We start from the raw sequence: 288,358 nt of genomic DNA, 5'->3' as shown, positions 1-288,358 counted from the left end.
CAAATAGTGGAATAACTCTTGTCAGACAGCCCCTGAAAAGATATTAAGGACTTCATGAAACTCATGGTGAAATTTCATTTACTTGAATCAGCATGGGATCACATAAAAGAAGTCAGGAGAGAAAAACCTCACCACTTCTCAGGCTGGAATGAAAACAATATTCAACTCAACAATAAGGATTTCTACCACAACACCTATCAAAAATCAATTGGTTAATGATCGTCAGATAGGAATACTTGATATTTGCCTGTCCACCTACGATGAAACAGATAAACACATGTGCATACCCACAAATGCAGACACGTATTTCATGTGCATTTGACAACATCCCTCTTTGATTGCTAGTTTTCATTTATCAATCATATCCTGAGCTTATAAATACTTTAACATTATGACCCTTAGGTGCTCAACACAGTTCTAATAGCAGGGGCTTGATTTCCTCATGTTGAGTTACATATGTGTTACTTAATGTGGTGACATAGTTTTGCCTGCAAGAGTGTTTTCAAACTATAAAAATGCCTGTTCTGTCAAAAATGCCTTGATTAGAATAGACAGAAGCTTGATTTTCACCTGCTTGCCTCTTCAGTCTGTATAGTGCAGGTGTAAAACACTCTTTAATTGAGCAAGTGGTTACATCTGCTCTCAGAGTCCCAAATGAAATTATTAAAAATTATTAGAGAATGAATTAACCAACGAAGACTGGAAATAGGGCCAAGTATTTTCTTTCCATGGAGGCTTGATTTTTTTTGATGCTGATGACACCAAGTTGGGGGGCAGCGTCGACCTGCTGGAAGGCAGGAGGGCTCTGCAAAGAGATCTGGATAGAGTGGAAAAATGGGCTGATTCCAATGGGATGAAGTTCAACAAGGCCAAGTGCCGGGTCCTGCACTTTGGTCACAACAACCCCCTGCAGCGCTACAGGCTGGGGACAGAGTGGCTGGAGAGCAGCCAGGCAGAAAGGGACTTGGGGGTACTGATTGACAGGAAGCTCAACATGAGCCAACAGTGTGCCCAGGTGGCCAAGAAGGCCAATGGTATCCTGGCCTGTATCAAAAAGAGTGCGGTCAGCAGGACGAGGGAAGTGATCCTTCCCCTGTACTCTGCATTGGTGAGGCCACACCTGGAGTATTGTGTTCAGTTCTGGGCCCCTCAGTTCAGGAAAGATATTGAGATGCTGGAGCGGGTCCAGAGAAGAGCAACAAGACTGGTGAAGGAACTTGAGCACATGACCTATGGGGAGAGGCTGAGGGAGCTGGGGTTGTTCCATCTGGAGAAGAGGAGGCTTAGAGGTGACCTCATTGCTCTCTATAACTACCTGAAGGGAAGTTATAGCCAGGTGGGAACTGGTCTCTTCTCCCAGGCAGTTAGCAATAGGACAAGGGGACATGGGTTTAAACTCTGCCAGGGGAAGTTTAGGCTGCATATTAGGAAGAAGTTCTTTACGGAGAGAGTGATCAGGCATTGGAATGGCCTGCCCAGGGAGGTGGTGGACTCACCGTCCCTGGAGGTTTTTAAACTGAGATTGGACATGGCTCTTAGTGCCATGATCTAGTAAATGGGCTGAAGTTGGACCAAGGGTTGGACTTGATGATCTCTGAGGTCTTTTCCAACCTAGCCAATTCTGTGATTCTGTGTGATTCTTAGATCAGTTAATGCTCTTCTGTTATTGCTCATGATCCTAGTCCATGAGTCCTTTTCAGACACAAACATTTCATTATTTTGTTCTGGAATCTCTACTGATTTTTGGTAAACAAATATCATTACAGATGCTGTTATTAGTGAATCACAGTAGATCTTCCTATGGAGTTCTTTCAGAGAGTATCACTGTATCGCCAGTGTTAGGCTGCAGCAGCTCTGCTGCTGCTGCGACAAATTTTAAATTAAACTTTTAAAAGCACAGGAAGATAATGATTTCCAATAAATATTGTGAATTCCACTTCCTATGGTAGTAAAAGACACAGAAGTTACAACACACTAAAATTTATACATTTGCTGCAATTCACCTTTAAGGAACGCAAGAGGAAAGTTAGTGATTTTGAATAGATGATGTGTTTTATTTTATCATTTGGAAGCATGCCCGTTTTTCGGGATCACAGAACTCGTGAATTGATGATCCAAAGGGAGGCTCTTATACTATTGCATCTCCTGTGTTGCCTCTATAAATATATATATTTTTTATTATTATTTTGCAGTTTTTATGGTAGTGGTTATTAATGTTGTACCTCTGACTGTTAAGAGAATTCATAGCTCTGTTAGAAGTCTGACATGTCTGGGAGATTTGCTTGTGTATGTAATTTTCTTGCAGTAAACCAATCTGCTGGACAGGGAGGGGAATATTCTGCTTTTGATAGCAGGTATATTTCTGATTACAGTTAGTGGGAATATGTGGCTTCAAACAAAACCTGAGCCCCAAAAGTTTAAATTACTGCAAATGCAGAGTATATAAGTTTTTTGTATATGATTTCATAGCCTAGACAAAGAACAAGGAAATAGCTACTGCTATTTATTCTGCCTGGGGAGTGAGGGTTTGGCATGAAAATCTCATGCTACCAATTAGTTTCTCTGGGGATTTAGAGGATGGTCCAGCCATAGGACAAACAGTGTCTTCGGTTCACCTGAAACTGCAGCTAAAGGAGATCAGTGTTACTAACAGCATCGATCTTTCTTTGTTTTTAAAACCTTCATATTTTCTCTCCTGAAAATGCTATCATGACAATATTTACATTTCCCTCCTCTTGTACATGGGAGATTTTAGAGCCAGGAAGATAGTAAAACCTTAGAAGATGTTATTTTGTATTTTACTTGCATCTTTGGGGTGTAGTGAAATGACAAAACACAGCGATGAAAAAGAGTCAGCAGAACTATGGCAACAAAGACTTTAATTTCTCCAGCAAGATGTACTAACTTGGAGTCTGTAACCTACTGCAAGTCATCTCTAGCACACCAAATGATTCACAGACATTTAGTGAGTAATTGGATAACTGCTGGTGCAGGAGCTCGACAATGAGGTCGATCAGGAGCTGGTTCATCTATGAAGGCTACAGTTAAAACAAAACAAAACAAAAAACAGAAAACAAAAAACCGACTTTTTTAAAAAAAAAAAATTACCCAGGAGGTTAGATAGCTCCTTCCTTCCAGGCGTCACTTACAAAACAGAGTTTCTGAGTTTGTTTAAGGTTATTTCCTCTCTGAAAAATACTCGCTGAAGAAAAGGCAGAGGGAGAAAATGTATACATTACTTCTTACAGAGCGTTTTGTCATTCTAGGGGTGATGAGGATACCTGGGGGAACTTTGCACCTGCAAGCTACATTTGTAACACACCTTTCAAAGAGCAAGAAAGACCATCTTTAAAAGCCCTAAAGTCACATTAAAGATCCTCTCCACACTAGGCTTGTTTTGCTTGTCTTCCAGCCCTTTCTCCTCTACAAGTAAGGAATATTTCTTTTGACAGAGAACCCCCCAGACAAACAGGCATGAGAAGGCTGGTTCTTGTGGAAAAAAGCGAACAGTATGGTCTGGACTCTGGCTCTCATGAGAGCTTTGCTATTGACTTTAGCTGGGCCAGGATTTCACCCGTTGCTTGTGTCAAGTTTGGCAAGGATTACTGGCATAAAACTGATCCTGAGGGAAGATATCAGACTGCTTTCTACACAAACGCCCAAATGTCCAATGTATACTAGGAAAACTGGAGGGATTGTAAAAAAGAGTAATATTTTAGACGTGCTTAGCAGGCCTGATGGTGCTCCCACTGAGGCTATGGGAGCTGACTTGAGGAGCAAGCACGGTGTGCCAATATGAGCACTTCACCTCCGTCCCTTGTCAGGTTTCCTTTACACAGGGCAGATATTTCTGTTCAGCTCCAAATGAAAGAAGCCAGAGTGGCAAAGGCGAGATTTAAGCTGGTCACTGTAAATTGATTCACGGAAGTGTCTCTGGTGTGAGGATGTGCTACTTCTTAAGCAGCAAGAGAAGGGGAAACGAAATGAAGGGGTTGTATGGCTGCTCTCAGGAGAATGGCAAGCTAACAAGAGCAGATTGGTGTTAATTTAACTGAGAAAAGAAGCTTCTCCTCTTTTAGTGCTTGAGGATTTGAGATTCCAGCCACAGGTTGGTGAGCTACGCAGGAGGAAAGAGTGGGAGGGAGAACGCTCTTTCTGAAGCTGTTGCAGAAGTGTGGAAGTAGGTTATGGCAGGTTGGGGAACAGGAAGAAAAACACATAAGTGAAAGGGAAACACAAGAAAAGGGGATAGCACAAATCTGGGAGAACAGACGGCTCTTTGCTGCTTTGAAAGCATCTCCGTTGAGGGAGCAGGGCAGGAAATTGCTGCTCTGCTCGACAAAACTAAAAAAAGAAAAAAATACTCAACAGAATAACTACTGCCACTCCATAGCAGGACAGATCCCAAATCCTGTCTTTCAACAGGGTAATGTTTTTGTGCAAGCACAGTAGAGCAGTGGAGCAGTGCTTATTCCTTATCAGCTAAGACCTGAGCATGGCAGGAGCAAGCTACAATTTTACCTTTATGTCAGCCCAAGAAAACATGTCCTGTAGCCATAATTCCATGTACAATCTGAACAGTTAGCACTGCTACTGAAAATCAGCACTTCCCTGTCATGTGCTCCCTAGTTCCCTTATCTAGTTCAGTGCAAAACCCCTGAACAGCCCTATCAACATAGGCTTGAAAGTGTAACAAGTGTAAATGAGTGACTGGGGGAAGTGGCAGAAGGTTAAACTGCTCTTTCAAAGTCTTAGACTGTGTGGGAAACTATGCCTCAAGAAAGGCCTTTTGTAAAGATAAGAGAATCTCCATGTAAGAGGTACTTCTTTCTGGACAGCCAGAAATTTCTGATTAAAAGACTCATTTAAGAGACACTAAACATAACCTTGAAGAGGAGTACTGCTTCATATCTGATAACACGATATAGCGTGGGTATTTTTCAATACAATATATCATGTATACGATGATAATAATAATAAAAGCATAGGTGATTTTGAGTCCTTCTGCATCCCAGGGTTATTCTTATTCTGGTTTGTACTGTCAAGATAAAGCAGAAACAAATGGTTACGCAAGTGCTGAGTATCCTTGAGAGAGCTAAAGAACAATTTTCTGAAGATGAAGAGAAGGATAGATTGGCATGAGGTAAAAGAGACACCTGCTTCAGTTCTTTTTGTTGATCCAAAGCTTCTGTTGATTCAGGGGATAAAAGAAATCCCCTGATGGGACGTGCCAAGAGACACTTTTAATCTCTTTTTGCTGGTGAGCGAGAGATTCTACTACCAGTGCTTGCAGTATGAACTTCATCCAGTGTTTATTGTGTGAAGAGAAGAGATGAAGGGCCAGCCTTCCTTGCACCCTTAGACTTAAAGAGAGATGAGCCCAAACTAGAACCTAAGACTCACACTCATTAATTTTTTAGGGAAAGGGTAGAGAAGAGATACAGGTCCAAATCCACAGGTTCAAATTAATGGCTACATCTTTGGAGCTCAGAAGTTCCCTATTTTTATTTTTAATATGTCTTATCTCCTGAAGAATGACTGATTTATTGCAAGTTTAACTCTGTGGTGAAAAAGCAACTTTCAAAACGTCAGCTGACGAAAGGCTGAGTGAAGCAGAGTCCTGGGGCAGCTTCATCTTAAATTCAGGGCAGAAAGAGGTCCAAATCACCATCTGGAAGTTTTCATATGACCTGCCATATCACATAAGGGAGATTAATGGCTTCTTATGGCTCACTTCTGTGGAGGACAGTTAGTTGCATTTCCTTCAGGTTCCAAAGAGGTTAACTTACATGCTGATCCATAGAGTTAACTGAAGTGCTGTCTGGTAGGAAGCAAAGTTCATACCCAAACTAGTTATCTGTTATGCATTCTAATCTACTTTCCCTGATTACAGTGGGAATCAAACAACGACTACAAAAAAAGGCACAGAGCAGTGAGCGAAGAATCTCTTTGAATTAGCACCCAGCCCAAAATCTCTCAGGGCTTTTTCTCTGAAGCTGTTCTGCCTGTCCTTCTGTACTTGATGGTTTCTTCTTGGTTACTCTGTCATTTGCTTCCTCCCTTTTTTTTCGGAGTCTCTGTCCTTGCAGCAGTTTCTCCTGTAGATACAGAACATTTCCAGCAGAAAAAGAAGGGGTGAGGCAGCTGTGCTGCTGGGTACCTGTGCTTCATCTTTGGCGTGTGGAGGTGAAGCTGCTGTGGTATCCACTCCCCCAGAAATCAAAGCCGCTCACTTGTTTTCTTGCAACTGTATTGAAGTGGAGAATTGTGATTAAACATTCCTCCACCTTCTGGTTTCAAAGAGGTTTAGCCAAGTGTATAATTGCATGGTTATTTCACCTTTACCACTTGGGGCTCAAAATGCCGACAATTTTAGAGTGCAACAACTGGCGAAGCCTTATTGCATTTTTGGCTTTGTCAAACCTCTGGAGTTTTTCTGTGGGATGCACTTAACCCTTTTGTATTTGGGAGACTGACCCAAACACTTTATACTAGGTAGAAGAAAACAAAAAGGAGCAGCAAGAAAAGACCCAAATACTTCAAGGCATTAAAGTCAATGCATTCTCCAGTAGTTTTGCCATTAGATGTGCGTTCCTGGTTAGTCAACTTAGTCACTTCTTGTGCAAGCAACCTACTGAGAGATTTGGACATATCCTTTCCTCCATGTGTTGTTTTGTTGTTTTGTTTTGTTCTTTTCCTATAGAAAATTTGCCCCCCCATTGTTGTATCAGACTCCAATGTAGACTTCTCCATGTTGTCAACTTAGAAGTGGGCCCTCAAAGTTGAAAAATTAAGCTCACTAAAATTTCTGTTATCTCAGTATGATCCGTATACTCCTGTTGGCAAGGTACTATCAGACCAGGGCTCTTGCAGTAATTTGAACATCCTGTTTTCTGAGCTAGTTTTCTACATCGTGCCTACATTGCACCCAGCAGAATTTTCTCTCCTCTTTGATACAGGCTTTGTGGCCCCAAAATGTCCAGGAGTTTTATAGTCATCTTAAAACTTATAACTTAATCTCCCCTGTTCCTCAATTAACTGCTCTCTTGAAGTATCATGTCTCAGCTTATATGTTTCCAACTTTGGATGAATGAACAACACTGAGCATCAGAGACAGGCAAACACTGTAATGCTTTTATGAATATTCATCTGTATTTTGAAAGGAACTGTACATTTCCTTGGTTTTAATTTTCACACCATAAATTTTCTGACAAGTAATATCTGTACATAAATATTTGCTAAAGCAGCATATACTATTATGGTAGCATCAAGTACTACTAGAATGTTAAAATTCGAATGAATAATTGATATTCACATCAAAAAACTGAATCAAAGAATTATCCAATTGAGGCAAGAAGACATGGCATGTGATCTCCGTATTAAATTGGATCAGACTGAATTTCTTTTTTTGAAAGCCTGCAATGATCTGCCTGTGAATGGGCCTAAGTTTGAGTTTCACTCAGAGTAAATCATTCTGAATGACAAACAGACTTGTAAAAACATGTTTATAGACAATTTTCAATTGGAATAAGAGGCAAAAGCATTTTAAAAAAAAAGTATTTACTCTGAAATATTCTCCCAGCTGAGCTCTGAGATAAGTTACTGCCAGGCAACCCAGAATGGTGCTTTCCCTTTGCATTCTCTCTCTGTTAAATTGTGCCAATTCAAGGAGCAAAAAATTGTGCTTTGACCCTGGCATATCAATCTTCTGCTTACCCATGCAGAAGGCTACCTTGGAGTCAATGGGCTCTCCTTATTGAAAGTACCCTTTCACTCAGTGGCCAAAGTGTGTCCATATAGGGAGTTAAATTATCCACGAGTGTTCTTGCTTCACCTACTGACCCATGTTACTATGACCATTACCCACAGCGATGCCTTATTGGTATTTCCGCTCCAGTAAAAGAGCCTTCCCAGGGCTAAAATACCCTTTATCAAAACATTACAAGGAAGCAGCAGTATGTACGAGAGTGGTCATCAGTAAGAAAAACTGGTGTTTTTCTACAGGTGATTTTACAAAATATTCCCATTCAGTGGGACAAAAGCTTGATCCCCAGGTGAGTCAGTGCTGCTTCGTTCCTCTCCTGGGAGAGAAAGGGAAAGGCCAGTACAAAAAAAGGGGCAAATTAAAGTTCCCATAGGCGATAGCACTCCTGGGGTTTGTTTGGCTGGTTTCTTCAGTCAGAGAAAGCAGAGGATGCCTTGAAGGTCTTTGAGCAGCTTGGTCATGCAGGTTAGGCCATCAATATGCAGTAATAGACAGTATATAATGAGGTAAACTCATGAGAGGATGCAGCAACGAAAGGAGGGCTGCACTGCTGGAGGTCCTGGGGAGCACCTGTCTGTCTGCCTGCTGCAATGCGAGGGCTGGAGTGGAGCCAGCTCATGCTCATCACCTCAGGGAATGCACAATCCAGCAAAGTCCTCCTGGAGAAAAGGAGGCGACGGCAGCAACACTGCAGACGTGTTAGCAAGACCAGGGAAGGGCTGCCAGGCTGCTGTGGGCGATCAGGAAAGCCATGTGCCTCCCCGGGTCGGCCACGCTGCCAAAGCAGGTGTAGCGGACAGGAAGCATAGTGAGGCCTGCGGGAAAGCTGCGTCTGAAAGAGGTCAGAATGCCAGCAGGCATGGGAAGAGGTGCGATGGCACACAGAGAAAGAGCCTACATGTACAAGGAACCATTCAGTGTAAGGGGAAATGCATCCATCTGACAACAAGCGGTTTAGAGACAGTTCAGATCATGTTTTTAAAAAAAGCCATCTAAGCAAAAATCCCCTGTTGTTGGACAGGAGTGTGACACTTTGGGAGACTGTGGTACACCACCTGGCATGGCTACATACAGCGCAAGCCAAGAGCCATCCTGCAGCAGTAGATAGGCTGGCTGATAGGCCCTGAGCTCCAAGAAAGGAGGGTGAGACCTGGCTTTGCTGGATCAGCTTTCCTACGATTTTTTCCCCAACGTGAGCCCTAAGTGGATTAAGGAGTTTCAGTATCCTTTGGCTCACCCCATATCCTTCTAGGAGCCATGTGCTATGCCTAAGTGTAGGAATGTCGTTATATTCATTGGCTTTTGCTACATTATCCACACCTTACGCGTAATAGTAGCCCTCTGTCGAAATTCAGATCCAGCGCTCATGTCTCCCTTGTCTTCGACTATATCCATGAGCTGCATGATATCAGAATTTTTCATGAATCAGTATCATAACACTTACAAAAATCTGTCTTTGATGTCATTTCTCTTGCTTTTTCTGCTAATATTTAAGCTAAGAGGAGAGCAACAAAGACAAACCAGACCAGCAACAAAATCCTACACTGAAAACATGTAGTAACCTATTATTTGGAGAGAGACCTTTCAAACAACAGTCTTTGCTTGCTGCATCTTTACATGTGTAGAATTGTGAACAACCCCGTTATTCCCAAATGAAACAATCCAAGAGACGGGTGGCGGTTTGCCACAAGCTTTTTAACACAATCTACTCACAAATATTCAATGCAGAAAGATGTTATTGGGCAGTGTACTCTGGGAACTATTTCATCTTCCTACACAAAGACAAAGCCAGTTATCAGCTCAGATCCATTCATTATCTTTTCCTATAAGACAATACCTTTCTACCTAGATATTGCCTTCCAAAACCCTGGCCATATTGTATGAAACAATAACCACTGGAGCTATCACTGAAAAGCATCTTTCCTGGCTTTACCAGCAAAGCTTTTCCTCTGGGGAAATGTGTGCAGACAGGATGCTCCTCCTTTTCCTTCCCAGTGACCTCCGAGCCAGCAGCTGTTTGAGGACACGGGGCCTCCCTGAGCATTGTGACTGATGTTCAGCTGGGCTTTACAGGCCATGATTAGTCCATCTAAGGGCAAGTAAGATATTTCATAGCCTTTTACTCTTCATGCAAATTCTGGATTATTTCTTCCTCTGCACAAATATTATTACAGTGAAAAAAAAAAAAAGGAGAAAAAAAAGAAAGAAGTCCACAAAACCAAACCCCCTTCTTGCTAATTTGTTTACTCATTGACTTTCATGTAATACGGGAGCTGGCAATGCAGTCCCTGAGCTAGCTCTTCCAGTATCAGCATATCAGTATTCAGGAGTCCAACTGCTGTTATTTGCAAATCCGTGTAGATGAATGCAGTCCAAAAAGTACAAGCTGGACTTAAACACTAAACTAAACTCTATTTACTGTAGAATTAAAGGTAAGTCTTCAACAAACAAAAAATGAAAAATATGGATCTGCAAATATGAGCAAATATAAACTTCTGATTTTAATATGCTGGGAAAAGGGATTTTAATACAGTTTCTATCTCTGACATTCCCCTGTTTTACATACATTTCCTATCCACAGATGTGCTTGGACTTTAAAAAGCAGATTTTGGAGTCTCGGCCTTAACTTGCAGCATGAACAGTTGCTCACTTGAGTAATTTTCTATAAAAGTTGTGGCCAAAATTCAACAGTGTTGATGCAGATCAAACAGCAAAGGCAAAGACTCTTCACCCTGCCTGGCAAGGCAGCTTAGCATTTGTTAGGCTTCATGCATGTGGGTACACACACCAGCGTCCAAAAGGGTACATATGATCCTGCTGTGAAAATGGCCTGCAATGGCTTGCGACATGAAGGTCTTCTGTAAAGTACTTATTTTTCAGACTTGCTGGGTATGCCTCTGTCAGTTTTGTATTACCTTTTTTTACACATAGGAAGCTTTCTTCACTTCAGGTGTATTTGGCTATATAGGTTGATTTAAATCTCTTCTAACTGAACCCAGTTTAGGATGCTGGTGTACAAATGACAGAGGAAGGCCATCTGTGGTATTTGTTTGTGCTTCTAAAGTGCTCCCTTGATCTGGATAGAGGAATCTTGAAAAGATGTGTTGTGCACCAGCATTATAAATTTCTCAACACCTGGAAGATTTGGAGGCCGGCCCAGGGTAAGAATGGGACCTTTAGGCACTTGAACTTCACACTGATGGAACTTGAGGAACATCTTGACAGTGATGAAAATGAACCCTAGATTAAGAACTGAAGTGGTGAGGAGCAGTTAAATTAATGCAGCGGCTATCCAAAGTATAGAGCATGGCTGGAGGCAGCTGCGTCACAACTCAGATTGCTTGTGAAGGGAACATGAGCCTCTGAAGGGGAAAACAGCAGTGCCACTTCCATTCTGGCACATAGATGCTTGGGAGAGAATCATGCACCCATGGAAACATGCGTCCATGGAGGTACTCTCTGTGTTTGAAAGCTGTCCTCTCTCCCTCAAATGCACTTCACAGGTCATGGTGCTACATGAAGCATGCAATAGGTCATGCGCAAGGAACCAACAAAAGTGTAGACAAGCTGATAAATGGAATCCCAGGAGGAGCTGTACACATGCATAGTTTTTTATTAAGCAGGGAAAAAGAGTAAATACTGATTGTCAGTGTAAGATTTTGATGATAATAAGAGTCCTTCTGTGAATAGCCACTGCAATACTTGAGCACAGGAAATTAAATCAGTCTGATCCCTGATTGACAGGAAGCCTAGATCTGAACTGATCAGCCTGTTAGGTGCCTGTAACACTGTCTAGGCATAACCCTACCAAGGTGGTTCTGCCCCAGATACCACACTGCAGCTGCCAGCCAGCTCCTCTGGGTGCAGGGTGCGCCTGGATCATTGCATTTCAGTGCTCAGCTAGTGAGTTCTTTCTTGCCCTAAATAGGAATACACAGTTTAGTTGCCTTAGAGCAATTCACAAGCATAACGATGTTTGTTAGTGTGTACCAGTCATTAACTGGAGTTTGCATGTTTTGCCTGGTTTCCACAGTCAAAGTACACACTCAGATTGGTGTGAGTCTATTTAAACTTTCTTCTTCCAGCAAATAAAGAGAGCAAAGGAAGTAATTTCTTCTCCGTTCACCCCAATTTGCCTGGCCAAATGCAACCCTTCAGGGGTGCCGGATCTACCATCCAGCACGCTCTTTCCACTGTTCCTCAGAGAAATGTTTCTGGTCTAAATGATTCTGGGCAAAGGTGATCCATCTCACCCATCTTTGTTCCTCTGTGGCATGAACACAGAGAAAGGGTAGAGGAAATTGGCCAGACTTATTTGTGAAGATGATAAAATTGAGAAACAGCCAGAGAAGCCAGTGAACTGCTAATTAAGTATGGCTGCAAGTAACCCTGTATGACCTACAGGCTCATCCTAGGTTGTTATAAAATTTTGGCATCCCGTCAGGAAGAATGGATGGATGTCTGGCTTTCCATAGATAGTAACAGCTACTTTGGGTGCCTTTGGCTGCAGTCTGGCTTGATGTTATGGAGTCTAGTTTTACAGATTTGGATATGTTTTGCATTTGTTTGGGTCAAGTGTGAATTTAAACTGCAATGAAAAAAAAAAAAAAAGAAGGACGCAGAAGCAGGACAATTATTTAGGAAACTGAAAATGCCAAGGGACCTCTTGGATGTTATGCTTCTCTTCCCCATCGTACCGCATGCAAATAACAGCTTTCCTTACAATTTCTGACAGAAAGTATTTGGAGCACTCATTTTGACTTCCTGATTTGAGTGTGTGCTTGACTCTGTGCAAGTGGCTACAGTTACCAAAAGCACTGAAACATAATGCTGTGCCTCAACATGAATATTCAAGTTCTTTCAGGAGGACACGGCTAAAATCATTACAATTGCTAATTATAAAAGTGGTAGCCAAAACTCCCGCTTCCTTCTATTATTCTTACATCCTGCAGATGTCCTGATTTATCCAGTTAATCATCAGATTCTCTTGGGAATCATCTGGTCGTTCAATTTTGTGAAGTTGCTTTGAATTTTTAGTGTGGTGTTTCTCATTTTCTCTAATGTTATGTTTAATTTCTTAAATATTGTATGTGATGTCGCATTTCTTAAATACTGTGCTTGGCATGTGTGCATGCACTTTAAGGTCCCTAAGCCACATTTTAGTTCCTAGAAAAACAGCAAAGCAGTCAAAAGCAGATTTTTCATTTTGACTTTGATCGTTATACCACCTGCTCATTTTCACCTACAGCAGGTCTTTCAATAGCTCTGTCATGTGGCTTTTGTAAGCTTTGGTGCTGTCTGAAAATATTGCTCCTGTGTGGCAGCACTTCTGGGAACCTTAGCAAAGGCTGGGGTGTGCGTGTGGGCTGGTGTGATGCCCTTCTCTGCAACAGCATCTTGTGAAATGATGTTTGGGGGAATGATAAGCAGAGTGAACGGTTGGGCAGAGTCCCCTGGCTGTTCCAGCACCTTTGTGCTACCTGTCAGCTGTGGATCTCTGGAATGCCTCCTCATCTTTTCATATGCTCTAATTTTCCCACAGCTAGTGAGACAGCACGGGACTGCCACACCGTAATCTGTGAGGAAAAGGATGTGAAGGGAGGAAAGGTCATCCATTAGGAAAGCATAACCCCGAGGCCTAGAAGCACATAACTGTTGCGTTTCACCTACTGTCGCAAGAGGCTATATTTGTAAAGCATTTATGCTGCATTCTGTTTGCAAAGCACTGATGCTGTGGTATTCGCTGCATGGCATAATCTGACACTGTGAAAACTCACATCCTCTGAAAAGGCCACTAATGGAGAATGGGAATAGAGATAATTACAACAGTTGGCAGAGCTAAACCATCAGATCACAATAGCAAATTTGGCCACCGAATTGATTAGCAGCATGAGAGACTTTTCTATACCACAACAAGTTCTATTTTTTCCTCCTCCTCTCTTTTCAATAAGCCAACAGAGCTCAGCTCCATGGTTGCAACAGAGTCCACAGATTATTCTCTGTGCCCAACTCATTTTTTTTTTTTTTTCCCCAGTAAATGGTGCGGAAGCTGTGTGTTTATTCCTTCTGTGTGGGTTAAAGTATCTGAAGATAAATTCTCTCCCCCTGCGCATGCACAAACCTCTGTGCTGCATTACCACCAAGGATTCAAGTCCCAAAATGTGTGTGTAGGGATGCAAAGCACAAATCTTACCATGTTTATGTTATTTACTGGTTTTTTCAATCAAGCCTAGAACTACTGGCAGGTCACCTTCCTGAAGCACTGGAGCTCTCTGCTCAAGAAGCTGGCCCCAGGGGCACACTCTGGGCTCTTCAGAAGTGACAGCCAAAGCCATGGGAAGAGGGGATGCATGAAAATGGAACAGGAATGTGAAAAGCGAGATACATGGGTAAAGTGGGTGACAAAAGGGATAGTAGGGGGGAGGGAAATAGAAGAGAGAATCAGCTCTAATGAACCTTGGGGAAAAAGCGAAACAAAAACAAAACAAAAAACAAAAACAAACACAAAGAGAGTTCTAGGGAATGAAAGGGTGTCATTCTTTTCCTTTGTTCTCTTTTCCATGGATGAGCCCAGAAAAAAAAAAAAAGTGGCTATGTTGAATGGATGGTGTTGTTGTGGAATTCATGTTATCCAGCTGTTAGGACATTGTTTCCTCATTGCACTCCTATGTCTGCGTGGTTTATAATGCCACTTTAGAAAGCAGATACTGAAGGCCCAGAGGAGCTTGGATTTCCCCTCACTGCTGTCTTGCACTGCATCTCCTCACCTGCACTGCTGTGAAACACTGTCTCAGGCATTCAGCCTCCACCCAGTCTCCCAAGACGCACTTAGGTGTCTGAACCTCAGAAGCAACCCCGCTCTCCCAGAGCTCTGTGATGCACCAAGTTGCCATGTCCCCACGTGAGCAAACGGTCTACAGGACCAGAGTGAGCTGCTGTGCAATGTCCTCCATGGGATTTTCCATCCAGAGTCTTTCCATCCAGAGTTGCTCTTATTCATGAGCACCGAGGGCTGAAAACATACGAATGGGCAAGCAATAGGTATTCATGATACCACATGAGCTCCAGCCTGCTGGTCAGTGTATCAACAGGTATTTGAGCTGCCCTTAGTTTTCCCGCTAGGAGCAAGAGGCTTGGCAGCCATCCAGCAACCACCCTTCCAGTTGAGCTGTGTCCTCCCACATTGACCATCCCATGCACTTCTTTTAACCTTGCCTTCATGCAGCACTTCACATCTGTGCTGTGTAAAATCAAACCCTTAGATAGATTTCTTAATTATGGTTGAATTAATTAGCCCAGATTACTTGGTTACTTGAGGCAAATCCAAATGTTCTCCCAGGTATAGGTGGGGGGAAAACATTGCTGATGAAATCTTTGAATCTCTTTCTTTGATATAAACACTGTCCTTGGAACAATTCTTCTCCGCTTTGTGAACTTATTTTTCCCCATTTGGAAATACTGAATAAACTGAACAACTTGGCGGCACATTAAAGCTTGTTTGAAACCACACACAAAAGATTTTGTGCAGCTCAAATGCCAGAGAAATGTGTTCACATGTGATTGAACATAATAGTCCAAGATTAGAAAAATCTAGCAAGAAACAGGGGGGATTAAGAGTATGCTCTTGTGAAAACCTTCATGACTTCGGATGAAAGTCAATGCAGTGAGGTACCCAGATGAGACTAATTTGCTGAATCGTATCACTCTACCTCAATACAAGCAGCATGAAAATGAAGATTTTACTCATTTCACCTCCACTGTTATCCTGCATCTAGTCATGAATATAAATTTTTAAAGTCTTTCAGTATCAAAGCTATATGTTTGTGTCACCAAATTGTACATAATCTGTTTTGTAAATATTAGGAGCTCTAAACCCTTGGGCCAAATTCTGCTATGAGATGCACACACGCAACTCTAGCAGTCTTCAACTAAAGCTATGAATGAAACAACAGAAAGCATAATTTGACTGAGCCAAATGCATTCCTTTCAGTGGCATGAAACACTGGAAAAGTAAGCTGGGCTGAATTCTGATCTCAAATGCATTATTATAATTGAGATAATAAGACAGTCAGCAAAGTTACTGATGACATTTGTAAATATGCTAGCAAAAAAAGAGTAAAATTATAGCCATTTGTTGTAGAGACTTAGAGAAAGATTCTCCTTGGTGAGATGCTGAGTCTTCAAAGAAACCATTAGAATCTATGTTAACAAAGTTAAATTCCTGCCTGTATCAAGAGTTTTGTGCATTTTGACAGAATAGAACTGCAAAACAGCAAATCATGAAACAAATCTTGTAAACTAGTTTTTCCCATTCACTCTACCAGAAGGATGAATCTGTGAGATCAGCTACATTGTAGTGTAACAGCTCAGTCCTGTTACGCCTCACTAGTGAGATTAATAAATGAGGTTAGAATTTCACCCATCATATCTCGAATAAGCTAAGAATGTATATTCCTTATCTGAAAACTTTTTATGTTTCAGTGCTGGCGTCCATCCCTCTGTAATGGAGCTTGCTGTTCTAGTGACACATCTCTATTCTCATGAACTTGTTATTTTAAAAAGTTTATTATTTTAGAATCATCCCATAGTTTTGTAATTCTCTAAGTCTCTGGAAAGGTACCAGTTGCATAAAGAGAATTAAAGAACTCAAGATTACATTTATCAAAATAGCAATCTTACGTAATCCTCTTCATTACAGTGTATCAAAGCCTTCTAGTTCCCATTTTCTTGAGCAATAAAACAAACTATGTAGTTTTATGTTAAGATGGCCCAGAACTGAACAATTTGGTCTTTGGCACAGATTTTAAGGTGTAATTATCTAGATTTTTTTTTTTTTCCAAGGACACATATTTCCTTCTTGATTTTATCTCATTTTATTGTTTGAAAAACTAGCACACGGATCTAGGACTGGATGTTAAAGAGTCTGGTTAGGAGCTGTCTCATCTAGGACTGGGAAATGGGTTCATCTCCTTTTATCTCTGTGATTTATAGCGTTTTCTTGCACGTACAATAAAGTGATATTACAATTCAATGTATGTTATTATTCTCTAAGGAAAGGGCAACCTATTAGGAAAAAGGCACAAAATCCAATGTAATTTGAAAATAACACAGCATAGCTGATATTTCTTTAGAACAGGCTTATATGGAAGGGAACCAGAGGTTAATTGTGCAAAATAATATTACTGCACATCCAAATGCCATTTCTAAATGTTATAGTACATTAAAGTATACTGCAGTGAATTAATAGTCCTAACAGTGATGATAAGCATGAGTGGACTTGAGGAAGTATCCTGCAGCTGCTTTCTGTCAAATATAAGTAATATTAAGGAAACAAGTATGTGATTGCTTTTGAACAGAGTTAATGAGACATTAACAGTGAATAAAGTGACTTTAAACGAAAACGTCCTTATTACATTTTAGCAAAATATTGCTAAACACTTCTTCTGTAGTGGCAGAGATGGAATGACCTTGTAGAGGAATTTGGCAATCCTACATAATGTATGGGTTGCTTCCCCATTTAAGGTGTCACCTCATGCCAAGCAAACAAGGGCTACTTCATGCCAAGCAAATTTCCATCCTGCCTTGGTTGGTGCAACCTAATGGTCTGTCCACCCTTTGACATGGCTGTCAATGGTGGGGATTGGTGTAGCATTCCCAGGATGTCTGGATCAGTATTCAGCAAAAGTCAAGTCAAAGCAACAGAGGTTGAACAAATAATTCTTGCCAATGGCCACATTCAACTAGCAGCTTTCAACTGCTGAGATATTATGAGAAACTGCATAGGAAATGGTGACTGTCTGCCCTGAGAGACCTGTAGCTTCTAGTGTCACCTGGCTTGTAGCAGTAGAGGTCATCTTTAAAGGAAGTTACTCACTGCTGTGGAAGGGTAAGTGGAATCCTTTTATGAGGATTTTTCTAAGGTAACCAGAGGGCTCAGATGCCTTCTATATATTTCTTTTTAGAAAATGTGAGGCACATGCTCTCCTTTTGAAAAGTCTCCCCCAGAAAGGTTCCAGAAATGTATCAGAAATTCTATCGCTCCACGGTCTTCCCATGGCCGCAAGGCTCATCACCACTGGGCAGATCAGAGGGAAAGACAAAAGCAAAACATTCTTAATGGACTGTGTAGTGTTTCAGAATGTGTGAGGCTGTATTTATAAATCACATCTGCAGAAACCCAGATTAGAGGAGTGCCAGTGAAGGCTGCAGTGCCCAGTCTCTGTAAAAGAGAGATGCAATACCTTGTGTGGCTTGGCGTGATTTGGAGCTTTGTGCTCCTAAACTTGGGTGGACATTCCAGAGGTTCTGAATAGAACTGGCACAGAACCACAGGAATAACATGTTTAGGCAAAGGAAGAACTTTTCTGAAGACTGGCATGCAAGTTACCATTGAACGATCGCAGGGAGAAACTTAAATTTCTTTGAGTTTCACTTGCATTTATCTTAAGGAAGGTTGCCTCGAATAATGAGGTACAACAATTTCCTTAGGCTTGTATTATACATACTGATCTATTATTGCCTTAAGCAAAAAGGTACAGCATAAATAACTGCATTACAATGCAATGCACACTCAAAGGCGTTGTAGTTGTAGACATAATTGTAACAGCAGGTCTATGTTGTCTGGCTAAATGGAGATCTGTAATTCAGACCATGCAGAATGGAGTGTGGTTTGTACCTCTCAGTATCATCAATCTAAGGTGGGAATTTTACTCTTACTGTGCTATATTGCAACTTTCTTCACTGCGCTGTATTGCCATCAACTGGAAGGATAAGGTCCTACATCAATTCAGCGCTAATAGGACTCCCCGGGTATCATCACCCAAGTGTCTCTGGCCAATTAATGTTTTTAACTTAGTCAACCCAGCATAAATATTCTTTAATACCAATTAACACAATCCATTCATCATTATGATAGTTTTATGATTGTGCAAGTTTTTGCAGACCTTGAAATACATACAGTACGGAAAAAAACCCATAGCCTGAATGAAACATCACCTTGTTATTGAAATAACATCCTGATATTTTTACGTGTAATGTGGTATCTGAGAATGAATGAATGCTCTAGGACAGATACTCAATTAAATCTCTTGTTTTCATTCCTGAAAGACCGCTGCCATACATTTTAGGTAGTTCTGCTGTACTATATTATTAGGAGCAAAATATATTATTAAAGTTATTTAAAGAAGATATGTCTTCCCTTTCAGCAAGTAGTGCTGGGAGGGTTTGGGGATATTTTTTCAGCCCCAGTTATATTACTTCCCCCAAACAAGACTGTAATTACAGTGTAAAGGGGAAAAAAAAAAAAAACACAACAACAAACAGATTTACAGTTTGATGATAGTGAAGGCAATAATCCTAACAAACAGAGAACATAGCCTAATAAAAACCAGTTATGATTTTTGCCTTGTCCCTGACTATGTAATTTCCTTGTTCTATCCGTGGGAGGACACACATTGCCTGAGCTACTCCTGAGGCTCTCCAAAGTCATCTTTCACTCTTACATTTCAGCAGCCAGCACTTAGAGCAAACTTTCATTCCATCTAACAGCCGTGTATTACCTAAGAAACCTCAGCTGCAGGATTGTTCAGTGTGATTCTTGGAACATAAAAATGATTGTTTTTCATTGAAATGTTCTGGTCCAATTTGACCCACTGAGACCAGCAAATAGTGAGTGCCTGAAATACAGCATTTCCAGATGACAGGAGAAAACGACTGGGAATTAGGAGACTGAAGGTATTAGTTCTTGCTCTGCCACTGGCTGCCTATACGACCTTGGCCAAACTGCTTTCATTCTCTTGTTTCCCTTCCCCTGTTCTTTCCACTTTAATTGCAAACTTTCCGTATTTGTTTGCACAGACGGTAGCACAGTGCAATTCCATCTAAAAAAGGGCACATTTACAAAAGTAGTCAGGCTTTCTCTCATTAGCTTCGTCAGTCTCACATTCTCATGGGGTTTGCTGGTTTTGGTTTTTTTTTTTTAGGGATGAGAATTTGGCACATCAGCTGCTGAAATTGTGTGGTTTTGCTTTGGGAGAGTAATTTTTTGGGTTTCAAGCTCACTCTCTCCTTCCCACTGAACCACCAGTGCAATGAGATGCGAGTGAAAGTGGCTCCTCCCCAAGCTGCCTCCCTGTCCAGGAGCCACTTCACCTCAAGTGAGAGGGGAGTTCCTTCACCTGGATTCAGGAAAACACTACTTACTTGGCTCAGACATAACTGAAACACGAATTTAGAAGAAGAGTTAGAAGGAAGGTAGAAAACAGCAAAGATGCAAAGGCCCCCTCACACCTAGGTGACACCTGGCTATGTATCTACATAGGTTTTTAGCTTTCTGCAGTCATTACCACACTTTGAGGCACTGGGTAATTTTCCTCCATCCCTGGATTGATTGAGACAGGGTGAAATTTCCTACCTTTCCCAAGAACCTGGGCTGGGTCACTGGAAAGTGTAAGTTCAGACTGGCCCATTTCAACAGGCAACAGAAAGCTACACTTACCTGATGAGGAATCTGATACCTTGCTTGATGATTGACCCAAATCAGATGAGAGCACAGCGAAACACAGAGCTCCTACTATGTCACTGGAAGGAAACAATGTCCCTTTCCTAGGCCTTTAGTCCTTGAATGATTGGAGAACCCCAACATTAGGCTGGGGAGCAGCCATGGAGAGAAGCCAAGGAGATCTCTATAGGGCAGGGAGATGGCGGGGAGTGGGGTGGCAGGGAAGGAAGAAAGAGGCTTCCAGCAGGTGAAAACAATTAGGGAAGAGACTGTGACCTATCCTGCACAAGTTATTAACCACTGTTCCCAGGTGATTTTTTATTAATAAAATTGTGGCCTAATTATGCCACCTCACTTGGATTTTGTTTTACTTTCTATGCTTCTGGGACAAGAAGCAAAATATATGCAGGAGAAAAGAGAAGACGGTCCTGGAAACAAAAATCCCTGACATTTTTAAAGATGTATTAACCAATATACTAGGAGTTTTGCTCATGGGAAAGCAGGCAAAATAGTGAAAAGGAGGAAACAGAGACTAGAAAAATAGAAGAAACGAAGTGAAAGGAAGAGCAGAGCAATGTGGAAGAAATGAAGGACACAGTGCAGCTTCTTAACTTGTAACGGAAAAACATCATTGTCAAATACCATGCATAACATGTACGAACAATGAATCCTTGCTAAATCCTGTACAGAAGCGTGAAGGGTATAGAAATGTCTGCCAATATATCCTTTCCTAAAAAGATCCAGTCAGCCAGGGCAAAATTATGCAGGCAGCCTCACAAAAGCATGCTCTGAGGAGGCCAGTTGTCTCCCCTCCTGTCCTCTGGTGTTACTAGAAGAAGACCTGGAAAAAAGAGGCTTTTTTGTTCTCAGCAATGCAGTACACAGGCCTTAATTTATAAAGACTCATTCCAAATAGTCCTACTGTAACCTCAAGGGACTCACTGAAGTTGAGTAAGTTCAAAAACGTTGTAGGCTGAAGATGCCCTCTTGTATTTTAATTTTATTTATTTTTAGTTTGCAGCTTGCTTTTTAAAACCTTGTGTTACTATGGTTATAACTGTGATGGTCAAAGGATACAGGCGAACTAAAATTTGCAGGTCTTTACTGGAAAAACTACTACAGTGGGAAAAAGGAGATAATCTTCCTGGCATACAAGCCCTTCCTGTCTACTTTTTCCAACTATACTGGTTGGTCTAATAAAAGATGATACTCCCAGCCACAAACCTTCTCTCACCTGTGAAAAGACTGTAATTCATTTACCTCTCTAAAGGCCTCGTAATACTATTTTTTTTAATGCTGAAACAGTCCTGAACAATGTGCCTGTGGGTTCGATAGTCTAGATTTGAAGCACTGATAGCAATTTGTGACAGGCTTTTTTTTTCTGGTCCCAAATGCATAGTTTAGCTCACATAATCAGAAAGTGGATTTACAGAAGCCATTGCAGCTTTAATAGCTGAAGAAGCATTAGCAATTTAAGGAAAGGTAGCAGATAAAAATACTGGAAATTTTAGAAAATGCTAATCCATTTCCTTACTGAAACACACTTGCCTTGCCTGAGGCATCATTGCCAGAGAGGAAAAAAAGAAAAGGAAAAAAAAAAAAGAGAAAAACAAGCTGCATTAAGATTTAACTGTGGGGTTGAATTTAATTCTGTTTTATCACGTTTCTCCACAGGAAAAGTATATGAATAACTAGTCCTTCCTGCAGAAGGTATCATCAGCACCTTGTGTGACATGTTTGTAATTGCTTATGCAAAGACTGGCGAATGTGATGGGGAATGTGATATCCTAGCAGTGGCAATCTGTGTTAAAATCCAGTATAAAAAAAACTATTGCTAAGTTAAAGTATTTGAGCAGATCAGCTTAAAGCATGTCCATTGCTACTTGTACAAGAACAGCTCCTCTGCGAACACAAATGAGGCATTTTGCTCAGCTGTAGTACATAGTTACAAATTATCTACCTTTGGGGGGGAATTACATCCTGTTTTGTTTTTGTGGCGTTATTAAGCATGTTTGTGATACTGAATAAGTACTGAAAACCAACAGTATTAAGGACATAACAGTACATCCTAGGTACCTATTGCTGCAGCAGACAAGCGCCTTGGCAGATATGGATAACGGAGACATCAGCGAGTCAGCTGTCATTTTCTTGTATCAGCTTACCTTCTAAACCTGCCTGGAAGAGAAAAGGAATAAACTGCTGTTTGACATGCATGCAAGAAAATTTGTTCTGCTGCTTACATGAACGTAAGATTGAAGGATTTCTTTTAGGCTCATTATTAGCATAATCAGAAACATTGCACTCCATCATTTTGTTATAGTAATCGTTGTTATAGGGACAGAACAGACAGCAGGATAAATCCTTTGTTCACTTACATTGGGATGAAGCCAATATAATCATGTTCATAACAGATTTACTCTGAGTTTACACTGGTGTAAATGAAATCAGAAAACATTGCAAACTTCTATGTATTATGGACCTTAATGGGTATCAAGTGTGGAAAATGCAGCATTACCACTTGAACTCAGTTTTACCTTTCACAGCATTGTTGGGCTGCTTTTTTCCTCATGTCAGCTGCTCAGGGGGCTAATATCTAGTAGGAAAAAAAAAAAAAACCCAAACAAACAACAAAGTGAATTTTATATAACAAATACCTTTTAAGTCTTTGGATTTCCAGATTTCATGCTTCAGCCAATGTGATTTCTTCTGAGATCCAAAATCCACTCCCTTTTAAATTGACAATATTAAAGCTGGAGCAAAAGTTAAATAGAACTCCTATGACTGGATTAGCATTTTTTCTGGCAAAGAGGTAAAATTGTGTTAACAAATTTTGCCAAGGCCTCTGCTACGTGTACTTAGGGAACAGGCAGTCTGCGAAGCAGTCAGTATCTCCAGAGAAGTGGTTCATCATCGGCTGGGTGGTTCTAAATGTACCAGCTTGTTTAAATAGCAAATGATTTTAAATATGAAAGGAGGCTTCTTCCAAGAATTGTTATATTGAGCATCACAAAATTGCTGTGGTTTTTCTTTTTTTTTTCTTTCTTTTTTTTTTTTTTTTCCAAGAGAGCAAACCTCCATCTGTTTCTGAAAGAGCTCAGCATTCATAAAGTAACAAATTATATTTCAGAGCATAGCTCTTTATCACTCACCAGTTAATGGGGCTAAGAAAAGATTTCAGAAGATTCTTCCGACTGCAGTTCAGGCTCAGAGGAAACAAAAGGAGCTGCCTGGAGATGTGAAGACGCAGTTATTTGGTTACAACTTAACCTCTTGCAATCAGAAAGCAACAAAAGGACACATGGCATTTAGGTCAGTACAGAAAACGCTGGCATTAAGCTGGTCATATTTAAACAGAGTTCTGAAGTCTGAAACACTACTAGGCAAGCAACAGACTGGAAGGAATATAAAGAAAGAAAGCACTGAAAAATGCAAGAGGCCAATAGTGAAGGACACTGTATTTTAGAGAATATACAATTTTCAATTCCTCCCTCTTGAAGTCGATGAGAACAAGGAAGTAGCAATAGTTTGGTACATAGATGGTGTGGTACCTTGTCAGTCGAGATATTTCAGGGACTCAGAATTCTTCTCTGTGTGTATCTGAAAGCATTGGAGAATTTAACTTTGTATTAACCACCCAACTCCATATTTTGCCTCTTTTTGGTTATAGCTGTGATGTTGATGGTTCATTACTGTATACTTGTGGCATATAGAAGGAAATGGGCCACCTTCTCCCTTACCTGATTGTCTCTGACCAAACCATTGCTTGGCAAAACTCTCCTCTTTCCTGCCAGGGTTGAGCTCACTAACAGAAATATTTGCTCCCACTTCGAAAATCAAGCTTTGGGCGTAAAAAAACACATGAAAGAATCAAAAAGTTAAAAGCAACTGGAAACCTGGATCTCGTAATAAACAATTTTCAGTGTAGCTGTCACTGCTGGTAATATGTTAATCCTTTTGTAAATACTCCCACACCTCTCCATAATGTACATAAATGAATACCACTTAAAGGAGATAATCACAGATGCTGTAACCATGAAAGTTTTATTAGTGCTAATGATACTATTTTATATACTCACAAAACATATGGCAAGCAAGTTAATACTTTTAAATTGGCTGAATCTCTCTAATTTGACAATGCTATACTTGCCCTGAATTTCCAGAAGGATTTATTGCAGTTTTGGTCTCCCACCTTCAGAGCAACCTCATAGAAGTGCCCTGGAGGGGCTCAGGATTTAGCAGCAGATCAGCATTTCTAAGGGCAGCTCCTCCAAGGTGGCTCACTTTGCAGAAGTCAATGCATAACACATATATAGCACTGCCAACAGCATAAGAACAGCTGTGGCACTACTATTCAGCTGAAACAGGGAGGAAGGATGCATTTAAGGAGACACAATACATTTCTCTGGTTGACTTGGCATAACCTGATGCGATTTTCCTTTCAATTTGCTGCAGTCCCACATGTAAGTCAAATGGAGCAGTAACGTGTATCTGCAGCAACTGTAACAGTAAACTTGCTTGGACATTGCTGGTTTGTTGGGCAGGGGTGTTTGGTTGGTTTTGTTTGGTTTTGCTTTGTTTGTTTGTTTTTGTTTTGTTTTGGTTTGTTTGTTTCTACGTGGAAATTTTGCTATGAATTCAGGGTAGTGACATAATTTATTTCATCTTTAATAGGGTATATTTTGACCTGATGATGTGTTGCCCTTATGGTTTGATGGATATGCGTTTGCTAGAAGAACAGTAATGTTTGCCAATTCTCAGTCAACTGAGGACAAATCAAAATAAGGTAGGATTTTTGAGGCTATAAAGTCTTGTTGTTGCATGTCATCTTTTTCCTGCTAGCATTCCTGATGGCTCTAAACCCTCTGGCTGCACTACCCACACTCAGTTTGAAGGTACAGTGGAAAGTCTCATCTTTCAGTCTAAAATAGCATCAGACTTTTCCATTGCAAAAGCAATCTGGAACACTAAACCTTTGCAAAAATCAGTTCACTACGGTTAAGTGAGTGCCACTCAGCTTTTAAATATCACGTTGTGAAATTCCCATGAACAAAAGGAGGGAAAGAGGGGGAAGTTTGTTTTTTTCGGTGTTGCAAAACCCACAGCTACGGAATGCTCTAGGAATGAGCAGTCCACTGGGAAGAGGCAGCTGCTGGGAGCTCCAAGATGGTCACCGTCAGCAACCAGTGCTCAAGAGCTATTGCTGGAAATCCTTGCCTAGAAATTCTGCTGTCTTTACTGGTTTGACAAGGATCTCTGACCTGCTCCTGAAAATAACACCCCTCCCCCTTAAATACTTTATGGCCACAGACTGGAAAAAAAGGGGGGAATAAAGCCTTGCCTACTGTCCTGGCACACTCAGTACAATTAGAGCACAAAGCACACTGTCTGCACTGAGCAATTCTGCTCTTCTTTTGGGTAGATACAGAAATGGCTGCAAGCATCCTCATCTCTTCCTCAGCGATCTCCCTCTTAAGTGTTCGGCAAACAAGAGTTTGCTTTGTTGCTAATGGTATATGATTTCTCACACCTTTTAAGTCTCCCACGGTGAGAATGGGGAAAATCCCTAGAGACAGCAGTAAGAGTTTCTGAAATGTGGGTGATAAAGATGCTAAAGTCTGCAGATGTAAATGGTTTTGAATGAGGGAAACTGAAAACAAAGCAATATCAGCTGAGGATACTTTTGGAGTTCTACAATTCTTATCCTTTGTGAGGGAGAAGAAAGCAGAAATTTCATTTTATGCAAAATCAGAAGAAAGCTTTAGGCTTTTGATTTTCAAAATGTAAACATTATTATTATATAGTTAAAAGCTACAAATAATAGCTTGCGAGAAATTTTTTTTCCCTCCTCCAGAACAATAAAAACCATAAAAAAACCAAGTAAGCTTAAAATCCCTCTCTATCCAAACCAACAAGGTTTGAATAGAGTAGTAAGACTAAATGGAAAGTAGTTTTGCACTAAACAGACAAAATGAATCATTTTACAATTCAGCATATATGAGGGCAACTGCAAGAAACAAAAAATACAGGGAGAGAGAGAACGAGAAAGGAGCACGAGAGTGTGAGCACATGTAGGGGTGCATATGTCTGTGTGTTTGGAGATGAATTAGAAATACGTAAAAAATGCAATATACAATTGACCCTACTGCTATCTTGATAGGTGGTTTGACAGGAGCTGTCAGATGTTATGGGAAAATGTTTCATCTGGAAACATTTTAGCTGCCTCTACTGAATCCCTTTCCTTCCACAAATACCTCATTTTTCATTTTAGTAAGGAGGGAAATTTTTTGCTTATTTTCTTGGAAAGCACTGAAATGTACTTAGGCATACACTGTTTATTTAAGACTCAGAGATTAAAGAAAATAATAACTACCTCATTCAGTAGCATTAACACTACTACTGTTACTACTATGTTTCTGCTAAACAGATGTTTTGGTTGAATGCAATGCAGAAGTAAGTTTGCTTTTTATGAAACGTAAAGGTGGTGGAAACACTTCCATGGATTTTCTGCTAGAACTGTAGAAATAAAACCACAACAACCGCAACTAAACTCAAGAAAAAAGAGCCCACTGAAATTCGGATTTTGCTGCATTGTGCTGGCATGTAAGAAAGTCTAACTGAAGTAAGCTGGAAATTCTAGGTTTGATACCATTTAACATGCCCTGACTGATGTCCATCTCTGTCCTGATTGATGATCACCGGCAGCAAGCTTGTGCCTAGACGTAAATTAGGCTGAGGCATCAGTGCACTGAAAGATACGGTTGCTACTCACATGAGGCTCCATGAGCAGGAGAAACGGACCAACAGGAGCCTCATGAAGTTCAAAGGCAAACACAAAGTCCTTCCCCCGAGATGGGGTGATCCTGTGCTGTTACACAGGCTAGGGACTGGTGGAGTGAGGTCTTGATGAACAACAAACTGCACGAGAGTCAGCAACGAACCCTTGCAGCAACAGAGGTGGACCTCGTGTTGGGCTGCTTCAGCGCCAGCACAGCCAACAGGCTGGAAAATGTGATTATTTCCCTCTACATGGTACTGGAGAGGCTGCACATGAAATACTAGACTCAGTCCAGGGCTGCTCAGTCCAAGAGAGACATGGACAAGGTGAACCAAGTTCAGTGAAGGGCCATCAAGGTAGCTGGCAGCTGGAGAACATGACATGTGTAAAGGGATCTTTGGTTGCTTTGACTGCAGAAGACAGGGTCAAAGAAAGAGCTGACCACCTTCTACTGCCTAAGGAGAACTTATAGAGAAGGAAAACCCAACCCTTTTCAGAGGCACAAAGTGAAATACAATAATAAGTGGCACCCAGAGAAATTTGGACTGGATATAAAAGTAGTTCTTCTTTACAGCAAACCTGCCTAAGTCCTGGAGCCAAGAAAGTTTGTGGAAACTCCACCACTGGGGATTTTTAAAACTTGACAGGTAAAGGCCCTGAGCAAGCCTGATCTGACTTTGAAATAATTTCTGCTTTGTAGCAGGAGGTTGGACTAGTTGACCCCCAAAAGTCCCTTCTGATATAACCTTTCTATGATACTACGCTTCTTTGAAATGATTTGTTCGCATGGGAAATTTAGCTGTCCAGGATGAAAGAAAAGCTAAAGTTTACAAAATCTTATAGAACTGGGCAGAACTAATTAGAATTGGAAAACTGTTTCTGTATCATTGCCCTGAACTCCTGATTCATATCCATATGGCTAATTTTGCTAATGCAAGCACTCCAAAGACTAGTAGAGCTGCTTGTAGGCTCTCAGTGGAATAAATGTGTGGATCTGGGCTCTGAGAAGAGGGCTTCCTATGCCAGAAAACAGAACAGACTTTTGTGAGCAGAGCTTTGCTTTAGGTCTGCAGTTCTTGAGACAGGAGAAGTGGATAGAGAGCACTCATAAGCCTCTCGTCTCCCAGGGTTTACAGCGTGCCGCCTTCTGACAGCAGGTACGGATGGTCTTTCTTTCAGAAAGAGGTAGGCAAGGCAGAGGACACTCATTGTCTCTTTGTATATTAGCATAGAGGTTGGTGAACTCTTTGTGGAAGCAGAAAATGCTTTCTAAAAAGCAATAACCTCCCTCCCACCCCAAAGCTTGAAGAGCATCTCATGTCTTAGGCCATGCCCTAATTATCAGTCTACAGCTTTGTGAGGGAGGAAGGAAGGGAAAAGAAGGCATTACCAACTCTGCTGTGAAAGCTCTTCTACTTCTGGGAGAACACTTTATATTTTTTTATCTTTTTGAAAGGGAGGGGGAGGGAGGAAATTTGGTTTGGTCACATCTCAGAGGCTTATGTTCTGCAAATAGCCACACGTGCTTGTAATACAGGCTGGGTCTGTGGTCCTTACCAATTGGTTACCGGGTAGTTACTTACTCAAGTACATATATATATATACACACACACATGTACAAAACAGAGAACATTAGAGATGTGTTTTAAGAAGCATGTTCACAGAAAACTGCACCTCCAAGCTCAAGAGAGCAGCGTGCAGATTCAGCAACTCCATCCTTGCATGATCCCGCAGCCCCCTCACCTTCTATATTTACACAACGAGTGAGAAGATACGGTCATCCGTTTCATGGGTACAGCCAAATTTTTTCTTCAGGGGTGCTCCTTCAGGTGTATTCCCCAGTGCAGGGCACAAGGAAAACTGCAGTGCAGGTTGAACATGTGAGTAGTGACTCTGCTACAGAAGAGCGGTGGGAGTAATAGCTCCCGATATTCTCTAGTAAATATGTGCCTGAGTGTTTTTGCCGGTAAACCGCTGCCTGTGCTAATGAGTAGTTCAGCATTGTGTGGTTGTCCTCTATTTTGGTGGTGGAGGCATAAACCAGAGATATTTTCTTCTCACGAAATGGGAGGTTTGGCTGTGGAAGTCTCTAGGTAACTAGCTCCACTGTGGTTTAGGTTTATTATGTTGGCTAAATTATACTCTGATTCCACTTTATCTACTAGACAGCATATTTACTTATGTAGCAAATCAAACAGAGAAATATTGTCTCTGTTACCAGACACTTGATCTACTAATGACCTATGACCTCAATAACAAATTATATCAGTTTGTGATGCCAAATACGTGCTTGCTCTGACTACACAAAAAATACTGTGTAAACTGATTTGCACCTTCAGAATGGCCTTGTGCAACATTACCTAATACTTTGCATGCTTGTTAGAAATTCAGAAGTATTTATTGAGTCAAGAAAATGCAGAATCCAAACAGAAAACTATGAACTTATCTGCAATTAATGTTTTTTCACAAAAGAAGATGGTCCAAGATGGTTGCTTAAGAGATGGGAGTGAAATCCATGCAGTCTTAAATCTGCATTTTCGTGAAAGTATGTCCTTACTTCCAGACTTCTATCAAATCTGCTTATGCTCTTCAAAACATGATGTACCACATCCTTTCCTTCACAGAGGTGAAACCCTGAGCCTATCCAATGAGGCAGAATGTGAGTTAAGATAAGCAAAGGATATATTTTTAAAACCTGCTTCGCCAATGGGCTTCAAACTCTAACTTGCCCTAGTTACTCTGACAGCTTCAATCAACCTGGAAGTTCATTATTTCTTTTCAATTTATAAAAGCTGCATTCACATTATAAAGCAGAAGATAATCCTTTTGAGTTAAGATAAATCCATAGACAGTACTCACTTTCGTTCTAATTCTAATTAGAATCTGCAGGTTTATTATAGCAAATGTAAGTTGTATGATTTAATCTTTCATATTGCCAACACTGACCATATTATTTCTGAATTATAAGTTTGCTTTTCACATATATAGCAATATAAAAAGGATTATTAACTTAAATCCTGTATTACAAACACTGATCCATACAGTGAAGCAATTACATTACTGCAGTTAAATATATAGGGACATAGAGCTCTTCGCACCACAGTCAATAGCAATTTAGCTATTAACTTAAATGAAAGTAAGATTAGGTCTGTATTCTAAAAGAGGTACAATGCATTTTTATAGCTACAGTTAATGGCAATGTCAAGGTAAAAATAATGAGTCAAATCATTCATTGTGTACAACTGCCACTGCTATCTAAAAAAAACACCCAACCAAACAAAAAATCCTTATTGCTAATGGCATTTATATAACCAGTTAGAATGTTTACAGCATCTGGAGAAGGTAATAATTGCTTCAGCTTGGATCTAAACTTCAGCTTGGATTTAAGTCCAAATAGCAATTAGCAGGGTCTCACCTTCAGGAGATGTCAGAGACATCGAAACTCTGCAAGCTGCTGGGACTTGTGCCTACCAGGTCCCCCCATGCAAGGAGCTTGATGCAGTAGATGGGCCCTGGAAGTACCAGTTGTCATCAGCCAGATCTGCCTGTCTACACAACCTCGAGTACTTGCCAGTTCTCCTTAAAAAGAGATTATGCTGCTTCCTTTCCATTCGTATACCTAAGGCTGATAGCTCTCACCTTGAAAATTAGAAACCAAGGTCCAATTCTCTTCTCCGCTGTGACCCTGGTAAAGGACTGATTGGCTAAACTGTCTCATAAACTAATTCAGGGTGGAAGGTCCCTTTCCCTTTGCTTTTGAAGGAATATCATAGCATGCAAAAATAAATGAAAATATACAAAGCGAGCACAAAAGACCCTATCTGTACATGCAGAAGCACCTATGTGGTCACCTACAAGTGAGGTGAAAAAAACCTACCTAAGAGGTAGCTTGTGTATTTTAGCTAATGGCTCTAAGAAGTGCACAAAACTCTTGTTCAAGATGAAATGGCTTCACCAACAAGTACTAAGGTTTTTCAGCTTTGTTTCTTCTTGGCTATACCATATGATCAGCTTAAATTAAGCATGCAGCAGGATGCTCTGTGAGATGAGAAATTAGAGTTTGCTTTTCACAGGCTACAACAGAGAAATGAACTTGTGTTTTCTACAGCCAGTACTCTGACTTTTGCTGGTGTTACGCTTTCTGATCACATCAGGGCTTTTGACAATTTGAATATGGATTTCTGGTTCCATCTCTATATGAAGTAAATCTGTGCAACTTCTCTCTTAAATTATTTGTAAAAGCAGGGACTAAAACCTGATAGCTTCCTAGAATGGTAGCTGTAGTCTAAAACAAAGGCTGGGAACTACTTGGAAACATAAACAAGACTTGGCAGAACTGGGAGTTAAATGTTGGCTTCCAGTTTTGTACAGATTCCCAGAGGCTGTTAGGCATTTTGTATTTTTGCAGAACATTGCCTGTCTTTGCAGTGTGAGAGATGAGGCAGTCTATTCAACCAATATGAAGAAAATCTGGCAAAATCCAGTATACCTGATAGGAATGAAAATATCAATGTTTTCTTCCCCAAGTAAAAGCTTGAGATTAAATAAGAACCAAACTGACCTTTTCCGGTCTTTGAAAACCAAACATTAGCAAGAGTTTTTCTGATGCTTGAAAATGCCTCTTTTATTCCCTTCTTATGGACATTGCTGAAGAAATGAGTGGGTGTTGATGTATTCAAAGCATGTCTTGTCATGTCTAATTTGCCATATAAAGAAACCAAATAGCCTCTTTCTTCAAAAATATATAGCACATTAATAAGAAATTATTATTTTAATGATAGTGGTGACTTTCTATTGGCTAGGAACAAAAAAAAAAAAAAATTCTCGAAGCTAATCAAGACCCAGATTTCCCAAAATATCACAGAGAACAATTGTCAGCCAGCTGTCTAAAGCATCCCTCAATTGACTGGTTTAATAGAAACAGTGTCATAATAAGAAAATATTGTCAAAGAATATGTCTCATAGTTTGAAAAAGCACATGTATAACTTTATAACTGTCTGTGATTTGTCTTGGACTTTTTAAATCTCACAAATAGAGACCATAAAGGTCTAGCCAATTGATATTATCTCTTAGTTATTTTTGTAATATATTCATTGCAGAATTTGTTCAAGTAAGAAGTTGTTGTTTAATTTCCATGATGGATGTGCTCATTTCATGAGTATTAGATTAGTGGAGAGTATACAATTTGTATTAACATGCATATGACATTAAAGAATACATTGTTTTCCAGCTGTCTTCAAACAAAAGCAATCCTCTGAGATACTGATTTGCTTTTGCAACATCTACACATGTGGATACTTCCAGTTAATATTCATGTGAGTAAGGATTACATAATTCAATCTACAGTTTTTGCATTTATTTTGCTTTGTTTTGCCTGATTTTTCTTTCATGTTCACTCTCCTAGAAAACATACACAAACAGATTTTCTTGAGATTGCTTTCCTAGTAACATTAATTTTGATGCTAAATGCAGCCAGAAACAAAGCAAAAGGGTAACACTTCTTGCACAAAGAAGGTGAACATTTCTGTGCTGTAAGGAACAATTGTGCACTTCCAGGAAAACTGAAGGGAGGACCTAAGGAGAGGTCTCTAAATCCCTTAATGTCAATTAACTCCAAAAACAAACAAAAGGACTGAACATTTACAGGGTGACAAAGGGGCAGCACAGACCTTCAGGATTTCATGCCAAATTAGTAGTTCCTATATGCTCCGTTGTCCTAGCAGCCAGGAAGCTCCTGAACCCAAAGTCATGGGTGTTCCTTATTCAGCCAGTCCATTGCTCCCATGTGCATCCCCAAAGATTACATTTTGTTATTCTTGCCTTAAGGTTCATTTAGATTTACAGTTGTGGAAGATATGTAGGCTTCAGGTGGGCACAAAAAATCTGTCTGTCTTAAATTGCTGGGGCTCAAATGTGCTTCTAGCTCAAAGGTACAAGGCAAAAGGAGATGAGGAAGGCAGCACTGTCAGTACATCTGGTGCCCTCAGATCTAGACTGGTATGTGCTGAATCACCCTGCAAGAAACTCAGGGCACAAAGGGACTCTGCAAAAGGGTGACAGACAACAAGCTTTTTCTCAAAATGGCAGCAGTATGTGATTACAGTTTTCTAACAACAGAAGGTGGGAAGGACTCCTGACTTCCACAGCACAGACATAACTGTAGTTACCATAACAAGATTTAGTACCTAATTTCAAAACTGTGACTGTGAGCTCAGCACTCAACAGTCACTTAATCCTGGTAGCACCTTTACCAACTACCTCCTTTTTGACCCAAAATGCTGGAAGTGAAGGTCCAAAGAAGAGCAACACCTCAACCACTTAAGGGGACCTAGCTTCCAGAATCTCTAGTCAGGCTTGTTTTGATATTGTATCTTCCATGAAAGTCACTTTTCTTTCTCTGCTATTCTACCACTTCCACAGGAAGAGGCAAAAATAGGTATGAGCAATCTCAGCTGGGGGGGAAGTTCCTACTTCTTGGACAAAGACTAAGTATTTGGAAGCATGAACATCCCATGTTCCTCCCATGTTCCAGAGAAAAACAGGGATCCATCTCCAGCTCAAGCAAAGAAGAAGTGTAGATCACCACCTTCAGATAAGAGTCCTACCTGTCAGATCCAGGGGCACAGCAGATGTTGCCTGAAACTTTGGTTGAGCTCGGGCATGTGATCCAGACACCTCCCTGTGCCTGAAATCTATTAACTGTTCTAAGCAGCTCACATTGCCCTTGTGGGACATTCACGTCCCTGATCTGAAACATCAAACTCTTTTTTTTTTTTTTTTTTTTTTCAGAAATGATCTCAAATGGTGTGGTTTAGTTTCCAAGCAGTTGCCCAGGAACCTTAGGGTTAAATATTTTGACATCAACCCTATGCTTTTTAGCAGGACAGAAGCCTGTTTGGGTAGTTGCCAGGACAGACATAAAGTGGTTGCAATTCCTCAGGCTGGTAGTTGTTGTTGTTGTTGTTTTAATGGCTAAATCTCTGATAAGTTTCCAGTTGCCTTGATGTTGGTTGATTTTAGTGGAAGATTGCAGCAGCTTTCAGGATAGGACTGCATTAAAAAGCCAGTTCATGCATATGCAGCTAGTGGTAAATAAACAAGTATCTCTCTAATTAAAGCACATCTAGGAAAGTTTAAACTAATTTAACATCTAAATGACTGACAATAAATGGCTAAGGGAAACCCAGAAATATTAGCCTTTTAAAAATTATTTGCCATAAGAATTATAAAATGAATGGAGATAAGCATCAAGGCATCTAGCATGAAAAATCAAATGAAAAAATCGCTGAGACGAAGTTGTGGAAAGAGATAAAAGTCCATGTGCATTGCAAGTGAAAAGACATGGCAGAAACGTGCTCAGGTTCCCCAACATGCTATTAACATCTGAGAAAAACATTACTGAAATGTTACAAACTAATTAAATTGGGCATAGAAGGGAACCAATGGGAATAAATTATTATGCAAATGCAAGGTTTTCCCTACATAAAGCAACTGCCAGGAGTCTATGTGGTGTTAAACAAGGAGGGGGGTGTATGCGGGGCTGCCCAGGAGGCGATGCTCGCACTGAGGGACCCTCACACTGCAGCACCGTGCTTGGGCATGGATGGAACTGATCACAGAAAATGGGGTAAAATCCCACAGAAGGAGGGAGGGCAAGGAGGAAAAATGTACCTGGGACTTTCTATAATACAAAGGGAAAAAGAGACTGATGCAGGACTGCTAAAGCAACAGTGCCATCTGCCGCATACTCCCCTAAGGAAGCAAGCTGATTTTCGCTGTCTCCTGCACGGCTGCACTGATGGCAGTGAATCTGAGAGCCCCCATGTAGCACTGGGCTGAGGAGGGGATCAAACCCAGCCTTTCCTCCAGCCCAGCTTTGTACCCAAATGTGAACACAGGCCTCCTGAAAACACATTTCCGGACTACCCTTATCAGAGACATTGACCATTTTAAAAAAAGAACAAAACAAAACACGTTTTTTCTCTCTTGGCATAGCAGGACGCTGTGTTCAGACATTCGGTGAAGGACCAGTCCATTATAAAGCAGTCCGTCAGCAAGACACATCATCAATGTGTAAGCAACCAAACAGCTGCTGTCCATTCTATTTTCTATGCTGTATTTATGTCACCTCGTAAAAGGGTTTTCTGCTACTCGTGCAAATCTGGTGTCGGTTTCAATCCGTATTTTTATGCACAGTCCTTTTCACAGTGTTCATTACATCTCTTTATACGTTACATTATCTGACGCAATTATAATAGAAAATTCTCATCAGTATTACGAATTTTTATAATGCCTTTCATCGGTAGCTCTCAAAACTAATTTCTAAAGATCGAACCTAATAGAACTCATAAAATACAGGTGTTGTCACTCTGCAAAAAAAATTTGGTGCATTTAAGTTTGTAATCCACATATCCATGTTTATGCATCTAATATTTTTAGTCCTTACTCAAACAACCTTATTTTTTTAAAGAGTTCCCCCAAAACACCTCCAGGACAGAGTAGGAATGGAGTTTTGACAAGGTGATTCACTGTCCTATGTACTCCATCTGGTTGCTCAACTTACTCCGTAAGGACATTTTGCAGGATGAGTAGTCTAACATCATTAGCTCAGTCAGTATTATATTTAATAGGTCCCATTGAAAAATATCTCCATACTAGGACATCCTTCTTTTCAGCTAAAAGGCTATTCTTGACATACTCAAGCATCTAATGATTTTACTCATTAGACCATTGCTTAGGTACCTATTCTTATTGCACATGTGTTACAGAATCCTTGTGATTTGTCTGCTGCAGGTGTTAAACTTTGGTTTTCTGTTAATTTGAAGACTTCCAAGTTGGCCTCTAAATCCTTTGCTACTGTTCCCAGACTCACTAACGATGAGCGGAGGCGAGGCTTTTGGAACTAGATGGTGTGGGATTCTGGGGCAACAGACGCTCTGTGGTAACTTTGAGATGTTTCATATTGCAGACCTGATCTTTGCAATCAAGGGTCTGAATTTGAATTTCAGAAAGGGATAAAACTTGTGATGAAGTGTTTGCTACGAAGAGACATGAATTCCAAGAATTGAAGACAGCTGCATGGGTTCAAAATATGAATTCTGGTGTCTACTGGTAATGAACACATGCATGCTCCGTCACTGAAGTATCTGAAACACACATAGGCTGCATCAAAGATACATTTCATGTGACTTTATTGCTGTCTCTTTTTTCAGCTTCTTGGAACTTTGCATGATTAGTTTAGATTGGAATAGCTATAAGATCTGGAGGCTTCACATTAATTATTAACCTCAGTATCTGACTCCTATATTTTAAGATCTACAGCTCTGAGAGAGGAGACTCTGCTGGCAGTAGCTACCTTGAGCAGTTGAAATTTATTATAAATCAAACTAATCTATACTGTCTCCTGCTCAGGAAATTGAATTCTGGGAGTTTGTGAAAGTCAACTCTGAATTGACCGAGACTCTTGAGTTAGAGAGATGAAGGACATTTGCATTGAGATAAGAAAAATCTGTTGATCTGATTCTCATTACAAATCAAATTTAGTCATTCTGGAATTCAATCTACCATATTTGAATGAGTTAGTGGGACCTTCAAAAATGGAGAGTGGAGTCTTTGTTCTTTAAAAATAGATGCAACAAGATTATGTTAAAAATAAGAGATACTCATTTTGTGCATATTTAGCCAACAGATACGTATAATCAAAGAGTGATAACAAGTTCCCATTATTTGGTTATGGGCTTCTGCTGGCTGAGGTCCCACAGTGGCAGTTTTTGAGAGAGTTCTTTGTACTCGTGACCTTAATCAAAAACAAGACTCAGCTCTGTATTTTCCTCCACAAAGTCAATGGCCTAAACTCATCAAAGTCACAGGGTTAAATTTAGCTCAATGTGTCTTTGTTAAAATGTTTATAATGCAAATGGTGGCTATTCACAAAGGAAGTAACAGGGAGTCTGTAGCTGGATTTATTTCTTTGTCACCTCACTAAGCAGCTGGAAGGTATCTCCAGAAATAAATATATGTTGTCTTGTGAGTCTGACAAAAAACCCCCACCCTCCTATTGCGTATACTCTTGGCCGCCCATATCGAAGAAGATGATGGGCATCTTTGTGCCATGCTTATTAGCTATGGTTAAGAATATTATCAAAAGTTCATAGATGCAAGCCATTCTAGCTAGCACAATAACAAAGTAAATAAATAAAGTGATGGACATTCCGTCTGAAGTCAGAAGATTCAGTGTTTGCTCTGCCTTACCCATGCTGAGGGAAAGTAGCTGAACTTCAGTGAGGCCTCTGCTGGAAGCAGCGACTGTGGGAACTGCCTGAGGGAAGTGAGGAATAGCTGTACCCCAGCCAGCTGTGGCCATGCCAGGTCTCAGGTGCCTTTCTCACAGCAAATGCCTGTGGGGATCCAGGTTGCCTAAAAGCAGCTTTCTTCTGCCAGCAGTCCTCTGCTTGGGATAAAGGCGTCTGATACTGACGCTAAGCGAACAAAGCCTTCAAAGCAACTGGATACTGGTGCCACAGGCATGCTCTGTGCTGGAAGCAAACAGTGGAAGAGCTCAGATGAGGGTTGGGGGTGATGTACTAAGCTGTTACCAGTATCTCCATGCTCTGGCTAAGCATGTGTGAGTGCTGTTCCAGCTGCTGATGTGTTTTGTCAGCAACGAGTTAAATTCTTAGCACAGATAAGGCTGAAAGAGGTGAACATTTCTTGATTTCCAGCTTTGCAAACACCTTTGACCAGCATCTCAAAGTATGACAGTCTGAGAGCATATTAATGAGCAGCTGCTTCCCAACGGGAACTGTTATACCAGCATTTCTTCTCCTGGTATTTTCTGCCGCTGTCTTGAGTGGTGACACAGAGTTGTATGAGCAGCTCAAAGATGACTGCAGCAGCATAGGTATCTGAATCAGCCAGGAGAGCTCAGGATACAGAAGTAAATATCCTAACCTTGGAATGACAACTCTCTTTCATCTGGAGATGGGGTTATGAATATAGCATTTACTTTTATAGCATCAAATAGAAATGATAACGTAATGGACCAGCAATTCTGCTGTTATTCTGCGGCTACGAAAACACATAAACTGAAAGACCAGGGAAATAATTCTCTGGCAGTTAGCCTTAATTCCTTTGCAGATACAGAAATATAATGGGAAGCCAGAAATGGACCTCTACAGTGTCCTATTTAACCTATGGGAATCTTTCACTAGAAGAAGGGGTGGGCACATTGTGTCAGAAATTATACACAGTGCTAATGATATATTAGACAGGAGATAATATGCCTTTCAGGGATTCCTAAATGTATTACTTGTTAAATTAGGAGGTACCCTGGGTACAACTTATGAGGTGGTACTAATTTAGAAGGTATCATGAGTAATTCTGCTTGCTGGAGGGCTGAAATGTAAATCCCATTGTTCAACAGGAAAAACAAAAATGCTCCTTCTATTAAGTCTGTGATCTGTCCTTCACTTGCCATGGGGAATAGCATAATTTAGAAAGCTGCCTTCTAGGATGTTGAACAATCACGCCTCATCAGTGAGATCTCTAGATTAAAAATGTGAACATTTTTACATTACTAGAGGGATTATTATATCTTGCTTAATATTTCATATATTTGACAGCAAACCTCCAAGTAATGAGTATAATGTATTAAAATACCCTTCTAGTCATATTATTTCCCTACTTTTATGTAATAAGACTCTAACTGCGTTTGCTCAGCAATACTGTACAGTGGTTTGATTTATGTTTTGTAGTGTCAGGCTGAGAAGGGACTTAAAAACCGATTGTCATAGTCAGTTCAGATCTATTTCTCAGTTTCAATGGATCCTGAAACAGGAGGTTCTCCTTGGAGGTGGAAGAGATTTTGTGTCCTTCCCTTAAAGGCAAAACTGATGCAACACCACCTTCCATGGAGCTGACTGCACCTCCAGGCACCCCACAGTGAGCAACAACATTATTTTCAGCTCTGATTGATACCTTCCAGAACTAGTGGATAAAATATATTATGTATAATCATATCATAATCATATGTCATCATTTCTTGCATCATAATGCTCTGTGTACACTGAGTCCAGCCCTCTTCACTTCTGCATGCCTGCAGTTCCCATTGTACTCAATGGGAGGTGAGACTTGTAGGAGCAGTTCCCTTGGTCCTGCTTTGCTGGGGTGAGTACCCCATGCAAGGAGAGGTGTTGTCCCCCCCAAATCACCAGACAGTCATGGCAGGGCAACGCTGAGTTTTGCACTACACATGCACATCAGCTAGGTCAGTTCAAACCAGGCAGGTAAATTTGTGCTTCTTTACCGCATCCCATTACCTTCCCTTTTTTTTTAATCCTACCTTTTTCCTCCTGTGACCAGGGTAATTGTTACCACTTGCTGCGATTGTGGCCATGCATCATTGCTCCAGCCTCAGAACTGCAGCTTCCCTCTCAAAGGGCTGACGCCAAAGAATAGGAGTGTATTACACACAGGTGTAAGGGAGTGAGGAGAGCATATTTTTACAGCAGAAATGGAAAACTAGGCACAAATGTAGCTGGCTACAGGACACAGCAAAATCTGAGGCTAGACAAGCTAATCTATTCCTTCCTTTATACATTTCTAAATCATTCCATAGCAACATGACAACCAGAGGGACCAAAATTCCTCATTTCCAAACTACAGGTAACAGAATTTATGTAGAGCTTCACTGGGAGCAGGAGAGGACCTCTGGAGAACGAGTCAGGCAAGGACATGACTTCATGTTTGTTCACAGTTGTGCATAGACTCTTTCCTATGTCTTTAACATTTGCAATAGTCCTTCAGCAGCTGGTTAACATAAACGTCCATCTAGAATCACATTGGAGACTGAGGATTTATCAGTTACAGGGGCACAGAAAAATGCCACTAAGAGTAAAGTATATTCTGCTCTTCTTCAGTCCAGTTCCTGCTTCCTGAGGCTTGTTCACCATTTTTCGTTTATTCATTTATTTTATCCCTCTGTATAGCTGATGAAGACAGGCCTCTGCTAATGATTAACTTGATTTGGAGGGCAAATTCAGAAAAGGAGGGTTGAACCAGCATCAGTCAAGCAGTCAAATTTAATTAAATATGTCGAAACTCATTAATAAGAAACAAAAAGGCAAAACAAAAAAAGGAAGGAGAGTGGGTAACAATAGAAAAGAGAGAACATAGTAAAACAAGGTGGAAGGACAAATGAAAAGTAAAAGGCAACAGAATTAATGGGCAAATGCAGATTGCTAGTATCAAACAAACTATACATCAGCTGTCCAGGCTTCTTATTGAAGTGCCTGGATGTCTAGCAGTAGCCTCTAAAGTGGCAATTCTTTCCCCCTCCCTACCCCTTATATTTATTATTTATCTGATATTTTAAAATTGCTAGTATGAACTGTGGCTAGGCAAATATAGGGCATTTCTGCTGTGTATTTGTTGTGGAATATGCAGACGAGCCCAGGTCCTACTCAGAATAGTCAACTGCTGGCTTGGGCAGTACGAGAGAGAATGGGGACTGTTGCAGAAATCCCAGTTTGGTGACTCATCACTCTGGCAACGCTGACAAGAGAAACACGATGCTTGCCTTTATTCAAATCTAGACTATGCTAAATTGATGTAAAATGTGAAAATGACTTACTTAGAAGAACTATTAGCTTCGCAAATAAGTCGTGAAATGTCACTGCTTTGCAACATATTAGCCTACCTAAAGAACACTAAATAGCCTCTCTAATGGTCACCTGATACACCAAAGAGAATTCTGAGGTCCTGACGAATTTCCACATCCTCCCCTACAGCTAGTCCTTATGAAGATTCGGACATGCTGGATGAATTTGCTCACCCGTGCACTCTAATATCTGCATGCGAGTCCAAGGAAGATGAAACATCTGAAGTGCTGTAAATTCATAACTTGGAGCCAAATGAGAAATATATCAAATCTATCCCTGATACAGGCTTTGCAAAACTGAAAACTTACAAAGGCTATCTAAAAGCATTAATTTGCTTTCTGTTCTACAAGTCCTGGGAGATCACTTAGACCAGAGCAACCTCCGGTGCTCCAGGCAGGGCTAGAAAATGTAGTACCTAACACCTGTGAGACACTGGTTTTATGTTCTCATGCAGTGTAAGAAGAGACTATCAAAACACTCATAGTAAGATTGCTACAGGGTGTTTCAAAAAGATGGACCCAAATTCAAAGATACAGTGTTTCAGACTGGGTCTATCTTTCTGAAACACCCTGTATATTTACTTATCCAAATAAAATGTGGAGATTGAAGAGAAAGGGTAAAACATATACATAATCTTTTGATAAGCAACCAAAAACTAAAGTTCTTCTGAACTTAAACTTCATTTTGAACCAGCTGTGTTTCACCCTATCTCTAGGAGCAGCCCAGACAATTGTGTGTGTGAAAATTCTCTAAACTTTTCCATTTAAGCCTTCTACAACATTTGGGCTAAAATGAACTCCAAAAGCATTCAGTCTGATATCAGAGCTGTAAATTTTCTGATCAGGTTGTATAGAATTTAACTTTTCTTTTTCAATGGGCTAAAGAATGTATGTCAAATAGTTCACTGCAAGAGCTACTAAACTTTTAGTGACTAACAGAAAATGAATTTATCTACTTCTATGATTATTGATCAATAAAACACCCACAAATCAGAATTCTTCCATATTTTAAAACCCTACATTGTTTAATAGAAGTTCACAATGAACTTTGCGATATCTGACACTAAAAAAACTACTAATGTAAAATAAATTCAAAAGCAATATAAATTATTGTTATGTGTTTTAAGTCCTTCTTTAATGTTAAATTGCTAGCATTTTATTTGCAGTGGAATATACTATTTTTTAGTCAGCTCACATGTATTCCTCAGATAGTACATCTCAAAGCATTGTAAAAACCTCCAAGATACCTTCAAACACATGCACACACAAATGCACACACACACATACATGTTCAGAGGGATTTTTTTTTTAATTAATTGAATTCAAGGTTAGCATCTTTGTAATTTCCCTTGTGTGTGGGCAGGACACAGAAACATCACATTACAATCAATTCTTTCAGTGTTATTTTCCAACTGAAAAGAGAAGGTAAGTGTGATGAAAGACATACAGGACTGTTGTGGACAGGAATGCCTATGGAAAGGCATTATCCTAACCAAGTCACATGTGATTGAATAAATTTCCCAAATTGAAGGTATTCTTCTGGATTCTTTAGCTCCCCCATCAGTGCCGTTTGCAAGGCACTATATTAGTCTATGCCGGTAAGGCTTGTCTGCTTACACAGGCAAACAAAATTAGGAACCACTAATAGTCTCTGTTTTCCTCTATAGGCAAAATATGTCTACATGCACAGATCAATACAAACATGATATATACATACACACACTTCCATTACATTTTTAAAAAGAAAAAGGATGAAGAACAAGCAAGGAAAATGTAACAACTGGGGAGAAAGGATTTTTTGCCAATGAAAGCATTTGACACAGGTTGCTGCAGGTGTGTTGATGTTTCTCCGACATATCTTCTAACCCTTCTTCAGCAAGTCTGAATGTTATATCAGATTGCAAGACAGTACCTCTTGTCCTGTGTGCACATGCTGCAGAGGCAAGGCCAGGCAAAGAAAGATATTTGCGCCATACGGCTTCACTGACCTTATTTCAGATGACTAAATTAGGCTGCAGATGTCCTGGGCCACTCTCTGGCCAGTGGGGCGAGACACTGGGAAAACACAGAATACTTCAACCAGGCTCCTTCATTGGCATTCTCCCAGGAGTGACATGTCCATCTCACTCTACCCATGGAAACAGCATCTGAGGGTTAATCGCTGCCTTAAACCTCTAAGGCAGGTCCATGAAGCTGGTGCTGTGAGCACGACACCTGTTTTGGATAGGTTACCCATCTTGTGATCAGTGGTTGTGGAGCCTGCCAGCCTCCCCCTTCCTGCCCTCCTTGCGTGGTGGGTGAGAGATCAGGCCCTCGGTACATTTTCGTGCCCACCCACACCTGGCAACCTTGGCTTTGCGGGAGAGGAGAAACAATTTGTTGCTGCTGTGAGTATGCCCATGGTGCAAAGGCTGGAGATAAGGAAGAAAACATATACTTCCCTCAAAGAGTTGTATGAAACAAAAAAAAAAAAAAAAAGAGAAATATTTGTTTTGTAATCTCTGGGAAGTGGAAATTAAAAACTGGCTATCCATCAATGAATTTATGGTGTCTGAAGCTCCTCTGAGCCCCAGGAAAACATAAAGCTGTGCCCTTTGGTCTTCTTTTCAGTCTGCCTGGGTAAGCTCACTTTATGAGGCAGGGTAATTTGCAGTGACCTTTTCTGGAGCTGTTGCTACACTGCCTGCTTCACTGGAAACCACCTTTTTAGCCGTGCATGACGTGATTCCACAGACATTGGAGTATAAATTTCAGGCTTTATCATGAAACCCTGCAAAGTAATCCGGGGCGGTTGGAGGCCCTAGGGGTGCAGGGTGCTGTCGGTACAGCTGGCCTGAAGAAGATGGCACTGAGGGATGGTTTTTGAAGGCTGATCGGCCCTTTTTGCACCACAGATAAATGGATGGAATCGGTGAGATAGGAAGGGAATGAAAAAATAATTTAAAACTAATAATGTCAGCAGTTTGCTTTTCTCTGAATTGCTGGGAGAAAAAAAACATTTCTTATGTAATTCCCATTTTTAAAAAATCTTTATATGAATTTGATTTCCCCTTGGGATGTTCAGGGTGCTCAGATAACCTAATACATTTCTAAGAAGAGCTGTTTCAGTGTCTCTTTTTTCATCTTTTACAATTATTCTGCCTCTTACATGTACAGAGGAAGGATTATGCAATTTTACAAAAGGATTTTCAGACTTACTACACATGTGGGTATTAAAGTGTATGTCTGTCCCAATATATCTAAAGCTTCATACCCATTTAAACATCAGCTGAGTCTTTAAGTCTTGTTTTCATCGTATACGAAATTGTAAATGTATATACTCTCTTATAAATACAGACCCTTCAATAGTCAGAAGAAGTCTTCCTTTGACTGTAACTGTTTCAGCATTTCAGCTCCCACGTTTGTGGACTGCAGAATAACACGTGACATAATAATATGCATATTTTCTTAATCTTTTAGAAATTATTAAATGTTGTTATTTTTATATAATTATTTTCATCCATAATAATTTTACTTACTAGAACCGTGCAAGGCAGTCTGAAATACTCCTGAATTGCTCAAGAACTGCCATCTGAAGGTTGTGCAGCAAATTTACTCTTAGAATTTGGTGAAACCATACTGACCAGATGATTAGTTCTTTTTCTTTCCCTTATTTATCTCTCTTTATTCACCTTTATTTATCTCTCATGTGGTGAAAGTCTTTGCGGTTTCTTTTTTCCTTCAGTTAAGGAAGTAAGCTGAAGTATCAATGATTTTTCTACTTGTGGAAATTATATGCTGTGACATGTTTTTTTCAAGTAATGTGTTGGCCTAGCAAAGTAAAGAAGGTGTTCAAATCTCTCCAGGGTCAGTGCAACACTTTTTAGACATCTCCTCCTTCACATAAATGATGACTGTAAAGTTCTTAAAAATATTAAGTAAAAGATATGATTTCCTGAAGCTATGGTGTAGGAACTGAATTCATTTATATTCATTTATATCCTAAAAAGCTTAAACTGCAGAATGTATATAGTAAAAATGCCTAGAAACTTTTATTGAGTTTGACAAAAAAATAGGAATTTTTATGGGAATGAAGAAGAGTATGGAGAAAATACTGGCAATTAAAAAAAATGTTGACATATTTTTCAACGCAAATTATAATCATAAAATCTTTAAACTGAATTTCAAGATCTTTCAACTGGAATCTGAAAAATAGCGTTTTGAAATGCCACCCCAGTGCATCTTGGAAAGTGGTCTTTGTAGGTTCTTGCTGCTTCACCCTTGTAATGGGCTGGTGTTCCTGGGCAGATTACATGGCTGTGGGGGACCCACAGGGCTGCTGGGACATTGCAATGGATTTTGTGAAGTCACAAATGGGGTGAGGAAGTTTACCCACGTAGTAGGTTTGGCTAATAACTCCAGAGCAGCTTTAATTTGCAGTGAAGTGTTGCAGCAACACATCAGATTAAAATGTTTTCCTTTCAGTCAAAGGTTGAAGTCACTAACTTCAGTTAGCTCAAGAGCCTGAAAACTTGCAGTTTTCAAAGGCTTTGCTTGTTGACTAGACTTTAAACTTTTCACAGAATGCAGCTTTCTTTTCATTTTAAAATAAAATAGATGGAATCTGTTCACGTCACCAAATGTACCACCAGTGTATTTCATGATAGCTGGGGAACAAATTGTATAGCCCTGTTGTGCGTTACATTTATCCCAACCGTCTGACCCCTGACTCTGTTCTTCCTACTTTGTTCTTGTGCTTTCCCTTTTGTTTCGTCCACATCAAGAATTTTTCTGAGTTTCAGCTTTTTGAGAGCCTCTCTAAGTGACAGCCATAGATAAGTCACCCTGCCAAGAGAGTATCGTTTTCCACAAGTGGATCCCACTTTTCCATTCCTTTGAAGGACACCACCACCAACACAAATAGTAGATACATTCAAAAGCTATGCTGCTGTGAGGCTTAGAATGAGAAAACTTCAGTACTAGAAACACGCGTAACACTGGGTATATAGTTCTCTAAAAAATTATAAGTCAAAATCATATAATTTAGTATACACATAGAAGTGGTACTGTTGTCATATATCATGAGATCTGACTACAGTCCCTGCAGCATTTCAGCTTCTTTTTTTCCTGTTGTCTGTACAGCTAATATTGGATGACAGTGCTGAGATCCACCAATTCTTTGCTAATGCCTTGCTCAAAACCAGGGCTAGCGTGTGACACCATGCTTTCCATCTCCCTCCTGTTCCTCTTGCTTGCTTTCTCTATCCTGCTCCCTCTCAGATACAAACACATATATCATTATTTGCATCTCATGTATGTTTCTATACATTAGCAGTGATATACAGTTTTTGGGTTTTTTTTACAGGAAGAATTCAAAATACTACCTTTAGTATGCGAGATCATTTTCTGTGTCTCTGAGAAAGCTATTTATAAGGGTCTTAATTGAGGAATGAAAGAAAGACTCAAGCAGTTCAGTAGAAATTATCTTCTTAATGGTAAAATCTGAATTATACATTAAAGTACCATTTATTCAATGAATTTTATTATTCTGTTTAAAAAGGCAGAGACTTTTTATGTGTTTCGTATGCTTACAAAGGTTTATTAGCTTGAGCAAAAGGTTATTATTCAATTGAATAATTGAATTTTAAATTATTGGTATTGCACTTCATATTATAACTACTTTTCCAGATGCATTTGATTATGTCAAATTTGCCTTTTAATCCCCTGTCTGGGGACCATTTTCTTGAATCATGCACTGTTTCTCACCCTACGTAGCGGTCTCCTAACAAACACACACAGTCTGGTCTCACATCTTCCATGTAAATTACTGTGCATACCTCTTCTAGTCAGATCACATCAGAGGCTATCTGGTGTCACATAATCCTGGATACTGATACATGGAAAATCTTTTCAGGTGATTAATGCCATTGGCATCTGATTTTCCTGCAAAGCACTATTACAGGACTGCAGAGTTAACGTGAATGCCAGACTTACAGATATGAAACAGACATTTAGAAAAGTTAATAATCTGTGTCTAATCCCCTCCAAGAATTATCTGTTGGTATTCCTATAAATAATTGCATCTTTATTCCTTGATGTTAATTGATTTATACATGAATTTATTATATGTATTGTTCATTAAAAAACCTGGAACTTTGTTATAAATCTCATTGCACGGGTGAAATAAATACATGTAAAGCTACATATAATTTTTTTTTTTTTTTACATTTAAAGCATATATTAAGTAAAAAAAGTCACAAAATAACTGTGCTTTGGTGTTTGTTCGCCCACTTTGTCTGTTTGCTTAATGCTCGAGAAAATGTGCCCTTGAAAAAAGTTTCTTGTGTACTAGAAACATAAGATTTGTCCTTGACTGAACACTTGGAAACTGAGATTCCTGGGTGTAACACTGAAATACTCAATTAAGATAACAAACGATACACAAAACAATCCAACATAATAAAGTATCAGGGTAGGTAGCCGCAGAGCAGAATATTCTGTGGGCACAGATTCTTCATTGCTACATTTAATATCGCACTGATAACATTAGCGTGGCCAAAAGTCCTGTGTTTGCTCGGAGGTACCTACGAAAAACATAATTGTCTGCTGCTTCTACCTCTGCTGAAGAGTTTTTCCCTCAGCCAGGGATTGTCCATTAACTTCACTAGATGCAGAATCAGCCTTCCACAGCCTTCCATAATTTTGAGCAAATGATGTTTTAGAAAGTAATCATTGATTCCTGAGATTGCACGTAGGATAGGAAGCACTTTAAAAGTGGCTTTGAATACTCTTAATTAGCTGAAGAATTACAAGCTCATTCCTCTTCTACGCTACCATTACAAGAATATATCTCAACTGATTTCGACAGAGTTGCTTCTGTTTTACGCTGGTGTGAGGGAACAAAAAAACAGGTTGCATAAATTGTTAACAGCTCTTTCATACTGCTTCTTTATTACCAGATAAAACTTTGATGAAGGACATTCACAGAAGATCAATATGAGAAACCACAGAAGACCTGACTTTTATGCTACTGGCTGATAATGAAAATAACAGAAATAAGTATTTGTTTTTGAAGCTCTTACTTAAGCCGATGACTGGTTTGATGCTGCTTTTCTTGAAATAAATATTAGGAGATGTACTGCTTCCTGAGTAAAGTTACTCCACCACTTCGATTGCAGGGACACAGAACAGGCCACGGAGTGCAGTTGTTCATCTAGTGATGTGCAACTCCATCTGACAGTCTCCATTGGAAGGAATAAGGACCCACCTTCATGTCTCTCCTGTGTGTGGATGCTGCTACCGGCTGATGTGACACACCGGTGTTGGCATCCTGGAAAGGCTGTGTGTCTCAGGAAGAAAACTAGTGGCTTTGAGGAAGTTTTGGGTCTTCTTCCAAACAAATGGGAAAGGCCTCATTGAAGGCAATCTTCACCTGTAATTTATAGAGGCCAGCACACAGCTGTGGGGTGAACAACAAATGGTATTGAACTGGCCATATACTGTCTGTGAGCTAATATAGCTCAGGATATATTCACTACTGAAAGTAAATTAAACATTTTCCTTGAGATTCACTTAGGTAGCACTGTTTGTTTATGTAGTGGTTTATTTGTGTATGAAGAAGTGAGCAGGAGTTAAAGTGCAATGGCAATCACATATAGTAAATCCAACTTATATTAATATTCCTCCAACCTAATAGCTGGCAAATACGTGTTTCTGCACTTCTAGCAGTCTGCCTTAATTTGTTTCTGTCAAATGAAGAGCAAATATTTTATCACAAGTTTGTTGTTTTGTTTTGTTTTGTTTTTTCCCCTAAAAGACACAAGCACACCAACGCTGAAGGTTACAGAGGTGGCTATTTTTAGAAAGTCTATTCTTTACACACTTAATCAAGACCATCATACTTTACTTGCTTTCCTCCAGCCATGGCTAAAGCCATCCACAGTCTTCGAAATCCGAGCGTTATGAAGTGGAAATGCCAGTGCAGGAAAGTGCTCTGAGTCTTGATGACAGGCTTAATCCCAAGCTCAGCGGAAACTCAGTTGTGCTCCTTCTTCTCCCTGAGGTAGTTGAAGAGGACATCCAGTCCTCCCTCGACGACTTCAGGCAGGGGCCGGGACAAGGGGTTGTGGGCGATGTGGAGGCCTTTGTCCATCGGGTTCCACGCGATGCGCGGCAGGCGACGCAGCAGGTACAGGTCATCTGGGAGAGTCTGGATGGCATTGTAATCCACATTTAGTAACTCCAGAGTGGTGATGAAGCAGAGGGACCGTGGCAGGGTGCGTATGTTGTTATTTTCTACAATAAAGATTTGTAGATTGACCAGATACTGGACACTCTCTGCAATGCTTTCAAGCCTGTTGGACCCTAGGTGCAGGAAGTCTAAACTCCTCAGTGCAAAAATGCAGAGGGGAATTTGCACAAAGCAGTTGTTACTGAGGTTCATTTTTCTCAAACTTGTCAGGTCAGTGAAGCTCAAGGGCAGTTGTGAGATGCAGTTGTGAGAGAGGCTCAAAACCTCCAGCTTCCTGCATAAGCTGAGCTCTGACGGTACTTCTTTCAGGCAATTCATGTTGGCAAACAAGACCTTCAGGTTCCTCAGCAGCCCAATCTCTTTAGGTAGACACTTGAGGCAGTTACCACCCAAGTTAAGCACTACCAGCCTGTCCAGTTTCCCTAGCGAAGGAGGAATCACCACCAGTTGGTTGCGTGAAAGGTTCAGTTTCTGCACCTCGGGCAGTCCCCACAAGAAGTCAGGCGTGCTGGTCATCCCTTTCATTATGAGGCTCAAGCTGACATAACGCAATCCCCGTTTCAGCAGTGACTTGGGCTCCTTCCCTGAGAGAAGAGCATCTTCCCATGCAGGCAACTTTGGACCTTTCCTCAAAAAAACCATGCTGCTTTGCCCCTCGTTCTTCGAGTGCTCAGTTCCCATAACACCCGTGTCCCTCCTGATAGATGAAGTGAGGTTTTCTTCCCTTGCAAGTGCTACGCCAACATGCGAATGCCAACACAGGATGACAGCTTGCAGGAGGCAGGAAAGTCAAAGCAAGGAGATAAGGAGGAGCCTGTGAAATGCATCTCAGTCCACCAGGGCAGTTTCCATAGCTGCTGAGGGAAAGTTTCACTTTTGGGGGCTTATGTTGGTCTTGGTGCACAGTCTGTAATGAAATACTTGCTCCTGACTTGTGTCAAACCTGTTCAATTCAAACTGAATGCCACCAGGCAGCTGTCACTGTCATTTGGCCTGGGCTTTATTGGACAGATATGTGTCTTCACTGCAAAAAGGTCACAAGGATGCTGTATATAACTTCACCATGTCAGCTTTCTTGGCTATCTGGTACATACCATGGCTGCAGGACAATTAACAGGATGACTTCAAAAACAAACAAGCAAGCTATAGAAGAAAACAAGCAAACAAGCCATCATTTCAATTCAATTTTAAAGGACATTTTCACAATTATTTTTATTTTGTTCTTCCTGATTTCACTAAAATAGTTACTGGTCCATCAGAAAACTTTGCACACTGCAAAATGCCAGTAAAGACTTTTCATGCAAGCACTTGTTTTCTGTTTATTAAAAAAAAAAAAACAACCAAAGAACAACCGAACACTTGTGCTTGTAAAAAGTGTTAGCTTTTATATGCCCTTTGTGGTAGGGTGGGTCTCTTTCTTTTCAGAAGTGGGTACCACCTTCACTGCAGCAGTGACATTTTACAGCAGTATCTGCGCCCACTTGGATGATTGCTTGCTACCCACGTTGCCAAGTGTGAGCAGTCATACCACGCAGTTCTGCCCAAATTACTCTGTCCTAAATGTCCTGTGCCACTTTCACATCTATCAGCAAGATTTTGGGGGTCTGCTTCTTTTGTGCTGCAGAAAATGCAGCTACTTAATTTCCCCTTCCCTGTAAATTTTCTTGTTTTTCTAGGCTATTCTGGGGTACAGGGGGACTAGCAGTCAAATAGCTTGAACTATAAATGACACTGAGCTCTGAGATAGAGGGACTGATGGGAGAGGAAGGAAGCAGTAAGGTATAATAATACCCGACAACAGCTGAAGCTGGCTCTGCTGATGAAAGGAAATTGTATTGCTACAAGAATAAGCAGTGTGTTTAAACTCAAACGGACCCTAAAAATGGTAAGCGAAAACATCAGGCACTGTTTAAACTAGGTGAAAATCGCAGCAAATACTACAAGAATTTCAGGGCTTTTCCTCTCCAGTGGATCCACGGTGATGAATCTGCTGTGTTGCTGCCTGAGAAATTTGTTGATGGATGTGCTCTCCCCACCACCTCATTTCAGAGAGCCTCACCTTTAAACCCTGTGTTAGCTCAGATGCTAAAGGACCATGACCGAAGCTGCAACTGCGAGTCAGGGCACTCCAGCAACCTCTTTGCAGTCAGTCCCCACAGTCCCTTCTTGCTGCCAAGCAATGCTTGGTCTCTTTTCAGTTTTGGATCTCTCATAGAGTTGCACCTGCTTGGCAGGAGAGGGGAGAGGGAGGGCATCCCTGTGGTTGTGTCTGGTGAGTGAGGTCCTCCAACAGGAGAGGAGCCAGGAGCACTGTGAGGCAAGGTGGCAGTGAGCTGAGCGAGCCACACGATTAAAACACGCACCTTAACAGAGTTGTGTGGCATAAAAACAACTGAGGCTGAAATATTGCATCCCCTGGCATGCCTGGACAAGCCTGGAAAGGGCTGAGGCCAGTTGTAGCTGTTTGGTTACAGTGGGTTGGCAGCGTGACTGAGAGTCACAGATACCTCCCTTGCAAGTGCTTTCTGCCAATATTTGTCAGCTTACAAACAAACATTACATTAAATCCCATCACAGCCATAAGCTCTGACTCAGTCGTCTTGTTAATCACCATCCAAATGCGCTACCCAGAATGGCAGAGATAACCCTGCTGCTGTAAGCAGAGGTGCTACTCAGTGGAGGAAACTCAATGGTTGGGCCAACCTCTGGCCAGATTTGGCCTTTCAGGGCAGAAGGATCTAAGGCTAAAATGTGGCCCTTCACTGCAAGCAGATGGAGAAGCAAAATGAAAGCCTCTCACAAATTGTGACTCCTCGTTGTCTGCCCCGCTGCTGTTAAAAATGCACCTATTATCAGACAGCCTGAACGGATATGAACAAGGCATTCTATTCTGCAGCGGCAGACACAAAGGGAAGAAAAAGGACTTTTAGAGAGCATTTAGAAAATTTGGCATTTCCCTTCTTTTAATCACACTGGTGGAACAAAGAACCTGCCACAGCTCTGCCCAGAGGTTGATGTGTCTCCCCGTGGCTGGGCTCTGACTTGTGCCCACCTCCTCATGGCTGCTCGGGAGCTCTTCCTTCTGGAGGTCACTTTTACAATAGTTAACAAACAAACAAACAAACAACAACAACAAAAAACACAAAGGAAGCACAGTCTCCCTGTAGTCACGATCTCCCCCCTGGCTGGTTAGATATTTTTGGATAAGAATGTTGTCCCCATCTCCAAAATGTGTTAGAGTTTACTGCCCGGAGACTTGGCAGGGCCCCATCCAACCTCTCGCCACAGAAATCCCCATTTCCTAACAGCGTGACTCAGCCAAAGTGCTCCTGGTTTTGCATCATGCTGCTGATTTGAAACTAAGTCTGTGGTATAGCCCAGTACGGTTTGAGCCAGACTTTGTTGGGAAGCTTCACCCCAGGGCTCTCCATCAAACAAAAATATTTGCACTGCTTCAGTCTCACAGCATCTCCTGCATGGCCATATCTCCACTGCCTGGCAGTCAGCAGCAGCAAAGGGGATTTAGAAAAGAAATTCCACATCTGCAGCTTCCATTGTCCCGTTCCTTTCCTGCCTCTGTGAGTACTGTAACCATTGCGCAAAGAAGAAAAAAATAACCACTTCCTTTTCTTTGTTCTCCAACAGGAAAACAGGCCACAGAGCACGCTTGCAGTTGTGGAGACGGGAAACTCTGAGGTAACCAAATTAAATTCCATTTTTGTAATCGGGATAATAAAACCACAGTGGCCTCATCTGGACATCCCAGGAACTAAATTTCTGAACAAAAGTAGTCCCTTATCTGTTGGTGTCCTGGATGCAAGAAGCAGAAACTAATTTCATGCATTCAGGTCTGGCAGCAGAAAAAAAAACCCAAACCAACCAAATATCAGTAGGATTTACATGATACAGTGTAGTTGAGAACTGCTTCATGGATTAATCACAAATGTTAGCGTGCAGGGGAAAAAAATGACTCAAAACTTGCCAAAGAACTTTGTTGTCTAACTAACATAACAAGAGAAACTGCACTATTAGCAATGATACAAAAAAACCCCAAACAAACAAAAAACCAAACCCACAAAAACAAACAAACAAACAAACCAACCAACCAAAACCAAACCAGTAAGCTGACAAAAATGACAAGCTGTATTTTTTTACATTCTTTGACAATGCAAATGCTTAGATTTGATTTTGAAGGAAACAGGATTCTCAGTCCTGAAAAAGACCTATAAGATGAGGTCACAAAGACCTGGAATTTTAAAGTCTATTATCTATGGGCTTTTTTATTTGCCTACAGATTTAGAGTCTCTAGAATACACTTGGTAAACATTTTCAAGTTTTTCTCTGCAACGAGGTGGAGAGGCTGGACAATTGCAATGTTTTTAAATAAAAGTTGAGATCATCACATAATTACTTTTCCATAAGATTTGAGCCTTCAATGAAATATCAGATAGCATCAGGCTTTTAATGAAACCATAGCCATCCTGACACATTCAATTTAAGTTTTGCTTTCCTGCAAAACCAAATTATGTCATTGTCTTTTAAATCAGTGAGCATATAATAGATACCTATAGTTTCATCAGCATGTACCTATAGGTTCATAGTTGATTTTGAAGCAAATGTCATGTTCTCTGTGGAGTCAAGATCTTACACAGTTCCTCTGGCTTATATATATTAAAACACTTATTAATGTAACAAGGAATAGTTTAAATGTTTAACAAGAGCCTTTTCTAAAGTGCTAGGAAGTTTGATCTGTATTCTTTTGGGAGAAATTTTCTTTTTCATTCATTATCTAGGTGCTATAATAAACACCTTGCTAAATGAGGATGCAGAAACTACCTAACCCTTCCTGTGACAGGAAGGATGCTTTGGCTAAAAAGGTTTTGCTTGTTTTAAGTTCAGGAGAACTCTACAATCTTGCTGGAGAAATATCCACTACAAATACAATTGCAGCTACTGAACCATCTTCTCTGATGCTGTTTCTTTCCTCTGAAGTAAATAAAGGGTCCTTAAAATGTCAGTGCCATGCAGACTGCCAAAGATATCTTCTGGTCTCAGCGTCAAGGAAGAAAATTTTGTAGGCTTTAACTACTTTGTAGTGATTTGTTGATCTTGCAGCTATTGTGAAATACTAAGTCAAATTTCAAAGGTAATCTGAGATTTATGAGATGTGACACAAGACAGGAACAATTCTTAAGGCATTTTCAGATTTCCTGTTAATTTGCTTTTAATTATGGTGTTGTTAACAGCCTTTAATGCCTGTGTGTCCCTGGAGCTTTCCTGGAATGTTTTATTAAGGTCCCATGTGGAGCTGCTGGATCGCCTGATCCATGAAAAATTGGACCTGAAGGTGAATGCCTGTGCAGGAGTTCATTTAAAAAAAGCTTTGGCAAAGTTTTTCTGCAGACCTCTTGACAGAAGATGAGCTCAAGCTATCATTAGTATGGAATAAAAAGAGACAGATTTGGTTCTGTGTGTACATGTACACTAGAAATGATAGGCTTGATTTCTCCTGGTAGTCAGCGGCCAGAAGCTAGTCTCTTGTTACACGGAACTACAGGAAGTTTTATTTCTTTTCTGCAAACTTGCAGTAGTATTTTGAAATTTCTCAAAATGCATAAATGACTGGTTGGTCAGCTCCTATTTCTGCCACAATTTCCCTGTGTGCACACAAGTCAAATAGCTGGTCTGTCTGGCTGTATTAAACAGAGGCAACCCATGATCCTGCACCGTGGTATCACTTGTGTCCTCCGGGGCATGGGTTCATCCCATGCCCACAATAGTTCTCCTGGTCACCACTGGAAACTGCTTGCCTTAAGTGCTTGTCCACTCCTCTGCAGGGAGTTTAGCACATGGACATGCCCCAGGGCACCGTCCCACGGGAATACACCTAGGACCCTGTCCTGCTTTATTTAGTCATCTGCACTCAGCCTGTGTGTCTCAACCTTCTCTTCCTTTTCAGGACAGTGTGGTGACAGATTTGACACCATTTATAAATGTATTTGTAGTCATCACGTGGAGAATCCCAATGCAGTATAGAAGGCATCCACTGTTCTATGTTATTCATCACTACATTTATGAACAGTCACATCTACATCCATAAACACCCATAAAATACCCTGTACCTGCCTGTTTGCATGTTTGCAAATGCTACTTGTGGTCTGTGCCTTCCAAATCAAACTGAATAGATTTTGCAAAGTAGATGACGTTTTAGTGTAACTGCTGCCACATCACATCTGCCACAGGTACTCTTTTTTTCACAGAGCTCTTGAAGGTCATTCTGTTACATTTTGCACGTGTCCTAAGAAAGAAAAGAGCAATTACTGGAAAGCAGAAGAGAGAGCCCAAATTCTCCTTGCCTAAATGCAATGTTGTCTAAAAAGAGCTGTTTCTTGGCCTGTCTCACAGAAGGAATCAGATCATCTAAATGTCCATTACATGCCTACTCTGTTGGCTTTCATGCAGAATGCATCAATACTTTCTTTTCCTTCCTTCCTTCCTTCCTTCCTTCCTTCCTTCCTTCCTTCCTTCCTTCCTTCCTTCCTTCCTTCCTTCCTTCCTTCCTTCCTTCCTTCCTTCCTTCCTTCCTTCCTTCCTTCCTTCCTTCCTTCCTTCCTTCCTTCCTTCCTTCCTTCCTTCCTTCCTTCCTTCCTTCCTTCCTTCCTTCCTTCCTTCCTTCCTTCCCTTTCTCTTTCTTTTGGACTACAACTTCTCACAGACTTACTTCAGTGCCTAGAGCAGATTCAGCTGAGCTGCCTGTGGTGTACAACCCCCAGCTCTCTGAAGGATCCTGTGACCAGAGACTATGCATCACTCCGGGATGAGGGAACATCCCCACCTCTCCTAAAGCTGTTGCTCAAATTACCAGTTGTTTTTTTTTTTTCTAAACATCTGTGGGTGCAGAGAGTCTAAAAATAAGCACGACTCTATGGTCTGCTGGCAGAACTCCCAGTCCCTCCTCCAAATACTGTTTAAGTATTTTACATTTAGTGGGTCACCGCAGTTACCTACTTTTCTGGAATCTGAAAATCCGTGCTCTATTCTGAAAACAAAAGGCAGAGATGGCCCTGAGGGTCCTGAGAAGAGGCGAGCATTTCCATGGGGATCCTAGGTGTAGTACCTGTAGTTAGAGACAGATGGGATTTAAGCTAGACTATTAAAACAGCATTATCTAATAAGAGTCTTACAGACTCTCCCTGCTCTATCTGCCAATACGCTGATTTTGATAGACTGTTTTTAGAATAAGTGATTCTCTCCAGGCATTGTTAATGTCAGTGTGTCTGTGTCCTGGCTCCATGGGGTTCTGCATGCCACAGTAAAGACCAGGCAACTGAATATTATATATCGCAAACTTTATTACTGCTGTGCCAATACTCCTCTTTTTTATTCTTATTATTTAAGTGTGCTGGAAAATGCTCTTTTGTCATAAAGTCTTAAAGGACAAAACCAGGGGGAAGTTGTAAACTTATCTCAGAAATAAAATCAAACACCAAATGATCCAGTTTTTCATGCCTGATTTTGTGTTTAAAATAAATGCATGCTTCTCCAATCGAAAGCACAAGCCCTTTTTATCTTAGTCCTCATGAAATCTGGCAAATCAGTACTGCAAATTAATGTGACCCAGTGTGAAGGCATTTAGGTGTTTCCATGCAGAGTCCATTACAATAATGATTGCAAAAAAAAGAACTTAGGAAATAATTCAATCAAAGCTACTGTGGAGCCTTAATCCCAGATTCATGACTCTTACACAAATTTTACTGATATAAGAAGAAACTCTGCGTTTACCTTCATATGCCTGATAAATGATAAGACAGAATCTAATTAAAACTCCCTAAAACACATACCAGTTTCTCAGTTGGGGATTTATCAGAGACATTATCAAACAAAAGGGCAGACATCCCTCTAGACATCTGAAAATTCAATGCTGACAATTAATAGCTTGACTTTTAAATTTCCAGGCTCTAACTTAGGGAAACATATTGAATGCTTAGCTTCAAAGGGCTTGAATGAACAAATAAAACTTCTCAAGCAATCAGCAAAGCAATGTAACTAGGTATTATTGGTATGACAATGATATTTGAAATTCTATGAAATAGTATGGGTCACTGTATGGTCAAGCAAAAGCTGGTGAGATCTGAGTCAAGTTGCAGTTAAGGGAAGGTAAGGGCATCAGAGAGCACAGCCCAGAGGCAGAAGGTATAGCCCAATAGGTGAAAAAAACATCTGAAAAACAACTTACATTAAAAAAAAAAAAAAAAAAAAAAAAAACAACCAACCTTAACAGTAATAAAATAGGGGAAATCAAAGGGAAAATAAAGACCTTAGAGCTCAAGTACAGAAACAGAAAAAAGAAAGGAGAAGACTCACCCATAATCATAATCTCTCTTATTTTAGAACCTCTAATGAGCAACTTCCCAATAGAGAGAATCAAACATTAACCTGTTCTGTACCTGAATAACACAAGAGATTAATTGTGGTGTATGACTGTGGGGTTTCAGCACTTACTGGACTGTGTGAAGAGAGGATATTGCAGTTAATGATTCCACCTGAGGTGGAATGATGGCACATTCGGCAGTGGAAGGTGAGCACTGATACTCTGATGTGTGGCCAGGGCAGCCAACATGGAAAGCTTTTTCAAAAAGGTGGAAAAAGATGTGAGGTTCAAAAGTAATGCAAATGGCAATACCGAAATTTAAAAATGAAATTTAAACAGGAGGTTAGATTGGGGCGAGCAGGGTGCGGGGTTGGAGTGTTTTATTTTTAATCTTATCTGTCTGGACTGAGGAAGATGACAAGGAGAATTTGCAGAGGATTTGAAACAACAGTGCCAGCCTGTGCATTTGTCATGAAAATTTATTACACACAGAGCTCAATAAACTGATGAAAAGCATTCTATGATGCAGTTGCCTGTGAGATCCAGAGACCAGACCTGGTGACCCATATTGTCTCTTCCCATGCTGTAGTCTTAAATCTGACCTCCTCTCCTGCTGTCTTTGACTCCCCTGCATGTGCAAAATTCAGGAGCCTCAGTTCACAGGCCAGTGCATTCATATTATCTTTGGTGCTGATCCACATGTTTTCTGCCTCACTGCATTTCACTTTTAGTTTATTGGATTTGAACAAATGTAAGCAATCAGAGGGAAATGCAATTAGAATGGAGTTACAGCCAGTTGTTTTCCAAGTGATAAGAAATCTTATCTGCAGCCAGGGATAGGTGCAGACATAACCTGGGCTGGTGGGCTCAGAGCAATGTGCTGGCAGATGTGCTTAGCAGAGGGTTATACTCTCTTTCCCTCCCTCATCCGTGGAAATGGATTCAAGTTTTCCAAGGTTAATGAACTTTGTTAAGCCATTTCATGAGTCCAGGCTGGATGCACAATGTCTTAATTGAATCAGTTTGGCAATCTAAAAATGAATATGCATGCACAATCTTCATTAGGTATATTTAACCAGCAGCCTGGAAACCACCAGTGCTCTATGGGTTTAGTCAGGTAACTTTTTAGGAATACAGATTCGGCAGCCTCACTTTAAAAGGCATTGGTGGAATGGAGCAGCAAGAAAAATATTTCTTAGTATGCTGCTTTTCCTTACCCCTCAAATGATGGTGTCATAATGGTGGAGTAATATTGGGTAATATATGATGACAAAGGAACAGTGATCTTCCCTCACTGATAAGGCACAGGGAATATTTGTTTGCAGCCATCTGCTCTTGAACTTCTCTAACTGCACTTTTTCACTGTATTAGTCTGGAGCAAACTATGTGCAATACAAGTGGAAAACAGCTAAGTGCTCTTCCTTGGGTGTAAACTGATATGGAAATACTGAATATGCTCTGCTACCTGACATAAATATTGATCTAAAAATACACCACTTTCCCCCCAAACCCTCACTTTACATCATAAATGAAGCATAAGCAGACCCTAGAAAGATTGAAGCAGAATGTCTACTGAATTTATGATTAATAAGCATGTCAAGTTTTATAACAGCATCCTTATGTGGACACAGCTAATGGCCTCAGCATCGCTTCTAGAATCAAAATTGAATGGTTGAGCAGACTTAGCCTCGGGAAGGCCCACAGTGATAAGGAAACCATCAGAGAAAATAGGTGTATGCATTTTTCAACCTGTCAAGTGAAAAAAATCACAGATGATGATAAGTCAAGGATATGCCCTCTCATATATGAGTTGTACGAATGTTTGTGCTGAACAAGGCTGCCTCCTAAACAAGAGGGAAAAGGTGAATGTAAGCAACAGAAAGCCGCATGATTTTCCCATAAATTACACTCACCCAAGAGCAATAATTATTCTGAATCAGCATTTAAACAGGGAACGAGTTATTTTGTGCTGCTCAGAGCTGTTGTAAATTGCTTACTCTGTTAAAAAGGCAGGGAAAAGGAAGCACACAGGTAAGTGCAGCAAAAAGGGGGCCAAAAATTTGGACAGAGAAACACATAGATCTAAGAATTATGTAGAATTTTGGGGAAGATTTCCTTGGGCTCTAGGAACTGAGCCAGGCTGTAGCTGCTGAGGATTAGGAAACTAAACTGGAGGACAGCCCAAGGACCTGCCAATCTGATGTTAGTTTGCCTTTCTCTGGGTCACCTGCTGCTGTCTTGCTGCTTAAGACAAAACTGGAAGGACTCTGCACCAGCCAGGTCTCATACAGAAAGACTCAGAAGCTAAACTTTTTTTTCTTTCTAATTAGCTAAACTATGTGTACAAGTATGGACATGGGTAAGATGGAAAGCACTAGATATGGCATGTTGTCTTTTAATACTGATAAATCACTGATGTACTCCTGGATCAGTCTTCTGGGAAGGACAATAATCGACCAGTTAAAGATGTTATTTGTGTCAGCCCAAACTCTCCCAGTAAATCTCATTAAAAAATCTTAGCTATTACTATAATGCTTACATGCTTTATTAGTTTTCAGATAAATGCTTTGAATAATAAACAAAAATGCTGGAAAGGTAGAAGTCATAAATTAAGGGGAATTCTCCATTAGCAGCAGTATACAACCATAACATGTCTTTGCAGCAGTGGTATCCAGATAACTTATTGAACTATGTAGGCAATCACTGAAAAGCATTGAAAGAGTGATTGTCATTTGCGTTGTCTATGTGCAGCACATAACATCTGCTGCAAAAATTATAACTGATTTTGTAAGAGATTCTGTTGCTATGTAATAAGCACAGCTCTGCACCACTGATTTGTGAGAGTACCAGCTATGATAGACTAACAGTTTTTCTTCACAGCCAGGGATTTTTTCCCACTTTATTCTTATTAGGAAAGCCTGACTGATTCCCTCTGTGTTTTTACCACAGGACAGAACTGGTGTCATCCGACAGTGCGACAGAGAGGAGGCAGTTTCTTCCTACCTACCTTCTGAAGGGCAGTTATACTTTCTGATTCAAGTAGCTCTATATTTCTTCCACTACCATACGTACAGATTGCAGGATTTTAAAAATTATTATTATAACTTTTTATTAAAAAAAAAAGAAGGAAATAGAATTAGGCAAGATACTGCAGCAATAACCTCTCAGCTCCTCCTGATGTGTTCCTTAGTGAGTCCTTCTCAGGCCACCCATGATCATAATTTCCATGGCACAGCTCAGCTGAGGCATAAGCTTTGGCAGTTCCACATTTGCGATGGCAGGGCTCCAGTTTCTGCTCTGGACTGACCTGAAGGCAAGAGTGGCCCCTGATGAAGACTTACTTCCTCAGGCATCTAGGCAATTTGGGGGCTTCCAAAGCAAATGCTTTGTTTCTGACATGAAGAATGCAGTGAAAAAAAACCCCAGAAAACAGTGTCATTTTGTTTTGTTTTGTTTTTTAAATAAACATAGTATTACCATGACCTCTGCTTATAACTCTTCATAGGTGGTCACTATCTTCATAAGGTATAGAGCAACTCTGTATATTTCCAGTACAATTATCAAAATTCTTATGTTCTACAATTAAATACGATTTTAATGCAAACTACCACATTTAGTTAATTTGACAACACCTGTGACTATGTGAAGGTATTTTATATTCTGGGGCCTTCATCAGCCAAAAATATTTTCTAAACAACAGGCCAAATTCAGAATCAATGTCAATCAACATTGTTTATTTTGGAAGTCACACCTGTTAATTCTCAGCTGGAATGTGACCCTCTGGCTTTGCATCTTAAACACTCACATGTATCTCAAAGTCAATAATGGGGGAGCTTTCTTACAGACTCTTGCATCCCTTCCATAATTCTAACCCTAGAAAGAGCTCTATCTACTGATTAATAGAAAACTATGCCTGAACAGCTAATTCCCTTTTGTCTAAACTGTCTGTTGGCCCTTTAGCAGTAAATAACTGCACAACATCCATTGAATTTGTTCAGTTGTTGTGGCAGTTAAGATAGAAACATGTGAGTCTCTGCATCTTCATTGAAGAGAGATTTGCACACACTGCTGAAGTTATTAAATGTGCATGAAATAATTTATTAACTGAAAGCCCATTAGTTCCTGACAGGGGTCACGGTATAAATATTTAAAGTATTAATTCAAATACTTTTAAGGAACATACAGATGACACGGGAGGATAAGAACCAGGCTTCATGTAAGGCTTGCCTTTGCAAGTCTTATTTGTGAGAGTTCTACTCTCTAAACCACTGAGCATCCTAGTAAAGCATAAAGAGGCCACTGAACTATTTCATCAGTTATATAAGAACAGGTACTCAAATGTACCAAAACATATGTACAGTTCAGCAGTTGTGATTTTATTGATTGCCTCAAATGGTGATGCAATTAAAATATGCCAATGATGTGTGTTTTCAGGAAATATTCAAACTTTGCTTGCAATCAGATTAGAAAAAGTAAGACTTGAAGCCAGTTATAATGCTGTAGCATGTCGCAAGAGCATCTTTTATTCAAAGAGATGCTGAATCTGGGATCTTTAGGATTCCTTGGTGGCTTTAGGCATTGCCCACCACTGGCTCTGACTGTGTGTCTTACTCTTCTAGCTGGACTGGGACTGTCTAGGCAGCACGGCCTTTTTTTGGAAAAGCTAGAAAGCCATAGCATGTGAGTGTTTTGCTGTTTGCAAAACAGATGATGATGCCATTTGGAAACATAGAAATGAAACATTCAGCTATCTGCAAATGAAAGGTGTTGAATGGGTGCACTCTGGCCAGAGAAGGGCATTCAGTTCCACGAGCAACATCTGACCTGGCTTTAAATCATGTCTCGGTTACAGCCACCTCTTCCTCCTCTGCCTCTGGAGATGAAGAAGGTAAAACCAGGGCAAAGAGAGGAGTAGGTAGCGCAGAGGTTCTTTCCCAGTGGCATGGATGTTGTTGGGATCATAGTAGCTGGGAGCAGAGCCCTTGGGCACTTGTGACCTGGAGCCTTTATTTTGGAGGCAGCACTCCTGGTTTAGCTGTGCAAATGCTGGTTTACAAGCCTTGTATCCATGACACACTGGTGGATCCCACTCTGGTTTTAATCTGAGTGCATATTTGCCTCTCCAGCATTTTTCCAAAGGAGTTTAGTTGGTATATGGCTACCGCTACCCTGTACACTAACCCTCTCATCAAGTCACATCTACCTCTGCCCTGTGAATTCCCATCCATAAAGTAGAAATTCAGGATGTTGGCTCTTCAGAGAACAGGGGGAATCATTAAAGCAGAAACGTAAGTGTTTCAAACCCATTTCCGCACAGTGCATCAGTTCTGATTCAGAAAGATCACTTTTAGAAATAAAAGGATAATTCAATCATCATTTAGTTTCTCTTCCTCTGAGACTCTCAGCCAGGAATGATTTATTGAAAATTGTCATGATAGCTATTATGTTTCAGACGTTCTTGGAAAGGCTCTTTCATAATGTGTAGCCAATTCACATGAGTATGAAAATGAACTTTATTTTAAATACAAGTGTTTTAAAATATGTATTAGAGAAAAAAAATTAAAAATTTGAATTTAAACTGAACAGCCATTAGCTTCCCTCGATAGTATTTTCTAGTAACAATTGCTCATTAATTATTTGCTGCCAGCAAAAGTTTTGATCTCAAGCAAAATTCCTTGGCTTTTGCTGGCTTCACTGCAGCTGCTGCTGCAAAGTCTGGCACGGGGTAATCCCAAATTCCAGGCTCAGTTATTTGCTCTTTTTTCTTTTTTCCTGTGGTAAAGTTCAAACTGACTTTAATGAGAGATTTGCTTCAGGAAGGGATGTGGAATTTATTATTTTGTCAGTATTACACAAAATATATAAAAGTAAAACCCGTTATCTTGGCAAAGCAATTAAACCCATGAACACTGCAAGTGTCCTACTTGTCAAATGCTAATAAGCTAGTTCAGTATGGTGCCAGGAGAAACTCAATATTGGAAATTTTGGGAGAGTAAAAGGCTCCATGAAAGTTTTTGTTTTGTTTTTCAGAGAAATGAGGCATTTAGATGATACAAAAGATAGATATTGTGTCCTTAAATGTAGTGAAATGCTATAGTCAAGAAGTACCCATTGTACTCATGTTCATTTTCAACTTTATGTATGAGCTGTTGCACTCACCTGCACCCCTCTCCCACCCTTCTGCAACCTTCTCCAAACTCTGCTTCTTACAGAAATACCATCAGGGGAACAGAGTGTGAAATAAGCCTGATACTGTCAATCTTCAAGCGCTATATGCATGATGAGGATATTCATGCAGCCAGTGAGTTACATAAGGCAGGTGAAACATAAACATGTAAAACTCATGCTTTATGAAATAAGTTAATGCTAAACTAATCGGGAGCAGGAAAGCTCCCCTACAGACAGCCTGGCTCATCACTTTTTCCATCAGAGTAACTGCTTTGTCTGCCTGAAGCATCCAGAGCTGGCCAGCCTCCCACTGGGCACCGCCAGCACCAAGTCACAGACTACAGCAGCCGGCAGCAGGGCCTAACTAAAACTGAACCCGGGTTTTCTGATTCGCATCGTGAAAGGTGTGAAAAATGCAAAAAAGTTACCAGTAAAGAGAAGGCTGTTGGGCTCTGCTCTGCGAATACAAGTGGCGTTGATTTCATTAGCACTTTAAAGTGGGTATTAGAAGGGAGTTAAAAGGTTTTGACTTGCAGTTTTACAGTGCCATCCTGTGGCTCTTTCAGATGACTGCAGAATAAAATCAGGAAAACTGTAGCTTACTGAAGATTTTACAACGTAGCAATACTTCCAGATTTCAATGAAACAGAACATAAGTCTTGAAAGTGAAATTACATTAAATAGACTAACTGTAGTTTAAATTTGTTGGTTTTAATAACTAAGTTTTTATTACAAGTATTTACTTTTTTAATGTTTTCAGTACTTCTCTACTTTTAGAATGAATGTAGTATTTGTATTAGTATTAAAAATTTTATTAAAAACTCAAATATCCTGTAAGAACACAATCCACCAAGGCACAATTTTGTCACAAATAACTTACCAGTGTCTGAAAATTAAGCTGGGGCTAAAGAAAATCTCAGTAGGAAATTCTTGACCTACATGTTAGTGATATGGTTTGGGATTCAAAGCCTTTTTTTTTCTTTAAGGTCTTGTGTTTGTGGCTTCATTTTCATGCCAATGAATTGAATCTTTTATGTTGTTTGTGGCACCAGCTTACAGAGTTTATAGAGTACCTTGAAAATGTTATAATATAAAGTATTCATCAAAAATCAGTGTAAACTCTGTGTGCTGATTTGTTTGTCAATTGTCTCATTGACACTCTTTGACAGAACAACTTTCAATCTTCTGTAGGTCCTGATATTTTATCAGAAATGCTACAGCAATAATACCTATTTTTCCTGTTCCTTGATAGCTTTGATAAAAAAGCCATTAAAAAAACAAAGAAGTTTGCTTGCTTGTAGTGTGCATGTGATATACAGTCAGGTTTGGGTTTTTTAATTTTTTTTCTACTTTTACAAACGAGATAGAGTGAAAAAAAATAAAAGAGCAAGCGATGGCTTCATGAGCAGCTCAAGATGAGATACAAACATTATTTTCAGTCTGATGGTGCCTCTTACCAGAGAGGTGCCCATTCCTGGGAGCACCTGCAGTGGGGTCACCTTGAGTTGCATGATAGTGGAAGGGAAAGGGAATATGTGAAGATGGGGAAGAATTTTAATTGCCTCTTACACGACAGTACCTCTGCCTGCTCCCTGCAGAGGATCAGGAATGTGCAGGGAGGAATCCAGGAAAGGTAAACACAGCGCTGCAGTGTCACTGCAGATAACCACTGACTAAAGCTTAATAACATTTTCATTTGTTTAAACACAGGCATCTCTTCATTGAAGTCAAAGACGAGGTAGAGAGCTTACCTCCTAAGCTCTCCCCTCATAAAACTAATTGGTTTTGCATCTCGTTCTCCAAAACAAACCTCTAATTAGCCACAGAGTTTACACAGAAACACTACCTTAGTAAATGTAGACTGACAATCCATCTATCATGTGTATAACATTTACGTAGACACAGTTGTCTCTTCTTGCTATGCAATTCATTTTCTAAACATTTCTAGTATCTCATGAATTTTTAATTATAATTCTTTTTAAAGCGGGGCTGGTACCTCTCTAGATATTAAAATATTAGACTGCTTCTTCACTGATGACCGTGTGTTTACACAGCACAAAAGAGACAGAAAATGCTACTGTCAGGCTCAGTTGCATTTAACACTGGCTTTGCACTGTAGATAGCAATGTAAGTAGAAAGGAAATAAGTTCTAGTCAGTGCAATCTAATTGATCAGTAATTAAAACAAGATTACCCCATAAACTTTATCCTTTTGACCATATTTATTTATTTAGGAATTACTAGGGCACTTGATTTTCCCTATTTTCCAAAACAGGCTATTCTTTCAACATAAGTTAAAGACTGATTCCATAACTACCTGTAGTTAGTGTATCTAATTCAAAAATCATGTACTTCGAATAACACAGAGTTAATTTTAAAGATAAAATAAAAATATATGTATGTGTATCAACGGTAACGTTCGAGTAGCAGAGGATCCCCCAAAATAGCATTAGAAAGGTGAATAGCAGAGATTTCCAGACTACAACGTCCTTTTTGCAATCCACTTGTGAAAATTCAGTTGAAATACATATAAGGGTACCCATCAGGTAGAAGCAGGGCATGTCCATCTGCTTTTATAGACAGAAGGAGTTAGTATTAGGTTTGAAATTATGTTCTCTGAACCACACATTAGGACACCCCTACTGTTCCTCAAATTAAGAACCTGACATGGTTTTTCGGATTACTATTTTTTAAAAGGCTTCTGGTTTCAGTCTTAGGCAGGTCTAATTTCTTGAAAACTGGAAGTGATAAATTATTCAGTTTGCTAATAATGGCTTTCCAGACAGGTGTAAGGTACTTTCTTGCAATAGCAGGAATGGCAGTTAAGATTAAAAAATAGCTCACATTATGTGCAGATTTCCTCCCACATTTATAAAGTTACATTGCCTCTTGAATTAGATTCTATGGCAAATTTCTATATATGAATCTTAAAGCTGACATCAAATTAATGTTTAAGTGTATCAATAAATGACTTCATGTTAAAACCTACAGGAGACAACTAGAGATGTTCATTGGTCCACAAGTGGGACAAAGAGGTCACATATTTAAACTCTTGGTTTTCACCTTCTACTTTCTAGAAGTCTTTTTTCTTGCATTATCTCTAGATATACCAAAAAAAAGGTGATGAAACCTTGCTAATCTCACATCAGGATGCCTTCTTTTAACACAGATTTTTCATAGGCCGGTGTATGTCTCTGGAAAGCAAAATGTTGGTACTTGCTGTTAAAAGCTCAACCACTGGAACAATACTGATGTCCTACAGATATTTTCCCAACTGCACACCTGACTACACTTGAGAAGAAATCCAGATTAACTGAAACAAAGATCAGAGGGTGTGATTAACTGATTAACTCCTATTTAACAATTTTTGCAAATAAGGAATCAGAAACTAGTCACAAACTTTAATCACAAAATCACTTAAATCACAAATCGATTGTGGTTTAAAAGCATGAACTAAATAATTTTATAAATTCTCTATCCATTCAGAACCATCTCAGATGTTAGGACCACAAATTAAATGTTGTTCAGCTTGAATATCTCTGTGAGGGCCAAGTTATATTCTCTCCCCTTCCTAATACAAATTTGGAAATGAGGGGTTTGGATCCTTGAAGTCCTTCAAGTCCTTCCCACAGGTCCAAGATCAGACTGGAGATGATCAGTGAGATTTTTTCCTGCTGTTAACATTTGTTCTTCACGTTACAGATGTCTCTCGTGAACTTACCTGTGGCTGTTCCTTTGCCTGCATGGGTTACTGGATCTTTAGAGCTCTTGTATACAGTTCAATCAACATGTAAGGAAAAGTCCCATGCTCAGGCTGGAAAAAGCATTATGGAAATGTAGCTGTTGATTACCAGCAGTGACAATATTGTAGTCTCTGTTGTCTAGAGGTTCCATTTTTTCAGCCGAAGAAAAATTAACATGAATTCGCTGTGACTTTTTGAGGAGAATACATTCACCACGATGCAGTATCCCATCCAACCATTCCTGTTGAACAATAATCACAATTTCCACCCTGTGAGACGTTCACAGAAAACATGTTGAGTCTTGCCTGTGACACCATTCAGAGCAAATTAGTCATTTCTACTAGGAAAACAGCAGAAATCAATCAACAGAAAAATATCACCACTTATTTTGCAATGTGGAACCAGTGCAGCTCTATTAACCTATTTCCAAACCACATCACCCTTTGCAGGCATGGCTTCCTGCTACCCCGTATCTCTTGCTACCTGCATCTCTGGCTTTGCTAGGCATGGCAAGAGTTAGAAGAAGTGTCTTCATAGTCAGATTGCCAGGCATGATCCAGGCACGTGATATATTTACCAAAATATAATGAAATAGTTCCAGATTTAATTTCAAAATAGGGGGTCTGTTTAATTTCAAAATAAGGGGTTTGGGGCAACTATGCTGCTTACATCAGGTCTATCTGATGCTGCATGAAAACAGGGACCCCAGGATGAAGAGATGTAAGAATTACTGTCTATATTCCTCTTCTTATTAGTATCTTATTATTAAAGCACTCTTATTACACTATTTGGCATTGCGCCTTTCGTACAGAGATTGAGAAAGGACCCTGTGCAAGAACAGCCAGCCATGGTACTTCTGTGCTCTCCTAACTCCTGGCTACATTTCCTTGGCAGAGCTTTCGGTCTCTTTGTTGCAGCCCCTGGTGCCTTCTCCCCAGCAGCCTGGCAGGAAGGAGGTGGCTGGACCTGCCTTCGGCACTAGGTTAGATTTTGAGTGGTAATAGGAAATGGTGACTGGGTGTTCACAGTCCCTTGAGAGCCTGGAGGGAAGGGTGCTGCTAAAACTATGCACTGTCAGTGTGAAGGACCTGGAGGTACATGAAGGTGGAGGCATGTACCGGGCACGTGCGATAGCCCAGGTATTAAAAATCCTCTGTGTTATGGGACTTACTGTTCTGAGAACAGAGTAGGAATTTATAGTTTCGCGTTCTCTTTCTTCTGCTTCCCCTTTTTGCATCCAGACTGCCCTAGAGCTCCTGCTTCTCTCCAAAGCCAGCCCTCCTCTCTGGTGAGCACTTAAGTGTGAGCAGCTCCTGAGGTCAGTGAGTCATGGAATCATGGAACAGTTTGGGCTGGAAGAGACTTTCAAAGCTCATCTAGTCCAACCTCCCTGCAATGAGCAGGGACATCTTTAACTAGATCAGGTTGCTCAGAGCCCCGTCTGGCCTGGCCTTGAATGTCTCCACGGATGGAGCATCTACCACCTCTCTGGGCAACCTGTGCCAGTGTTTCACCACCCTCATTGTAAAAAATTTCTTCCTCATGTCTAGACTGAATCTCCCCTCCTTTAGTTTAAAACCATTACCCCTTGTCCTATCACAACAGGCCCTGCTAAAAAATCTGTCTCCATCATTTTTTATAGGCCCCTTTAGTGAAGCTTGTGCTATGAAGTGGGCAAGCCCCTGAGGGACCTTCCACCATGGGGTAGCGGACATGGTACCTTTTCTGGCCAGGTAAAAGGTCTTAAATCCACTCACGCCTTTTCCCCTGCCATGTGACAGTTCCTACAGTCTCCTGGAGCAGCTGTTTCCCAGCTTCCTCTGAAACAGTAGGTTTCCTTTAATCCTCATGGAAGCCTTCATCTTCTCAGAGCCAAATTATCATAGCACATATGCCAAGTCATTGCTTGAAATCACTGTCAGGAATAGCAAGAGCCAAAGTTTTGCTGTTGAAGCAGAGTGTCAGGTTACCAGTCAAGGAACACCAAAAGGGACCTGGTAGTTGTGCTGGCCTACAGCTCTTGCCTTGGGCTGCACTTCCAGCCCACCAAGCCGTACAGGTGGTGTCTCTGTTGAGAGGAAGCTGTGGGCATGGTGTGATGTGAAGGGCCTTTTGTTTTGAATTTACTCCTCTCTTTGGTCTGTCACAGCTCGGATTTATTAACCTCTGGACATACTTTTCCAAGGGAGAAAAAGGAAGAAAAGCACTTGAAGGGTTCTGGGGAACAACTGAAGAGTTATCTAAACCAGCTTTTAGTAGTGAGTGAATGTTTATTAAAGGCAGACAGGCAGTTTACTCTATTTTTTTTCCTTTGATTACAAGTGATAATTATTCCCAGAATGCTTTTTCAGAACACTTGGTAGTCCTTATGAGATAATGAGGCAGAGATGCAGAATGGGTAACAAGTGTGTGAAAAAAAGCCCAACATAAACTATCTAAAAATTAGAGATTCTTTGCTTTATAGTACAGCTATTGATAAAAACCTTATTTAGCCATTAAATGTAGCTCTGGGTGGGATTATTGTCTGGTTATATCAGTGCACCTCCTTCTGCAAACTATTCCAAATTCCCTACCCCACTACCAGCAAATGTTGTGTCAATGGTGTTCACAGTGTAGAAATGCCTCGATACTCAGCAAGGAGAAAGGATCATTGAGAACAGGATGAGCAATAAGGTGGGACGATGGGATGTGCAAGTTATTAAATGCTCTGGATGAGGAAAAGCACGGTACTGCTGACAGCCATGAGTGCCCCTGCTGCCCTCCAGGGTCAGGAGGTGACTTCATGCTCCTGCGGGGCCTGAAGGGGAACCTGCCATTAACACAATAGCTCTGCCTTAAGCACAGCAACACAGACAAAAGCTGAAAAAGCATATTTGGTGTTCACTGGGACTCTACTTAGATGCAGCATAGCAGAGCAGTTCAATTCAGGCTCTGTGTATTTGGGCTTTCTCCAGTTTGAATTCTCCTAAACCTCTGTTTTTGCCAAAGGCAATGTTTTTATCCATAGGTTGCTATTCACAGATGGCTAGATTAACATATTCAGTTTGTGCTACATCATCCTATATATTAGGAATTTGCATTCCTTAGCAACTGCAACACTTCGTCCTTAAGGCAATTCTAGCTCACGAAAGCTGGTGAAAGAGAAAACAAGATTTTAAGAAGTTCCCTGTAGCCACATCTCTGAGTATTTTCTGGGTATTTACCGATAACTTTTTTCTTGTCTTACCATAGAACATTTTTTTATTTTCACTTTATTTTGGAGTGAATTTCAATTAGCACAACAAATTGCGAGGTATTCAGAAATTATCCTTCTTGAAGTTTGTGCCATCTCTGTCTTTGTTTCAAGTTGGAGCAGTAGCAAGTTAATTATTTTACAAGATAAAAGCCTCTTGTGTGATTTTAATTTGCAGTGCTACTATCCGTGTTAAGCCTATACGATATAGTAGTGCTCAGAGTTTCAGTTTGTGCAGATGTTTTTGGGGGACTGTATAAACATGCATGAAAGCACAGTGCCCTAAAATGCTTTCATTCTTACACACGTTTCTTGACTCGTTCAAGATCTTACCTGTACCACGGCATTCCATTTTCTCATCAGATTAGTTTGCCAAAGACTAAGAAATTTCTAATCTTCAACTTATAATATCCAATGCATTCACTCAGTGTAAATGTCCAGTGGAGTTACGCTTAAGAAGCTGAGATTGTCATCTAACGGCATATTCATTCAAAGCTCTTAGAAACCTTGATTAGCAAAGAATAATATTAATAGTTCTATGTTTGGAATCAGGGAGCATTCTGATTGCCTGGTACTTTGTAAGCCCAGCAATGAACTGTGGAAAAAGGAACAACAGAAAATAGAGTAATCTTCTTCTTCAAGAAGGTACCCATTCAAATGAAATTTGAGAAGAGTCAGTTTTCTTAGAGAATTATTATAATGGACACTGAACAATGGTGATGTAGTCCTGCAGACTAATTCAATGTATATATTTCAGTTACAAGTTGTATAGAGATGTTTAGGTAAATGATAATAACTGAGCCAGATTATAAAGTCCAGATCTGGATCTCAATATACATTCTCTAGGTCTTGTGAAATATTCTGATGAGGAAAAGTGCATGTAATAATAAACTGGCACTTATCATTGCATAGATGTAAGATAGCACTCTTCAGCTTGCTGTAATTTGAAGAAATGGTTAAACTGATTATAAAGCTGTAAGCCGGCAGGATTTTATGTTGTACAGATGCTCCCTCTTTCCCTTTCCTTTGTACTTGGCTCCCAACTGGTACTTGTGATCCTGGACAGAGGATTCCTTAACCTGACCTCTATGATTTTACAACAAACGACACTTCGGCTCTTGAAATTTGTTGACTTTTCTCTCCACAGATATTTTGCTTTCCTCCCCCTTGCCTGTCCTGAAATTTAAGAAGTTCCTGATGTGAGCAAAGGACAGATCTGTTGGAAGGGACAGATGTGGGGTGTTATTTATTTGCAGGCTTGAAGGCCTTTGATAGGGTTTTATGGCAGAATTTTTTCAATTTTTATCTCCTTGACCTGTAGATTTTTCCTGTTTATGTTTTGAATATAAACATTGCAATGACTTCTCAAGTATAGCTCATAACTCTGAGCTGTATGATAAGAAATAGCTTTATTTTATACAAAATTCGTACATTACTATTCTTTTCCTGAATTGTTTTACCTGATCAATGAAAACAAACGCCAACGAGGCTGAAGTCTGAACTCCACAAAGAGCTGTCCCAATATGAAGAACACACTGGCAGTCTAATTCTGCTCACACAGCTCATACACATTATTGTATTTCGAAATATGGTTTTAAATGAAACACCATACAGAGCAACACAATGTTTTGCTAAAGAATAAGCAACATGCATAGCCAGTGGGGATTCACATTTGGAAGACAGTATCATTTTACTAAAATTCTCTCACCTCAACCAACTCATTTTGGGCATACAGTTCTTTTCGCAGGAAAATGTTCTTCATTGCTGCAACTTACTTCAAATACTCGTTAAGGAGTACTGTAGATGTGAGCTCTGCGACTGACAAACCTTAAACCAAGAAAGCCTAATGGAAATGGACTTTCCTGAAGTGTTAAATAAGGGTCTCTATCTTAAGGAAATTCTACAAGCAGTTTGTTGTGGTTTATGCTAGTTTCAAGAGATAACTGGTCATTTGAAAGTTGCAAAGACTTCCTATGTGACAAATGTAGTCCATTTCTCAGTTTGCCAACTGAGGAGAGAATTAATTTCATTTACAAACATGGTGGATATCAGCACTGGCATGAAGTTTCAAAGTGGAGAAATTTACAAGAAAAGCGTCAGCAGACTAAATTTTTAAAAACACCTGAAAATAGCATCCACATAGGCAAGTTGCATATTGAATTAGTTTAGCAATGTTTTCTCCCCCCACATAGTTTCACCCTGTTATTTCAAGTAACCCACCTTTCCCTTCTCTCCCTCCTTGCAAAAAGTCCCAGTTCATCGACTGCAGCTTTCTGAAACTTCTTAGGTACCGAACTCGGGCTCGTCGCACCCCGCGCATCCCCCGCAACGCGCGGCCGGGCTGCAAGTGCTTCTTTCGGGGTGGTTTTGCGGGGATGGACGCGTGTGGTGCGGGGTGAGGGGTGGTATGTGAGACCGTGTGAGTGTGTGACCTAGCCCCCGGCGGGGCGGGGCGGGCCGGGGGCGGCCGGGGGCGGTGGGAGAACATATAAGGCGGGCGGGCTCAGTGGGGCGGGCAGCGTCCCTTCCCGGCGGCAGTGGCGGTGGCGGTGATGGGCAGCGGCGGGCGGTGGCTGCTGTTGCTGCTGGCGGCGGCTTCGGTGCTCTGGGCGCCAGGGCAGGGCCAGCCCCGAGGTGAGCGCGGCGGGGTGCAGGTCTCGGGGGTGCGGAGGTGCGCACTCTTTGCAATGCAATGCGTGCGGAGTTAGTTTGCAGCCCCCCGCCGCGTCCTGGGGCAGGCTTTCACCCCCGCGAGGGTGGGGGAGCCTTGGCGGAGTGCCTGCAGCCCCCGCCGGGTAGTGCCAGTGCAGGGGAGCCGTGCTGTGCTGCAAGGGGAGCCCCGCGTGGGGAGGTGGGCTGGAGTCCGGCTGTGCTGCTCGCCTTCGTGCCACGCTCTCTGCGTCCCCCCCCTCCTTTATTCCTCCTCTCCTCTCAGCTCCGCGATGTGTAGTCGCCCTCCCCCCCACTTTCCTGAAGCCCTTTCTTCTCCCTCGGCGGCGGGGGCCACTCCGCCCGACTGCCTCCGGGGCCGCCCACTCGCTTTGTGGGAGCCGAGAAACGCTGTGGAGCGGCAGAAACCCGGGGGAGGTGGCGGCCCCGGCGGCACAGCCGCTGCCTCGCTCCCCGGGGCAGGGGGGCGGGCTGGCGGGCGGCCCGGGCCCCCAGCGCCGCCCGCCCCATCGCGGCAGAGTCCCCAGTGCAGCCCCTGCCCCGGCGGGTGACGGGGCCGGAGCCGGCCAGGGGTCGCAGTCCCGGGGGTCTCGCTCACGGAGGAGGGAGAGGAGGAGGCAGAGCCGGAGGATGCCTCATGCTGGCGCTAATGTAAAACAGATTAAGCTCAGTTATACGTGTGGAGAGAGGATCAAAACCACTTTCCAGGCATGAGACTGAGGTAGCATGAGGATGTAATGGAGATAATGAACGAAAGTTTGTTTTTTTTTTTTTTTTTTTTTGCACGTGGGGCTGACCGGTGCATTGCAGCCGGGATATTGGGACGCTCCGCGGCGAGTTCTCGCTTTCCGAGTAACTTCATCACACACATCCTCTTTGTTCAGCGTGCTCTGCATGTAACTCGTGTTTTCCCAGTGAGCCTGAAGTTGGTGAGCAGCAGCAGTTCACTCTCTCTTAGCGGGTCAACAGTAGTTGACTCTGTGACGTGCTGGGTTATGAGGAGAGCACCAATAGATAGCAGATGCTCCCACCTTTGGCTTGATTCAGCTCCTGGTGACATCGACAGCACGATTTCTGCCGATCCCCTTTCCCAGCATGCTAGTTCCCAGGCGCGTTAGGTCTCAATTAAAAAGCAAAAACTGAGAACGGAAAATGGTTGCAAGGCATATGTTGTGCAGATGCATGACTTAGATTTCTTTATGGTGAAGTGTGGTGCTCAAGATGGATGTGGTGTGGGAGATTATTATCTGGATGTATACACACTGCAGTAAAAGCGAGTGTGTTTGTTAGTATCGTGTACACAACTTCATCCTCGACGTAAGGAAAACAAAATCAAGACGAAGTAAACTTCAGAGTCCATACATTTCAGCTTGTAAATAAATACACTTCACCTTGGTTACGAAAGTTCAGTCTTGGAAACAAACGCAAAGCTGCACAAAATGATGCAAAATGACTTTTCACTTTTTTTTTTTTTTAAATAAGATATCATCTTAGGCACACCAAATAACCTTAATTCTGTATTAACTTGTATTTTAATATGTATGTTAGCACACAGTCTAAAAAGGTATTGATTTTCCTAAAGCTAATCAAATATTGGTGACAAGGGTCCGTACTTTTTTTTCATAAAAATTTTCAATTATCACACGACAGTCATCTACAGCAGCTTTTGCAAATTGTTTAGTGCTGATATTCCAGTTTTTATAGAGCAGCTCACATTGTTAGAGGCATCTTGATTAAATGCATGTTTTTATATCGGCGATCAAAAATACCAATATATGGAATTGCTCCTAAGCCAGCCCTCCTGGGGCTATTTAAATTCATAATTATATTTTTCTAGTTGAAAGATCAGGTCAGGAGACCATTCTTCTATTAGATTAAGTTGATAGCATTTGTTTTTTCTCAGCATGAGAGCACAGATTGTCCGAGGAAGCAGTGAGTATTGAACTCCCCTGGTGGATAACTGCCTTAGAAAAAACAGAATTCAAGATAACTGATCCTAAAACAATGTGAAGAATGCAATGCAGATTAGAATAGCCATGTTGCTTTTGCAGAAAGTAAGCAACCAAAGCTCAAACTTGTAAGCATTGTAATGATGTAAAAATACAGTTTGTGGTGTGGCTGGCAAGATTTCTTGGAGCTGTTGCAAGAGCATTGGAAAAATTTGGGGGAAAGGTATCTTGGCATGTCCATGGAGAGTACCTGGATAGAGCTCTCAGAATTTCTTGATTTTCTGTTCATTCATTCCTGCTTTTGCCCTGTCACCAGATGGGGAAACTGGAGCATACAACAGTTGCAAGGTTCTGTCGGAAAGTGCTGCAGTCTGAGAAACAGGTTAATGATTGGTTCTTTCAGCCTAAAGATTAATATCTACATACCTATAAAATTCAGTTGGTATTTTAATAACAGGTGTTCTGTTAAAGTGTCCCCATCATGTTGAAAAGTTGAGTTTGTATTTTCAATTGAGTTTTTTGTATCCACTAATGGAGTAACTCATGAAGCATGTATCACTGGTGTCTGGATCCATATGAGTCATTTTACAACCTGAGGAGCAAACAGCTATTTTGGAGACTTATGTAGCAGCTTTGACCTGTTGGAAAGTATTCTTAATTATACTGGAGGTAACAGTGATACAGGTCTACAAAGTAGGAAAGGAAATGAATTAATGATTTTGCATGCTATTGCCTGTATTTCATAAATTTGATTCTGTCACTCTCGAGTCATTTGTCTATAATTAAAAAAACTCTGGCTACTGTGAATGTGTGGTAATGGTAACTTTCAAGGCTGTAGTTGTAGACTAAATGTTTCCTCAGCTGCTTCTCACCTCAGCTTGTTTTTGTAAGCTGGTGTGCTGTAGCAGCCTCCTGCTCTGTCATTCCTGACTGGGATTTTGGAACAATAGTCTTTTAAGTGCTGATGCTCAGCACTCAGGAAGGTGCCTGGGGTGCTCCATCTGGGCAGAGCTCAACTTGGGTAGTTCTCATGCTTATCATTGTTTGGGTTCCAAACCTAGCTTACTTCAAGAATCTGGTTTAGTAAGTATACTTAGGCTATGACTAATACACAAATTGTGACATTATGGTCAGCAACCACATTTTTTGCTGAAGCATAAGTGATACGATTTGCTTGTAACTCAGATTGTTAGAGCAGTTGCCCAGGAAGTAGGAGATTTAGGTTAATCTCCTTAGTTTGAGATGGTTTGAACCCACATTTGCGATTTCTGAATAGAGTGCTGCATTACCAAGTTACTGTGACAGGTAATGCAGGGAAGGGGGAAGTATGTACGAAATCTCTTCAAAGCTCTGTTTGAAACTGAGCTACTGTGCAGCCAAGAATGCAAGTTCTGCATCCATTAGGATGCAGAAGCAGAATGGGCAAGAGAAAAAGCTGATGGTGTAGTTGGATCTCTAGGGCAGTCAAAGATGGAAGGAGAATCAACTTGCAGGCCTTCTGTTTTATTTACTTTATTGCAAGCACCAATCAGGTGTCCAAATTCAGGAGCGTGGGTTTTTTTTGAGTCACTCAAGACTGGCACCACTCAGAGGGATGACTGTCCACTCACTAAGTGGAGAAGGACTGCTGGTGGCTAATTTAGAATGATGAGTTCTGCCTCAGAGGTGATGTGCTTTAATTGTAGATATTACATCATTTGGCAGGCAGATACTTCATACTTCAGTTTTGATTTTTTTTTTTTTTTTTTTTTAATTTTTTTTAGATCTGGCCTTTAAGTCTACAAACGTAAATAGGTAGATCTTACACTCTTAGTTGCCTCACTACAACTTCATGCATCCAGAGGTGCTTTGTGTGTTGTTTTAGTTTCCTCTGGCACTTTTAAAACTGATAGCCAGACTTCCAGAATGTACTTGGATGACCTTGGAACTTTAAAGCAAGACTTCTTGCACTTTCAAGATGTGCTGGATGTTGCATTCTCAAATGCTTTCTGTCTGACTTGAAAAAAAAAATGTCATAGGTATTTTGATATACTTCATCTTAGGTTGGTATATGCTATTTGCTTGAATAGATCTTTTTTCCATTAGTATCATATACCGGATTTTCACGAAATCTGCAACAAAGAGTTAAGTGATAGGGGAATTGGAAGGGTTTCTATCTATGAAGTTGGTCTTTATTTTAACATATTTTATTTTAACATTTCTGCTAGCTGCCACTGGTGTGCATGTTGTTTTCTGATGAAAGAACACAAAAAAACCTGAAGGTCCCTTGAGACTTGTCAAAAACTTAGAGGCAGTGCTGATTGCAATTTTCAGCGTGAGACAGGAGACCGATCTGCTAAAAATATGATAGGAGTCTGAGGCAGAATCACTTAATGTTGTGGTGAGCACAAATTTTTGGCAAAATTGGGCAGAATGGTTTACTTGGCTTAATTTCTCTCTTTTTCCCTTGGTTGGAAAACCTCAGTTACAGTGAACCTTGTGCCTTCATGTAGCTTAAGTAGCAGGGCCACGAGATACTTATTAACTGTCTATGCTCTTATTAACTTGTTAGATTACGTGATAAGTCTCATGCCTGCACACACAAAGGAGCACAGAGGAACAAGGTGGGGTGATCCCAGTAAGGAACCGAGAGAAATGAGCACCTGCCATGGCTGTCCCACGACAGCCATCACTGTGAGTTATGGGAACAGTTCTCCAGAGCTCACAGGGTGTGTGTAGGGGAGTGGTGGCTGTCTACAGGGGTATGGGACTCATATGGAACACTGCTTGTAACTGCCAATTTTAGATGACGTGTCTGTGAAACGACCTCAGAGGCCACACTACGTGTCCCCATGAACCTTGGGTACAATTGTGTTAAAGTGATAAGGTTCCCTAAATTCCTAAGCAGCAACACATACATTTTGAGACCTCCATTAAAGAGAAATAGGGCTTGGTCATATTAGAAGGAATTTGTAATGTAAAAAGAATAATATAAAAGGTAATGGTTCTCAACTAGGTTCAGATTTTGCTGATCTAACTTCAGGATGGGAGAGGGGAAGAAAGAACCATGAGAAATATCAGTTTTTCTGGTGATCTGCAAAGAACACCTTTGACATTCTGTGGGGAAAACATTGTGCTTGGCCTTGATTAGGAAGTCCTAAATTTAAAATCTGCTTTGTGTGTTTCCCTCACTTATTTTAAAAGAAAGTCAGCACCAACAAGCCACAGACTATTTCTTTTCTCAGAGTATAAAGTTATGTGACAGAGAAAAATTCCACTGAAGCATTCTAAGTAGACTGAAGATTAAGATTTAAAAAACCTTGTCTGTCATAAATATTTTCTCCATTCCCTGAGGGTTTAGAAAATGCATCTCTGGAAATTCAGGGCTATCAGTGCGTGTTAATCAGTTGTTGGTATTTACAGCAATCTTACACAAGATCTTCAGTTGAGGTTTGCTGCCTTCTCCTATGTCTATTTCTTCTGTCCTCCAGGCATCCCTTCCTGACCAATCAGAGGAAAAGTGTGTTGGAGAAGCTTTGCAAGATGAGATTGGTTAGGTCAGCTGCAGGAATTGTAGTTTGTTAATTGGCATAAACCTTAGGTACACATCCGTAAAACTTTCTATTTTTATATGTTTTTAGGTACTTAAGAGGTACTCTGGATGAAGGTACTCCATGCTTTGTATGCTTTGGGGTGCTTAAGACAACAGAATCTGTATGTAGTGCCTCTGGGCGCTAGGATATGGGTACAGCTCTCTGGGTTTGAGGTGAGCCTTTCATTTGCTTGTGGGTCAGAGCAAAAAAAGTTTATCTGTGTTAATTCTTTTTTAGTTCTGTTATTTGAGGACTTTATTTTAATGATCTGTCAATCATTCTGTGTTTTTAGCAGGGACAAAACTGCTTTTGCTCCAAGATGTAATTGTTTTATGTGTATTTCTGGTATCAAAAGCTGTATACATCAAAATTTTATAGGAAAAACTAGAAGACTTATTTTGTAGTTACAGTAGATATAAGTAACACTCTAAAAATTAGAAAGAATAGAAGAGTTGGACAATAAAAATACTATCAAAGTATAAGCTTTCAATATGCTAATTACAAAGATACATAGATGCATGTAATTTAGACTTCCCCTCCTGATGTGACACAGCAGTTATGATTTGTGAGAAGTTTTCCCTTGTGTTCGTAGCAGAACAAAACAGACTTATAGGATGGTTTGGTTTTACCCCAAAACTTGATTTTTTTGTTTTTTTTAAGTCTTACTGAAAATCGCTACTGCCCTGATGGCTGAGAGGGTGTTGGAGGGGAGGGGGGTGTGTGGCAGGCAGTCTCACCCACTGCCCTTCCCACAAGTGGTCCTGCCTTGCAGAAGGTGTAAAGCAGCAGCTAATGTGGGTTGATGGACTGAGTTGTTTTGTTTCATCTCTTCTGGGCTTTTCCTACCAGGCAAGGCCATGAAGATCTCACTGCTGCTTTGTGTAGGCGGAGTAGATTTCAGCCTTTAGCAATTCCTTCTGTTTTATCATCTTTAACTTGTTAGCTTTTGATGATCTTTTTTTAAACTGTCATTTAATACAGTAACAACTCTGTCAGAGATATTCCCTAACCAGTTCTTTTTAGATTAAAGTTTCAGATTTGAAAGTTGTTTTGCAAACATAATGTAATTCTTTTCTGTGAGCTCATTTATTGTGCTGTGAGATCCAGCCACCCTCTCGATTCCCGCATGGGAATAAAGGTTAAAAAGCTCTTTAAGAAGTTGTCTTCCTGAAGTGGAAACTATTTTCCCCTTGGCTCTGCCTGCATTTTTTGCTGCTGTTTTGTTCCAAAATGACCTTGTCCGTGCCCATGTCCACTGCCTCCTTTATCATATTTGTATAAGTTTTATTTGCTGAAAGGCTGAGAGGACAGTGCAGAATGTGTATACATGATTTGAACTGACTTCTACTGTCTTGATTTGATTATAATTTTTTTCTTGTGGACCTGATGAAGCAAGAAGTTGTTTTTAATAACAAAATCCCATCTCTTTATGAATCAGTGACACAAGTCATGCTAATAAACCTTTGAATTCAACTATTGAGTATAAATGCAAACTGGAGCTATAGCACTGGTGCTTGCTTTCATTAGTATTGATAGTTTTGATTCATAACTGCTGTTTTACCTTCTGTCACAGACCTCATTTGAGCAAAGAATTCTGTAAAGATATGTTTGTGTGGGAAGGAAAGGGAAACAAACAAACAACAGTAACCACTGGCACTTCCAGTGCAGTTTGATTTTGCTTCCATTCCAGGGAGGATGGAAGCAGGAGCCAGAGTTGTCTCTCATTTTTGTTTCCATGGGTGCCAGCAGAAGGAGCTTTGCAGCGATGGCACAAGATGGGGCGGCCTAGCTGGTTGCCTGTGAGGGATGCAGGCTGGGGAGCATGGCTGCACCTGGGGCTCCTCCTGCTGCTCCCTCCCCAGGGCAGAGCTGCTGCGGGGCTGGATGGAGCCTGGCCAGTCTTCTTGGGCTTCTCAGGGTTATTCCAGGTCCATCCAGGAGTATCTAGACAGGAAGTGAATCTCTGAGAGCCCAGCACCAGCAGTAGGCCTGTGTTTGAAAAATCAGTTAATGGAATTACTATGCCTTCCCACTGTTTCTGCTGTTGCTTTACTGAAGTGAGAGAACAATCTCCTGAAGGCGCTTTGATGCTTTTTTTTTTTTTTACTAATAAAACTGCAGAAGAGAGTCCACTGCTTTTTATTGTCTAGTTTTCCTTTACAGACCTTTCTCGTTCAAATGCATGAATAGCTAATGTGTATTTTGTTATTCTCCCTTCATATATTTTACTTGCCTTTACAGTGCTGCCTTTTGTTTGGATCTTGCCTGTTGTAAGAAGAGAAGACAAAAAAGGCTTTTAACTGTGTGCTAATGCCTCTGATGATTAGGTTGTTTCTACTTTATTGGCTGAGAAGGGTTAGATAACAGAAGTTTGTAGTGAAGATTCTTTGAATTGTCAGGGTCTGTGGAAACCCTGGTTTAGATTAGTCTTGTGAAATATATGCTGTTGAAATTTCTAGGATTCCTTTTATTTGCTTTAGTCTGTGGAGTCTCTAAAATGTGTACTCAATGACTCCTACTAGAAAACACCCATTAAAATACGCTGAAGAGGTAAAAATTGTGATGATAAAATGAAGGATCAAATGAACTCCACTGACTTTGAGAATTGCTGTGAATTTACATTTATCTACAGACTATTTTTCATTTTTTCCTTCACTAGTTGCTAACTAATGCATTAGTATGGTAAAGGCTCTTTTTTAATTGCCTAAGTAGTCCAATTTGCTTTTATGGGGTAATATCTCATTTACAGGATTAAGAAAAACATTTTTACAAATAGAAATCAAATCTGCCATGTATCTAAAACTGCATGATTTGTGAATAAAACTCCCTTTTAAGGCTTATTTTTGGATACTAACAATAAATCTCACTAAAAATGATCAGCATTTTAGAAACCATACTTTTTTGCTGATTAAAAAAAGCGAGCTTGCTACTGAGATGGACATTTAGAAATAAACATGAATTTTAAGCTAAAACTTACAGGAATCAAGTCCTTCCAAGCTGTATCACAATTTATCTTCCTTGAAGTAAGTTTACAGTGTGTCTGCCAGCATCCTCCAGAACAAGTTTATCATTGCTAAAGGCACACAGCAAATACAAATACCAGAGTTGAATGACCACTCTTCACTCATGCCAACTTATTTCCTTGCATATTTGATAGTTTTGTGGTGGGGGCATTTCTAATGTGAGAAATGATTCTTGAAAGCACAGTGCAGGTTTCCTATAAGACAGAGGAGGCTACTCTTTGCAGGTAATGGGAGGGAGAGATGAATGTGGCTGGGCAGGGAAGTTCAAGCTGAACTGTGTGATGACTGAAGCGGAATAGGTCTTTGCATAGTCATGGCAGATGATGTATGATCTGAAGGCAGCAATGAAGCAGTAGGTACAAATTATGACTGCTGGTGGATGGCTGTATTCAGTGTGTATTTTCACATGGATCTGAGTTTGCCACACTGATGTTTAGCTCCAGTGATACATAAGGTTGCTCAGAAACTTTTTATTGCATGATGCTTACAGTTGGTTTAAGGATCTGCTGTTGCTTACTGCCACAGCTAACAGTGGTGATGGACAAATCCAGGTTTAGATATCTCTGGTAGGCTGAAAATCCTGCTGTAGTGATAGGAAAAGAGTGTAAGAAGGGGTTTCTCAGTGGTGCAGTGGCAGGAGGAAGTTGGGATGTTTGCTCCAAAGAAGAAAAACCCCTCTATATATCACTTAGTAGTGACTGATAATACAGTTTCTCTAACTTGAGCAGCCCTCCTCATTTTTTCTGTTTTTAAGGACAAAGAAATACATGCTACCCACTCTGCAGCTCGCTGTATATGAGTGCTATATTTCCCACAGTAATCAGCAAAAATATTTGGGGTGTTTCAGGGTAGGATCCAAAATGTGCCTTACAATTTTTTTTTTAGTGCTGCTGTAGCATTGCTGAATTTTAAATTAAATTACTTGACAGCTCAGTTCTGATCTTCAGGAGGCTGTTAGAATTTTCTTTAAAAAAATGCCCTTTGGGCTGAAATGCATCATTCTTGTTTTTAGGCCAAAGGCAAAATACTTTTAGGACACTTGATTAAGATTCAATGTGGCTGGCTGAGTTATTGAGCATTGACAATGCTGAAGAGAACTTTTTTAAAGTTTGCAATATTGGCTGCTCCTTCCACCCCCTTTGTTTTTGTGTCCTTAAAATTATACTTTGTTGGGAATTTATCCTGTGTGACCCAAGTGCCTTTGATTTTCATGAAGGCATTCACTGTGGAAAAAAAAGGTTTGAAAGTAGTGAGAGTTTGAAACATAGGAAATGTGCAACAGGTGACTTGATGTTAATGTTTTTTTTTCTGAATAGTTGCAATATGTACCCTGTACATTTGTTAACCCATGTGCCTGGAGACCAGCAGATGTGAGTAAACAAAGCATGGCGATTTGCAATTTTACTTTATTGCCTAGAGTAAAATGCCCAGAATAGTAGCAGGCTATGTTTTATTTCTTGCAAAGAGCAGAACACCACCTCTATAGCATGTTGAACGGTTGGTTATAAGAAACTTACAGAGGTTGTTTATTTCCAGTTAACCATTTAAATCAGAGATTGCAAAATCTTACAAGTAGAGATAAGGGAATGGTCAAGTTTTGTGTGTCTTCAGTGTTACATTGTTGCAAATCCTCTCAACTCCATTCAGGATGGGGGAAATGGCTCCATTCTACCCAGGGAGATCTGGCTGTGATAGGGGGCTGTATGTGCCCTGAAAATGGCTTTGTGCCTGCTGGAATGAAAACATTTTTCTTCTGTGTCTGGAAAAGAACATGTCTTTTTACAACAGGAGACCTGGTAGTTCTGAGATGTCAAAAATTTTTCAACTTGAAATAGCTTTTATTCATTAATGGAAAAAAAATCCGCTTTAAATACAAATTTAACTTCATCTAAGACAGCTGCAAATAAAAGTTGATTTTATATATGGCTAGTGAAGAACAAACTTAAATTAACTAAGTGAAAAATATATCTGAGTTCCTTTGTAGTGCAGCTATTTGCTGTAAGACTTCACTTATGATCACAAGGAGATGCCAGCTGCCTCAAGGGGTCCTTCTTCATGTTTACATAGGAAAAGAAGTAGTAACACTTTGGATGTGATACTGAGTGACACTACAGAGGTGACTGGGACAACTAAACCTTTAAAATTCCTCTCAACCTCAGGTCTCTTAGAATTTGCAAGTTACGAATATAAATTTAGAATCAGGAGAGAGCTAATGGATACTTGGCTCATAACTTCCTTTATTATAATAAATGATTCTGTGTGAAGCCTAAAGCTGCACATTTATGCATGCAAATTTCATTAGGATGAAACACAGACAGGATTTTAATTTACAAGAAGACTGTTGCATCAGCTTGGAAACTGGTGATAGGAAAGAAGTGCAGGGTGAGCCATTATCAATTGAGGTAGTTCTAGTTAAAGGTGAGGAGGGAAAAAAAAGCTGTTTTAGATCCATCATGAGTAGGACCAAAAATGTTTGGTGTTGTTGATATTGGGACACATAGTAAGTGAAAAATGACTGAGGTCCTTTGTCTTTGACATACCAGTAACTACTGTCAGATTGATGTAAGCTAATATTGTATTTTAGGCTGCATGTAAGCAAAACTGACGAGACACTGAAATATTTAATAGCTGTGTCTTGTATTTACTTCAGATTTGAGTGAAAACCGTACCCAAGATTAAGGTGACTACGTAGGCTAGTGTTATATTAAAAGAAAGAACAACCCCAAAACCAACAAACACAATGAGGTAGCCTCCTCAACATGTGGAAGAAGCTTTGGGAGAACAAGAAAGAACTAATTTCATGGTCTGGCAAGTTTGTTGTTCCTTGGCAGCCTGCCCATCTATCGACTTTTGGCTCTTTTGCTTTGGTGTAAATGCTGTGACAATTTCTCGGCAAATTCTTGAACAGGCCAACACCATACAAAAAAAACCCCAATACTTGCAAAACATGACTTGATGGAAGAAATATTAATTATACTTAGAAAATGCATAATATATAGAGTATTCACAAATTGCCCACCTTTTTTATCAAGTAATACTGCCTGATGCTGAAAACTAGCATGAAAACTAGTTTTCTTCCTGCTGGCCCTTAATTTGTTCTGATTGAAAGCAGCAAGTCACTGCAAATATTGAAGGTATTAGAAACTGCTGTGATAAAACATTTTGATACACTTGTATCCCAAATAACTCAATTTTTTTGCGTCAGATCCCTGAAATGTGTTAAGGACCAAACCATAATACTAGAAAACACATTCAGGGCTGTAATGTAAGCTGTTCAACCTATTGTATTTCCCAGTGTTTGCTATTCTCTGAAAACTTTCAGCTGATGGCTGTTAAGGGTGAAGTGCACTCCTTTGGGAAATACAGTAGCTCATTTGTAGGAATCTGGGTGGGACTGAAAATTAGTTGCTCAAACTCCTTTGGTGTTAAGAATTTATACACTGACTCACATCTTTGCGTCCTTACGCTCTCTGCTTCTGACATGAGTGCACCTGTTGTGACTTAGTCTTTGTATATTTTACATCTATGTGCAAGCTCCAAGCACAAAAGGGACTAAGAACATGGGACATCATAAAGTTTGCATTAGCTAACTTGTTAACACTTAGCTTCATAATCTGAAGGTTATTGTTTTAGTGTTAGCATTCAGTCTAAACTGGTATCTAACCTATCCCTGATATTAAAAACCTCAATACTTTGTGTAAGAAAACATGAGTTACTGTATATCTAACAGAGGTGAAAAGCTTCAGTTTCTTGAGCAGATATATTATTATTGTATTAATATTGCTTGGCCTTTTTTTTGCTAAACATTTAATCTGGAACTCTGGGTTTCTTTGTCACAGACATTTTCCAGTGAGTTTGACAATTCCCTGATTATAACTCTCTATCCTTCTAATACCTTATGTTGGGAAATTTAGCATCTTGCAATTAAAAGTTCATTGAGATGTAATACTTTCTTCTCTGTACCAGTTTTCTGTTGCCTTTTATGTCTAGCATGCTGCATGTTACACATGGAAATTGAAAATTTTTGTTAAGCGTTTGTTCTCTGACCTTTTTTTTGGAAAAAAACATTATGCTGTATTCAAATTCTTTGCCACTTTCTGGCCATTTACCTCGCTGAATGCTGGTGTTTGAGAATTTTAAAGAAAATGTGCAAGTTACGCCATACTGTTGCTCTTTAACCCTCACAAACTACATGTAGGAAACTAGCATGGGATGAATAGTATAGCTGGTGTTCATTCTTGTGAGCAGACTTTTGCCTCCTGTGTTTGCAGTCTGAATTTGACAGAATGCCACTTTATTTATTTGCAGTTTTATATGTCTTTCCAATACATTTCTGAGCACTGAATGCTCATTAGCACATCGTCCAGCCCAAGATAGACCACAGTAGGTAAATGCCTGTTGCTGCAGTATCCTGTCTACATTAAGGCTCAGTGCTTACAAGCAACAGCAGAAAATGTTTGGCAGAGAAGCCCTTTCTTCTTTGGATAGAGGAAGTGGCAAGGTGTGGTCTTTTGTAGCTTGTTTGTGCACTAACAGCTTGCAGGGCTCAAGCAGAATGTTTTTGGTCACATTAACCACTGCAGAAGATTGGTTTAATTGTTGTTCTTCTTGTGAGTCAGTTGGATTGCTTAAGCGTGGTTTGCAAAAACTTGACAAAATCAGCTGTAAAATAATCAGCAGATTGTTCTGTAAGCAAGTGTTTACGAACATTCACTGAATGTCTGCAAAGTAATCTGGTTTACAGATAAGCTGAGCTCATCCCAGGGCCTAACGTGGCGTATACTTCTCTTTTGTGACTGACCAGGCTACAGTACAACAGAACAGGCTATTTTATTTATATTAGCATGCAATGCAAACCAAACTGTAGTGCCTTGAAAAGAAAGCCAAACTTATTCTTGGGTGTGTTAACAAAACTGTCAAGAATTTAAGAAATTATTCTACTTCAGTTGGTGCTGATGAGGTCTGAGGAGCTGCACTGTTGGAGAGATGCAGGCTGCCAAGAATTCAGAAGGATAAGAGGTTTAGAAAATTGACTGTGGAAAGATTGAAAAGGTTGTTTACTTAGTCTGGAAAAAATAAAAGCATGTGTGATAGCAGCCTTTCAGGTAATCAAAAGCTGCAATCAAGATAATGAATGCAGCAAAGAGGGCTGAAAATTTGTAACTTTTAAAGTGCTAAAGCACCAGAGTAGACTTGTCAGGGATCTTGAGGAATATCCCTCATTGGAAGCACTGGAGAACAGACAAACTTAGTAGATACGTTCTTATATTGAAAACTGATTTAATTAAATAAATTTAATCTTCCCCAGCTAGTATTTCTAATTGATGTATTAATTTTGCTCTGCAGTATGAGAAGAAATATAAATGGGTTTTAGGAGAAGATAGTGATCTGTCATTATAATGAAGTTTCATTTTAATCTGAAATAGTTTAATCTAAACATTGTGAATTGGAGTTTGCAGAGGTTCTACTAATAAAACCATACACCTTATTTAGCTCCTGTAAAGTTTTGTGTTGTGACTGCAGAAATTCTCCTCTATGTGGGGCTACAGAAAAATGAGTGGTCACTTTTCAAAATGATTTCTACCTAGTGGCTTGCTACTGAAGCCTGTTGTGTAAGTTGTAGTGAAGCTTTCAGCTTTTCAAATAGGTTGATTCTGCAGCTAATGCATATTGTTAGGCAACATCTCCACAAAATGGTTTATAAGGCAGGTTGTGTGTTATAACCCAGACTTCTTGCTGACTCTCAGAACAGGGAATTAGTGCCTTAATTCCTGCAGTTAGAGGTTAGCAATTTCAGGCCATTTATTTTAGGGAAATCAGCCTGGATTTTCATTGTGATTACAGAATAGGATTCTGATGAAAGTGTATAGAAAAGGTTAAGCTAGGGACATTCACTGGTAAAATATAATGAGGATAAATCTATTGAGCAGGCAAGGAATCTGAACCCATGCCCGATAGTTCCATGGCTTTTATTTAGTAAACTCATTTAATCCAAAACTTGAATATGACAGAACAACTAAACCAAATCTGTGCTATTGAGAACTGCCTGAGAATGTTATAAAGAATGTGACCACAACTTTTGCAGTGTAATACTATTACATATTTTATACATTCTAATACTCTGTGACATTTTATTACATTTTGTCCTTAGCTCTTGTTTTTTTCCTGAAGTGCATCAAACTGTTCTGAACAACTGTTACTGTATCCTCTGTAAATGTTTTCAGTAAATCAAGAATCTATTGCTGGTAATCAGACTTCAGCATTGCCTGCTTGTTATGAACCGCGGATTGCTTTAACATTTTTAAAAACGCTAACTTGCAAATGAGATTAGACCCTTTAAAGTATTTCTGTGTTCTGAGAAATGACACAACAAAAAGCTCATTGTTACCACACACATGAACTCTTTACATTTTTTAAGTCACATCTACTTTGTTCACTTGCAAATTCCTGCGTTATTACCCTCAGCACAAAGAAGCCAAAATATCTGGGGGAAAATCAGGCTGTTGCTTTTCTGAATGCCTCAGCGGAATTGCTCACTGAAGTCTAACTGGGAGTCCTCCTTGTGTGCGCTGATGAACAATTCAGAAAACATTGTCACCTGTGGACTCAGCTCTAGGCTTGCTTCACAAAATCTTTTGTCTTCATTTCCCATCAGTTTCTGTCTTCTGATTTCATTAAAAAAAAAATCCAAAACACCTCCTTAATTCATTCAGCTTTCAGGGGATATCAGACTGAGATTAGTGAATCTGAATTCAGTGACCTGTTTGAGAGGGAAATCAAAGGGAATTCAGAGGGAAACTGTCTTAAAAGTGGCATTCCTGTAAGAAGTTTTACCATCCTCCCTGTGGTGATCAGGATACCAAAAACTAATATCATCTTTGTGTTTGTTGAACATACTTGCTGGCATAGCAAAGCCTATGTAAAGCAGAATTCTCGTATGTATTCTTGTGTTTGTAAAAGGAATTAATTTAATCAGCTGTGCCTCTGCCAGGAAGTTTGTTATTCTGAAGGGTGTTCCCCTTTCTCTACATGCCATCTGTAAAAAGTAAAGAGGGACAGTTTCACCTTGCCTGCCAGTCACATTGTGAGAATCCATGCAGTCAAACATGGTAAAAAACAGAGAATGCATGGATCTTGCTGAAGTGCACAAAACCACTTTTCCTCCACCTGAAACAAAACAGTTATGAAAGACTATTAATTTCCTGACTTAAATCATTAATTGGGAATGGAATTAGGGCTTCATTCAGATCTCATGGTACAGAATATAGCTGGGGGTCCTAGAATGAGAATACTTTAAAAAAATACTTTATAAAGATAAGTGAGGTAAAATATATGTCTAAAAGGCCTTTGATAAATAAAGAAGGATCATACCTGCACGTGGTTTCCATGTTTCCATTAATGATATGTTATGTGCTGTGGTCTGCACATGTAGAGTAAGTTTAATGTCTTCAGAGTGCACCAATGCTGTATGTGGGAAGGCTATCTGAGTTAGATGGAATGTTGAACAACACTGTGCAAATACTATGAAGTTGCTGCTTATGTGCAGTGAATCAGGTGTATCCAGAATGTATCGACAGATGTGCATTCGTTACAGTAAAGCTGCCAAATATGCATCCAGTTGGAGTTGTCAGAACTCCAGAAACATCCCAGATCCTTAAAATTCTTCTTAGAGGAAACTTCTGGGTTGCTTGGTAGGCTATACCTATAACAAAATCAATTGACTTAAAAAAAGAACCCCTTATAAAACCACAAAGAATTAAATTGAGTCTCCAGGGAAGATGGCGGCACTTATCTTTACCAACAAGGAGCTTGTGAGAACTTCTCTAGAGCCTGGATTCAGGTAGAATAATTCCTGAAGAAGTGTAGGCCATATAATCAGGCATAAGCTTCACAACAGAGGAGTAGTTCTCCTGGTTGCGAACATCTTTTACTTATGCAATGATGTATCTCAGTCCATGACAACTTTGTGTGAACTGTCAGCGCTTTGGATCTACCTCAACAAGCTGCATGTTCCAGCTGTCCTCATTCATTCTGAAAGATTAGAGTCAATAGGTATATTGAAGCACGTAAAACAGAAGTTGGCTGCCTCATCTACCTAAAAACTCTTGTCTGTCTTCCCTGGCATACTGCATGTTGGCCACCTCTTCAGCCATCATTCAAATACATTACAACTGACTTTATAATGAACAAGTCTTCTGCCTGACTTTTGGTGAAATATTAATGCAATGCGTACAACAAATCCATCTAACCTTTGGTTTCTTTCATCTTGTTATTTCTTTAAGAATCAGACATTGTAGAGTGTGAACAGGGCAAACTGCTATATCCACTTTGCAGACCAACTTGTTAGTGATTTGATTCCATCTGGTTTCTTTGAGCTTGGGGATTTCCCTGTAGGAAATGTCTGAATGATACAATTCTGACAGTGCCCACTCAGGTTTCAGTTTCTCTGTAGTGAGTTTTAGTTGTGCATCTGGCTAAAACCAAGTCCTTACAAATGAGAGCAACTTGCTTGAACCTCTAATGAAAACATGGTGTTCTGCTTTTGTGCAGAGCTGTAGTGAACTACTTGTTATTCTTTTTCAAAGTCAAATTAGCATCTGTACACTACTCATTTTCTGGCATTGGGTAGTGTGTAAATCTCTGGTTTGGGGCAAATGGGCAGCTGAGTAGCTGGAAAAAAAATCAAGGAGTTTACCTTCCTCTGAAAAGACCAACAGTTAGAAAAAGATTAGTTTAATTTAAAAATTCTTCTGGCTTTTCTCAGGACCGCCACAATCTCTTGCAAAATGCTGAACAGTAATTACCAGGGATGGGCTTGATGGTGGAAAGATGAAGTAGCAAGTACTTTTGTGCAAAGCTGGCTGCAAGGTATTTTAACAAATGGAATCTAGTCAATCAAACTAGATTTGCCAGCTGAGAAGTCTACTACTGAACTCTCTACAGATCCTTATGGAGATCTATCAAGACTCATTCAAAGCCTCTTTGCTCCAATAGCCTAATGTGATAATGGAGCCTGACAGTTCAACAGTGGAAACAGTGAGGATTTTGTATGTAGCACTTGCCTTCCTTTCTAGTGGAAATATGTGTGATAAAGCTAATTCAATCATATAACAAACTATAAAAGTTACATCAATGTCTTTAAGAATGCAAATATCTTTTGCTAGAAGTTCAGTTCAATGATACATGGTATCTTCTGCCAGAAGTTTGTCTGTTATGGCCACTTGGATTTTATAGCAGGATGTGATGACAGTAACCTTTTTATCTGTAAATGGCTCATTTAAGTGGTGATTCTGTGTTGCTCATTTTTATCATACCTACCTCTTCTTAAGAGAGGTAAAAATATGATTTACCAGATTATTTTATTTTTCTCCTTGGTGTATTGTGGTGGTTTGTTTGGTTTTTTTATTGTTGTCATAGTTTGTTTTTGTTTGTGTTTTTCATTTGTTTTTTTTTTGTTTGGTCGAAGAGTTATTGAATACACAATTTTGAGTACTCAGCTTTTTTAAATGAAAGGTTTTGCTTAAGAACATGCTGAATGATTGAAGAGGAGCAATGTTCTATAAAGATGCAACTCATTACATTTGCCTCTATTTTGTTTATCACAGATACTTACTATTTCTTATTAAAACTGCTCCTACACTAATCCCAGTCTTCACTAAAATCAGTGGCTGCACCTCTGCAGATGACCATAAAATTTGATTGCATTAAAGAGAACTGGAGGTGAATATAGTCAGGTAGGATTGGAAGAGATGCAGTACCTTCTAGGATGAAGCTAACAAGCTCTTTTTTTTTTTTTTTTTTTTTTTTTTTTTTTTGAATCTGGGGCAAAACTCCAGTGCAACTCGGACTGAAATGTTCTTTCTTCTAATCTTGATGGGATCCAGAAGACTCATCATGAGATCTTAATGTTACTATACCTGTTATTATTTTCATTATCAGTCAGTGAATTTATTAGAAGTCAGTGAGATGCTTGATGATGAGCGGACAAAAAGGCTGAGCCAGGGTGACTTGAGCTTGGGGTTTTGGAATGCAGCTTGGCCAGTACAGTGCTTGCCATCAGCTCTTTTGCTTCAGAGCTTCGCTATTCCTTTGGCACAAGTCCATTGCCTGGAGGTCACTGTAGGCAAATTAATGTCACTGTAACAAATGACCCTGGAAAGAAATGGTAGGGGCTACTGTATAACATGAGTGGAGGTAATGAATGACCTGGGAAATAATGGATAGCTCTGGAAGACTGAATGATCGACACCTACGAGAACAGAAGTGAATACTGATTACAGAAGGTTTTATATGACTGCAGGTAATATAAAATAGGGTACCCTCTTCAACCATTAAGCTTTCTTACCCAATAGAAAAATGGAGGGCAGCATTTCTGCTGTGCCTTCAACTTAAGATCTGGAGCAATACTCCATACTACATAAGGTGAGAGCAGGCTGTGCAGAAAGCATGTTAATGCAGAAGAGCCTTGCCAAAGTGGTCAATGGGAACCCTTCAGCATCATCATCTGCATCAGATTTAGTTATAATGAAAACAAGACATCTGACCTAGTCTGGATTTAACTTAAATGAAGTCATTATTCAGAAAAATAAAAAGTGCCATCTCCCTCCTGTCAAGTTTTGAGTATCATGCAATTGAAAACACACTGTTTGTTATTCATACTGTGGTGCAGAGCTGTAGGATTTAGCCACATTTTCAATAGCTGAAGTCAAGGTTTAAATAGCACTGAAACTTTTCTTGAGGCTTTTCAGGGTAATTAAATTACTGGGCAGACAAAAACACTTTTAAATTGAAGGAATATTGAATTTTGCCTGGTTGAGATGAACAGCTAAGAAAAACAAAGTATTAAAATTACATTTTTTTGTGATTTATGTTATAGATTAACAAAGTAAAAGAATCCACATGGGTTTACTAGTGGAAAAGTCATATATTTCTACAAAAATGCCTGTGTTTTTTTTATATTCAGAATTCATTATAATAGAAGAAAAATATTAAAAACCCTCTCAGATACGTGATTTTAATACCTCACTATTGCAACAGCAACACTTGTTGCAGCACTGTTAATATGCCATAGCAAGGCTCTAGCTTTTATTTCAGCCCATTGTATTTAATCTCTAAAGACAGGATTCTTTTTTGCAAAATGGTTTCTCTTTTTCAGAGTTGCTTCTCAGTTAGAAATGGACTATCTCTGTTGTACTGTGACGCAAGGGAATGGCAGGAAGATGTGCCAGGCGAGGTTCAGGTTGGACATTAGGAAAAGGTTCTTCACCCAGAGGGTGGTTGGAGCACTGGAACAGGCTCCCCAGGGAGGTATCACGGCCTCAAGCCTGACAGTGTTCAAGAAGAGACTGGACAACACCCTCAGACAGATGGTGTGAACTGGGGTTGTCCTGTGCAGGGACAGGAGATGGATGCTATGATCCTTGTGGGTCTCTTCTAACTCAGGATATTCTATGATTGTATGTACTGCTGAAGAACTAAAATCTTTGCAGCTCAGGAGGGAAGGCTGGAAACTTGATAACAACGTGCTGAGAAGCTGTGCTTAACTTCTTTCTATCACATGCAGTATTCTTTGAATTTTATTTGTAGCCATCAAGCCGAAGTAAAACTTAATTCCTTTTGGAACATACTAAGGATTCCCAGTCCAGTAACAGTAATCTTGAAATGCTTGCTTTGTTGTTTCATTATTCTGGTGCACAAGAGCAACACCATTTGAACGTTCAGTGAAGTATTTGTGTAAACATTAATGAGTGGGAAGCAAAACATCCCTTAGACTTTACACAGGCTGTAGAAAAGCCTGGAGCAAAGATCTAAAGTGCAGTCTCCAAAATGCCTGGAGCATGTTGTTGAAGGTGGCATGGCTGCTGTGGAAAACTCTGATTAAATGCCATTTTCCACACCAGCGGGTGTGCGCTGTACAGTTCCTTCTGGCTTCTGTCAGCGGGCCAGTTGTCCTCCTGGTTTTGATCAATTCACAATGTGAAGAGAAGGTTTAGTAACTGGAAGAGTTATTTTACTAGCTCACGTGTTCCTCAACAATAAAGCACCCAAAGGCGGAGTGAAATAACAAGGTTGTAGCTATAGCTGGAGACCATTTCTGCTATGGCATCACTGAGGCAGGGGCTGTGGGTGCTGGGGGGCTGAAATGGGGTCCTGGGCTGTGGGCAGGGTGGGGGAACCAGAGGCAGTGGGCAGGGATGGACAGGGCTGCGTTGTCTCAGGGCTGTGACAATTGTGTGCTGCTGTCAGTATAGTATGAAAACCTTTTTGCAAAATAAATTTGTTTTGCTGTATTTTTGTGTATCTCTGACTAGGCTGGAAGCTTGTTATTAAACCCTGTATGTTCGGAGACTTTTCTTGTACATGTCTGTATTTTGCTTGCCTTACAATGTGACTAATAATTGTTACTTCATTCAAGGCCTGTTCCCTGCCATTTTGAACCTGGCCAGCAACGCTCACATCTCCACCAATGCCACCTGTGGGGAAAAGGGACCAGAGATGTTCTGCAAACTGGTGGAGCACGTCCCGGGGCGGCCCCTGCGCAACGCACAGTGCCGGGTCTGTGACCAGCACAGTGCCAATCCCAAAGGCAAGTGTTATCTGATTTTGGTTTAGTTTCATTGTCTGTGTCATTCTTTTTGACCTTTTTCTATGAATACAGGGTGCTTTGGGGTCGAATACCTTTTACTGTTAGTCTCTCTACTACATGAGTGAAACTAACTTTGAGCAAGGGGTTGACAGAAAGTGTGGGCACCATAAGCCACTGTTAAGCACCATGGAGTCCGATGACAGCCTTTTTGTGTGGGGGCAGATTTCAGCTTTTACTTTATGCCAAGAAGAATTGTGCTCAGTGTGAAATAAACGTGCTGGGTCAGAGAAAATGCAGAGAGATATATTTTCAAGAGATTTTGAATTTTTTTGCTTTAAAACAGAGCAGCACCCTATTTCCAGTGCAATCGATGGTACCAATAACTGGTGGCAAAGTCCCAGCATTCAGAATGGGAGGCAATACCACTGGGTCACCATCACCTTGGATTTAAGGCAGGTAAGTAATGTTTAGGTGAGTGTCATTTATTGTATGTAAGATAGAAGCCAATGCAATTAATGGCAGTTGTTCTGTGTGTAGATGGTGGGATATTTAGCAGTTTGCCATTTAGTAGCACATAGTTAAAACATGGAAAGTTAAAGCTAGTATGACTTTAAACAAATGTGGTTTTCAATTGTTCTGGAATATCTTGGAGATTTCATTCCTATCAGACTAGAGTGGAAGTGACTATGATTGTAAGCAAATATGTGGCTGGCTACTGTGTTTCATTCATGGCACAGTAACAGTTGCATATGTGTGGATGAGAGTATTTACACAGTCATTCCTTCTATTTTGCTAACCTTCCTTTGCCTGACCCTGCTGTCTTTTCCCCAGCAGTCCTCTGATATTTTCCTCCACCTTGGATTTCATGCAGGTTATTTGAAGTCTGGGTTATCACAGACTTATTTTCAAGCAGAAAACAGTGTTTTCAGGGTATTGTCATAAGTGCAGATTTTACATGTGAGGATGCATCTGTTTTTGTTTGACTATAACTATCAGCCTGTCACTAGATGATGGCACTGTTTCTTAGTAAAGGAGTAACTAATTTGGAGTAGGACATGATAGAAACATTTGACATTTACTATAAGAAAACAAGAGCACAATATGCTTCCAAATATGAACTCTTTTGATCCATAGGAGGGGAGAAAGCTAAGTGCCTAGAGGATTGTTGTATTCACATCAATTGTCTCACAGCTGATCTCATGTTAAACTCTTCTGTTTGAATTTCTCAGTATTTTTGCATATTTTTGTTAAACATGTGAACGTGTTAATGCAATGTAATGATCAGATTTCAGTGTAAAGTGTCAGAAAGTTAAATTGCATGATCTCCAGAACCCTGGAAACATGGACTTTTCTCAGTTGAGGCATATACTTCAGGACTAGAAAGCAAAACACACATAAAATGAGACAAAGTTAGTGTTGCTGAAAGAAAAGTTGATTTGCCACTTTCTGTGCTTCTCTTCTGGCTGATTCTGATCACCATCGTGTTGGAAGGAGCACTGATAAGAAATCTTGTATATTATATCTTCTATGAACATTTGCTGTCGGTTGTTCTGAAGAGCTAGGGATTAAATCACTGCAGCAGTGATTTTTGACTCTGGGGAAGCTGGAACTCTCTGGGCAGAAGAGGATTTCTCTGTTTTGACACTTTATGGCAAAGCTTGGAGGGATTCATCATCGTTAGTCAGGCGGCTTCTAAACTGTAGAGAGCATTTGCTAATTTGTCTGTTAGTTGTGGAGGAATCAGAAGTCTCCTACCCTGCTCCAAGAAAGAACAAAATCATTTCTGAAGAAAATGTGTTTTTCTTGGCTTTTTGTTGTTGTTTTGCTTTGAACAGATCTACGTGTTGGGCTGTCTGTTTGAAAATCTTAGCTCAACAATCCATTATTAATATGAGGCTGCTTCCAAACTCTGGAAGCTTTGTTACTAAGATATGTGTACTTGGGGTGTACAGTTGATAACAAGCTTTTCCAAGATCTCTAGATCCCGCTTGAAAGTTATTTTAAAGATTAAAACAGAAGGTTTAACTTTGTTTTAAATTGAAGCATAGTTTAAACAACTGTCTAGTTTGCTCTTTAATTAGAAAGCAGAACTGTTAGGAAAATAATCACAGGGTATCTTTTGTCAGTGACAGGAGGTTTGAATTGATTGGACTTTATTGTTGTTTGAGGAGTTGACTTTGTGTTTGGTTTGTAAATGGACAAACAGGAAGAAAAAATGAAGGAGGAGAGAATGCCTTAGTTTTTATCCTCCTAGAACATTTTTGCTTTGGAAATAGACCAGCTGAGCTGCCCTCTAAATCTTTTCTTCTCTAGCCTTAGTGTTGTTGATGTTTCACCAAATACATAGATTTCCTCTCCTGACCCACGCTCAGTTTAACTAATTTGATATGAAAAGTTTCCCCCAAGGGGCCTTTCTTCTGTGTTCTCCTTTGAGAGTTTGAGAGAGAAAGAAGGCATCTAGGGCTATGCAAACTGAATGTAAATTACTGCTCTGTGAGAAAGGATTTGGTTAATGGAAATTGCTTGAAGTCAATAAATTATTAGAGCCAACTTGGTGTGCTTACTTTAAGCGAGTCAGCACAAGTAAAGAGTAACAAAAGAAAAGTGTATGAAGAACCTTATTGATTTTAGTAACTGTTCACTCCATGAATTTGCTTAAGAATGAATTAAAATACTCTTCTAGGACCTTTAAAAGTATTCTTGAAAGTCAGTACCTGTAATTATATGTGTTGCAGCAAATCTTTAGCATAGGTACTTTTTATTACATTTCAAGCTGTGTAGATTAAATATGTCAAGTAGTGTATTAAAGTAAATATGTCCTCTAACTTTCCCTGACAACCTTTTGTGATGTGAAGAATGACAATCTGGGCTTTTTTTTTTTTTTTGAGTAAATACTGGAAGTTCTATCAGTAAGAGGAATTAATTGTTTCTTGGGATTGTTACCAATGTACATCTGGGAGATATAATCCAGCAGTTGGATTGGTGAGGACTGGAACATGGCCTTGGCTGGCAAATATGGGGAATATTCCCTTAGCTGGTGAAAACTGACTCCACTCCAATTTACCCTAGGTGAAGTTTCTGGATAAAATCTGTGGCCTGTATTTGGCTGTATTCATAGCTTGGCTCAAAAGTCAGAGGGAGCAGAGGATATTCTTTCAACTAATATTCTGCCTTGCACTTAGTTTATTTAGTCTAAACCAGATGGATGGAAGAGCAGTTGGATGGAATCTTAAGAGGGCTGGCTAGTAAAATCAGTATTGAAACTGCATTTTGTAAGGGTACCCAATGGGTATGTCATGATTTTTTTTTTTAGCTTACATGCATCGTAACAACTAAGTACATGTATTCTGTTGTGCCTGTCAGTCTTTCCAGGACCCAAATATATGATAGTCTTTCTTTTCCACTTCCCGCTGCCTTTTCCATTAAATGTGTGACAAAGATTCAGAACTAGGGAAAGAGTAGTTTAGCAATGAGGTGTAGTATTGATGTACAAGATACCAAAATTTGATTTATGACCTTGCAGATCCTCCACTGGCAATTCTATAGAAACAGAATGCACAGCAGGAGTTCTAGATAAAAATGTCATTTTGCCTGAATTTGGCTCCTCTGAACAGCTGCTTTGTGAAATTATAGTGAATTATAATAAATGCTGAATATTATAAATGTCAGCAGTTTGCTTGGACCAACTGTAAAATATTTATCTGCCACACCATTAAATTAAGACTATATTCCTCAGTTTTATTACCATGCTTCAGACTTTAAAGGTATTTAAGGGTGCTTCGTATTAGGTGTAGCAGAAAGGCACAATGTATGACAAAGTTCTTGAACTGTAAAGCAAGACCAGTTGTTCTTGGAGAGCTGAGAAAACACTTCTGATTAAGTTGTAGCTCATTAATATTTTGTGAGTACCGGATTACCACTCAGAGTAATTTGTAGTTTCTGCTATTAAAGAAGTAAAAAATAATGTAAATATTATAATATAATTTGTACAGAGCTTTTGTCTTGAAATCAACAGGCAAGAAGAGATTTCTGTAAGGAAAAATGCCTTGCTGATGTAAAGAGATACTATTCTTTTGACTTCACTGGACCAGTGCTAATTTATTGTATGTGACAAACTTCCTTAAAAGCCTTTAATGGCTCTGTAAAACTTATGATGCAAGATTCAGTGCTCATCTCTGCTGTCTTACAATACGCTTCTCGAGTAAAATGAATTTTTCTTCTATTCCAAAACAATGGTCACACAAAAATAATGAAAATCTTAGAGAAAAGATAATTCAGGAAACTAGAAATTCTACTGGGTTTAGTTTATTTTTGACTTCTAACATTACAGGTTCCTCGGAGGAAAGTGTTGCAAGCAATTGCTAGGCCTCACAGTCTCTATCCCTTTAAGAAACAATTCTGTGAACAATATAGGCTGATATTCAGAATATCCCTTCATGTAGTCTTCTACTCAGTTTGCACAGATTAATTTTAGGCTTTTTGGACAGTAAAATGAAATCCGAGAGAAAGAGGCTTTTCTGTTAACCAGGTTTATATGTGTTGGCAACACTGAACAGAATGGATTTTCCAGTTTTGCTTAAAATGTGGAGTAATGTTAGTTGTAGTAAACATTTTCAACTCAGTACTTGTCACGCTATTTTGAAAAGCATATTTAGCTGTTCTTTCAATTCCCTTTCTGCAGTCATCCTGAAGGAAATATTTAGCTGAATTTAGAAAACCAGGAGGACCTAGTCTGCCAAGACCCTTGCATTCCTCCAGGCTTATTCATTTTGCAGTCTTCTGCATTATACAGTTCACATTATGCCTGTGTGATTTCAGTAAGGGGTGCAATAGAACACTGAAAGTGATCCTGAGGCCCTAAAATCATATCCTCCTTTCAGCTTTTTTCAAGGTTAGGTAGAGTTTAGATTTGAATTGGGGTGTAGATTTGAAGTAGCAGTTGGTACCTCAGTTCTTACTAGGTTAAACCTTTCCGAAATTTAGGAAAAAGTGTTGTGACTCACCTTTCTCTTTAACTTTTCACTTTTGAAGCCTGGGGCTCAAATACTCATAGATATGAAAAGATGAAATCTTACCTTATTGTTACTTCCTTTTGTGCAAATTGGAAAGTATAACTGGGAGTTTTAATCCAAAAAGACTACTAGGATAACTGTGCTTGCCAGGGCATGTATCTGTGTGGACTGCAGAGCACTGACCACGCTCCTTGGAAATGGGGATTTGTGGCTAGTGTCTGCTATGGGGCCACTGATAGCTGAGTTTACAGTCTTGAGCCAAAAAAAAGGGCAAAATTTCCTGATGAACTGAGAGAAGGGTTCATTTATAAATCTGTTTCAAGAATAATGTACTTGGTGTTGCTGGATCTGCATTCAGGGAAACAAGGTCATCAGAAAGGCTAAATAAAGCACAAGTGCCTTGTTACTTTGGCATTGCTGCTGCAAAGAAGAGGTTCTTCAGTACAAGTTTATTTGGCTGGTCTTTACAGTTGAGACTGAAATGCCTGTAAAATGACACTTTTAATCTATGGCTGCTTGGGAATTACTAACTTGCTTTGGCTTGTCCTTTTTACCCTTGTAGCTCAATAAGGAAATGAGTTCTAGGGAAGCTATACAGTCAAACTGAAGTGCACAAATCATTAGCTCTAGCCACATAGCTCTAGTTTATCACATGGCTGGTTGGTGGACACTGAAAGGATATGGAAGTGTTAAGAAACTGCCTTTGGTCGTGTTCAAACCTGAGGAACTTATACAAAGAAAAATGTGTAAAGAAGTGCTCTGACGATGTGGAAAATCAGCCTGTGTTACATGGAGTTCCTAGTTCTGATCGATTTTTGAGTTGCAGAGGCTGTGAGGTCTGCAAAGCCCTTATCTGCAGACGTTCCTTAAAACATCTTCATCTGCAAACACTGGGAACACCTTAATTCCTTCCTCCAGATTCATTCCCTTGTTGGGGATTTTAATCCCTGAAGGATGTAACTCCTACTGATAGGTTCTCTTGTGACTTCTTGACTCCAGGAGCATTTACACAAAATCCTTTTATTTCTGTGTTTAATGTGTATTATTTCAAGGGCTGACAAATTCTCCTGGTGTTGCTGATATTCATTATCCTGTGGAGTATATATATATATATATATATATATATATATATATATATATATATATATACCTATGAAGTATTTTTCTGTGTGTGTATGGAAGAGACTTGAGAGAATCTGGGAGAAAAGACAATGGTTTTCTACACTGTGCATACTTTAAAGGTTTATAGAACCATTCACTCATTTTTGAATGCCTCCTTTGGTTTCATAGTGTCAGATATCTTAATTTCAGCTGTTGGTAAACTGTAGGCGTTCAGGAAAAATCAAACCCTTGATGTCTTGAGTATCAAACATGGCTATTTTTCTGGAAAAAATGATGATTTGAAAACAATTTATTCAGTTTTGCATTGGATATATGCACAGTTGCTGTGAAAATTTTTATCTTACTAGCTTTTCACTTTGTCCTCACCAAGAAACTTGATATTTAAAATAAATTTAACTTGCATTGTTAAAAATCTTTTATTTCTGCAGCAGTGGCAGCAGTTAGCTTGTGATGAAGGGTAGCTCATTGTTACTAGTTGGAGCTGGATTTAAAACTAGCTACATCAGCTGCAGACTATAATGGGTCTTGAAAAATCTCAATGTAATCAAAAGTAGATCATTTGTTGTTCAGCCGACTGTGTAATAAGTAGGGAAGTAGTTTAGTTGATGACAGCAAGCAGAGAGGAAAAATATATAAATAAAACATATCTAAAAGTTTTTGAGGAAAAATTTCTACCATGACATTGGAAGAAAATTGGGGATCCAGTTTTGCATCTTTTATGCATTTGAGGGAGATAATTGACTTCAAAGGCACTTGGAGACACAGAGCAGTTACTAAGCTCAGTCAATAAAACTTCCCTAGTTCTAATAGTTTTCTGCAGTTCTGTGATGGAGAAAACAATCACACAAGTGATGCTTGTCACATACAAGTGTCTTCAGGTTAGGGGTACTGAAATGACAATACCCCAGATTCTGCTTATGCATGACTCAGTGTGAAACAGGTGTATAACTCAGCTACTGCATCAAGGAAATCCAGGTTTGTATTTAGGGAATACAGTTGCTTGAATTGGATTCTGCCTGAATTCTGTTATTTTTCCTTTAAAAGCATGTGTTTTAGCATTTTTTGTCAGTTGGAGCTTGTTAACATGATGTTGTATTTAAAAGCGGCTCTTCTCTTCATGAAAGCTGGATTGTAATTCCTGGCATTCAATTTACTTTGATCAAATTTTAAGATTGTGTTGAATAACAGAGGATTCACAGATCCCAGAGAATTAATTTTTCTACAGCTGTAAGTCTGTGACCAAACAGTGAGCTGGCTTCTTTTTTTGTTTACATTGCTGAAATGCTCTGTTTGTGTAAATTTTCATGTTTATTGGAACAACTGGAAATATTCTGTTTGAATGTGCTCTATGTCTCAAAGGATAAAACTGGAGTGCCTGAAAAGAAAATCAGACCAAGTGTGTATCATGTTTTAAGTTACATCTGATTTTAATCAAAACTGTGAGTTTGACTTTTTTGAGGTATTAGATCTAGTAAGTCGGAATTTGAAGATAAGTATCACCAATTTTTTTTGTTTTCATGTCTGCAAGATCTCCTAAGCAAATCTCTGTTCATGTAAAGAATGTTTTATTTAAGAAGTACTTTCCTGAGTTGCACACACAATGCACTTACTATTTATCTCTGTGTGTTTATTTCCCCATTTGACAAAATCAAAATTTGCTTTTGTGTCAAGTACTCTTCTTGCTCTGGCTTTAATCTGTATTGCACCAAAAAAAATTGAATTGAAAATGTCTGAAAACTGATTGTGGCCAAATTGGAGCTCAACAAATTAAAACTGCACATGGAGACGGGAATTCTGATGACTATACCAACCAACCAGGCAGTCTGCTCATGTGAGAGTACAGGCCTCTGAACTGGTTGAATAACACGGCATTTTTCTTTCATCTAAATGTGACTTGATACTATACTGCATGTAGAACATAAACTCCTATTAAGAAGTCTTATCAATTTGCAAAGACAGCCTTTCTCAGTGAAGTGATGTAGTGGGTATTAGGTAAAGAAGAACAGAGTAGCTTTGCATTAAGTGCACTTTAGTGTTAGTCTCTAACGCTGTAGCTAGTTGGGGGCCAGTGCAGGTTATCTAGCTGCCATGACAAGGTGATTTAGAAGGTGATGTTAGCTTAATTACGGCCTTGCCTACTTACAGAAGTGCTGAACAGTGCTGTTGTGTGGATGAAGATTTCACTTTAGACTCAGGATTGTTAAATAGTCAAGATAGCTGTGTAGCTTAGAGAGTGTACATCTTAGAAGAGCTACTGTTCTTAAATAAGGTTATCATGCTTATATTTGCCACATTAATCTTATTGATCTCTGTGTTTTCAGCACGGTCTGTAAATAGTCTTCTGCTTAAATAAGTTTAACACAGAATGAAAATGGAATGCACAGAGATTTTTAATATAGGCTGTAAAAAGCTTGTCAGAAATGCTGTTACTGAGAGGATTAAACTCCCATCTAAAATGTGAAACAAAGAGTTGTTTGGGCTGCAGCTGTTTTGCAAAAAAAAAAAAAACAAAACAAAAAAAACCACCACCCACTTCTTTGAAGCCCTCAGTTGTTCAGAAAAGATAAATAGCACATTTCCCATAGAAAGAATGTTATACCCAGGTGATCCTGAAATGTACCATGTAGATATAGATTTCAGCTATTATGTTAATACAGGATGATGCACTGAGTACATTTGATCTTTGTTTTAGTCACATAAACATTTTCTTGTAATGTTCAGACTTTTGACAAAAATGATGCATATTTCTATTAGTGAAAGGTTAGACTGGCCTTATCAAGAGTTTGTGCAAAAATTTTAGCCAGAGTCACTGCACAAAATTTTACCCTCTCCTCATGTGAACAATATACTGCTTTTAAAATTTTAGTACCCAGTTGGCCTCTAGTGGTCTTTTACAGCATAATTGTTTAATTTTTATTCTTGCATTTTTTTAGATCTTTCAAGTTGCATATGTCATTATCAAAGCTGCTAATGCTCCGCGACCTGGAAACTGGATTTTGGAACGTTCCATAGATGGCACAGAGTTCAAACCATGGCAGTACTATGCAATTAGTGATACCGAATGTTTAACTCGTTATAATATTACACCAAGAATTGGGCCACCAACTTACAAGAGAGATGATGAAGTGATCTGTACCTCCTATTATTCCAGACTAGTTCCCCTGGAGCATGGAGAGGTATGTTTGTTTCTGCACTTGCGGTTTGTGGGTAAGGACATGGACTGATAGCAATTTGAGAATGTTTGGATTACAGTTAGAGTTCATCACCCTCAGCCCTACCAGATGATCTGTTACTCTTCTTTAATGATACTGTCTTTACATCATGTACCAGTATAGCAAACTTTTAAATGTTGGGATGAAACATGTCCTTGGCTCTGTGTATTCCTGCTACTAAAGTCTTTGTTCTCTCTCTGTGCATAATTTAATGGTAGCTATTAGCTGTGAATTATTAGTTGCTTTATCCTGAAAGTCTACAACAGAGGCTCTATGTTTTGCCAGGTTTTTCATTTAATAAAGAAGAACCCTGTGTTTGGAACACCTGGTTGTCTGAGATAAAGCTACAAACATTGTTGAAGTGCTCAGCACAGCTGGAACTCCTAAACAAGCCTTGGCATTGTTTCAGGGATGTAGCATAATTAAAAGAGCTACGAGTTGTGCAGCCTCACTGTTGATTGTTCTTTCTTTTAACAAACTCTATTCATGGTACTTGTGTAATTTATTATGTAGAGGCAGCCAGATAATGAAATGATACATTAAAAACAGCAGTTATTCTATTGTGAGTGCTATAATGTAAGTGTGTGATAATAAATGCAGTGTTATCCCATGGAGAATGTTTCTAACTCTTGTCTTAATAGAAGCCAATATGTTTTTATTTCCTGGTTAAAAAAAAAAAAACAAACAAAAAAAACAACAAAACTGGAGTGTATGCAACTAAGGGCTGTCAAAATTCTTCACATAAACTTGAAACTTTGTTTCAGGAAGAAAAAAAAAACAATGAAATTCAGTAACATTAAGTCACATTGACTTTAATCAAGTGTTTTTTGCAGTGACATAAGCACATACCTCACGGATCAGATGGAGCAGACAAACTTAACCTGTCTCTCCACACAATTAACCAGAAAACCCCTTATGTTGACTCTGTACAAGCAGTGCCTCATGTGATGTATGTCTGATTTGCCATACAACTCCAAACACAGGAATGCCAGAGATTCTGTTTAGTGGCATTTTTTTCTCATTTATTTTCCCTGATGCACACAGAATTAATTGGGTGATACTATCCAGAAGGTACCTTTCTTTTTGTAGTGCAGTAACATAAAAATACAACACAAGAACATAATAATTACAAAATTAAATGGCTGTGTACTACATAAAAGCTGTCATTCACAAAGAGACAGGCTGCTCCTTCTTAGCTGAAAAGACAGACAGATAGGAGTATTCCCTGCACAGAATATCTCACAACCTGTACTAGTCAATCTCAGCACCTGTTTGAAAATACCTATATTTACTGCTTTGGAACGGGTTCTGACCAACCTATTGAACTTAAATATGGGGCTGTAGGAAGTCCTGCAGACCAGCAGATGTCTACAAGCACTTGCTTTGTATCCAGAATTTGTTAGTATCTCAATGTTCTGCAGTCAGCTTGTAGAGCTCTGATGTGAAAGAACTGGGGTGGTAAAAGGACCACATGTCTAAAAGTGGATGTCACTTAGCTGCTGCTAGATCTTTCACAGGTTTGAAGAGGTATAGCTACTCTACTGTAAGCTCTGTTTACCTGATTTATACTGCTTGAATATCTGCTTCCAGAAATTAACGTAATGAAGTCAGGGTTCATGATAAATTCCAAGACTTAAACTACAGTTGTTTGGAAATGGTCTTGAATTATGGAGGACAAGTAAACTGAAAACATATAGTACAAATATATTTCAATGTATCTAAGTCATATATAAGCAATGTATTGGCCAAATATAGCAGTGTACATGGAGAACGATTCCTTTTCTTCCTTAGTATCTACCTGTACTATTTCTTCCTTTTCCTACCAGGGAAGATGTTTTGTCTCTACAGAAGTTATAGCATCTTATTACAGAATTTCTACTGATCAAGCCAGTAGGTAGCTTTCAAGTTAAAATGTGAATAATGTTTCACGTTTCATCACTTGAAGGAGCTATTAATGAGCAGAGAGAATATGTATTACTGGAGAATTAGGCAGGAGAGGTTATGTAAAATGAGATGGCATTTGTCACACAGGAGGTAAGGCCAGTTGGTTGTAATAGGCCTTTTTGGATCTTTACATTTCTGGAGTCTAAGTGATAAAATGGGAACACAACATGCTGGAACTCACAATGCCATGGCTGAGTCCTCTTCTCTGGTGTGGAAATCGAAAGATTGCACTGAGCCCAGCAAACTTTGCATCTGCAGTTAAGGGTAGATGAGAGCAGGATATGGTGCTCCATGCTAGAGTTGAGCTCCTCTATATTGAGTATATATGTATTTTTTTTCAGTGGAAGCAGTGCAGTAATATTTGGCTAAAAACTCTGTCTTACAATTCACAGATGAAAACATGACTTTTGAATTGATATATCAAAATCAGTTTGCCTATAGAGAACAGACTGAGATGAGGTGGGCATGTTCAGTCTTCAGTTGCATAAAACATTGGTACAAGGAGGAATAATCTGTTCTGCATGTCTGTGACAGGATGGAGAATGTGGTCTGAAACTGCAACAAGGAAAGCATGGCTTATGAAGAGTATTTCTAACAATAAAGCCAGAAAGGGCTGTAATAGATTGCCTTGAAGGATTGTAGAGTCACAACCACAGTGGTCTTCAAGAACAGATTGGTCAAGTATCTAACAAGTCTAGTAAAACCTACTTTGGGGTAGGAAATGGACTGGAAGAATTCTTTGTGTTTCTGTGAGAACTGAGTATTATCTAAGTTGGTGTTAATTTGCAGGATTGGACCTGGGAAAAGTTTTTAGGTTTCATAACAGTTATTCTGCAGTTGGAAAATGGATGATGGTTAGTTTCTGAATGGGTTATCACAGAAGTGGAATTCTTTGGACACAGTATATTAGAATAGTTAGGAGAAATGGTGGTAAGTCTATAAATGGCAAAATTATAATGTTTGAAGTGTGAACTCCATTACTGGTCTCTGGATGTCTTTGAAAAAACACAGTTGCTGTCTAGGAAGCCCCTAGCTCCACTGCAGAAATAATATCTTTTTTTTAAAAAAAAAGGTAGCAAAAAATCTTTAATATTTGAAATATTTTGAGAGGAAAGATTTGACAGTACTGGACAAGCTTGAAACTATAAATTCAGGAGTAGTATATGAGAAAAAAATTACTCTTCATAGATGAGGATGTGTCATGCACTCTAAAATGTGGCTGACAAGCCCAAAGCTTGACTTCTTCTTTGTTGTGGACACCAGGTGAACTGTTTAAAATTTGTGGCCTGTAAGAGCTCATTTTTCAGTTTCTTCCATTAAACAGAGCAGGCACTACATGGTGATATGAGACTAAATCCTTGTGTGTCCTTAAATTGCTTTGGAAAGAGTGGGGGGGCTGTTGCCAGACTAAGTTGTGCAGCCCGATACCAAGAGCTGTTTTAGTGGGGCCGATTAGGACTGCGCAAGAAAGATGAAGGCCAGGTGGGTTGTTTTCTGGTGGCAGCGCATTGCTTTCAGTTGTCATCTGTGTGGTGACTTCTGACTGCACTGTCATACCACTGGGTATTCCTTGCTGATTGGGCAGCCCTGTCCTGGCAAGACATGGGATTAATGAACCTAGATGGGGCATGTGTGCCATATTATGTTTTATAATATCTTTCCAAATTACAGAGGAGAAATCTGTAAGGACAATGTTATGCTTATGACCAGCATAATCCTCTCAATAAGGGAGAGAAAGGAAGGCCAGGGAAGCTAAAGACTACCTTGTGTTACTGCGTTTCTCCTTATGCTGTCTCCAGAGAAGTCCAGGAGACCTGAGACTATAGTGAGAGTGTTGGTTTCAGAGCCGTGTGAGTCAGGAATTCTACCTGCAGGTAAAGGATGGGGAAGAAAAAGGAATTTGGGGTAGTTTAACATCTTACCATCCTGAGTTGTTAGAAAACAAGCTTAAGTTTTTTTTTTTTTTTGTAATTCTCACACTAATATGTCTGTTGTTGTGAACGAATTGCAGTTATGTTTATCATTAAACCAGTCGCTCTTTCTAGATTCACACGTCACTGATCAACGGTAGGCCTAGTGCTGATGATCCTTCACAAAAGCTTTTGGAGTTTACGTCTGCACGATACATCCGCCTACGACTGCAGCGTATTAGAACTCTTAACGCCGATCTCATGACTCTCAGCCATAATGATCCTAAAGAACTGGACCCCATTGTTACCAGAAGGGTAAGCTCACTCTTCATAAATTATATTCAGTATGATTTGATGGCAGAGTCTTTTCATATCTATTTGAGGAGGAAGTACTTGATCCTTGCCATTCACAAATAGACTTATTTTGATAGATTGTTAAACAATTCTTGCCTTAGATATTATAAACAACAGTACCTTATCAGAAACAACTTTGAAAAAGTACTTTTTAGAAATAGTTTACTTATTTGCTTTTTGTTTTATTTGTTTGTGAAAATAATTTATGCTAGGAACAGTGTTTATGATGCTTAATCAGGAAAGTAAAAAATATGGTTTTGGGGATAGAAATGTCACTTGAGCTTGCTCTTTATGCAACTGCAGTACCTCTTCTGGTCTCTTAGGGCTTTCAGGACCAGGTGCTCTGACTCAAAATTAATTATTTTAAAACCTTGCCATTGTGAATTTTGATGTCTGAGAGTTTTCTTATTTTTTTTGAAGGTTGTTGTAATAAATTGCTTTAAAGCCCATTAATTACTAACAATGCAAGACACTTGGATAGAATTCTGGAGAGCATTAACTGATCTTTACACATTTGATATTTAAACTGGGGAAACTGAGTTACCAAGCACTTAGGCTGCCTTCTTCAAGCTCTTGGAGAAATTCAGTGTTGGAGCCCTTAATAACAGTACCTACCGTGACTAACTTTTCTGCAGTATTTGCTTTGTATTTTGCCATTTTGACCCTCCCTTAATTTGCCTGAGACCCATAGGTTTGGAAATCAGTGGCTTCAATTTTTTCCATGAAGGCAGGCTTTCCAATGAGGACAGAAGGATCCCTTGTAGCTATTTGCCTTGAGTGTCCTGAGGCAACTCCTTGTGCAGGAACAGAGCCCTTGCAGTTGGTGTCTTCTCTGATACAGGCAATCCTTGTGCATTGACACTGCTTCTGTGAGGTCAGGCTGGATAGCTGGGTACAGAAGGGAGAAAGGAGCTTTGATTTGGTCCAGAGTTTGGGCATTTTCAGGGCAGCCCCACTCTTACGGCAGTCATGGAGATGCCCATTCAGCTGCAGCATTTCTAAAGCATAAAATCTGGATGTTCTACTTGTTCTGTCTGCCCCATATGGGAATTTATAGTGTGGAGAATGCAAGCACAGAGTATTGGACTGCTGCTCCAGCTGTGCCTTGTTGACCATAGGGAAATGGTTAATGCACAACCTAAGCAGGTGAGATGTTCCCATGGAGCAGGCTAGTTGACATTTAGGTCTGTTGATAGTACTGTAATACCAAGAAATACACCCCAAAAAGAAAGGCCCAACATGGAAGCATGCAAACATACAGCTGGGAAACAAGGGTGTTGAAGGTTTGTAACATACACAGTTGTGCAGTCTGGGGCTTAATACTACCCTACCTAGCACTGCTTAGTACAGTTTTGCATGAGTAACGACACATCTTCATTGTCACAAGACATGGATTTTATTGGGCAGAGTTCCCAAATCCTGATGTCTCACCTTATGTCTCACTGTGCAACCAACTACAAGCAAGGTAGTAACTTCCAGCTTACTGGATTGTGTTTTTATTGTTTTTGAAGACTTCGCATTCAGTAATTGATACCAATTGTTTTCATTTCTGGTACATAGTCTTGTAAAAGGGCTGATACAGAACTTTAAAGTGTTCAACAGCACCTTTACTTTTGTATGTTATTTATTTATTTCTGCCTGTAGCATTCAGTTAGCATTGCACTCTCCTTCAGCCTCAAGCTGCACACAGCTGTTGTGAGCCATGCACTGTGAGTCTTGAGAAAACAAGATGAAGGAGATGAAGCAGGGAATGCAGTGAGAAATACAGCTCTGGTTTTGTCCTACTTTTCTGAGTCTGGACCTCCTTCTCTGTAGTGAAGGACTTACTCTTCATGATAAGTCACTGAATGCTTTTTGTCATTCAAGCCCATAACATTAAAAAAAACCCTGAATATAATAAAAGATTTTAAAACATAAAAAATTAAGTATGAAATCAAAGAGGTTAGTGTGCTTCAGCTCCAGGATCCTTCAAAGAGGCAACAGTCCAGGAGTCAGCAGGTCTGACCACCCACAGCCACCTCCTCCTCGTGCACCAGATGACTATAGGGTTGTTAGGTCTGAGAGTCTTGAACTCGTTCCTTAGAAGTATCCTCAAAAAGTGCTTCTTTTTCATTCCCCCTAGTACATACTTGCCAGGATACAAACAGGCCAACCGTGTTGATACTGCAGCTGTAACTGAACCCAGATGGTCATTTCCTGCCTCTTCCCTGCCTTGAAAATTAAATCCTTTCCTTATGTATGTTGCTTTTGCTCACCACCTGGCAATACTAATGGATTGTACTCTGCTGCATCGCCAAGTTTTAAGCTAGGAATTTGGATAGAATAATACACTGCCTACACACTAGTCGTAAAGAGCGGGTCTGGAAGAAAGTGTGCAAACTGGTTTTAAGGGAGGGCAGAGTTCCTGTTTTAAGAAAGCATACTCTTGCTCCCCAGACTGAAATTAAAATATAGCAATTTGTTATGTTTCATGGCTCCTTACAGGTTAAAAAAAGGATTTGTTTTCTTTTACAAGTAGATTTTGGCTGAGTTCATATTTGGTGGTCTTTCCTTAAGCTGAGAAATCATGCATACTTATTTAAAGTTAAAAGTAAGTTATTGTTTTGTACTAATGAGGAAAAGTATGGGAGGGAAAAAAAAGTCACAAAATGGAAGGATTCTCCATGTGGCAAAAATTCAAAGCCTCTTTATTTTCTTGTCATTTTTCAGGTCATGGAATAGTTGAAGGCTAGTATTCTATTTTCCAGAGTAGGGGGAAGATCTAAATACATGTAAATGTCATTCATTCATCCTTTTTTGACTTTTGTAGTACTATTATTCAATAAAGGACATCTCTGTTGGTGGCATGTGTATTTGTTATGGCCATGCTCGAAGCTGCCCTCTGGATGAAATCACAAAGGTATTTAATCTCATTGATTTATTTTCACAACAACATTTCCAATTAAAAAAAAGAAAAGTACTTTGCCTAAAGAGAATAAGGAGGAGGAGACTGAAAGAGATCTTTTAAGATAAGGTGCACAAAAATTATTTGCTGTAATTTTCTTCCTTTTCTGTGTAAGCATATCTGGGTCTCTGCTAATGTAACTTTCGTGAAGTAAACTCTTTTTGATTAGCATTTCATTGAAACAATTCCAGGAGTACAAGAAGAAACAGACCCTCTTGCAACAACAGGGGATTTGTCCCTCCTGTTCTAGAAAAGCTATTCCCAAATAGTCGATATAGCATGGTTGAACAGTCTAATACTAATTGTGGGGTGTTTGTGGGTTTTGACATTTTTTGGAGTAAGTCTGATATCAGGCAGACTTTTGGCAACATTGATTAAATTATCCATTTAAAAATACTTCAAGAAAGCAATCTTGAATTCTTAGAAATTGCAGTGCCAATGTGAACACAACACATGTGGAGAGAGCTGTAACAAGTGCTGTCCAGGCTACCACCAGAAACCGTGGAGACCAGGAACCATTTCTGCTGGGAACAAATGTGAGAGTAAGTGTGCACAGAGGTTCAGAAAGTTTAATAAAGGCTTGTCATATTGTTTGCGGTTGCTTTTCATACAGATCTGAACTAATTTCCAGGGAATATCCTCAAGCTAGTAACTGTCTTCATGGGATTGTTTAGAGGCAAAGGACCTGTTTCTAATAACCATTAAGATGTTTTTAAGTATTCTATCCAGTGTGACTCCATAGCTAGTGGAGTTGTCATGTACTAAAGCATTCAGAGTGTCTTTTTCAAAGAGAGTTGGAGATTTGTTATCCTCTTGTGAAAACTAGCATATTTGCATCAATTGCTTTGTTAGCTACTTAAAAATGCAAATTTCTTATATTGATCATAATTTTTGTCAGATAAACAGCTTTGTTCTGATAATACAAGTTTTGAAAGAAAACACTTATTGACCAATTACATTTCAGATTGTCTGACAGATTGATGTAAGCTGTGCTAGTACAACTGAATGTGTTGCTGCAGCCACTTAGTGCATTTTTGCTCTTCATGTTGCTTATGCATAACACAAGCTGCAGACAATTAAACTATTAGATAAAATTTACAGTTGTGAATGCAAAAGTAGTCTTTTTAGTTGAAGTCTTCATACAAGTCGTAATGTCACTCTTCAGAAAGTTGGTGTTTGACTGTTTGCACCGAAGTATCCTCTGAGCTAAATCAAATTTATGCTTGTATGTTGACTGCTCAGACTTCTGTCTATAATACAAGTAAGAGAAGAATGATGCAGATTTTTTTCTGTGATGCAGAGGCCAGAAGCTATTGGTAATAGTACACATGACTGTTGACATGGGTCCTGACAGGGTTGTCTCAGTGGGATATACAGGATACTGTTAAAAACAGTGCTATTAAAGCGGTGACAGGGGTTTTGAAATGTGCTTACCTGCTAAGAAATACAGTGTATCCAGACTGCTGAAGCACACAGCACGGTTAAAGATAAAAAAGCATGCTCATGAGATGAATTGATATGCTCTTCTACTTACATTTTCCGTTTCGAAAAATGTCAGTTTTATAGGAACTGTTATACGGTGTACATAAAACAAAGGATTTATTTTTTATTCTTCTCAGAGTGCAACTGTCATAACAAAGCAGAAGATTGTTACTATGATCAGAGTATTGCAGATCAGAAAAGGAGCATGAATATTCATGGCCAGTATTCAGGAGGTGGCGTTTGTTTAAACTGTACTCAACATACTACTGGGATCAACTGTGAAATGTGTGATGATGGATTTTTTAGACCACAGAAAGTAAGAAAATACTATTATAAAGTTTTGGTGAATTACAACATATGATGTGTATTTCAGCTCATTGTAATTTTTATATACATATATATGTATCAGTTGCAGAATAGTTAGAAACTATAGTGTGGTTTTTTTTTTTAATAGATGATACCACAAAAACTTTCAGAGAAAAACAAAATGCTTGTCCAGTTGTGTAGGAGGGCAGGCCAAGCTGTTGGAGAAGAAAAGAATTAAGTGTAGATGAAACTTGGAGTGCTAGTGTGGAAATGTAGATGTTCTGATAGGAAACTCATTTCTCCTGCACATAAAGCTCTAAAAAGTGCCAGTGTTGAAGTTTCAGTGTCTTCAATAATGCAAAAAGTGTGTAACATCCTATATTTACCCATTTCAAGCAGTGTTAAAAAGGACCATTACATGGTTTGAAGATCAGACTCTTTGTCTCATGAGGTGTTGCAACAAATATTCTTCTTCTTTCCATGATTATTGAAGAACATGTGTTTTCTGAGCCTGTGTACTTTCCAGTTACTTAGCAAGTGGCACTCTTTGGAAACATGACCTAAAATCCACAAAAGACATTTGTTAAGATGTGACCAACAGAGTGAAACATGAACTTCCTGTCCTCTGTATAATGAGACATACTGAAGGTCTTGCTTTGGCGTGCTCATGCATATTTTGGAAAAACCCATGCTTTAGAAATCCAGCATAAATTGGTGCAAAGAGCAAGATGAGTCTGTACGAGTATGGTTAGACAGCAGGTATAGCTCAGCCCAAGAAGTAAACCAGCGTTGGAGGTTGTATGATGTAAGAAGCATTGAAGTCTTCAATCCACTCCTAGCAAATACATTTGTATCTAGAGATCATTACTGATTTGCTTTACATCTGAAGCACCTCAAAGGAAAATCTTCCCTGAAAGAAAAATAAAATCCTTGCCATATGAATTGCATTGTCTTATATTTCAAAGATATATAGATCGTAAAGTTAAGAATGAATCTTCATGAGTTGATAGTCTGTCCTGGTTTTGAACGTAGAGCCAAGGATTTCTTTCATTTCCTTCCTCTTTGAACCAGAGTGTCTTTGCAAAAAACATCCAGTCTTGTCTTAGACATTTCCACAATTTTTTGGCAAACCGTCACAGTGGTTAATTGCTGTTATATTAAAAAAATGTCTATTTAAGCTGAGTGTGTTGATCTTCAGCTTCCATCTATTAGCAGTTACTACACCTTTGTCTGTGCTATTGAAGACCAAGTTTTCTTCGTGTATTCCTACAATCCCCTGATCCTCTGTTTGCTAAAATTAAAATAGTCCCTTGATCTACTACTGCATATTAGCTTTTCCAGTCTTCGTTTGTATTAGTTCTGGTGATCCCAGACAAGAAACAGATGCAACTTTACTTTTTGCAGCTAACAATTTGAGAATTTGACTGAGAACATTTGCTTTGTAGGTTTCTCCCTATGAGGATCACCCCTGCTATCCCTGTGGCTGCGACCCATTTGGCTCCCTGAGTTCTGTCTGTGTTAAAGATGAGCAGCATTCTGACTCGCAGCGTGGTAAGACAGCAGGAAGCGCCTTTTCCCTAAACTTCAAATCTGGCTATATTTCTGGATGTTGAGGGAGCACTATCTACTTGTGAATGGCTGCTATTAAGGTAGCACTTCAGAACAATGGTAAATATTTAGGAAGGAGAGATGAGGCACAACATATATACATTTAGGATTTTAAGGTATGTCAGGTGCCTGAATGTGTTCTTGTATGGGCATGGTGGGCTCTGACTAGATAAAACAACGGGAAGGATTAAGATCTAACGCTGTTCATGAATGCTGTTACAGATGTCATGGAATCCATTTTGCTGCAGTTTCTGTGCATGTGGCACTCTAAACATGAAAAATAGATGGCAAGACTGACATTATGCCAAGTATCTGTGTGGAATACAACATGAAGTGTAATAAAAAAGGAATGCTGAATTACTTGCACTTTCTGAGACATCTTCAATCCAGCCTATTGCCAGCTCTTATTTATTTGTTTTTGCTTTCCAAGGGACTTGGCCAGGTCAGTGTCAATGCAGAGAAGGTTACACAGGGGAAAAATGTGATCGTTGTGCTTTTGGGTATCGGGGCTATCCAAACTGCCTGCGTTGCAACTGCAGCCTGATTGGTAGCATTAACGAAGATCCATGCACAGAACCTTGTCTTTGCAAAGTGAGTATTCGTCATTTTGGTTTGAAATCGAATCTGTGCTTTGATTTATAAACTTCCTTTTAGTAAGGGAAACTACTTCATTAACTAGAGAGATCGCTTCTTTTATAGGAAGTAACCTGCTGTAACTGTACACTTGACGATGCAGAACCTGAAATTACTAACTGTTCCCTGTATTGAAAAACATGATATTTTGTTGGATGGTTCTCTATGTTACTGATACACCATTTTCTATACTAATGGACCAGACTGACACTAAAATCAAACAATAGCTGCACATCTGAGTGTGAGAGAGAATCACAGAGAATGATGTAAACCTTAGCTGGGTTTGGTTTTAAGGGTGAGCTGATATTTCTCTTCAAAGTCACTGATTTCTTGTAAAGAAAGAATGTGTTTATAACATCTGCTTTGTGTGAAGAAACAGCATGCGCTTGGAAAGAACTATTGGAACAATTACATTACTTGTATGGATGAAAGATGATTTAATTATTCAATTACAGAATATAAACCATAAAAATGTTTAAAAAGAGAAATTTTGCAGCCTTCTTTTATTTTTTGGTAAATATCCAAACCCCTTGAAATATTTTGCAGCTGTAGATTCTGCTGAACTTTATTACAAAGCTGTATCAATATTTAATAAGTTGTACTAATTTTCTGAACCAAATGTTAGATAGGAGTTTATGTATGTGTTGCCAAGTATGACAGTGAATGGGAGCCAAAAAAAATGTGGTTTGTTTCACAACTTTTCTGAAATTTCTTGGTCCTTTTGCATAATTTATCTGATCCAAAACATCAAACATAAATAATCAGGGTCTGGAAGAGAGGAATAGTTCCAATGGCCAGTTTAAATTCAAGAAAGGGGAAACAGCCATTTTGTCTCATCTTGAGCTAGAGTAACACTATGTCAGTTGATACAGCTAACCGGTGGAAAATTTTGATATAGACTGGATAAGAAACTGCCTCCTTCCAGTGCTGTTGTGGGCATCAATCTGGCACACAGAACTTTTAGGCCAGGTCACTGAGAGTGTCACCGGTCAGCAGCCCGCTCACAGAGGTGAAAGGAAGGAAGGAGAGAAGTTGTGTGCTCCAAATATTAAACAGAGACAGGATTACTAAGCCTAGGTGTTCACCATGAGCGTAGTAGTGCAAGCTATTCCTTTTTGTGCTCTGAATTTCATAATATTTGATGTTTTGTGACACACAGCTCTTGGGGTCTAGTCATTGGGTAAGGTTTTTATATTTCATTAAGCAATAAATAATAATTTTTCTAATAATGTTAGAGAGACAAAGTGAAATGTGTGATCCAAGTGCATCCTGAAGATCGAGAAATGAAAAAGCTGAAAAGAGCATACAAATTTTATTTCTGTAAAAATTCAAGATTTTAAAATCTCATTATCTCAGGAGGCTCTTTATCTGAGGTTTTTCCCAAGTTTGGATGTTAACAAAGCAAATGCAACCATCCCCTCAGCCTTCGAATCAGAGCTGGGGATCTTAAATTTCTCATATGGTTTGCAAAACCAGTCTGTACTTTGCTTACAGAAGCACATAACCTAGCTGTTTAGAGAGGTCTTATGTAAACTTGATATGCCAACCAGTGATCCAGAAGAAGAGGCAGTTGGTTGTGTTGCCACCAAAGCTCTCAGATTTTTCTCTCGTAAGCCTGAAATTTGCTCCATCAGATCAAATCTAAGTCTGGAATCTAGAGTGATTCTTTTGGCTGAAGTTACTCTGGTAACTACTGAAAGCAGAATTTGGTCCACAGGCTTTGCATTTCAAATTGCAATGCAGAGCTCATACAGGCCTCCTCAAAATAGCACGACAGGTGCACTTCACTATACGCCCTACAGTCTTGGTCTCTGAAGCCTTTTTATCAGGGAGAGCTCTGTAAAGTTATCTTCACATTTGCAGTGAAGTTTTTCCATAGTGGAAACCAAAGGTTGAGATAGAGGAGTGCTTGTGTCCAGGTCTTGTCCTGATATGAAGCTAAGACATGAATAGAGACTTGTCCGTGGCAACGGGAAACATTCTGTATCTTACTGTGTAGAAATACACAGAGTTCTATATACATGGGTTTGTGGACGTTTACTGAATATTTTCTCTACTGATTTGCTTGTCAGCAGCAATTGTCTATATTTTTGAATAACTAACTACATATTGTCTGTACAAATGTTACAAGAAAAAATTGAGTATGGTGTTTTGGATTTTTTTTTTCCTGTAAGTTCTACATTGAAAGAGGTATGTATCAGTATGCTCTGAGCTACCCAGTTTGCATGGTAAGGAGGCAGAAGGCCAGAAATAAGAGCTAAAGGAGTGGAGCACCTCTGTTTTTGGCGTAGGAGTTTCTGGACCTTAGCCAGAGCGTATTAGGATGAAAAGCATAAGCGTGTGTGGTGTTCCTCCAGAAAGAGGTGGCAGCAGTGGTAGGGATTAAAGTATAAATATTAATATGTGGTTGAGGAACTGTTACCTTGAAGCTGGCTATGGTAACTCCAGGAGCCTGGCCTGGAAGTGAACTATGCTGTCTGTGTGTAGACTATCTGGGTTCAGTAAATATGGCAACTTTTTTCTGGAATATTCTACAATTTCAAGCTACGAAAGAGGCAGACTGACAGCTGGCAGAAGCTTTTCAAACTCTGCCCATGTGCTGAAATTTCACTGCAATAGGGCCCTTGACAGGGCATGTTTAGATTTTGATGAACTGGAAAATTCTGATGAATTTTTCCAATCAGTTCTAGTTTTAAGCTCCGAGTCTTATTCAGTAACCCTGCTGTGCTGAAGTCTGTTTTCTTTTATAACCTTCTGAATGCTGTTATGCCTAAATCCTGTCTAATCCACTGTATTTGTTACCATAATAAGGCTGATGCTAAACAAATGTTACGTGCCATTTACAGGAAAATGTAGAAGGTGAAAATTGTGATCTCTGTAAACCGGGATTCTACAATTTGCAAGAAAGAAATCCTCAGGGCTGCACAGAGTGTTTCTGCTTTGGGGTTTCTGATGTCTGTGACAGCCTAACATGGCCCATCAGTCAGGTATTTATGTGTTATGTCCGTGACCTAATATTCTTTCCTCAGGCAGCTGCAAAATGTACTATATTTCTCTTTGACATGTGCCCAAGTTAACTCCAAATTCTGGTATGTCTCTCTTTACACAGGAATGGATTTTCAATATTATTCTGCAGCTCTGAGATAGTCAGTGTGTCACCCCAGTGCAGGTTTTAGCCCCACTGGCTTGCAGTAATACCAGAAGCACTGGGTAGTAGAGGCTGTGATAACACATGGGGAAAATGCCTTTTTTTTTTTTAAATCTGATCTTGGGCTGTTAAGTTTCTTAGCGTATTGAAGAGAGGAATCCAAACCTGTTTCTTTGCTCTTGTATCTGTTTGGCAAGGCTAGAGTGACCTCTGGCAATATTTTCAATATTATTTTGTAGAAAAGGGTGATTATAAATACCACTGTCTTCTGAATAGTCATTTCTTGAGTTAGAGGGCTTCAGGGACACTATTTTTCCACCACATTCCTTCCATATCTTTGTAGAGCTAGTTACACTTTAGTCGCCTGCTCTCTGTGTCAATAGAAAGGAAAACACATCAAATTGACTGAAATTAAGATGCTTTTATAAAACTTTCAGCGATAAGAAAAAAAGTCCTCTTGTCTTGCTCTCTCTTCTGAGACTCTGAATTTAACTTTCCTTCAACTCAGGCACATCTATAAATGGAAACAATAGAACTCAAATCCCTTGAAGTCCTGTAATTCCATCTGAGGGAATTACATAGGTATAATGCTAATTTTGTCGGGAGGATGAAAATCACGCTCATGATATTTCAGTTCCTGCCTAATAGAGAGGTAGAGACAACCCTGTTCTGAAGTGGCATATTCACATATATTGGTTGTCAAACTGGATTAATGAAAGCGTTATAGATCCATCAGCTTGAGTGAACATCTGTGGAGAGGTTAAGTTTAGTGGGTGCTTTCTCAGTGACACAAAGCCTGACTCTGTTACAAATATTGCTGTTCTGTCCTGCAGGTATCAGACATGACAGGATGGCTTCTTACTGATCTGTATAATGCAAAGAGTGTGCAACCTCAGCAAAGCCAATTTGATGGACTCCGTCAAATAAGTATTAACAACACTGAGGCTGTGGAAGTACTGAAACATACTTATTACTGGTCAGCGCCTGAGCCATATCTGGGAAATAAAGTAAGTTTTCAGCTAGAGTCATACCATATTGCTCTAAGTATATAGTTTCTGTAATTAAAAGTTACACATAAACCCAATATTACCAGACTTCTCAATCTATCTCTGCTCTTCAATTCATTGTGTCCCTGGTGAGACATTCCCAGTAACCTCTTCTTGAACTTTGTGCTCATTTATCTCCCTGTAACTGTCTGTCTTTGACATACTATAATCTCTCTTTTTTTCTCTTCAATGTTACTAACTTGCATGCTCACATTCCCCATACTGTTTGCTCTGGTCCCAGAGCTTACACCCTTCACATCTTCTCCAATACAGTAGATAGGACCATTAAATTCCTTTTACCTTCCTCCTGGCCACTCCTATTTCGCATTTGTTAGTTTCCAACCAACTAGTCTTTAACTTTTGCCCTGGTTACTACCTAAGTTCTGGGTCTCCCATTTTTTGCAATGGAATCACAGAATAGTTGCAGTTGGAAGGGACCTGCGGAGGTCATCTTACCCAACTTCCCTGCTCATGCAGGACCACCTAGAACCGGTTGCCCAGCACCATGTCCAGAGAGCTGCTTCTGAATAGCTCCAAGGGTGGAGACTCCACAGTCTCCCTGGGAAACCTGCGCCAGTACTTTGGTCTCCCTTGCTTGAAAGTGTTTCCTGGTGTTCAAAAGGAACCTTCTATGCTTCAGGTTGTGCCCATTGCCTCTGCTCCTGTCACAGGACTCCACTGAAAATAGCCTGGCTCTGTCCTCCTTGCACCCTCCCTTCAGATACTTATGTCTATTTGAGATCCCCCAGTGCCTTCTCTAAACTGTACAGTCCTGGTACTCTCTTTTCTCATACAAAAGATGCTCCAGGCTCTTAATCATCTTAGTGGCCCTTTGCTGGGTTCTTTCCAGTATGTCCATCTCTCTCTTGTACTTGGTAGCCCAGAACTGGACTCAGAACTCCAGCTGTGGCCTCACCAGTGCTGAGTAATGGGGACCTTGCCGCCTCAGTTTAATTATTTTTGGTCCGGTCTCTTTGCACATGCAGCCCTGTTGCTTAGTACAGTGACACAGTAAATGAACACAGGTCTCAAAAGTGTGACCTGAAGGAGTAGTTTTGCACAGGGCAATGCTCAAATTCCGATCTCTTATCCATTTAATATAGATCTAACTGTTGGTACTGCTGTTTAACTTCAAAGCAGTCAGCAGCAGTTGTAGGGCTAAGGAGCCTGAAAGGTGGAATATGGAATGTGACGAACTCCAACATGCTGTGCCTCTTGGCTGGGAGGGTAGTGTAAACCTATGCTGTTTGTTGGAAATCCTGTAGGTGTTTCAATAAAGGAGAGCACTTATCTGAATCATTTGTAGAACCTTCACCTGGCTTTCCCCACTTGCACAGCAACAAGCCAGAGCTTGTCTCTGTGCTGGTACATACAGCATGTTAAATTTTCCCTGGAAAGAGGTATTTGTAAGCCCATCTAGTCCTATAATTTGGACATTGCACTGTCCTGTGTCACTTCATTGTTTTGGTTGGAGGTTATTGCGTTATTAAGACTTTGCATTTTGTTATTTCAGCTCACAGCTTTTGGTGGGGACTTGAAGTATACAGTGTCTTACGACATTCCAATGGAGAGTGTGGACAGTGATATAATATCTAGTGTGGATGTCATCATTCAGGTGGACTTTCTTTTCAACTTGTTATTCTTCAGAGATTATGAGGAATATATGAAGGGTTTATAAAAGGGAAAATAAAACAATATTTCTATGGTGTTCTTGGTGATTGCTTGCTTTTCTAGATTTATGTTGAAGTTGAAAAAGTAAGGCTCTATATTGAATCCAGGCACTTCCAAAAGAAGGTGTTATTTTGTAAAATGTATTTAGCAATAAAGCTTGAGAAAAGATACTCTGTTTTGTAGAGGAGTTTGATTTTTGAAATTTAAATTGATTCTTTTTCCAAAAGAAAATCTGATTTCTCGAGTCTCTGAACTAAAAGAGAATGGTCTTCCTGAAGCCATGGAAAATGTAGACCTCTTACTTGTTTTCTAGTACATGAAATCTAGTTGGATTGCTGCTTTGCTGTGTTATCTGGATGTGTATCTGACACTAAATGTAATTGCTTAATAAAATTTGCGTGCAAATATGAAAAATGTTTTCTTACTTTCAATTTCAGGGTAATGGGCAGATTTTGAGTACAAGAGCAGCAGGCTTGTCGCTACAACCATATGAGGAGTACTCTAATGCAGTGAGATTCGTATCAGAGAATTTCATAGACTTCAATACAAAAAAAGCTATAGACCGGGAAAGGTTGATGACTGTTCTGGTAAACGTGACCCATCTTCTGATCAGGGCAAACTACAACATTGCCAAAAAAGCCGTGTACAGGTAAGAGAGGGAAAATATTCAAGCTAATCTATATATTTGTATTATTTTTGTGTATATGATACACTGCTCATAGTGGCAGTATTCCTAAAGTTTTATGTTAGTAATTTCTAGAAGAAGACATTTTTTTAATTGGATTTTCTCAAGACTGGTCTTGTCCCCCAAACACATTGATGTGGAATGTGTGGAAAATGGCATTTGGTTCTTTTAAAGGTATCTGATAGCAGAAACATTGTTTTCTGCTTTAAAAGCCTTATTACAATGGCAGCTTTGTTAGAGTGAAATACCTTTGAAACTCTCAACAGTATGCTTATTTTGGTATGTGGCAAGTTAATCCATTGCGGACTACTGAAAACCTGCCAGTAAAGACGTTGGCTGTAGTTCCTTATAATGTCTCTTTGTAGGTGTCACTGATGCTCATCTCTAAGGAAGTGCCTAATAAGAAAATTGAGCTGGAATGGATTAACTGGTTATTTCATAGTCTCTACTCAGCATTAGCAGTATCTGCATCATTCCTTGAAGATCTGTTTTACCTGTTCTCAAAGATATACAGGAATAAAGCATGTTGATATACTTCTAATACCATGACAGAAGGGGAAGCTTTTGTTTAAACCTTGCTGTGGAAGAAGAGACTGTTAGTAACAATAATGATAACAGGAGCAGTGCACATCTACTCCCAGAATTGCAAATGCAGTGATAAGACAATGATCATAGTCTTTTTACAGCAGAGATTTGTGTCTGTTTCTCAGCTGTCACTGCCAAGAGCAGCACTCAGCACTGTTACTCTCCTAGAAGCAAACTATCCTGTCCAAAATCAGTTTTGGGGGAAGAAATGATGTGATGCTTTTCATGCTTGATTCTAGGCTGGACTCTGTGACCCTGGATACTGCAAGTGCAAATGTTATAGATCTTTCTTCAGCACCAGATGTGGAATTCTGTGAATGTCCTCAAGGTTACACAGGAATATCCTGTGAGGTAAACTGCCAGAGTGTTTTATGTGTCTAAAATTATCTCCTACCTGCAGATATCTTCTTCCAGATAAACTAAATGGGATTTTAAACTTATTTATTGAATTCTATTTGGTGATAGTAAAAGATGATGATACAATTTAGAATATCAGTGTTGCAGAGGGAGCAGCTGTAAAAGCTCTGTGAAGCTGTTTTGAGCTTACCTTACTCATTAATAGCGGTTTTCCTGGAACTGAATCGTGTAGAGTTTATTTCTGTTTTATGTCATTAGGTTTATGGAGGCAATAATGAATCTTAGCAGGCAGAAATGCTAGTATTTGTGCTGCTCAAGGTGGTGTCTTACATGTCTTTGAATAGGAGATTAGGGAGGCAGAGCACCATCTGCAGAATAGCAGGAATTATTTTGACAAATAATTTCAGTATGAAGCCTTGTGCCATAGCATCATTAACGATTCTGCAGAGGAGGTAGAACATCTGTTTTTTATTGTCCCACAATAAAGAACTTCACATATTCAACTGCATGAAACTTGACTTATGTGCCTCCAGGGGACAAATGGTTGAATCAAAGTTTCATGGAGTTAATTCTTATCCCCTTCATCCAGTGCAAGTAAAAAAAAAAAAAAAAAAAAACCACACAAAAAGATAAAACAACCCACAGCACACCAGAAAAGAGCTACAGTGACATCAATAGAATTGAAAGAGTTTTGAGTATTCAGTTGCCACTACGTGAACGAGTCAGATGGTGGGTGGTTGGAAATGGGCTCTTTGAAAATGTTTTGATGTGTACTTTTAACATGAATAATGCTACTGCTTTTTTTTTCTCCCTTTTTTTTCTCTTGTTTCTTTTCAGTCCTGTCTCCCTGGGTACTACCGTGTGGATGGAATACTCTTTGGAGGTATTTGTCAACCCTGCAAATGCAATGGGCATGCAACTGAGTGTGATATTCATGGTGTTTGCTTTGTAAGTCATCCTTCAAAGTGTTTGTGTTTTAAGCATCTGTTTAGGAATTAAGAGAGCATTTTGGCTGTGGGAGACAAGTTCACAGTGTACACAAATTTCGAGCTATGGGTACCAAGTGTTTTTTTTCTTGTTTTTCAGTGTTTACTTAGAATATGTTTGGAGGCTCCACTAAAGTGTTCTCCAGTGAAGGGTTTGTTTCAGTTTGTCATTTCAAGTGGGGAATAGTCAGAACTGAAATAAGTGTCACCATATACTGGCTGATTAAAAATCTCAATTTTGCTTGCTGCAGGTGGTAATAAAATTTCTCCTGAAAGGAATAAAATTAAGTAGTATTTTGGGTAAATATCTCTTTTCAGATATGTGCATCTTCCATGGCTGACATCAGTGGAAATTACACATTACCTTCTGAAGAGAGAATTTAGCTGTCAGATCTCTTCTGAAATTTAAAGGTCACAGAAATACAATGGCTAAATGCCAGTAAGAAATGTATAAGAAATTTGTTACTGCAAATGTGTGCAATATGCAAAATATGTTTAAGTTTGTGAATAGGTAAAGTGGCTGGTTTTGTGGTCTAAAGCATGTTCTAAAATGTAGGAAAGAAACAACTAAGATTTGTCACAACTCAGAAAAAAAAACCACACTTGTTTTCAAAGTTCTACTGTGTTCTCCATGGCTCTCTCTTTGGATGTTATTCTGCATGCAGACTCCTGCAGGGATCCCTCAGGGGCTGAAAAGCCATCAACAGTAGATCTGAAAAGATTTTTTTTTTCCATGTCTCACAGGCTTGTCAGCACAACACAACAGGACCTTTCTGTGATCAGTGCTTGCCTGGCTTCTATGGAAATCCATCTCAAGGAACTTCTGAGGACTGCCAGCCCTGTGCGTGTCCTCTGAATTCTGCTGCAAACAAGTAAGCTGCTTATGTGAGATTTCTTTTCCGTCTTCAGCAAAATCAGAAAGTTAAGATGAAGAAAATATGTGAAATCTGAAGGAGAGGGAGAAGGACTTTTTTTCTTCCTCTTCATTTGAGTGTATCTCAAAGCTATTTTTCCAGTTACATAAATGTATAGACAGGTTGAGTGAACTGGTGGAATTTGTACATGAAGGGCAAATAACACTTCATCCTGTCCTTGAACTTGTCAGAAAAGTTACTGTTATCTTCCATGTTGTTTCAGAAAACAGCAGAAGGACAGAAGTGTTGCGTGTCAAAAAGGAACTTGCCACAAATATTGGGCAGATTTGCTAGAAAGAGGGCCAGGTTTTTAGAAGTTTCAAAATCTTCCTTTCCTTTAAAAAAAAAAAACCTCAAAGAGGTTTTGAAAATGATGACTTTGTTTTGACATTTTGTAATGTTTAAAGCACTGATGCTAATCTAGAAAAACTTGCAGTCACATGGTTATATAGATAGGTGCATGGACTTGAAGGGTGAATATTGAATGTTTGTAGAAGTCTTGTGATTCTGTATGTTGATGCTGACTGCCATAAATGTTGTTGATAGTTTCAGTCCTACTTGCCAGCTGAGTGAAGGAGGTGGAATTATCTGTGACAAATGTCTTCCAGGCTATACTGGTTCTCAGTGTGAAAGGTATGTACATTAGCTTTGGGTAAAATACCTGTATCATTTTTATCACTAACTGTTCATCATCCTACCTGCCTTGAAGTGTTCGTACCACATGTACAGAACATTCCTAATAAAATTTTCCTTCCCATTTTGTCTTTGCTTGTAATAGAGGCATTTTAGATAAAAAATTAATAGGAGATACTCCCTTGGGTGGAGAGTGTTTGACACGACCACATTCTGGCTCATAGTTTTTGATCTCTGGTGCAGGTGTGCTAATGGTTACTATGGAAATCCACTTGTGCCTGGACAATCCTGTGCTCCTTGTGAATGCAATGGCAATGTAAACCCAGAAGAAGATGGCCACTGTGATACCTTCACAGGACAGTGCCTGAAATGCCTGGGGAACACAGCAGGACACCACTGTGAAAAGTGTGCTGATGGATATTATGGAGATGCAGTGACTGAGAAAAGCTGTCGTGGTAAGCTATTATTATTACTCTCAAAATTTAAAGGACAGAAAAATGTGGTGTGCACATAGCAGAATGGATAGTGAGATACTCACCTTTGCTGAAAAAGTTAACCTTCAAGTTGTGATATGGCAAGTGCAGGTTGAAAACTATGTGCCTGGGTTAGCCTGAGGAAGGAATTTATTATGCTGAAGTCCTGACACTTTATATTACTGAAACTGATTGGCTTGCTTAATACTATTCCTTCAGTAACCTAAGTAGATAAGTAATCTAAGTAATCTAAGTAGATATGTTACATATGGGGCTGGAAGAAACAAGCTTCTCAAACATATCTGTTCACAGAGGTGTTTTTTTAAATCTTGTAGCCTAAATGTATAGTACAGGCATTACTGTAGTATATTAAGATGTATGGTATATAAACAGATGAAAGATACATTTATGCCAAATTTGGAATTCTGTATAACAATGAATACATATTGATAGACATTAATATTTTGATTTCTTTTTGTCTAAACATAAGCCTGTGAGTGCCATGTGAATGGTTCCCTTTCCAGTACTTGTCATCACAAGACAGGCTTTTGTCACTGCAAATCAAATGTGATTGGAGAAAGATGTGATAAGTGCTTGGTAAGCAAATATATGCCAGTTTTCAATATCTGCATTTTCTTGTATCTTGGTCTTCCTGTTTATCTATAGGTGTTGTTTAGAACAGATACAGAGAATAGCAGCAACTATATTCAGGGGAGAGGGGGACCTGTTGCTGGAGCAGAGACCAAAGGTTTGTCTGCACAGGCTTTTGTGGTTGCAAATTGCTCTGCCTGTGCTCTCTGCAGATGTGAAGCTATGTAGTTAACTCAGCACCCTTCTGCATAGGCCTGTTCAGGCTAGTGCCACGCTGACTGATAGCGTGCAGTTGTGTTGGCTTACCAAAAAACCAAAGGAACACTGGTAACAGACCTGAAGGGATCTTAGTGCTGTGCTTCTGCAAAATGAAGTCCGAGTGGGAGTATCTGAAGAATGTGATTGGTGAGAATAAACACATCATAGCTGAACACCAGAAAGGCAATTGGCTAAAAGACAGACCTGTTGTAAGAACAAGTAGACATTCAATGGTAGTACAAACCAGCAGTTTCCAGCCTTTGCTAAGTGTAGAACTGCCTCGAAGACCAGAACAGGAAATCTGTGCCCCATCACTGCCCTTGTGCCAGCCCAGCTGAATGCCCGTCAGTCCACATGTACCAGGTCACTGACCTACTCTCTTCTGATCTTCTATTCACATTCACGGAAATCTGTGCCTGAGCAGCACAGCCCACCCTCACCTCATGAAAGTCTTTACATTAAAATAACCTCTGACTTCAAAACATAAAGTCTCACTGACATGATTAGAGGAACATGAACATTTCAGTGTCGCTTTTGCACCGTAATGCGTACTTGCATATGGGTGGGAACAGTGAAGAGATAAAGCCAGAGTCCTCCCACAGCAGTCACACAGTACTGACCAGTACTCATGTGGGTCAGACAGCAGGGAAAGTAAACAAGAAAATGAGTGTACATCATATTGTTTTCAAAAAAAATCTGTGAAATATGCCTCAAAATGTATTTACTTCTGTCCAACAGAATGGCTATTATGGCCTGCTTACTGGGCTTGGCTGTGTTCCCTGCAACTGCAGCCAGTTTGGCTCAGTCTCCGAGGACTGCGATGACCAGGGGCAGTGTCACTGTGTACCGGGAGTGGCTGGAGAGAAGTGTGATCATTGTGCTCATGGCTTTCACGCCTTCCAGGATGGTGGCTGCACACGTAAGCTCTAATCTGTGATCCTTTCAGGGTTTGTCTGGAATTTCTTTCAGCAACATATTTGTATTTAACTCTGGCAAAAGTCAATTGTTTTGATTGATTGTCTGTTGTTTTGATTGACTACGTGGAAAAATCTGTAGAATTGTCTCCTTATACTTTGATTAAGCTATTGAACAAGACCTTTGATTGCTTATTGTGTGGTTCCTTGTGAAAGGGTGGTGACAATGAAATAACAACTCATGAAGGTTGCATAAGAGGAATATTGCATCCTAAATATCTTCTTTGTCTCTTTCTTTACAAAACCCTTCAGTCCTTCAGAGAATAGAAACTTCTATTTTTTTTTTTCTGCAGTCATAAATGTTAAGAGCTACAGCTCTTAAGAGATTTATGCCTTGTTTTTTTCATTCAATTTTTAAATATATTTGATACTTTGATAAGATGTCATGGAATCTATTTTCCTATCGTCATCTGGGTGTGTACAGTTTTTAGATACAGAGGAAAATGTTAATCCAAACAGAACATGCCATAAAACCCCCTAATTTATTATGTTAAGAAGATGCCCTTTTCAACACAGTATAGCTAAAGGAATGGCTGCTTTTCTCCAAACTGACAGAAACTTTGTTTTTCATGCCTCAAATAGTATAGTAATATGAAATCTACAGTAAGATTATGTGACAGGATTATTTTTTGGAACATACATACTGTATCTTTACTAAGAATAAGAGATCCTTTAGGTACCTTTAACTGTTTCAGTCTCAAATTTTGTCAATGTTAATAAAAACCACTTTTCTGAACTTCTGCTTTTTAACAAGAATAGTATTGCAGTTCATAAATAGACAAATGCTTCCTGCAGCAGTTAGTTATTATAAAAAGTTACCCATCCCTCTTATTCACTGAGCAGTTATTTGCAAAGTACTAATTTCTGAGATTTATTTTTCACTTGCTTGAGAACATTATCGTATCTTTTGCTGAGTTTTGTATGCTCTATACTAGAATATTTTTCCTACAAATTTAGTCTTTTCCACCATAGTTTTGTTTGGCTTTGTTGGTTCCCCTGTGAAAATGAAGCACCGCTTTTTAAGCCACCAAACAGGCTATGTCAAGATGCAATAGTGGACTTTCAATAAAAAGATTAATTGTGCCTGTGGTCATAATTTGTTTCACAGGGATTAGAGACAGCAGGGATAGTGGAATGGATAAACTGTACTGCATAATTAAGAAAGACTATTAGTGTATGTGCAGTTTCTTCTCTGTAACTAACGCGAGAGTAAGGTTAATCATTGAGTGCTTTTTCTTTTGCAGCCTGTGACTGTGCTCATACTCAGAACAACTGTGATGCTGATTCTGGCCAATGCATTTGTCCCCCTCACACTATGGGACCAAAATGTGAACTCTGTGAAGAAAATCACTGGGGACTCTCTCCTAAACTTGGCTGTAAGGTATGGTAGGCTGGCAGGGAAGCCGTGGCTGTTAACTGATGTCAGAACTGGACTCTTGTTTTGAGAACCTCGATCTTTATTCTCTGTCTCAAAGTGTTCGTGCAACATACTTACATTAAAAAAAAAAAAAAGGAAAAAAAAATCAGATTCAAGTGCTTATAGAGGAACCTCCTAAGAAAACTGTCTGAAAATACTCATAGTGCCTATTCTGGATAGGTGCATAGATCATATTAAAATTTTGAATCGTGAATTCTAACGTTTAATTGTTTAAGTAGTGATACTGAAACAGATTTATAGCAACAGTTGACAACAAGAAATAGTTTCTGTGCTAATGAAGGAGTGATGATATTGTGGCTTCAAGAACAATGAAATCTAGCTTATCTTGACAGTCACTACACTTTTCTGAATATTTCAAATTAAAATGGTGTAAGGTAGTTAATGTTTTATGAAAGGGAAAATGGTAACTGCCATTATCTCAGATTAGTATGTATAATTAAGCAGTAAAATGCCAACTCAGTGCAGATCCAGGGAATAGCAACCATTTATGCAATTAGGTTCATGCAGTAAATTCCTGACAGATATGGCATTGGGCCAATCTTTATAAATGTTGAGATTTTAAAAAGCCTCAGAATTACATAAATGTGATAAATAATGTCAATGGAGGAAAACCACAAATATAATCAAATTGACAAGGTCTGTCGTATGCAGTGAGTACTTGACAAGTGCAAGTATCAGCCAAATTGTTTTCTTTTTTTCTCTTTAATTTTTCAGAGTAAGGATGATAAAATAGTTCTATAATAGCTCTTCAGTGTTTACCATCTTAGTGATCTATATCAACTTACTTGGCAGCTGATTTTTAAACTGCTGCTTTGTCAGCTACCAGCTGTCATTGTTACCTAATGTTGTGCAAATACAATGTGCTGGTCCCTGTGCATTTCCCTGAAGTGTTCCTTTCACAGGGCGATTCCACAGCACTTGCTAATGGTCAAGTTTAATTAAATATGTAAGTGCTCACTTTTGCTAAGTTGTTTACCATTCCTTTTGGTTACAGCATCACAGTAATTAACACAAACTACTCTAAGGCAGGCATGTCAAACTCATTTTCACCAAGGGCCACATCAGCCTTGCGGTTGCCTTCAAAGGGCTGAATGTAATTTTAGGACTGTCTAAATGTAGCTACTCCTACATTTAGACAGTCCTAAAATTACATTCAGACCATGGTGAAAATGAGTTTGACACCCCTGCTCTGAGGTGTTTTAGTTACTTTCTTGATGCAACAAGCAGTACTGTGATCTGCAGGTAACAGTCCCAATGGAGGCTCCCCTGTGCTGAATACTCAGCTCTGGCAGGTTGAAATCCAGTACAATGTCTACTGAGAAGCCCTGGAAAAGCTCTTACATACTCTCTACATGGATGAAATGGGAGAGATGCTTTCAGAAACCCATCTGGTCTGTTTTTGCAACACAGACTGCATTAGTGAGATATTTAATCTGGCTTTATTTCTTGCAGTTTTATTGGCGTTTAGCGTCCATCTCTGGGTGGAATGATGGAGCAGAGCTGTAGTCATGTTTTGCTTGCAAACCTTTTCAAGTGTGCTGCAGCACAGTTACTTGTAACTTAGAGTCCTTATTTATCTTAATCACATATTGATTGAGATTGAAGTAAATGTAAATTATTTCTATTATGATTCTTAAAATTGAGTTTCACATTAAACGCTGTAGACCTTTAATGGTATCTGGGAGCCACAGTTGTGAACTTACTTTGGTCATAATGTGTTAGACTAGGCAGTGTGGTACCTAATTCTTGCTGCTGGAGTAAACACTGCTTAATACAAAGAGTTACAATGGTTTGCAGCAAACTTGCTACAGGGTCCATAGTGATGCTAATAGATTTTGTGGGTCTCTGTGTAGAGTGCTTTACAGGGTAAGGCTTTTCATCTCAAAGTGAGATTATGAGGAAAGAAGACTCAGGGGAAAATGCTGGCAGTCAGGTGATGACAGATGGAATGGACTTTTTGCCTGCACTGTTAGAAATAACCACAGAGCAAAACTGGACTTGTTAAGTAACCCCAGGTATGAAATCAGTACTGCAGATTAGATCTGCTTCAAAAAAAAATGACAAATTAAGTACATCCACTTTGCATATTTGTAATAACAGGTTCATGTTACTGACTGCAGGATGGGCTCTGCCAGGGAACAGTACTCCTTTGGTACTGAGCTGCAGTGTTACGCTGAGCTTTCCCACCTTTCGACACAATGAGATTCTTGGTTCCTTATCAAATACTAAATGGAACTTGAGCAAGATGTAGACCTTATTAATGCTTCTTGAAATCTTAAAAGAATGTCAGTACTAAGATTTTTCTTTCTAGGATAGAAAATTGTTGTACTTATGGATTTCTTTCATCCAACATTTATGCACCATTATTTTAATTTATTTACTGCATTCAATACATAGTAATCTTGGATTTTTTTCCTGGAACATGTTTCTTCAACTTTTTTGATTTGTAACCCAGATTTGGGAATCAACAGAGCTTCTGACTTCTCGCCATGGACTGTTCTTTGTTCAAATACACAGTAAAAAAACCCCACTTCTGTGTGGAAGATCTTCACTTTTATTCTTGTATAGTATTTGTTGACAAACATTTGAGTTTTAAGGGCCATTCTAAATTTACTGTTCTGTTTCAGTTTTAACAAAAGTTTTTAAGGATCTGCTATTTACAAACATTTCTTCTTTTCATCTAAGGCTTGCAACTGTAGTGACACTGGTTCAGCCAGTCTCCAGTGTGATGTATTGACGGGTCAGTGCCAGTGCAGAGTTGAATTTGGAGGACAAGACTGTTCCAGGTGTGCATTAGGCTACAGGGACTACCCAGACTGTGTTGCCTGTGACTGCGACTTGAGTGGAACCAAAGCTGAGATGTGTGATGACACTGAAGGAATTTGTGGTTGTGAAGAAGAAACGGGGATCTGTACTTGCAAGGTACTGAAGTATTCAGACATTTTTGGGCCAGCACTGGGCTTCTCTGGTCATTTGTTACATAAATGTGATGGAAGGTGTAGTGCTGAAAGGACTTCAGAAGTCAATCTGCATCCCTTCTTTGAGGTGGTTCTGAGTACACCGAAGTCACCCCTAAAGGATTTCCATGCTAGTGCAAAATAGGTCAGCTATTCTAAAAATTGCCATATGAGGTTCCCTACTTGGACAGATACAACACAGGTGGAGGTAGAAGAATTGGTGGCGTTACCAACATGGCATTGTTATTTCTGTTCTCAGAAATTCCTGTGATAATACTAGACAGTTTCTCTCCTACCTCCCTTTGTTTTATGTAGCCAGACAATTTTATTTCCAGTTTGTGGTCATAAAAGTATTGTGGCATGGTAGTGTAGTTCTCTTTTAGGCAGAATTAGTGTAATTTGATGTGGACATATGTTAAGAAGTCAGGATCAAGACCCATTGAATGCCAAATCACAAAAAGTCATTTCTAGCTGACTAATGCTGAATACTTGCTGTCTTTCTAGTCTTGTACAGTATTTGTTATATTTCACCGCTATGGTCTTACTGCAGTCCTACATTGAAACAGATAACATTTGTTGAATGTAAGATCTGTGTGTTTATTCTGTATTAAGTGAATTTCTGTAACCACATCATTCTTATAGTACATTCAGAATTTTTGTGGGTTACTACAGTAAGATAGAAATGGATGAGGATGCATTTGTCTTGCTCTTCCTTTTTCTCCTAGGTTTCTGTCTGCCTCCTTTTGAATAGGACAAAGTACTGGCCATGAGTTCTGGTACAAAATTTTTGTAAATATTTTTAAATATATGGGAATGGTACTAGTGACTTCAGTGTATGATGTAAATGCCTTCTAATACTGAGAACAGTGTCATATAAACCATTTTAATGGTACACATTTTACATGTTTTATTTATCCTGCTTGCTTTTGTCTACTGTTTTATTTTGCCTTACAAATAGTTCCAATAATATTAGTTTGTGACTCATATTCATTATTTCTTAGTTGTAATTTAAAAGGTTTTTATCCTCAGTACACACAGAACATTGGAGGAGAACCAGCTATAATAGTGAAATGTATTCTGATGCAATGAGCAATACAGAGAAAATGTTTCCACCTCAAGCCAGGGAAAAAAATTCCTTCATAGAGTCTAGCAATACTTTGCTGCAAGAGTAGCACTTCTGAGTGCAGGTCACATTAATTGATATAATCTTGAAGTTTCTGAGCAGACAATCTCTGATGAAAAGGTTTATTTCTTAACTTAAAAGCATGCTGTTTTGGCAATGAATTATTTCATTCTCTGTGTAAAGATAGATAGACAGCACTTCTACAGCTTCTTCCACCCTAGATGTGAAAGCATTTTAAAAAACTAATTAAATGTTAGAAAACTCCAGTGAAAAAGCTATTATGTTCTTACCTTTGTATATAAATGGAAAAAAATGAAATATACACAAGTTTTTTCTGCTTATACACACATGATTTCAGCAGGTTTTGGAAAAGCACATTGAGTTAGATGATAAAACCTGCTCTTTCGAAAATCCAAATGATAATGGTATGAAATTTCCTCCTAACATTTTAAAAAATGTGGTTATGTTACAAGTTCAAATTTGTTTCCTATGTTATAACCAAAGGCAGTGCTTAAGAATAACTCATGTGTATTGCTAGTAGTGAAGTCTGAATTGACATTCTTGTATTAAAAAAAAGGCAAAACTAAATACAGAGATTTAGTATAGATTTTTCTGAAAAGGTAGGAATCAGTTCTTGAAACACTGATTGATATAAAAGAATTTACTTCAGGGCCATAAATATATGCTTTCATAGGACTCTCTCCTATCTTCTGGTTAAAGATGCCAGTGGACACAGACTGTAGTTTTGGGTGTTTCTTCAAGTTGGACTTACCAGTTGGAAATTGAGGCCAAAACCAGACACTTGGGAATAGGTCCTCTGATTCCTATTCATACTGAGCAGGTTCTTTGGCTTTGGGAGCCCATTTTCCAGATGGAGTTATGAGAGGGAGGAAAAGATTTGTCTGTCTTGAATGGAAATACAGAGCTGCTAATTTTTCCTGGAAAATCAAATACATGAATGTTCTGGTGTTTTGTGGCTTGTGTATTTTTTTAACAGTATTGGAAAATAATAAAAAAGTAAGTACTGTGTAGTAAAACAGAATAGATACACTAATTGGCTTCCTCTTATGTAGGTTACATAGCTGCTAGTTTTTCTTCCAGCATCATCTTTCATTCAGCTAGGAAAGTAACATAATTGTGCTGTTATGTATTTTTTTATTTCTTTCAGGAAAATGTATTTGGTCTACAATGCAGTGAATGTAAACCTGGAACTTTTGCTCTGTCTGCTAACAATGCACTAGGTTGTACTCCGTGCTTCTGTTTTGGGATGTCCACATCCTGTTCAGAACTAGATCATCATGTGAGAATTCCTGTAAGTAAAGTGACAAAAATATAGCAATAAGGTTTTGTGCTATTCTAAAGTAGGTACCACACTGGGGTGACTAAGACTACATGGTTTTATTAGTCAGGCTGTCTGTAACTGGCTGGCTTACAGAGGCAGCAGCAAATGGTAAAACAAAAAGGAAAGCAAGTGGTAAGTGGTCATAGGCTTATTTCTGAAACCTTGTGCATCACTCTTCACTTGGGAAAAAAAAAGCAAACATTTCCCAATTTTTTTGTTTGAGCATTTATCTACAATGGACTATTGACTGTCGCAAAGCAGCTGAAACTGTTAATAGTGAACACTGGAACAGAATATTTTTGTTCAATCAGTCTTTTTCTTTGTGTTGCAGATAACCTTAACTCCAGATCAGTCCATTCTGCATGTAGTAGCTCCAAGTAACCTGACTGGAACAGTCCAAGGAGTATTTTCACAGTTTCCTGATGTTTTACTGGATGCTGCCATAGTCAGAAAATATTTAAAGACAGAAACATTTTACTGGAGGTTACCAGAGCAGTTTCAGGGAGACCAGGTAAGATCATTATATAATTAGAATGCTTTGTAGATTATTCATTTATTGTCTAATAGTCACTCCTTTATTGTATAATAGTCACTTAATTTTGATAACATTTTTTCTGCACTAGTTCTATACTTGTAGCTCATAATACTATAGACATTAAGTGACTGATCTCATTTATAACAAGCATAAACTATATGCTTACATTACCCTTTCCTAATGAGATTTTTCTTGATGCTGTACATTGGTAACACCCATATTTAATTACAACGTTACTCTTCAGAGATCATACAGCGGGCAAAAGAGGAATATATTCAGTTTTACTTTAGCAACCTGAAAGAGTTTTCAGCCTTGATGCTAAATTCAGTATATAGATCATGGAATCTCTGTTGCTTAGGAATTAAATGAAAATTGAGTATGCACCTTGAAGAACCAAAGAAGAACCTGAGACTGCTTTTTTGAAATATGCATTTAACCTTGGTGCAAAAACTGCTGAGTTTAACTCAGTTTTCATGTTTTATTGCCAATTCTTCAAAGAACTGACAGTTTTCAAGTCTTCTGATGACATTAAAATATTTTCAGCTAGTAGCTCTAACCTTGGAATAAATAAAAGTAATAACTTTTTATCGAAACAGCTTATGGCCTATGGAGGGAAGCTAAGATATACTGTTGCGTTTTATGCTTTGGATGGCTTTGGAACCTCAAATTTTGAGCCACAAATCCTAATGAAAGGAGGTCACACCAGTAAGTTGGTCATCTATGTAGACATCCCTTCTCCAGAAAACGGAGTAAGAACTGACAAGGAAGTAGAAATGAAGGAGGTAAGCCAAAACATTGGTATGGAAATATTTCCTTTCTTCTATGAGATTTTACAGAAAAGCTCTGTATGTTTAATAAAATACTTCAAAAATGCCTATCTGGGAATAGTAGGTAAGTTCACTGACAACACTAAATTGGGAGGTGCTGTTGACACTCTTGAGGGCAGAGAGGCACTGCAGAGGGATCTGGACAAACTGGAGAACTGGGCAATCACCAACTGCACAAAGTTCAACAAGGGTAAGTGCCAGATTTTGCACCTGAGACACGGCAACCCTGGCTGTACGTACAGACTGGGGAACGAGATACTGGAAAGCAGCTTCATGGAGAGGGATCTGGGAGTTTTCGTCAATGGCAAGTTGAACATGAGCCAACAGTGTGCTGTGGCAGCCAAGAGGGCCACCCGTGTCCTGGAGTACATCAAGCACAGCATTGCCAGTCGGGCGACGGAGGTGATTGTCCTGCTCTGCTCTGCACTGCTGCGGCCTCACCTGGAGCACTGTGTGCAGTTGTTGGTGTCACAGAATGACAAGGATATAAAACTACTGGAGACTGTCCAAAAGAGGCTACGAAGCTGGTGAAGAGTTTGGATCGGAAGCCGTATGAGTTGCTGCTAAAGTCACTTGATTTGCTAAGCATGGAGAAGAGGAGACTAAGGGGAGACCTTATCATGGTCTACAGTTTTCTCACAAGAGGAGGGGGAAGGGCAGGTGCTGAACTCTTGTCTTTAGTGATCAGTGACAGAACCCAAGGGAATGTCAGGAAGATGTGCCAGGGGAGGTTCAGGTTGGATATTAGAGAAAGGTTCTTCTGCCAGGGTGTGGTGGAGCACTGGAACAGGCTCCCCAGGGAGGTGTCGCAATTGTACAATGCCTGCAGACACATGGTGTGAACTGTGGAGTTGTCATATGCAGGGTCAGGAGTTGGACTCAATGATCCTTCCTGGGTCCCTTCCAACTCAGTACCTTCTAGGATTCTGTGTCTGATGTCAAACAAACTGAGCAGTACAGAGTGTGCTTGGATTAAAATGCATATGTTTTAGGGAAAAAAATGCCTGGAAATATGCTATAGAAGCAATGAAAATTTTGACATTGTTTCCTCATTTGGAAATGCTGAAGGTATTGCTGTGGCAAGCTTTTCAAACAAAGACTCAGATTTCAGCAATAAATGAGAGACAGTCAGGTATTGTCACTCTCAGGCAGTGTTTAAGTACCCTTAAATGCTCTTGGTTTTAATAATATACGTTATGTTTCTCTAGGATTCTTGGAAGTATTTTAACTCCGTGTCTGATGAACCTGTCTTACGTTCTGACTTCATGTCTGTGCTAAGCAATGTTGAATACATCCTTATTAAGGCAGCTTATGGCAAAGGATTACAGCAAAGCAGGTAAAGCAATCTGATTTACTGTAATTTAACCTAGAAATAGTCCCGACTGAGCTATACAGTAACGTTTTAACTCAAATTAGAGACATTTCCAATTTCCTATTTATGACTTTTGTTCTTCCTCTGATAAGAAAACATGACCTTTAATGGCAGCAGAATCCCTCTCTAATTCTTTCTGTGACACACTAAATGTTTTTGCTGCTTACTTTGATAGAAAATCCCATAAAGAACCTTACAGGCTGATGCAGTGTTCTGCAGGATGGGTGATATAGTTAGATGTTTTCTAAATTATTTCTTTCCCATCTTATTTTATGACTATTGCAATATTTGTTTGTTTTTTCAGTTGAAACAAATGGTTCTCTGAGTTCCTGTTTTGTACCAATCTAGGTCTCTCTTGTATCTTTATGTACTCTGAGCAGTGGTAGTAAAATATTCCTGCCTCAGAATTATAGCACTTTACTGCCATTTTGAACAGAACTGGTTACTAATGAGAGGGAGGAGATGGGATGTGGTCATTGCCATCTGTCAGTTCAGAAACCAACATGACAAGCAGAGGTGCATCCCAGAGAAACCCAATATCTCTACATCTCCACAGCTCTGAACAAGTGTGGTTTTGCTTCCAGATTAGAGATTATTTTTGATTCACAGACCCTCAACTATCCTTTCATTAGCTCTGTCCAAAAATCAGTGGGGCAAAACAGATGTCTAGCATTTCAGAGGCAGAAATATGTACTCTTGCATGGTGGGTTTGTCAAGTTTCACACACCAGTGGGAATCAACTTATATTACTTTGAAGTATTACTTGGTCTGGTGGTTGTAGGTCCTGAAATCCCATAAATATGTGAGGAATCTTCAGATTTTATTGAGATATGGGGAAAAGGAGTTTGTGAGAGATTGTGTGGTAGCTCTGACCTTGAAGCATAAAAATGTTTGGATCTCAGTTTTGGTGTTAGAACTTCTCTAGATGTTCACGCTCTCTTCTGCATATATCTTGTAGAATTGCAAATATCTCAATGGAAATTGCAGTGAAGTTTGAAGAAATGCATCTTGGCAGAGCTAGAGCTCATTTTGTAGAACAATGTAGATGTCCTGCAGGTTATGCTGGATTATCCTGTCAGGTACAGAATTCTTGAATCCTTTTTGTGTGTCTAATAGTGAAATAATAAAAAGTTAATTAAACTCCTTTTAGAATTGTTTGTAACTGTTGATAGCCGTAATCATACATATTTTTTTATTTTACTCTCCTTAAAACTAGAGCTGTGCTCCAGGATATTACAGGGGAAAGAAAACAGAGCTTGATGTAAAAGAGCCTCATGCTCTCATTGCACTTTGTGTGCCATGTCAGTGCAACAATCACAGTGAGACCTGTGATCCTGAAACTGGGAAGTGCTTGGTATGTACAATTTCTACATTTTTCTATTGGTTTCACCTGAGCATACAATGGCAGTAACCTATGGAAAGCTTTTCTGGGACAAGTACACATGGCTGTACTATTTGGATAAAGTACAATTTCCCCTCCAACTCTGAAAAATGGAAAATCTGAGTAGTATTTCACTTAGGGTCCATTCATTTAAATTATCAAGCTTTTTGGGAGCTAACGTCTTCAAAATAATTATTATTTTGCCTTTAATTTTACTTTAAAAATAACTCGTGTATCAGTTTAGTTTATCTGTTTTTCTGTGAGGCTTTTTGGGCTTCTGTCCTTGATCTGGCCAAGGTCTGTGCAGTTGCACAAAAAAGTAAAGGAAGCAGTAAGCCATACCATAGCACAGACTAGGCCAAAGACAAATTCTTTGTCTCTCAGGAAGAGCATCCCCTGGGCAGCTTTAAGTGAGGCTGTTCTAACTCCCAGAGACTAAAGTAGCATAAGGGTATGCCTCACCTGGATTTATTTGCTCACTTCCCTCATTTTATCCCAGAGTTTGCAAAGAGGGGCCATATCTGACTAAAACATTGCCTCTGTCTTTTGGGCTGACAGCCCTGTGGACAGCAAATTCTCAGCTAACCAAAGAAAACATGTTAAGTCTGTTCTCTGTTATGGCTCAGTACTGTTTCTTAAAGTTTTTTATTTCAGATTCTTTATTTTTTCCAATGGTAAGTTGGTTATTTCAAAGCCAACTTCTGCTGAATTCATTCTAGAGGTCAGTTTTTAAAGTGAGTTTCCTTAGTCCTTTAGGCTTTTGTAAACTATTCTGTAGCTTTCGGATTTGTCCTAAAGTATGAATCTCGTGAATAAGAACTATGATTCTCATTTCTACAAGGCCACAACACGTAGGTCTTTCACACTAGTGAATACTGGTCATTCTTCCTCTTAGCTTTTTATTGCAGGGGTGGCAACTCACCCACATGTTAAGATTACTACTTAAACATTTGCAGCTGAGTCGTGTAGGCGAAAGAGATGGTTTTCTCCTCTGACTTCTACTCCCGTACAATAGCAGGCTGCATTGCTACTGCTTAGTGTCATCAACTAACCTCTCAAATATATGCACTAGCAAGAATATGAATCACAAAACAGGGAAAAAAAAGAAAAAAGAAACTGAATTTCATTCATTTTGGGGACTAGTCAGTTGAATTATGCTTATGATACGAATTTAATGTATTAATAGCACTGGCTATTGATCAGTATGTTTGCAAATTAAATATAGTCTGTGTGAATCCTAACTGTGGATGATCCTTGGTTTATAGCATCCAAATGCATTTACTGAAACACTGAAACATTACATTTTTCATCCAGGTATCCTGCTTAACGTTTCTATCAGTTGCTTTTTTTTTCCTTTGAGGATTTTTTGCTTTGTACCATGATTTCCTGGCCTGAATTGGATTAGTAGAAGCAGAACTATATAAACTTTAATGGAAATGTAGAACAGAAGTTAGGTCAGCCTGCCTGAGGGGATATTAGTATAAGAATTCTGCTTATTTTTGCATAAAAGGTTGCTCCACTCAGAGAATGCTGACCAACAGGCAGTGACATTTAGAGGTGATTGTTGGAAATTGTATACATTTATTGATTGGGGCCAAGATAAAGTTCTTGTTGTTTGTTTGTTGTTTTTAAACTGTCTGAATTCCTTTTTGTGTATCAGAACTGCAGAGATAACACAGTTGGTGATTACTGCAGTGCTTGTGCCCCAGGCTACTATGGGAAAGTAATTGGATCCGTCAACGACTGCTCTCTTTGTGCCTGTCCCAGAGCCAACCCTGTTAGGTAACCAGAATTTATTAAATCCAATGTGCATTTTAGCATCCTGGGTTTACTGTGCTGTATGTCACCACTCCTTCTCCCTCCATGCTATGACAACAGTAGTTACCATGTCCTTAAGTTTTAGATATTTGAAAGCTACCCATTTTAGTAAATTTAGCTTACATTCTGCATTGTTCACTGCTACTGGTAAGTCTGTGGCATTTTAAAATAAAAATACCAACTGATAGAATAGTCAATTTTTTCATAAAAGTAGATCAGCCACATAGAATGTTTTATAGATAATGGAGTAAGTTGCTCTGACATGATTTAGTTTCAAATATGGGTCTTTCTTCTAACAATGCTTTTGTATTTAGAAAGATTCAGGCCATGTCCAGTCAATGCAGGAACTTTTCATGAGATCAATCCTAGGGGAAGAACAAGTATTCTTTTGTTTGAAATTCATACATATGTTTGTTTGCTAGAGGAACAGTCTACTTCATATTTTGAAAATCAAAATGCTATGCAAGCTATTTTTTCTCCAGAAGTCTGAAAAGCACATTTGTTGTTGGATAATTGAGTCAGAATAAGTGTCTAGCAACTCTGTTCTCATGCAAGTCTCAGTTAGATATGTACTATAGCCGTGCCATGCAGCATCCATTTTTCCTTGTCTCATCTTTTAAAAAAAGAGGATAATAAGGTGCTTTGGTGTGTTATACAGTAATGGAGTTACATTGGAAAAGCAAACTTTTTAAGAAACACATAATTCAAAGTGCAAATTCTACAGCACTGCATCAGCTTGAGCAGAGGATGCTGTTGCTTACAATATTTAACCTGTGGCTGAAGGTGTTCTATGTCTTTGTATGGTCTTCCATTTATATGCTAGCAGGTATTTGTTTATCCTTTCTCCAGTTTCAGTCCTACCTGTATCCTGAAAAATGTTCAGGATTACTATTGTGATGCTTGTCTCCCAGGATATGAAGGACAGTACTGTGAAAGGTGAGTTACACATGATGTCCCCAATTATTCCCAACTCCCAAGGGCAGTTTGTTTAACATGAGCCATGTTTGTATTTGGAATAGATTATTCAGTGTTAATAAATATATGAATGAGTGCTCAAGGACTTAGAGTGATTTATTAGTTACTGTTAAGAAGCCATTAATTAAAAATCTATCAGTGATCCTCAAAGATAAATGTAACATCCAATTTCATTATGAATATCCCCTGTTGTTCAGTGCCCTGTTCCTCCCTGTCTAGGTGCTCCCTTGGTTATTATGGTGACCCTCAGCTTCCCGGTGGCAGCTGCCATCTGTGTCAGTGCAATCGAAGCGGCTCTGTCCATGTTAATTGTGATCGAGCAACTGGCCAGTGCCTCTGTAAGCAAGGTGTGACAGGACAACTGTGTGACAAGTGTGAACCGAGACATCTTCTTATGGAAGACGAGTGTGTTTGTAGGTGGTTTTAAAATTATTTACTTTTCCAGTGGGTTTTGGTCTATTCCAGTAATGTTTATGTGCGCATGATTATTCCTTGAATGATGTCAGGCCCTATTCTTTCTGTGAAAAGAAAAAGATCTTAACAACTTAATGTCTCTGTAAAACAGGTTGGATTAGATAATCTCCAGAGGTCCCTTCCAACCTCAACCCTTCTGTGAACATAGAGGAAATTACAGTAGAGATCATAACACGAGATAACCAGTTGATCCTTAAAATGGCTTATTTAGCCATTAATAACCAGACTAGTTTAAGGAAAGATAATTTAAATACTTTTTTAATGTCTGTAGCATACCTTTATTTATTAGAAAATGTTGCATTCCCATGACATTGACCCTTTGGATGTGAGGTTGCTGTAATAATACTTTTGGAGTTATCTCAGGTATGTAGGCCTTCTCCACCAGTAATTAGTCATATTCCACCACTAATTAGTCATGTAATTCCTTATGAGAGGTCTGATAGCAGAAAGACTCAGCAAGTACAGTAATCTGCTTTTACAATGAATTGGGATTTAGAACTCAGCTTTTGCTTTGTATGAGTAAAATAAACAAACGAACAATCAGACAAAACCAAACAAACCCAAACAAACGAAAACCCTACCCAAAGAATAAATGGAATTATACCACTATAGGCTTGAATTTCCTGTTTTCCTACCTGTTTGGGTGAATGTTAATGGCATCACCCTGGGTTTATAGCAATATAGCTAAATAGGCTCAATAAGCTTGTAATACAGCAAGCAGCTCAATAGCCAGCACGATCAATAAGACTTGAATGTGTGCTAACCTTAAGAGAGTATGTTTGGAATAGGTCTGTTCTTGGGGTAAGAAGGGGGAGGGCAATACTACAAATCTGTATGCTCAATATTATTATACTTAATTGCTCTTAACTCAAAAGGTTAAGGCACATACTATGTAAATCAAAATAAATTTCAGTATTTCGTGTCTTGTTAATACTAACATTGCTTTCTCCTATTAAAATGGTTTATTTAGCTTGTGATGACAACTGCACAGGAGTTTTATTAAACACTTTGGATGATCTCAACAAGGCCATACTTTCAGTGAACCTTACTGGTGTTCCCCTTGTGCCCTATGGGATATTGTCAGAGTTGGAGAATGCAACGAAGCATCTGAAGGTAAAGCAAATGCACAAATAGCAGAAATGCTTAGTCACACCTTTGAAACAAAACTTGCAACCACTCACATATGCCAGTAATTTAGCAGAAACCCTCCTGCAGTTCACAACTTGTGTGTGTATGTGTAAGTGACAATCAGATTAAGACTGTTAAATTTGGTGTAGAAATATACCTTTAAGTTATTTAGTTGCCTGTATTACTTTCATTTGTGGAACTAGCATGTAAATAAATGGATGAATATGTTTTTCAGTCAGCACTGTCATTATTGAATGTGCTATATGTATGTGCTTTACCTGGATTATGCGATTGCCCAGACCTACTGAAAACAAATGGAATAATTTTCAGCAGTGAAATAGAAAGGTCAGACCAGGTCTCTTCCTTTTTTGGTCCATTTGTTAAAGAGCTGCCAAGGTATAAATCTTGAAGCTGTTCCCCTGGAGTCCTTGGGAGGAAGGGGTCTGGCAGGCTGCTTCTCCACTAGCCAGCATGCCTGGGATGCACCAGTTTGCCTTCCTTTCGGTTGTGTAGTTGTCCTCCATCTCAGGACACAAAAGCCAGGTAGAATGTTTCAGTGTTTGGCGCTTTCAGGCTGCTTGTGGCAGACTTTCCTTCCAGCTCCTCTCCTGCTTAAACAAAGGGTGAAATACCCTATTTTGTGGTTCTAGGGGGTCATGTAGTATTGGTGAGGATTAGATTCATGTGGTCTCTGCACAAAGCCAGAGAAAACAGAATCCTCCCAAGTTCACAACCACTAAAATATGTGCATCTATTCATAACAGTCTGTTCAGCAATAAGAAACTCTAAGACAAACAAAACTATTTTTTTGTATTCCACCATATCACAATAAAACCAAAATAATGTGAGCCTTCTTGTGTTGTTGGATTTGGCAAACTAAGAGTTTGAATTAAAATTTATTCTGTTTAAGATGGAAAGAAGACTGAATGCCAATCAGTGTATTCCAACATGTTAATAAGTTCAAGATCTAAATGCAAACCCGATTAAATTACATGTTTATGCTTCAGCAGAGATACTCTCATCCTTTAGTTCTAGTTGGTAACGTTTTAGTTGTAAAACTTCAGTTATGCTTCTCTTCCTTTCTGTCATAAGACATATATATATAAACTGAATTATCGTAATACTTAAAGAATACAGTTGACTTACTTTTGTGCATCACCTTCTGGGACTACAAACATTCAATATGTAGCTTTTATGTAGCGCTTTAATTAGAAACCAAAGTCAGGTCTTATGTGAAAATAAAAGCAGTTTAAGTTTCTCCTTTAGTACATATCTATCTTTATACTGAAATCAAATCAAAGCCAGCTGTCACTCTCTTGAAAGTGGGATGCCAAAAGTGATATAAAACTGTGTGACTGTGATGTCAGTTCTGTTTATATAAGGCCAAAGTTTTCTGTATTCAACTTAAACTTGAGGGTAAGTTAGTATTCTCTTAATTTTTCTCTGGAAGTGTATATTCCCCTCTTCCTGGCTAATCAAAGGTTACCTTCCCTTTTGCCTTGTATCAAAGTAACTGTAGCTGGAAACCAGAGAATCCTTAAGTTAATTTATGTGTGTTACAGATCTTCTCTGAAGGGCTATCCTCTGCAACATGTTGCGTCTTTGCCTCATGCTGGTTGCATGAAATAAGGCATAAATATACTGAATTATTATATTACTTAAAGAATACAGTTGACTTACTTTTGTGCATCACCTTCTGGGACTACAAACATTCAATATGTAGCTTTTATTTAGCACTTTAATTAGAAACCAAAGTTAGATCTTATGTGAAAATAAAAGTAGTTTAAGTTTCTCCTTTAGTGCATATCTTTATGCATTATGTATTCTATATGTATTATGAAATACTCTAGTATTTCCTCCTTTCTGTGCGTTAGGTGCGGATCTTTCAATAATGAGAGTTATCAAATCGTCTGTTCCTCTTTGCTTCCGTGTATCTAGTCCATCTGAGGACTTTGGCAGTTCTGGTTTTCTAGTTAGTTTTCTAGTGCCCCCTGCTTTACTCTCCTGACTAACCAGGCATACTTACTTTCCCATTCTGGGTTTTCAAAGTGGACTTTTAAAGAAACTTTGTTGTGCTTTATCTGCGGAGGCTCAAGAGCTTCAGCTCGTGTTTCTCTTTCACTTGTTCTTTCCTTGTCCTGAGGAAAAGACTTTGAAATTTCCATTTGACACAAGGCTGTCAGATACCCTATGTAATACTTCTTTAAAAAGTTGGGCAGAATGATACTTATTATGGTATTTACGATGGCTGACTTTGAAGCATCTGAAATCTTAAAATAACCTTTATCAGACTTGCTCTCTTTGTGAGAGATGCCCAAAGTTTCTTTACTTCTTTAGAGAAGTGATACTCTGTTGCAGTCCTTGACCATATCAATATGATACACTTGTGTACAGTGTCCTGTTTATTGCATATACAGAGCAATTTTGAGGTGACCTTGAAGCCAAATGCAGCCCATTATTCTCTCTACTTGGTGAGAGGATCCACAGGGCTGCTTGTAGTTAACGTATCATGTCTGGAGGACCAAAATCATGAACTCCTGAGTGCAATGCACTGAGCTTTGTCATGGAAACATAAAGCTCTGCAGGGTGATCCTCACAGATATAACAACTCAGATGCAGCTGTTTTGACAAGACCACCTGTTGATATGGTAGCAGCAGTGGGACTGGATGGAATAACATAACTTGTTGGACCTTGGAACTTCTTTCTCAAAGTAACTTATTTGGGCAGCCCCAGACTGTGGTGAAATTGAGAATCAGAAAAGCGGAAATTTTGCTTCCTTCTTATTACTTGGTTGAAAGTACAACATGGCTGGATTCTTGTTTCTTTATGTAAAGAAATGACGCACTTCACATGAACTGTATGTGTGTAATTAGTTTGTCATCTTTTGTGCTTTATAAAATATCTAAGTAATCTAAGCAGTGTGCATAGTTATTTTCTTCCCAGGACTTTTCTGGATGTACAACAATGTCCTTAAATTACAGTTACAAATTCTTCTTGTTACTTATAGGCATCTATAGTTCCTAGAGAAGATCCAACTTATTCATTATCTACAGCAAAAGAAAGTCTTCTGAGTTTATCAGGAGGGATTGATCAACTGCATGAAGAGGTAGGTGCTGGCTTCTTTATTCTTAGCCTTTCTGAAGTAATCCTTTGAGATTTCATAGCATGGTACATAAGAACATCTATAGACCTCATGGAAATCATTCAGTCCATTCTGTAGTCTTTCTGAGGAGGACAGTTAACTGGTCTGTGGAATTCTTCTGCAAACTGCAGTATTTTGTGATATTGTCAATTAGATTTACATTAAGCTTGTTCTCTAAAACTAGACAAAGGGAGATAATTTCTTTTAACCCATGGAGCTTATCCAAAATTATGTCATAGCCTAATATTCACCATAAAGTCTTTGATACCTATTGTATTATCTTTAAAAAGATCTCAGACAAAATAAATCTGTTGAAAATCCACGTGAAAGTAGACAATGTTTGTATTGTTTATTCAGTTTTAACACAAGAAAAATTGCAGGTAGAAAAGTGATGATAGTACTTCAGCCATCAGATCTCATTTGCTGACCATGCGTACCTATAATTTTCTGACCATTTATGTGTAATCTAACTAGGCGCTTGTACTAACAGTGTTGTCATTGCTAAAAGTGTTGTATCCAGAAGAGTGATTTTCTTAAAATATATTAATTGTAGCTAAAAAAATACCCAACTAATGTTTACTTTCTTAAAGAAATAGCTTTGATAGTTATGATCTTACTGATTACAAAAATAATTGATAACAAATTCTTCACTGATATCAGAGGTTGAAACTTTCAATGTAATTAAGGCATCTGCCAAGCATGGAAGAATCAGAGGTTTATAAATCAGCTAGATCTGCCTTATCAGAAAACATTGTTTCCTCTCACCAAGTTTTCTCAATATTGGGGAAAAAAGGTGTAAAAACAATAGACAAATGTAATTAATTAGTCAGTGGTTTGGGACTACTGCCAATGATTATCTCTGATTTTATTCTAGTCATCCAGATTTTTGAAAAAAGCTTGGCAGCTTAACACAATGACTCAGGAAACCAGGAATAAAACTCAAGAACTGACTGGATTTATTGACACAGTACATGAAACCATCAAAGGTATCCTGCTTTCAAGATATTTCCACTTCTTTAAGATCCGGAAGTGTATTTCCTTTGCAACTCTTAAAGAACATGGAAAGTACTGCAGTTTGCACAGGGGGTTCACATATATTTCATTTTTAATGGTATGACTAAATTGTTTACTCTCCTACTTAGTACTTACTGAAGCTGCTATGTCACTAAATGAAACACTGGGCCTGGATCTCCCACTGTCAAATGCTACATCTCAGAGCCTGCATGATGATATTTCTACCCTTTTGGATGCATTGCGCAAGAAAGATTTTGTTCAACAGCACCACAACACTACCAATGTCCTAAAGTAAGCCTGAAAACTTTTTTACGAATGTCTATACTATGCAATATTACTTTTTGGAGAGAAATCTGGGGAAACATCATGCCATGGTAAGAGGTGGTATGTTGGATAACTAGTCCAGGTGGAGCTATATGAACTCTAAATTTGAAGTTAGCATTGTCTGAAAATATTTGGGCACCCCACATGATACTAATGTAGCCACAATTTGTTCATTTGGACGTGTTATAAAATTCCATTACAATAAGTGAAAAAACTCAGTGGTTTCACTTTGATTCAAATTTGGCCATAATATGCATCTCCTTGCTGGTTTGGCTAGAGATGTAGAACTGTCTCAGGCAATTGCAAGCCCAGAACATGTCAGGTCTACTGAAGGACATGACAACTTATTGCCACTGAAATATCTATCACATAGATATGAAGCCAAGGCACTTGTTTCAGCATTCTGAGCCGCTGTTTAGGATTGTATTCCATTGTCTTGATTTGTCCCCAGTTGCAAACTATTTTAAAATGTTTTTTTCTATTCATTATTTATTAGTACTTATTGCCAGACTTGGCAGTGGAAAACATTGATTGTTCCAAAAGTCAGCAAAATTTTTGTTCTAATTTCAGAAATACTGAGTATTCTCATAGCTCAGAAAAAGCAGTAAGAGTGTTAGCATTGGCTTCAAGGGAGAAAGATTTAGACCAGAGTGGAATATTTCTGAAAATCGGACTTTTCTTAATTAAATGTTTTGGATTAGGTAGGATAGAATGTTTATGCTGGTAGCATATCTGATTCTGTTCAACAGGCTCCTGTGCTTGTCCTTGTACTGCATATTAAATTGTATAGAAGTTAAATGGACTAGAAATGTACCATTTATTGTTACATTTTTTAGGAACTTCAAATAGTTTTTGCGCTTAAAAAAACATCTCAAAATGTCCTGTTGCATGGTAACAGAATGTTCTGATTTTCAACATTGACTTTGGAGCTGTTACACAAGGCATTTGTAAATCAACTTTTTCAATTATAGGCTGCTTTGAAACTTCTGAAAGTTCTCTAAGTGTCCTTTGACAGATTGAAGAAGAGAATTAATAAGATTTACAAGTTTGCTTGCTCTGCAAAATTTATCGTGCTGTGCAACTGTAAATTCAGAACTGACTTAAATAAGCAGCTTGGCTGTGCATTTTTCAGGGAGCAGAAGGTACCACATGACTCACAGTGGACTGGGCATATAATGACATACTCTTAAGCAGTGTTTGTAACTGAGGTCTCCACACATTTGCCGTGTAAGGCAAAGTTCTCAAATAACTTGAAACTTAACCTTTTTATTCTACACTGAAGTGGAAGTCATTACCATCTGTAAAATACTTTCTTTTCTTGTAGCTTTTTTAGGGCTGTGGCTTGTGAGTGTAAGGACTCTGAATTATTAGTTTTAAGAAATACATGCAAATGCACATCTGCTATTCAATAAGCGAGCTGGGATGTGCTGTATATAATTATGAAATAAACTAGATTTTTATATAACGTGAAATCTGATTAGAAGTATCATTACAAGAGTTGCAGTGTGCAGTATATGTGCTGAAACAAAGAGAAACAGAGGAATAGACTTTCCAGATAATTTTTAGTTCAATTCCTTCAATACTGGAAAGTATTCAAATGGAAAGTGGTCAAGTAGAGATGAAAATATTCCCAAAAAGTTTTTAATCACAGCTGAAGTGATTAAAAACTGATGTATTTGAGGATATTTAATATTTCCCAGGTAATTTCTGTTACTGATTTTAAGATAAGTGCAGATATTGCTCATTTCAGTGTCCATTTTAATAAGGCTACTTATTTTTATTTTATAATTTAAATTTTCAGGACTCTTGGAGGTGTGTGTATATGTGTATATATATATACACATATGTCCTTCAGTTGTAGTTACTTGTTTCTTTCCAGTGTCAGTCCTCATAACTGATGTTTTGATTCTACATTCAAAATACAAATCACTACAGTTAAGACATAGAGCAGTGCCAGAGGGTTGTTTCACAGAGGTTTTAATGTGGAGAATGTCCCAAGCAAGTCCAAGCAAATGTGATTTATACTAGCACCTTTCCCCTCTAGTCACCACAGAAGAAGTTTATGTATTCCTGCTTTCTCCCCCAGGCAGTCATCTTATTGTATGGTAAGATGAGTAACTAAGCTAATGTGTATGTACACTATTATAGGAAAAAAAATGAAGACTTTTGTAAGAAGATGCATTTAAATTAATTTCACGTGACCCTAATTTCTCCTCAAGAAATCATGACTAAGTTTCTCCTATGCCATTTATTTATTTTACTGATTCCTCTCTTTGTCAGAGCTGCAGAGAATTTGTTGATCCGGGTTCAGAAAGAATATCTTAAACCCCAGCAGGAGCTTGCTGAACTGAAAAAGGATGCAAGCCAGCTCTTATCAGAGCACAGCAGCAGACTGCAAGATGCCCAGGACCTGGTGAATAAGGCACTTGCTGACATGAGTGAGACCAACCGCTTGTTTCCTCTTATCTCAAGCAACTTGGCGGAGTTAAATGTAAGACTGGACAGTGTTGTTGCATAAGAAATACCAACTCTAAAATTGTGTTCAAAAGTTGCTTTTTAGACTTTAATAAATTAATACAGGTTTAAACATGTTAATGTATGTGATACCTTAAACTCAAAGGAAACCAGATCCCTTTTTGAAAACCAAAAACTGATTATGTGATATGTGACCTCATCTGTGCCAGCTGACTAACTACTATAAAACACTTAATTTGTGCTATAGGAGAAAAAGCTAAATATAAAGGAAGGTGAAGTGGTCTCGACTGTGCTCATTAAGGAAGGGAAGGTCCTAGTGAATGTTGCTGCTGCTCTTGCCCAAGATGTAAAGAGCTCTACGTCTGTAAGTTCTTAGGTTTTAACATCCTCTTTGATACTGTCAGGTGTATTTTGCTATTGAAAATAAAAGGGGAAACCATTTTGTTGTGCAGAACCTGGAGGTCCACCAGGATGAGTTAGTCTTGTGGAGCACCAAACTGCGACACCATGTGGATGAACTGGTGATGCAGATGTCTGTACGAGGAGTGCTTGACCTGGTATACAGAGCTGAGGACCATGCTGCCCAGTTCCAAAGACTTGCAGATGCACTAGAGAGGTACGAAGCATGACAAATAGGAAATCAGGAGAGATTTACAGTGGTATCTGGCAGATTTATTTTAAATAGGTAGTGGCTTAATCCACTAAAGTAGGTCCCTGCCCACGGAAATTAATCTTCTGTCCCAGGAATCCTTCTAGGATTCTTGCTGTTTTGTCTTTTAAGGTCAGTCGATTTGTGTGTTAAAAGTTAAATCCTATCAGATTGGAAAATTTACATGTGTTTTAAGTTTGAGAAGACAAAATTTTGGTCTGAGCAACTCTGACTTTGCTGCAGCCAGATAAATTAAATAAAGCAAAATTTAATACAGAATAGCTTTCAGATGCTTGTAATTTTCTCTACTTTGCTTTTGAGCTCCATCTACGAACCCTGTTTCTGTTCTGTTTAGGTGATGTGATTTGTTCTTCATGCAAAATGTGACTTAAGTGGCTTTATAAATTGAAAAACTGACCACGAACAAAAAGGAATGAAACGAGAAAAAAATAGATGAAAACCTTTTTTTGAACTGATTCTTTCAGTTCAAAAAAATAAACTTAAAACCCCTTATGCAACATAGGGCAAGGTGTGCTCATTTTTTCAGAGTGCATCATGGATCCTAGAAAGATGTGCCTGTTGTAACTGAAGACATGGAATTTAGTGCTTGACTAAGCTATTATCTTGAAAAATAATTACTTGTTAATTCTGTATTTAGTGGCCTCTCTAAAGTAAGAAATGTGACTCTGAACACAACTGCTGCTGTCTACACCCACTCCAGTGTTAAAAGTGTGATTGAAAGAACAGAGAGTTTGGCAGATGATGCATCTAGAGTTATGAATGGCCCCCTGGATTTAGTAAGTATCAATATTTGTATTTTAATTAATGTCTTTCCCTTTCTCATTTTGGAATGTTTGTTTTTCACTTGGTGAAATCTGAGTCTTCTTGATGGAGCCTGTCCTACCAACTAGTATATCCTGTATCCTGAATCTGTACTCCAAAACAGTAACAGGGCGCTTTCAGACAAAGCAGAAAAAAGCTTTTGAGGTCTGCTCTGGAATCGATCTAGTTGATGTCCCTGCTCATTGCAAGGATTTGAACTCATGACCTTTGAGGGTCCCTTCCAACCCAAACTATTCTATGATTCTGTGTTCTGTTTACTTTGCTTTTCACTCTGACATAGTACCATTTACTGTTTCTGGTTTTTTTTGAATGTCTAATGCATGGTTAACTGGACTGGTCTTCATTCTATGAGTGCTTATGTCAGTCATCTGACATGTGTTCCTGTAAAGCATAAGTTCCCAAGCCTCTGGTGCTTGCTTTCACCTTTGGAATTATTCAACCATCTCCTCATTTGACCTGTCCCTCTTCCACTTCTATATAGATATTCTCAACCGTGAATGTTTTGTTTAGTTGAGGACATTTCATAACCAAATGGATGTTTGTGTCTCATCTGTTACCTCTCTGCCTTACAAGATTATCAGGTTGTTACTGTTACTGAAACAATAGATTAAAAAGACCTGACCAGTTATCAGTCTGACCTCATAACTTTCATATTGTTCTGTTTCACTCCCCTTTTATCTCTTTCTGCTTTTCATGATTGTAAAACCAAGGAAGGAGTGGGCTATGTTTTACAAGTGCCTTGCACATTGTGCCTGAAGAAACAAATATCTGAAATATTTACATGATAGTCATCAAAATAGTTGGCATTGTTTTCTGAACTTGTACGTGGTTTTATAGCTGTCTGTCTTATTAAAGCTTTGCACAGTATGAATTCTTCAAGGTGCTCTTCCAAATTCTTCTGGTTGGATAAATGGATTAAAAGAATACTTTAAAGACTGAGATTTTGAGATGTCTCACTTTTAAGTGCAAAGTGCTGGGAATTTTGATTTAGGCCTGGAGCTAGAATTAGTGGTGTTCCGAAAGGCAACACTGTATCAGTAGCGGCGTTCAGACTAGAACCTGGTACCTTTTGTTTCACAGTCTTCTCTTTTTGTTATTTTACAAAATGATTCAGTGTCACATTCTTGGAAAATGATTACAACTTGTGTTTTTTTAATTGAGCCTTAATAAAGTAATAAATAGAAATCTCATAAATAATGAAAATATTCAGTAACTTGAAGTGGACATCTGCAGATGCTTACATGTTTTGAGTTGCATTTCTGTTTTTCGTATGTGACAACTGATGTCTGTGTTTTTCAGCCAGAGGATTCTCTCAGTCTTCTTGGAAAAGAAGCTCTGCTGCGTAGCTCCAAATTTCAGAGTGAAGCTAAAACTCTGAAGAAAAAGAGTGACGGTCAGTTTTTCAGAGTTCATATTTCTGCTTCTATTTATTTTCCTATCTCCTGTTTTGTGTGGGGTTTTTTGTTTGTGTTTTTTGTTTATTTTGTTTGTTTTGTTTGGGTTTTTTAGTGGTGTTTTTTGTGCCTTTTTAAAAATTAGCATAAAAAAAGGAAAAATAGTGCATATGACTATATACATATTTTTATACAATTAAGATTAATGTATTATGGAGTATTTTACCTTTTTTTAGCTAAGAATATAATTTTTCTCTGTAAACATGTAAAAAAATTGGCCTTCACTATACCTTATTTACCTCGAGCAATACTTGATTTAAATGGCTGTTTTTCCAAACATTGTTAATTAAATCATTAGGGATTGTGCAGTACACAAAGAACAAACAGAGTCATAGAATACCAGGTTGGAAGAGACCTCAGGAATCATCTGGTTCAACCTTTCTTGGCAAAAATAATTACTGAAGAAATATGTTCATCCAATTTTATATAATGTATCATGGATTACACAAGTATGTAGGGTGATATGTTTAAATCATAATCATTTGTACCCGTTCCTTGTACGCAGCTGAAATACAGAAACAAGGTGAACTTTTTTGTCTGTAAAAAGTGCCTTTTGGCTCAAAGTCTGTCTATAAATTCCAAAGTGTTCCCTCCTACCCCCCCTCTTTTTTTGTACTCCAAATATATGAGCAAGGCATTGGAGTCTGCACCATGAAAGATCAGAAAAGCATTTTGAACACAGACTTTGTGTAGGACCAGAGGCTTGGCCCTACGGGAAATTTTGGATGAAACTGGACAGAAAGTGAATGTTTCAGAGAGATAAATTGTAACTGTAGAACGATCTTTGCTTTTAAAATCAATGGCTTTACAAATATGTGTACATTCAATGTCATTTAGGTGGACAGAATACATACTGATTTTGCTCTTTCTATGTATTTTTATTTTCTTGTGAGAGGATTCTGCAAACAGGTCACAAATGAAGGTAAAACACTTTGTTGAATGGCTTGTGTCAGATATCACAAAAAGTGAAGAGCAGCATAAAAATTATAAGGGTTCACAATCATGAGTCAATTTATAGTATGTTCCTCTGTTTCTACCAATTAAGTCTGATGGAATTGGCCAAAAAGGCTAACTTTGAATGGAACAGTGCCCGCAGCATCTTATCTGTGCATACTGCATTCATTTTGCATTCCTGTTAGTAAAATGCTCTTTCTGTTGGGGAAAAAAAAACAAAACCAACAAAAACCAAACAACATCACAGTTGCATTGGTTAAATGAGTGAATGCTTGTTATCCCTATCCATAGTGTTCCTGTGAGTTGTATGGTATTTGTTTATGCATGGAAAAATCACAGCTATTTCTTCCAACAGGCCTTTTATTTGGATTGAATGGGCTGAACAAAAAGGTAGAAATGATTCAGGAAAGTACTAACAAAATTGTCAACCAGCTTAATGATTCCCTGTTGACACTAAGAACATTGCCTAATGGTAAGTGAAATTTATATTGACATTTTCCTTATGAAAGAGCCATCTAGTACAATCATAATAAAATCCTGTTGATTGTCTGATTGCAGAGGCCTAGCAATAAACTACACTGGAGACTCATTTAGCCTTCTGTCTAGATTAGAATTCTAAGTTCACAGCTTTAAAATACTCATTTTACAGCTGAGGTTCTTAACCCACACTAAATTGTGATATTAGTGATGAAGTTACACTGGATATTAATTGCAGGATGCTATCTTACATAAAGCTAAACTTAGAAATCAAACAATATTAAGCTGTGAGTTAAGGAGCACTGTCCTATGATCTTATTAATGCCTTAATTTTCAGTTTTGTTGTTACATTTATTGAATTTTTCTCCCCCCCCCTTTTTTTTTTAATCTGGGGACGGAGTCATGGTAGTGTCGCTCTCTGTATAGGGTACTGGTTGGAAGAAGGATCCCTGCAGATCTAAATCACTTCTTTTGTGCCAGCTGCAGCATCTTCCCACAATTTCGGGCACAGGGGCTATAAGGAGAAGGCTGAGATTGGCATACTCACTATATAAGTGATTATAGCCCAAAGCAAAGGGTGTGATAAACCTTCTGCCTGAGCAGCTTTCTGTAGGATTAGAAACATAAGTCTCAGGCTGGTGACTCCAAGTGCCAACACTCATTTGGAAATTAAACACTGTGAGCCTGATTTATTCATATCATCTTCTTGTTGTGATAGGCAGAATCAAGTTCCCCATCACTGCATTCTGTGTCCATATTGTATTCAGAGCTGGTCATGAAAAGTAAAACATTTTTTTCTAGAATTCAAAATTTGGATTAATTAAGTCCCTCGATCAAAAGACATGAAAATCTAAACTGAGGAGCCTTAATTAAAATAGCTGCAAATCCTATTAGTTATATGTTTGCATAAAATATTTACTTATTATATACCCCTATGTGTGTAAGAACAAACAGAATGACCTCTGTAGCTATAACTATATCTGTATCACCAGCTGGAGAACATTGACCATGTTTTCTGTTCGGGCCCATGTCTGTGGCCATTTTCCAACTTAAGAAATGGGCAAGAGGAGTTGCACCAGTCTCCTGGCACTCCAGTATCGCAGAAGGTAAACATCCCACTCTGTCACCCATGACGCATTCAACAGTTAAGCAAAGTTAGATCACAGTAGGTCTTGGTTTGCAGCTCCCCTCATAGACTGAAGAATACAAACAAAACCAGAACTCTCGACTATGAAAGGAACATAGCTGACAGCATTTTGATTGTTTGTAACTGTGTCGTTATGAAGCCAGGCATTTATTATTCCCAAGTATGTATGAAAGCTGTGATTTTTTTTTTTTTTTAATTTACCTTTTTTTAAAACCTGTGAACTGTTTCAGATATGAGGAAATACATGCTTGAGGTGAAAGAGCTGGCTGTGTCCGCAAACACCAGTGCTGTGATGGGTTTAAGTCACTTCGGGGATTTCAGTCAAAAGCTGCTGAATACTTCTTCTACATTGTCCCGAGTTAATGATACATTGAGGAAAACTAGTGAACTAATAACTCATACATCAAAAGCTGGTACGTTTGCTGCTTCATTGCTCTTTAGAAATGTCACTGCTTGCAGAAGCAGTACTAATATTAAATTTTAATAGGCATTAAATATGAGTCAGATGGACTGAAAATTTCTTCCTAATTCAATAAAGATCTCCTAACTTTTTAAAAGACCTCTAGAGGAGTCGCATGGGATGTTGTTAAGTTTGCGTATTCCTTACTGTTAAAAGTAGATTTAACTTTCAACCTGCAACAACTTTTCATTCATGTGTTGGCAGCAATCACAGCTGAAAAACAAGTTAAAGAAGTAGAAGCACAAGCAACTCTTTTATTCGATAGGCTGAAACCTTTGAAAATGCTGGAGGATAACCTGAACAGAAACCTGTCTGAAATTAAAGAGCTCATCAGCCAGGCCCGCAAGCAGGCAGCATCTGTAAGTTCCATTGTCCCAGACTTAAAGGGGTTCACTTTCACTTCTATCAGGGAAGTTCTTCGAGATAAAGAGTCTGAAATTTACTGTCAAGGTACCTCGTTGTTCCAAGATCTCACTGAAGTCCAAGAGCACTGACTGATTCTTGAAGCATACTGGCAGGGCTGTTGGTATGTTTTATAGTTTTAGCTTCAAGTTTCTTATTGCATTTGTGACTTTGCCAGAACATACAATATGCCAGAAAGCAGTCGCAGAGATGGTCTGCTGAGAAAGAGACAAGTGAGGGAATGGTGCTGCCATTCTTTTTAGGACAAGATGTTAATTTATAAGCTTATTTTAGAGATTGATGTAGGGTGCCTCCTTATAGCATCAAGTATAATTGCAATTTTTTTTAATGAGTGTTGATTCTATCAACAAATTTACCATCTATGCCCTGCCATGTCTCTATGTTCTTCTTTGCAAGAAGCTGCTGTGCATCCAGAATACTTAAAGACAAATAATATACTTGTTTTTAAATCTCTGCCCCCTGATTAAAGACAACAAAAGCAAATCAACTGTACTATGGGCCTCATTAAACTGTGAGGGGAATATGGAAATGACTTTGCACTTGGTGACTTTTGGTATGTCTTTGGCTTTAGTATGTGTGTCTTACTGTAAGGTTTAGGGAGGTTTTGTTTTAAAAAATAAAAGGCTTTCAGTTCTTTCTGCAAATCTCCTTAATTATATGGTTATTGCTTCTCTGTCACAGTCTACTGAAGCTTAATGAATCCACTGGCAAAAAGAGGGAGCAGTATTTTCAGAAGTGTCATAAGCCACAGAGGTTCCTGGCAGGGTAAAAAGAAGTGTTAGCAGAATCCCCATTTCCAATTTTGAGAGTTTATTCTGTTGTTTTGCAAACTTCTACTAGAGGAAAGAAACTTTATATATATGTGGCCATATGCATATGCACACGTGTGCTGTATGTATTTAGTTTGTTACAGGCATGTTCAGTGAAGTTGATGAAGTTAAGGCTTTTCTGTTATTAAAATATCATTACACCACCAGCCTCCTTGAAGTTTGGTTGCATTTAGCATGAATTCGTGTCCCATCAGTACACTGGACAATGTTCAAAAGACTTAGTGGTATGACAGCAGAAATATGAATTTCTCTACTTCATCTTAAAAGAAGTTTAACTTGTAATATATTCACAAATATATTTTTTGATTAATCATGTAAACTGTGTTGTAGAACTTGGAATTATTTTTTTTTAAAGATTTTGAATTTCTGTATCTTTATTTTCTGGTATTACTACCGTGGCTTTTATTGATACATGGGCTTCTGACCCAAGATATATTATTTTCTGAGGTATTTGAATAGTTTAATTTACCTGCTTCAAATCTGCTAACTGAATGAGTGAATTATGACAGATTTTATCCTTTTCTATTTGTGAATCTCTTTGTGAAGTGATACCTAGGAGATTGCCAAGATCTAACCTGGGTAGCAATGCTTACATTGTATGAAAGTATCTCAGCAAATGGATTTAATTTGTTAGTCAGAAGCTAAGTACATATTCCAGAAATATGTGCTATGTACACTAAGACTTGATTAAATTCAGTTTCCTCCTTCCCCCTCCAGATTAAAGTTGCAGTATCAGCAGACAGAGACTGCATTCGTGCCTACCAACCCCAAATTTCATCTACGAATTACAACACCTTAACACTCAATGTGAAAACTGCTGAACCAGATAACCTCCTTTTCTACCTGGGTAGCAATGGAAAGGTAGGTTTCTGGCATGCATTTACTGCAGGTGATGGTAATCAGATGTTTTAAATGACCACATAGATGTTTTTTTCCTACTAGACTTCAAACTAAGTATCCAAGTAAGGTCTCTTGCAGACAAGTGTGTTCTCTAGGCGTGGAAATATTTTTGTGCCTTAGGTGATTCCAGAGATCCTCAAAGGAAGAGAATAAAAGCACCTGATTCCTTAGCATTGCTTCTTGGCCATGACACTTTCCCTTCCTTTTCCCATGCTGTGCTTTCATATAGCATGCTGGAGTATATCGAGCCATTTGCCTGGTGTCACAGAGAAAGTACCTGAGTTTGGCTCTCATGAACATGGTGCATCCACCCACCTGAAAAGGACTGTGATGGGTCACTGTCACGTTGCCCTCCTCTTCCTCCTCTATGTAATCCCCAAAAATGCACAGACATTAGCTCCTTGTGGCACGCTATCACATGGTAGTACTTTTTCACACAGTGGTAGGTCACTTCACATGCACTCAAAAGTGTGCATTTCTATATGTCGATGCGTGAGTGTACATCACATTTTTTATAAATATATAAAGAAGACATTCATCTACTTGTATATAAGCTGAGTTTTTTGGTTTCATTAAAAGTAAAAATCACTGAAAACTTACTGAGGCCTGATTTTGCTAGAAGTCAACTCCTGTAATATGGGATGTAGGGACATGAATCTGGAAATATTTTTTCGATGTTACCCTTGTAAAATACAGAAAACAGAAGCTCCACATTCAATGCCATGTATTAGAATAAGCCCTGCTCTTTTTCAGCCAGACTTCCTTGCGGTGGAGATGCGACGTGGTAAGGTAGCTCTTCTTTGGGATCTGGGCTCTGGATCAACAAGAGTGGAGTACTCTGATTTCCAAATTGACAACAACAAATGGCACAGAATACATGCAACCAGGTAATGAAAATGAGAATGGCACAAATGTCAGATAGGAAAATTGATTTTTTTCTTTTTTTTCTTTTTTTCTTTTTCTTTTTTTTTTTTTTTTTTGAGATGGCTGTATTGTAGAGATTACCAGCTTCTTAGTGAATGATTTTGGCATAAACACCACAAACTATCTTCTGAGTTTTCCAGTAACAAGATTTTTCTTGACTTTAAAAAGAGAAGCCAATAACGTGTTGATTAAGCCTGGTGATTTCTAAAACTATTTATTAGTATTTCTACTTGGCAGGTTTGGAAAAACGGGTACACTCAGCATAGAGGAAATGAACTCCAATCAGAAGCCTTCATTCAAATCTGCAACCTCTCCGGGGACAGCCAGCATACTGGATGTTAACAAATCAACCCTAATGTTTATTGGAGGACTTGGAGGGCAAATCAAGGTTAAATTCTGAGATCAGCATTCTGTAAAATGTTTTTATTATGTTCAAGATTCACTTTTTGACTTAGAAATAATTGCATGAATTGGTTACTTCATCCAGAAATGCCAGGTACTCCAACTAAAACAAAGATGCTATAACGATGTTCTGGTATCCTGAAGTTAATTTTCCCTGGATGTTTTTGCATAAAGTGTTAACCAGGGCAGGCTCTGTGTGCATGCGTGATGCATAGACATTACACAATGAATTTGGTTTTAGTTTCTTTCTTCCATGGCTTCTTTTAGTTTGCCATTGTTATTCATGCCATGAGGCATTTAGGTACATCAAGGATATAGTAATTTTACTTTTTTACTTGCTGCAAAACTAATCTATTATCATCTAAATGATAATTGTTGATGATAAAATGTGTTGTTCTTTTATTATGATTTATATCTGGCAAAGTTATGAGTTCAAGGAAAATAACCAGACAAAAACTTGGCTGCATAGTTTTCAGAGTACATAACTTTAGTTGTATTCATGAGGTATTTCTGTCTTATAGAAATCGCCTGCTGTAAAGGTGACTCATTTTAAAGGGTGCATGGGAGAGACATCCCTGAATGGCAAATCTATCGGTCTTTGGAACTACATGGAAAGAGAGGGCAAGTGCAACGGTTGTTTTGGAAGGTATTTTGTCCCACTCTCTTTTTGTGTGAACAGATTTTGAGTAATTTACATCTGTAATATGTATTTCTCTGTTAGCTAAAAATAATAATAGAATCATAGAATACCAGGTTGGAAGGGACCACAAGGATCATCTGGTTCAACCTTTGTTGGCAAAAGCACAGTCTAGACAAGATGGCCCAGCACCTTGTCCAGCTGAATCCTTACATTGTCTACTGTTGGGGAATCTACCGCTTCCCTGGGGACATCATTCCAGTATAGTGAACTCAGACAAACTGCAGTTTCATTTATCATCAGCTTACAGTTCTGAACACAGTAATCTGAATTTCCCAGTGGTGTCAAGTAATTTAATTGTATGGAATCTTCTCATTATTAATCACTTTCTCAGAGGAGTTCTATTGCTGTCATATATTTTGTGCATTGAAAGCAGGGACTGACAGTGAACCAAACTATTTTGGAATGTTTGCTTTGCAGTAATTTCCAGCAAGACAAATTTATTCTTTCCTAGAATAAGAAATAGTGTAAAGCACTCTTATAAAAAAAAAAAAAAAAAACAAACAACCCATAGCAAAAAAACCCCATGAGCTTGCTACTATTCTTGTGAAAGGGTATTACAGACTATACTATTTTTATGCTTAAGGAATTGAAAAGAAATATACTTGTCTGTATTCCCTTTTGCAGAATATTTCATGTAGAAACAGCAGAGGGTGCTGCTTGACCATATGAGATTTTTTAATAAGTATTATATTACAGGGAATGGGGCTAACAGAACATTTAATGTAAGTGCAGTTGTGCAAAGCATTTTGATAGATGGATGACATGTAAGAGGGTGTACGTTGTAACAATTTTTTTTTTCCCGTAAGAAATCATTGGGTTTTTCTCATACATTAGGGAAGAACATTTTTTATCCTGTATGTATCCTTCCCCATGGCTAATTCATGTGTTATGAGATTCTATAATGAAAGTGGCCTTTGGCTGGAATCCTTCAGTTATTTGTAACATCAAGATTGAAGTGTTTTGCAACACTTTCTAATCATACTGCCTGGGGGCTGCACCAGCCAATTTAACTTGTCTTATATTTTATATAAAAATGACTGGAAAACCACAAATTCTTCAGTTAACATTTTTAACTGCTTTCTACTTCCATAGCCCACAGGATGAGGACACTTCTTTCCATTTTGATGGCAGTGGATACTCAGTTGTGGAAAAGGCACTCCGCTCAACAGTGACTCAGATAATAATATTTTTCAGTAGCTTTTCGCGTAATGGACTACTTCTGTATTTTGCTTCAAATGGCACTGTAAGAAGATTGATCAGATTCTTAAGCTTTCAAAAACCATATTTGGGTCACTTGGTGTTTTCTTGCTTTCTTCTTTGTTATTTTTCCGCTTACATATGTCAAAAGAAGTTATTCTCTTTGTATATGTTATCAGCTATGATTGACATCATAAGCCAAAGGAGTAAAGATAACCCTAGAGAAATTTTTACAGTGAATATTCACATACATTAATGTCAAAATTAAGCAATGAAAAAAGTTATTAATAATTTGTTTTAATTCTAGACTAAAATTAATGATCATTTAACTAAAGGCAAGAAAAAGAAAGTACAGACAAAAAATGTTTTGTTCAATTGGAGGAACCTTTGCAGAATATAAACTCATTTGGAACCGAGTTTGCAGAAGGACAATATAAGATTGAATAGAAATTTAATTAAATATGTAATGTGGGAATTCAGTAAACTGAAATAAATTAAATAATACTCCCTGCAACAGCAATATAGCCTAGACCCATTTCCAGACCTTCACTGTCATGCAGTTTACCATATATTTAGCTCATGGTTGTCTTTACCTGAAGGATGGCAAAGCTGTGTTTAGGTACAGATTGTTTCAGAATCACTGTATTATTCATTTGCCTTATGCACTCCTTGCCTGAATACATTGTACAATGTATACAATGATAGCTGACTTAAGTTTTACAGTGCAGAGGGATCACTTTTAATATGATTCAGAAAGTCTTTTACTGTGTGAAGATGCTCTTTACTTCTTGTGGAAGAACATTGTAGCTTTTGATCTTTATGCTAACAATCATATCAAATAACTTCCAACTTCATCCAAAAAAAAAAAACCAAATGTGAGATTTGTTATTTAGACCTTTCTCTGCTGCGTAATCAAACCTGACAATGCATTTAAGTAAGAATAACAACGAAAGAAAACAAAAAGACATGCTTGTGAGGTACATTTAACTTAATTTTCTTAAACATAGCTAAGTGTCTTGGGCCTACCAAACAGTCTGGGTACAAGACTTACCAAAGTTTTTTCACACAGTAGACTAAACTTGCCAGCGGTGCATTGTCTTGCAAGATTTTATTTCCAGGAATTTAATCTATGTTGTTTTATTTTCCCAGAGAGATTTCTTGTCCCTTGAGCTTGTTGATGGCAAAGTGAGACTGACTGTTGACCTAGGTTCAGGACCTCTTGCTCTTACAACAGAAAATCGTTACAACAATGGAACATGGTATAAAATTTCATTCAGTCGGAACAAGAAACAAGGTAAGCTACAGATTTGAAAAAAACATGTGTCTGCACATTTTCAGTTACAAATATCTAAGACAGCCACAGGAAACATCACTGCCACCAGATCTGGTCACTTGTGTTGCAGTTTCTTTAGCAGCCACGCCTTTGTTACTTTACTTTTAGAAGGACAACAGTGTAAGATCTTGTGCTTAGTTTGGCCCATCTTATGAAGAGCAGGTAGTGCAGAAGCTGACAGACAAAAACAGATCAATATTCTTTAAAGGGTGAAAGATCTCTGTCCAATATGTATATCAGGGATGATGTTTTCTGTTCTGTGTTTTAACGGTACCCAGTACAACAGTATTTGGAGCCTATGTTTTGGAAGTAATGCATTACAGATAATAAATGTTAATAGCTATAACGTATTCTCATATATATATTTTCCTGTAGACTTCCCCAGGTTTGATTTTTGGCAGAGAAAAATGAATGAGATTAACAGAATAGCTGGAAGTAAAATAAATTACTCATTCTAAAAATAAGAAGATTGTCCATACATGTTTGAGTCAATTAATAAATTTTTCTTTATTGGAGACAAAATTGCCAAAATGAAAGAATGTGTATTTGTGTCCTTCTCCAGATCTTTACTGTCTTTTCTTTGCAGGAATTTTGGCAGTCATGGATGCATATAACCTTAATTACAAAGAAACCAAGCAAGGAGAATCTCCTGGCGTTGCCTCAGACCTGAACCGCTCTGATAAGGACCCAATTTTCATTGGTGGGCTGCCAAGATCGAGGACTGTGAGGTAAAGTGTCCTCTCTCTTTTCCACCTTTGCTAAGGCTCTTTAGAGGGAAAGACTTCCACAAATTCTGCTGTCTCCACTGAAATTAGTGAAAATCGGTGAAGTCTGAAGTCTTGTTTAGTGCCATGAATACCAGAGAATTGTCTGTCCTCTGCCTTCAAACTCTAATATGGTGCCTTTCAGTGGTATGTCTGACATTGCAGTTCAGATCAGAGGCAAGCTGCTGGTTTTCCCCTCCGTGGATGATTTCCATGACTGTAGCTGCCACAGCAGCTGCCTGCTCTTTGTGTCAGACTGCGGGAAGCATTCAGCGCTGCTGCCCGGCACGATACTCCTTTGATCTCTACCTGTGTGAGCCTTGTGTTTTCCAGCTGGTATTTATAGGCAAAACTGTGCTGCAGGACAGGAGTTCTACTTCAGAAAGGAACTCTTTGTCATTCAATTTTAAAACATGGAACAGAGGACAAAAAATTTTGAGAACAGATCAACAGAAGACATCACAAATATGTATTTTACAGCATGTCTTTAGTTTGTACTTTTTGTATTGCACATCCCTGCTGAACTTGTAAAGTCAGATTTCTTCCAGTGGCTTCACTTTGAAAGGATGAACATGGCAAAAGAAAAAGTAATTAAACTGCATGCTCTTGACAATAAGGTAAATTTTAGGACAATATTTGTCTCTGTGCAGTTATTGCAAAGGTAATCTTAACTGGTATAGCAGCCTGTATGGGATTATGAAAGGAGAGCCTTAGATTTCTCTGGTTGAATCCTGGAACCAAATTAGGCATCCTCCGGACTTAAGAAATGAAAAAGAATTGCTAGGTAGTAGAAAGCTACAGCTACCCTCTCACAAAAAAGCCATTACATTTCAGCTGAATATTCACCTTAAAGTACTGGAAAATGACCCAGCCTGGCAGCACACTATTACACACCTGTATGTTTTCAGTTGGGTACAATGTTGTCTGACTCTCTTTAAGATCAGAATTAATATCTGCTAAGAGTAAAACCTAAATTACCCCTGTTGTCACTTACACTGGGCTGACTGCATTCTTTAAAACTGATCTTTCTTTTTTCTTACTGGACAGAACTTTATCTTCTCTCTCAGGAGATTCCAAATACTACTCCTTGAAAAAAAGCCTTGTTTTCTGTTTCAGGAAAGGTCTTAATAGTAGAATGTATGTGGGATGCATCAAAAATCTGGAAATATCCCGTTCAACCTTTGACTTGCTTAGAAATTCATATGGAGTAAGAAAAGGCTGTGTATTGGAGGTAGGAGACTTAGGTTTTGCGACCTCGTCTTTATTGTTATTGAACAACGAATAGCGATGTTTGTGAACACATAAATGGGTTTATCTTAAAAAAAAGTCTAAAATAATCTAATTTATACTTGAATTCATTTTTTTAATCTTGCTGGGCACTGTGTAGGGACAATGTCAGTAATTATTTCTCTCCCTCATAAAATAGCCTATTCATAGTGTAAGCATCTCAAACAATGGATATATTGAGTTGGTACCTAAGTCCTTAAGTCCAGAGTCAGAACTGATGGCAACTTTTGCTACAAAGAACAGCAGTGGCATCATCCTCGCTGGACTCAGCAGGGGACAGAAAAAGCGACGACGTAGACAAGCACATTTGGCAAGTACTGAAAACAAAGATTTTTGTTTGGTTTGGTTTTTGCGATTTTTATTTCTTAATATCAAGTTAGGTTTTTATGACTGTAACTTGCAAGGAGTGAGAATGATTTATTCAGTTTAGGAAGGCCCAAATACAGAGGCTAGGTGGGGAACAGGACAGAGGATATTCATTGTAACAGAGAAGAGGTGAAGGATCTCTTAGCAGAGACTTGTTACAGTTACCAGGACCCAGAATTCTTTTGCAACAAGGAGGTAAACTGCATGTGAAATGCACAGAAATATCACTTTCCATGCTGTTAATCAACAGTAGTTACTGAAGGACTTCAGATGAACAGCTATCTCATGCCTGGTGGAGTGTGTTGGAGCTCCTGGAGTCTAAGGACAATGTCTAAGTAGGAATGCCTGCCTCTTCTTAGTTCTTTCTTTTAAGGGGAGGTGGTAGAGGGTAGGAGGGTGGTATAAAAAACTCTTGCATTTTAACCGGAGTTTTTATCATGACCAGAGAAATTTCCAGCTTTCATGTGTTCTGTTAGAAGGCTTTACACTCACAGGTACCAACTCATGCCTACTAGTCTTTGAGTTTCATTTGAAAGTTTGTTTACAACTAGGCTTGAAGTTAATTTTTTCCAAAGTATGTTCTATTTAAACACTGAGTGCCAGGAAAATGAGTTATAGTTAAAAATTAATCTTTTGATTAAATCCACAGCCCTTCTTTTCCATCATGCTGATTGATGGTCATCTTGCTGTGCACGTTAACACTGGAGATAGAGCAAGTACTAGAAAAGTAATTCTTCAGGCTGTTAATGGAACATACAGTGATGGACAAGAACACTCGGTCATCCTAATCCGGAACAAGAGGTACATGCAACTGTGAACAGTACTACCTGTTTAGTTATTGTATGCTGTTGTCAGTTCACTGCGCTCTCTGAGGATCTGCCTTTGCTAGCTCATTAGGTGGAACAATCAGGGCTCTGTTTTTTTGCTATTAATGGAAGTGTTCTGATTTACATGGTAATTGTACACAGCATATAGCCACTGATGAAATTGCAGTTAAAAGCTCTCTAAATCTATAGACAGCTTGGACTGCTTCAGTAAAGTATACTAAATAGTATTAGAAAAAAATACAGCTATCAAAATAATTTGGAAAGATACCTATCAAAATAATTAAGAAAGACATTTGTCAAAACTCTGCATGTCAAAAATTATTTAAAGAAGAAAGTCTTCTAGTTTTAAGACATCGAAAGGATTATCAAAGTGATGGCATCTTTATTTCTTAGAACAGGACATTTTTGAGCCTGAGTGGAATGCTTTTCATTTGAAAATTAATGTCTAAGGCTCTTGTTGAATGTTTTCCCTACCTTATCTTTTTCAGGATCATAACCATACAGGTGGATGAAAGTAACCCTGCAGAAATGAGGCTTGGTTCATCAGCAGAAATGAGCCCCATGAATATTTCCAGTTTCTATGCTGGTGGCATTCCAGCAGGAGAGGGCATTTTAGGGCTAAAAATGGCTGGATCCTTCCACGGCTGTATCAGCAATCTTATTTTTAACAAGGAGTAAGTTGAGGCGTAACTGCCCTGTCTTGCAAAACAGTGTATATTATTATTAATTGTAGCATGTAATCCTTTTATGACATTGTGCATTTGCCTGGTTTTTAACATAAGACAAGCATGATGCTGATGATCTGGGTATTACAACAGGCAGAAAATGGACCTTACCAGCTATATTTCCAAACAACGTTAAAAATGTCTTTAATGTTTATAGAGACGCTGCACAAAATGCAACTTTGTCAACTATAATTTCATCTGCATTCACAAACGGAATGGTTTTCCAAGAATCTTGTCTATTAATATTGTTCTATGGACAGATTATGTGCCACTTCTCAATCATTTTGTCCCAGCATGCCACTCCTTTTTCTTTCTCATGTTACTAGTGAAAGACCCTGTAAAAGACTCTTCTGCTTTGGAAATGTAAAGATTTGGCATTTCACCTCTTAAAATATAGGGTTTTTAAAACACAGGCTTTTGTATTTCACCACTTCCATGAAGTATGAACATGTGGATATGGACAGCTGCTTTTTGTCAGAGAAGCCTAAACCAGCCATACAGCCAGAAGACCTAGAGATTCAACCTGAACTTCAGGCTTTACCACTTCCCCTGAGGCCTCTTACAGATACAAGAAAAGTATGTATTGCACCAAAACTCTATTGCCTCTTCTAGGTAAATGTTCAACAGCAAGATGCATTTCAGCTTTGTGGAGAGTTTAAGTGTATATTTGCTTATAGTGTGGTATGGCTTGGTTCAATGCATGTGGATTTGAAATTATTTTTTCTTACAGAACAACTGGTACAAACCTTTGTAGCAGCCTGTTGGCCTTTTGGAAGGGAAATATGGTTAGGTTTACCATTGTTTAGGCAGCAAGACTGAAAAAAAAATAATAAAATGGTAAAAGCAGAGTGATAATCCCCAGCAGAAGGACTTGAAAGTGACGATTATCTTAAGTGTGTTTCTGCCAAAGCGGCTCTGTGCTGAGATTTGCATTAGGTGTGCAATTCAGCATTCACGTTTTCCTGGTCACACACAGGCAGTCTCTGCGCTGTGTCAAAGAAGAGGCACGAGCCATTCCAGAGACACAGTGTCTGAATGCAGCTTGCACGTCACCTATTTCCTCTCACATAGTCCCTGTTCCCCAGAGAGAAGGCAGCATCACTTCTCTCCTCCTGCAGTTGCATGTCTTTATAATGAAGTGTTTCCAAAGCATCCTAAGATCATTTTTCTGTGGCAAGAGAAGGCAGGATTTTATACATTTCACACAACTGTGGCTATAAAAAGAAATAAGCTGTCCTTCTTAGGACTGAAGTATAGCTTTGGCTCATACGCTGTTATTCAGCTCTCCATCCTCCAAATGACAACAAAAATGTGCGTCCTCACTAAATGGGAAAATATTTCTACTGAGTTCATAAGATTTTCACACTGGAATTGTACTCTGTCTTCCAGTATTTGTTATCAAAGGGGCTATCAATTAAGACAAATGGTGGATGAATACTGCTAAAACTACAAGCATTTTTCAGTAGAAGGGACCGATGCTGTCCATGAGACATAGCTTAATCATTAGAACTAGTTCTTTTCGATCCTGAAGATAGTTCAGAATGATTGTAGTTTAACTCATTGATGTTGCTGTATATTTCATGTTTATCTGGTAGTACAGTTTGTTACTTACAAAGTTGGCATAGGCACACTGCCATTCAGCACTTGCTGTTCAGCACCCAATACTATTATTTTTTAATAAAGTCCTTTCATTAACAGGTAGTTTGTGCAAAAGTTGAGCTGTCTGATCATCTTCAAGATGCCCATCAGTTTGGACTTGCCAAAGGCAGCCACTTGACACTGCTCTTCAATCAGTCTGCAGTGAGGAAGAAGTGAGTATATCCACACAGTGTGTTATCTTGTATTGAGCTACAAGAGGTGCAGTTATGATTTTCATGAATGATCACTGCATTACCAGCTTTGAACATGGCTCTTGCTTCAAATTTCTGTGGTTCCTCATGGAAGAAGGTATCATTACCACTGCAGCGTAATTAATGTGTCTTTCCCAGGTTTGTCGACATGAGTTAAACTCATGGTTAGAGTTCTGCATTTTTTTCCCTCAGACTTATGAGCCCCACTGTACTTTCTGTAAGTATTTTGATTGCTGTTTTCCACATACAGAGCTCAGCCGGACTCTGCTCCTTTGACTGATGCAGGTAACATCTTACCCTCTTCTATGGATTTTCTGCAATTGCACCTTCGATATCTGCTTCACTCTCCAGGTCAACAAAGGAGCTAAAACTACCGAGAAGAATCATGCCGTTGAGTCTTAATGTGTGATAGCCTCTCTGCCACTCTTATTTCTTTGAGAGACCCTCAACAGGGACTCCAAAACACAGCCTACAAGCCACTTGCTTGTGCTTCTTTCAACTCAGGAAGCCTCTGCAGACATTGAGAAGAGAGCCTTTATTTGCTTCTAGCCCTTCTGTTGTAACTCTTGAACATAAGGACATTGAAGAGGATTGGTGCTGTGTAGTCTGAGCCTAGTGTCTCCATAGCACATAGCTCAGTCAGCTCTTCTACCTTTTAAGCCTCCCTCTGTTCTCAGTCTGCCCATTATATCCCAGCAAGCCTGGCTAATAGTCATGGATGCTATCACATTATCCTGGAATTCATTTCTGTCTTGGGGCAACAGGCAAACCTGCAGTCACAAACAGCTGGGCCTGTCCCTCTTAAAGCCCAGCTCACTCTGTGACAATCACTTTTTCTGTCTGTGACAGGTACAGCACTGATTTCTGTTATGAAATATATTATAGGTCATGCTTTCTTAGAATCAATGCAAAATCTACTTTTCTGGCCTTTGTAATAATACATTTTCTTTCATCATAATAAATCAGTTGAGGATGCCCTCTGTCTCCAGAAAAGCTTTTTATCAATACAGAAGAAATGTCTTTAGTAACACAGAATTTTTCTTGTCTAGACTTTCTGTCCAGCTGAATCTCAGAACCTTTGCCTCCAGTGGCCTGATTTACTACATGGCTCACCAGAACCAGGTTGATTATGCAGCCCTACAGCTCCATGGGGGACAGCTCTATTTCTCATTTGATCTAGGCAAAGGGAAAGCAGTAGCTTTTCACCCTGCTGTTATCAGTGATGGAAAATGGCATATGGTAAGTAGTCACCAATATTGTACTCCATTTTCTCTTCCTTGGAGTTACTGGGCTGGTTTTTCCCTGCATACTTTTCTGTGTTGCAAAGGTGGGTAGGTTTTAATGAAATCATGAAACCATTCAGATAACTATACTCAAACATGAGTTATTTCCTTTTTACATTCCTATTAATTATGCATTGATTCCAGCATCCAACTACTGTCAATTATCTCAGATTATTTAGAGATAAATTGTTCACCATGTAATAACAGTCATCTTCACCAGAGAAGAACTCAACAGGGAGGTCTGGAAGCTCTGACTTTTTCCACAGAGGTCTTTGCACTATGTCACCAAAGACCTTCAAGTGAGTGTGTAACATGGTGAAAAAGATTTTTGGGTGCAGTTTCTCCTTTCTCCCACTTATTGCTTAGTACCTGGGAATGTCCTAGTAGCTAGTGCTAACAAGGAACCACTCTCTTTCCTTTCCCTGGTTGATGTAACATGAGAAAGGTAGACATTTGCAAAGAATGGAGACTGGAGGAGGAGGATTTGGCACAAGTAGAGTTTGAGGAGAAATTATGGCTACAGCTTTCAGGTATCATGTAGCATTTGGGCCCTTCTGTATCCAGGCTCTGGGTCAGCCTCTGCTGGCTCAGATCCTCTGAGCAACCTACCTGCTGCTGGCTCTGCCTCTTTTTGCAGGAAGTGACAGTGATGTCTGCAGGAGTTTTAAAAGCAACTCTGACCACATTACTTTTCCTTAAGGCCAGTGAGGATGGCAACATTCATCCTGCTACGCTTCCCTTCCTTTGTCTGTATGTGAAGCCTTAACTCCAGAAAATGGTTTCTGTGGGACAAAGTGATTGACGCAAAGCTGCCACCTCCCCTAGACACCTTGGGAATCAGCAGTGTTATTTTTGCTTTTCGTATATAATCAGTGTAAGAAAAACCAGAAAAAAACTAACATAAAGATGGCAAATGTGAACTTCTGTCAGAGAGATATCACAGTTAAGCTCTGCTACCTACCTTGAAAGGAAGAACACTCTGTGATTTATAGCTGCATATTTAAAATTTACTCATGTGAAACTCCCACTTTACACTTTTTAAGAGATGAATAGATTCTATATGAGAGCTGATCTACCTTTACTATCCAGGACATAAAAACATGAGCTTGAACCTTTTTTCAGAGATTAAGGCTGAGTCACATGACTTCACAGCTGGGAGTGATTATTGCAGCAGCTCTACAATCAATTTAAGCTAATAAGCATTTCTGCTGAAAGAAGCACTACTTCTTTTCATTCTCTGCCGTCTGCTCATATCATCCTGGTGTGCCACTTTATCCTCTTACCAACCTGAAAAGTTCATGAAACCTCATGTTGAACCTGGTCAGGATTCTGAATGGGGCTAAAAGTAACCAGGGAAGAATAAATGGCTGGCTGTCTTAAAATCCAGTCCTTCATCTGCATGTGAGTAATTGCTTTAGTGCAAGGAAGGCGTATTGGAGTGAATGAACAAGATGGACAGAACTGGAAAGCTTTTTGGTCAGAGCAAATTGAGCGCTGCCCATCATCAAATTACAGCGTAGGAGTGTGCACTTCAGAGAGCTACGATGGCTCAGCTAGTGAGCAGCACAGTAATTGCAGAAGACCAGCACAGTACTCCCTGCTTCAAATTTAGTGATGTGCTTGTATCCTAAGGTGATAAACTAGTGGTTTTAAATAACAATCGTTAAGGCACTGAAAAACTTCCACAGAACAACATGCAATCATTGTGATCCCTTGGGGAGACAAGGAGGCAGTTTAGCTGCTCAGTTGCCCTCTGAAAGGTCTTCAGCCTCATAATGGATTCCACAAGGATCCCTCAGTGTGGGATGTCAAAGCCATTTAGCTGTTAAAAAACTGTCTTGCTTACTTCTGTGGCAGATGATTCAGCTTACTGATTCATGTTTGCATTCTCATTTTTTTTTCCAGATAAAGACAGAATATGTTAAAAGAAAAGGTATAATCATTGTGGACGGACACGAATCGACAACAGTCAGTGCTCTGGGAGATGGCAGTACTTTGGATGTGGAGGGGAAGCTCTATCTGGGAGGGCTTCCCTTAGACTATGTGCCGAAGAATCTTGGGAATGTAAGAAGATTCGCGGTGATGGGGTGTCTCTGACATTTTGCAAAACTAGAATGAGTATACTGTATCAAACCCATCTAATTCAGCATCCTGTCTCTGACTGGCAAAACAGTAGTACTTAGGGAAAGAAATAACAATGAAAGTAATTACCCTTCACCAGATAAACCTTTCCAGCTTTCTGTGGCTCAGCGACTCTAACTAGAGTTTGTTTCCTTGTGTTTTGGTGGTGGCCCTTAATAGGTTTTTTCCTATCAATCTCACTATTAAAAATGGATAAAGAATACAATATCATGTGTTTCATAATATAAGAGAAAAATATAACCTAGAATTTCAGACATTTTGGTACCTAAATTCTATTGTATTTAAACAGAGATTATTCTATTGTATTTAAATAGAGATTAGGTGCCTTAAATATCTCTGAAAGGCTTGGTTTAGCTGCCTGAGATTACCACATACTTTTTCTACATGGTTTTAGAGAACAGGTTTTTGTCACCTTCTTCCTTGTGCAGCATGTTATCTCAGGGGGAATTCTGGTGATGATAACAATGTTTCTCAATTCCTGGGTGTACTTTCTGCACCCATGCTTTTTAATTGGATAAGGGGGCTAACAAATACTTTCATACTTTGAATCTGCAATTGCTGAAAATAGTAGTAGTGAGTAATTCTAATGAAACTTTGGCTCTGGTGATCTATACTTGCAAAATGTCTTAAAGACGTTCCAAACATGCTTCAGCAAATTAACAAGTAAATCAAGATTTTAACTGTTGGGGGGATATCCCTGCTCATTTTCAGGCAAATACAATTCTTTTTATATGTTACAGGGAGCAAATACTGTTTCTGAACAATATTTATTTTGACTCTTAAGGCATGTTATATAAGTATATGTAATAATAAGAAATGTAATTATTTTAGATTCTGCTGTGTTTTATTCAGAGGATTTTTTATTTACAATAATATCAAGTCTGTCACTGAGAGAGCACTGCAGCAGTTTGTATTACACACTAACTCTTCATATTTCATTATCTTCAGGTGACTCACAGTATTCCTGCTTGCATTGGTAACATGTCAATTAATAGCAAGCAACTGGACAATGAGAGCCCTGTGTCTATCTTTGCTGTGAATAAATGCTATGTAACAGTGCAAGAAGGTACTTTCTTCGATGGGAGTGGCTTTGCTGCTCTTGGTAAGTGTCATTAAATGAAAGCAGTACCTTACTGAATTAATATTAAGGAAGACATACTCTTGTTAGGTCTTACTGGAGCTTAGTGTAATTGATTGACTCCTCACACAAAGGGTGCATGCCCTACATTTCTAACTTGGGTCTCTTTATTCCGTACATCCCAAAGTGAGCATTTCTGCAAAAGGCTGTCTTCCACAAATGAAAGAGCTGATGATTCTAGCACTGAGAAAGAAATGAACTACCTCTTTCTCTAGCTAAGAATATCCATATTAATGATGTTAACATCTGTTAAATGGTATGGAGATAGAAGACGTAGGATGCTTGTTAAGTGACATGAAGGGTTACATTATGTGCTCTTTACAGTTTCTTACCAGTAAGATAGAATGTATTAAGTTTCCTTTCATTTATTTATATTTATTTGGGAATTTGTCTTTTCCAATATAAAACGTGAATACTGACATTTGAAAAACTTACTTCTCAGAGGTTCTACAAGGTTGTATCCTGGCAGACTAATTAACAAGCTTTTTAGGCCTATTAATGACAATGTATGTATTCTACTTTGTACTGTGGGTTACAAGTCTTCTATTAGAAACTCATAACTTCTTTTCAGTCAGAGAAGGTTACAAAGTTCGATCGGATGTGAACATCACGCTGGAGTTTCGTACGACAGTGTTGCACGGCATTCTCCTGGGGATCAGCAGTGCTAAGGTTGATGCCGTTGGACTGGAGATTGTAAATGGCAAGGTAGGCTGCAGAACTGCTAGATGGCACTAAATAGACACCAGTGAAATGTGGTGGAAGCAAAATGTCTAAACCAAATCCCTACAGAACTAAAACAGGACAGACTTCCAGTCTCAAGGTTTCTCACTGTCATCATATGATAAAATGTGAGATTAGCAGAAGTCCCTGGAACTTCTTGCCTTGTTAGTTAGTGTAATTTATGTTAGTCTGCGGCTACTGTGACCTCTTGTACCACATACCTTGCATGATAGACCAAATATGTACCTTTGTTGTAGCTTAATACTTTTTTTTTCTGCCATAGAGCTACACTTGCCCTTGATAAATATATTATTGCATGTACAAAGCACCATGTTTTGTAATTTCTTCCTCAATATTCATAAACAATTAACTCACTATCTACTTCTACTGGCCATTATGCTCCATAAACCTTTTAACAATCAATACATAGTTCTCTACTCATCGCCTGCATAAAAAATGTATACTTGATTGCTCTTAAGTATTTCCTTTTCTGAGAAACAGCTCATTTTTTATTCAAAGCTTCCTAGCTAGAGACAGGATTAAATATCACTGTTTCTGCGGGACCTGCTTTCTTAGTCAATATTTACATATTAATCCTCACCACAGAGTTGAGGAAATGTCTACTGCTTTGAAAAATAAATACATGAAATAAATCAATACACATATTGGTAATGACAAGTGCTTTCAGTCCATTCTCCTTTTCTTCAGATAGATACAGTGAATCTTCTTTCAGATCTGAAGTCTCAGCTTCTGTGAGAAAATGATTTGTATTTGTAAAAAGCATTGAAAGTCCAAGTGAAGTATACCAAACGAACTCAGTGCACTACTGCATGGATAGATCTAAGTCTTTGAGATTTTAAAGATACTTCAATAAGGCCACACTCTATCTATCAAAGTAAACATGAGCTTTACATAATTATCAAACGTTTATTAAAACGGAAATCTCTGCACCAGCGTGATTGTGCTTTTATCTAGGCAAATCAGTTCATGTATTCTTACTTTGTATCTTTATTGGCATCTGGCTGTTTATACAGGTTTTATTCCATGTCAACAATGGAGCTGGCAGAATAACAGCTACATATGAACCAAGAGGCACAAATAGTTTGTGTGATGGAAAATGGCACAAGCTTCAAGCAAACAAAAGCAAACATCACATTTCGCTGATAATTGATGGGAATTTGGTTCAAACTGATAATCCCTATATCCAGTCAACATCTGCAGATACAAACAATCCGATTTATGTTGGAGGCTATCCTGGTAGGTACAATAATATTTCTCTTCCCTTCTCTCCCTCCCACTCTTGCTCTCTCTCATAAAAATGACTCTTAACACATGCACTCTCTCCCTCCCCCTCCTTGCTCCCTTGCTCTTTCTCTCTCTTGCCCTGATTCATTGAGTTCATGACTGAGTTATTAATCATAATTACCATTTTCCACATTGTTGCTGGGATCACAACATATTAATGTTTGGGTGTACTGTCTTTGTGGAGGACTGTGTTGAGCTGTTGAGTATGTTGACAAGATCAACTCAACTCCTGTCACTTTCCTACACAAACCTGCTCCTTAGCTCCTCAGAAGGATTTCCTCCACACAGTTTATCTTTTACAGTCTCTCTCAGATTTCACAACACCTCTGCCTGTGTATGCTGAGGTGCAGTTCTCTTGCAGTCGAATTGATACTAAGGCTTTCCCTCAAATTTGTCTAAGTAAGGCTTCCGTAGTGCTCTTCTGATTTATTTTTGTTAATATTTCATGTCAGGGTTTGTGCAGGCAGAAGTCAAGCTGCTACAGATGGACATATTTCCCTTGTTCTGTGTAAATTCCTTTCTGAAGTAACTGTCAGTCATACTAGGATGGTAGTCTAAAAAGCCAATAACACAAAAAAAAATATATAATTGAATTACTTTTCAGTTAAGTTGTGCAACTTACTAGTTGATAATTTGAGCCAAGACTATTCATTAAGAGGCTTAAATTTTGAACATCATGAGTTTGGCCTTCATGCAGGCATACTTTTTAATGAAAGCATCAGTACTGAGAGTGAGTAGGCTTTGTGTGGATTTGAATATCTTATGCTTTTAAACATAGCAAAAAAAGCCCATATCCATTTGTCTCTGAAAAAGCTGTTACAGTTTATCGGTTCAGATACTCAGATTTGTGTGAAAACAGAGTGATGGGATCTTGAAGGGCAAACTCAGCTTTTAAATATTTGGAAAGCTTTAGGGATGATAGCTTGAAATGTTATAGAGCCTTCTGTTGGACAAGGTTTTGGTGCTTCATGAAAAATGAATTCATGCTAATTAACCAGATCTTGATTAATATTTGATCTTCCTCACATACTAAAGTGGTTTATCAGCTTCTTGTGAACCTGGTTTTTTTTAGTAGTAGGGTGATGTGATACTAATTTTTCTTTCAGTGCTCCTTCTGTGAAGATTAGGTTTAATAGTGAACACAGATTCTTCAGTTTAGTTGAATACTGCAGAAGTGGAATGAATTGTTTCACAGGTTGTGTGAAAAGAAGAGTTAGACTCTTTACCAACCTGATGTTTTGATTTGCCACTGGAGTCCATGGCTCTGTACAGCTCAGCTGTTGCTTCATACCCTGCCAGTTCCAATTTGAACTTCAAAGACACCTATCTGGAGTGACTTTCTCCTCCCTTTCCCACTCTTTTATCTTGACAAATTATTTCTGCAAACTCTGCACAAGTTATCCCAGAACATGGCTTACTCTCAAAGGCAGAAGTGACTGTCCATGCTGGAATGTCCCAGATTATCCAAATGTGAAGGGAACTTGCTACTCCTCAGCTGTCGGTTTTCTCTCTTGTTTAGGAGGGAAGGGAGGCAGTTGAATAACCTGCATCTTTGTATTGTTTCAGTTCACTGGATATAGATTCAACATATTTCATGTTTGTTTTTCAGCTGATGTGAAGCAAAACTGCCTCACAAGCAAGAGCTCATTCCATGGCTGTTTGAGGAACCTTGTGTTGACCAAGGGCCAACAGGCAGAGTTGTTTGACTTCAGCAGAGCTTTTGACCTGCGTGGAGTCTTTCCTCATTCCTGCCCTGGGGCTGAGCACTGAACTGCAGCACAACTTGTCTGGTCTGAGAGAGAGTTTTTGTTGATCTGTTATTTTTCATTCTCATTTTGTAATGAAAAGAAGAATTGGCGAGAGCCTGCATCTCTTCGATTTTTCTGGTTGTTTTCCAACTCAGGTCATTTATTTTTTTTATATTCAGAAGCTCTATGTCTGCATTTTAACAAAAAGGTTTTAAACAACAAATACCTCTGCTACAATGGTAATGGCATTAATTGGGTGTTTTTCTTTTGGGAATTTTTGTTAATCAGTGTTTACAGTATGTTTTCTTTTGATTACATGACAGTATTTCATATTGAGTGTTGGTCGTTTTATAAAAAGGTAATTTTGAACTGCATAATAAACTACAATAAACTGTGCATTATTTCATGTGGTTCAGTTGTCTGTGCATTTCAGTTAGAAGAAAAAGAGTGGGATGGTTAAGAACTGACACGTTCAAGTGGATGGAGTCCAGCAGAGGGAGCATGAGACTAAAGGCATAATGATGAAGTTCTCAGATTCAGTCTAATTGATAGAATTTTCTTACTATAGTTTGTATGGTAGCTCTGATCCCTTTTACTTCTGCTTTGATATCCAGGGCTTCCAATGCCTATTATAGCCACATTGTCTAGGAGGATTATTTTCCTGTTCATGCTTTCATGGAATCACCTGCAGGACAAGCAGCAACTCCACACCACAGAGATACACATGAAATGTTGTGTTGGTGAAAAAATGATTTTGGTTGGCGTGGGAACAACTATTGTTTTTTCTTGCAGTCAGAACTAATGCATCTTTCTTGGGAAAACGGTATTTCTTAGAGGACACAGGGAAGCACCTCTCATGCCCTCCAATTCCTAATTCACAGGCCAGTTAGCAGTTCTATCTTCACCTCTTCCTACTGGGCCTGCCTCTGTTTCTAAAATGAGGTTTCCAGTAGTTGCACTTGAGCCAGGTTTGGGGACACTCGCTCGATCTGACTCAAGTGAGGACATGCATTCATCAACTGGCTGGCTTGTTGAGCACTGACAGCCATGTCTTGTACTTGAAGATGCATCTGTAATAAACATAGCTCTTTACAAGTCACGTCCACCCCCTTTTTTTCTCTTTGAACTAGCAAGTATTTTTATTTGCTCCTTAGAATTTTGTTTGGCTTTTACTATACTTTTTTTACAATTCATTCTAAAATCAATTTTGCTCCATGTATATCATGCTGGTTTAAAAAAATACCATCTCAAATGAAACCCCAAAGCAGTTTGTCATTTATTGCGATGAAGCAGGATTCCAAGCAGTGTCATTTTGTACTTTGCATTGAAGTAGTGAAAGGGAAGAGCTCCTGGATGAAGAACTGCTCCACTTGACCAAGGACTGGAGCAGAGAACTCCACTTGTGCAAGGACTAGCTGCCTAGGTGATTTAACAAGACAGTTGTTTTTAGGACAGTTTCACTGCTGCTTTTTGCCATTTCTGTCACTGCTTCTATCTGAAAACCACGTGTTTAGATTTGAAAAGCTTTTTTTTTTTTTTTGTTGGTATTGTTTTTATTTTTGACACAAATACGATACAATGGACACATTCTGCTGTACAAATACACTTACGTGTGGGCTTGTTTCAACAAAAGACATAACATAATGAGGATTGTAAGAGAAATGTACATACAAACATTTTGCTTTGATTAGTGGCATCGTATTATTTTCCAGAGAAGGCACACATTAATGGAAAGCCATTGAAAAATAACAACCGAACCACAGTATGTTTGTATTTGTTATCTATTAACCCCAAGGTCTGATCTCATTACAAGCAGTAATTAAAGCAACATTGTTTGGATAAAATTTCATCTGTATCCTGAAATATGTCTTTTAATATATATTTTTTTGATAATTTCCAAATCTTGCTCATTAGAAGGAGAAACATTGTATCAATGGAAGAGACTGTCATAGAGGTGAAAGTAGTAACAAGAAGGTTTTGAATATTAAACCTCTAAGCCAAAATATTTTTCCTGGAAAATGCAGGGTGAGGTAGTTAATATTATACATAGACACAGACACATTTGCACACACACACACATTCTAATGACATTAGCTGCACCAACAGGTTAGAGCATTCCAGTTTGTTTCCAATACCCACTTCTTGCATATACTCTTTGTGTTGACATGCAAAATGTTGTCTTTGTAGAACCACAGAGTACATAAATGCCTGAGGCATCTTTGGAGTTCACTGAGTTTCTCCCTGCTTGCTACCACTTTCTTAATAGCTTTCCACATATGTTGCTTTCTGTTAGGTGACAATCCTCTCATAACTTGGTTTTGACTTCTACTGCTGTCAGGAGGAACAAAAATCCAGGTGCCTCCACCAGCATTTTGAAATGTAGGGCCTAAAGCTGAGACCTCATATTCAAAAGTGTCATATAGGTTGTTCAGTTTGTCTGCTGCATATTAAATCAAGTTAGTGTACCACGACAACACAAAACAACTTAATGTGTAACAATATTAACCACAGTGCGCATGGGTCATTAGGTCCATTTGTATCAAAAAAGGATTTTTGCGATTTTGTTTCAGAGACAGCAGGTATTTGGTCATGCTGTAGTATTCTGGCCACTGTATGTAGAATCTAGTTCATCTGCTGATATGCGTGTCTTATACCAAAATTAAAACTTTTGTTATAAAACAAGTATTCTCAGGATGGATTTCCTTACATCAGATTTGGCTTTCCTAAGTTGCAAAGTGGTAAAGGTGAAAGTCTTCCAAAGAACCTTTCTATCCTGTATGGAATAAAGTGAGATCTATTTCAGAAATAATTTTAATGACGTCCTCACTTCAGGGCCCAGAACATGCTGAGCAAGTTACAGTGTGAGCACAGGGGGTGCTCTGTGCTTTCCCTTGCGTGGCCATTGAGAACATGGAGTAAAGTGAGTGGGCAAGACGGAGGAGGTCAATACATTTGTCTGAGAGTCCTGTAGAAAGTTACCTCATTTGCTACAACACTTCAAATTCTTTAGTTAACATTCAGGCTTTCTGTATAGTCATAAAAGCTCTTTCGTTGGCTATAAATACAATGATGCTTAGCATTTATATGATACTCTTCATATTCAATGCACTTGGCACATAAAATCCCTTTGCTGAGTTTGTCCTTCCTAGATGGATGTTTATAACTCCTGCTCTGCTCAGGGAATTGTTTGGCTGCGTCTGAGAGCAGAATTTAACTCAACTAGTTTTCATGTTACCTTTATAAGGAAAAAGTACTAGTCCTGTTTTACAGCTAAAAGAGAAGGGCAGCATAGTAGAAAGAGTTGTCCATCGCCACAGAGGGAACTAAAGGGAATCTGGAATAAAGCACTTGACAAAACGTTTATGCTTAGTCCAATGAACAAACCACAGAACCTACTCTCTCTCACATACTTAAAATAAATAGTTGCCAAAATAAGCAATGTATTTTATAATACAGCTGTCCCTGGTCCTAACCTGACTGCAACTGTGCACCGATTAGTGTTAAGGGGGAAAAAAATAAAGTTGGAAAGTTAAAAATTTCACTGTTTATAATTTTTTTTTATCTCAAGAAGGTAAGAAAGACAGATGGCATCTGCCCTCTGTAGACATTATTGTTGCTGGTAAAATTACTGATTCAACATTGATTTATTTCACTGAACACTAACAATGAAAGTTAACTACTGGAGAATACAATTAACTTTGAATCAGAAGTAGGGTTTCCAGAATGTGAAAATCCTTATTGCACAGCTTCAGGAGAGCATCACAGGTTACAAGTTTCTCTGCAGGACAACATACTTCATGTTTACCTGGAGGACTTGGTTCGGGATGCTTTTACATTGCTACCTGGTAAGCAGAGGACCAGCTTCTGCCTCATCCATGTGTCTGAATCAGGAGCAAAACCTACTGCTCAGACTGTGTGAATTAATTGTACAGTGTTGTCATCCGATGACAGAGATATTGCAGTGCAGTTGAAGGCATTAGTTCCTATTTTTTGTGTTAGACAACAACAAAAAAAGACTTGCAGTTTTCCAGAGACTTGCGACTTCCCTTCTTAACAATCATGCTTTAGTTCTATATAGTTTAGCCTAAAAGCAGAGGATTAGGTGAAGAATGATGCTCACCCTTGGGACTGGCTACAAACCAGACATACTGTCTAACATTTACTGTGCTGCATTCCCACGGCAGTTGCAGCCCCTGTTCTCTTGTCAGCCTGTTTGTTTCCATAGACTGCTTGCCATCTGTAAAAGGAGCTGCAATTTGCTATGTATTTGTAACCCCCCTCCTCCCCCGCCCCCAGCACAACTGGGCCTAGTCTGGCTACAGTTTTAAGGCCTTAATGTATAAATGTTAAATAAAAGTATTAAATCCCTCTGCTCATTGGAAGCTCTTTTTCTTCTCCATGCTGTAGTTTACAAGGTCCAGACAAAGATCTCTCTTCTCAATGCAGCTGAATAGTATAAAAGTTGCTTACATATTAAAGCTAAAATAAACAAAAGAAAAATAATTAGGTTACAAATAAAGAAACTATAATGTTTAACAAAAAAAGATGATGGCTGTAAGTTGCACCATTAACACATAGCTCATTATGGCATTACACAGACTTAAATCCGAGAGCATCATGTAAAAGATGGAGGCAGGGGAATATGCCCCTTCTCACCAAGCATTTGTCTCCCAAAACTTGTATATGTCACAGGGGAAGGAAGCAGAAAATGGTTTGTGGTGCTACAATTGCACACAGTAATGTAACCCAGACAGACAATTTTGAAGGACTGGTAGTAGTATACGTAATGGATATATAAAGAGTTTAGCTGTCTATACAGTATTTCTTCCTCCTGCCTCCATCCCTCCCCCAGCATCAGGTACTCATGAGGTGTGACTGAGAGACATAAATATTGCAGTAATGCACACTGCACAGGTTTGCTTCCAGCAGAAGGGTTTGGTTCTGTCCCATAGCTACGTCTTGGCACTGCTGAAGGTCGGGCTCCTCTCTTCCACACTTGACAGATACCTTCTCTTCTTGAACATCTCTGTGATGCTTGTGTGTTACGCTGTGGTTGGTAGTGTTTCATGCATCCACAGATGCTACTGGATTCTTAAAAAAAAAATCATGTTCTAACACCAGGTCAGGAAACAAACAACTCTGTATGCGACAGGTTGTTTTCTGTGCACCGTACCTTGGTCTGTCCTCAACTCCTGGGCCAACTAGCACAAGTGTAACACATATGAAAGTGTAACTGATATTTTCAGATGGTCCAGAAGTTGGAGTGATAATGCTCATACCAAAAGTAGTACGTGGTGACCAGCAGTTGGACAGTTCAGTAGGAAGGAATTATATCCTGTAGCTACCCTTTTGTTTCATCTCTGCCAAGAGCTTCTTGAAATGACAGGAATCACTGTTGTTCATTCGGCTTTTGTCCAGTACACTGCTGCCTTCTGCTTCAGCTTGCTTTAGGTTTTATCACCCATTCTGCCTGAGGATTGGCACGGTAAACATCTAACATGTATGCATCCGGATCCAAACAGTGCTGACCTGAAATGGAAATTGACAGCCATGAATCATCAGATGTTTTGAGCACATGAATAAGTGGGATGTTAAAGTGTCCTTGGATGTATCTCTGACTTGCACACAGAGACCCTAGCTTGGTGTGTCCAGCAGACGTCCTGCCTGGGTACAAACAGGGGCTTTGGCAACTGGTCAGTGATTTTACTCAGTGAGAAGAGTCATGAGTTCACTTTCACGTCCAGGCAAGATGCCGTGCATTATGGAAAAAGCGCTTAGTCAAATGGTGAACAAATATTGTGGTTTCTTTAGAAGCATTAGCAACACTGTTACTGTAAGAGCTGCAGTATGTTTCAGTTTGTTTTTCATTTATTTGGATTTACTTGGCTGGAATTGCAGCTCTGTGACTTTGTTTCTATACTGTTTTTAAATGCTGAAAAAGTAGCTCTGTAAACCATGTCTTCCCATCCAGCTAGGCTAAGGTCTTGCAAAGAAATACAGGAACTATATCAAAGTTTTTGGCAGCGGCTGTTCTGCCAGTTGGAAGGTTTTGTTAGGGGGCGACTGGGACTGGGAATTGGGTGGCTGGGGGCTCCCTGCTGCCTTTGTCACAGAAAAAGGCATTTAGTGCCTCTTAATTGAGTTATAAGGCAATAAATTCTTGAGTTAAGTTGATTTGTTGGACTATATTGCATTTAATCTGGGTGATGAAGCAATTCAGCTGATGAGGTTACAGGGCTGTGACACAAAGGATTATGGTAAAACTTTCGTACAGTTACTTATAAGGTCATTGAGGTCCTAATGATTTTATTAAAATGAAAGCAATATAAATGAATTAATGCATAATCAGTGGAATGAGGTGCCGTGGAAGTTCTATGGTTATAAAAGTAATTTTAAATGAAGAAGCAAATTAAATGTCCAGATGTTTGAAAGAGCATACAGGGAATACTTGGCATTGTTTCACAAGGCCTTTGGGATCTTCTCTTGTTTCAGGATTGGTTGGTCATCCTCTTTAACCAGGCAAAAAAATCACTAATCAAATTTAGTTTTGTATGAGTGTATCTTCAGTAATGAAGACTTTGCTTCTTGGCTGCTGCTGAAGCAAGTCCATGTTTTCTGGTAACTTGATGGGAACTGTTTAGAGCTTAATCTAGAAGAATTAAGGAATAATCTAATTGGACAGTTGACAAAAGACTCCAACAGAGTATCCAGACTTTTAATATGAATAGAGAAAGGAGAGAGTCAGGACTGTGCAGTATCAAATTAAAATATGTTTTTTGACCTTTAGGCCAGGAACTTGTGTGGCAAGCCACTGTTGTTACAAAAATGTCGCTGCATGAAACGCGGAAGACAAAATCCCTGCTGCAAGGAATTTACAGTCTAAATAAAGCACATGGATTAGAAGGAGTATAGAACACCCATACAGGCAGAGGCTGAATTCTCAATTCTGTGTTTTTTATTTGAAGGAGGTTAACACAGTGAGGAATAAATAGGTCTTGGGAAAAGGCTTGACAGCGAGGTGGAATGTGCTCACAAGAGGAAGACTCAGAATCTCTTAACCATGGAGAAACACTCAATTATGAGAGTGATAGAGGTAAATGAAAGGTCAGATGAATTTGGCAAGACTGTAAGGAGTCCTGCTGAGATCAGGTCACTATCTCTGGCAGGGTGCCCTTCCAGTCATACTGGAGTCAGAAGGAATCATTACCTTGATTTTAAGAGCTTTTGGGTCAGACATCTTTCCTGCAGATGGAGTGGAAGGTTGGAGAGACCCAGCTGTGTGAAAACAGCACTGCCCTGAGGTGTTTTAGAGGGCTAAGGACATTCAGAATTGGATTTTCAAAAATGAGACCTACCTATATTTCCTCCAATTTCATGTAAACTTTGGATCTGGCCTCTCATGTTCTGGGATGAACCGCGGCTAGGATAGAAAAAAACCTTCAGTTTGCCTTTATTTTATAAGCACTCCCTTATCAGCCACCATCTATGTTAAGCTGAAAGTTGATTTTATTTTCCACTGTGAATTTAATTATTGAAAGCAAAGACGTCCACCAAATGGAACACTACAGAATACTGAATCTGCTACAGAGACAGATTACTGTGTCACAGTTAACTAAGCCTTCTATTACATTGTTTATTTTTTATTATTTATTTAAAGAACAGAATTCTGTGGTAACATGGGACAACTTTGCAGAGAAGACATTCAGATACAATTTACCATTTCCCATAACTTAATAATTGCTACCTTGCAGAAATAAAAGCAGTAATATCTTATTGGCAGATGTAAGACAATCCCTCTGCGTTCTCTATGCAGCAAATCTATAAAATGTATGTTTTTAGAAGTGGCAGAGGGCAGATTGATTCTGTATAGGAGCCAATTATTAAGTAAAATAGGAAGAATAAAATCAGTGGTTTCTTTGACCAACACAACCATAGATTAGCAACTTTAGATTAGAAAAAGAATTATTGTAACACAATGAATCTTTGTAAAGGGGACAATATTAATTAATAAACCTCACATTATTGTTCAGGAAAAACAAAATGTTCTGATTTAACCCACCTGTTTTCACAGTGGAATCGAGCCAGGATGTCTTTGGCTTTTGTTTGGCTGTTGAGTTGAATTGCCATAGAGACTTTTGAATGCAGTGGAGCATAAACTCTTATCACCCCCTCAGGTATGTCACTCTGCAGGTATGGGGGAAAAGTGACAGCTCCCTAAAATCAATATTCAATAGAGTAAGTATAAGGCAAATATTGCTGTAGCTCCTTTCAGAAGCAGTTCTGCCACGCTTTTAAGGTTACTTGGAAAAATCTCTTTTGGATTCACTTATGAATTCAAAAAAACATATTTACAGTCCTACAAATGCAAATTTATAGATACAGTATAATAAGATATGACACAGAAGACACAAACTCCTCGCTAAGCATCACATAAATACATGCAGAATAAAGTATGACCCTTGCATTTTAGTTGCTTGCAGTAATATTGAGTCAAGTCATTATGTGAGATTTTTGAAGTTATTTCTGTTACCATTGATCAGTGAAACAACAGCTTGTTTAAAAATATTTAAAAATGACTAGGAATATCTGGTCCTCCTTTTAAAGATGAAATTCTCCTGAGGCATGAATATCCAGTTCCCTATTTCTGCTTCCTATAGGTTCAACTAGATCGAAGTATAGATACAGTAAAATATCAAAGTACCATATGGTTTCTGTTAATTTGAAATTTGACCCTTTGTAGTGTTCAAATGATCATCTCAGAAGTTTAAGCACTCTTCCATGATTAATGGTGGATAAATCAATTAGTAAGGTTTGCATTCCAGTTCTAATTCAGCTAATACCAGCTGAGCAGAGTACAATAGTCTCTCCAGTCTCTGTCCCTGTGACATTTAGAACATCTGAGACCTGGAGATTGTGTTAAGTGCTCTCAAAATTCAACTCAGTTATCCAAACAGAGTTTGTCTCCAGTTTACCCCTCATATTTCAGGTACCTGCCATGGCTAGTCTTGTTCTTATTAGATGCAAAGCCAATTACTATGATCCATGAACTTGCCTTCCCAAAGGTGCAATGACTGCAGTAATTGACTCTCCTTAGAAACTCTCACTGTATTTGTTCCAGGGTGAATACTGTTTTGCAATACAGTAGTTTGCATCGCCATTTTAAACAAACATCTGTGTCTCCATCTACAGCACAAACGTGTGTCCCACTGCCAATATATTTCAGACAATGTTGGCAAATCAATTCTCAAAAAATCTGCATTAGAATGGATTCACTCTTCATATATATCATTTCTCTATTTCTTTTTCCAGAGGTTCCCTTCTGCAGTTTCTCTGTTGTCTGTATCGGTGGCTTATTCTCCATTTCTTACAGTCTCTTAATATCACTCCTTCCCAATTTGTCTTTTATTTTGTTCCTTAAGACTACTCTTCAATAACTGTAGAGGCCTTGACGAGTTTCTTGATTACACTTCTTGCAATTCACCAATCTTCATTCTTTCAAACCGCTATGGAAGACCCTAAAGACTTTATCTCCAGGTACTTAAAGGTAGTTTACTACATGGAAATACTAGATGTAAGCTGCTGTAGGAAATGCAAATGTTGTGCGCTTGTACATAACATGCTTTGTTACCCAAATTATATATTACACCTAACATGTAAGTTACTTCTAGGTATCTGTTGAAGCCATTGAAGGTATCTATTGAGCTGTGCATTTGTTTAATGTCTACAGGTCATTGCTGTCAAGGACAATCCACCATTTTCTTATAAAACAGGTACAAAACCAATATGTGTTTGTAACAGTTTAGAGCCTGGGCTGCTTGAAATCATTCTGTCTTCCTCACCTTTTCTCAATCAAGCTCCAGAACTTTGTCTTATCAAAATGTTGGACTGGTAAGCACTTCTTTCAAGATAGCTCCCAGATCAGCTTATTTTGTACAGCAAAATTTCCTCCCCGACCCCAGAAGCTTTTATGAGATAAGAGAGGAGGGTGGCTGGTTGAAAATGATATATTTTTATCACACCTCTGATCTTTCAGGTCTTTCCCGCTCCATGGTCTTTCTCCTCAGAAGTTTTCTCACTCCTTTGTCAAACATGAGCTGCCTCTTGCTGTTGTTCATTGCTGCCTCATTCATTTTTCTCACCTGGGAAATCAGGAAGGATGGGACCTGAAGGAGGAAACCAGAGCTGAGAATATACAGTAATTTTTTCCTCTATAAAACTGGTGTTGGGGCTTTAGAAAGGCACCAAATTTTAGGCTGCAGAAGCTCTGTTTATTGCCAGGAGATACATGCGATTAGTAGCTCCCTCTGACAAATCACAGTTATCCCTTTGGTGAAACTGTAGATCATCTTTCATATAATATGAAGCTTTCTAGTGATGTTTGCAGTTGTAAGAACTTTATTACAAGGTTGTCTTTGCAATCCCCATCATACCCTCTCTCTGTTACAGGAAAATGAGCTGCCACTGTCATCATCTTCATGCCAACCTTCCAAAGTCCATCAAGGACTATAGGCTAAACTTTAAACCGTCATTTAATTTCATTGAAGTCTGGATATCTCACCTGGGCATCGAGATTAAATCATTCTACTGTGCGTTCTCCTATATAATCAATGGTGTGGTATAGGTATCTCCACAGTGCAATTCGTGCTAAAATGGTTGTCTTAGGTGAGGTAAATCTCCATCCAGAGTTATCCATCACCTGATCTCATTCTAGTTACAAAAGACTCCAGACAGTTTACAGAGAATAGCTAACTGCTTCTTCTAGGAAGGTCGGTTTACTCTGATTTCTACAGAGCTGCTGCATCTAGCTAAATACTTCTCCATTCGGGAGCCATAAGGAGGGAACCAGCATTACTCACTGTCCACAGAATGTCCTGGTACCGAATTAAAAGCCGCACAATGTGTGCTGTGGTAGTGGCTGCTTGCATTTCTTGTTGGTTTGCACGTTTTCCTTTGTAGATGAAGAGGTTTGGTGCAACAATCATAGAAACATTCCATAAATTCATTTTATTTTTCCCTTCGTTAGCAACCACCTTCTTCAGGAACTGAAGGAAAGCCTGGAAAAACAATACTTGTTATGTTGAGTCTCACAAAATATTTTACTTCTTAAATGCAGCATTCTCAAATGCACATCTGGCTAGAAAGCTGCCATATTTGCACTTGGAGGTGAAATTCAGGTTTTTTCATAGAATCATAGAATCATTTCAGTTGCAAGAGACCCTCAGGATCATCGAGTCCAACCATAACCTAACTCTAGCACTGGACCATGTCTGTGAGAACCCCATCTAAATGCCTTTTAAACACCTCCAGGGGTGATGACTCCACCACTTCCCTGGGCAGCCTGTTCCAATGCCTGACAACCCTTTCCATGAGAATTTTTTCCTAATATCCAATCTAAACCTCCCCTGGCACAACTTGAGGCCATTTCCTCTTGTTCTATCACTTGCTACTTTGGAGTAGTACTTGCTATTTGCATTCTAATTTGGATTACTCTGATGTTTGCTGGCATGACCACCTAAGACAGTCACAGAGGAACAGTTAGTATTATCAAAACACACATTAATAAATTATCTATCACTTACAGCAGAATCTCAAGTCTGTAAGTCAAGTACAGTGCCTGCGCTAAGCCTCTGAATCCTCTAGCAGAGGAAAGTTACAAAGATGTTTCAATGGAATAGTTATTGTCTTCATAGATTTCAAGGTGTCTATTTTGATGTATCTGGCCAAGGCTTTTTATATTTTAGTCACCAGGATGATCAGCCTCTCTTGAAAAGTCCCATATGTGATATAATCTGAGGAATTTCTGACAGCAACCCACCAATCATTTATGCTGGGATAATGAAAGCAAGAAGTGCTCAGTGGTTGTTCGCTGATGTCACTTTTGCGCATGCATGGCAGAGGTCCTGACGAGCAGGGGAATGTCTGGGGGCTCCCAGGCAGCTTGTTCACCCAGGTTTCCTTTATGTGGAAACAAGTCCAAAGATGCAACCAGTGTCTCAGGCTGCAGACACACCTGGAAGCTCCCAAGCACCCAAAATGCCTGTAGCCATTGTGTCTGTATTAGGAAGTAGTACGTGGATGTGGATATGGAATTTTAAGGCCAAACCAGAAAAGGCTGAGGTCCTGACATCCATGCTACAGGGGTTTTTAGTTTGGACTGCCTCCTCCAGTCTGGTCCAGTGCCCTGGAAGCCCTTCAGCACTGGGAGTGCACCAGGTGAGCTTAGGGGGCAGCTTCTCATTTACCTTCATGCTGAAGAATTCCAGTTATACAGAAAAATGGACCTTCTCTTTCCAAACTATGTGAGGAATATGCCTCTTTGAAATGAATGCTCCAGAATAAATGATGCCTGGGAGCCATTTACTGACACCAGCAGTTGGATACCTCCAGCAACTGGTTCTTGTAAAATAAATGACAGCCAGGGAATTGGAACATCTTTTCAAGGAAATTATAAAAAAAAAAAACAACAATGAATACTTTTGTGGTGCAGCATCTGGTCACTGACTGTTAGAAAAAAAACACATCTCTCATTTTAAAGTCAAAAGTACCACAGGTGATAGCAAATGAAGAACTTACCTTGGCTGTGTCTCTGTTGGCTTCAGGCAGCAGCATGATCAACAGATGCAAAGCTTGTAGCTGTAACTTGATCTTGGGGATTTCTAAGAATAGGAATTAATATTTTTAAAATCCCAGTTGCAATTGGTTTGTTCTAAAAACCTTGAGGTCAGCAGTTCTAGAAACACAACAACCACTGCCCATTTGGGACTAGTATGCTTAGGTGTTGGTTATCCATAACCTTTCTTTCCAAATATAAAATCAACTTAATGAGTGGGTTTTTCCTCATCATCTTGGGTCATTGTCATAGGGGGAGACAAGTGTCTATAAAAGTCTGTCTAAATAGCAAGGAGACAATATTTTTTTATACTAGCTATTTTCACTTGTATATCATGATCAAATTGTCTTGTGAATATGAATCAAGTATTTCTCCCCTTTCAAACTGAAATGGATATTTGTTTACACAAATTTTTTTGACTAATATTACTATTTGTCCCAATCTAGCACTCTAGATTAAATAGACCCCCTTGTCAGTTACAAAACACGATCCTGTTTTCAGCAGTTGGCATATATTGATACTGTGCAATGCTTACTAGAAGAGCTGGTGTGGAGAAGACTCAGGACGGATAAGAGAGGGTTGGAAAAAAAAGTGTGCGAGCTGTGTACAGTGTATCTGTTGTAGGAAATAAAGTTATTTTATTTTGCATAGACACCTCCTTTTCAGTCTTCTCCTCCAAACTGCTAAGCGAACATAACTACATGCAGTCTGGGACCCCCAAGGAGCACACTCAAGTATGTGAGGGTTTCAGGAAGGAATCACCTCTGTGTCTTCTAAACTACCTCATGCAAACACTGAAAACTTGGCTGCAACCTTATGTAAAGGTCCTAAGTTTTCTGTACCAATTTGCCTAATAAATTCACCATCCTGATAGTTACACTCTGTCCTAATTCAAGTGAACTTGCAATTAAGTCAATAAGTACTACTGTGTTCTTCCTGGAAAGTAAATGAACAAAATGTACTGAGACTGAGAGGGTGCATATACACTTCAAAACAAAACCCAACTGCCTGAAGCTTCCTGTGATCACATATATCTTTGTACGAATATTCTGACCTCAGCATAAACCCAGAGAGAAATAAAATAGATCAAGTAGAATATCAACTAAAGGGCAGTGACCTGAATTTACTTTGCAGAAATTTTCATTTGTGAAATCTACAATTTGTGTGAATCAGAGTCTATACATGAAAGTCATTGCTCAGCCATCATTTGTTCACAGATTTCAAATCTCACATTAACAAGTCTATGCTATGAGATAAATGCAGAGACATTTTTCCATTTGAAAAGGAAAGCTTGCAGAAAATGTAAATCTTTAGGCAACGCTCTGGGCCTTTTTATCTCTCTGCTTCTGAGAGAGAAAAACATGTAATATCTTCTATTACATTTTATCTGGATTAGTTCATACTAACTCCTTTTCCACTTACTTTCCACTAGTGTGATGAAAGCAGGTAGATATTCTACTGTGAAGAGGGGGCTTGGGAGTTCTCTTATAAACATTTTCAGCAGTCCTGCTGCATCATTGTTTCGTACTTGGTCCCAGTCAAACGTGTCTTCATAAAATTTTGCCTCAAGTTCTTGATGGAGATTCTGAAAGATAAAAGGAACATCTAACCTTTAATCATGGCTTCTGACCCGGCAGTTTGAGATCACTTCCGAAATCCCATTACAAACAATAGGCAGGTTTACACCATAGTTAAATTAAAGTAGTCCTAAACTGGGAGCAGTCTAGGCACAGCTGTGTGGAGTTCAGAACAGGCTGATAGATCAGGTTCCTGGGGATATTTTGCAACCCAGGCTAAATTCGGTTTGCATTAGCTAGATTTCTGCCAATGACCTCTTTGAACCATTTTAAAGCAAGATAATTTTGTGCAATGTCTTAGAACTAAGAAACAGAAAATTCAGTTAAACGGGATCTTTAGCACAGCTGTTCTTTTTGTTTAAAATGCTCTCCAGAGGTTTTGACCCTTAAATCACAAAGGAGTGGCATTTCTTTCAGTGAACGTGCTAAACAATCTGTTGGCATCTGAGTCCATGGACCTTGAGCAAGTAGTTTTAACTTCAGGTCTTCCTGTCTTTGAAGGATATTTTCCTTTAGGATAGTTATAATTAGATTTGATCACTTCACAGAAAAATAAAAGTATCAAAGCATTACTGTCAGAAAACATTGACTTAAAACATGCCAAAAAAACCCCTCAAAAAACCACAAGAGATAACTAAGACAGAATTGATTATACCATTTTAGGTGCTCATTTAATGCTTGTATTATCCAATGTTGGCATCTTGCTCGATAACAGACGTCTGTTCTGGAGGGTAACTAATTAAAGTTCACACATGTGTGTGAATGGGAAATATTCAGTAAGGTTCCTCTTAGGATTTGGCTTCAAACACAGATCACTGTTTGGAAAATGCAAGCTCCTGAAAAATTTGTTGGATTAATAAGATTGAATGAGGCTATTGTAATCAAAAGATATCCATAAATAATGCAGCTTTCACAATATTACTGGCAAAACACTGCCTTATCCATAGTAAGTTTGTTGGTGCTTTTTGTGAGACGACTTATGACAAATTACGATTGTAGTTAATATTCAGCTTTCAGATCATGTTTTTGTCAAAAGTACTTTAATATTATACAAAAAATTTAGTCCATTCAGACAGAAGAGCTTTAAAAACTAATTCTGTTTACAGTACCTCACATGAATGGAAGGAAATTACATATCAAATATCGTCACACATAATGAAGTGAAATGGCTGGCACAAAAGGAAATAGAAAGTCATTTAGGATTGGGTATAAAATGTTACAATCTCATTTTTACTAACACATTTTACTGGTTGTAATCTGGGCTCTCTTGGCTTCCTCTGTATTCATATCCTTTGCACATAATCTATACAAACACCTGGATTAAATTCTCTTCTGGTAGCTGACTGGGAAATGTGGAACAGAAATCCTCACCTCATCAAAATCACAAGGGGAGAGAAAACATACTCCACATTTTTCTGCTGAGAACTGGGAAAAATCCATAGAAATAGAAAGAAAGATTTTTAAAACATAAACATTTAACATATATATCTACACAAACCAGAATATATGTATATTTTCTACACTCATCCCGCCCCACATACATACATACATATATCTATATATATACATATATATATATATATATATATGCACCTAGGTACTTTTAAATAACCTTTTGCAGGTTTGGTTTTTTTTTTTTTTTAAACATGACTGATCATACAGTAGACTCTCATGCATTTTTGGTTCACTGGATCTTTTGGTACAAACCAGATTACTCTTCTTTTATAGAAGAGTATTCTTTAATCACTTCCATATGCCTTTTCGTTCTCCAAACAAGAATGGAATGCCCTCAAATCCGAATGTCATAATAATGTATGAAGACTTTGAAGGATAAAATCTGGATCAGCTTTGAAAAAATATTCTCTTACTGGTTGGCTTGTTGGACAGACTTAAATGAAGCCAAAACTCAAATAGTTTAAAACTTTCATATAGGCAGTTTAACTTACCACCCAGTATAGGAGAGTTACATATAAAGTCATATATCATAAGACCCCTCTGGATGTAGGTTGTGAGTAAGAAGCGAACAAGACACAGTACAGTATGTGCAAAGAATATGAAAGTAATTAAATTAGGTAGAGCATGGCTCTACTGTGTAATCTCCCTGGAGAGGTTGGAAAAAAAAAGAGATTATGTGAATTAATACCTTAAGTATTTGTATGAAAAAAATGAGGAAGCTGAAAAGTACAGGCCAAATTAGGAGCTCCCTTCTGCAAAATGTGGCACTTTGCATCGTGCTGCTTTTATCAATTGACAGAGTCAAAGGGAGCTGGAATGCTAGTGCCTATCTATGGCGCGTTTCATCTAATGTTGCATTTTGTTGTATAGTCATTTTTTATGATCCCTTTAGCAAACCCCAACATTATTCTTTGTGTGGCTGCCACAATGCTGAGGCTTCCTGCGTCAAAAAGCAAGACTAGCATTCTTAAGGATGAGAAAGTGGGTTTGGGTTGAACTATTAAGTCATTGCTTAAACCAGATTAAAACAAATAAAACCACCCCCACCACCTCCCAACAAACAAACTCAAACAAAGCAAAGACTAGGGAACATTTAAAAAAAAAATTAAAAAAATCTGGGTCAGAGTTAGACACTACTAAGCCCAGAAAAAAATTGTTTTCCTAATTTGCCTCTGTCAAAGGCTTTCAGCTCCTGGAATCAGGTTAGTCTGGAGAAGGAATTGCAAGCATTACTGCACAGCATTGTCAGGTTATTTGGTATCAACTAGCCTGTGTTCATAGTCTGCAAATAGCCTGTGAAAATGCAGTACTTGAGGCTGCCAAACAGTGGACGCAGGCCAAATTTCTCCCACTTGGAATATTAAATTGTAGGATCACAGAAGATAAATAAGAAATAAAATAGCACAAAGATTAAAATGACATAGAATAAGATCTTTTTCTGAAGTTCACCCAGCTTAGCATCTCTGGATTTCTGGAATAAATTAGAACAGAGGTAAGATCACAACATTTTTTGGATGACAGAGATAAACTGAAAGGATCCCTCAATGTTTAGTAGAGAAAAACTGCATTCTGTGTCAAGTCTGTTCTTTATAAAGAACATTAACAAAAGCAAAGCAATAGTCTATATGTTTCGTGATTTTTTGGTTCCCAGGAGGCAATCTGACCTTTCACTAGTTGGGACAGAAATGCCGATCTACCCACATCAGTATTTATGTGCAGTGTGCATTTGTGTGCGCTGCATTATTTTACATAGGGTCTGTGACGCAGGGGATAGAAAACTGACACAAGCATGTACCTTGACTCTGGAGGCAGATCCAGGCACTCGTAGAATTCCTTCAGTTTCTAGACCTGTTTCCTCAAGCTTGAGCAGCAACTGAAAAAACCCAGCAAACACCAGGAAAATACTCAGAAACACATACAAATATTAACTTTTTTCAGTCTAGATATTCTTGAAACTAATCTGTAAAAGATAAATTTATATGTAATTTGCTGATAAAAACCAAACCAGCTCATGTAAATAGACCTTCCTAATTTGTTCTCCATATTCCTGACCCCAAAAGACAGAATATGCAGAGTATGGAAAACTGATAATGAAATGGGCCCCTCTGTCCTTGATTTGAGACTTGGCATTGCTATAGAACAATTAACACATAAACGTATTAATAAAAGGGCAGATACACTGAGTAAAACACAATGGTGTTTTGAGGGAAAATTAACCTCTGAGAAATGTTTAAGTCTTTCCCTGAGGAGCACAATGGAAAGGTCCATAGATAACATAAGTTTCTGGGAACTGAGAACTCAGATTAGAAAATGATCCCAGGATATTTTATTTTGAAATTTCTGTGAACAGAGGAATAGGCTTTCCACTCTAATTCTTTATAAAAAAAATAAATATGTTTTGATTTAGCATAATTCAGGACAAGTTAAATAATAAAATCATTTCCTAGCATTTATTCATACAGCTCTGGATTTTTACCACCACCTCTGTTTCCTGCCCTGGCTTTTGGATCCTTCTAATTTCCCATGGTATCTTGACAGGGTAGCTGTGGAGCTGATTGCAAAGTCGTGTAAATATTCAAGTCATGTCAGTCTTTCCCCTGACACTCCACACTACTTCCCCTTCTGCCAGAATTTACAGGGAAATTTGTTGAAGTTTCAAGCCCATGTAAACCTGTGCAACTGCGTGTTTGCTTGTGTCTGTGTACCTCCCTCCAAAAGGATGGATTGCTGGATGTCATTGTACTATTAAATGACTTACATAAATGATGTTATCTTGCTATGCAAACCTCAGTGAGAAGATACCACTTCCATTCTGGAAATAACAGCTAAGTAATACCTATGGTTTGAATTAACGTGAAATAAAAACTCCTGAGAAAATTCAGCTCTGTCACTTCTGTACACAAACACTATTTTGCATGGCTCTCTAATTTAATGAGAAAGGGAAACACAAAGCCAGACATTTGTTTCCCAAAGTATGCAGTACAGTACAATATAATTACAAAAATGGAAAGAGGTTCCCATGACAGATAAAACACAAAAAAGGAGCAAATTTCGTCTCCTTGTCTCAGGGTTTTCAAACCACAATATATAGACAACCTGTAGACATCTTCAAGTCTGTAAAGCCTACATCATCTTTTAGCTGATGTCTCTTTTGAGTGTCAATGTAAATGATGAAAGGCTGAGTTATACTCACTTTTTGGAAGATGAGTGGAACTTTTATTCCAGGAACCTTCTTTTGATCATTCTCCAGCAGTACGGTGAGAGGGACTCCAAATAGACCATTTTCTTTAAAATAATAACAGCAAACATGAAAGAGGGAAAGCACAGCCCTGTACGCATGTGCTTAGCTATGCTGAGCGGTGCCCAGGTGGCCACCATGGGGATGCCCCAGCACGGTACCTCGTCCTCGCACCCTCTCTGAGCGGTTCCTCTTCAACTCCACCCCCAGTGCATCGTAGAAGGCCGTCAGCTCAATCAGGGAGAGGTAGCGGATCTTCTTCATGTCTTCAGGAGAGAGGTCTCCAACCTCTGTCAGTCCAAACCGGCTTTTCCGAACAATGAATTTCTACAATAGAGATGAGTCACTTCTTTATTTGCACAAAAATTGCAGGATGTGAATTTTTGTTTTGAAAGAGATGCCCGTATGTGATAGTAAGCCATATTAAAGTAGATGGGTAACACCAAAGAGCTGAATGACACATCTATGTGTTGGGCTGGAATCCTAATATAACTTGCATCCATCTGAAACATAACATTTAGCTTCTTGCTCATCATGTTCCCTTGCAGTTAGACTGATAAGCAGTGCTGGAACACAGGTATTAACCTCAGTGCCTGCAACCCAGCTGGGATAAATTAGATACGTGCTACTTAAATTTTCGCTCAGCTTCGGCAGGATATAACATTTTGCTCTGCTTCTGCCTCTCCCAGAACATATTAAAATGCTGTTGAAGTAGTTGATGCATTTGATCATGGATATAATTTGTGTGTGTGTAATGAATCCATGTTTGCTTTGCATATTTCTATTAATTTATGAGGTCTTCTAGAAGAGTTCAAACTAAAGGCCTGAGGAGAAGCCCAGAAGCAGAATCACTTAGTGCCAATGCCAACTTGTCAATTTACTGGTACTTTTTATTACTCAAGAAGTATTTAGGCATAGAAACAGGACTCCCAGCAGCTAAGAAATAATTTATTCAAGTAGACTTGAACTAAAGGATACTTAGTAATTTGAGGGCATGTGAAGATGTCTACATATTTTAGAAATTGCAGTGTCATGGGCCAGAGCCAGGAATGTTGTGTCATGACAAAAGCATTTGTACCAGTGTCAAAAAGAACAAATAACCATCAGTTTTTGACATAATTGTTACACATAATAACAGAGCTGGAGTAAAAGACATGCTTTTCAAAGAACTGTGGATCTTTGGTATTGCATTTTTTAAAAAAAAATTAATTGTAATTTAAACCAGTAATTGTTAGTCAGAGTTATAAATAAATAGCATTACAAATCTTCTCCTCCCTTTAGGGAACTGAGTGGAAACCCAGCCTTTAATAATGTTTTGTTTCTGGAGATTTCAGCCCAGTCCTCTCTTTTTATAAATAAATTCAGACTCAATAGGTTTAATCCATTTTTAGATTAAGCCGGTCAAATAGTTTAATAACAACAACAAACCCTGAACAAACAAAAAAAGGATTAAACTTACACAAGATTTCAAAAGTAGGAGAAGACAAAGCACATCTAGGTCATGTATGTTAGGACTTTCTAAATCACACTACACATGGTCTTTCAGTAGGAGTTAATCATAACTGGGGGAGAAGAAGTGCAGTGGGTGGAATAACTAATTTACACACTGTCTGGGGCATTTTAGGCCAGAACCTTTCCTACTCAAAATGCAGCAATTCCACTGTTACTCTTATGCTGAGATTTAATAATGTAACAAAAGCTACATGGAGGATAGTCTTCTGAAGACACATAAAATACTAAAGAATATCTATGCATTTTGATTCCAGTGGTGCAAAAAGTCCAAAAGCAGTCAAAACACAATAAATCATGATGAAAATAAGAAAAAAAAAAAAAATCACACAGTATACTTATATTTCCTAAGGGGAAAGAGAACAAGTATGATTCCCAAGAAAAAATGACAAAGACTCCAAATCTGATTACAAAAGATAACTAGAATCATTTTTCATGGTGGCTGGTTGACTCCTAGGGTCACTGTGATGTGATGCAGTGATAACACAAGGTTTGGGGCTTAACCTCTGTCTTCTGTCTTCTGTCACAATTTTCCAGTGGTTTTTCTTACAAACAGTGGAGTCACAATACACAGCAGTGAAGGAGGCTGTGCCATCATGAAATTAGATTACTAGCATTTTGGCTAAGGATCTTGTCTGATACTATGTGACATGTTGTTTCTATGTAGAATTATACAGTGTACTAAGACAGGCCTGAAATGCTTACTGAGTCTTAGATCAGTAATATCTTCAACCAAGTCACATTTATCATGGCCCCACATTGAGGAAATTGCATGCAGTGCTATGCAGACAGTGACACTGAGTTGGCTCTTCTGGGAGCTACAGGGGACATGCTATTTTATGCTACATAATCTCTCTCTATGTAGCTCAGCATATGCCACTCGTGAAGTTTTTTACATTGACGTGTCAGACCTGCTCTGGAGAAAGTATGATGTTGTGTAGACTTCAGTCTGACCCTGTTGGCCCTCCTTGAGGATGGAGATACACTCCTTCAGAGTGTGGGTGACTGGTCACTCTGTGTAACAGAGCAAGAAATTATTTCTTTTGCTGGGGCCCAGTACAGTCTGAGCCACCAGGAGGAAAAAACAAATACCATGAGTGACAGCAGATGAAGTAAGAGAAATGCCAATGTTGACAGCTACGGCGGTTGACTTTATTCAGAAAGTCTCTGTCCGTGATGACCTGCCATATTTCTCATGTACTCTTCTGAGCACACAAAATTATGTCCTGCATGCAGAATAGTTCATCGCCAGCATAATACTGGTCTTTTCTAATACTAATCAATTTTGGATCCACAGCTCCATGGTGTTCAATGTGGCACCTTACGTGTTTGTTACCAGTTTTCCTACTCTATCAACTGGAAAATGAGTTGTTGCAGAGAACAATTTGCATGTGTGTGTGTGTACGTGTGCTGTAGCTAAGGCTGGGGTCCCAGGTTTGCTATTGATATTACATGGAGTAAGGATGAACCTCTGGCTTGACAAAATCGTGGTGAATGCAGACATATACTCACTCTCCACAGGACACCACGTTATCCTCACCACAGAAAAACCCAGACACACTAAAGCACAGGGATTTCACACCACTGTAATCTACTCAGTGTCTTATCCCTCTTTTCAGCAGGGAAGCTTACTTATGCATCTCAGGTTCTTCTTCCTTGGTGGTGTCTGAGAAGGACAAATGGATAATTTTTGGAAATTGCAATGTTTGGATAGCCACAATTCCAGATTAGTTCAGGACCTCAGGACATCATAAAATTCAGGAAATACTTCCAAATAATTTACAGCTATTTCATACATTTCACTAAAAAGGTGGTATCTGAAGCATAAACCTAATGCTTCAGTTTTCAGCAATGGAAGTTTTGAGGGCTGATGGAAATAGAGAACTGACTTCTTTGACTTCAAGAAATAATTCTACATAATGACACAACTGCTCAGTGTATGTCTGGTCAGATGATATAATAAATTTTCCTTTAACTATTCATGTAGTATCTCCCATAGTGTAATTACACTGATTACTACCTGGAGACAATCAGTACTGCTGCAGGACCAAGCCTTGCTTTCCCCCTTCATCTGTGAAGCAATTTTAAATCAATGTGTCAACAAAGGCAGATAATCTGTGCAGGAATAAAGTAGGAAAGCAGACCAGTAATGAAAATGATTGCTAGCTTTAGTGCCAGTAACCGGCCTTCATTTCTATGTGAAAAATGTGTGGGTGAAGCAATAGTTGTAAACGGAGTTACACATATTTATCTGTGATGGGTACAAGTGAAAACCAGGCTTGGATATCCAGTTTAGCTCTGGGAATCAGTTGCAAGTGGTAGGCAGGCACAACGGGCGGTCTCTATAAAGCACACACAGCAAAAGACACCTAATGATTCTTAACAGACTCCAACGTGCTGGGGATATAAATCAGGAAATTACTGGGTTTAAAAAAAAAAAAAAGAATTGAGGAAATATGTCAAGAACAAACTTACAGGCAAAGCAGAGTCTTCCTTTTTGAATCTCTGGTTTTTCGGCCATTCTTGGGGTTTTGGAAGGACTGTGATGGATTCTGAGAAAGAAACCTCATAGGAGAGCTCTTCTGTAATGGATGAGCTGCCTTTATCTAGTCCACAGTCTAGACAGCTATTAGCTGAAAATAAGGGAAACTATATATGAATGCTGGATGAATGCTTGCATTTATTAGAAAGACATTAAAAAAATGAACCAAGATGACAAAAATCTTGAGAAAGTAATAAAGGAAGTGCTTCAAAGAGGAATTTCTGTGTAAACCACAGCATGTTCCTGTTTTGTCTGGAGGAAATAACCTCTTAGAAATAAAATCCCTATTTTCATTTCAGAATATTTAACTTGTTTCTTTTCATGAGAAAGATTGTCAGGCTGGAACTTCCTGTTTATCAGGAATTATCAGGTTTTTGTGCTCCATCCTTGTCTACCCAGGCCAGCAAACTGTGTTGGCACTCGTCTAATGAACAATTAAAATAAAATTTCCTGACAGAAAAATGCTGTTGACACAGTTTCTCACATCACTGTTGACTTATTTACAATCATAAGATATTATGCATATGTTTTGTATGCTCACATATATTTCTCACAGTTGCTAGTTAGGGGTGTAGCACCAAAACAGGACTAAATGTACAACCTTCCAGTTTGAAAAATACTCTGTCTACTGGAATTTCTGGTAGATATTGTAAAACGACTTATTGTTCTACTCTAAAATTTAGTCACTCAGTGAAATTAGTGGATGCCGAAGGAAAATTTTTGAAATCAGTACAATCAAGTGCAGAAATGCCCTATTGTCATGGAGTCCAAAGTGTGATAATATGCATGAGTTCTAGTGTTGCTGACTTTCATGATTGGTCCCTCACATCTCAGAACAATTTTACATTTTCCATTACTGTCCAGCTCCTAGACTCATGCAATTGGAACAGAATAATGCTTTTTATTGGAAGTGAGGTAAAATTTCAGCTCCCAGGACTGCAGAGAGGAGTTTACTAATGTGACCCAAGTGCATTCAAAACCCATGGAAATCAGAAAGTCAATCAAAAAGCATTACATGTTATATAAACATGTGTGGGCCCCATGACTTTTAAATAATTGAATTTACAGACACCGGGATTTAAGCATTTTTTGCAATACCCTTTGTTTTGTCAGCTTTTGTTTTGTAAGTCTTGCATGAAAAAGCTAAGTGTGCTATTAAGTAGCTTCTGTGGCCTTAGACGTTACCTAATGGCCAAGATGTTGTAAGATGTTTTCTGTCTCTCTTTCTATCCTTGGACCTGGGACCACAGACCATCCACAGTGTCCTTGGCAATTTGGTTCCCTATCTGTTCTAGTACAACTCCTTATGGAGCAGAGGTATCAGCAGAGCAATGAAATGAATGGTTTTTGCAACCGAGAAAAATGTCTCTGGCACTATATCCAGATGTAAACATCTAAGAGCTTAATTTTGAAACTTGGGTATTATTTCCCTTTAGGTAAGCCCTGAACAATGGTGATGGGAAAAGCTAAAAGATGGACATTTTTGTGGAAGGCTGCTGACAGTTATCCAGACACTTAGTAGAACAGAGCTATCATTTTCATTAGCACTGTCTGTCACTGTCAGGGCAAAGAGTTTAAGGGTTGTCCAAAATAACACCATTAGTGCAGAACCAGAAAAATGGTAATTTTTTAATACTACAGTTTCTGCAGTACTGGAGAAGAAATGTGAACAAAATACAAATCTTTCTTGTCATGATTTGCAACAAGGAAATACACTGCTGACAAGTTCTGCACCTTATTGTTTAGAGGTTATTTTCACATTCCCAGCCTTGCACTGATTGGTACTTTTATACACTGATGCCTCAAGGGCAGTGGTCTGTGTCTATACAACACTGGTCTTAAATGGGAAACTTTGGTTCCTGCATGACAATAAGCTGACAATGAATATATATGCAGCACAGCCCGAGCACAGAAGAGGGGACTAACCTCAGAACCACAAAAGGATCTTTCTGTCTATCATTTATTTTCCAAGGAGGAAGTGAACACTGGTTACATGTTGGCATACTCACAGCTAACTGATTTCCAAACTGGCTTCTGCCCAGGAAGCTGGATACCATTAGAAGGAACTGGTGACACTGGAACTGTCTCAAATGTGGGCTGATAGGCAAGGAAAAATGATCAGACTGCAGTGAAGGTAAATGTCTATGGACAGAAACTGCTACAGTTCAAGCAACAGCATATTATTCTCAGCTTACATTCTTTTGCCAAGTTTAAACAACGTATTTGTGATTCGCCAGAGTACATTTTTCATAGCTGAGCCTGAGAATTAATCTTCCCCAGGCCACGCAGATTTGGATCCTGTTGAGGTCAGTAATATTGCAGCTCACTGTAGCTAATGAGTCCTGTTCTATATAATGATCCAAATTAGCTAGGTAAATTGCTGCATGTAATCGTAGTAAGTGAAAGGTCCTTGTCAAATTGTAATCCATCCTGTTTTTAATTATTTAGGCCACAAAACTTTCTGAGGACTCTCTGACACATCGGACATCCGCTGCTCCCTAGCACCTGTCAGAAATCAGGCTGTTCACAGTCTTTTAAGATTTGAACACTAGCAAATTATTAATGGACAGATGCCCTGCCACAGATCGTATAGTAACGCTTTTTATCAGTGAACTGCAAAAGGAGGTTTTTGGGAAAAAAGACCTATAGTCAAATTAATTTCTTTCTGCTCCAGAAATCATTCTGCACTGTGTGAAAATGGAGGAAGAACACGTGGCACAGCACAGAAGGGCCTGTGAAGCCCAGGGGGTGACTGTGAAGCACTGTCACCTCTCTTGGCAGCTGAGTTTTGCCCTTATTCTTGGAAGTTTTGGGATTCGTCATAAGACAAATCTGAGTGCACACATGTACACGGGGCAATAGCAGCTCATCTGCATGTTCTTGGGTAAAAAAAACCGAACTAAACAAACAAGAAAAAAAAAGTAAAGAATTTTTAAAAAATGCTCTGAAGAGTACTCAGTGAAAATTAATACAATGCTCCAAATCAGCCTTGGTTTTTTTTCTGCTGTCCTTTGCATCCTGGTGGGATCCCTTCAGGTTCTCCCATTCCCAAAGCTACTGCCTTACTCCCAAGCCTGATGGAGCAGCTCCCAGCTTCCCAGGCAAACCTTCAGCCTAGGTGAACCCAGTGAGCCCACAACAGCCGCTCTTCAAATTGCTAAATCAGCTGTTCATCAACAAGCAGTAATGACTCAGGACAGAAATTTTGTCATGCTCATTTGTAGCCAAGGCACAGGAGCAGCATTCAGGCTGCTGAAAAATGTCAGATGTTTAAAAGACAGGCAGCTCTTCCAATTGGAAGCCTGAAATAATGTTGCAGGTGTTTTATTCAGTCCTATCCTCTGAGCTATTTGGGTAACAAAGTCAAATGTAACAAGAATAAAATCTCTCCTGAGAGAGTCCATTCAATGGCCTGCAAACTTGATAGCAAACAGGATTTGAGTCACATAGACTTCCTTTGCCAGAAAACTGTAAGCACCATTGATTTTTTTAAAGGGACAACTGTAGGATGCTTTTATGATAAAATCCTGTAACATTTACACAAAAGGCTTTAGGACATAAAAGATCAAGATATATTTCAGGTGGGAGCATGGAAGTGGAAGGGATGGTTTAACTTGCCTCAGCAATTTGGGAAAATCAACCATAATAGTAGTTATTCTCCTGCTTAAGATCCAGATGGAGATATTAATGGTAAACATTAGCAACTGGCTCATCTACTTTCACAGCTCAAAATGTCTGACCCTGCGAACAATATTCAGAACAGATTTACAGTGAGTCAAATTTGTTAAGGAAAAAGTCCTTCCAGTCTTGTTACACAGATGAACTCAATAGGGAGGCAGCTGCAGCAGCCAGGTGTGGCTGAGTGGAGGGACCTGACACCACCCTCTGCCTTGCAGCCAGCACTGCTTGCAGGAGTGTACAGCTGCTCTAGCTTGTGGCAATTGAATATTGTGAACCACGTACAATATCGGGGTAGCTAAAACCATTATATTTTTGGTCTCATTTTTTTTTAGTTAAAAAAGAGATTAAAAATCTTTGGAAACTTATCTCTTAATGAATGTGACAGACCAAGAGTCAAACTGTGTCCTTAACTAAACTGGAACAGCTTTATTCATGTGGCTGGGGCTCCAGCGAAGGCAAGACTTTTCATCTCCTGATTTCTGAATGGAAGTAATTAATTAGATAGTTCTCATTATTTGATACTAAAAATCAGAGAAATATTTACTGTCACAATGTATGCAGGAATTTCCAATGGGAAGAGGAAACCAGAAAAGCAAGGAAAAGATGGAGATGAGGTAGGTAGTTCTTTAGTAGCTACCCTCACTGTAGAAGATGTAAAAGCAAATCATTGGAGCACCAAAGAGATCAGAATCTATTGTCAGAGGAAGATAGATTTATAGCTCTGGTCAGGATATGAGTTGCCCATGCTTTGAATATATTCATATTTCCAGGCACTGTCATCACAAATGCTTTTTCATGCAAATAGCTCTGGGTTCGTTAGTGATCCTTCTTTAATTAGGACATGATATTCTCATGCATTGCTCAAGTAAAATGTTCCTAAAATTCTTGAAGAGTTTTAGCTGATCACAGGACACAGGGTTGGGCTGTTAATGAGCACAATGCTTCATTTCCTCCCTCCAGCAATAAAATCAATGTTCCACTCCACCATTAGGATTCTGCTGTTGATTTTTCTAGGCTTTGAGCACTAGCAGAGCCAACAGCTTCTGATGGAAGCAGTGGGGTACCAGCAGTAAGGAAAATCAGGCCACTGTTATTAATAAACCATCCAATTTAAATCCCCGTAGTGTGACTGTCAGTCGAGCCTGCTGCGTGTAGACCTGTCTGAAGCAGAGCAGAAGCACCTCAGCTAGGGGAGGCTGCTCCACCAGGTCATCACTCTCCAAGGGGCAAGGTACCACAGGTGCTGCATTTTGCCCCCACAGATCAGAAATATGGCTTAATTTCATTTCAGTCCACTTGGGCTGTTAAGGGAACAGTCCTGCCCTAAGGGCATGGACCTCAAGGTGGGATGAGGGAAAAGCATCCTTTGCTCTGTATTGACTCACACAGAAGTTGGCCACCAAAGCAGTGGCAATTTCAGAACAAAGAATCTAGGGCAGATCTGTCTCTCTGTCTCCCCCCCACCTCTGGATGACAACTATTTGTGCCCCTTCAGTGGTCCTCTAAATCTCATCTCAAGTAACCCTAGTGAGCTAAAAACCTTTTCTCTCATCATTAGGCAAAGAAGAGAGTAATCCATGTGACCCATTCCTTTAGGCTCTTGCTTAGGTTGTTGGGAAGAGGGTGTAAATCTGTCCTCCTAATGAGGAGGATTATAGAGTGATGTGAAGCAATTAGACCTGTTTTGCTATTTGCAACACATTTACTTCTTCCCTTCCCAGCTAAAAAGCAGGGCAGGAAAGCAAAAGTCCTGCACATCATTTCAAGCAGTCTTTTTACCAGCCTCTCGTCAACAGCTAAGCTGTAAAAGATTTGCCCCTCCCTGTTCTCTGTTGCTCTTCTTTTTTGGCAGGGTAGTTTTTATTCCAGATCACTTTCCTAAAATGATTCATTACAAAGATTCACTAACAGCTGTAGTGTCATGCCCAAAGAAGATCTTCAGTTTACACCGTCTTAAAAAGGGCTGCTGATGGAAACCTCAGTTTGGGACACAACAACCCCACTGTAATGCATTTGCCCCTGAAGAGCTGATAATTAGGATGGACTTCCTAAATCCCATAATAAGCAGCAGAGATAGAAGCAATCAATAGGAGATAGGTCAGTGTGAATGCCCAAAGGGTGTTGGGAACCTTGCAGGCTTTTAAAAACACAATCTGTTTTGCAATTTGTTGGAGGGAGGGGAAGGTGTGCTCTCCAGCTGTATTTGTGTATCTGTCTTTAACATTAGGTAAGCTTCCTGCAGAACTGTGTATTTTTGTGGGAAAGAAGAATTAGAAGTCTTAATTACTTTTTTAGTCTTTCAGACTTTGACAATGCAAAACTAGTAAGTGAATTGAATTTCAGAAGAGGTAAAAAAGTGATTTGAAGGGCAATGCTTTGGAGCTCTTCATTCCTTTAGCAAGTAAGAAACAGAGGTGAAAAAGAAGCAGATCAAAACCAGATCAATAAGGTGACCAGCTGAGAGAATGGGTACAACATTCATTTGGCTGAGAGAAATTTGTTAGGAAACTTAGGCTTTATCATAATTTCAAAATTTTTTTAACCCATTAAGGTTTACAGATACTTGAAATGGGAGAAGTATGCTAAACTAATAAGAAGTGCTACCAGCTTATTAATGTTCATGCAAACATGCCTGATGATTTCTCATGCAAGAGAGTCTCCCCACAGGAAACTACTGGATGTTTCTGGATATATTTGCAAGATGTTCAAAAGAGCCGAGATACCTAAAGTGGAGATGAATAAACTAAGTTCCCAACTATTATGTCTGTGTAATTTTAATATAACTACGCAGCTACAATTTTGTTTCCCAATTTTTTTTGTTTGTTTGTTTTAAGTTCAACCAGGTTGCCAAGCCTTGAGGAGAAAGTAGGAAAAATAGAAAAGGACAAAACAATTTCATTACAAAAAGAGGTTTTTTTTGAGTTTTGTAATGACAAGAACTTTAACATTAATTTCAAAGGTGAGCTGTTGAGCTTATTGGTGACTCTCATTTAAGATATCATGAGTGACATATGTAAAGTCATGCATGTTGCTTTGAGCATTGGACTAAACTCACACAGTTGACTGCATTCACCAAAATAAAAATGTGTAGGGATAGGAACTGACACATTTAAGGCTATCCTCAGGGAAAAGGAAATCAAACCACCAAAGGCAATGCTCATTTCTGAAGCCATGAAGCAAATGAACAGTTAATAGATTTTCATTTGCTACATAAGTGAAATGTAACTGCCAGTATACCAGTTGCAATAATGCCGGCAGGTGTTTAATAGCTTATGCATATTCGAACCTCAGTTGCTTCATGAGAGAGGTTTTACTTCACCTCTGAGACTGCTGAGTAAATAGCAAGTGTCCCCAGAAGCCAGCAAAAATTTGAATAGCTGCCAAGAGTAACTCACCAATTTCCAAAAAATAAGGGAGTAAATGTTAGTCTTGATAGGAGATTGCAGGAGGAAGGCTGGCAACAGATACAACATTATGTTACAGGTTAGTTGCAAAACTGTCTTATTTGGGTTCTTCCTTTCCTCTAAAAACGCAGTAAATACAGCATTAAAAGTCTGGACTTAGTGTCATGTATTGCTACTGGCTGTCTGTACATTGTCAGCAGAAAAGGGTTCCTGTCTGCTAGAAGCTTTGATGAGCTACTCACAAAATACATAAAATTTAAGCTCAAAAACATTCAGTAAGATGCATTAGCTACTTACAGAAGAGTCACTTGTGCCAAAGATGTCTCGCACATCTCGGACTGTGTGCTTGTTCTTCTTCCTCAGGGTCTGAGTGTAGGTGTTGTACCTCTTCTGTACAGCAGCAGCTTGAGTTCGGGTCAGAGTGGACAGCAGGGCTTGGCCATCCTCCTCTTCAGCTCCTGAGATCAACGTTGATAAACCTACATCTTGCAGCCATTCTGCCTCCAGCTCCCCTTCTGTGAAGGAAGAAAGCATGTTACCAGGCCTGGCATGGGAGAGAGAGGGGGCTAAGAAAGGGAGGTGACATGGTGGATCGCTGCCTTGGCCTTTACCTCAAGAAGTCTCCACTTCCAATCTTTCTTAGGCCACAAGTGTAAGTTAAGTTAGTTTTGTCAACATACTGTCAACTTTCAGTTTGGTAGTCTCTGCACGGGAGAGGCTTAGGAGAAGAACAGAAGAGGCATTTTTAACCCATGCATTAACACACTCGTGTGAAGAAGGCAGTAGATTGCCTAGCCTGACACAGCAAGGTTTCTAAGAACTAACCCCTCATTCAAGAGCACAAATGTCCTCAGTTGCGATTTACACCACGTTGTACCGGATTAAGCCATTTGACAGGTGAAAATTAAGTTGGCATTCCAATTAAAATAAGCAAAAATAGTGAAGTGGTGTATACAACAGAATAGTGTGTTTGCACACTAAAGATGAGATTTAAGATGCCAGAGTCAGCTGGTAGTCAGGCATTTGGTGAAGAAGCCTCACTGAGAGAAGTGTGATGTCCACCTAGTCAAATAACCTGTTTTGAAAGAGATGATTAAGAGCCAGAGCTGCTCACTAAAGAGCAAGGGTCATGTAGGGTAGGCATCAAAGAGGTCAAGTAGGGGTGGAAGATGCAGAAATAGCTCCTTGCATGCTAGCTATCGTCCTGATTTCTAATAATTGAAGACTAGCTGGCACTCTAGACCTCAGCATTTCTTGATACCTTGTTTAGTGACTGATATCTTCTTGAACCCTGTTCAACACCTGCTTCTCAACTGGTTCAACACCCCAGCTGGTTCCATAATGAGATTATGCATTGTGTGAAAAAGTATTTTCTTTCCTCTCACTATCGACATGGGGAAAGCACCTGGCATCTTCTCACAGCCCTACAACCTCCCCCTACAAAAACGTTGCCACGCAAAGCCAATACAGGGTTTCAGCTTGTTACCTGTTACATTGAATGAATATTCCCTGTCACTGTAGGACAGGCAAAAACTCCCAATCTACCCTCCCTAAACCATTTAGTAATTTTGAATTTTGCTGTCATTGCCTTTACATTTGTCTGCTTTTTGAAATGGACAGTCACAGTCTGCTAAAATCTCTCTTAACATAGGAGGTTTCGAGGGCCTTCATTTTAGTTCTGCGAACAATCCTAGTTCTTGAGACATGACAATAATTGCATTCCAGCTTTGACTGAAGAAAAGGTATTACAAATAAATATGTCAAACAGGAAATAGAATAATTTGTAGTGTGTTCTGTAAGACAGCTAGTCAATACACCGATTGTTCTTGTCCCAGCACTGGCCTTAATCATGAGCTGGTATTTCCACTCTCCCTTTATTGCCTCTTTTTGACACCAGAATGCAGGCAGATTGATAGATACCAGTTTGCTGCACTTTGGCAGTTAGAGACACAAAAAGAGAAAATTACAGGGCTGGACCATAGGGAAAAGTGAAAGTATCTTACATATGTGCCTTCACTGACTTTGTTGTTAACTGCCTGATCTCTTTACAAAGCTCTACAAAAAATACCTGCTTCTAAAACCATTGCTCTGTGTTAGATGTAATGTGACCAGACATGTATCCTGGGAAACAACTTGTCGCCCCTCTGATCCTTTCTGTATTGACAGATAGGATGTCAGGCTGTTCCTTTACCTCCTGGAACTGATGGTTCTTTTGTCATCCTCACTCTTCTTTCTAACAAGGTCTCTTGTCATTTCCTTGTGCCACTGGTCTAGCCACATCCATTCATGTTCCAGTTTCTTAATTACATTCATTTTGGTTTTTGTGCTGATGTATGACTTCCAATAATTTAGTTTTTAATCAAATTTGGCTTTCATGATGCTGTGAAAAATAGTAAAGCAGACATGAAATTGTGCCTCCTTACCAACCACCCCTGTGACTTGTTTTCTCTGGCTTTTGCTCGTTTCCTGTTCCAACCACTCACAAACAATAGACTCAGAAATAATGACAACAAGCAGAGGAGTAAAACTATCAACGAGAAGGAAATTCTGCATTAAAAAAACCCTCAAAAATTTATGATATGTAGGTTTAAATAAGGGTTAAAAGAAAAACATTTCATTTTACAAAACACTATTTTTATAGTGGTAGCTACTTCTATGGCAAAGTCTTGATACAGTATCTGATTCTGCTCCACCAAAAGAAAAACAGATAATCGAGAGGGTTCCCTCTGGTTGATAATTCTCTTTTTTTCTCATAGAAATTGCTAGGAAAAAGGTGTGCCTTTCTTCGAATTTCAGATATAACCTCAAATAACTCACAGCCCCCCAGTCTTGTAACCCGAAGTGTTAAAGCAATTCTGTATATCACTGCCATCTTATTAATAAATACCCCATGACTACTTCTTCCTCTACATTTTTGTGCATTGTATCACTCGTTATGATCTTCTGGCGTTTCTTGACCATAGTTTCTAACATCAACAGAATAAGTGTGCTGATGTCTTCCCCTTGTACACGTGGTTTGGCAAATACCAGCATTGTGGTTTCAACAATGTCACTGGTGCTTGGCTTTGGCTTCCTTCTTAAGGATTCTGCATCTCTTCCTCTCAGACATCTCAAAACTGTGATGAATATTTGTTTTTATTTTGCCTTGAGGACTTCCACATTAATTTTAAGTGTTTTGATTCTTGGCAAAGAATATAATCCAATTAGGTGTTTAATAGAACACACTGTTATTTCCAAGATTCATAATCCCAGGCTAGATATATTCCTGAAGTTAATAACTAGGACAAGCACTGCCTAGTTGTGTGTGAGTGTATGCAATATATATGTGTTTAAAACAACAGTGTGAAGGTAAATGAAGTGTAGAGATGTATTACATTTTACCTTGCAGTCTCATTTTTAATTCAGGACAGGGGAGAAAAAAATCAATGCAATGTAATGAGGTGTAATTAGACAAAGAGTAACATGGGAATGCAGCAGAGTTTGCACAGTTCTGAAGATTTAGCTCAGAAGTGATGAACCTGATGGAAAAATTTCTGAGAACATGGCAAATTGACTCCTATATTACCTTGTCCTACTAACTTACCTGACTTAGGAACTCATAGATTTATGACGTTCTCTTGACTGTGCAGACAAGTCAGGAACACCTAGTTCATGCTGATAACTGCATGAAGGAGACACTGAGAGGTTCACAGTCTCTTTCTGGGCTCTCCAAACTAGAGAGCATGATCAGACAGGAATTTTCCCAATAGGGTTAAAATGATTGAGGTAGATATATTTTCTGCCTTCCCATAAGGACAACTGTAAAGTTCCAATGCTAAACCTTCATCTATTTATATACGAGACCACAAGCCAGGACAAAGAAGTACAATCTGGATTTAAGCTGCCAGATCATAACTATCATAGCAGACTGAGACTTCTGGTGAATGGAGGTCTTCTCCTTTTGCTTCCAGGAAAGCCCTATCTGGAACCAGTGAGAGGGAAGTATTCCCGTGGAAATGGTACACGGTCAGAGCTAGATACCGCTGTGTGAGATACTTATCATGACTGGTTACATATTGGGTTGCTTAATAAAGTAGCACCCTTTCCCCCTTTTCACCCTTTTTCCTGGTAGCAGAATTAATGACATCCCGTTGCACGTCAGGGTAAGAAAAATACATCATCAGTCATGTTAATCATTGTATGGAAAGAACACAGCAGTGTTTCAAATTCTACCTCTAGATCAGTAGTTACCAAACGAGTGGCCATGATCCACAAAAGGGTTGTAGCAGTTACCAGTGATTCATGACTTCAAAATAAATTTGGTTTCATCCTATAGTAACACCTGGTATTTTGTGTTTCACAATATAATGCGTTTGTAAATGGGGTCATAAGTGGAAAAGAAAAATGAGAACTGCTGTTCTAGATGTTATCAAACCACCTAACACAAAGCTGCATTGCAACAAGCTGGTGCAGACTATGCCGTGCTTTTCCAAATACATTACAAAAAAGGAGAGGAGAAAACATTAAGGTAACAGAAGGAGGTAGTGACACGTTCAGCATAATGATGTAGACATCTGAATGATGTAGACATCTATGTATTCAAACTTATCTGTAATCTGTCCTTGAATTATATCTAAATGGGTCAATCTCAGAGAAACAGGCAGTTACTAAATTTCTGACAGTGTCAAATGATATCTAACTAAAAACTGCTTCAAGACTTTCATAACTTCTGCATTATATCCTACCAAAAGCCAGGAAATTGAAAATGCCAGTATACTAAATTAACTTCTCGGTCCTTTTGTATATTTTAATTTAGTTTATTTCATGCTGGAGATGAAGTTTTCATTTATAGACTCTCTTTTCTTTATTATACCACATCTGTGCTCCTGAAGCGCAAATAAAATCAATGCAAAAAACCTTACTTCAGAAGTCAATTACCAGTCCTAGTGCGTACACCAGACTGAATTATTATTTCTTCCCAGTGACGTCTCATTTATTGACTGTGATGTTCAGAAGTGTAGCTACAGTGATCATAGACCCTGCCTAGCACTTTTGTTCATACTGGATGACACGAGGAGGGAGATCAGGGCATCACTAAAGAGACAAGGCAAAGTCAAGGTGTGAAGAAGTGGTGTTTGTGTGCTCACCATCAGCAGGTTTGAACTCCAAGAGTGTTGCTTCTTCAGATCCATCTTCCCTGCTCTCCTTGATGCTCTCCACTTCGCACCAGAAGTCCTCCATGGAGGTACTGTCCATGGATGCCTGTGAGTTGGAGCGACTAAATGCAGGAGGAGGTGTTGACTCATTGGAAAGCATTCTGTTAATTCTTCGACAACGAGGGAGAGACTTTCTGAAAAAAGACAGAGATGAAAATAAAAATACTCTCTCTTTCTATCATTTAAACTTTTACCATGCAGACAAGGCATGCAACTAGGGCAAAGTACATAGTTCTGGTGGTCTTTATGATCTCTGTTGCTTGTAACAGTTATGGATGGAAATTCATTTTGCAGCTAATAATTTATCTCTTCAATGCCCCTCAGTGTTTTACAACCTAGAGTAGGGCTCCGGAGGTGCAACTTCTATTCTAACATTGATACACATCTATTTAGACAATAGAAAAGTATTTTAACTTATTTGTGCCACAATTTCTCTTTCTGTCTCTTCCTGTTTTGCTTAATGGTTGACATATTTCCATTAAAACTACTTTGGAGAAAAATAATCAGACTTAGGAACCCTGAAATATTTTACAAATTCATCTTAGCTCCAGAAGAGAATTAAAATCTTGAAATATTTTAATTCAGAAGAACAATTGGCTTTTATTTGAAAATCCTTTTAAAAACAATCCATTTGTTTTCTTCAATGAAATTAAAGTAAGTGAAATCTTAACAAAATTTGTCTTTGAAATGAAATGGTATGTTTTAGGCCAAACAGAAGGTTTTGATCACAAGTTCAAAAAAATTATGATTCACTAACAAAAAATAAAGTTGTGATTCAATACAGTGATGGAATCAAAACAAAGTTTGTTCCTTACTCCTTTGTTCTTGTCATTCCCTACTGTAAGTTCTTGCAGCTGAAGACCGTTATGCAAGTTCATTCAAAATCTTATAAAATACCCACTGCAAAAGTCCTGTCTGACTTTGCTTTTTTGCATCGTTATGGCTGCAATACTCTAGGCAGCTTTTGTAAGTCTAATTACAGTAGTTACAGTAAGTGGTAATAATATCCACAACAATATTTGTACAAAGCAATCATGAGGTAAGACAATTATGGAAGAGAGCTAGACTACAGGACTTAATGGAAAATTCTATCAGAAAGTTTTCTGGCCCTCACTTATCTTAATTCAAATGCAGTTTCCCTTTCTCTTCCTTTTCTTTATGGAATCATTCTGCCAACAGGCCTTTGTTTTAAAACGACAGGCATCACTTTTACTCCACTGAAAAAAAGATACTTCCTTTTCAGTCTTTCCCTCCTTGTCAAAGTTTTCATGATGGATGCATAAACAATATATTATTTAATAAAGCCGACTGGACATGTTTTTCCTCCTTTGCACTTGCCCTTGCTGCATCCCCCTTCATCAGCAAAGGGCTGGCTGCTTCCTGAAGGCTCCTGGAGCCTCCTCACTCCGTCTGGGTGGTCCCAGGCAACCCCTGCTGGGTTACGTCTGTGCCCCAGGTTGGGGAACTGTGCTGGAAACAATGGAGCACAACAAATCCAGCTGCAGACATTATCGACGCTTTAAAAAAAGGCAAAGCTCAGGCCTTTGCCCCTTTCCGAGCACAGGGAGGTATAATACGGTGGATTCAGCTGCCAAAACTGCCCATGTGTTCTTGGTCAGCTGCTGGGGAGCAAAGTTTTCAGGAGGGTGACAATATTTCAGCAGAAGAAAATGTACTACGGTGCTGTGGAGACAATGTTATCCAGGAAAAGAAGTGCTATCTTCAGTGTTCCAGTCCTTTTCCCCCCTCCTAAACAGTAAATGATTGTTTGCTTTTAAACATAGCACTGAAACTTATTATATTTTAATTAGAACAAGCCACAGTCATCAAATCTGAGAAGAATTTATGACATACGTACGGTTAAAGCTATTTGTGTGCTTTCTACGTAGCTCTGCCTCTGGGGAGATGCGAGCTATTCAGTCAGCTTTTGTTTGAAAAGCCTCCGATGACTGGGGTACATGATAAATCATAATTACTGTAATTACAAATCTACAAGATGTGACCTCTGTGTTTTTTATGGATTCACCTATCCCTCTTCCCTGCATCAGCAAGGAAAAAAAAGTCTCACAGGAATTAAATATCATGAGTTTATACTGAACCAAGTGTCCCCAAGGAGAGTTTTTAACCAGCAGAACCCCTGAGCAGCAGCCAGAAACCCCGGTCTCTTCAGCTGGGAGCTGATGGGGATGGGGGAAACAGCTCCCAACAGCCAAGTGCTTACTGCTGTGAAAAGCTGTGCTCTTTTGTTTAAAAGGTGATAGTGAACACAAATAAGGAAAAAGGCAAAACTTCCTGGCACTCTGACGGTATTTGGGGCCCCTATTCACCAGGCGCTGTACAAGCAGCGAGCGAGGCCAAGGCCCAGTGTCAGGCGTGCAGCGGGTGCCCATCCTCCCTCCACAGCCTGTCCCTTCCTGGCCCTTCAGCTCTGTTTGAGCCCCACACAGCGCTGCCTACTCTGCAATTCATATCCCTGCTTAGTATGAAACTTTGTGGAAAATAATTCCCTGCATCGGTTGTACAGCACAGCCCAGAGCTCCCGCACCAGCAATCCTAGGAAGGAATGTTCTTGCCGGTCTGGGATCAAACACGTGCCAGGATGAAAAGAGGGCTTTTTCCCCGATAGCATCACTGGCTCCCATCATTTAGTCATGGTCAGGGAATTTAAATATTTCCTGCCCTCCCAGTGTGAATCTTGACCATGACCCTTGTGCTCTTCACACACACCAGACTGATCTTTGGGCTTTGACTCCATCAGCACTTCAGCTAGCTCAAACCAAGGCTTTTTATTTCACCATATTAGGAAGAAAGAGGCTTGATGGGTTGTTTCTTTTCTCCTCACAGTATGTTATTTTGTAATATTACCGTACTAAAAAGCTAAATGCAAAACAGACTACGTAGCATGGCAACAACTGCTGTGACAACAAGCTTTACCAAATACATATAAGGTTCCCGGGTAATTAATGTGCATTTACAAAAATATTAAAAGTACAGAGCTTATTTGGAAAATCAGCTGGACAAAGTCTCCTGAGAACCTCATATCTGAGGTTTGTTATCTCAACCTGGATTAAATCAAGCTGTGTAAAATTCCTGTAACAAGAAAGGTTAGGCGGAGGTGCTTTATCCTTATTGATAAATAGCTGAAGCTTGTTTCCTGGTGGTCTGGTATAAACGTTCTGCAATTATTTCAAATCTGCCTATTAAAAGCTGATGTGTTTGAAAAGACCTCTGTTTCGACCCATATACCTGTGGCTTTTGTCTTGGAGGAAGTGGTCTTGCTTTTATGTGATAATGGAAGTTGTCCCTGTTTCCTCCAGCCAAAGCTGCTCAAAACAGTTTCAGGAAAAAAAATCCTACTGAGGAAGCAAAGCATATTCTTCACTGCTTTTAATTCATTCTTGAAGGACACTGAATGAGCACTGACTCAACAAGCTGCCTGCCTGTCTCAGAAATAGCTCAGCAAGCCCAGGTTGCCGGTCACCTGGGAACACTTATAGCAGAAAACCTATGTTCCTGATACCTTTTTCACCCACAAGGCTTTCTGGCTTGTTTGCTCTTATTCTCAGTGTCTGTAGAGAAGTTTATAAGAATAAAATGTTTTCACTAAGCGGAATCTGTTGTTCTTACAGAGAAGTTGAAAACCCATCTTGTTAAGTAAATAATAATCATGAAGTTCATGCTCAGTTTCATTTTCCCCCCTCACGCACAAAGGCAGTGGTGAGCTAATCTGAAATGCTGACTAAATTAAACACAGGAGGAATCTCAGATCCTGGCTTCCTAAGTGAAAAATGCTGGGAGAGGAGAATGAATCTTAAAGTACTAAGCGAAAATTATGGTGACTGTACTGAATGAGCTGAAATTATTTTAGGATGAAATAAAAAAAAAAAAAAAAAAGCCACTCAGACAGAAACCTTGAAAATTGAAAGAAAAAGAAAGAAGGGAAAAGTATACTATAAGGGCCAATGCTATTGTTATCAAAGGATTCCTCTATTCTTCTATTACTGGATATTGGTCACAGGAGAAAGGGTTAAAGAGTACCAGTGAGAAATATGATGATATCATGTAGAAAGCTTTCTGTGGAAAGATTTTTGCAAAGGAGCAGGGTATTTCCATGGGCACAAGGAGGCTGATTCAACAGTGTGTGACTGGTTTTGCCCTGGTGTGTGTTGATAACACTTATGAAATGCAATAGCAAAGGAGGCCTACTGAACCTATATTTCATGTTGCATATATCATGCACAAGTGTGCTGTGCAGGATCTGACAGCACACATCAATTTCAGTATAGCCAAGCCAAATCCAGAAAGCATTTTTTTTCTAATCCCCAAAGTGAAGATTTGTCAAACCACACAAAGAACTGATTCAGTGACACCTAATGATTGCTCACAGGCTGAGTAATAAAAAAGCCAGGCTTGTGTTTTCAGTTTAATTGAGTAATGGGTGGTAAAGAATCAATAAAACAAATTGTTGCAATAAAGCCATGTTGTAGTTAAAACCAGCATTTAATCCTTGTTTATACGGAGAGACAGGACATCTTCCTCTTGTGGGCCATTATGCTTCATTTCAATCCATGGGTCCTGAACCTGCTTTACTACAATTAGTCACATTTATAGGAATGGGGAAGATGAAGGAAGCAAATTCTGCTGGTCATTTTAGCCCTAAGATCCACCTTTTCATCTTGCAATAATTCTATCAGTATAGCCACTCAATCCAATGAAGTCAGTAGTGCCCAAATACCACAACAGTGGCAATGTACAGTGTTGTTTACTGTTTCCAGATCTTTCTGTTCTTTAGTTTGTCATCACAATTCACCAACTTCTGGTAAAAAATAATTACTCTCTTCCTGCTCATCTCTTCCCAAATATAATAAACAGGATGGCTGCTTGCATTGACAGGGAGACAAAATTCATTCCTCTTTATTAAGAACTTTATTTTTCTCTGGTCTGAGTTGTTAGGAGTCAGTCATGTACCAATATTTATCTTTTTTTTTTTTTTTTAATTAAAATGTGTACAAATTCCATGCAGAGGAAGAGCCCAGCAATTTGAAATAATGTATTCGTGCACAGTTCATGACATCGTTCACTCTTGCCTGAATACCCTCATCTTCTGGTTCCTTCCTGGTGACCCTGTTCCAGCACTGTTTGCATAACTCCTTCTCTCCATGCTTGGTGGCTTCTGCTACAGAGGGATATATCTCAAACAATATCCTCCCAACTCTGTACACTTCTGTTTCTGATCATCTTGCAGATGTCAGGTAAGTTGTAGGCAGTGGATCCTGAAGTTTCACTTTTCTTTCTCTAACATCTAGCATAGCAAATATTTCACCTATCATGCTGATTGATTCCATGGAGTTGTCATCTGGCCTCCCTTGTAACAGAGTATTTGAGTGAGAAGCAGAAAAGGTTTTTATTTTCTTTATAATTTTCTAATCCTGTTGCCAAGCAGAGTGCCCAAATTATATGAATCTCATTGTTTTTTGTTACAAAGCTGGGTTTGAAAATGAGCTAAGTTATCACATTACTAGATTGGCCACACTTGAAAACACAGGAATTCAGTACTTTGCATGTTTTTGTATTCTACAAAATATGATTCCATTGACTACTAATTTTACTTCTAAAGATGGTTTTCTGCCTCCACAAATATTTTTGGACCAGAAGGATTTGTTCAATGAGTCTTAAGATTTAGAGACTTTAAAGAGAAAAGGTTTTAAAGGAATTAAAAGAGTTTCATTTATTTATTTATAACTCATCTGCAATTCATCAAGGTACTAACAGGAGTAAGGAGATTCAGCTGTAGGGTTTGCATGCCAATGTTACCTGCCATTATTTAAAAATGCATTTCACCTTGGGTTCTTCAGCTCTCTCTTATGTAACGTTTTCATGTGTGGTGTGGAAGTCCCCAGTCTGTAACAAGGGCCACATTGTGACCACTTTATGGCTGAGCGTGGAGATTGCAGAATAATCTCTCTCTGTTTGTGGGTTTCAGTGTGAAGGCTCTCACAATCAGACCCTTTGAGCTAGGGGAGTGCAAGGAATATGTTCTCTAGGTATTGCCTGCTGGCAACAATGACCTTTGGGGACACAACCCAGACCTCTCTTCCACACTGGCAATCACATCACTTCAGCACCGGCCCGATATGACAGAGACAGTGCACTATGTGGCTTCAATGTGCCTGTCAAAATCTGAAAGGGTCTCTATTTTGTCTTCATTCTCCTGACAAAGCTGTTCCTGAAGGGCAGCAGGGATTCCCAAATTATTAACACTAACAAGAGTACGTTCTATCAACCATTTTTTTTCAAATGAATTGGAAAAGAATTCTTTTCATATACATTAAGAGGAAGTATAATAAGCTAGCTTTGAATGCTGAAGACTTAAGGACATGAGCAGGTCATGACAGAGTGTGTTAGATGTAATTTTCAATGGCTATGTGCAAGAAAAGAAGCATCTGGACATGGCCCACAGCAGGCAAAAGCTGGTTGTGAGCAGCCAGTTTGAACACCTTAAACATTTCCAGCATATTTTTATTGTCAGAAGTGAGAAATTCTTCTGCTGAGATGGTGCTTGCTTAGTAAATCCCATGCTTCCAGGAAATGTTTGATCTATTGTCCATGTACAGTACAAATAATTTGTGTCTGAGCGTTGGAGCGTTCACTGTACATATACCTCAGCACTGATGAAGGCCTCCAGGAGCGCTGGGCTCACTGTGCATGTATCATACAATTTATTCACTCAGGTTGAGTAGATGTCTCCAAAAATTCCAGCTGTCTGGAACTTACCCAGAGAGATCTCTAGGTAGATAAGCACCCTGAAATCTGAGGCAAACTCTTGAAATGCCACCTGGATTGAATTTGAAATCAAGATGTATGACAGCCCTGGATATACTACTATAAAATTACTAGTCCTTGGGATTAATAACCTGGTTAAACCACTCAGTGAATGCAAGGCAGACACATTTTGTTCTGCAGTTTGGAGCAAGCAGCTACCCAGTGTCTTACCCCAGGTAGTAAGCAGACATGAAACAAAGTGATGTGAATAAAAAGAGGCGAAGACAAATGCACCAGACCCTGTCTAAACTCTAGTATTTCATGAAGTTTAGTGCTGTTCAGTGCAATCACTGGGTCCCTCCTCAGAGAGCTATCTGCAATAGTGAGGAAGGTCTCACAAAAGGCGGTGGAAAAGCTGTATTTTACTCTCGATTCCTACTGCGCTGGCAGTGTCACTTCTAAGGTAAACAAAGGACTTATAAGCTCTCCCTGGGGATGGCATCATCTCAAGCCAACTGGAATATGTCAGGCCACGATGCACGTATGTGTGTACAACTGGAAATGCCAAGAAGGCTGGGAGGAGGAAGATAATGTGCAGACTAATCCAGAATCTTCTCTCACAGTAAAACTGACGAGGCTTTGCCAGCAACTCGCACTATAACACCACAGGATCCAGTTAAAGCTGCAGGAAATGCACAGGTTCGAGAGCTCTGGTGAGGCTTAAATCATTCAACAAGCAAAGAAGCAAACCAAGTAAAACCCACAGGGGATGTAAACTGGAGAGTGTTAAAAGATTTGTGGCTCCAGAAGCACAAATCAGATTTTCTAAAGAAAAAGCACTAGTAAATATTCAACACGCAAGACCAAAATGCTGAAACGTAAGGGGCCAAACTTTATTCTATAGCTTTCAGTGCAACTTCTAATGTTGCCTGAATCCATGTGACAATTGTGGAAGAGTATGTACTTGTTTTTATTTTAGATCATTCTAAAGAAGCTATCTTTTCAACCAGCATGATTGTCATTAGGGAACTCACAGTATTTATAGGACTTTCTCTCTCTGAAAAACTTCAAAAGACAAATTCAGCCATTTTGGTTGAATTAAGGCAACAACATAAGGAACTGGATAATACTATATCCTGGAAGGCACCTAATGCAACTACATACCTTGCAAGTGTAAGCTCTTTAAGCTCCTGACATAATCAATGAAGGGAAGAAGATACTTCTAGAGAGTGAACAAATAAACCAAACAGGAGTTCTGAGTCATGCAACATGCCTTTGAAGCTTTGTTTTTGCTTAGTTTTAAGTGAACTCCAGCTGTTACTTTCTCCCTTCTATAATTAATGCACCCTTTTAAATAAATGTCATCACTCCACCCGTTACATTTTTTTTCAAAACCTTCAGGGCCTAAGCAAACATGTAGTACCTATTTTCATGAGAAATTAGGTTTTCCTTTAAATATGTTTTAATGTATGTAGGAGGCAATGGTTGAGCTACAAAATATGAACACATAAACCCTCTAATGTATCCATTATCATTTTAGTCCTGAATGGTATCAGTTACCCTGCGATTAATGAGAAAATGTTCTGAACATTGTGCTTAATAGTATTGACAGGACTGGACTGAAATAATGTAGAGCCACACATTGAACTTTTAAAGCTAAAGAACACACAACTTCTAATTATTTTTTTGATTGAAAAAAATACTTATGCGGTGAAGATAATGTTTGACAGAGTGAGGAGGAACTTTGTCACTGTAAAAGTACTGTATCTGATTCTCATACAGTTATAAACTGTTACAAGCCCATTGGTTTAATTTATCCCTTATGTTCAAATTCAGAACATCCTTCTTTGTGGTACTGCTAATGTTGAAGTTACTAAAATCACAAAAATTTCATGAGCAAATGTACTTCTCACCATTTAGATTTTTCTTGGCAGCTCTGGATTGGCTGTCAGGCAATTCTGAACCCTCAACTTGTATTTTCCATGGTGTATTGTACTTTGTGGTATGCTGAATCAGTCAGAAGGAATGAAAAATTCACTGGAAAATGCCGTAGCCAAATACAAATCAAGATGTGCACATAATTCTTTTTTTTACCACTCGAACACATTGGTAAAGATTGTATGAGTTACTTTGGAAAGCCTCCCAAATTTGCTGAAAAGACTCTTTTTTTGTTAATGAGACTGCTTAATAAAGCAGTGCAGATAAAGAATGTACACTGAATAGAGCAATGAATCTTGGAGAATATCTCAAAGCACGATGTTTCTATTTTTACCTGAAGAAAAATGGTTATGCATTAACTGGAAACTGGTGGAAATTACATCAACATGTAAACTACAGAAAAACTGATTTTTAGCACATTGTTGATTACTTTTGTCAATGTTCAGAAGAGTCTGTGACTTTATTCTGAATGACTGAAGGCAACACGGGGCCTCGTCTCTACCTATATCTCCCTTTCCATCCTTTCATCTGCAGGAATCCCCAGATCCTGCTTCTTTCCCTTCCTTTCCCACTTTCCAGAAAGCAAGTGCTGCTGGGCTGGATGGGAACCTTGTGTAGAGGTGGAGCAAGCAGGGAAGCTGATAAAGGCTCTGAGCAGAGAGAAGGTGATACCAGTCCATGCAGGGCAAGGGATGGGGATTGCAGCTGATGGGTGTGCTCCCACATGTTTCTCCAACATCATTTGACTGCTGTATATCCTTATCAGAAGTCACACACCAGCATCTCTCTCCATCCAGTTCTAAATATTTATGAAAAGCTCAGAGTCAAAACAACCAGGCCACTTTATATTATAAAAAAACAAAAACCAAACCAAAACCAAACCAAACCAAAACAAAACTAAAAAAGCTCAAACAACTAGTCAATATTAACAGAAGTAAATCCTCTTGGCTCTGCTGAACAAATGGAAGTTTTGCTAATGCAGTGCACGTTTCACCTTCAAGCTTTAAAAGGCAAGCTGTATTGGAACAGCTACATTTTTTGAGTGAAACAATGAACAATTAATTTTTGCTAATTCATTTATTTTATTTTTGGTCAAAATTTTAGGGCAATTCACTGACTTGGAAATTAAATAGTGGTATATTATTTAGTAACCTTTCCCATTCAGGACATCAGTAACTCTACAAGCATAACCACATAGGTATAAAGCTGAATTTAAAGCAAAAGCTGATAGAAGACTCCTATTGAAGACTGATCTAGAGAATTTTAATTTATAATGTAGAGATACAGAAATGTGTTGGCAAGAACCTCTTCAGTTGACAGATGAGTCTAGTGGCATTACAAATACTATGAAGGTCATGGTGAGATGATGGAGATGTAACCATAAAAAGGGCATAGAAGAGCTGGAGATGAAGAGCCTAAACTTAAATTTGATAGAGACAAACACAACAAACAGGGAAGACCAAGTAGAATATCACAGGTCTCCAAAGAGCAAACATTCCCATTTTCAGAGAAAACAATGGACCACAATACCAAATATAGTTTATTATATTCTCAGGTCTTCATCAGAGGAGTGAAGAGGAAAAGGAAAAAACCAATGCCTTTTCTTATACTTTGGCTGTATAATTCCAAACAATGGGGTATAAAAGGTTTTCTGTGGTCTTAAAGTGATTTTGAGTCTTCTGCCAAAGTGTCGGAGGAAACATCTTCACAAGGATTCTAAAGGCAACACCCTACATTTCAAGTGGTATTTTTCTAATTTGTGTTCAAATGTTTGTACAACATGTCTGTGAAAAACATGACCTTTCGATGTAAGGAGTCAAATGAATCAGTGATGTTGACAAACCATTTGCACTCCAGTGAAATCTGGAAATGTTTGACTACATTACACTTTTTTGCAATACCCACAAAAAAGGCAAATAATAGAAAAAGAAAAACCAACTCTTCAATGGGAATGCTAGTATGTGATGCACAGCAGTTTTCCAGTTTCCACAACTACCTTTTCTTCCTCCTGCTTATTTAATTTTAGAGGTTTATCTCAAATATTTAATCCATGAGCACTCTGAGGGAAGCTGCAAGCATGCCAGATATTTCAAGGCTAGCTTTTCAAATATACTGCAGCTCCTGAAGATTTTGGAGCTACAGAGACCACTAATGTTTACAAAACATGGTGCCTTGGTCTGTAGTTCTTCAGCGATATGAATAATTCTGAATCCTACATGCAGCCCTGCTGAAGCCAGCCAAATGACTCTTGTGCATAGGGTTTGGAAGTTTAAATGTCTTAATATTGATGCTGAGGGAGTAAGAGGTAGCTCTTGGAAATCTATGAGAAAAATGGGCTCAGATTTGAGGGACGTCTTCAAGGCTTAGAAGACATAGAGGAGCAATCAGCTTCAAGTATCTTAACATAGGTACAAAATACACATTCATGTTCATCTGGGAAGCAGAAACCCTAGATGTCCCAGAACCATGCTAGAAAGTCCTACAGCGCCTTTTATACACATCATGTATAACAGGAAGGGATTACTCTTGGATATTTTGACAGTTACTGATTTGTTCTGGTTTGTTCCAAGCTGTTCTCGGTTTGCACCAGGTTGTGTTGGGAGAATGGAAAGAGGACTTTGGAGAATTGCCTCCTTAAGCTGTGTTGAGTTCTCTTCAGTCACAGCTGGGAATCTAAACGCAGACACCAAACCATCATGCAGTGGATAGTAACAGCAGAACCAAGAATTTGGTCACTACTAAAACACCCAGCCACTCCCTGTAGCGTTTAATTAACTGTAAGGGCAAGAGCTAATTCATCATAACAGGAGTACAGAGGTGATGTCAAATAAGAATTACAGAGGGGGGTAAAGTGACATCTCTACAATCACACGAATATTTTGCCACAGAAGAGAGTTAAAAATACAAAAGCTAGTTCGTGACTTAAAGCTATGGTACACCATGAGTAATAGAACTTCTAATCTTCTGTAAGTCCTGCAGAGCTTGGCTGAAGTTTCTCACTGAGCTTTGTCAGCCCTGTACATATTCTTGGCTGGATAGTCTCTAAAAAAGTAATTAATATTTCTGTACAAACATAGTAAATCATGTTTGAATGCTCACATGCTCATGTCAAATGGGTACGACTAAGCTGTTATTGTGCCCTCTGTCATCATGAATACATGCTCCTCTTCCCACTCCTGCCTAGATAAGAGCTACGATCCATAATAGGAGGTGAGGATTCACAGGGCATTCATCCATCTTTTAGTGATCGTGTTAGATCTTTCACTGTGCAGGCACTTTATGAATGTTGTGAAGCTGTAATGCTATCCTTCCCACGAGGACATCGAATTACTTATCCATGCTTTTGATATAATGCATCTTGGCTGAACTGTTGCAGCTCTCTCACTCTGGAAGAGTGCCAGTCAAGGGCTATATTTACATCAGTTACACTTGGTTCAAAATGCTTCCACGGGATCTTGAACAGGCTAACACATCTTCATGAGTTTAATTCAAAGCAGAGATGATGGCTTTCCAGTAAAATGGGAATAATCATGCTTGTACCTCTAGTTCTTTGGTTCAAGTTGGTATACCTGGTTGGTATTCAGCCGCTACTTGGACCAGTATCTTTTCTGGTGACTACAGATTATATTTACAAAAGGGACTTAGGAGGGCAGTCACCTAACTCTCGTTTTCAGAAAAGACTGAAGGATTCAGAATCATAAGCCCTATGGACATACAGGGAGAGTAAATACCTCCACACACAAAGTCAGTTTAAAGGTGGTACTTAGCTTTTCAAGTCACAAAAGCACTTTTTAAAATTTGCCCTCAATTTACTCATATACAATTACACTCTTTGTCCTTGAAGGGTTTGTTTATTTGTGTGTGGTTTTTGTTTTGTCTTGTTTTGTTTGTTTGTTTGTTTTTTGTTTCTGTGAGAATTAATCTTGCCCAGTTTTCTGGGATTTTGACCACCTAAATTCAAGCTTTATCTTTTAAATTTGGCTTTGATTAACACAGCTGTTATTTATTCTTTTGCTTGGCAGAATTTTCTGCAAGACCACCATAAAGTCAGCCTGTTTGTATTGTATTATACTGTTAATCTCCTTTTCCTTTATGACATATGTAGAGAATATCCTAAGGGGAAGATAACTATACATATATATGGATTCATACTCGCATATAAATATGTGTATGAACACGGTGGATAGGAACAAAGGCAGGGAATAGTAATCTCCTAAAAGTCTTTGTGAAAAAGTCTAGATAGCACATAAAATGGAATGTTTCGTATGGCATGAACCAGGGAATCAACATTAATTGTTTTCTTAATGGAAGTACAATTCAAGATAAAAATGGAACAGACTTTATTCAAAATAGTTGGAATAATTTGTTTGTGAGAAATATCTGTCAAATTAAGGGGCTGTTATATCATCATGATCACTTACGCACAGCTTACCACCTAAGGTTTTCCAAAATTATGTATTTGAAAAGACTTTCTAATAAATAGCAATTAAGAGAGTTGAAGAAAATACAATGTTGCTTAGAGTAGCTAGGTTAATTTTAATCGGAATTTGTTCATTATCTTAAAACAGCATCAACAGCTGTCTAGAAACACCTACATTTCTGTTTCTCATAGAGACTTTCTGAATTAGGAATCACTTCACAATCACCCTGCAAAGCCCTGCCTGAAAAAGCCCTAGTACCCAAGAGTGAGTTGTCTTTTCCTCGGATGGACAGGATCACCTTCACTGAGAACAAACAGGAGCAAAAACGGTGATGCAAGATCCTCAAAATTCTTCCATTCATATGAAAAAGGAGTCACAAAACTGCAAAAAGCAGCTTGGACAATCATTTATGCCAATAAACCCTATCTCCCATCCTCACAGAACACTACTGCGACTTGTAATTACACTGTTTTGCTGAAGAAACTCTGTTAGTGTTAGGAGTATAACTGTCCCGTAGAAATTTCATAGTAATTCTGCAGATCTGATTCTCTTTTCTAAATAAATCAATCAAGAATTTAGGTAGCAAAAATCAAATCTCCAATAACATTAGCTTCCTGAATTTCCTTTCAGTGAGCCTTCATGTTTGACAAGGGAAAAATAAAGTACTTGCTCTTTCATCCTGCTCAAAGTCAAGTAAAACCTGTTAAGTACTCATCATATTGGACTACGATCATCATATCATGCTGCTCTGCAGAACCTGATGCCATTTTAGACTCCTCTTTGATCCCCAGCCTCATGCTGCCCCAACAGAGGGAATAACAGGGGAAGAAATCCTTTAAAAGATTTCCCCAAGGCAAGGAGTACTATTTCTGCTGATGGTCATGACCCCAGCTCATGATATTTTGCTGCAGGGAGACTTTGGAACTGGAAAGGTTGTGCTGGCCATTTCAGCGTGTGCAAACTGCCATGAAGCAAGAGCTGCTAAAAGAAACTCCTCAGACACTCCTGATGTTTGCTTTGGAGGTGCAGAGATGTGAGCGTCACGCCAGACAGACAGTGGGAGAGAAATCCCCTGGAATCCTTTTGTGAAGGATGAGAGATCCTGTCTGTGAGACCTGGATTGATGGTCTATTGTTTGCATTTTCATTTATTTAGACTGTATAAACAAGCTTCCAGTTGCCTCGAAACAATGTTGGACAAGTCCTTGTTTCCAGCTTCCTTCATTTTTTCCACTTCTGATTACTAGGTAAAGAGTTTTACCTGCTTTCACCACCAGTCCCCTGCTGCCCTGGATTTTTATCTGAGTTCCAGACATAAGCAACTTCACATTGAAAGTAGCAATGACAAAGAGCTGGCGCCACCTGCAAATCCCTGCCTGCCAAATGTACAGAACCGAGCTAGATTTGAGCACAATTTGAAAATGTGGATTTGGATAATGTATTTGTGAATGTAGAAGCACTTCCGTTCATTTAGCTATGTAATCTGTATGAATGCATCACTTTATTGTGAACGCATCACAATTATCAGACCTGGATTTCCTCTTGTTGAAAAAGTCATAAGTTTTTTCTTTCCTTACAGCTAGGTTTGTAAAAAACTCTCATCATGCAAGTTAAATTCTGGTCATGACACTGAGCTGAAGTACACATCAATATCATAAACATCTACGTGACATCAGACAACAAAACTTGCAAAAGGCAAATTTCTGACCTTGAATCAAATGAAAGCAAAAATGGGAAAAACTCTGATTAGTTCAATCTGAAATAAAGATTTTGGGCCCTCTGTATCATTATTCCAATGGCATGCATTTTTAAACAGAATAAACGGAGAGGAAAAAGTTGTATTATAACAGAGTACAATTTTCCAGAAGAACACCTTGTTAACAAAACCTTAAACAGGTTCATGTTAATGGATTCTTGTTGTGTATTTTCATACAACTTGAGTCAATGCAAAGCATGCATATACCTATTCTGCAGTTGCTTTTTCTTGCACTGTGTCCAGTTGTTTTTCTACAGTGGATCATTTTTTTTGTCCCCCCCCTTTCCTGCCCGGTAAAGCTGGAAAATTCCACTAGTGATAACTCTGACAGCTTGCTCTCCCTCCTGCCGCTCTTCATTTAAGAAAACAAGAGGGAGGGAACAGGGCTTGGAAGGCTGAAAAGTTACTGATTTAGTAAATTCTGCAAGTCTTACCTTGGAGCAGAATAAAGCCTTGGTGTTATCTTTAAAGCAGCAGAGCAGAGTCCTTCTGAAACCTAATTTCTTCATGCTCCTCGTGGCAGTGAGTCCCTCCTCAGCCTATGATCACCAAGTTGCATATTCTGGGAGTTATCTGACAGCCTGTGATAGGGTATTCTGCCTCTAGTCATACAAGGGCTGCGGGAACAAAGAGCGGTGGAGCTTCTGGCCCTTATGGGAAATGGACTGACACTGCTCCATCACTATTTAAAGAGTAAATGCCTTCAGGATAAATCCTCTTAGTGTGTTTTCCTGTTTGTGTCAAACTTAAACCTTTTATCCATTTCCGAAGAGGAGAAATAAAAAAGTAATCAGCACTGAGTTGCGCTGTTACTCAGGAGAGTGCCTGTGGGGTGGCCCAGAAAAATGCAGAGCCAATTTATGTATTTTCTGCTAAAGCGATATGAGATACTACCATTAGCATAATGCAGAAAAATCATAAATGACCAGACGCAAATTAATGAGGAGCCCTCTCTGCACAGAGATGGTTGCTCCACCCCAAGCAGAAGCATAGTGCACAATGCCAGCGAGGAAGCGAGCCAGAGTACAGCTGTTAAGAAATCAAATATTTATGGGGAAGCCTTTCTTGCTTTTCCTACAGTGGGATGATCAGTGGGAGGCCCAGATGAATGCCGAGAAAAGCATACACCGGGTTTTGCTGGAACAGTGGCCCGGAATTGGGCTTTGGCCCCAAGATAGATAAAATCTTGAAATTCAGGGATGATTTGAGCTGCAGCTGTGGGATGAGGAAATAAACTCTGCAAAAAGTTCCCTACCAGAGTCTGTTAATGCAGTCCAAGGAACCGTAAGAAAATACTCTTAAACATGGAAAACATATGAGGTGGTAAAATTTTTCTTCCTCCACTGAACCTTTGTGTATCTTTCAGACTAACTTAAACTGGTCTATCAAATTTACAGCATTCCTGTCGTCATTCCTCCAGCCTGAAATACAGGAGGAAAAGCTGACTTTCTGATTTTAAGCTTTTTGATATCTTTCACTTCCTCCCAAGACATGGCTGAAGCCCTTCGGCAGCATAAAGGAAAAAGAAAGCCCATTATTTAATCAGAACAAGCAGAGAAAGAAAAAAAAAAAGGCTGGAAAAAAAAAAAAAAGAAAGGAGAAGGGAAAGGAAAGGACTTCCTGAATCAGTCACACATTTCCTAAGGGGACAGAAAAGAGCAAAACCAGAAGTGGTTTGGTTTTACAGTTCATCTTGAAGTTAAACTTGCTTTGTGTTTTAAACAGGACTTCATGTCGCCTTTCTATTTTTTCTGGTGAACTTTTAGGATTACATAAATCCTAGAAAATTTTGGAAACTTCTGGTGATTTACTGTAGGTCTGTTTAGGGACTGGTAGGTCATGCTTAAAAGGATAAAGTGCAGAGAAGAGAGAGGGTGACTCAAGAATTTGATAGTGGACTGTGGGGCTATTCATGTTACAAATCCAGCTGGTGTTGGTGGTCACCAGAAACTGCTTGGCAGCTACTGTTGCTTTGCATGAAATGATACGGTGATCATAGAATCATGGGATCATAGAATATCCTGAGTTGGAATGGACTCACATGGATCATCAAGTCCAACTCCTGTCCCTGCATATGACAACCCCACAGTTCACACCATGTGTCTGAGGGCATTGTCCAGTCTCTTCTTGAACACTGTCAGGCTTGGGACTGTGACAACTCCCTGGGGAGCCTGTTCCAGTGCTTCACAACCCTCTGGGTGAAGAACCTTTTCCTAATGTCCAACCTAAACCTTCCCTGGCACATTTTCCTGCCATTCTCTTGGGCTCTGTCATTGATCACTGAAGACCAGTGCCTGCCCTTCTTCCTCCCTTTGTGAGAAAGCTGTAGACTCCCATGAGGTCTCCCCTTAGTTTCTTCTTCTCCAAGCTGAATAAACCAAGTGACTTTAGCCACTTCTCATATGATTTCCTCTCCAAACCTTTCACCAACTTTGTAGCCCGGTGATGCTAGTCCAAATCATCCTGACTAAATACCTCTATAGTGTTACCATCTGCAGGCATTCAGAGGCCATCTCCAGGCCAAAGAGTTACCAGCCTGCCCTCTCCACTTCCCTCAAGGATGTCTTCTCTGTCTTTCTAGTTAAAAGATATATTGCTGCCACTATCACTTTCTTCAAGCTGTTGCTCTATGAATAAATTAAAGTTGTTTTATACCTAATTCTAGGCTTTGAACAGTCAGGTAAATGTAGTTTTAGGATTGCCTTTTCCCAAAGTTTCTCTGCTGGAATTTAAACAAGCCTCAGTAACAGTGACTTAGATTTTCCCAGGAATTAGAGTGAGATTTGTTTGCATTTGGTAAATATGAAGGTGGGTTTCCATTTGCAACCCAAGTCTCTTGCAGCTTGCTGCCTGTGCAGGACAGAAAAATGGGGTTGGCGAGGGAGGGGAGGAAAAAGAGATCATGTCCCTCACAGCAGTTCCCAGTGAACACGTCTTCACTCTGGCTGCTCTCGGCAATTAAAACACACCCGCTGTTTTGGTAAGTGTCAGATTCTCTTGTCTAACATTCAATGTTGACCCAGGATGTGTGAGTTAGGACCCTCCTTGACATGGGCTCCTGATTACAGCCAGTGGAAAGTCACCTACAAAGGGCAATTCAGCTCACCTGTGGATGTCTTTCTTACTGCCCATCAAGGGAGCAGACAGTGAGAGACTCACCAAAGAGCAGTTAAATGCTGAAAATGGATAAATGCTCACTGGACTTTAGGGGCACTTAAAATTAAGGGAACTGTAACTCTCTCCCTGCAGTGTCCTTGCACTTCAGATATTTTACGTCCAAACTACAATATTTTCTTGAAACACAATTTAAACAACCCTTTTGGTTAAGTGTTGCCATAAAACTGCATAAACATGATTAAACACCTTTTTATTTTTTTTTCTTTCCCTCAGTCTTTCTGGACCAGCACAATGGTGAGCTCTAATCACAGCTGTCCTGTGAAAAACAAACAGCATTGAACTCGTATACACAGGTGTCCCACTGAAACACCGCACAGAGATCTGCGTGCACTGGTAACTTTATTCAAATCTGACTATTGCATTTCATGGTTTGTACAAAAGTAGCTCTGAACTAATTCCATATATGGACCGTGATGATGAAATATTTCAGCAGATATACTGAATGTCATACAACTGATAAACACTGACACAAGTGTTTTTGTGCTATTCTTTTTCTAAAGTTAAATGCTGATACATAAAATAGACCTGCTGTTGACTCCATTTATGACTGGAAAAATACATAGATTATCCTTACAATGAGACAAATGTTTAAGCTTTTTGCTGTATCTGGATGTAAGAACTAGTCATAAACGTTTAGCTTTCTAAATAACGGATTTTTCAGGGCTTTTGCCAAACAAATAATTGAACAAAATCTTCATTTAAAGTTGATCTGAAACAAAGCCATTTGCTTTTCTTGTAGAAATTCAGAACAACAACAAACAGTTTGATCTCTGAGATTTGTTTTACTTTTCTGTTGAAAGTTAGATCCACATAAATTAGAAACAAAACAGTTCATTTAGAAGTTGTTGCAATGAAATGTTTCAGCTTTTTCTGATTTTTCCCTGTTTATTTCTTGGCTCAAAAAAAAGAAGTGCTCCGCAGATTATTCTGATCAACGCAAACGATGCTTTGTTTGTTTGTTTGTTTGTTTGTGGTTTGTTTTTTTTTCTTCCCCTACAAAAGAAATGGCTTTTTTTTTTTTTGGTCTCCTTTCTACACACAGTCACACAGTCTCCTGTTTTAACAGGTCACTGCTGCTGAGAAATATCTGTAAGGACTTGTCTAACAGATGTCATATGGCAAGCATGAAAATACAACTACAAGGAAGGAACTGGAAGAGTTATCATTGGATTAAGTATTCTACAGAAATTAAACTGACATAATCGTGGTGGTTTCTTCTGAAACATGACTGCTATTTCCAGGGACTCTATTGATCTATTCCAGCTGTTAGTGAGCAAAAATCAGAGGCTCTTCTCCAAGCTGGATTTTATGTTAACACCGGGATACATTAAGCACACATGCTCCAAATCTGGTTTGTTTTTCATGATAGAAAAAAGGCAATATCCTAAAACTTAATAAGTGATGTATTTGAAAGGAACTATATAGATAGGAAGAAGATAGTAATTCATGGCCAAGCAGTCCAGACTTGACATCAGCTCCTCATGAAATATTAAACCTTCTCTTAAGAGATCTCTGAAGATCTGTTTCTTCTGCCTGGGCTTTGGCAAAGGATCTGTGAAATTTCTTACCTACGTTCATGATCGATTAAGATTTAATTGTGGTCTTAGCTTTGCCTAGGAGACCATTAATTTACAGAATGGGGATTTTTTCAAAAGAAACTACTTAACCTCAAGACCATTTAGACATAAAATCAGTCAGGCAAGAGAAGAGGGTTTACAGAGTGTGACAAAAGAAGGATTGCACGATGTGCAGTGCCGATGTACGAAAACTGTGGAACAGAAATGCCTTGCGGTGCCCGTAGGAAGGGTTTTGTTTTTGCAACGGCCCCGTGCCTTGCAGGAGGCCCGTGGCCGGCTGCTGAGCTGGATTTCACAAATATGCTGAGGCGGCATTCTTTATCTGCGGTAATGCTTGGTGTCAGCTGCAAAGGTCACTTTGACAAATGAACTTGCCTGGTGGAAAAAAAAAAAAACAAACTTCCTCCACCAGTAAATTAACAGGAAGGGACTGAGCTTGTTTTCCAGTGCTCGTTGCAATAGTCACAGGCAAGGGCCATATGTACACTGGAAACAGTATGTGGAGTCATATGACAGGGGAGACTTTTTTTTTGTGCTGAATTTACAAACATAGAGGTTTTGCTCAGGTGGCTCTTTGATCTTTGGAGGAACACTATTTTGCACCTTTATTTTCAGTCATCTTTTGAGAATATCCCTCTATTAGGTCCCTACAAAAAAGACTGTCTTATGTCTTGCACTAAACTATATCTTAGAGAATCTGCTAGTTACCTTAATCCCAAGGATTTACAATACAGTTCCCTAGGGAAGCCACTTATTTCCCCTTACAGACATCATTCTTTTTCAAAGCTGAACAGGTCAAGGCAGCCAAGAATAAAAGATAACACTCTGGTGGAAGAGTCACTAAGTGGAGGAAGAAATAAATAACATACCCTAACAGTCATGTGGCAAGAAGATGAAGAAAATCATTACTTGCTAGTATCTCCAATTTTCAATGTATTTTCACCAGGAAAGAAGAACCTGAGCTGATAACCTGTAACACCACAATTTCCTACAATTTCCTACATTCACCAGGACAAATTTCTGGCTTTTGCTTCTCTGTAGCAACAGCCTGACCATGTCCACACCCTGCACCAGGTGTGCCCCTAAAGAGGCTTTTCTAGGTACAGTTTGAAGCAACTTTCAACTTTCTCATCTTGAACAATCTTTCCAAACTGGTCTTTCTGCTGCTTTTTTCTCCCTGATGTTGCTCCATGTCTTTGACGCACAGGGGAATGTTAGGGGTAGGGTTCCTGCAGTCTAAAATGACTGCCTTCCTCTCTTCTCCAGAACAAGAATATTCATAACATATGATGTGGACTGAGGATTCAAAGATGATTATAAAAAGTATAGAAAACCCAGAATGCATGACATCAAGGGCTGAAGGATTATTGCAGCTTGAGCAAAAACAGAGGAACTTTGTCTAAACCCAAACAAAGCCAAGCAATGGGTAAAAGCCCTGGCTTACTGATTGCCAAATGTAAGACATTTATTCCCTCTTCTCCCTTAGATGTTAACCAAGCACTGCTAAACTAACTGCAGCTAAACCACTGTAATGCATCAGAGATATTTTTATATTAACAGATGTTCTTCACTAATGTGACTTTAAGAGTAACTGTAACTGCCAAAGTAATGTTTGGCCGGTAACCTTTATTTTAAGAAATGGGGTGAGTTTCTACAGAGTTTCTAATGGTCTATGGACCAATTCACTTCTTAAAGGGGAGGACTTAATTTGAACAGAATATTTTACTAATTTCACCCACTGAGTAATCCCAGTTTAATCAGCAATATTACTTGAGGGGGACTGTAAATGATGAAATATATTCCAGTAAAAGGACTTAAAAAAAAATCCCTAACTAAACAGGCATCTGAAAACTCTGTTGGACACAAACAGACAAAGGAAAAAGAAATTTTTACTTTCTATACATAATTATGCCTCTGAATATGCTGTATCAATTACAAATGTCCAATCTCCAAAGTTTATTCTTTTAAACAAAAACATACATAAGTCAAAGACATATCTAATTACCATGTATAACATAAATATTAGGTTAGTCTAACATTTTGTTAATTATTGGTCATGAAAGCAGAACTAGTTTTGGCAGTCAGGAAGAATTTGAGATGCCCGTCTTGTACATTGCAGAAAAAAAGAGGGTAAGAGAAAAGAAACTTTTTTTAGAAAGTTTAAAAGAAGGAATCCATGTTAACCACTCCACTGTGAAACATAACAGACATTTCAACATAAAAAATAAGAGAAATTAAAAGATTCTAACCTGACATAAAAAAGAAAAAAGAAAGGCAGCAGCCCCCCTCAAAAGTAAATGTAATACAATCGTTTACCATTGCCACAATTTGGTGGCACTAAGACAGTAACAGTTGCTGAGGCCACAGATCTCCCTTGCTTGGCTTCAGTTCAGAGACCTGGAGCCCACCATGTTCAGTGCTTGGCATACACAGTGCAGCCAAAATACACCCATGCCACCTGAGGAACCAGGACCATTGCTAGCACTACCAAAAGTGGTGTTTTACCCTCACTTGCATAGGTCTGAGTGGTTGCAGTGCAAGGCAGTGGAGACTCAGGCCCCTAAAAGCCCTTCTATCTGCTCAGGAAAGGAACAATCATCTTTTTGAACACAAATGCCTTCAAAAGCCTGACTGAGGCTCCCAATTGCTTTCAAGAACAAGGCTTTTTTCAAGATCTAGAAATCTCTAGTTTCAGCAGCAGTGTCCAAATAAGATGTACCCAGCTCCACGGTTTTCATGAATGACAATATAGAGAGTGGCACTTCTTCAGGGCCAACCATCACCTGCCATTTCCAGCTTTTCTTTCTCAGTCCCTCTCACACTTGCACAAATCCAGCTGGGAAGCCCAAGGAAACCAGAAATGTGACAATATCACAGGTTTCACGTAATCCTGCAAGATGATTATCTGACAATTATTTCCTCTTGGAGCACTCTCCCTTGTATCAAAGCACTTCAGCTCCCTGTTGTTCATGGAACAGCTGATGCCAACCCCAGTGCCAGTGGTTTCACCAGGTGGATTTTTCTGGCACTGTCAAGACAGAACAAAAATGCTAATTATCACTAATAGAAAGTACTGGATCAGAGAAAGGGAAAATTAAAAGTATTTGATAAGAGGTGGTGTTTCAAAAGGCTTTCCTGGCAGCACTGTCAAAGCTGCAGTAACAGCCTCCTTTGCCAGGTCTCTCACCTGCAGGCAGCCCTCTTCAAATGCTCTGGTGGATGAATGCTTCACGTGGCCCCTGTTTTTTTTCTGCACATTTGTATGAGCTAAGAGGGCAACTTATGTTTTATAGGACATGCATTATTGACTTACTTAGCCATGGGTTCTAGCAGATGGGAAAAAACATGCAATTTAAAGGGAGGACAGTGATCTCTGCCAATGTCACAAACACAGGACATGTACAAGTGCTATCTCATGAAGATGTTCCCTTTCCCCCTGCCTCACCAGCATCCATGTCAGGGGTCTGGGTGCCAGAGACCTCCCAGGTGATGCAACAGGGTCATGTCTTTGTAGGGCCACAGTGTTGTTTCTAGTATTTTGGCCCAGTTCCAGCGTACATGGAGGCCTGTTTACAGTACTTGTGAAATTTCAGCCTGCTGCTTATGCTACTTCTGCTTACTGCATTTGTTTCTGTGTGCTGTGAAAATGTTGTTGTTGCTTTTATTATTACTATTATTATTATTATTATTATGCACTGGAGGTGTGAGTCAGAAGAAAAAGCCTCCTGGGTGCTGTGCTTTGTACCAGCTACACTGAAAAATGCTGTTTACCAGCAAGAGCCTCCACCCACCTCTGCCCATGCAGAGCCTTGTACTCCCTGGCCAAATCCTGATTGCAGTTCAGGCAGAAAATGTCATTTTATATGCTACATTTCAAAGATGGAATTGCTACTTTCTCACTACAGAAACTGAAAAAGTTAGAGAGATAAGAAAAACATAACAATAACAAGAAAAATCAGTGTCTTTCCCACATTCAATTACACAGCAATTTTAAAGCTGCTCTCTTGGGTCCCACAAGGCACAGCATTCTGGTCTGGTAAAGAATTATTTCTAGCCTTGGAGGGTATGGTGATACGTGTGGACAGACAAGTCTTTAATCTAATCAGTGATCCAGGCATATACTTTGTCTTTTCCACATCCTAGGCCAATTTTATAACTGAGGAAAAGAGGTAAATATTTCATTTATTTTTATTTTTCTTTCTGGCAAACTGTTTACAGAATGTAGCAGCTGTTTGAAGGTTGCTGGAGGTTTGCAACGCTGGTAAAATTTTGTTGTGGGGGATTCGGAGAGTGAGCAGGGGAAGGGTAGGGGTGGTGTTACTGGGGACTGTGGTTTTGCACATGGCTGAAATGCTGGGTGTCTGCACTTTGGTGCACTGCAGGTGACTACCACATCCTGCACACACTCACATAGGTATGGATGCATAAATGGGTATGGAGCACTGGAGACACCACACCATGGTGAATGTGTACACGTCAAGGATTTTTAAAGCATTTAGTAATAATCAACTGAGAGGGGAATTATGCAGCCTGACCCTGAAACTAAAACTTTGAGCAGTCTTGCCATGACAGCAAAAAGTATCTCTGCTTGCTTTGTCATCCCTTTCTCATTACAGTTTTCAGACTGGTTACAGATCTGGCCATAAAATTTGAAAATTTGCTTAGGAACTGGAATCTACATCTGCTCTTCACAAAGATTCACTGTTATTGAAAAGAAATGAAAGTTGAGTCCATGGAAGGTGCACATCGTGGTGATAGCCACATTTAGAGTTACTGACTTGAAGTATTTCATGCAGCATATGCTGTCAAGGATATCATGAGTCCTGGTTTTCTAGGGATTTCTTTAATTTGATTTAAGAGCCCATTGCCCCTTTGGGATATATGCTGATAATGCCCAAGAATTTATTACATGCTATCCCTTCTCCTCTGAAGTTTTTCTTTTTTATGGGCTCAGCAAAATGAATAGGAGTTTTGAATAACTCCAGGTAGGACCTTAGTTCAGGTTAAAATATTTTCTCCTGGAGTCTTGTCAGATGCTGACTGCCTGTACTGGAGTTTCCATGGTGGGCAACCTGTGGCCTAAGCCTGCTTGGCACTGACTACTCACAACAGGAAAGAAAAAATATGGGGGTTGGAGTGGACTGGGGAAGGAAACTCTGAGTCAGAAGTGCCAGGGCTCAGAGCTGGAAAGAGTTTTTTTCTACAAACCAGAAATATTAAGCAAGGATTGATTCCTGTGAGGCACTCAGCATGCTGGCCACAATCCAGTAAACCACCAATGTTAGGGGTGCTCTGGAGAATGCCCCAGGCAACAGCCTGAGCACTAAGTACCTGGCAGGATCAAGCCCCAAATTGGGATGAGATACAAACCAGATGGCTTTGTGTTAGCTTTGTCATATTAATAAGCTCTTCGGTTTGCATTTTGACTTCTCTCCCTCTTTCTCTTATTTCCTCCTTTCTTTCTTTGCCTTTTTTATAAAATAATTCTCATGTGCAATGGGACAGGAGGACAAGGTACCAAAATTTCCCCTTATAATCTTTTCACAGGCATGATACTAAAGCAGCATTGCAGAGGACCTGGGCATCCTGGTGGATAATAGATTGATCATGAGCCAGCAATATACCCTTGTGGCCAAGAAGACCAATTGTATCCTGGTATGCATTAAGAAGAGTATGACCAGCAGGTAGAGGGAGGTTCTCCTCCCCCTCTACTCTGCTATTATGAGGCTGCATCTGCAGTACTGTGTTCAGTTCTGGGCTTCCCAGTTTAAGAAGGACAAGGAATTACCAAAGAGAGTCCAGCGAAGGTCTACAAAGATTATTAGGGGTTTGGAGCATGTTTTTTATGAGGAGAGACTGAGAGTCTGTTCAGCCTGGAGAAGAGAAGGCTGAGAGGGGATCTTATCAACACTTATAAATATCTCAAGGATGGGTGTCAAAAGGATGAGACCAGATGCTTTTCAGTGATTCCCAACGACAGGATGAGGGGCAATGGGCACAGACTGAAGCACGGGTGTTTCCATCTGAATATGAGGAGAAACTACTCTGAGGGTGCCAGAGCACTGGAACAGGCTGCCTGGAGGGGTTGTGGAGTTTCCTTCTCTGGAGACATTCAAAACCCGCCTGGACACATTCCTGAGGGATCTGCTCTAAGTGACCCTGCTTTAGCAGGTGGGTTGGACTAGATGATCTCCAGAGGACCCTTCCAACCCCAACCATTCTGTAATTCTGTGATTCTGTAAAGCAAGATCTGGGAAAACTGCTGCTTGTTTTTAACTCAGATCTGATTTAATCAGCGGTGCTTGGACAAGGACTATCAGGAGTTTGGAGCTGCTGAAGGATGGAAAATGCTGACTCTGTCCTCTAATGAGCTTCCCAAATAAGCATGCTGAGTGTACTGCTGTGTTTGAGAGCATCATTGCCTGCATCAGATGTCATTCTGATGCCTTCGGGTTTTTTTTGCTGGGGGTTGGGTGAGCAGGGACAATGAGAGATAGCTCTTTGCCTGTTCATAAGCCAGGTTCTAACTGAACTGAAGTGAGGGTCCTGCCATGTAGTGCTCAGCACTCACACAGCCACTGAGGTCACCTGCCATAAGACAGTGGGAATAAAATAAAACCCTTGTTGCCACTTTGTTTTTTTAAACAAGCTCCTGGCTTTCCTCTTCTTCCATTCCAGCACAATTACAACTATCTCCAGAACTTCCTTAGACATGTGACTTGTGCACATGCCAGGTTTTACATGGATGTTTTTGAAACTGAACGCTGCTCAACTGGAAGTTGTCTGAGCTGGAACCACTTTCCTGTAGGGAGGGCACAGCGAGCAGCCGAGGTGGGACACAAGCCTCTGCCTCTGTGTTGCTGGTACTGCTAACGCACAAGACAGAGCAGTCTGGGCTCAAGTCCGAGCCTTGGAGCCTGAATTAGGGCAAGCTGACAGCTGCCAGACAGGTTAGAGGTATCTACCATTTGCAGGCTCCAACCGTCACTTGTGCTGGAGCTGTGCACATATGTGGGCTACGCAATGAGACTTGTGAGGAAGTTTCTGGGATCAATTTAGCATTTAGGCAACTGGAAAAGAAGCTGGCAGAGGCACCAGGCCTTTGCTTTCATGAGTACATTAATCTTCTCCTGGCCTTAGAGAGAAATTTTAAATGAATTTAGCACATGTTCTCAAAAAGCTTCCTTTCTCAAAGTTATTCGTGCTGTGGATCCTGCACTTACAAATGATTATGCCAGAGAAATGGTTAATATAAATCAAATGTTGTTCAATGATCATTTCAGTGAGAATGCCTGATGCTACATTGTTATTTAAGAAGTTGACAGTTGACTACCATGGACCAGTACTTTTGAGATACATGAATTTAAAAGTATTTTTTCCTAACTCAGAAAGTGGTAGTAGGGACATGAGGAAGCATTAATGCCCCCTTTTTTTCATATCTTTTCATCACCCAAGAAAATGTCTTTCTTGGGTACAGTTATGGCATTCAGGGGAAAGTTTCAGATGCACCTTATTTTAAGAACTTAGAAAAATAATGTTGTTTGCTAGTGCTGGAAAAGTTCCTGGTTGGCAGCTGAGCTACATTAACTATCATGTGAAAGTTTAGTCCATGGCAAACGTAGTATAATTCAGAGTTATTCTGCCATGAAAGAGTTAAAAGCCTAGTCATGTTACTTCTTATTTGCCCTTTGCTAAGAGCAGGTTCCTGGAGGTCCAGGAGGTACACAAGTCTTCAGACAGCTATTTTCTTTGTTTTCCATACATTTTCAGTCCATACATTGGCCACAGACAGAGCTACCATTCTGAGAAATGATGGGAAAAGTTTTTTGATCTCACTGTAACGTTTTGAGGCAAAGACCTGGGCTGGAAGATGGATGGGGAGGATCCCAGAGTACTCCCAAATTCCACAGTCAGGCTTAGAAATTACTCAGAGCAACTGGATAACACAATTAATTTCTTCAGGTGTCCATCTGTGACAAAAGTACAATTCAACCCGATATGAAACAGAATATGAATAAATAATGCATGAATCAGGCCCAGCAAACACTTCAGGAAACACAGGGTAAGCACCACTAAGAATAAGTTTGTGATAAAGTTTGTGTCCGATGAAGATTAAACAACTTCGGTAGCCATATAGTTTTTCTTGTTATTTATCTTGTCATTAGGGTTAAAACCAGTCCATCCATCAAAAGATGTTCCAAGTGCTTTGGAACAGAGCAAATAAGAAAACTTTCTATGGTACAGACAGTAGAAGTGTATAAGTTAAGACTTCTCACTCAAGATATCTGATTGGCTTTGTCATGCAAAATAAACTAATTTCATTTTAATTAAGCAAACATTGGATTGTAGCATGGGGTCACAGATAACCAAGAAGCTACTCTCTTATCATAATTTTCAGGGAAGCAGGCCTTTCCTATTTACATATTGTATAGGATAATAGTCAGATAACACACAGTGTAATCAATAATTTGACCTTAGGTATTTCAAGGTTTGCATCAAAGAAATGTACAGACTTGACCTTTCAAAAAAGTTTCCACATCAAATCTGGTACATGGGATGTGTATTTTCTTATATTTTCTTTGTTGAAGTGCCTAGTGACATCATTGTGTTTAGTCAGTTCTTTATACTTCTGAGTAACTTTTGATTTCAACAATCAGTATTTAATATTCTAGTCACAAGATTTTTTTTCCACATAATGCAATTACAGAACTTTTCAACAGCTTTGATTTCAACAAGTGCATTATTAAACCGGTAATTTAAATAAAGCAGCACATGAAAACTAGATGGTGAAGTCGAGATTCATTTAAAGTAAACTTCAACTAAAGAATTTTGCATGATCTCCCATCTGCTTTCATCATGGTTTTGTTCTACCCTTCACTTCACTACTTGGTAATGGAAGATTGTATCTACTGAGCAAAATCTCTTCCAATTCTGTTGAATGTGTCTCATTTCCAAAGACTGACTAGCCAAGTTTTATTTGATGACAATACAAATTCAAAGAAATCCCCTCATCTGATTAGCAAAAAACAGCCACGTGAAAGCATGGTTGTCATAAAAGTAGATTTTAGATATTTTCTTTTTAACTTATGTGCTCCCTATTTCCTTTACTAATCACACCTTTATCCTTATGTTTTGAGTTTTCTCTTGAGTTACTTTAGATTTTTGTCATGATTGGAAGATTTCTTGTTTAGATTTATGATTGGTTGTTGTATTATTTTATTTTATTTTATTTTATTTTATCTTATCTTGTCTTTACATAAGTTACTCTTCATGAAAATATGGATAGGATAACATAAAACTCCACCAAACTACTTCTCTTAGGCACCCAGAATATTATATTTCTATTCATTTTCATGGATGTTTATGATCAGAATCAATACAATAATTCACCTCTAGAAGGTGCAACATCAACTGCAAAGACTGAAATACCTTCCCAGTTCTCAAAATCTACAGGACACATTGCAAAACCACCAAAGAGTAACCCATCAATAGTCAAAATATCAACAGCAAATAGAATATCACAGGTAGAAGAAAAAAAATCCCACAACCTGGTACTTACAAAATTTCTTAAAATCTAGCCACTTGTTTCCATCCAGCTGCAGGCCAGAGGATAGTTGTGCACCAGGCAGAGACACCAACAGTCCATCCTTTGTCACCTGCCCCCAGGGTTATTTGAAGTCTGGTGAAGAGCAACCTTCTGTGCAGTTACGTAACGACAAAATAGCACGAAGGAAAAAACATATGTGATTTTGCATCAGCTCTTTTGCTTTCTGCACAGCAATTCCCATGAAGATTGCAATGTAGAATATTTTTTTGGTGCTGTTAGTATTGCTCACTTTGAGTTTTTATAGCTGCTTGGAGGTCTGCATCATTGTATTTGATTTCGGCTAATCAAGCAGACAAATGAACAGGAATGCAGACACACAGCACTGTAAAAAACACAGAAGGAAGTTTTTTCAAACAAAATGCCTTTATTAGGCAATGATTCCAGTGACGCAATCAGAATAGGAAGGAAAGTCTGTGCTGCTTCATTGTTTTCTTTGGATTTTGGGGTCCAGTGCTGACTTGTGATAATATTTCCATTCATAAGTATATTTCTCTGAGGGCAATCCAAAAAAGTGACTATGATGAATCTAATAGGAAAAAATATCCCATTGAATTTGCTAGGTTTTTCCATCTTGAGTGACCATTACAGAATTGCCCTACTCAGTTATCTTTCCTGTGTAGTTAAGTAGTTTTTGGCTAAGTTTATTGTCTTTATCAGAGTCACAAAATGCAAAAAGTGGATTCAATAGAAATGTAATTACACGGAAAATCAATAACTGATTCATCCCTGTGAGGAGTTTAAGAGTTTTAAAATAAGATAATGGCATGAATAGGATAAACGACCAAAGAGGAACACTGCAACATATATGAAGGGTATAGGGTTGATTGCGGGCACGGTATCTTTAGAGGCAAGCCCAAAGCCTGCTGTCACCAAGAGGAGTTTTGAATCTGGCCTTAAATGTGGTGAGATGTCAATTACATTTATAATCCAGAGATTCAACTCCCTATAACCTCAATGGTTCAACAGTTAAAGTAAACATGTACTTTCTACAGACGTGACTTATCTGATTGACCCATCACACCGCATAATTCTAAACAGGATTTTCCAGGTGACATGTACAGAGCACTGTATCATCTCTCTGACTTTAGGTAGCATGGTTTAAATGTGAGAAAAAACAATGGTAACAGAAATGTTAGCTTAAGCAAACAGGATATTTCCTTACATCTTCCCAACATAAAGTGCACAGCAACAGTTTTGCAAAGTAGGCAACTACTTTTAATAAAATGTAAAATTGATTGAAGATTAAGGAGTTTCCTCCTCTTCTGTAAGAATATGTCACTCCTCTCACCATAGGTATGTGTTTTTTATTGTTAAACATCTTCTGAAGATCGCTTGAAAGCAATAAGTAGATAGCAAGGATAAAGCTGATCTGCTGTAACCACATTATGGAGCATTACTCATTTTATAGGCTTATAGGTTGTCAGAAATGATGGAAAAGTGGTATTAAGTTTTTAACTAAATACAGATCACAGAAAAGCAGAGAAAAATACGCACTAAGCTTATTATCTACAGCTATACCAGTTGTTTAAGTATATTGACGTCAGTGAAAGTTTTAAGACCACGTGAGGATGGCCAAACCCATGAATATGTGTATCTGTAAAGATACCAGAGAAAAACTCTTCCCACTATCTACCATTTTCCTGGCTGTTTCTGGTACCTATTCCAAAATGCTTTACTTCTTAATTTATAAGATAAATACAATAGTAAGTTTAAATTTATTTGAAGTCTTCAAAGTTTGCCTATCGAATCTTAATGCTGCTGCTACATCCAGTGAATTCATGGGAGGTGCACATCTGCAGGATTTAGGGTAGCCCACAGATGCATATCATTTCAGTGACTGGTTCACTTCTATTGTTGTACAGCCTGAGGTCCCACTTGGCTTTGATGAAATATAAAATCTATCCCCGTGATGGAAACTCATCACCAACAGTCTCAAAGGACGTAACTTAATCTAGCTGTCCACTCCACTGATATAATTAGGAATGTACTTTGTTAGCTTCTGAGGGTTTAACTACAGCTGGCTGGGTTCAAGACAGTCTCAGAAACCAATCTGTTCTTAGCAACACCATCTCCTTCACGAAATTACAGACATACTTTCAGCAGATATACCCAGCTAACTGTTGAATGGTGTTTTTCCACCCACTTATGCAGTGGTCAATGTCTTTCTCAGCATAACTGAAGCCCTGGATCAATGCCATGCAATGATTCAGAAACCAAAGGCTGAGCTGACAGATCAAGAATAGAGGTTGTGAACCTTATTTACAGTGTTTGAATGTGGCTCAATTCAGCCTCTGAACATCATCATCTTCCTGATCCAGCTGATGAGATTTAATTAGAAAAGGAATTCTAATGGATAGCCAGATGCTGACTGACCTATCTATTGTTTAAGAAATAAAAGATGTTTTAGGCTCTATTCTCTAGGAAAATCAGAACTCTACTCTTCACACAAATTAGCTAAGTTCAGAGAAAAAATTCTAACCTAATTAAAATTTAAAATTTTCTTTAAATTTATTCATCAGGACTACTTCTGGCTCCCTGCTGTACCCTTGCCTCTTCTGCTGGAATCTGCAGGGACTGAGGTGAAGAATGCTGTCATAGTGTTATCAATAAGCTTTTCTAACTGAATATCACAAGCACCACTCCTCTTCCATGTGTTTTGCTCTGTTAGGAATCTGATTTGCACAAATTAATGAAATATTCTGTTATGATTCAAGTTGGATAAAGTTTCAGCCTGCAAACTATTTGAGAAAATTGCAGTACAGCTTTCCACCTCCTTACTTTATGCATCTAGACCTGAAAATACCCAGGCTTAACCTGTTTACCAGCAGAGTAGCCTGTTCAGAAAAAACACACTCTTTTTTTTTAAATTTTCTTATCACTTCTGAAGCATTAGTCTAAACATTTTGAATTCCAGCCTTCAAGTTTCCACCTACAGCTGTGTCAGCAGGCTGGGAACAGGCTCCCTTGGGCCAGAAGCCCTACAGCTGTGTTGTGCGGTGCTGCACCTGCGTATTGGCTTAGGCAAAAAGCTGTCCTAACATCAGTCTGCAGCTCTTGGACGCAGCCGAAGGGAGGTCAGATTTGCACGCAGCCGCCCCATAAAAAGATATCCTGGTTTCCTGTGTTGTAATTGTTACCTGGCCATCGTGAAATTCACTGAAGCCATGGATTTATTACTTTACTGTTAAACCTTATGGTGTCAGACCAAACTTTTAAATTTTGTTTCCATTCGTTTATTTAGTTCCTTTTTGCCTCTAATACCTTTCAGTATTAGAAGCAAAAAATCCTTTCAGTAGGTGTCAGAATACAGACATCACAACTGGGCCTCAAATACTGATAGTACATAAATTTCAGTGTCCTGTGTCTGAGAGAAAAAAAAAGGGCTGTGAATTACATAAAAAAACACTGTAGCTTCTTCTTGCTTCAATAAGTCTCCAGGTAAGTAGGAGAAGGTTAACTCTGAAAATTACAGCTCACTGTATCTCTTAGATTTCTTGATAGCACTAACAAGTGTTGGTTACAGACATCCCCATTACCCACATGAATATCATACTCCATGTTTGAAACTGAAAAAGGAAAATGAGCCTCCAAGAACATCCTATGATTATAAACTCTCCATACAAGTGGTCGATTACTTAAAACTACAGTGGGTCATTGTTTTATGGCATGTTAACATAATTAACTGCAGATTTACTTGTATTCAGTGTAGACTGAGGCAAGCTGGTTTGGTTTGCATGGTCTTACTGCATTGCTGAGTGTGGCATTGTTAACTTCAGGAATGGGTTAGCTAATTCTTATTTAAAAAAATCAGCAGTTAAAAAAAGCCACAAAAGATGGAGTCAATTCAGGATGAAATGCATCTTGACCACAGAAAACAGCTGCAGAGTCAATGTCCCTCCCAAAAATCTGTGATGTGCTTCCTAAATACAGAACATAGAGGCCCTGTATGTTGAAGAAAGCTTTTCAAAAATTGACACAGTAGATTCCTTTGTTTGTTTATTTTTATTTGCCACTCTTCCTCAGAGGAAACAACTGGCTTGTAGAAATACACTCGAAGAAGATTCCAGCTAATTTTTGTCTTGTGGGATAAGTGCCATATACACTGTGAATTGCCAATGAGACATGAGTAGGCTTAAGCTTCATGCTGCACTTTTGGACTGGTACATGCCATATACACATATAAATAAGAACAAATTAATACTTCCAGAAACTTCACATTTCCAGTAATGTTATACTTAAATTCTCATGGTTTAATTGCTTTTTATAATTCAAAGAGAGGAGGGAAGAAAGCAAGCAAACAAGGTAGCATCAAAGGATCGCAGCAGATCACTGGGGATTATGGGGAAGTGCATCCTCTGAGTGTAAGATGTAAGAAGGACCTTACACAAGGCAGACACAACTGTTTCAGCAGGCAACTAAAGACTCCCACATATTTAAAAGCCCCCTCTCCTGTGCTTGGCCAGCTGTCCCTGCTTCCTTCTGCCCACTCTCCCTCCAAAAGCCGTCACTTTCAATGTGAAATCCTGCTGCAGCCTGAGTACAAAGGCTTCCCTTTTCTCTGTTCATCAGGATAAGCTCCCGGTTTCCTTTCACTTCCTTGCACATGCACGATCTGGGCACCATCTGGCCCAGAAATGGCCAAGGACAGCCAAGCCTGCAAAACATCTTCAGAGAATGCCTCAGGCTCCCCTTCTCCATGTTCCACCTGTAACTACAGCAAAGATTTTATATTCATCTCTGATACATCCAGGCAAATATTTTGAACCTGAGTTTTCAAAATGTTTGAATAACAGAAAGAACTACTGCAAAAAGAAGACGGGCCTAGTCACCATTATGTTTTAACTATCTAAGACTTCTGCAAGATGTCTTGTTCTGCAAGAATCCTATTAAATAAGAAGGCAATCTGAGTTGAGACAAGAGTTAACACAACTAGATCTTGCCCTTTAAGCAAAGTTATTGACAAAAAGATCTGAGTTCTGATGGCTTGATTCCATTTCCAGTAAATTCAGAGGTAAAACCTCCATTATTAGACCTAAGTATCCATTAACTCAGTCCACGTGCATAAACAAGGCTCATACCCCACTTGATATTCCACTGCAGGATATATTATTGACCTTTTATTAGAGTATAAAAAAGACAGAGCATTTCATGTTAGATTGGATGCTATGACTATCCAGTTCTTGCTCTCACACTAATGTTAACCTTAAAAAGAATCTGACATTATCACTTTTAGATTCCCTTTTGACCACTACGTATGATCATCACTGGGCCGGAAAATAAGCTTGGATGATATGTTGTTCTGAACTTTTATTAGCCAGAGAAACTGATGGGGAAAAGGGTCTTCATCACCATACCTAGAGTTTGAATAGACTAACCCAGAGTCTGGGTAACTGCAGACTCTCTGATGTCTGCAGGGGTGTAAGTAGTGAGGAACATACTACTCAGTGAGTCGAACTCAGGCCTTGTATAAATTTGTTATTCCCTGCTCAAATATGTTCATTGGGAAACTAGTCTTTTTCTGGTTAGCTGTAGTAAAATATGAGGACTTGCAGATCTAGAGCTGCAAGCATCTCTGGTAGCAAACTGTGAGAGTGACCTGATCTCTGATGTCCTGAGGTTTTGCCCACATATATTTAAAACTCAGTTGCCCAGCTTGCCTTTTGCTTTACTTGTCTTTCAGCTGGTAAATGATGTCAACCCAGCTGGACTTCTACATCCAGTATAGGTTTTCAATTTATCATCCCCTCTGCCTCTCTTCACTGATAGGGCTCTTCTCCACAAAAAGACTTATCATCAGTATTTTGCTCATTATATGGTCAGAACAACTTCTACAAAAAGAGGTGTTATAAATGGCTCGTATAGTTCTCAGGTGGAAATTCAATAAAAGCAGCACTTAGTAGCAGAGATTTCTGTCTTTCTTTTGTTCAGCCTTCTTCTGTCTAAACATCCAGCAAAGGTCCATCCTAAACTGGATGATTTTGCACAACTGAAAATCCTGCAGCCTTACATAACCGTTTATTACACATAACACCCTGAATAAGAAAACATGAACAAGCTCCTTTAGGTTCCGTGCTCCAGTGTTTTTTCCACTCTCCTCAGATACTCTGGCAATGCCTGGAAAGTTAACAAATATAGGCAGGGGAAAAAGTAAATTACAGAGATGAGGGGACCCTCAGAAATCACCAGTCTTTCTCTTGCATTAATTACAAGGGATGACAACTCAAGCATTTCTGCTGACCTCTGCTAAAATACTCCTTCACAGTAGCAGGGGTTCTCTTTCAAACAACTTGTCTTTTAAACCACTTCAGCTTTTGACTTAAAAATCACCGTTTAAGTGCCATTCAAAAACCTATTGCCACATGTCTCTGGTGGGACTTGGGGGTCCACTGCGAATGGCCTCCTTTGGGATGTATTTATTTTTTCTCTCCAGTTCCTTTTATTTGCACACAAGGAGGAGAATTAGATCACCTGCCTGTGAAGATAGTCCTTCTCCTGCCCTCCTTTGCTACCTTCTTCTTCCCATCCCTTTGCTTTCTCTTTTTGTCTCCCTCTTCTGAGTCCTTTCCACATACAACAGAACTTGCAAAAACCACAATGGGGACTGTTTCCAATGAGACAAAAAGAAGGAGGCAGGCCAAGGTGCCAAAACGCCAGATGGGATGCCTGACTTCAGTCAGCAGCCTGGGACGTGACCCTGGACACTCTTCTCCCATCATGGTGGTGCCTGAAGGCTGCATGGAACACGATCCCGCCCCAATGGCAGATGTGCTGCCTCCTGGCCTCATTCTGCAGTGCTGCCTGGCCAGCTGGAGCAAAGCACTGCTGTGGGCCAAGTGGCTGCTTGAACTGTGGTTTGCCAAAATCCAGGATGTTAACTTGACTGTTTGCTATGGATACTCTGCATTATTTCAGGATGTGAATCTATATTTGTACAGTGCTAACCAGATGCTTTTCAGATATTGTCCTAGCTAGGACTTTTACTAGTATTCCATAGTTGTCTTGCAGTTCCCACCACTGTACATTTTCCACACATTTACACTGTATTATTTTGATCTCCTGTGCAAAAATGACACTTTACAGTTCTTGATTTCTGGCTGTTTGTTATGCCAGTGCTGTCAGTCTGCCCGATGCAATCTGAAGGTGTCTGTGTAGGGCATGCAGAGCTCTCAGGTCCTACTTCTTTTTTTTTTTTTTTCTTTTTTTTCAAGCAGCTCCAACCCTCATGTAATCAGAGATAAGTGACTTAAAAAATGAATGGGGCAGCTGGCTAAATGCTCAACCAAACAAAATGATCAAAGGGACAGTGCCAGATGTTTTCCATCAGCTCTGCATATGGAGGTACCAGGGAGAGCAGCAGGAGCACCAAACTAAAAAGAAACCAGAGAAGCCAACTCTAGTTTCAACCATAACCTGAGGAACTGGCTATAAATACTACATTCCTCAGTGAGGCTCCCAGAGGACATTCTGTAGGCATTTCTAAAACCTACAGGAAAAGCATGTCTTCTATTGTCTGACTTATTTATACGTATCCTCATGGTAACTGTTTTATTAAGAATTATCATTCTTAGCGTCTATAAAAATATACTGTAAATATCATATTTTAGGAAGCTGCTTGAAATTATAAAAGTGTTTTTTCCACAAAATGTATTTTTTGCCCAACTTGTGCCAATACAGTATTTTCCTAGATCACTGTTTTGTGGGATTTTCTTTTACCACTTTTAGTACATTTTAAAATGTTAATTTCATAGGTTTTAAGTCCAAGTTACTGCAAGAGGCCCAAGTAATTTCAAGTTTTACTGTGCAAAAGGAGCCAGCTTTTTATTTTTGTCTTCTGCGGAAGTTTGTGGTAGAGTGAGATAAACATCCAAAATACCTAAGTTTGTTTATCCTGCATCACTTAGAAGACATTCTTGACATCACTTGTATACAACTGAGCAGGGGAGCTGCTCAATCAGTGCTGACTGAAATTAAACCCAGATCACTCAGCCTCAGGGCGTACAGACCTTACTTCCCTGCGATAAAATCTGCTTCTGTTGGGATAAAACCTGAACTGCTCATAGAGCTCCACTTGTCACAAGCCAAATTTCAGTGCACAAAGGCTGCTTCTCCAGTTTTTTACTTCCAGAGAAACAGTCTTTATTTCAGGACACTTTACCTCACCATGACATATCTCTGTCATGCCTTGGGGCTCACAAGAGGGGATGAATATTGCAAAGGGATATGCTCCCATGCGTGTCCAAATTAATGCAAGTCTTAGCCTTGGAGAGTGGGGATTCTGGAAGCTGCCAGCAGGTAACTCAAGGAAACTTCAGAAAATACTCCTGTTCTTTTTTTTTTATTCTACAGTTCAGTGGTGTCTGCCTAAAAGTCATCTCCTGCCAGCAGGAGGAGGGAGATGTGCTGAACATTAAGACATTGGAAAGGCATTTCCCTAAGACAGCTGGATTTGCCAGACTTGCCCTTGACTAGGGGAGAAGCCAAGAAGGGGGCTTGGCTACATTGTTCAGTGGTGCTGAAATCCACTTCATTCTTTCCTTATGTAGTATGCTCCTAGGTTTTGTAGTATATATGCTGCTCTTTGCATGAGTATTGATTATGAAGATGTTTATTCTATGTATAAACAGCTTGATGTACCCTTTGAAAGCTTCTCTAAACCCACTCTGCCGGAACAAAGCATGTGAACGTGCTTTTTCTTTCCCCTGATTCTTATCTCATGAACATATAAGCCTAAAACACTCATTGCAGTGGAAATATCTGTGATTTGTAGTGCAAGATGATTTCTTCGCTGGTAGATACGTTAGTAACAAACGGGCTGAGGAACTCTCTGTCATACTTGAGGCAAGAAAAGCTTGAGCATGACTCACTTAGGAATGCTTTGTACTCCCCTAATTGCTTAATTACCTCAGAGAGCTCACTGGCCATTTGGCACAGAGGTCATGCCTGTTTCCTCTGAGCACAGGAATAACTCCTCCTAGCTTCTCCTAGAAGGATAAAAAGGAGATGTGAGGAAGACCTGTGGCTGCGGCCTCGCTTTTCCTCTGTATAATCCAGGAGAAGTATTTCTACACAACTAGAAATGCCTTTATTCTTTGAATTGAAAATGGAAAACTTGATAATTACACAACATAAATCAGCATTTTCACCTTTGCACTGAGGTAGTATATGTATTGAAAGCGATAGCGTGACATTCTGGGGTGTTTGATACTGGTACTTGTGACATCTGAATTCTAATAAATGGGATTAAAAAAAGTTGAGAGGGATACCATGAGTACAGGAACCTTCCCCACTATGCTCATTTGTCATAGAATTAGTCTAATTGCCAAGTAAAGGAAACAGAGGTCTCCCCAACACTTTGTTCTTAAAGGCAATAAGCAAAAAAAAAAATGAAAAATATAAATGTGAGTAACAGGGGCAATCATGCAAACCAGATGACAAGTGAAGAGAAAGGACCTGAATGTCACATGAGAAAAATGGAAAATGAACTTCCTAGTTTCATTAATGGAAAGAAAGGAAGATTTGACTGGAGAATTCTCCTGGACATCTAGCGAACTCAACAGTGCAGTTTTCAGGGCTCACCCCATATATGGAACTGGCAAAGTAAGTCTGCTAGATGGAACAAAAGGACTAAGACAGAAATGAATGATATAGATAGCTGAGGAGGAGATATTTAAGGATAGCTATCACTAGTCCCCCTGATGCTTTCTTGTTCTAGAGAATGGCTGGAATTTGTGGTTCCTCTTCTTAATTACTAATGTTATCCAACAGTAAAATTGGAAGGTATAATTCTCCTTTGCAGATTGGTGATGGCATCACTACACAGTTAAACTTACATTGCACTCTCCCTCCCCTTCATTACAGCTATGAATTTGCTGTGCGTTATTGCACACTGCTGCATTTTCCATTTGAAGAAGCTAAAGTGCATATTTTTCTGTCCCACTTACATCCCACCAACTAACAACCTTTCTCCCATTGGGCTTATGAGTGAAAATACTTGTGGCTGCTATACTTCATGCTGATGCTGATGCTGCTGGTGTATATTTTAGATGTGTACAGGATGCCTGCCTTAGTGGCCCTTCAAGAGTTGTAAATGGATGTGAGTCCCAGTGGTGTGATGCATCTAAGTTATTTTATTAGTGTGAACTTTGCTGTCCATGGGCTTCTCAGTTATGTACTTGGATTGGAAAGAGTGTTTCAAGATAGTAATTTGTTTAAAGGTTCATGATGGCTATTTAAATCTTTCCTTTTTTAAATAGTGGGAAACAGAGCAGTTTAATGCCGACTGAAACTGCATTAAGTTCCCCTTTCTGTGAGAAACCTCCACTTAGAAGGCTCCCAAAGTGAAAGTGTTTGCAAGAGAAAACATAGCTGGGAGACATTCATATCCAAGCCCGGCTCTGGTGAATAGAGCTGTTCTTCTGACATGAAGAAGCACTCCAAAGCACAAGAGATCTTGGGAGGGGAGAAAGAAAATGAAAGATCTTGATCCCTGAGCTGAAAAAGAACTTGCCAGCAGTTTATCAAAGTGAAGGCTAATAGGCAAGTCTGATTCTGTTCTCACAGATACATACCTGAAGTATGGACTTCATTAGAGCTACATCTAACTAAACCCAACAAAATTCAGAGGAAAGTCAAGCTCGTGTCCCAGCTGTTTTTGTTATTAAGTGAAAAATGGACTAACACCTTTATTCTTTGCATGCTTTTTCAAATAATTCTCCTGGAGCGTCAAGGAATTAGCATGCTGTGGTGTGGGTGGCTGCCCCAGGGATCAAGGAACGCCAGGCAGAGTCTGTAGTGGAGCTCCTTGCATTAGGATGGTGGCAGAGGAAACTATACAAAAAATGCAGTCCAGGAAAGAGTTCTTAGAAGATGAAGTAGGGATTAAGCCAGAGCCTATTTTACCATTTGCTAAAACTCTCAGTGCATTTGCCTTCATGGACTCCGCATTCCAGAGGGCTGCATGCTGGGTTAATAAAATCCCTCTCTTGAACAGACTTTGGAAACTCAGATGGTCACTGACTGCCCATATGGCAGAATTTGGCGATTGCTATTAGACAGCTGCAGGAAGTGGAAGACAAGAAAAGGCCAACAGCACCAAAATCTTAGGGACACATAGACATATAAAAGGATACATGGCTTTGCCTCATAGCAGGAGCTTCCAAAACCTGTTCCTCATCAAAATGCCAGCATCCTATTTTCTTTTTTACTTTCAGGAACTGCAATTTGCACTTCTGCTTTCTGTAGGTGACACGTATGTGATTTAAATCCTCATACACCCTGAGCTTAAGTTTCAAGAGCATTTTAAAACAATTAGCACACCTACAAGAAACACAGCAAACCACCACATTTCCGTTGCTCTCCTCAAAGGGAGATCCAGTTTAGCATTCTTCCTCAGGGAAGAAATGACATGCTCCCCAGTAACCCAATGCCAAACCACTGTTCTCTGCTTTAAGCGGCAAATGCCATTCTTACCATGTCTAAAAGCCCAGACTGTGTTTCTTTTCTTAACATGAAATTGTGTATTTTGGTACTGCTCTCAAACAACAGTTTAACAGAACAAAGGAGTTATCTTTATGAGACAGCCAGGGAAATACACAAAGAACAGGAAGATGCTGCTAACCTAAATAATGACAATGAAAACAAAACAGCTATCGGCTATAAATAAACAATATGAAGTAAATATCATTATTTTTATTAAGAGAAGACACAGGCTTAATTCCTGGGGCTAAAGACATGTACTGTTTCCTCAGACCTCAGTTCTCATTTTTTCAGTCAAGCCACAGAATAACATTTCCTACTTTCTTCAACTTTTTGCAGTATGAACTTTCATACTACTTCTTTTGGAGAACTTGCAAAACCCAGACACGTATGTTTAGGAAAAAAGTCAGATTTCCTAAACAATAAAATTGACCAAAATGCTATTTTTGAACTGTGCAAATACAGACATTCTTACAGAGCAGGGAAGTAAACATACACAAGACTGCATTAATTAAGACAATACTTAGCTTCCTGCAACACAAAGGAATTTTCTTATTTAGACTAAGTCTTTAACCATGGAATCTCCCATTGTGTGCATATGGCTGTGCAAAGCAACAACTGCAATTTCACAAAAAGGCAAGAGCTGGTCCTGACCTGATGGGTGAATGGGGAAGGAATTAAAAAATCCTATAAACCAAAGCCAGAATCAACTTTCTTAGAGCCAGGCTCAGTCACTCCAGCCTTCTCACTTTGCGTAACACGGTCCTAAACAACCTGAGCAGAAGCCCAATTCACATGCTTGGTTATTTTTTTTTTTTTCCTGGGGATTGTCTTGTTGAGTATCTTGGGCAGGAAACTGACCTGATTTGTTGACTTACAAGATTTAAAATAAGTACTCGCGTTTCCCCCTCCCAGTCCTGACCAGCAGCGCTGGGCTGAATCACTTCCCCGCTGACGGGGAAAAACGTGCAAGAGCAAAGCGCTTGCAAAGTGGCCGAGAATTCGGGAAACACTCTCGGGCTGACATACAGACAGCAAAAACCATGACTGATCCTGGCGAAATGGCAGAGCACAGCACCGGTCCCCATCCCTTCGGCTTTACCTGCTGGTAGGCGAATGACCGGGGGGAATGTCCTGCACAAAGTTCTGCTCCATGCCCGGGATCCTGGTGGGGCTGTGGGGATGGTAGGCTGTCAGGACCACGCTGCCCGAGTCCTTCATCTCCATGGTCATAGGCACATGTCGGCCCCGCTGCTGGTGACAAAGGCCAGTGACCGGGGTGTGCCGATGGGCACTGATGGGAGGGCAAGGGGTCCTGTCACAAGCTCCAGAGCATGGCCTGGCTCCCTCGCAGCCTCTCGCCACCGTTTGCTGTCAGGAGAGCTGTGTGAGCCAGACACGGCTCCTCTCCCCGTCAGGAAAGCTGAATTAGCATATATTCAAAAACACCGCCCACAAAACAACCCACAGGGAAGTTACTACGTTCCTAGGAAACTAGAAACCTGAGATAATCCTGCACGGCACCGAGCGACCGCTGGGAAAACTTCTTGCTTGCATTCTTTTCCTTTCCTTTTGAGAGCCAATTTCTTATCCTGCTCCTGAAATAGGCTCGACTAAGTAAAATTGTTTACCGGTTAGGCAGGAGGACGAGCGGAAAGCACAACTCAAACACAAAAAGTGGTTTGGCAGAGCACGGAGTAACATTTAAGCTGCTTACACGAGAGATTCAGAAACCAAGCAGGCTCTGCTCTGTTTAAACTATCAAGGAGAAGAAACCTTGATTTCCTACATGCAAGATCATTTCTGTGGCAGGGAACCACACTTACTTTCTCCTGAAACCAGATAAATCTTTTGTTTTTCCTGATACGGCTGTGTACATAATTAGAAGAGCACCGGGAAACAAGTGAATTATTTTTACAATAGTGTGCGTTCATGTAGAGCAATCCCATAAACAAATACACTCCCAGGCAGTCGATATTTTTTCATGATTGCACTTTATCTTTGTATGCTAATTGAATGTTTGTCTCTCAAAAGAAAACAATCAAGCAAAAATACTGGGGTTCAACTCTAGAATAACACCCAGACAAAACTCTGCAAACAAAATGAGAAAACTCAGGCAGCCTTTTATTTTCCTCTCCCACTTTTTCGATGTTTGGGGTTTTTTGAAAATAAATGTTTCTGATAAATACCTGTTCCCAAAAAATTTCTCTGCCTGTAAAATCCTAGGAAGGATGTCCCTGATTTTACTCTATGAATCGCAGCTCTCTGAGCAACTTGTGAGCGCACAGGTGAAACATCAGCCCCTGTGAAGCTTTCTCACAGCTTGGGGCAGGGTCGCACGTGCAGGTGTTGTGCAAAATGCCCATCAGGCTCCTCTTTGCCATGCCCCTGGAGGGAAGGTGCTCTCATGGGTGATCTTTTAGGGCTGCCTAAATTACACTGTTGGGCTCTCCAGCTGGCGAAGCAGCTCAGGTTTTGAAGGGAACAAAAATGACTCATCTCATCTCCACCTTCCCCTGAGCTCCGTATCCTGCCTGGAGGGGAAGGACAGTTTCAGTCAAATATGTTGCTGTAACTCATGTAGGCAGTGCCCAAGTTAATTTTAAATTAGCCAGCATAGGACACTGATAACAGTATACTTGGCAGCACTTCTTGCCAGACTCACCCAGGAAGCATAAATATTTGAACATACAGAGCCTCTAGGCTTGCTTTTGCTATGCTGTTAACATGTCCTGGATTAAATATTTTAAAGCCAGGTTGCACATGATAAAATCATGGCTGCTTCCATGGCAGCATGGAGGCCCTCTGGGAGCCATCTTGCAGCCACGTATGTATCAGAAATGAAGGACAAGCCCCTAAAACAATTCTGGAAGCATTCCCTACTGCCCATAATGTCAGGATTATATTCCATGCTGCTACCAGTAAGGACTGAGTGAACACAATTCAGGAGAGGGATAGGATCTGAAAAACTATGATAGGTGCCACCATGGATCTCATACTACAACCCTGTGGAGCACTGACTGAATGCCAGGTTGATGTCTGGCTTCTGGATGACCAGGGATGCTGCTGCAAATGTGAATTTTTTTCTGTTCCTACCCTGGCTTTACATTCCCCTTCCTGGACTAGAAGGTGGGTACCCTACTTGTCTGATGAGGGGGAGGAAATTCTAAATATAAATTTGTATTTGGCACAAGTGCAAATAAATATTTTGAAAACTGATCAGCCAAAATGCATGTATTGTACTGAGAATGAAAAATTTATAAATACAGATTATAAAATACCTTCTGAAACCCTTTAAGGGCATTCTACACAATTTACTTCAAGAAACGAAACATCTGAAGAAACACACATAGTGGAAGACACCAAACACCATCAGAAACAGGTGTCCTTTAGGAGATCAGACTGCAGACAAACATTGGCTGTAGCTCCAGGAACGTATTTTTTCTCCCCTTCCTAGCATCATAGAACTAGGCTTTCTCCAGTACCATCAAGCAACAAAATGATAGTTGTGTGCTTTAGGCGATGTGTAGATAATGCCCACAGTAAAAATACCATGTACTTGTAGTATTATTTTTGTTTCCTCTTTGCTCATAATAAGAAAAAAACAGCACACCATAAAACCCAAACACCAATATGACTTAGAAAAGAATACAGTTAGCCCCTCAACATAAAATGTATATAAAGGAAAGAGGCCCACACTTATTAAATGGGATTTTCTCTCTAAGAAAAATAAACATGGAAGATTTTATTTGGAGATTTATAAAGTGCTTGTGCATGAACTGGAGTCTTGTATGGAAATGGCAGACTGGCACAAGTACAAATAGATATTTTGAAAATTAATCAGCCAAATACGTATTTCAAACTGGGAGCTAAAAATGTTTATATACGTGACAGCTCTTGGGACTAGACATCTGCATATTGCTGAAAACTAAAAATGATACTTAACTAGAGATACATATCAGCCATTAAACAAAGTTTTAACTGACCTAGTGATACAGCTATTAGAAAAGTGTACAAGACAACATGGGTCGGATTCCTGCTTCTGTTCTATCTGTGCAATTCCCTGAGTTAATGGAGAATTTGTTCTCCTGGTTTCTAAAGAAGCAAGTAGGAAAATATTTTAATCCAATATGCTTGTGTTTCTACAGGATCCTCTTCAATACTACATCATGGAGTACTCAGGACTATCACACTTCTAATTATTCTTTCAAGTAGTTAATAGTTCCACAGATCTTTCAAATAACCTGGAAATGCCGGTTTGGTGAGAATATTGTGAGGATGTTTTCAGTGACAACCAGTAAACTGAAGTTGCAGGAGAGAAGAATCTGTGGAGAGTCTGTAGCCAGTGAACCTGTGAGCAGCTCCCTTGTGTTTGGTAGGCAGGCACCATGTGATTTTGAATTTTACATTATGCTTGTTCCCTGGGAATGTGCTTTGCACTTTCACAAATTTGGAAAAATAACTGGTTTTATATGGATCAGTTGGCCCAGACTTTGAGAACTAGGAGTGAAAAGCCTTTACAAACCTAACATTTCATAAACATGAGTTAGTAGCTATATAGTTGTAAGATGAAGGCTTCAGCTCTTCTGCTGAAGAAGATTTGTGACAGCCATATAAAAGAAGCATAAACACAGACAGTGACTAATTAACGCTTACTGAGAAGAAAAAAAAAGATTTTCATTGGTGCTAATATATATTTTTTTTCATAATATTAGCTAGTAACTGTTAGTGGCAGTAACGTGATGGGTAACCTTTGTGTGGCAAATTTAAAGTCTATAGATTAGAAAGGAACTAATATACTTTTCACACAGATTTTAAACACCTTTTTCTGGTTAAATCAAAAGGGGGCTGTCACTGAGAGGGATGGGATTTATCAGCTAGGGGGTTCTTGTCCTGAGATGGTGGGGGCATGCACCATTATATCGTAGGAGTAGACCCGCAGAGCTCTTGAAAGTGCAAAATTCCCCTTTGAACTACAAATCACACAAAAATTTCTGGGTATTGAATTTCATTGCTTGCTTCCAGCTTAAATTAGTCAGGCCAAACTTGGACAGAATTTGCAAAACTTTGAAGTTAATTTTGGACTAGTTTAATGTGAACTTGGGTTAGATTAAGTTTTAAAGGAAGCTGTGTAAGACACAGCATTTTTCACCGATTAAATAGGAAATAGAGTGGAGCAATACATGGAAAAATGTCATCCTAGCACTGTGCATAAATTTCCTAATCCCTCTTGCTCAGGCCATACTATGCAATAAATTTTGTACTTTTCTGTGTGAAAGAAACCAAAACCAGAAGCACTGTATTTCTCCATGCTCTGGGGGAAAAAACAAAACAAAACAAAAAAGAGCATCTCTAATTTGTCATTTGGATGGAAAGATGCTTGAGGCATGGAGGCAGAAGGACTCACCACACCAAAGGGTGGGTGTGTGTAAAAAGCACCTGGATGCTGGAAACAAGGAGTGCCACAAAGTCACATGAAAGTGAAGGACAGTCATGTGAAAGTCTTCTGCTGCTCAGTACCAATACCCTCTGTGACAAAAGGCTCTGAGAAAGGTCTGACTCTTGTGTCAGGAAAATTTTCGCTGTGGCTTGAGGTCTATTTCCTTTAAAATAACTGTATACATCATGAAGATAGCTTCTAATGCCTGATTTAGACTCTGTGCTTTCTATTCCTGTGATTCTGAAAGGATTACAGTCTTTTTTAATTTTCACTCTAAAGGTGAAGTATTTATGTACCTCTGTGTGGGCAGCTGGGAATGTGAGCGAATGGGTGAGATTCACTGGTAGCAGCAAAACACACCCACTGCTTTTAGAACACTGAAAAACTCATGAGCAAAAAAGCCCCCAAAATTAGAGGAAAATCTTTGTTATTCTACTTGGTCTTTTCAAAATGATCTTAGAAACAACATTGAGAAAGCTGTTACTTGTCCTTTACAAACAGGTTAAGTAACAAGGCTATTTAGGCAAAGAGAATAGAAGTCATGTATCATAGCAATTGGTGGTGTTTCAAAGGTTTTTAATTAGAGTATATAAAAAAAAAAGTCATCTTCGTTAAATATAGCCTCATATATTTCAGTCCCAGGCCCAATTTAAGTATACATCATACTTCGGTGAACTTTAACATGGTCATTTTTTTATCGAGTGATTTAATGTGGACTCTTTTATCTTAAAAAAAAAAGACACAAAGGTATAGAAAAAAATTCTTTAGGCAATTTTATGTAGCTGCTTGCTATTTTTGTCTAGCTGCTTGCTTATTTGTTTTCTGGAAGTTCAAAAGTTGGCTCTCCATAGCCCAGATTAAGACTACCCATATATTATTCCCATGTTAATCATGCGCAGAAAAGGAAACTTCCTTAATCTGTCTGCCACAATAGGGCTTTCTGGAGGTTTACTTTGAGAAAAAGCTCATATCCTTCCATTCACCCGTTAGGTTCATGCTCCTTCATGACATGTTGATCTAACCACTTCACCTGAGACAGCTGACATCCACAGCTGAATGCTGTGGTCTGGGTTTTTTTTTGTTGTTGTTCTGAGACAGCAAGTTAAAATTACATGAAGGAGTGGTAATGTGGTCAAGTTAGGAAAAGTAGCATTGGGAGAGGCTGGCTACTTCTGTAAAATGTTACTGTAAGAACAAGCTGAAAACAGAAATTGGTCTCTGCAGCATGGAATGGGAAAAATGGCTGGGGATGGACAGCAATGAACATTTTCAATACTTGTGTATCTGATTCCTCTGAAACAACGGAATTGGAGTAGGCATTTGCATTTGTTATGGGGAAAGTGAGTCCCAATGTTAAAATTATATATGTATTTATAAATATTTCTATATTGCACATCATACAATTAGAGTAGTAACGAAAAAATATGTGGGAAAATAGTTTCTTGTATAAAAAGCCAACCAGACAGAGCTGTATAACATTATCCTTGTAAAAACTACTGTTTTCCAGGGGCCAATCAAATATTTAGGCATCTGTATGTGTACATATATATACATACATGTTTTCTGAAGATGTATGTATATATACACATAATGCCCTCTCCACATTTAGCCACTGCTTTAACATTTAAGAAAGGTCAGCTGATCGGAGCCAGCGCAGCGAGAGCCAGAGCCGGCGAGGTTCAGTCGACTACGAGGTTTAGCCGAGATTAGAAAGCCCAGAGGGAAACGTACAAGGACAGCATGACTGCCGTCAATCCTGATCCCCCCGAAGCCCCGGCAGCCATTGCGAGAGAGCGGCTGACGTGGCGGGGGGCGTTCCCACGGTGGCGGCGGGAGGTTTAAAAGCGGCTGAAACTCGAGACTAGCATTGAGTCAGCTGATCGGAGCCAGCGCAGCGAGAGCCAGAGCCGGCGAGGTTCAGTCGACTACGAGGTTTAGGCAAGATTAGAAAGCCCAGAGGGAAACGTACAGGGACAGCGTGACTCCCGGCGGTCCTGATCCCCCCGAAGCCCCGGTAGCCATTGCGAGAGAGCGGCTGACGTGGCGGGGGGCGTTCCCACGGTGACGGCGACCACACCTCCTCCCCTTGCCTTGAAAAAACCTTTGGGAGGGGAGCGACTAGTCGCTGCCCACCAGGTGCAGAGAGGAGCAGCTAGCTAGCGCAGCGGCGTGCAGAGAGCACTTGTTGTTTGTCATTCCCACCGACTTATTGCCAGCGTCCCAGACCGCTGATGACCATGGTCGCCTCCAGAAGGAGAGCATGTCTCAAAAAGACTGTGGCAATGCAGACTGAAGTTCTGTCCCAAACGGTGGCTGTTCAGGTCTCCGGCTGCAAGGAGTGCCAGAGCCTGCTGCTGCCGGAGGAGGGAGGCCAGCACTCTACTTGTGTGAGGTGTGAGCAGGTGCAAGATCTGCTCGACATGGTTGTGAAGCTTAAGGAGGAGGTTGAGACGCTGAGGTCCATCAGGGAGTGCGAAAGGGAGATCGACTGGTGGAGTAACACCCTTACGTGCCGGTCGGAAAGGCCCCAGGGAGGTACCCCCGAAAAGGAGATGGACCTCCTGCCCTCCCAGACAGAGGCGGAGGTCCTGAGACAGCCCCACCCTTGTCGCTGTCGGGCAGAGGTAAATGACCTAAAAGAAGATGAGGGTTGGAAGCTTATTCCAGTTCGGCATCACAGGCAGCCCCCCTCCCTGCCTGATTTGCCTCCCCAGGTGCCCCTCCGTAATAGGTTTGAGGCCCTGGATCTTGAAGAAGAGGTAGGTGAGGAGGTGGTGCCAAGCCTGCCTACAAGATCACATAGGAAGAGGCGGTTGACTACACAACTGAAGACTACCTCTGATAAGAAAGATAGAAGGGTGATTGTAATAGGAAATTCCGTTCTGAAAGGAACAGAGGGCCCAATATGCAGGGTTGACCCTCATCTTAGGGAATTCTGTAGTCTACATGGAGCCCAGATCAAGGATATCGCTAGAGAGCTCCCCAGACTGGTGCACCCGACAGACTACTACCCGCTGCTGGTCTTCCAGACAGATGGGGAGGAAGTTGCTTCCCGTAGTCTGAAGGGAATGAAGAATGACTTCAAGGTCTTGGGAAGGATGGTGAAAGATTCAGGGGCTCAAGTGATCTTCTCTTCACTCCTTCCCTCTTCAAGTGACGATGTGGGGTGGAATGGGAAAATTCAATCTCTAAATGGTTGGCTCCAAGACTGGTGCTACAGGCAGGGCTTTGGTTTTTTTGATAATGGCTGGTTTTATAAGACTCCAGTCCGGACAGTGTTATGCAGGAAGGGCTTATCTCGCAGAGGCAAAAGGATGCTGGGGCAGGAATTAGCTGGGCTCATTTGGAGAGCTTTAAACTAGGCTCGAAGGGGGGTGGGGTTGTAGTTGGGCTTGCCCCAGTGGTGCAGCATTCTAAAACAGATGAGTGCCCCTAGGGAGAAATTGGTGTGCTCTGCTCGCTCCCTGAAATGCCTGTACACCAATGCGCGCAGCATGGGGAATAAGCAGGAGGAGTTAGAATCCTATGTTCGGTCGGGAGATTATGATCTGGTGGCAATTACAGAAACGTGGTGGGACAGTTCACATGACTGGAATGTGGTCATGGATGGCTACGCCCTTTTCAGGAAAGACAGGCCAGCCAGGCGTGGTGGTGGAGTTGCTCTCTATGTGAGAGAGCAACTGCAGTGTACTAAATTCTGCCCAGGAGCAGATGAGGAACGAGTTGAGAGTGTATGGGTCAGGATCAAGGGACAGGCTGGCAGGGGTGATACTGTTGTAGGTGTCTATTACAGGCCACCAGATCAGACTGAGGAAGTTGATGAGGCCTTCTATGCGCAGCTGAGAGTGGCCTCACAGTCACAGGCCCTGGTTGTTGTGGGTGATTTTAACTTCCCTGATGTTTGCTGGAAGGACCATTCAGCCAGCCAGCCACAGTCCAGGAGGTTCCTCCAGTGCATTGATGATAACTTCCTCATGCAGATGGTGGAGGAGCCGACCAGGAGAGGTACACTGCTGGATCTCATCCTCACTAACAAAGAGGGTCTGGTCGAAGCAGTAAAGGTTGAGGGCTGCCTGGGTTGCAGTGACCACGAGATGGTGGAGTTCAGCATCTCGTGTGGCAGGAACAGAATAGCAAGTAGAATTGCAACCCTGGACTTTGGCAGGGCTAATTTCGGCCTTTTCAAGCAATTGCTGGGGGAAATCCCATGGGCAAGACTGCTTGAAGGAAAAGGGGCCCAAGAGAGCTGGATTGCATTCAGAGATTGCTTCTTCCATGCTCAGGATCAGAGCATCCCCACACGTAGGAAGTCGAGGAAGGGAGCCAGAAGGCCTGCGTGGTTGAATAGGGATCTGTTGGGTATGCTCAAGCAGAAGAGGCGAGTTTACAGGTCATGGAAGCAGGGCCTGACCACTTGGGAGGAATATAAGGCTGCTGTTAGAGGATGCAGGAAGGCAGCTAGGGTAGCCAAGGCCTCCTTAGAATTACAGCTGGTGAGAGGGGTCAAGGACAGCAAGAAGAACTTTTTCAAATACATAGCAGATAAAACTAATACCAGAGGCAATGTAAGCCCACTGATGAATGAGGTGGGTGCCCTGGTGGCAGAAGACACAGAGAAGGCAGAATTGCTGAATGCCTTCTTTGTCTCTGTCTACTCCGCTGGAGGCTGTCCTGGGGAACCCTGTACCCCTGAGACCCTGGATGAAGCCAGGTTAATGGAGGAGTTTGCTTTAGTCGATGAGGACTGGGTTAGGGAACAATTAAGTAGTCTGGACGTCCATAAATCCATGGGTCCAGATGGGATGCATCCGCGGGTGCTGAGGGAGCTGGCTGAGGTCATTGCTAGACCGCTATCCATAATTTTTGCCAAGTCTTGGGAAACGGGAGAGGTGCCCGAGGACTGGAGGAAAGCAAATGTCACTCCAGTCTTTAAAAAGGGCAAGAAGGAGGACCCGGGTAATTATAGACCGGTCAGCCTCACCTCTGTCCCTGGGAAAGTAGTGGAACAGCTTATCCTTGGTGTCATCTCAAGGCACATCAGGGATAAGAGGGTCATTAGGGGCAGTCAGCATGGCTTTACCAAGGGTAAGTCATGCTTGACCAACCTCATAGCCTTTTATGAGAATGTAACAAGGTGGATGGATGATGGCAGAGCGGTGGATGTGGTCTACCTTGACTTCAGTAAAGCCTTTGACACAGTCCCTCACAGCATCCTCACAGCTAAATTGAGGAGGTGTGGTCTAGACAATAGAGTAGTGAGGTGGGTTGCAAACTGGCTTAAAGAGAGAAGCCAGAGAGTGGTGGTCAATGGTGCTGAGTCCAGTTGGAGGCCAGTATCTAGTGGAGTGCCTCAGGGGTCAGTACTGGGGCCAATATTATTCAATATATTCATTAATGATTTAGACGAGGGAATTGAGTGTACTATCGGCAAGTTTGCTGATGACACTAAGCTGGGAGGAGTGGCTGACACGCCAGAAGGCTGTGCTGCCATCCAGCGGGACCTGGACAGGCTGGAGAGTTGGGCGGGGGATAACCTGATGGAATTTAACAAGGGAAAGTGTAGAGTCCTGCATCTGGGCAGGAACAATCCCAAGTTCCAGTATAGGTTGGGGCATGACCTATTAGAGAGCAGTGTAGGGGAAAGGGACCTGGGGGTCCTGGTGGACAACAGGATGACCATGAGCCAGCACTGTGCCCTTGTGGCCAGGAAGGCCAATGGCATCCTTGGGTGTATTACAAGGGGGGTGGTCAGTAGATCGAGAGAGGTCCTCCTTCCCCTCTACTCCGCCCTGGTGAGACCCCATCTGGAATATTGTGTCCAGTTCTGGGCCCCTCAGTTCAAGAAGGACAGGGAACTGCTGGAGAGGGTCCAGCGTAGGGCAACAAAGATGATTAAGGGAGTGGAGCATCTCCCTTATGAAGAAAGGCTGAGGGAGCTGGGGCTCTTTAGTTTGGAGAAGAGGAGACTGAGGGGTGACCTTATTAATGTTTATAAATATATAAAGGGTGAGTGCCATGAGGATGGAGTCAGGCTCTTCTCAGTGGCAAACAATGATAGGACAAGGGGCAATGGGATCAAGCTGGAACACAAGAGGTTCCACTTAAATTTGAGAAAGAACTTCTCATTGAGGGTGGTAGAGCACTGGAACAGGCTACCCAGGGAGGTTGTGGAGTCTCCTTCCCTGGAGACATTCAAAGCCCGCCTGGACACATTCCTGTGTGACCTCACCTAGGCGTTCCTGCTCCAGCAGGGGGATTGGACTAGATGATCTTTTGAGGTCCCTTCCAATCCCAAACATACTGTGATACTGTGATATTCCTTTTTTTTTTTTTTTTTTTTTTTTTAATGCTATGAACAACAAAATGCAGTTTTGTGAAGGCGTTAATGATTTATACATCTACCTTTGCCATTACAGTGTCGCTTTGGTAGGATATCTGAAGATACTGTTATTAATAAAAAGACTGTAATCCCTTTCTTGTTACAATCATAAGTGATTGCACATTCAGCATTTTTGTAGAATTTTTAACCTGTAAACCACTCCCTTTCTCAGGAAGACTTTATGTAAGGTACAATCAGTATCTCCCTATAACTCTGCCAATTATTTCTTTCATGGTGCCATTTCATTATCAGGTCTGTTTCCCAGGGGCCAGCGACAGACTACAGTTCTGCTGGTGTATTGGGAAGTTGCACTGAGTGAGACAGTCACCAGAGCTCTGCTCTCTTAATTGAACCAGACTTCGAGCTCTGTTCTTGGGGATATGTATAAAAATGGATGAAGTGAGGTAGAGAGGTGTTAGCATGAACCACTAGTGTTTTGCAGGCACGTGGCAAGAAACATGTCAATATCAGCTATCTTCTACTGATTGCATTCTATTTTTAATATCAAGAGCTGTGGTTTTTAAAATTAAAGAGTCCAATAGCACTACTAACTGTATTTCTCACATCTTCACCCAGGAAGAGAAACCTCAGCTCTCCTAGAAAAGAGTGGTGTATTCCGATGAAGCATAGCTTCCCTCTTCATCCTGCTTTGGCATTCTGGGGCTCGATGACTTAAATTCCTGAAGTTACGAAATTCACTTTTTCCTTTCCTACACAAAATGAAGAAATCATTCTTATCTGTTGATTTCTTCACAGTACTACCGTATCACTACTAAACTAGTAATTGAGGTCATTGGAGGAGTCTTATTCATGTATTGGCCAACAAACATGATATCTCAAATCTTTCCTGAAATATCCGTGTATATACTGAAGAGAGGTGAAGTTACAAACAATTGTTGTGGTCTTTATATGATAAAATACAGAATGATCCAGGTGTTCAAATAGTGGGTCTGGGCTGATGGATCTATCCATCTACCCTGCATGGTACCCACTTCTGGAAATGCTCTGGGCATCTTTCCATCAGTCTATGGCCAAGCACACTCAAGCTGACTGGAGAACTTAACGCAACACTCATTTCTTGATTTTGAATAAATTCAAAAGATGTCATGGTCATGAATGGGAATTTGTGAACTTCTGCATTCTGCATTTTGGTCAGTCCTTTTAAATATCTAAGTTATTTCAGAATGGAGTTCTACTCGAAAGTGATCTTCTAATTTTGATAGAGATATTTTTATAAATAAGTAATTTCAAATTTAGATCTGCTGCAAAAGTACATAGATATTCATTGACTTACATCAGCTCTGAAGTTTTCCAGTAAGAGGAGGCACAAATAAACTTAATTCAAATCTCTGTCAGTGAATTTAAAACTATAATTTCTATGATGTTTGTTATAATTTTAAATCCTTACTCTAAGGCCTCTGTGGGTTATGAACAGTAAGAAGACAATGCTCTCAAGCTAAAATGAAAGAAGTTTGAATATACCCAAATTATTAAATATGCAGCAGAAAAGCCCTTGAAGGTACAATTACAAATGGCCATTTGCATTTTGAAATAATATTATCAAAGGTATGCATTTACTTTATAGGATTGTTAAGTTAAACATACCTGTGGGAAGGGCACGTTTCATTAATCTCTGTACGAACACTTTGTGTTTTAGGAGCAGAGACACTGAACTGACTTTTCCAGGAAAATGCAAAATGACTGTGGCATAACCATAGAGAGAACGCTAAGCTGTCTGACTCACAGTCTTGTGCCCTAATCACATGTGAAGTTGAAGCTGAATTAATCAACAGTTTGGAAAGTACTTTTGTAAAGGAATGGGTGAAAAAGATAATACATTTCATGAGAAAGAGAACCACGACAGGAGATATTGAGAACATGCCATGTGAGCCATAGAAATTACACATCTTCACTGCAAGTGGCTGTTAGCAATTTATTCTCTGCGGAGGGTATGTTCTAATTTTTGTGGGATGTCTAGAGAGACTAGAGGGCATTCCGTCTAATGATTATTAAATCATACAGGTTAGTAATAATTGGGAACACACAAGTGAAGGTAACTTTGCTAAGCACATTAACAGACACATTTCTAGGCTACTTTTATGGCACAGTGTTTAAGCATCATGAACTTAAATATGTTTTAGAAACACTGGAAATAAATTTTGCAACTTCTCCAAGTGGATGGTTACATCACCATGGTGATCTCAATGAGCAATGATAATCACAGGGTGACAAAAGGGAATTTTGCAATATAAAGCATTCAGGAATTACTGGCTTGGGAGATTGCAAAGAACATTTCCAATTTTTTGGTTAACAAGGTCAAGTATGAGCTTTTACCTCTGTGATACTGGCACCAGGAATTTTGTTTCACAGTTGAAAGAAATATCAGAGTTTAAGGGCATGGAAATTTAGCATTAAATTTTATCATTGTATATTGTTCATAGAAAAATAAGGATTCCCAGGGTTATTGCGCCAATTTTGTTAGTGTAAATTGCTAGCCTTCTCAACACAACAGAAAAAAAAATGCAGTTATCCCGAAGGTATTTCTGTTAGAGGAAAAAAAATAGCATGTAGTTATTATTTATTTGTTTCATTTGGGTTTTATTTTTATTCACATGTAATTTATCAGTGGCCTCAGTGGGCTACAATCCATGGTATGCAACCCTTTTAAAACAAAAAAATGTCCCACGAGGGATGAAATGGATCCATTTTCTCCAAATTAATTTAATAGATGAATGTTTCACACAATGAGGAAGCCAAGACTGCAGATGACTTGTTTTTTGGTTTGGAACTTCAGGGAACAGATGGGAAAGCGGCTGCATTAATATACCTAAATGGATACAGAGAACCACATTTATCATTTGGCTTCAGTTCAGATTTCTTTTTTTTTTTTCTTTTTTTTCAGTGACTATGCCTTGCTGAATCACCTCAGAGCCTTTTCAGAAACCTTTTCTTTCATTTCTCCACTGTATTTTTCCACTTTCAATCCTGTCATCTTTGTTGTCATGTTTGATTATAGGTTTCAGCCTCAAAAAAGCATGGGCAGTCTCTAGCTGGTTTTGCAAAGGGACTATTGTACACAAAGATCCTTGAAGGACTGAAGGCAATGGGCAGGAATGTGCCCTCTCAGACCCTGCTCCAGAGACTATGGATATTGGGGAGAAAAGAAGAGCCTGCAGAGAGAACTCAGCTCACGTGCTCTTGCTAGCCAGCATCTCTGATTACCACTGTTGGAAACAGAGGACTGGGCTAGATGGACCACAGGACTGAACTTATAGGGTGTTTGTTGCGATCTTCTGTTCTCAGAATGACTTTTTATTAATTACTGTAGAATAGGGCAAGCACAAAGCTGGAGAGAATACAGGTTATTCATATAGGATGTTTTGTTTCCAATACAGTTTTGGTCTCTCAAATCGATGCATATCGCAAACACAGATACAGATTATCATAATTTTCATACTTTTATTTGGGGGCATTGTAATATAAGAAACCAAGTAAAAACAGCAGTATATCATTTATTACAAAATTGTTCATATTCAGTTCATGATGGTGATCTAGTACAGTTATAACAGAACTAAGGCACAGGTGTCAGTCAGAGAAATGAAGTTTCAAATATACATACCTTTGCAACTGGAGGTTAAACTCAAGAGACCCTGGAGATGAGATACATCTTAGAAATAAAAAATAAAATTTATGATGGTTATTCTGCTTATTCTCACTTTTACCATACTTGTCTGATCCAAGTGAGTTCATGCTATTAAGTAAAAAGGTGAGGTGAGCTGACCCATAAATGAAGGTGAAGCGTATTCACTGATTTTCTACCTTTGAACTTCAATCTACCAAGGATCAGTGATGACACCCTATGGAGGACATCAAATTCAGTTTGTGGCTCTGCTTGCCATTTTGTTCAGGAACGTATTGGATTAATGTGCATCTTGTCTATGAACACAGCTTACCTTCTAAATTTATGAACTCTCAGGTTTGCTTCTAGCTTTATTGAAAGACGACATGAGTGTATGCTCCCACAGGGATCTACCTTGGCCCATCAAATGTGCTTTTGTAGCCTTATCGAACTGCAGCACTCCTGTGCAGAGAACTCGTCTCTGCTCTCAGTCCACACGGCACACCGTAGGGCTCGGCTTACTTTTACATACAGCATCAAAAATCTCTGGACTGCTACTAATAGCCCTGTCTCTTTGCTTATGTCTTCTGCATGTTATGGGCAACATATTTTCCTTCTATTTCTTGCAAACAGCAATTTCATTATATATCTCTGGTTCTTCTGCTCTCTGACATTTCAATCTGTCTTACCTTCTACTGAACTGGAAAACAAGATCATTAAGTGAAATGTGAAAAGAAAGAGAGAAACTAGCAAACTCAAAATTTATTAAGTGTAGTTCAGCATGACTCAAATAAGTACAAAGAAGTGGATTAAAAAAAAAAATTAGATACTGGTAAATTGGGAGTGTTTTGTCCTCCTCAAAGTCTTATCATATGATGAAAGAGATACTACGTGTCTGTTACTATATTGAAAACACATTCCGTGTGTAATCATGTTAAGTATGCATGTCTCAGCAAAGTCGTAATGATAAAGAAATATGGATAAGACTGAATTACAGCAAGTGTAGGATTTTATTTAGTCATCCAAGTTTTTACTCAGCCACAAAACTCGCATGTCAAACCTGGCATTTGCTTGCATAAAATAGATAACCGAAGCTCTGAGTAAGCCCCGTTTTCCTGGGAAATTACTGGTATTACAACAAACAAATAAAAAGGCTTTCGCATGCAGAATGCAAGGCCATGCATTTTCCTGGATGATCCATTGTATCTAGGGCCCAAAGTGTGCCTCACTCTTTCTCAAAACAAGCGCTATATATAGGCAGGCACTTTGTGCCATTTTAATGCTGAGTATTACACATTCCACAGCTGGTTATTTTGATTTTCCTTTGTTGTGACTGAGCAAGTGAGCCCAGCCTGCTGAAATGACACCCACTCTAGGAATAAACTCAAAGATCAGGAAAGGGCTCTGCCTAGAAATACTCCTGAAATAAGAAGGAGAGAATGCCAAAAACTAAATGAGGAGGCTGATCTGAAAGCATAGAGTATTGTGTTTGCAAAAAGCAATTAACTTTTGTCTGAAAAACCCTGACTCTTCTGGTGTTATTATAAATCTCATTCCCTAATGAGGAACATCACTAGACTCAGGAGGGATGAATGATATTTTTTATGATAAGACAGAAAGATACCTGAAAATTGTTGCTTTTTTTTGGGTTTTGTTTTAAAAAATGGACCCCTTCTGTTTACATACCCTGGGATCTGGCTCTTACAGAGCCACTAATTTCCTCTGAACACTTCTAGAAAACACCAAGAATGATACTGAATGTTAATGTCCCTCGCAAATAGTTTCAGTTCATGGGGGAACAACTACAGCATGAAGGCACATTTACAATGCAGTGCAGGGACTTCCTCACCCTATTATTTCTAGTGATACAGCCCCTAAACTTGCAGTCACCATCCTACTGGCAATAAATTCCTAAATCTGCATTTGTGTCAGCAAGAGTTTCCTGGATTACGTTTGTGCTAACAGTTTTCGGAGTAATGACGAGACTAGTTTCCACCTGACTGCTGAAATCTGTGCTGGACTCATGCTCTGGTGTCAACCTGGGCCTCATGTTGCCTGTGTTGGCAGACTGGACTCTGGTTGCTTGGGAATCTCACATCCCTTGGTGGCAGGTGGTGGCAAGACACTTCCAGGGCCAACCATGGACAGAGCCATCTGCTTAATCTTAGGCACTGCATTAGGGGCAGATCTGATAGGAAGTCAGAACAGCTGCATCATGCTGGGCCTATTTGTTGTGAATGCAACATGAAACTGTGTGTTTTGTAAAACCCAGGGTGTATACAATACTTTCACAGAATCACAGGATGTTAGGGATTGGAAGGGACCTCAAAAGATCATCTAGTCCAATCCCCCTGCCGGAGCAGGAACACCTAGATGAGGTTACACAGGAAGGCATCCAGGTGGGTTTTGAATGTCTCCAGAGTAGGAGACTCCACAACCTCCCTGGGCAGCCTGGTTCAGTGTTCTGTTCACCCTTACTGAGAAGAAGTTTCTTCTCAAATTTAACTGGAACCTCTTATGTTCCAGTTTGAACCCATTACCCCTTGTCCTATCATCCTTGTGACATTCACCCTTTCCTGATAGGTTTACCAGCAGTTTTGCCCAATCTGGTCTGTGAGAGTACTCTAGAGGATAAACATTCAGGAAATCTGACCCTGAGCTGGGGAACATCGTCAATGTGGGACCGCAACTATTCTGCCTACTGGTAGACTGTGATCCTTATGTTCTCATAGTGATGTCACCGCAGTTTTATTCTGCCCTAAACTTCTCCAACCGAAATAGAATTACTTCTTAACTTATGCCACTGCAGATAAGTTTAGTACAAATGGTTGATCAAAGGAACTGCCCCAACATCTAATGGGTGGGCTAGGACCAGCACTGGGAGCTGTGACTTCGTGGTTCTGCACTGCTCAGGAGGCCGGTTTGCACAAAGCTTCAATACCCTAAGCTTCTGCTACAGTTTTGGTTCTTTGCTAGACCACTCTCCTAGACTTTTGGCCCTCCTCCATCTCCTCAGTGATTCTTCCAGCCCCCTAGATGAGGTCGCAGGTTTGTCATGTTGTTTTCCTTCCTAGTTTTCTCTCTATTTACCAATTCTTTTCAGGATCATTCTCTCCAGGTGACTGGGAAAAGGTCAATTTGGAGACCCTCAAAGAACATCGAAGAGTTCATAATTGGTAATGAGTATACAGCAAACACTATAGGCTACTGGACATCTGGACCTGAACACAGGAAAAGGCTTGAACATGACTGCATTTCCTGTACTGCAGCCCACACTCTAGTAATGGGTGTCTATGGGCGCCAACTTATCCTTCATAAATTGAAGAAAATGGGTGTTTGTGTTCGCAGCAGCTAGAATGGCAACGATCCAAATGTAGTCTGCTGTGTAACATATACAAGGGTTTCTCTGCACTGGCAGCAACTCTTGCTGCAGATCCTTTGATAATTTGCCCTTTACTGAATAATCTAACGCCTATTCTCATTATGTGCCTGAGATCTGTGTTGTTATTCAGATTGCAAAATTATTATACCCTATGTGCTGAAAATAGAAGTCAAAGAAAATAATTTTAAAAATTTTCTTTTTGATTCCGAATGATCACTGAGATTTTCTTGCTTCACAATTACTACACCAACCAGGCAAGATTGTGTCCAGTAAATCACTCAATAAAATACCTTTCTGCCAGAGAAGCTTCCTCACCTGACTTTGCTTCATTTGCATAGATTTCTTACTGCAAATAGTTTGCTGATTCTGTTCGAAGACGCTGTAGTTATGACATATATACCATTTCAAATTGCAAGTAATCCCTGGAATGGCTTTAAAAAAATCTGCTTCCTCGTGTGCCAAAGGTGCAAAAAGGGAAGCACAACCACCAAAATAGGTACATGTGTTCCAGCTTTGGCTCTCTGACTGCTATGATGGATGGCTTTTCTGTTATTGCTTTTGCGTCAGATACTGCTAACTTAATTTTTAGGGAAGGCTTAGAGCAGTAGCCATTAACATATACATGGAAAGGAAGACACGAGAGCAAAGTGTGCCCTTACACCTGGAGTATATGATTAGAAAACAGTGAAGGCAAAGATAGAAATGTTCAGTACAAGGACAGGAAGAACCTTTCCAACTCAGTATGTCCAGTCTTTTCTTTGTGCCTTTGTTTAGCTGAAACCAACTTCCTTTTTTTTCTTTTTTTTCTTTTTTTTCACTCTGCTCCTCTAACTCATTGTGAACGTGTCTTTAATTTCCAGCACTTTTTCCATTAGCACTGTGTAAAATCTTGGCATAAAGAAATTGTGATGGAAACATTTCCCAGCTTCTTCCAAGTTTTGAACTTGGAGAAAGCTCTAATCTCTTTGCCTGTAGTTTTAAAGGGCCATGTAGACAGTGAGTATACAGCTTTAGTCTGCTAGCTGCCTGTGAATTACAGCTTCACTGAGTTTTAAAATTCTTGTGCCAAATCAGATTAGCCTGAAAGCTGCTCTAATAAACTTTTAAATAACCACAGTTGCTTGTGGATGTACTTTTCGTCCAGCATGACACAGAGCTGTCCCATCAGTCTTCCTTTTCCCATTTAAACACTGTCAGGACAAAGGAATATTGTAAGAAATCTGTATTTTTCCCTATGCCATCAGATTTTAATCAACTTGGAAAGTCCTATCTCATTTAATGATGTGAAGGTAAGTTTATTAGTTGTGAGGGACAAATCAATCAAATCAAGGGACTCAATCAGAAACCCATGGCTCTTGATTTTTAGAAGTCTCGCTCAAATTACTCATACTTCAATATTTTTAGAATGTTTAAAGCATATACTTCAATTAAGCCTGTCATAAGCAGTAACGTATTTTCCTTTCAATAGTAGCTGCACATCATTGTCTTTTGTTCTTTACTTTAGGAGACAATTTTTAACCTACACTAGCTCTTAGCCTGTGCTTTACGCCTTTCATGCAGTAAGCCTTGATGCGGAGCAATGCTGTTTCAAGAAAACCTAACTGAATTAGAATTCTCCTTATCTACCAAAGCAGTAATATCTTCAAAGAAGATATTCCAACAAGTTAGGTAAGGTTGAATTCCTTTGCTTCAATTTAGTGCAAATGTCTTGAGATGTTATCCCCCTAACAGAGAGCTCTTTAAAATGGCTTTCAATAAATTCTTACAACAGACTTCAAAAATAATTGGATGACCAGCTCATCTTACCTCTTCCATGTAACCCTTTTGATGATTAACTTTAAACTGTCAGTCTGTCATTTTATACAAGGATCCTACTGTACGTTAGTGTACGTCATATAAAAATAAACCAAAAGGTATGTTCAAAGTTTCTCTTTTTCCTCTTACCCTCTAATTCTCATGGACATAGTGTTGATTAAATGAAATTCTACTAACCAACTACATTATCTACCTAACAGAATATATTCTTTCCTCTTTGATTTTGAAGACTGATTCCTAGCTGAGAGCAATTTGCCTTGTGTTTCCTCTACAAGGGATAGAAACATAACAAAGATTTAATAATTCTATTATTTTGAATCCCAGAGTAATCTAATTTTATCTTTTCAAAATTCCAGTCAATATGCAAATTTAGTATATATGTGGAGCAAAAACATTTGGATTCATACAAAGTCTTAGTAGTGAGAGCTATCCTGGTACTTAAGATTGATTGATTTTTGCTTTAATTTAATTATAAAAGTAATTTGTAGGTTTATTTGTTTGTTTTGTTTTTTTCATAATATTCTGGAAGTCCCAGCTTGCCAACTCCTTTTCCACTTGCATAACCACAAGCATAACTGAAATTTACACTGTCCTAGAGGGTTAATTTTATTGTCCTTAGTAATTTCACCTATGCTTGCACAGAACCTACCCAACGCTTGCTTCTCCTGAGCTATAGGGCTGGCTGCACCGACTCCATATCTGCTGCTGCCTGGCTCCTACAGTGACCTTTCAGTTCCTTTTCTATACCTTCCGTGTTTACAGTAAGGCTCTGTGCCTCCACTAGCCATGAGTTAACCAGACACTTCTGCAGGCCTATAAAGCATGGCCAACAGGCACAATTTACACAGAAGTGTCCAAGGAGGAGGAACCCCTCACTGGTGTCTCTGTCTGAGGGCTTGCAACAGCCCCGTTCTCTCCTCTGCTGTGCCAGGGCACAGGTCAGCTGGGCCTGTAGTGGCCCCTGCACCCAATGGCTGCAATAGCACGGATGGTGTAACTGTTTCTGCTTAAGCATCCTACAGGGACTTCAATTACATTCTTGTTTAAGTTAATGGTACTCTCCAGTCATTTCCACAATCTAAACAAAAGTTATGAAAAAATCAGGGCTATCTTGAACTGAAACCCCACTTTTGAGGCTAATGTCTGTTTTGTTTAAGTGGGATATCCTTTTTGGCAGGTTTACAAGCATGTGTCAGACAAATGTTTTACAACCAAAACATTTTGCTACAATCAGGACCTGATAGAATGACTGATTATTATTCAAGAGTCCCTTTGTTCTGGCTCCTTAGAGGTCTCCTCATGTGCTTACAGTCTGACATTAATTTCTCTCCAAAATTGAATTCATATGTGCTGGAGAAAAAAATCCATCCCTTCATTCTTCTACTATGAGGTCTTTTTCTTCATCCCCCATGACTGATTTTCATAGTTTCAAATTATAATTTTATACCTACAGTGAATGTAGCTCACAGAGTACAGCAGAAGTGAAGCTGAGCTCCAGGAGGCAGGGAGTTGCCTGGACTACCTACCCGTGGAGTGCTCTATGGAAAGATCCTTGCCAACTTTGAACGAGGTGCTTTGGACACAAAAAGCAGCCCAGCTGCTGCTTCACAGAGGGGAATCCCTGCTCTCATCCCTCCCAACGCAGACCACAGAGATTAATTAACAGTAGCTCGCTGAGGTAGTGAAATACTATACCTATAAGCTGCAGTCACAGGCTGCAGCAGAGCCAGGAGCTGAACCCAGCCTGGAGTTCCAGTCTGGTGCCTTTTACCACTTCCTTCTCTCACATGACTATTTACATTACTGACCTTTGGAAAAATACCCCAGACATTTATATATGCTCATATTTGCACACAGGTTTCTTACTTTTGAAACATCTTTAAAACCTCTGCAGTCCAAGGGTATCTGTAAACCCTGTTGTGTCCAAGGAAAAGAACATACCAAAAATCAAAATTTGAATTCTCCTAACATTTGAATAGAGACATAACCAGCCTGCTAAATCCTGTTTTGCCACATTATTTCCCTTTGGCACAGAGTAAAGGAATCTAGGTGCAGCTGGTGGGTGGCTTCTAGGAAAAGTAAAGTAGCAAAGTGTTAAGGTGTCAAGAGCGGCTTAGCTTTTACAGGGATTTCAGGAACATGTTCTTGATTGCTCTCTACTGCAGAACTCAAGCTAACCAACCTTGAGAGCACTTCCAAAGCTTAACAGTGGCCTTGGCTGCCTCAAACAATTTCAGTTAACCATATTGTGAGCAAGCTACCTAATTACTTTATAGAAGTAAAACCACTGTTACTTGGTTGTCCGCTTCATGCAAATTTGTAAAATGTTCAATTTGTTGACTTTATTGGCTTAGAAATAAGATTTTAAATTCACTCTACTGATTTAAGTACCTCTCTTTGGACATCACAGTGTATAAAATGGTTCAGCTAGACTCTGCCATCAAGTAGGTGCCTGGTCCTCTGCAGAGGGCATACTGTCCTCTTTTGCCACGCAAATATAATACTACCTGTTTTAGCCTGGGTCTGCTGAGACCAGTCCTAGATCACTAGACTCCACCACCAAATAAATAATTTTGGCACCATGGAGACACTGAAAAAATCCAGCATAGCAGTTCCCCAGTTTCCAGACAACCTTGGGGTCATTAGAAACCACTATAATTCAGAGGAGTCCCTATGTCCTCCTGGAAAGTGAGACTACTGTAAAAGCAGAAGTGTGACATATAAATGCTCAAATTAAAATATGGATGAACAAGAATAAGAATGATTGACCTCTTCAGGTCTTCAGAGCTAACACTTCTAGAAGTGCTATTTCATGTCAACAACAGGATATGTTGCTCTTTTATAGTGTCGTCTAACCTAAATTAAGCTGAGAAAAATTTACTAAATCTCAAATAAAGGGAAAGTTGCAGTTACTCACCTCCAAAAAGCTTTCTCAGGGAATTCCATACATGACTATGTTATCTATTCACATGCAACATGAACTGGTAGAGGAATATATGTAAAATACACTTATTGAACCTTAAGGCTCCTACATTCTAATGAAGGGTATGGTAGTCTGAAAAGAAAAAAAAAAATCTTTCTTGTTTTGTGCAGAAGCGCAAATGCACAGATGATCTCTGTGTTCACACACACACAGTGAAATCAAAACACAGCTGTAAGATCTAATTTTAGGGGCCACTAACCTTGATCATGCTCTTTTAATAATCTTCCTATTTGGGAATTCAAAGATTCAAAGAGGGCATAACCTTGAGGGCTTTAACCAGTCCTTGAAACTAGTATTCACAATGTGTCAGCTGATTTTAGAAACAATATTATCAGACTGCAATGGTAAGTAGTGGCTTGACCATGAGGTCTTTCTCTGGTGTAGGTACAAAATTAGGATGTCCTAGAAGCTGAAACGTCATCTTAAATATAAACAATGCAGAAGGTTCCATAAAGATGTTTCAGCTGAAAGAAATGTGCTAGGAGTCTAATATCACATTCCTGTGTCAATCATAATACAGATAAAAAGCAGAAGTAAAAATCCTCCATCCTTAGAATCTCCCACTGAACTACTCTTAACAGTTAATCCCCCCAAAGAGGAACTTTGTTAGAACTTTCTGGTAAATAAATGAGGAATTACTGAAAAAGTCCTGAGAAATGGGACTTCTGCTTGAATCGTCTCTCTTTAGCAATCCCAGTTGAATCTCACAAAATTAAAGCTTTTATACATTTTGGACCAGCTGCTGGTTTTACGAAACTGCAGAATTTGCTACTTTTAAATGTTCTATTTATTTGAAACTTTCTTATGTGACAGCTGACTCACAGTAAGCACACAAAAAGTGTAATTAAAGAGTAACTCTTCATGTAATTTTATTTTGTTAGAGAAACCTGTGGTATGTAAAAGGAATGAAATAAGCCCAGCATATGCATCTATTGAAACATAAAGCATAGCAAGCTCTCAGTCCTGTCCTCAGTGACACAGGCAGCACTTGAATGGTGCCCTACACAACCAGTTTGACCGTGTCAGAAAGACAATCCCCATGTATGGTATCTCTGTAGTGGGGAATAGAACTAAACTGAACCTGGGATGAGTTAAACAATAACCCATCATATACAGTATTCTCAGTTGATGTTAAGAATCTGTCGCCTGACCATCATCTTCAGTATTTAGGTTTGCTTGTGATGTCAGAGATGAATAATAGTCTGGGATGATGTTAAAGGAAAGTTCCACAGCAAAATCCACCCTCTACCATTTTTCTACCTTATGACCACAACTCTGTACAGTCAGTCCCTCCCACATAACTGCTCAGTTGTATTTCAAAATCAGAATGATTCCCTACATTCCTGGTTAGCACATTCAGAGGTTAAACATAAACCAGAAACCAACACTGACTATCATTAAGCATTCCTGTGCTAAATACCTTGCTGAAGCCAAATGATAAAAGCTCAGCACGTCATTCTTGGCAGGTATGACTGATTTTTTTTTGTTGTTGTTGTTCTATTAATATTCTTGTTTTACTATAGTTTCACAATTACTTTTATTAATATATATAATTCCACTTTATTTAGTCTTGTGAGCTTTTATTTCTGATTCAGTCCTCTGTCACGTACTATAAAAATGCTGCAGGAGCCCAGAGCTCATTATTATATATTGTAATGAACTGCTATGGAGCTGATGTGATATCACATGAGTTGGCAAAATGCTTTGTGAAATCTAACTCTAAAAGGCAACTGCAGAAAATGAGCACTTACTTACTCATATATTTTTCACAGAATATGGGAATTTTAACCAGAATGTGCACAGGCTCTGTGTGACACACTATAGTTTGGGTTTTACTTCCTACAAAGGTTTATATCTACTAGCACAGACTATTTCCATCCAACTGTCAAACACCTTTCCACTGATTGCCTTCCTCAATACGTAGGGATGTTTTTTAATTGCTACTCTTTTCTAAGGGCCCCAGGCACTCCAGGAAAGGCTGAAAAGGAATAAGCATTTCAGAGGCCCTGGTCTGTGCAGCTAAAGGTCATGGAGCTGAACGGGCTTTCAATCAGTGCATCACACATGCAGTATTTTAAACCCTGCTATTATTAAAAAACCATTTGTTCCTGATGGTGAAAATCCATGAGGTTTTCTGAACTTAGTTGAATCTGGCATCTTAGATAAAACCACAAAACAAAAAATATTAACTAAAGCCTATGGGAATTGTATAGACACATATAGAATGACATACCATCAATCTTTTATGTTATATCATGCTGTTTCTGGTCTTGAACGAGAAGGAGTATCTGTCTATGGAACACTAACAGATTTGATTACACCTCTCCAGGACTTAGAAGTGACACACATTACTAGGATCTTTCCCAACCCCATTCCTTCTCTTCCAAAATTTGATTAAAATGAAAATTGTGTCAGTACATAAAGTCCTTGAAAGTGCAATCCCTTAATTTTCTCTCCTTTGATAAGTATGGTATTACCATAGATTCATAACACAGTGGGTTCTGTTTGTGTGACAAAACCCACCACTTTATCTGTCCATTTTGAGTCAGATCAGCAGATAAAACTTCCAAGAAAGGCTGCAAGACACTGTCAGAGCAAGTCATGGAAAAAGATGGGATTCCTCTAGGTTTCTCTTCAAGTGGAAGAATTGAGTGTGTTGGGATTGCCTTTGTACTTCCTGACAATTGAACAAATTTTCCTTATCTGTTTTGTAATGGCTGCTTAATATAGCAAGAGAGAAATATTTTTAAAATGCATGAAAGTGTGTAATAAATAAAGTTATGGAATCCTCCTGAATATCTGAAATAGCTTTACAAATTCTGACTAGAATCCCTCAAATCTGATTGTCTGCAACAGGGGATCACTGACATCCTGTTTAAAAGCAATAATATTGTGATTAAAGTGTGACTTGCTTAGCCTTTTCTGGACTAGGTCAAAGAGGTTGCACAGGTATGAAAGACTGGTAGAAAAAGAGTTACATAGATACAGTGTATTTCAAACACTGATTTCACCTCTGATTTTCAAGCTCTTTATGAAAACAGCCAAAAAAAAAAAAAAAAGTGCCCAGATGGTTTCTTTGTAAGTAAGAACAAATGAATCTTGGCATACAGGGATTTTTCATCTCACCTTTCTAATAAAAGTAATTCTGGCTAAAGAACTTAGTTTAAACATTAAAAAGCAAAGATAATCTCTCCTCCCCAAGAGCTATTTCTCTTTTTTTTCCTACTCTTTCTAGCAGAAGCAAGTCTCTTTATCTTCCCAGAAGATCAAACAATATTGTCAAAATTAGAAAAACTTCTCCAAGGGTTTTGTGTGGTTCTTTTTCCCGATGATGTTTTCAAACACCCCAGATAAAAGCAGAATTTCCTTGCCACAGAGAAATTCCCCACAACACTACTGGAAAAAGCTAAAACTGAGATAAAAACTCCCTTTTAAGGGTTTTTGTTCTTGCTAAACTCTCTATTGTGAGTCGACCAAAATAGTTCACTCTGCTTCAAAAAGATATCTCAGCATTACTTATTTCTTTCATCAACTATTTTTCCGTTACAAGAGGGGAAATTCTTGTATACTTGCTCTTTCTCACATGTGTTTTGCTGTGATTGTCTAAAGCTCCCATCAGTCTTATCAGAATTAGTTGTAGAATTCGGGTAGTTTAGAATTTAGTTATTGGAGAAATAGTCCCAGATCAATATTTTGTAATTGGGAGTTCTTATTTTATGCACCCCTGTTGTATACTGTAAAAACTTTTGAGACTAGTAGCACTGATTTTGGAAGCTGTTCTGACTAGCTTCAATGAGTAAAGTGAAGGGAAAAGCATTTGACCATGTATCACAACTTTAGAAAACAGTTACCTTTTGAAATGAGATCAATATTCTCTGTCTATACATCCTGATTTACATTAGCTTTTTGCTTTGTGCAGAAATGTTTTCTCTCCTCGTCTGCTTGTTCATTGCTTGCTGCAATGTGAAAAATTAGTCTAATCGTTTGAATGACACAAATCAATACAAATCACTGTTTATGCATTGTCATACATAGAGATACTTTTCTCTTGTTTATTAGTCTTCCTATTTAAGTCAATATTATGAACAACAATAATGAAGAAAGATGTTTTGAACTCTATTTAAAGATACATACATTTACCTAGCTATTCAAATCCTGCTTTTATGTAGCTGATGTTAACCAGAATAACTCAGCTGATGCATCAACTGCATGGTGGATCAAAAAAATGCTGAAGAATTTTATCAAGAAAAAGTATATTGACTTAGAAAGTAGTTGAGTTTCAAATGCAACTAGCGGGACATAAGAGGAGTAGCAGATGTAGCTCTAATACTGATTTTGTCCAAGAGGAGCAGCTATTAGACGCCACCCTCTTCCTGTGAAGCAGATACATTTTTTTTGCAAAACACCTGTCTGACTACATTCTGGCTGTGGGCCAAAGTACCTGTGACAAATATAAGCATCTGTTTAGAAGCAACTGCTAATCCTCTGTCACACAGCTTATGAGATATGATTGGAAGAAATTAATCTTGTAGCAGAAAATTCTGGCATTACAAAATAGCTCGTTGAACACAGAATATATTCTTAAACCTTTCTTATCCATACTTGGATAAAAAAAAAAAAAAAGATTATTGCTAAAAAGTTCTAATTATTATTCTTCAGATAAAAGTTGGTATTGATTTAACTTTTTCTGCAATGGTATTCATGACCCCTTTATTTAATTTTCTTTTTTCTACTTCCAAATGACCTTATTAGGACCATGTAATTTAATCTACTTAAGTCTAATACTAATTTAATTTATTTCAGCTCACAAGAGCAGAAGTCCATCTGTTGACCTACTTTAAATGTGAAATCACTACATAACCTAGTTTTGCATGAACTATTAAGCTTAATATACTTTTCAACATCCCTGGGCTGAAAAGAAACCTGAGCTTGTAATAAAATATGGAAATAGTTGATTTGAACTTAATACCTACTGAACAGTAGTCCAATATGCTCTGTGTCGTAGAGGAGAGAAGTATATATATAAGGTGTCAGGACATCATGAAAACATAATATTTTCCATTTGTAGTACTAACAAATTGTCAATTTATGATATCCTGCTGCTTATAACAACGTGGGCAGATGGATCTCAATGTAGGAGATATCAATCAAACAGCTTTGTCAAACTAAAAGAAAAGTTATTATATGAATAAACTATAAAATGAGACCAATTAAATATAGTGACTATGATGAAAATACAAATTCATGTAACAATATTACTCTCCTATAATAAGCGATTTGGTTTTTAACAGGATCCGTATTTTTGATTTAGTTTACCTATTCTATAAAAGGATTAGTAATGACAAGTCTTTTTACATCGCTCATTTACATGAGATTATCTTTGTTGGTTTTAAGAATAGTTTTCTGAATGAATCTTTTGCAAGTATAGTTTTTTACCAGACTTTGGGGTATGAAGTACCAGAATGACAACCTTCTCCAAACATGGTGAAAGGACCAGAAAGCCATAGCAAAACCCTATTTTCTAGATGAGAAGCCCTTGTCACTGAGAGGGAAAACTCCAAATGCAAAGCATTTCAATTCCTTAACCCATGTTGCTATTTTAAGTATTGGCATCTCTAGAGTGGAGAAGGTCATTTTAGAAAGGGAATCGCAGCTGCTAATCTGAGAGCTAGAAAGACAACCAAAGGTATTTATGGCAGTTGTAATAGTATGAAGTATGACCCCCATAAAATCTCAAGAATCTACAGGGAAACACTCCCGAATGGACTACTCTAATTATTAACAAAGCTTCAGTTACAACCCACACCACATGCCAACAGTTGTCAGTGGCTACCATATCAAAGATACTTAGTGAGCCTACAAGGATGTGGTATAAGCCTGGTTCTCTGTATTCCCATTGTCAGAACTTATTTATTGTTAATATTCCTATGATACGACTATAAGTATTTCAAACATAAAATAAAGGTATTTTTTCTGAACATGAGCTATGATATATAGACTCAATCAGATCAGAAATGCAGTGAACTGTCCAGGAAGATGGAGGAAAGTACAGAGATTTGGTGAAGTCCATAAGTGAATTTTGAAATTCAGGTTAAATTCATGATTTTAACTTGGACTTATATCTCTGACATCTATTGTCTCCTAAATATCTCTACATCTGTATGTAGAAATTATTTCTGAAAAAAAAATGTTTGCCTTGTTGCCAGGATATAATAATCACATATCACTTTATAATTTGTGGTTTCTGAAATAGCAATATCTTGAAAATTAGATAGCCTTGTCTTACACAAACCAGAGTGACCAGTTGTTCTTGAACAAAGAAGCGAAGAGGTAAAGGGTGGATTTAAATAAGTATTCGTAAGAGGTAAGCCTCATGCAGACATGAAAAACTTTAGTTAGGAGGAGAGTAGAAACAAATGGACCAATTTTCACACTAGAAGAAATGCAGTTTAACTGTTGGCTGATATTAGCCAAGACAACATGAGTCTCCTTCCTGAACATAGTTGCTGTAGATTCCCTTGAGGAAGGGCAAGTTACCTTTTCCATTCAGGATGCTTGTTGATTTTTAAATTACCTGTACACATTTGGATTCTGTTTTTAGATAAAAGAAAGTGTTACTATTAGAGATTTGTGAGTAACATGTGTGTAAAGCAGGAAAACTCAAAACTGCATGAAGATCCTGAGAAGGATGGGTAAAGAGTCTCTCTGAAGTCTGTGCTGACCTCAGTGTTAGGTGGTTGTATCTCAAAGGCCTAATTGTCAGAGGAGATGGTAGGCAACGATCCATATTTGAAAAACATGACGACCCACAAACAGGAAGTGCTTCATGCTCATTGGCTTAAGCTGAAAATTTTCAGTGAGTGAATTTTAAAGAGAAATCAAACCTGGTCCCAATTTAGTGTTAATTAATTATGTTGAAAGGGTGACACAATGTCTGCCTACATTCAATTCTGTGTTCCATTCACATATATTTTGCACTTCTCTAGGTTTTTCTAATATTGCAGACCTTTTTTCCAACAAGAATAAATGACCTCACTATAACCTGTAAAGTAAGTGTTTTATCTCTGTTTTATGGGAATCTGATGCACTAGCTGATCAGATGACTGACCTGGTATTACACCCAATAGAGCTGTGGCAGAACTGAAAGCAGAACATTGATCTTTTCCTATGGCATATTACCCTGTGACTTTTTATGGCAGAAAGTCAAACTATTTAGCTTACTTTCCCATCAGTTTATGTCTTTTATACCTGTACCTCAGAAATCTACTGATCCACTCAGTGCCTTCAGATCCATCCTCCTGCATATTTTGAGGATTCTCAGAATTTGTCAGCAGTTCCAGCTGCCCTCTTTTCTCCATCAGTGGTCTGTGAGGTATCTGCCACAATTTGGCCAGCAGCTTATGTAACCATAAGCCAATTGGCTCGTAAGCAGGCAAAACATAAGAGGTGACTAATTAACTTACACTTTTACTCAGAAGACCACTAACTGTGATTCTCTTCTCTAGTCAGGTGACAGTTTTCATGAAACTAATGAATTTAAGTATCTTTGGGATTTTACTTCTTCCTTTCACCTGTTTAAATTGGCCAATTAGTTCAAATGGATTGGAGTGCAGTTCACATAAAACATGTGATAACAATACAGCTTGGCTTTAAAGAAATTGGTTAAAACCAGTCCTAATCTAAATGAAATATAAACTTCATACAATGAGGCATAAATTACATGGAAAAAGTAGAAATAAACTTTTGTGTGATTATTCTTAATACAACCTAAAACTGAGTTTCTTCCACTTTCCTTCGAAACTTCAGGCAATTGTGAATGTCTGAGGCAAGGAGTGAGATTTCAAAAGTCAAAGAACAATACCTTGGCTCTCATTTTTTCCAGTCAGAGGAGAAACTGCAGTGAGGAATGGATCCCATACAGTGATTGATCCATGAAGCTGAGTTAGATCATTCAGTCTTTCACCCCTAATTGTTTGATAGATCCACCAGAATTTTTCCTAGCCAATTTTTAACTAAGAAAAAGGCCACTGCTTGACAAATGGTCCTTCTGTTCCTCTGAGCCTTCTGATCTCCCTTTGTTTCCCTGTCTGGCATCAGCCTTCTGTTTGGCTGAGTTGCAGGTGGGTAGTGTTATTACACTGAGAGTGCTTGGCTTATGTAGCTACATTTCTGTCAGTATTTATCATAACAAACACTTTTTCCCTTTCAGTGGATTCCTAATTAGAGTCTGAAAGCTGGCTCAAGGCTGTCTTAATATATCAAGGGTCCAACTATTCTTTCAATTACATAAAATAAGTCTACGGCAGTTAATAGAATTGATATGGATTTGTGCGAGTGATGTCAAAGTCTAATCCAAGTTTCTACTAAGGAATACTTTTTCAGTTATTTAGGGGAAACAAATATCTTGATGTATTTGTTGTGTTAGTGCCTTGATGAAAAAATGACAGTTTCCTTGACAAAGATAATTTTCCCTCTGCTTTATTCCCATGGAGGATGTCTTGTTGTGATGAGCACCTGCAGGTGAGAAGGCTGCAGCCATCATTACTGGAGGTAGCGTCTAGCTTAGCTGTCTGTAGCTAGCACAGGTTAAACACCTTAGAAGAGCTATAACAAGGAAAAACAGTGAGGACAGGCTCACTCCACAGCTGGTGACAGGGTTGTCCAGAGGCACAAGGTATTTTAGGTCCTCTGTTGCCCCTTGTGCAGATAATGTCAAGTACAGAAGGTTGAGAAGGACATTTATTGCAGGAATGTAATGTCTCCTATCTCAGAAACAGAGAAGTAAACTGAAGATCTGTTCACACTTGAGCAAGCATGCTGGAGTAAAGACACTGGCACTCAGGAGGTTGTTGTAGGAGAGCATAATACCACAAAAATACCAATAGGACTTGTAGCAGCCTCCCCAGAAGGGAATCTGGCATATAGATAATGTAAATGGAGGATGGTTTTTTTAACTAGAAGACACTTCATGTTTACAGATGCACTGTGAAGGAACCCACTGAGGGCTGGAGATATTAACATAATCTACTACAAACACATAATACAAATGAAGAGCCTGGCCCTTCTCGTCTTAACAGGAGACACAGGCTTGTCCAGCACTATTACACCAATTCTTGAAGCAATCCAAGCTGGTTTTAACTGAATTGATTCCAAACAATCATAGGTGATTTTAGTAATTTCCAGTAAAAAATGAAGAAGTCATACTCTACCATGCAATGAGAGGAATTTTGCTTGGTAAAGTCTCATATGGAAATGGATTCTGAATATGATATTTCTTCTTCTTTAGATCAGTGTCGGTGGAGCTATTAATTCCCAAGACTTTGCTATTTTTCTTTTTCTTAATTTGATACTTTGGTTTTAATTCCTAATTTAGTTTGCATACACTAGTTTATTTTAGTTAGAGGACATCTGAAGTTAATAGTAGTTTTGTCACTGAATTCAACATGCAAACGTGAAATTAGGGCAGTAGAGCAGGCAGCAGATGTCCAAAAGTTTGCTGCCAAACCGAGGCTTAACTGTGTGAAGTCCAATATAAATGCTTAGCTCTCTTTGATTTTCTTTGATCCTGGGTCTGTCTTCTGGCCAAAAGGATCAGATTTAGACCAACACTGTGTTTACTCTGACTTGGTAGCTAGAAAGATCATAACAGAAGAATTAGGTGTTGAGAAAGGATGAGAAGGTAGGAAGACAACCACTGTGTTTACAGACTTGGTCAATGTTTTCTTTGAGAAACCTGTGAAATGGTTTGTTGCTTCTTAAAGGGTATTTTTATTCCCAGAATTTCAGAACTCATTAGCATGTGTGTAATTCTGGGTTGTACCTCACTTTACCACCTTAGGGTAACTGCTTACAGCTGCTATTAAAAACATGCTGTTGTATGGAATCTTACAGCTGTAGCTGTATCAATTAAGTTTGAAGCTGAGATTAGCAACCCCAGACACATGAACAACACAGAGCATCTTGATTTCAAAACCATTAGAGTGTTTTTCAGAAGCACTGTATCCTGGTACCCTAGTTTACAGGACCCAATTGATCCTGAAGGATAAAATGCTGAACAAATTCCTGGAAGGAATTTGCTGATGTATTAACAAATGGTGGTCGCAAGCTGCCCTGCTTCAGACTCAATCAAGGTTTCTTTTCCACTGGGAAGTTGATATCCTAGCCATATTTAGAAGGGAGGCTGAATCCTGAGAAGAAAACAAGTATAATTGTTCATGGAACAGCAGTGTCATCTTTACGAAGGAAGCCAGCTGATGTGGCAGGGTGTTTTCAAAACTTTTCAAAACTTTTCTTGTAGGCAGATGTTCAATTGAGAAAGCTCTACTTTTTCTGCAAACTTGCAGGAGGAGGCATAGGCACTTTAGGAAGTAGATTTGCTCACAAAATCACTGCTGTTTGATGTTATCTCTTCACACGTGGATAACAAACAAGATAATCAAGCAAATGATCATGGCTGTTAAAAACAACTGTGTCAGGAAGAAAAGCATGTGCTAGGAATTTCCCACCGAGATGTTTTGAATAATACAGTTACAATGGTGCCCATCATGTAGATGCCTTTTCTTTTTTGCCAGAATTCTATACACAGTATAAAACTATTTCATATAATATCTACATGTAAAGAACACTTTACTTTTTTTCAGATTATTCATAGACAGTTATATAAAATTCAGCAACTTTCCATCATAGAAGTGGTAAAAGAAAGCCAGTTTTAATAAGATTTTACAAAAAGCTACAAGCTTTCTATAAAAAAAGTAGAGGTAGCTGACTAACAGTGGTGTCAGTCTGATATTTGAGATTAAAATATATAGCTGTGCAATAACTTTAAACTGCTAGGATGGCAAATTTCAAAAAGTCATAAGTTTAGGATGGATTTCCAACACTATGTGCCTATATGACTCGGTTGAATGCTCAGATTCTTGATGTTGATTGCAGAATTTTTCCGCTAAGGTTCCTCCTTTATTAAGTGTCATTGCAGGATCATGAAACACAGAGCTTCCTTTTTCTTTTCCTGTTTTTCTCTCTTTACACTTTCAGTCATTTTGGAAATTAGATGTCATTGCTTCTCCTCCCAGAATCAGAAAAAGGACTTTGGCAGGTAGTTTTTGAAATGCATTGTAAAAACTGGTGAAGTATCAACTAATTTCCTCAATGTATAAATTAGAACGTAAAAGCTTCACATGTTTCAGAAAGTGATAGCCATAAGAAAAGCACTGATATAGTAATAAAATTTTGCAAGAAATGTCTGGTGTCTGGCAATAAACCAATTGCGGTCCATAATAAATTCCAACTAATCTGTTTTTTCAGTGTTTCTAATATGTTCGTACCCTGGAGTTAGATTTTCTTATTGTCTAGAATTTGTTGAACTTTAAGACATGTTAAACTTATTTGAACTTTAAGGTCATTTCCTTTCTTAGGGATATATATAAGGGTGTGGGGGAAAAGATCTTCCTGAATTTCATAGGTCAAATCTTTGGTTAATTAGTTTAATCAAACTGATTTGGTAATTTTAAAGTCATTGCATTCACTTAGGTGATTTCAGTGCACATGCCATCATAATTTGATCAGTTAATTTTTTCACCTCTTTAGTGAGGAAATAGATTTTCATAAAACACCATTGGATAGATTTCAAAATGCTTTTTCATGGTCTATGATGGAGCTAGATCCAGCTAAATGGAGCTAGGGGAAGAAGGAAAACACTAGAGTTGATAGTGTTCCGTTTTCTGCTGCAGAACCAAAGATAATACGTTTCTTGAGACTAAATTAAGTGTAGATTGTAGCTACTTCTCACCACCTAACACGTTTAGTTCATGTTTCCTTGAAGGTAATTGCTACATGGAATTTGTTTTAAATTTTATCTGTAACATAAACATATCTGAGAGTGTCTCTGGAGTCCTATGCAGTGATACACACCTGTGAGATTCTGCCTGAATGTCTGGGTGGCAGCATTGGGGTGAGATTGAAGGGGAACCTGGGCACAGATTGAAGGGAAGCCTGGGTCCACATGATGAAGGAAGCAGGATTGCATATTCACTGTGAAGCATGCCGGCTTCTGCAGTATAAACACCATTTCTGAGACTTCACTCCTTGAAACAAATACACCTGCCAGTATAGGACCACTTATATTTAAAACTGGGCTTTTTAAAAGCTGAACTGATTAAAATACAGAGAAAAATCACACAGAAACCTAAATAAGTTGTCTGTATGATATATATAGCATTAAACAATAAATCACCTGGTATAACTACCTTCCTTGAAGGAAAATAATATGCTGTGAGGGAAACCATACAAACAGAAGTGCACACACTTTGGGAAATATTGGAGCTGAAGCTGCACAGACATCCAGACCAACGCTGAATATGGGCATATATTAAAAATATGATCCAGCCGAAATAAGAGTAGAGGTAATGATGGCCTGAAATGTATTATATCTAATATTTGCAATGAAAGACAACATGGTATAATAGGTAATTGCACAACTATTTTAATAAAGGACATATTTACAATAGGTAGAAAAATGGCAAACTTTGGACAAAAATGTTCCACTTTTTCTCCTTT

General features: G+C 39.3%; 3 protein-coding genes across 6 annotated transcripts; 1 reads left to right on the top strand and 2 right to left on the bottom strand.

Moving 5' to 3' along the window:
- Window positions 1–46,829: 46,829 nt before the first annotated feature.
- LRRC30 (leucine rich repeat containing 30) lies at window positions 46,830–50,213 on the bottom strand. Its single transcript, XM_071805538.1, has one exon. It carries the CDS (start codon window positions 49,606–49,608, stop codon window positions 48,712–48,714), a length of 897 nt encoding a protein of 298 aa, XP_071661639.1. The 5' UTR covers window positions 49,609–50,213; the 3' UTR covers window positions 46,830–48,711.
- A 22,747-nt stretch (window positions 50,214–72,960) lies between these two features.
- On the top strand, window positions 72,961–178,896 carry LAMA1 (laminin subunit alpha 1). Of its 2 annotated transcripts, none has more exons than XM_065832299.2 (63): window positions 72,961–73,074; window positions 94,070–94,240; window positions 94,584–94,696; window positions 103,308–103,550; window positions 107,576–107,755; window positions 110,604–110,693; window positions 111,163–111,280; window positions 112,358–112,536; window positions 113,972–114,077; window positions 114,565–114,725; window positions 117,614–117,754; window positions 118,749–118,922; window positions 120,475–120,576; window positions 121,070–121,281; window positions 122,142–122,253; window positions 123,097–123,207; window positions 123,990–124,117; window positions 124,706–124,792; window positions 125,036–125,247; window positions 125,756–125,862; window positions 126,853–127,033; window positions 128,333–128,469; window positions 131,212–131,448; window positions 133,775–133,918; window positions 134,280–134,459; window positions 135,080–135,265; window positions 136,519–136,646; window positions 137,641–137,761; window positions 137,899–138,036; window positions 139,724–139,845; window positions 140,731–140,817; window positions 141,076–141,269; window positions 142,301–142,443; window positions 145,467–145,565; window positions 146,476–146,587; window positions 146,744–146,906; window positions 149,220–149,430; window positions 149,662–149,778; window positions 149,867–150,030; window positions 150,722–150,860; window positions 152,206–152,299; window positions 153,670–153,786; window positions 155,169–155,351; window positions 155,603–155,757; window positions 157,369–157,512; window positions 158,305–158,438; window positions 158,713–158,863; window positions 159,399–159,523; window positions 160,670–160,820; window positions 161,924–162,068; window positions 162,694–162,835; window positions 163,988–164,102; window positions 164,298–164,468; window positions 165,174–165,325; window positions 165,840–166,025; window positions 166,490–166,652; window positions 167,775–167,887; window positions 168,976–169,165; window positions 171,115–171,273; window positions 172,300–172,453; window positions 173,061–173,194; window positions 174,244–174,466; window positions 176,124–178,896. In XM_065832299.2, exons 1-63 carry the CDS (start codon window positions 72,993–72,995, stop codon window positions 176,282–176,284), a joined length of 9,294 nt encoding a protein of 3,097 aa, XP_065688371.1. In that variant the 5' UTR covers window positions 72,961–72,992; the 3' UTR covers window positions 176,285–178,896. The 2 variants fall into 2 exon arrangements, with proteins under 2 accessions (XP_065688371.1, XP_071660338.1); XM_071804237.1 differs by lacking the exon at window positions 72,961–73,074 and adding an exon at window positions 78,786–78,804.
- On the bottom strand, window positions 177,526–253,615 carry ARHGAP28 (Rho GTPase activating protein 28). Of its 3 annotated transcripts, XM_071804238.1 has the most exons (16): window positions 253,288–253,374; window positions 240,663–240,800; window positions 211,405–211,607; window positions 206,576–206,793; window positions 201,203–201,290; window positions 199,127–199,284; window positions 195,304–195,469; window positions 195,098–195,189; window positions 193,700–193,777; window positions 190,295–190,457; window positions 188,836–188,918; window positions 187,119–187,316; window positions 186,282–186,425; window positions 184,322–184,476; window positions 183,618–183,682; window positions 177,526–181,791 (listed from the first exon to the last, which is right to left on the bottom strand). In XM_071804238.1, exons 3-16 carry the CDS (start codon window positions 211,571–211,573, stop codon window positions 181,700–181,702), a joined length of 1,869 nt encoding a protein of 622 aa, XP_071660339.1. In that variant the 5' UTR covers window positions 211,574–211,607; window positions 240,663–240,800; window positions 253,288–253,374; the 3' UTR covers window positions 177,526–181,699. The 3 variants fall into 3 exon arrangements, with proteins under 3 accessions (XP_071660339.1, XP_065687261.1, XP_065687262.1); XM_065831189.2 differs by lacking the exon at window positions 240,663–240,800 and having other exon boundaries at window positions 253,288–253,615; XM_065831190.2 differs by lacking the exons at window positions 240,663–240,800; window positions 253,288–253,374 and adding an exon at window positions 226,784–226,957.
- Between the last annotated feature and the right edge of the window lie 34,743 nt (window positions 253,616–288,358).

Source organism: Patagioenas fasciata, chromosome 2, assembly GCF_037038585.1.
Source record: "Patagioenas fasciata isolate bPatFas1 chromosome 2, bPatFas1.hap1, whole genome shotgun sequence".
Lineage (NCBI taxonomy): Eukaryota > Metazoa > Chordata > Aves > Columbiformes > Columbidae > Patagioenas > Patagioenas fasciata.
Note: the sequence above shows the minus strand (reverse complement) of the source record. Positions and strands in the feature narration are given on the sequence as shown.

Bases quoted from the DNA above. Each gene is read 5' to 3' on its own strand.
- LRRC30 (XM_071805538.1), bottom strand. From the start codon at position 49,608: ATGGGAACTGAGCACTCGAAGAACGAGGGGCAAAGCAGCATGGTTTTT.
- LAMA1 (XM_065832299.2), top strand. From the start codon at position 72,993: ATGGGCAGCGGCGGGCGGTGGCTGCTGTTGCTGCTGGCGGCGGCTTCG. The intron at 159,524-160,669 runs GTATTTTGTCCC...CTACTTCCATAG, and splicing joins TGCAACGGTTGTTTTGGAAG to CCCACAGGATGAGGACACTT. The intron at 166,653-167,774 runs GTATGTATTGCA...TTTCATTAACAG, and splicing joins CTCTTACAGATACAAGAAAA to GTAGTTTGTGCAAAAGTTGA.
- ARHGAP28 (XM_065831189.2), bottom strand. From the start codon at position 253,418: ATGACCATGGAGATGAAGGACTCGGGCAGCGTGGTCCTGACAGCCTAC. The intron at 188,919-190,294 runs GTAAGTGGAAAA...TCCTATTCTTAG, and splicing joins TTTCATCACACTAGTGGAAA to AAATCCCCAAGATCAAGTTA. The intron at 184,477-186,281 runs GTGTGATAAAAA...TATTGATTTTAG, and splicing joins AAAGACCTGAAAGATCAGAG to GGAGCTGTCACTTTTCCCCC.